This window comes from Centruroides vittatus, unplaced genomic scaffold (assembly GCF_030686945.1).
Source record: "Centruroides vittatus isolate TY-2023 unplaced genomic scaffold, ASM3068694v2 contig_260, whole genome shotgun sequence".
Classification (NCBI taxonomy): Eukaryota; Metazoa; Arthropoda; class Arachnida; order Scorpiones; family Buthidae; genus Centruroides; species Centruroides vittatus.
In genome coordinates this window covers 176,446-464,803 of record NW_027121652.1, presented here as the reverse complement: position 1 = coordinate 464,803, position 288,358 = coordinate 176,446, and the positions used below count along the sequence as shown (strand labels likewise).

Sequence of the window (288,358 nt, the reverse complement as noted above, 5' to 3'; positions counted from 1 at the left end):
TCATTGATTGTTCATCAATTTTTGGCACGAAATCAAGTCTGTGTGTTAAATCATTCGCCGTATTCCCCCGATTTAGTACCATGTGACTTCTCTTTATTTTCAAAAATGAAAACGAAGTTGAAAGGACGCATTTTTAATGATATTGAAACCATCCAAAGAGAGTCTACGCGCATATTAGAGGCAATGCCGAAAATTGAGCTTGAGCAGGCATTTGAATCACTATTGAATCGCTGTAAAAAGTGTATTGAAGCAGGAGGAGAGTATTTTGAATAATTTAATAAAAGGATTTGAATAAAATTGTTTTGTTTCATTTTTATAGATCCAGTCCCGGAATATAATTGCCACACTGTGTATTGCAAGGTCTATATAAGAACAGGATCCCATGACACTTTGCGGTGGCAACCATTTTGGGACTGATCGATAGAGTTCACTCCACATGTGAGTCAACTGTATTATGTATACAAGTACACAGAATGTTAAAGTGTGGGGCTCTGGAAGTGCGTTGAAAATACACACAAAAAAACTTTTTTTTTAAAAGAAAATCAAATAATAATTGAACATTAACATAAAAATAAACACACAAACAAAAAAGTGGAAAAGGAAAATAGAAAATTTTATATCCATAAAAGAACACGTTGATGGAGATTTCCTAGAAAAATATGTTTCTCAACTTAAAAAAATAGATAAATGTAAATCCTAAGATTGAACATCTTCGATAGGGATGGAGTTGACAGTCGACATTCACTCTTCCTGCGACCACAGTTCCGATCTCGTTACATTTTGTAATGAGAGGAGACCAATGGACAAATGAAAGCGAGTCGGCATTGGCCTATCAGAAAGTTTGGTCTGGGATTCGAAAAAACTTATAAAAACAGCACAAATCCAAGATGTGACATTACTAAATCTCCACTTCAGGATTTTTGTGATCATATAGATCAATGACCGATTTGTCAACTCCTGAGACTTACTGTTGCTCTCCCATGACATCTTGCCTCACACTGATTTGCCTTTCACTTGAGACTTTTGCCCAAAGCTGCACCACACACCCCAGGACCGTTGATCTCAACGTATGACATCACGGAATCAAAAGGAAAACTTTGAACCAAACGTCAGACCCTCGAAGGAACTTTTAATTCACTCCCCGAGCTGTGTTACATTGAAAAATTGAAGAACGTTGTAAAACCCTTTAATTATATAATAAATGGTTAAAAAGACAGAGAGCCTGTCTTGGAGAGTTTTTTTACACTCCCACATGATAGTCGTAACTGGGCGACAATCCTCACTAACACAGTCAGTCGGCAAACCTCACAAAAGAATGGGTTATTGTCTTGCACCAAATTATGAGTAAATCTGCAGAGGTTCGATTATTTAGATTTCCTACAGATAAGCAAAGGAAAGGAAAATGAGGGCAGAACTACAGACAGAATAAGTGGCAGCCAACTGAACATTCTAAACTATGTGAAGTTAGCGTATATCATGTATTGAAGTTAATTTTTTGTATAATTATTATTTTGTTAAAAATTTCACACGTTCAAAATTACCATACATATGACTAGTAAACATGTATATCATGTATTTTTCTATAGGTACCGTCTTTGAGATGTATATGTGATCTTACATTAAATTATTTGTTGTTCAGCTTCATTTCAAAGAATCTCAATTTGAACTGAGAAGAGCTGACAAAAGGAAGCTGCTGAAAAGAAATGCTATTAACAAAATTTTCAATGTGCCCAATCCTCCTAAATCTATTACAAGCAAAAGGAAGCCTATTACGGAAAGAAAACTTCCTGAAGAAAGAACAATCAATTGTAAGAATATTTAATTTCTGAACTAGTTCTTTTTTTATCTGAAATAAAGATTACTGTTTTGTTTAAGTATTCTCGGGGTTTTCTAAATTGGCTGTTATTGAAAATCTTGTGTTCAGTGCTGTCTGTTTTTTCAAGAAATGTTATATAGTACAAAAAAATAATTATTTTAAGATGTTTTGACTTATAACGTATTTTTTTATACAGAGTGAACATAAAGTCTTTATACATTTCTGTTAAATAATTGATAAATCATTTTTTTCTTGCAGGTGAAACATTTTGCCCATCAAATCAGCAATACCTTGTATGTCTCTGATTATTGTGTCATTACTTTCCAGCATGGACAGTAAGAAGCATATTTTCCATTAATTTTATGCATTTTATCCCAGACTGCTTTTGAGCTGGTGAAAGATATTATGCTATAAACATACTTTCTCCACAAATCCCTTTGGCTTTGCCTCCTTATTCTTCTGGCATTTGCCTTTGCTTTTTGAAAAGCAATCAAATTACTAGCAGTGGGGTATCTTCTGAAAATCCCCCATGCCTTCTTCTGTTGTTTGTATGATGCCTCGCAATTCTAGTTCCATCATGGTTTTGGATGTTTTGGATATCTTGTTGATGTTTTTCCCATTGTTTTATCAGCTGCCTGAATAATCCTGGAAGTGACAGCTTCAACTGCACCAGTCATATCAGCAATATTGACCATTTCCTCAGAGATGTTGGCCATAGAGGAAATGCAAGTCAATCAGCTGTTTCCAGTTTCCAGCATGGTGGACGGGCTGTTCCACAGCTTTCTCTGCCTCGATATTTTACAAATATTGGAAAGTGGTTACTAGAAAGTGGATTGTATCCAATCCCCCAGGTAAATGCTGAAAACAGATTCAGAGTTGCTAATGATAGATCAATGGCAGTAAATGTTCATGTTGGGGCGTGAAAGTATGTCACTTCTCCAGTATTAAATAAATACAGTTGGTGATTGGCTATAAATCTGTCAATGGTTCTGCCTCAACTGCCCCACATTGGATTATGACCATTGAAATCACCGCGTAAAAGAAATGGAGTCAGCAGCTGTTCAACCACGTTTCTAATTCATCCTCATTGACTCTGACTTCTGGTAGCAAATATATAGAACAAACTGTGACAGTTACTCCAATAGAAATTTTGACTCCCACAGCTTGCAAATCAGTGGATATTTGTACCGGTAAGGATGGGATGCGGTTTGAAACCAGTATAGCCACACCTCCACTGGCACGGTTGTGGCTATCATCATCCTTGCGGTAGAGCTCAAATCCTTTTAAAGATATTCTTGCTCCAGGTTTTAGATAGGTTTCCTGGAGTGCCACACAGAAAGATGGGGTAAATGATGTCAAGTGTTTAATGTCAGAAAAGTTGTTGTGGAAACCACGACAGTTCCACTGGATTATTTTAAATATAAAATTACTTAATTTTATATATACAAACCGTAATAGAAATAGTAGATTAATTGAAAGAGACGATATCATTTTATGGCGAAGACAATATTTACGAAAAATAAGAGAAATGCGTTCTTTAGGCCGTAAGATTTACTATTTGGACGAAACGTGGATTAATGCGAGCCATACCAAAAATAAAGTATGGAAGGATTGTTCAATTACGTCATATCGCGAAGCTTTTGTGTCTGGACGATCTACTGGATTAAAAAATCCTTCTGGAAAGGGAAAATGAATAGTTCTTGTTCATATAGGCAGAAATTCAGGTTTTCTTAATGATGGTCTATATGAATTTGAATCAAAGTCGACAAAAGATTACCACGAAGAAATGGATGGAAATAATTTCAAAAAACGGTTTGAAAAAATATTATCAAAATTAGAAAGTAATGCTGTTGTTGTCATGGACAATGCTCCATATCACTCAGCTAAAATTGAGAAGATTCCTAATTGTAATTGGAAAAAAGCTGACATAATTTCTTGGTTGGAAAAAAATAGGGTTCGTCATAACGAAAAAATGTTAAAAATAGAACTTTTGGATATTGTTAAAAAAAATAAAACATAAATACAATAAATATATTATTGACAAAATGGCCAAAGAAATAGGTGTTGATGTGTTACGTTTACCTCCGTATCATTGTAATTTAAATCCTATTGAACTAATATGAGCAGATATGAAAGGTTACATCGCACGTCACAACACAACATTCAAACTGTCGGATGTGCGAATTTTAATGAATAAAGCTATCGAACAAATAACTGAAGAAAAATGGAGAAAATGTATCGAACACATAGAAAAAGAAGAACAACGAATGTGGGAACTCGATGAGATTTCGGAAACTGTTGTAGAAAAACTGTTTATTACAAATAGTGACGAAAGCGATATAAATGATTACTTCGAGCAACTATCTTCTGATACAAATGATTAATAAGCTAAGTTTACACTGTAATTATTTAAGAAAATTTTTAATTATATAAATATCACATAGATAAATTCATACATTACAGTAACGTTTTCCTTTAGAGGTTTGAGTATGATTTTTAAGGATTGCCGGAGAATTTGTTTTGTTTTATATCTATTTAATAAAATTGTTGTGTAGATAAAAATTCTGAAGTATGTTCAACTACACAATTATAAATATGTTTTGTGTAAGTCTTAATAATATATATTTAATAATTTTTGACTATATTTAAACAATGGAAATAATTTAAACGGCTACGTAAAAATATTAAAGTAGGCTATAATAAGTTTTCTAAGTATTATATCGGTAATTTTTAAATTGTTGTGACCACTCTGACCTACTTTAACACGTGCAGAGAAAGGGGCTTAACTAGTCAACATGTGTCTAGCCACTTCCGATTGTGATTTGACCAATAAAAATCTCCGGCGGATTAATACGACAAAATCTTTGTTTACAGTAGCTGCCAAGTTAGGATAAATAGACTATAATTTTAGGTTGAGAAAAAAAACTGTAATTAATATTATTTTAAGTATTGCTTTGTTTATAACATTTTGTGCATGTTTAAATACTATATTTGAATAAAAAGCTTACTTTTGATACATAGTTTACGTTTTTTACTTAACATCCTGACTAGTTCTTTTTAAGGATTTATCATAAAATTCAGATATTTCAATGTCGATGAGCACCCCCTGTAAATAAGAAAGGAGTACCCCCTTGTATATAAGAAAGGGGGCTGAAATTTTGAACACATAATAGGAATGGTAGGTGTAATAAAACAAGGGGATGGCATGACTTCCACTTGAAAATTTTTTTTTTCGCTATTTAACCATGAACCACCCTAGTGTGCACTAAGTATAAATTTTATATGGAGGGATGTAGATCTCACAGATCGAATTACAGCAACCACCCCCAGTACGTGTGCCCATCTCAGGAAATTTTATTAAAAAAATATATCTGAGATTTTTAGATTTGTGTGTACTCAATGCACACATTATCCACAAAAAGTAGGTAGAAATTTAATGAATCTTTGGGTGTATACAGAGAAAGTATCAAAAAAAAATATTTGTAGTCTCAGTGAAAATGTGACAGCCACACATTGCTTGCAATCCTCAAGGAGTAGGCGCTTCCTGGGATAGCTATTAGTGATTGCTGGAAGGCATATGATTGTTTTCAAAATGAAGGCTTTCATCATTTGACAGTTAACCACAGGTGACATTTGTTGATTCCCAGATGGTTCTTACACAATCATCAGAAGATATGGCGTAAGGTGCATGCCAAAGGTCCCCAACCCTATGCCCGCGGGCACCATAGCGCCCGCCGATCGTTTTGTGTGTGCCCGCCGCTGTGCGACCACGATAAAAATAAAATTATTTCAATTTTCAGTAAAATGCTATGTAAAAGTTTTCTCATTTTTAATGATTAACCACACAAAAGTAGAAATGGCATCCAACACAGATAAAAGCACAAAGCGAAACGCGACCGATTTCTTTTTCCCCTCGCGCCAAGTCTTCGCCAACCAAATTTCCCATACCTAAAATGAAAAGAATTGGTCCGTTTCTATGGTTGCCGTGACAATGCAGACATTTGTCTGGAGGTCATCTGGCGTTGCCATATTTGGCCACTTTGCGCTAAATTTGGCTACCCTTTTTTTAGTTTGGAGTAAAAAATATCATTTGGCGCATTGGCTACTTTTTGGGTTACATAAATTTGACGTGGCTACATTTTTGGCTACATATTATTTATAAATATATTATTTGAATAAAAATCAGTTTAAAATGGTGTTTTGTCGTTTTTGATTAATTACAAACCCAAATAAAACAAATATTTGTTTTATTATGTTTTTCAAATTATGCTTTTTTCAAATACAGTTTTGTTTGTCTCCTTTATAATAAATGAATATATCAATATCAGGTGATGAGGGACGGAGCACGACATATCCGCTTGGACCATCCTGAAAAATTCCTGGGGATTTTTCGACCTGATAGGATTCGATCCCAAGTCTCTCCAGAAGGGGTAGACTGGAGGGGTAGAGATAGAAATTTTGGAACTTCAGAACGACATTATCCTAAAATCCATTGTATGAGATGAGAAGTTCTGGAATATAGTTGAAAGAAACAAATTTCCATTCTTGAAAAAAGCAGCAAATAAAATAAAATAGTTTTTCGGTTCCACATACTGTGTCATCATTGATTTTATAATGTTCATTGTCGAAAACAAAGTACAGATCACGACATACAGATGAACACCTTGACGAATGCTTACGAGCAGGAATAACATCATACTCTTCTAATTACGAAGCAATGGCCAATGAAATGAAATGCCAAAAATCACATTAACTTTGAAATTTATATTTTTTTATAAAGAATTTTTATACTTTGTAGATTTTGTATGCATTGTTTAGTAATTACTTGTTTTATAAAAATTATTGTTAATATTCTTGTGTATGTTAAATTACATTTTTGGAATTAAATGTTTTTTGTATATTATATGTATGTATTATTAACTATGTCCAATTCTAAATTCACCTTGAAAAAATAAATAGTGCCCGCCGTCTGACCGGTATTCTAAAATGTGCTCTTAGGTACAAAAAGGTTGGGGACCCCTGGTGCATGCTAATGTTTCCTTGTATGGTATCCACAAGAAAGACATAGTTAAGAATTTGGCCAAATATCTTTTTAAAGCATATCTGAACATGGCAGCACAACTTCACCACTTTCATGTTGCTGCTGAGAATCTTTACTCCCAGGTAACTAGTTTTGGAGTTTTGCTCGCAACTTTGTATACAAACAACTTTTTTCAGGGCCATCAACTTTGAAGTTCATTTTAAAATTATAAATTGTTTTCATTTCTAATTGGAATGCACTGAATGGCAATAGTCATGACTATTAGAAACAAACTATTTCAACCTAAAGCTGGAATCAGGTGGATTCCAAAAAAATTTGTGATTTATTTTCATCTTCCATGTTTTTACTGGATGCTGAAGAGATTCTGTGATTATAATAGTGTAACTTAATGAGACAAGATGTACAATTGTCAAGAGAAGCACGCAGAATGACTGGACAAGTGAACAGAAAGTGGTTTTAGAAATGAAGAAAAAGTATCTTGAAAACAAATATTGCTGATATGACAAATCAGCATAGAATGAACAAATCATATGTAAAAGTGACAGGTGTTGGTGAGAAGAAATGAAAGGAATATCTGAAGTCCAGTTTACACAACCACTTTCACAGCTCATGAAATGAACATCACAGCTAATGTTGTCTCAGATATAAACAACCACTCACATACACTGCCTACAAATGCAATGTAAAATTATGCAGTACATATTATATTAATAAATTTTTGATATTTAATTTGACCGCTAAATATGAATTCTTGGATATCATTTATATTACATGACTGTCAATTAACATGGTTTTTATTAATTAATTTGATTTAAATTCAATATTCAGCCTGTTATCAAGAGCTTACCTCAATACCATTTATCCCCAATGGTGGATAGGTCAAAGTGGGAATGTTGCTCAGCCTGAATGATCACCTGATCAGATTCCCCTAATTTTTTTGTTTGGGGCCATTTAAAATCTATGATGTATGGCACAGAGGTTCTGAATCTCTTAGAACTCCAAAGAATTGATGATGGTTGAGGTTCAATCAAAAATTGCCGAGGAATGTTTAAACTTGTCTATCATTATATCGGCATGTTGAAGCTTGTATTCAAGCTGATAATTGCCATTTCAAACACTTTTTCTAAATAAATGATTTATTTAAATAAAGTTGTTCAATAATGTCTGTAAAAACTTGGACAAACTACTAATGCATCCTTTATTTTCTCTTACTCATAACCTATATTGTTACAAAAAAGACTCAAAATCCATGTTTAACAAATAAAAAAAAAAATCAAAAGCAACTTACCACAACTATATGATCACATAATGCTCATTGGTTAATCAATACCCAAGTTGATTATTTCCATATACATACTATAGTAAGGCAAATAAGGCCATTTTTAGCACTATTTTGAGAATACTTCCAAAAATTTTCCTTTTTTAAATTTTATCCATTTTCAGGGTCTCTAATTTTCAGACTAATTTTCAGGGTTTTGTATCTTGCAAAGTGTAACACAAAGTAACCATTGGTTCCTTTCACTTTTCACTCTTTTCGGTGTGGCTACAGCCAGTGACAGTGCCAGGTTATTTTGCATCCTAGGCAAAGTTTACAAGTGTGCCCCTTATTTGACAAGTTGAATATTATTTAAAATTTCATTTTAAATATAAATAATAAAAATTACTTTGGCATGCTTTATTCATAATATACAAAGTAATATATTAATACAATATGTAATCCTTCTAAAAACAGAGCCTGAATTATTTCCTTTTTTAATTAATTTGAAAATTCTCTGTACCTAACTCATATATGACTATTTAACTTTTTAGTAAAGTATGAATAAAGCCTACCTTGAAATTTTGCTGCCTCTTTATGGCATGTGCCCTAGGCAGTTGCCTGGTTTGCATAAATGGTAACACCGGCCCTTGCAACAGCTCTGTTAAAATCCCAACCATCTCATTCAGAGTGTGTTAATAAAACATGGAGTAGGAGCACCCTATGGAATAGAAAAAAAACATTTTATTTTTGTTTAAGATCAGTTATATTAATCATTTTTTAGTAATTTTACATTACACAAACAAAAATTATAAATATTTAATGAGAGTTAAAATTTTAATACAAATTATTTTGTATAAAAAGTAAATATTTCCTTTTTGGAACATGTATCATGATTTACGGACATCCAACTATTAAATCCAGGAGCAACTGAGTTTGTTGTGTAAATGTTACCCATGTTATGATCATAAAAAGACACTTCATGTCAACAATCACATAAAATGATTATTTTATTTGGATGTTGATGTAATTAGTGGCTACGCAGATGAATTAGACAGCTTTATTCATATACTCATATGTTAGCTTCTATATATCCATCTATCAACTTTACAGTGGAAGAAGAACGAAATGCCAGAATCTCCTTTTAGATCTGAACTGCTATTTTCTGTACACTATAAAAACAACAGAGTGTCACATATTATCCCCACGACTGCATTCCAACCATCACACTTTGGAAATTCCACAATTACTTCTTTTATTCGTAAAGAACTTCTTCTCCCATCCACCCAGACATTAACAAACAAGGAATTACAACTTATTAATAGGGCGGTATACAATGCTGGTTATGCTCCTTCCAGGTTTCGTTATCTCTATAACCAGGTCAAAAACAAATTGTTTCTGCAGTCTTTACTCGCAAAAAAGATGAACTAAGGATAGTACAACCCCCAGTACAGTTTTCGACCCCTATATTGCTGAGAATAGCATGTCTTTTTATAAAGCATGACTTTACTTTGCATACAACCCTCTAACCTATATTACAAAGAATGTTATGTAATGATAGAGACACCCTCACATTAAATGAAAAATCGGGGTCTACAAAATTCCGTTATAACACATACCATCAGGACAGGAAATTATTTACATTGGGGCTACTACCAGAATGCTACAGTTCTGTATCCTGGAACATCAACATGATATTAAAAACAACAGACCAGTAACTGAGTTTTCTAAACAAGTACTAGACCAGAGTTATGTACCACTTTGGGCACGCATCACATTACTTAAGCAGTGCAATGATCAAAGAGAGTTAGTTATATGGAAGAACCTCTATATCTGCAGTAATACCATGCAATACACTGAAATCCTGCAACTATCGGTAACCTTATTCAAATGATTTAATTTGTAATTTTGCATTCACATGTGCACCACATCCATATATAGCCTACTAAATTGCTCTTTAGGGGTTTTTGGGAATATGACGTCAATAGTTGTGCACTTCTGTAATTTTTTGAAGATATTTCAATTTCTTGTGTATTCCATCCATGTGTCTTAGATCAGTATTCTGCGACCATTTTCTACTTGTGGCACACCCATGACTCAACACGGCACACCAAAATGTTATTACCTTAAAGTACATATATGATATGATACTATTAATATAATTACGTAATGCCATTAACCTATTCTTATTATTATCATTCTTTTTCTTATTATTATTATTATTAATATTAAACAGACATCAACACCTGTGAGCAAATTTATTTTACAATTAATTTTTTAGAATACATAAAAATGCATGGCCTGTAATAAAGAATAAACAAACACCATCTTATTTCATCAATTCTGTGGCAGAGAATTAAATACAAGCATAAGAAACACAGCAACTGTGATAAAAATATATAAATAAAACTTGACAATTAATAGAATATGTAAAAGTTCACATCATACCGTTCACCTTTTGACGGCACACTGGTTGCAGAACACTGTCTTAGATAATTTGAAAGTCGATTCAACAGCCAAATTTTTGAAAATTAATTGTATTCGATTTCTTTTTCACCTGAGGATAGTGGTTGTAAGCTGTCTAAAGTACTAACAAGTACATCTTAATTATAAATTGTGACGGTAATGCCACAACGCTGTAGTGTTAATTATTCTATCCATGTTAATAAGTTAAAAAAAACAAACTATGAATGAAAGTAAAGACAATTTATCCACATTAGAGAACAAAACTACAAAAAAGAATTCATGTGCACAAGAAGTAAGTAGTATATATTTTCTATAGATGCCAGGGATGTCTATATATCAAACTGGCTGACTGACATTTATTAGCTTATGGTTACATTCTACAAAAAAACAAAGAAACCAAGTAAAGAACAGATAAAAGAAATACAGATTTAGCAAAGGATAATTAATGACCCTTTTCATTATTTTTGGCCGTCATCTTCATGCACTCAAAAACAGAACTGAAATTGGAAATTCTGGAGTTCTGGTTTGCTAGAAATCGACATTTATGCAGAAAATCACTGTAATCCAGAGTCTATTAGAAAATGGTAAGTGTTTTTTTTTTTTAATGTTATGTAGAGCTTCATAAAAAGTCATGTAAATGTTCTTTTAGGACTCCATGATTGATTAAACTCAAGAAAGTGAGGTAGGTTAAGAAATGTCATAAAAGTTATAGTTTTTATCAAAAACTATTTTTATTTTTATCTATCTCTTTATCTTTCTCAATTTAATCAGACATCGAATTAAAAAAATTTTTTATTAAGCATGACATGAATTATCTTAGATGTTTTTTGAGAGAAGAAACTACTCCTAACATGCTAAAGTTAAAAAAAAATCAATAAGAAATGTTGTCACGAAACATGCTGTTTGGAAAATAGAGAGAAAAATAATTAAATCTGTAATAAGATTTAAATGTAAAAAATGGAATAACCTAACATATCAACTGAGAAAATTACTTATTAGGAATTCTTATAACAGTAATCCATTTGTAAAAGTAGCGGATAATTATAAATATAGGAAAGTATTAAAATTACGTAAGATCTTTTCGTATTTGCATCCAAAAGAAAAAATGAATGGATTAACAGATTAATAGTAAATAAATCTGATATAGAAATACCTAAATTCACTAAAAATATTTTAGCAAGAAGATTAGAATATAATTTACAGTTGAATGATATCACAATAGATACTATAGCAAACTTAGATAAAGGATTAAAGATATGTTAATCAAAAAAGACAAAAAGGAGAATTTAACATCTACAATAATTCATTGTTTAAAACAAGATTTTAAAAATAAAAATAATAATAGATATAAAAAGAAAAATTGTCAATACACAGGTATTATAGAAACTAGTTTTATCTGAAATACTGTTTAAGTTTTATCTGCTTTAATTATTGACAAATTATTTTCTTTAAGAAAATTAATTTGTCAGTCATTAAGCAGATAAAAGTAAACAGTTAGTATTAATACGTGGTACGATTAATACTATTACCATTTTGTCTAATAACATTAAATTTTGTCAGCGTTTAGGTAAAACACCTACGGAGATTTTAAAATTGCTAAGAAAGGTGTACGGTGATTCTACGATGAAAGGTCACGGTGAAGTCGAAATGTTGGAGGTTGTTCTTGAAACTCCACTTTGATTACGTCGCAGGACAAAGGTAACTATCTCCGGAAAAAAACAGCAGCGCTCGCGGTTTAATCACATGACATGGGTGAAATTAACCTGAACACGTAGAGGTGGTTTGGTAGAATCCATTTCATACGCTGTAATTTCAAATAAATGCTTTTGTTGTCGTAGATTACTGCATTCCCCTAACTTTTGGATCGTATCACGTAGATAATTTGAAATTAACGAGTGAACCTATACAACAAATAAATAATAATAAATACATAAGGTTAAATAATAATTCATATAATGAAATTAAAAAAAGACTTAAACATTTTATTGATTTTTTTGGTTATAATTAATAACATAACTGAAGCTGATAAATTTATACTCAGATTTAAAAATAACCTAACACCTAAATTAAATATTAGATTAAAAACACACAAAATTGAAAAAAAAAAAGATCAATTGTTGATTTTTGTTATTCAATTTTATATAATTTAGAACAGTACATAAAACAAAGATTAATGATAACAGAATATTCACAATTCAGTATCAAAAATGCTGATGAAGTAATTATTAGGATAGAAAAATTAAAAAAAGGAAGTTCAGTCAAATTACTTAGTTTAGATGTTCAAAATATGTATCCAAGTGTCAAATGCAATGTGATAGAAATAAGTTTAGTTAAATTACAGATAGAAGAAAGTTTAGTGAAATTAATTAAAATAAAATGTTACTCACAAAAACCTTTAACTGGTGCTTTAAATAAAAAAAGAAAGTTTGTAGTGACTGATATTGTGTGTTACACACAATATCAGTCACTACAAACGTTTTCAAAACCCCTCCTGGGTTCTTCACGTAACAATTAACTGGAACGATTTTTGAAGATGAAAAAAGGAACCAAATCATGTGTCAAACCCATCTTCATCTTTTTTTTCATCTTCAAAAATCGTTCCAGTTAATTTTTACCTGAAGAAGAACCCAGGAGGGGTTTTGAAAACGTCTGTAGTGACTGATATTGTGTGTTACGCACCGGTTTAAAGGTTTTTGTGAGTACACTCAAACCTGTTTTTGTGCGGTCTTTTTTTTGTGCAATTTCTTTTATACGTGCAATGTGTTTTGTGCAATTATTTTTGTGCAGTATACCAATTTGATTGAAATTCATATATTGCACACAAAAAAATCACACAAAACAAATTGCACAAATAAAAAATCGCACAAAAATAGACCACACAAAAACAGGTTTGAGTGTAACATCTTATTTTATACACCCCGGTGTGCGGTTGTTCGTTATTAAATTAATTAAATTTGCATATGATGATAATTATTTTCAAGTTGACCAGAATTTTTATACACAAATAAATGGAATAAGTATGGGGTCAAAGATGGGGCCAAAAATTATCAGAAATAGTTATGACAGGATTTGATGAAATAATTAACAACATTAAGGGTATTAGGTTAGTTATGAGATATGCAGATGATTACTTAATAATTTTTGATGATAAACTGATAAATGAAAAAATATTCCTATTATTATAAATGATATTAATGAAAACATACAGTTTGATACTGAAATTGAAAAGAATAAAAAACTAAATTATTTAGATATAACTATAATTAATGAATTAGATAAATTTAATTTTTTAACATACAAAAAACCATGCAATGCAGATAAAACAATTAATTAGTTTATACAGTCCAGAAAATATAAAAGAATGATTACATTATGGAAGTAAAAAATGTATATATTAGAAACCAAATATAAAAAGAGAAAAACTGAATTAAAAAACCTGGAAATTTGTACTAAATGATTGACCAAGATTGAAATTAATCAAATGGCATAAACAATACTTAAATAATAGATGTAAGACCAAATATAAACTAGATAAAAGTTACTATACCTTTCCTTACACTAAGAACATATTTGAAAAATGCAATAGTTACCTTAAACAAAAAAAAAAGGTTTTGGCCCATCTTTGACCAATAAAATATCTCAAAACATATGTATAGAAATTAATAATAATATAAAAGGTGTCTCTTGTCTTGAATTTTTTGTAGACATCTCAAATATGCAGAGGCATGGCAAAGCACAGCTCAAAAACCTACAGCAAAGGGAAGAAAGACTGGATAAGGACAAGATCATCCCGATCACATATAATCCATATGTTGTAAGGCTGTGTGGGGAGATAGCAAAAAAGAAACACGTACGCATTGCCTACAGAAGATGCGCGACATTATTTAACATCTTAACCAATGGAAAGGATGAACCGAATAGGGATAAGCTGGCCGGAGTCTACACCATTCCAGTTATAGATAGCAGATGGGACAGAAACCTTATATATGTGGGCTCCACCAAACGATCTCTAGAGATTAGGCTTAAAGAGTATGCCACAGATATTCAGAGGCAAAGAAACACGACAGCGCTGGCAACGTATGCATCTGATCCTGATGTTCACCCTGAATTAGATAAGGCCAGAATTATCCGCACCACACGGCACCCACAACATATCACATGGCTGGAGGCAGCCACCATATACCTAGCCAGCCTTAAAGATTAGCACATTAATTATAAGGACGAGATTACACTTTCACTAGCGTGGCAGGCCCTTATGAATGATAGTTTACGTTAGCCAAGTTGTTCAACTAATGCACATGCGTCAGTATTACGTAAACGGAAACATGAATTCAAGCATAATTTTGACGAATTTGAAGTGATTCGAATGGCAGTTCCAACAAAATTAATATAGCCTGAGGAAGAACTGACATCTGTGGTTCGAAAACGTTTGTACACCTATTTTTTGGAGTTACAAGTTTGAATGAAGAGAAAATACACACCGGTATAAGGTTAAGAGGTAGTTATTAGTAAATTAAAGGATGGTTGTATTAATGCCAGGGATGCGGATGGACTAGATTCTGTATGGAAATTCTGCATAAGAGGAAAATTAATATATAAGAACTCTCAGTCTGCACATGCCCTTATACTTGGATGCATTTTTATGTATTTTGTTTTATTTTTATTATTTTCTTATATTATTTATATCGTTATTGTTTTAATTTATTTAATATATTTTATTATTTATTTGTTCACTTACCTAATATTTTTATTTTAAATTTAAATGTAAAATGTTCAAACATTCCGTCATTAAAATGTTAATTTTTTAAAAATACATTCGAATTCAGTTACATGTGAAGATGGCCTATTCTATTAAGTTGAAAAGGTTAGTGTTTGTTTAATAAACATTTCTCAGCATCAAGTGTTTGATGATTCATTAAGTAAAGTTTAACATTGCTTTTTATTAAGAAACATGTAAAGAAATAGTAACAAAACTTGCAACTTTAGATGGCATCTCTATCAACTCTATTACAAAAAGTGAGTTCATCAGAAAATCATTGACAGACAGAGGATACACTTTACCAAAAAACCCATCACATGTAATAGATTTTGCCCATTCACATTACGAACAAATAAAAATACGATTATGGTCAAAAATTGGCAGCCAAATAAATGCAAGATTGAGGTTTAGTTTATCCTTGGATGAATATAATTCACTGAACAATCACCAATATTTAAATATAAACATACAAGAAAATGACGGAACATTTTGGAACTTAGGAACAGTGAAGATTTCTAATGTTTTACCTGCAAAAACTGCTATCCAAGTAATCAAAGAAAAGGTAAAGGAATCTTTAGAAAAACATGTGGTGGGTTGTGTTACTGATGGTGTGGCTGTAATGATAAAATTTGGAAAGCTAATTGAATATGAGAATCAATTATGTTATGGCCACGGAATTCACTTAGCAGTAGTGCTGTGTGATGCATCGATGTTTTTGTTTGTCGATGCATCGACCTTCCAATGTTTTTGAGATTCAGATTCAGAGAAATTCAGATATTGCTAACATCGAACCTGCATCGATGTTAGCAATATCTGAATTTTGATTCATCGATTCAATTCACGCAGTTTATTCTTTGTTCCACCTCGTTGACGTGCGTTAGTATTCGGTATCACAACTACTTCAGCTGCATGTGCGAAGCATTCTTCCAAAGTTTGGAAATATTTTAAGAAAAACAAGAAAGGTGACAAGGCTCAGTGTTTGGTTTGTCTTAAATGGCATAAAGTTACTGGAAACACCACGAATTTCATGCAGCATTTGAATCGCCATGGAAAACTACTCCAACATAAAATAAGTAAACGAGGAAATAGACGAAGTGGAAGACCAGGCTGAAGTTGACAACCACCAGAATGGCATAAGTAGGCCTAGCAGCGCATGTTTGTCAACGTCATCATCTACGCAGTCAACAATCAATGAATGCTTTAACCAATTGTCTGATTTTACTGTTGGTAAGTGTAATTATATTAGTAAAATAAAGTTAAAAACTCACGCCAAGTATTTAACTGGGTTCCTGTAGAAATCTGTAATGATCATGACAAGCTAACCACTTTAGAAAAATCAGGAGTTTACGCAATACACCTAGAAAATCCAGAAATGGGAACTAGCACAAGATACATAGGAGCAACAACAAGAATGCTCGCCTCCTGCCTCGCAGAGCATCAGGATGATGTAGCCAAGGGAAAACATACTACAGAGCTCGCTAAAAAAGTTCTCGAGCAAGGCTACAACCCCCTGTGGTCCAGAACGGAAATAATAAAATGTTGCAACAATCGAAGGCTCATGTTCATCTGGGAAGCACTACTTACAGCTACTACGGAAGCATGCAATGTCCCCACCCTAGATCTACCTGGGGTGTGGGTAGCATTGTATCGACGTTTAATCAACGAAATGCACCTAACATCGTATCGCCATCGCAGTCTCAATTCCACGCATGTGCTGCTCGCACCGTAGACGTAAGAAATCGAACACATCAACATCTTTTTTGGCACGTTCTTAACGGAATTACCAGATGCCGGTTTTTAATTCAAATAATTCTGTTCTCCTTAGAACATTTCTGCACATTTGTTTTTAAAATCATTCTTTTTAACCTGAAGACGAAGATTATAAACTCATCGAAAGTGCTAGTGGAAATAAAAAAAAAATAGTTTAACGCCGAAATCAGTGTAATCTTTCTACAGGAACCCAGTTAAATACTTGGCGTGAGTTTTTAACTTTATTTTACTTAATGATGGAAACTGCGAAAAAGCTTTTCTTTCTATTGCTGAAGCAAGTGAAGCTGTGGCAAAAATTACTTGCCCAACTGCAATTTCTTCTGATGTGCAGAACAAAGCAGGCAGTGCCGAAGAGCATACAACTCAAACGCAAGGCATTCCCGGTGTGCCTAAGAGGGATGATTCTGAGGGTAGAAAAATCCTTTTTAGCCAAGCTAATCAAGAACAAACATAAGTGCCTCGCGAAAGCAGAACTACAAAAATATGAGACGCATCTACAATTGTCTAAAACGTGTGACCCTTCTATGCTATATGTTCAACTAGGAAAAATACAGAGCGTAGCATCCAATTCCACACAGGCGATAAAAAGGAAGTTGGGCAAAAAATTACAGTAGTTAATGTGCTCATCACGCACACAAGAAAGGGTGCTAGCAACCACTCCGTATTACAATTATGCGTAAGAGGATGTGCTTGCCAAAGTGCACGAAGTCCTACAAAGGGGACCCAAGTACATTTCTCCCCCCAACAGATTAGTACCAGCTCCTTTAGCAGCATTGAAGTCCTGCCAGACAGCACCCATGCACCCACAAATGGAATTAGAAATCGTCAGGAAGCTTGCAGCGATGAAGCAAGTATCTGGTGCGCCTAAGCGTTACATGAACTAAAAAGCAGTACCGCAATTCCTAACTAGAAATGACTTGAGGCTATTAGTTTCTGACAAGGACAAACGATTCGTTCTGTTCAGGGAGGATGATTTTATTATTAGAGCCAATGAGTTCCTATCGCAATCACAGTCGCAGATAGTAAATGACGACCCGACACCAACAGTACTGCGAAGAGCAAGAAAAATAATAGCATCACCAGGAGTAGCCTCGACCCTAACTGGGTGCCTCAACCCTCCCGCAAACATAGCACGCCCTAGACTATTTTTCCAACCAAAAACGCACAAAACAAACTGGCCGTTACGTTCACTGGTAAATAAAAGATCGCATCCTACATATTTCCTAGAAAAGGCACTCGCAAAGTTCTTGCGTGAACTTCTTCCAGAATCACCGTACGTTACACCCCATCATCTGTGGCTGCCAAGTCCTCCATTGTGTCCAGCACAAGTAGAATGCACCAATGCTCCTACACTCTCTACAAATTGGATGTGGTGTCATTATACCCATCTGTGCCTGTTTTCGAAGCCGTAATGCTTGCCAACGCCTTGATCATCAGAAAAGGATTTAACATATAACAGGTGCTAGACATACGTGACGCCCTAACTTTCATCACCGAGCACAACTATTTCCTTTTCAACAAGAACATCTACTTGCAAAAGTGAGGAGTTCCTATGGGCTCCCCGCTATCGGCAGTCTTGGCTGAGCTCATTATGAGAGAAATCGAGCATAGAGTTTTCCACTTCCCTCTTGCCATCAGTTATCCGTCACTATATCTGCGCTATGTCGACGATATATTAATAATATGGGAAAATACAGAGGAGGAATTTCTCAAATTTGTGCAGCAACTAACAAGCATATACCCCACAATCGGTTTCACTTGGGAGAAAGAGCAGGATGAATCAATAACATTCTTGGATTTGTGCATAAAAAAGTCGGTTGAGGGGCCGCAGTTTACAGTTCATCACAAGTCTAACGAGTTACCGTCTATCATCCCAGCAGATGCTTTCCAACTGTCGCGATATATCAATGCCGCCATTGCTGCACTTGTTAGAAGGGCGCTATTGCTTCCGTCGACGCAGACAGCAATAAAAAGTGAATTAGACATCGTCAGAGTGGCGGTATCTCATGCAGGATTCACACGTGGCAAATATGAGCATGTACTCCGCAGGGTAAAGGAGTCCCTATTCCCACGTACCACGCTGCACAAAAAAGAAAAAGAAAAAAACATCCGTGATCCAGATCTCATTGCCATATCTCGGACCACCCTCTATACGCATCAATCGTATCTTTCAGCGGTACAACTACAATCTACCTATAACCCCTCTACCAAACTAATGTAGGTGCATCTGTAATGATCGTGACAAGCTAACCACTTTAGAAAGATCAGGAGTTTACGCAATACACCTAGAAAATCCGGAAACGGGAACTAGCACAAGATACATAGGAGCAACAACAAGAATGCTCGCCTCCCGCCTCGCAGAGCATCAGGATGATGTAGCCAAGGGAAAATATACTACAGTGCTCGCTAAAAAAGTTCTCGAGCAAGGCTACAACCTCGTGGTCCAGAACGGATATAATAAAATGTTGCAACAATCGAAGGCTCGTGTTCATCTGGGAAGCGCTACTCACAGCTACTACAGAAGCATGCAATGTCCCCACCCTAGATCTACCTGGAGTGTGGGTAGCATTGTATCGACGTTTAATCAACGAAACGCACCTAACATCGTATCGCCATCGCAGTCTCAATTCCACGCATGCGCTGCTCGCACCGTAGACGTAAGAATTCGAACACGTCAACATCATTTTTGGCACGTTCTTAACGGAATTACCAGATGCCGGTTTTTAATTCAAATAATTCTGTTCTCCTTAGAACATTTCTGCACGTTTGTTTTTAAAATCGTTCTTTTTCACCTGAAGACGATGATTATAAACTCGTCGAAAGTGCTAGTGAAAATAAAAAAAGAAATAGTTTAACGCCGAAATCAGTGTAATCTTTCTACAGGAACCCAGTAATTATATTACATTTAATGAGTGAATTTATCAACTCCGTAACCACTGTTCATAATTTTTAGATAATTTATGATCTAAATATATCTATATGCCTTTGCTTAGGAGGATGTAAGGCTAAAGCAGTCACAAAAGCACTAACTTTATGGTTAATAATGGATAATCGTTCTGTAGATATTGTGAGCGGATAAGGGTTTAAGAAGTTCTTGGCAACAGTAGCACCAAGATATCAAGTTCCACATCAGACAACGATTACAAAGCACATAGACAGTTATTATGAAGCTGCAGTTAAATACATGCAGAATGAATTTGCCAATATAAAATTTTGTGCACAGACTTGTGATGAGTGGACAGACACCCTGAACCACCGAAGTTACATAGGCACAACTGTACACTTCATCAAAGATTTCAAACATACATCATATGTGCTAGGAATGACATTTAATTCGGTCACACACAGCTGAATACTTGTGTTCTACTAAACAAGTTGATTGTTTTTTTGAAAATGGACAAATCTAATATTATAGCTTGTGTTACAGATAATGCTGCAAATGTCAAGAAATCTATTGAGCTGTTTATTGGTAAGAAAAAGCATGTTTCTTGCTTTGCACATACATTAAATCTGATGGTGCAAGATTCCTTAAGACAAGTACCTGAACTGAACATAATACTAAACAAGGTAAAGTCAATAATCACATTCTTTAATCAAAATAAAAATGCAACACAGGAACTTGAAAAGGAACAACTAAGAACAAATTCATTGCAGAATGAAAATGTTCTGTGACATTAAAATTAATTCAGCATGTTGAGACTCGACGGAATTCGTATTTCTTGATGATTGAGAGATTTGTACTACTAAAAAATTTTGTTACATTAACATTGCAAAAGTTCCCGGGGCACCTGACATGCTCTCTGGTAGAGAATTAAGTGCTTTGAATGATACGCTTAATGTACTAAAACCTTTTTATAAAGTAACTAATGAGATTTCAGCAGAAACTCACACTACCATCAGTAAAATTATCCCATTTTTAGGGTTAATGTTTAATGCACTTTACAAGGTTTCTACAGAAACAAATATGGGAAAGAAGTTACTGGAAAAATGTTTTAGTAATCTTGATTTCCATTTTAAATCCAATGAGATGAAGTTAGTATATAGTGTTTCCACTTTACTAGATCCAAGGTTTAAAAAGCTAGATTTTAAAAGTCAAGCATGTTAATTGCAAATGCAATTAAACATGTAAATGCAGAAGTTTGTAAATTTCCCTCTGCTGAGGCTCAAATAAGTTTTTACAATAATGCAGAAAATCAGAATGAAGGTGATGACCTTTGGTCATCCAGAAAAATTGATATTAAGATAGAAAATGTTAACACGAATGCAACTTTAAATTCAAATTTTAAAACTTTTTTAAATGCCCCTATTGTGCCTCACAATAGTAATGCTTTGGATGTGTGGAAATCCATGAAATTTTTTAACTATAATATATGTGAACTTGCCATGAAGTGGCTTTGCATTCTTGCCACTTCAGTTCCAGCAGAAAGATTATTTTCCAAAGCTGGAAATACTATCAACAAAAAGCAGAGTTCTTTAAAGGCAAAAAATGTACAGAAACTTCTAGTTTTAATTTCATTATCAATTGAAGAACTGTATGCATTGTAACTGTAATTGAACTATACAAATTGAAAATAAAATTAAGTTATTTTTTTTTAATTGTTTGAGTTTATCTTGATTGAACATCAATGTTCCACTGGGCATCAACCAAACATCGATGTGAAATCCGACATCAAAATTTGGCATCAATGCTTAGGCAAACATCAATGTTTGACATCAATGTTAAAATTATAGACCACGCACAGCACTAATTAGCAGTATGTGATGTTTTGTATCAAAAGCCAAACACTTCACTAGCAGCGCCTCTCTCTGAAGAAATTCAAACTGAAGATGAAGAGCACAGTGACAAACAGAGGAAGATGAAAACGACTTTAATTATAGTATTGATCTTAAAAGTGAGCATTTGACTGAAGATCCTTTCGATACAGATATTTCATTTGAATTGCACGACACTCTAGGTAAGGAAATTGACTCTTCTCAAATAAGGTTAGAAGAATAGCAAAATTTTTTCGCAAATCACCTTTAAAGACCAACATCGTACAAGAATACATTCAACAAGAAAATGGAAAAAATTTGCACTTATTTCTGAATTCCAAAACCCGATGGAATAGCCTTTTAGCCATACTAGACAAATTTATTAAAATAAGGTCATCCATATTGAAAGCAATCATTTACTGTGATAAAAATACAGACAATTTTGATCTCGACAAACTAGATGAACTAGGCAGCAATGTTCTTGTTGCACAAAACCCAACAAATGTAGTAAAATAATTAAGTTTATTTGATGAAGAAGTTGGGTCAGTTATGGATTTTGAAAACCTGTATCCATCCATAAAAATAGAATCCTGTTATGAAGCTTTAATGGAATTTATGCTCCACATAAAACTGGAAGTTGGTGCATCTGCGAACGATATGATGGAATTAGCCAAATTGGTATGCTGTGAGTCCTCCTTCAGTTTCGATAAACAAGTATACAAACAAAAGAAAGGGGTACCTATGGGACCCTTTTCTTCTGTCTGATGTCAGGTTATTACGTAAACTCGTCCTACGTAACTTGGAGAAACACATTAATTAATGGGTTCAGAATGGATGTTGTATTTTACAAAAGATATGTGGACAATGTGTGCATTATTTGGAAAAACAGCAAGAGAATACACGAGTTTGTACAAGTAATCAACAACAACAACAACGATGGATTAAAACTTAAAACTAGAACAAAAAAGTCAAGAACAGATACATTTTCTGGATATAGACATCCAATTATAGACATCGTGAAGCAAGTATCGGACAAAAAAAAAAAGACTCCAAAGTAGTTTACAAAACAGCTCCTAATTTGTATGGTATTCTCAGAAATGATAAATACATGCTTAAGAAAAAAGAGAAAGTGGGCATATATAGAATTCCATTTAAAAATCAGCAATTAGGAATTAAGAAGGACTATATTGGAGTCACAATAAGGAATTTAGCTATTAGACTTAAGGAACACAAGTATGACATTAATAAATGGCACTGCAACACAGTTTTATGAAGTATTGTACAAGCAGCAGACTCTATAGTTAAATGGAATGAAGCAACTATCATCAAGACCACGTGTTCCCCATCATTAGCTTTTCCAAAGAAAAAACTAAAATCTGTAAAAGTAAATTAAAGGACAGTTGTATTAATGCCAAGGATAGCTTCTGCCTGGAAATTCTATATAAAAGAAAAATTAATATATAAAAATCTTAGTCCGTACTTGCCCTTATATTTTGATACAATTTTATGTATTTATTTTATGTTTATTTTATTATATTATTTATATCGTTGTTGCTTCAGTGTATTTAGTACATTTTATTTTGTTACTTATTTGTTAATTTATCTATTATTTTCATTTTAAATTTGAAAGTATGATGTTCGAACGTTCCATCGTTACAATTTTAAAATACGTTGGAACTCAATTACACCCAAGGATGGCGGCACTTGTGCAGTTTTGGGGAGTACGGCTATTCGAGAGGTTTTCGTCCATAAAATTAATCAAATCTAGACTGATTTCACTCGAATATTTCCAAAACACGTATAATTTGTTGGAAATGATCGATATAGAATATGCTACAAACAAAAATTTTCGAAATACTTATCGAATGTACCCCGTTCGAAGACGCCATTGCTTAAGCTTGTTTTCGCTGCGGAGCGTCACATCGGACGGGACGCATACGAAGAGTGTCACGTGACAGTTGTCAGCGCTATTCCATCACGTGACTACTCATCTCTGATGTGTTTCCTGAAAACTTATTCTTTTTGCGAAGAATTCGCTGAACTTTGGAGACATCATTAATAGAAATATTAAAACATCATTCCATTCTAAATATGGACTAAAATCATACAACAACATATGATGATGTGATATATAACTAATAATTCTGCTCTGTTTTAAATGGTCTAATCTCTTTCATGTCTTAAACAAAATTGAATTATATTTATTTACATCAAGACATTAGACATCTTACGTTGCATCTGACATATATATTATGATGATAAGTATTAATCATGATAGAATTATTGTTGTTAGCAAGCGGTTTTACCTTTGTTGCTTCATATAGTCAATAATAATAAGTCGTTTCTAATAACAAAAAAAATTTAATAGTATATTATGATCTATCACGTGATGTCTCCAAAGTTCAGCGAATTCTTCACAAAAAGAATAAGTTCTCGGGAAACACGTCAAAGATGGGTAGTCACGTGACCGAATAGAGCCGACAAATGTCACGTGACACGCTTCGCACGCGTCCCCGTCCGATGTGACACTCCGCACGAAAACAAGCTTAAGCAATGGCGTCTTCGAACGGGGCACATTCGGTAAGTATTCCGACAATTTTTGTTCGTAGCATATTTTATATCGATCATTTCCAACAAACTATACGTGTTTTAGAAATATTCGAGTGAAATACATCTAGATTTGATTAATTTTATGGACGAAAACCTCTCAAATAGCCGTACTCCCTAAACTGCACAAGTGCCGGATGGCCTATTCCATGACGCTGAAAACGTATTTTATTAAATAAACATTTCTCATCAATGGAAGGTGTTTAATGTTTCATTAAGTGTATTAAATTACTTTAGAAAAAAGGAAAAATAATTAATTATATCCCGGAAAACAGATCACTTTCTCTCAAAATTCCGGGACAAGCAAATGAGAAACCGTAGCCGCAACCTAATTAAAGTTGATTATTGACTGAATGCTACAGCTTCTCTCAAAAATAACAACGAGCAATCATACTAGAATATCGAATATATATAAAATCCTTCATATTAATACAAATTATCGAAATTATAACCTACCTTTTATAATAAAATACATTTTAAAACTAGAATATAGACGGTTCCCGCCGGCCGCCATCTTGAAACTGCGCCTTTCCCATTTCGAGTAAGTGTTGCCAATTGTTCGGAAACACGAAATAGAGGGCGCGTAGCTTTTTATCCCGTTCTTCCTTTGGAAGTTAAACTTTGGTTATGGCCTTTTTTCTCCTATGCTATTGTCTTTCGTTAATACAATCGATAGGTGTATAAGGTCTTTTTTTAAAGCCTTATCTAATTTAAATTATATGAAATCCCAAAGATTAACAAAATAAGCTTGTTAACATTGGACTTTAACGTTTACGGAAATTACAATAGTAATTTAACTCATCCACCAAGACTTACAGTATATTAGGATTTGTTCTATGAAAAGAAAATCACATATACACTAGAAGTTAGCTAACACAGAAATGTATGAGACTCCTTTTTCCTAAATATAATAATATAATATAATTCCTAATATAAGAAAGCGTTTGTGGATGAGTTAAATTACTAAATTTGCGTGAAGGACAAGAAGAAAAATAGTTATTAGTTTACTAAGATTATAATTTATTAATTAGGACTTATTAGACTGGTGTAATCTCTGGATGAATAGCTTAAGTCGATTGCTTTAATAAAACTATTTTCAAGTGTAAACAATTTCTTGTATTTCTCACCTTTTTGTTCCTCACTAGCGGGCATTTCTTGATTCATCATTAATTAAATGTGTTTTAAAATTATGAGACGAGAAGCACCTGATGCACTGGCTGATGACTCTATTCTCTCTTTGTCATCCACAGTGTACTTCAGTGCAGTGACGTGCCGTGACATTTGATGATAGGGAAGCTGTATTTCTGTAATAAGATGGTCGGGGGTCCATTCGTATTCGTTTGTTCGATAAGCCAGTAAAAACCGTAGACTTCTCTATATGTATTTTAATAGATTATCTGACTTACTTAATAAAACGTTCAATATAATTATCTCTGTTATTAGATTCAGTAGAGCATTTAGAGGGCATGGGTACCCATGCCCTATAAATGCCAATTTTTGCTTTGATAAAAATCATATAACATCTATTAATTTAGCAATATCTATTAGTCATAACTATCTTGTTATAATTTTTAATATTTATTTTATATTATTTACTAACGGTAAATTCTATTCCGCTTTGATTTCCAAATTGCTTCAATTTTACGAAAGAATCGATGCGACATTTATGATTTTCCTGTTTTTTGCCAGCTTTACTCAAATTATTTAAATATTTGGTGTGTTTTTATGATGAGTGAATCAAAGCCAATGAATGAATCATCGTCAAAGCCATTCTTATTGACGCGTCAGGCCCATCCTAGTCTCGTGTAATGATTAATTAGCTTTCGTAAATCTCACCTGACCGTCTTGTTCGTACGCCAGGTTCCCTGTCGTATGTCCAATCAAGCAAAAGGTCCACTAAATCTGTCTTTAGATTTTAATCACACAAAACAAAAATCAACTATTTACATTAATTCGGTTACAAGAGCATTCCACTATGTTCCCGCGCCTTTTGGAACTTAACAACTTTTTTCTTGGTGTTGCCAACTCTCGACAAAAAACCAAAATTCCCGCCATCTAGTGGGATGAATGGGTCATCCTCCCACCCTTGATTTTGTCAGTCAAAATCAAAATTAAATTAAATTTAAATACAACAAACACATATAGTACTAATTGAATGAGTTCGAATCAGTCTACAAATCCAGCCGATTGGGAGCCTTTAAGGGTCTGCCTCTTTTTGAGACTCGAGAATTCTCAGATGAGGTGGTCACATCACTCCCTGTAGCGGCAGAGATCATTCGGGACCGATGATAGGTCCTCTCGCAATCGTTTTCAGTAGAGTCTACAGTCTTGCCACGAAATTCGTTTCGCATAACATACTTTTCATCCACCGAAGAGATTTCCAAGGGATACAGTCTCCTAACAGGACGGATGAGAAATCCAACCTGTGTTTTTATTTTGGCTACTCTTACCAATCCATCTTTACCTGGATAGATCTCGACAACTTTCGCCAGAGGCCAATCAAGTCGCTTTTGGTTGTCATGCCCAACCAAGACGATATCTCCCACAGCAATTACTTTAGCGCCCTTGGCTACCCCCTTCGGGTTTTGCAATTGCCCCAGGTACTCAATTCGAAATCTATTTCGTAAATCTTTTCTCAACTTGCATAAATAACGGAATCTCTTCCCAAGATTTACCTTTTCCAAGTGGTTTAAATCGGGAAGTCCAGTTTCCTTTATCCCTTGCAGAAACATATTAGGAGTCAACGGGATTAAATCTTCAGTATCTTCTGAGAGTGTAGTAAGTGGTCGAGAGTTCATCAAACCCTCTACCTCACAGATAATTGTGTAGAGCTCTTCGTATGTTAACGAGGCTCGTCCCAAAATTCTCCTCATAATCTGCTTTACACACCCTACCAACCTTTCCCACCAGCCACCCCACCAAGGCGAAGCTGGGGGAATGAACTTCCAGATAATGCTCTGAACAAGAATTTCATCTTTAATCTTCGTAAGTTCAGCCTCAGAGAAAATTTTGGCAGCACCGACAAAATTTGTACCGTTATCACTATAAATGACAGAAGGGCGTCCTCTTCTTGCCACAAATCGTCTGAATGTTTGCAGGAACGCCTTCGTTGAAAGAGACGTCAACAACTCGAGATGTACAGCCCTGTACACTGCACAAGTATACAGGACAATCCAACACTTCTGCTTATCCCTCAAGTACAGTGGACCAGCTAGATCAACGCCAGTAACCTCGAATGGCGCAGCATCTCTTATGCGATCCACAGGCAATGGCGGAGATTCAGGGTGGGCTGGAGACACAACAAATCTTCGACACCTAGAACATCGCAGTGTGATAAGCCGAATGTATTTTCTGCACCTCAGTATCCAGTATTTCTCGCGCAGATGATTCATTAAAATTTGAACACCAGCATGGTTTAATTCTCTGTGTTTCCATTCTATTAATTTCTGTACAATATAGTGATTCCCAGGCAAGATAATGGGTAATCGGAAATCTTCACTATCTTTACTTCTGAATACGAGAGTTTTCACTCTCAAAAGACCTTCCTTGTCTATCACTGGGTGCAATTTTCGTAAACGGTTATCTATCCCCTTTGGAAATTCTTCTCTTTGAATCAGTTTCAGCAATACTAATTCAGCGTGCTTTATTTCCTTTACTGTGAGCCCCCCAGACATTCGAAGGGGTCGTCCTTTGAGATTTGAGGTAAACCGGTATATCCAAGCCGTTACTCGTAATATTTTCCAGTAAGTAGAATAATTCTCATAAAACTTTTCTGCTTTCTCTACATCCAGCGCAGAAATCACAGATTTTTTTCTTTCAGAGCTCACTATCTCCATGTCAGGCATTTCCTTCTGCCGAGGCCATTCTTCTACCGGTAAGCTTGTAAATTGAAGTGTCTCCCACCAGCGAGATTCGGCTAAAGTTCTTGCATTACAACCCCGAGATGGGAGATCTGCAGGGTTTAAGTATCCTGGAACGTGATTCCAGTCATCTGGACTACTTAAAGATCTAATTTCGTTTACTCTATTCATAACAAATGTAGCCCAGCATTCCTGATTCTTGATCCAATACAACGCATTCATGGAGTCAGTCCAATAAAGTGTTGATAATCGTTCAAGTGGGAAGTCCCCTTTAATAGTGTTCATCATTCTGACACCCAATAAACAGGCTAGAAGTTCAAGCCTTGAGATCGATACAGACCCTAAAGGTGCAACACGCGCACGAGCCTGTATCAACAGCCACTTTATGTTGCAGGTATCTGGCTGTCTGAGATAAATACAAGCGGCATAGGAGTACTGTGATGCATCACAAAATATATAAAATGAGAGTGGGACAGCTGTATTGTAGCTATTTACTATCCTTCTAGGAATTTTCACCTCCTTTAAAAATTTTAATTCTTTTATCCACTTTAGCAATCTTCTTTCTAAATCGTGCGGTAATGGGGTGTCCCAAGCTAACTTTCTTTTCCAACACTCTTGCATCAGAAGTTTTGGTATTAACGTCACTGGAGAAAGGAATCCAATTGGATCAAAAAGTTGACTCGCCAATGACAGAACCACTCTTTTTGTTAAAATTTCATCGTTAGGTACCCTAAGGTTTGCATCACAGTATAAAACGTCCTCTGAAATATTCCAATTCAATCCTAGCACACTGACTATTTCATCGGGCTGGATTTCCAAAGTTCCCAATGTCCTTTCATCGCCGTCGCAAACCGGTGACGTTTCTGTTTGTATACCATTGTATACCCAACCTCTTAAATCAAAGCATGCTAAACGCATGATTTCTCTAGACTGTCTCATAAAATTCACCAGCTCCTCTTTGGACTGACAACTCGTAACGCAGTTATCAACGTACATCGATTTCTTGAGTTTTAAAGCTGTTTCTTGCAGATGATCTGGAACATGGTTTAAGTGATAATTTAGAGTGGCTCCCAGGAGAAATGGACTCGAGTTTACTCCAAACACTACCCTGCGATGTCTGAAAACCTTTAATTTTCCAGGGTCGCCACCCTCCCACCACAAGAATCTGAGAAAGTTGCGATCCGCTTCACTTATTTCTATCTGCAAAAAAGCCTTTCGAATGTCAGCTATTACTCCGTATTCAAATAATCGAAATTTATTTAGAATACTGGGTATCAATTCAATGTAGTTAGGACCCTTTGCTAAACAATCGTTTAAAGAGACGTTGCCTCTTTCCTTAGCGGAGGCGTCGAAGACTGGACGAATCTTCGTCGTGGAATGCTCTTTGATGACCGCTCTGTGTGGAAGGTAATGGCAGTTAATCTCATTCGTTTTGACGTCTTTTATTTCTTCGATTATTTGTTCTTCAAGCCATTGCTTGAAGACTCCCTCGTAGGCATCGACCAGGTTCTTATTCTGTAGAGTTTTCACTGTAGATTTTAATCTTCGCTCGGCCAGAACCCTATTATCAGGCAGAGCTTGACAACCTTCTATCCAAGGCAAGGACACCATGTACCGACCATCGCTATCTCTCTTCAGCGTCTTTTCAAAATGTTCGATAGACGCTTGTTCCAGTTCCTTCTTTGATTGTTTTTCGGCAGGGTCCTTTATTCCAAGAATATCTAATTCCCAAAGATCAGGAATTCGCAAATCTCCAATTAACATCGAAGTGACAATCAAGTTTTCGGTTGGCTCGGAATGCTCCTTCGTGCGTCCTAAGATCGTCCAACCGAGTTTCGTTTCAATAGCAGTTAAACCTGATTTGAGTGTCCGGAGTCCTCCTGTCATTAGTTTGCCAGCGACATCCGCTCCTATGAGCAATTCAATGGGACCTTGACAATCGCTCAAGGATATCCCCATATTTGACAATTCATCCTGACACAGTTCCTGTGTAACTGGGGGCGTGGTCAGACAAATGGTCGATTGGTCCAAGACATCAAAATTACAACGATATTTATCGTCTACGCACGAGAGGTGTACCTTGTACACATCGTGTTCACAAATATCCGTACATGAACCTCCAAACAACGAATGTTTCAAATTTTCCTTTCTCATTGGTTGGTAACCGACTCTTTCTGCAGTGCTCTTCAAGATATAGGATCTCTGGGAGGCAGTATCAATAATTGCACGGATTTTGAGACACCTTTCCTCTCCCCTCAGAATCACAACCAAAGTCTGTAGCAAGACACGTGGAGTTGATGACACATTAGCCAATGCCTGCTCACATACTGGGGAGACGCCGTCACCTTCACCAACAGAAGCATTGTTGGGAGATACCTTTCGGCTATTCCTACAGAGAAGAACGTGATGCGGTTTGCCACAAACTGTACAACTACACTTTGCTCTACATGAAGAAGATATGTGATTCAGTTTTAAGCATTTAAAACAAGCTCCTCGCTTTATAAGGATTTGTTTCCTTTGATCTAAAGTCAAATTTTCCGCCTTCCTGCACTCAGCGCTAGCATGGGATTTCTCACAGAATACACACTGCTGATCCCTGAATGGTTTCTCTTGAGCAGAAGTCAAAAGTTCCATACCAGTTGGAACAGTCTTGTTATAGGGAGAAGCAGCCTTAATTTTACTTTGTACTACCTTCTTGGTTTTGTTCTGAAAGCCAAACCCACTTGTGGCTAAGGAAATTTTCTCCTCGCTTTCAATTTCGTTACGCAAAAACTGCATCAGAGTTTCTAACTTGTTGAAATTCTCTCTTCCAGACTTGAGTAGCATCGAATTTAGGTGTCTTTCCCAAATTCTCAAGAGGTCGGTCGGTAAGCTAGATTCAACTAAAGGGTAGAGCATTGAAGCACACTTATCCGTAGTAACACCAAGCATTTTAAGGGATCGTAGTTGTGTCTCGATACGATCATAAAGTTTCACAATTGGCAATTTGTGCTCTTGCCCCAATGCATTATTCAGTACTAGACTCAGGAGCTCTCTCACGTAAACCTCGATGAGCACATCTTCTCTTCCGAAACGCGAATTTAAACACTCAATTGCTTGCGAGTAATGCTCGGCTGTCACGGGGAACGATTCAATTACTTCCCTGGCCCTTGAGCCCTTCAGAGTCGACTGAATGAGGTATTGAAATTTATCCAAATCCGAAATATTGGGATCTTCATGTATTTTCTTAAATAGTCCCCAAAAGGAAAGATAATTTTTCAAATTGCCATCAAATTTTTGCAATTCAATCTTTGGTAACTTAAAATTTCCCTTGGAATAGCCAGTTTCGCCTTCGCTTCGTGTTTCATCCAGCCCGACGTATTCAAACGACGCTCTAGTCTTGTTTTCAAGTCTACGAATGTACCATTGTAATTCTCAATACCCTCAATTTCTTCATCCAACATCTGTTGAGAACACTTCTCATCCTTTTGTAACTTATCTAATATTTCTTTATCGATGGTTTCTATTTTAGAATATTTTTCCTGTAACTGGGCCAAAAATCCAGCACATGAATCGAAATCTTCAACCTTCGACGTCAGAAATTCCTGCACCCTATCGGCGAACTTTGTGAAAGCACCTCGGTAGGATCCACGTAATCTGATTGAGGGCTCCATGAAGTGAATCTTATTAATTAACCCAAAGAACAAAAGCAGACAAGATAGACATAGAGAAAACCTCGATTCAAGCTCAAATAGAAATAATGCAGATATGTATTTCCACTAAATCCTCCAATCAGTACTCATTTTCTGCAGTTAAATAAATACTTCCAAACGTAAACAATGTTCGTACAACAATTGTAGAACGTTTATAAATAAAATCAGTTAGAACCTGACGTCCCTGTTCGGGTGCCATTATGTGGTGTCAGGCCCATCCTAGTCTCGTGTAATGATTAATTAGCTTTCGTAAATCTCACCTGACCGTCTTGTTCGTACGCCAGGTTCCCTGTCGTATGTCCAATCAAGCAAAAGGTCCACTAAATCTGTCTTTAGATTTTAATCACACAAAACAAAAATCAACTATTTACATTAATTCGGTTACAAGAGCATTCCACTATGTTCCCGCGCCTTTTGGAACTTAACAACTTTTTTCTTGGTGTTGTCAACTCTCGACAAAAAACCAAAATTCCCGCCATCTAGTGGGATGAATGGGTCACTTATTTCATTTGAAAATAGCATGCAAGGCAACAAAACAATTTTTGCATTTTTATGCATCCATAAAGCCATTTTATGTCTTCATAAATTTTATCGTAAAAATATCAAACAAATTCTTTTTGAAGTATTTGTATTTGATTTAAGCATTGGTCTTTCTCTTTTAATAATGTTTCCTTTTTCATTATATGGTCTTGAGCCAAAACCTTTTTTAAAATAAATTTTTTAATCACTAGCCACGATATAAGGGCTAAAATTAAAAATGAAATTATAAAAACTTACTTGGTGAAATAAAATGTGCGGTGGATATACATACTTGGTACAAAATATTCTTCAATTGAATGAATATACTTTTAAAGAAACTTATAATTAAATATAGCTTTGTAAAGAAACGTACGTAAAAATAACATAAAATCGTCTTTACTTTTTAAATCTTAAAACGATACACATAGTTAAATAGCTCCCTACCAGTGACTAGTGGATTGAATAAGAGACGGTCCTGGTAGGTGTGCGGTGCGTGCATGCACGCAGGCTGCCAAATCCCGAGGGTGCTGAGACTGGGTCAATGTCAAATGCCTCTTTTGTCCCATCACTAGTGTACTTCAAAAGATGCTACACAGGGTTGTAAAGTTTGAACGTTAAAATTGTAGAAAGTGATACAGTAGGTAATTTTTTAACATTGCACAAGAACTGTACACGTTTTTTTCTGCATTCCCTTATAGATGGGACATACTAAATCATAATATCACTAGTTTAACCTTTAAATCTGTAAGATGGGAGAGCAGAATAAAAGTAGAATAAATATATAAAATTTTTTAATGGATTTTTTTTTTTAAACTCCTGTCAACTATACACAACTATCATAAAAACACACCAGTAAATTCCTATCGGTTGGGTTAAGTTATAAATCTATTCTCGATTCACATAATGGTGAGGGCGGTCAAATATCTAGCAGGCAGGCGGCTCACATCCCAGAACCGGTTTTGGATAGAATCGTTGGAACCGTCAAGCCTGGTACTCGCATGCGGCAACGGGTATGGAACGGCAAAATGACGTCACTTTTGCCAACGGAATACAAAGTTGAAAATTTTCAACTTTTGCCCTCGCGGAAAGTGGAACAGCAAATATTAGACCAATAGGAAGGACGTTTAACAATGTCGTCATAAAGATTACGTGAGACGATAGCATTCAAACTAAGGCGCTAGATAACACTGGCGGCTAATTACAAAACGATTCCGTAGCCGTAGTCTGTTTTTTACCACGAGATGTCGCTACTTCCTGATGTCAAGAACAAGGTCTATATAAGAAGGTCAGGACACGCGTACTGGAGCCGCCATTTTGGGACTTTTTGAGTCGCGTGTTTAAAACGAGCTTGTACGAGCAGTCAGTTTTATACGACATTAATTTAACTAAAATTGCATAAATTAGTTAAATTAATATCATATAGAATTGACTGCTCGTACAAGTTTGTTTTAAACACGCGACTCAAATAGTCCCAAAATGGCGGCTCCAGTACGCGTGTCCTGACCTTCTTATATAGACCTTGGTCAAGAGAGCTGGACTAGCATAATTGCTAATTTACGGTCGGTTGTGACGTCACTGAATCACGTAACGAACGCAATCCGTGTAAATACACCAGTCAGAATTAATTTATTACAAACGAAATTTGCTACGTTCGTTTCTTAAACGGCAAATTTGTCTTTTGTCTAATATTCGATGTTTGTATTGTAGCTTTAATAGATGAGTATTGTTCATTATTTTTACCAAAACATTTAAAATTATACAGTATATTATAAAAGTTATTCTACAGAATATGTAGACTTTCCTTCTTAAATTCTTTTAATCTCAAGAATTTCCTGCTGAACTTTTAATCTCTTACTCGAAATTTTTGTTTTCTTTTGTATTGTTTAATAAAATTATTCATTGCCTTTTACAAATAATTTAAACGTTTTATATTAGAAAATTTGTAATATTTTATTTTACAATTAACGTTTGTCTTTGAAATGTTCCATAAAACCAAACTCAATTTTCTCCGTAGGCATCCTTATTTGGTTTTCACGAGAATCTTTGACATATGTGTTGACTTATCCATCAAGACAGCTATACAAATACAAATACACAACAAAATACATTATGAAAAAAATATTTCTTTACTTAGAAAAATTTGTTTATGTTTTATATTCATCAATTAAAATAATTAGTTAAAACTTTTTATTATTGTAATTGTTAAAATAAAATATTGCTTTATTTCAGTTGTAATAATTATTAAGTCAAGACACCGATAGATGGCGGTAATGTCGCATTTTGACATGAAAACACGTGAAATTATCATGTTGCAAACATTTAATAACTCTGCTGGAAGCATAATTATATTAATGATTTGCTATAAGGTTAATTACAGGCTTTAATTACAGCTACTTTGTAAAAAAATTCAATAAACTGTTTATTGCATTGTTTTTAAAGTTACTAATGATGGGTGTTTAGTCAGTGGTGCGTTATAGCTTTATTGGGCCCAGGCAAATTTGAATTAGAGGACCCGTTATAGTGTTGACTTCAAACATTTTCCCTGTAAGTAGAGGCCCAAACCAATCTTTTATGACAATTGCCCTTTTTGCCCATAGGATAACGCACTATTGTCTCGAGTAAAGGACCCGCAACGTAAATCTACACGCGGGATTTTGTAGTTGCACATAGAGAACAAGAGAAACACGTCTCTTCTATGGTTGTGTTCTGGGGTTTAAATTTAAGAATAGAATTTCTGTGAATGTGAACCTGTTTTAATCAGAAGACCACAATCTATTTCAGAAAGATAAAGCTACATGCCGTTTTGCAAGCTTCTTAATTGTATGTATTCACCATGCATAAAAGGCATTGATATTATATTTAGAAACATTTTTTATTATTATTAATTTATTTGAAAAATGGAAATAAACAGATGTCCAAATATTTATTTCTACGTTATGCCATTTTATATTTTATCAGGCCTCACTAAAAGCTACAAAAGGCTGAACCGAAACATTTCCTCCTATAGACGATGATTATTTACGTCAACAGATGGCAATAATATCGCATTTACTTCAAAGCGTCTGCACAGTATTACAAACATTGTAATGTATACTACTGTGTGGCATTGCTGTATTGTGGCATTTATTAGTAAATCCAGTCGCATAAAATTCTATGGGAAAGTAGGTTAATACTGTACCCTACATTGTACTTGTTTACATTATACAATTTACGTATACAATATATATAATATTATAAGTTAATTATGTTCTCTCTAAAATATATAATATAATTTGTATCTTATATAAATTATCGTAGTGGTTGGAATTGAGATTAGGTCGAGATTTGATGAATAGATAGAGGTCATCGATAGTAAACATGATTTTTTTTATTTAGGTGACACGAAGAGGCAACACCCTTAAACAGATAGATAATTGTGTTTAAACTTTCGTCGTCAGTTAGTATTAAAAAAACTTTCAATGAATAATTCATATAAGAGCAGCGAACGAGTATAAAAAAACAAATGAAAACTCGATGTTTCTATTTTAAGGTGAATTTTTTTTTTAGCTTTATCTATTAAGATCGTGATTTAAATTTCGTTCTGTTGATACGACACTCTTAATATACTAAGTGTAAAAGATATTTCAATTGTCCTTATCTCCCTGGGCAATTATGTTTTTTTATTTCGTTTCTAAATAATGTTATCTGTTTTTGTAGCACTAAGAAGACTTCTTCATTTTAATGGGGGAAAGGCCTTTCGTGTTAAAAATGAAAATAGAATGTGCAGTGGTACATTGATTTACCAAAAACCTGTGTTTAATGTATGAACAAATACAGAAAAACAGCACAAGCGTTCTGTGCTATAGAACATTGCGCAGCGCAGGAAGAAGAAACGTCCCCTCGGAATTGAGAGGAACACAGTGCGAAGTTCACATTTCGTACCATTACTTGCATCCATATCGAACTATCCATTAAAATTTCTGGAGACCCGATGCAAATTCAAACCTGAGTCCATCACAGATGCAGGATGGATTATACCGGTTGTAAATATTTATGAATCATATCATATTCGTGTAATATATCAACATATCATAAAATTACAGGCTCATGTATAAATACAGCAAGTTCCGGACTTACAATGGTATTTCAAAACCTAACGATCGGGCTCACCGACTGCCCAATGTACGAAACCATTAAACTCTGGTAGTTGTTTCCGGGTTTGTGCCTCACCAACGAGCCTGTGGCGTGGAGTTTTCCGGGTTTTCTTCACGTGTCTGGCACTTAAATAGGGGCCAGTTTCCCATAGAAAAGTCCTCCTAGGAGGCACGTCCCCCTTGGCAGTTTACTCAAGTGTTACGTTGAGCTTTTACTATCAATCCAATTCAAATGATCGGTTACACTTGATGATGACACTGTACGACAATTTAATGTTAAATATAATATTAACTTATAATGGACGATAAACACGCTATAAAACAATAACTCGTAAGTCTGCTTATGTTTATATTTCTCAGACTCGTGCCATCTTTATTGCCGTTAAGTTTGGCTTTAAAAAATTACGGTAATAAATACGGCACAAATTTCTGTTGTAATTAATGTACAGTACTTCATATATCCAAAACATTTTTCATTTTAACATAATGTTATAAGAACTTAAAAATTTAATGACGTGACAACTTGTAAAATAATTCTAAATCACAATCAACGTGTAAAAAATGAAGGAATATAAATGATATTATTGTCACGTCACTCGATGACACAGTTTTGCCATGTCACGTGACTACGTTATCATTTCTCGCGTCAGTATTGTTAAAATTTAACAGTTAATAATTGAATAATTTGTTAGCTAATTCTTTTATTCTGTAACATCTACTGGTTCATAAACTTTTTAAGGAAATTTCGTGTTGAGACTTGTTCGCAATCTTCCTTGAAGCTGAAGATGTCATCGTGAATCAAGGTTTGTTAAAAAAATTATAACATTACCATTCCCAATATATATCTCTTATAAGCCTAATTATCTTAAATATACTTATGAATATGGGACTATTCAAGTACTATGTCAGTAATTTAGGGGGGATTTGTTTGTATTGACGCTAATTCAAATTACGTAAATGTTCGGTATTGTTTAGAATACAATATTTTAAAATAAAGTAACAAGAACAACTGTTACGTTTTCGAGAATTAGCCATCACACAAAGACCACCACGAATCTTATTGATGGTTGGCATTTGTGTAAGTACATTGTCATAAACTTTTAATTATATAATGTATAAATATACAGAAGAGGTTCAAGGTTCGAAAAGTCTTTGTATCTAAAGGATTAAGTAAATAAATTCCGGTTGATTGTGTCTTTCTGTTGCTGGCTGATCCTTGGAAACTCGACATTAGTTCTGTTGCATTATTGATGCAAGTTACTATTTTCTGGTTATCTGTAACAATACACATGGTGGTTCAAAACTTTTAGGGGAAACAGAAGACGTAAAACAAACAGTATTCGCATAGGAATGTGTGATCGGAAACGTCATCCTAATGCGCCAGAGAATACACTAATATACAATAATAACAAGATTACTCAGAGGAGACCGAATTCCCCCTGAAAATTTTCAGTTATGTCGGGCCTATTGCCCCAATATGAACCTGGCCAAACCTTCGTTGAGTGTGACAAAAAAAAGGCCATTTAGTGGTTTCCAATTACATTTTTAAATTGTAAACAAGCTAATACTTTACAATTTATTTCAATTAATATTTTAATTTCGTAATAATAAAAAAAATACATGCTTCTTATTAACATAACATATATTTATATCGCATAATCAATGAAAACATTCACAACTTTTTATGTTTTTGTTAATAATTTTGAAAGTCGAATATGGAAGAACCTATTATTTACACGGAAACAAAATTAAAATCGAATTAGCCAAAACAAACATAAAAATGACTAGCAAGTAACAGTATTAAAGAACTTGTTTTTTTGATTATTATTATTGATATTACTACTAATATTACTATATCTCTTCATATGGGAAGATACAACTCGTCATTCTATAATTGTTTACATCTCGTTTCACGCAAAAATGGCGTTAAATTATGCCTTTATTAAGTATAGAAGCCTAAAAACTTAAACACGCGATCAATGTTTACAATATTAGTTTATATATAGGCTTATATATTGTTGTAAAGGTACACGGGACCTGTAGCCATACATTGACGGTGTTTTTTCTCTATAGTCTCTATAGTCTCATTATTAATAATAATGGCACTTCAATTTTTATGTTCTCGTTAAGATCGTTCATCTTCTAGAGACACGTGTTGATCGTAACAGTAATAATTTCGCCCTTGTTCTCTGTTCTGACGATTTGGAGAGTTTTTTGATTTCTAAAAGTATTTCAAAATTTGATTAATAAGTAGTTAAGAAGTTTATATTTACAGTTTGTAAATTTTTTACCTTGCCTCCATAATGTACTTTGGGTAAAACAAAGGAGAAGAAACTACTATCTGATATTCTTTCGCTGTCCTGAAAGACGTTCAGAAATGATAATATTAATAATACAGTGTTATAATCATAATTAAGTTAATGATATACTTACAAGGTCGGTTCTTTCTGATTTTCTTGCATTGGTTATTGCTGTAGTCGAGAAGCTTACATCAGTAACAGCTTCGTCTCTATCGGTTCCGAAATCCTGTAAAAATCTCTATCAGTGACCATGTTTATGTACTGTGGCACCAAGAGGACTTTTTCTATGTCTATCAGAGATTCGGGCATATAATGATTGTGAGGGACGGGATTCAACATATCCAGACAGGCCGTACAAGAAAATTTCCCACAGATCCCAACTCAGACTTGAATCTTGGCCTCTCACAGTGACAGGCTTTACCAAATTTAGCATCAAAAGAAACCTGAGATTAAGAATCTCTTGCCCGTGCAAGCAGGTTAACCTCTCGTGTTTCACATATACAGGACTATTACTAGGGAAAACGATAGCATTTGAGTGTAGCTATTTTTAGGTACCACCAGACATATTTTAGGCGGGCGGAGGAAATTTTCAGGTATGGACTATTCAGATATGTCGAGTCTAGTCCCTCACCACCCAGTTGCCCCATTCTGGGCCTGGCAGAATCCATAATGGAATTACTAAAAAAGGCCCTCTCAGTGTCTACAAGGCGGAAAAAGTTGTGAAAAAAATCTCCTGCCCTGCTGACTAAATTATTCAGGCTACTATACCTACGTTGTTCTTCAACAATATACTTACATCCGTAGGTAAGATTCTTGACGATTTTCCTTTAGAGCTTGAATGATGATAATCTGATGCCACGCTGTATCGTTTAACAGATGGTTGAACTGTTGTTTCGTCATAGGATCTTCCTGCTTCTGAAGAACTTCTGCACAAAGCAAATATTATATATACATATAATTTAACATAATTATAGCATTTCTTAATTTGGAATTGTACCTATTTCGAGTTTCTGCACCCTCCAATATTGATCTACTGACGCTTCTTTCAGATTGCATGTGCTTAAATCCGGATCGATCCATAGATTGATCGTCCGACATCGGAGATATTCGTGTTCTACTGTCGAATTCGTGAGAAAATTTTCGAACACGTTCGCTAAGTTGCGAACTGTAATCGTCTGTGCCATTCATCCCCAAAACCGAACTTCTTGCTTCAGTCTGGCGGCTGTTAGGTCGTGATCTATCTATGTAACCCTGTAAAATTTCAAATTTTTTTTTATAACTTAAATTTATTCCTTATAATTCTAATATATGAATATTTACTAACGTCGTGTTTCTGCCTGTGTCTCATTTCAGATTTCTGGCTCAAATCTGCAATCCCTGGTAATCTGTGCAATCTTACACTCACGTTATCGCTGGAGTCGCTTCCTCTCCTCTTCTTCATCCTACCACGATTTGGAAGAGATGCAAAACTGCTTTTTTCTTTCATATTTCGTAACTCTCTTGCCTGCTTGAATTGTAAAGTTGCAATTGGTTAGTATTTATTTAATCAGCATCGTTCAAGGAATAAATTATAACTACTTACATGTGATGAACCTTCTAGAATATTCAGCAATCGGCTTTCTGCCATGTTATTATCCAGAACAGGTGGTTTCTTAGATTGCAAGCCGCTATCACTTGCAGGGCCAGTCTGTCGAGAAGATAACCTTCGATTTAAAGAGTAAATCTGACTGTTAAATCGGATCTTAATGTTTAACGTACCAGAAGGGCGGAAAAGTTGTTGTTTGTGCATATAAAAAGGCAGAAACAGCCCATAACTTTTTCACAGTAGAAAACCAACCAATTCATGCAGAACAGTACAGAGTTCATCCAGAGTGTACAACGTTTAAAAGGGTGGAATGTAAGGGGTTTTTACAAAGAAATGTTTAAGTAAGGAATGTATAATTGAAATTTATAATATAATACTTCGGAATAACTTTCCTAAAATCGTAATGTGTCATATAGGATTTCCAAATGCCATAGTCTACCGACACCGTTTCGAAAATCATCTTACAAAAATTCAGGAAGCGTGGGTTGCACTTAACTGGCAAGGTAAGTGTTAAAGGAAAAACATTGGTAATGTTAAAAGTGTTGAGATTGGAAACTGTGTATACAGAAGATGATTTAAATCAAGAGAAACCCGCCAATACAGTAATTTCTCACGAAAATTTTCTCGAGTTTAATTTCTGTTTTAGTTTCGTTTTTACAACGATATTTTTAAGACAAGTTAAGAAACATTGAAAGAGAAAGACTCAGATAAAAAGACGAGATCATCTTTATTACAAGTTTAGTGTATAAAAGTACATCAGAAGTACAGTTTCAGTTTTAAACAATATTTTAGTTTTTTGTTTATTAAATAAGATTTGTATTAAATAAAAAAAAATAATAATGTAAAATCTTTAGTAATCACAGATGTGCGGTAGGAAAAATTCACAGGAAGTACCGTTTTTCCGATTGGTTAGTGAGAAACAGTTTCCGTCCAGAAATCTACCAATCGTAGTCATGGAATGAGTCTTGGATTACCTGTTTATTATGACTTCGATGATGACGTGCTCTTGGTATCATCACGGAAGGAACACTAAAGCCCGTCGAGAAGCTACGATCCATGCTTAAATCGCTCTTCTTGCTACTCCTTTTGCCATTTTCATTCTGTTTGGATTGAGAAATTAGATGTGCTCTTGAAAATCGACGAGGAAACAATTAATACTTACAGCAAAGCCCTCGAAACCTTGCCCCACTCTAGGTGGATGCTCTCCACTGCTTTCGCTAGACGTATCCATTATCATGGCCTTTCTATCTAGAGTTCCTGCCAGTGGACTCACAATACCACGGAACATATTGCCAGATTTGGCTTTCTGTTTCTTCTGCCTTCTGATTCGACGGCAGCAGCAAAGAAGGCCGAATGCCAGAAGAATCAAGAATGCCAAACCGATAGGTAGAGCAATAGCAATAACTATGGATACAAAAGTTAATTTTAATACATATCAGAAAGAATTATACTTAAACAATTTCTATTTACTTACCGAGTCCATTAATCTCGCATTGTTTACCTAAATACATTCTGTGGCACCTGAAATTGGTGTTTGATTAATGAATACATTTGAAATTTAATTTAAATTATTAACTTTCTGCCTCATCTTGAAATTTAATCTTACCTGCAAATCTTCTCATCGTCATCTGTCATGATACAATCTCCACGACCACCGCAATAATCGCAATTCTTAATTTCACCTGAAGAATGTTTAGAAATTTTTAAATTAGTAATTTTATTTCTGATAATGAGTTACAAATTTTAACAGAATCATCATCTTTTACTTTTCTTTTTACTAGATTTAGGCCTACTTGATTGAATTTTTTATGAATGGAGTAACAAGACGAAGGCTGCCTCCCGGAAGGCATGCTTCATTTAGTTGCTAGACACATGAAGAAACGTGAGGCGAACTCACGTCTCATGAAAGAGATGACCGAAGCAGTTATGGTCAGCCTATCCTCTGGATAGGCTGACCATAACTGCTTCGGTCCCATATCCCATATCGCTCTGGATATCCGGAATCGAATCTGGACCTCACAATGGAAGGCCCGGTCCCTGACTACCGGGTCCTCCCATTGTGAGATCCTCTTGGTATCCTCACAGGCCGCAAAAAGCCAAGAAAGAATCATAAACAATGGTAAATTCATCTTATATTAGATAGTCGATGGATGAATGAAGATTATTTTATCATCTTTTAAAGCCTGGTTCTTCTTTATATGCAAACGAATCAACTTTTAAGATTAAATATTATAGAAATGAAATATAATTCACTAAAACTCATCTTGCAAGACTCATACAGAATCGTGACACAAGAAAACGTCATTATTTTATATTCAGTTATCATCTATGTTCAGATATCATCACCATTGTATATTACGTATCAAAAACTGTAAATTTCCACATGATTTGAAATATATTTAAAATAGGACATAACACTATTAACACCTTAACCCAATTTCAGTTCTATTTCTTAATTATATCAATGGATATTTTCCTGCATGTTTAGTGTGGATTCCGAAAAATTTCAACGCAACGTAATTACAATTACCTGAACATATTCTACCAGGAAACTTCAGATCCTGATCTTCGTAACCTTCTTTGCATTTGCATTCATAAGTTCCTCTTTTATTTATGCAAATGGCGCTACCAGAACAGTCGTTGTACTCCGAATCGGAACATTCGTCCAGATCTGCAATACAGAAAAATTTTAAAAAGAAGTTTCTAAATGCATATTTATACTCGATGTCACTTTTCTTGCCTTATATTTCGCAAGTTTATTAATAAGAAGGTAATTAGTTGCAACTTTATAGGTCACACATAAGTGATGAAATTAAGCAAATAGGGCTTAACTTGTGTGTCATAAATAGAGAAATCGTGTGACACTACCGATTTTCTTAACGCAAAATCTGAATTTTAAGGCATACCTCGTATATTTTCTACGATGGCGCTGGAGTATAGCTCGCTTCCGCCTATGCTAAAGTTAGTCAAACGAAGAGAATGTTCCAGTTGTTGTCTCAGTAATTTTTCATCTGCGGGAGAATTTCGAGTCATTTGAATTGTATAATTGACCAATAGTCCATCTTCTGGCACGGATCTTCCTTCGGGCTTGGAGCCGTCTTTGATAGAGATGACATCAGCGCCGATAAAATTGGTACTAATGTCAGTAACGTTGTAAGCATCATTCAGCTGCCACAAAGATGTACTGTACGTCAGTATGCTGTACTAATTAATAATATATTTTTTGTAATGTTAAATACTTACCGCTTTTGTGGCGATTCCCACAAACTGTTTGTACTCCTTAGAATGGGTGTTGTTGAATTCTTTTTTGTAATTTGCAGTTTCGTTGTTGACTTTAACAACGCGTAATAGTATCATGAACTGTTGACTCTCTGAAATGAACAAGTGTGTTACAATATAAAATTTAAGTTTATTTTAAATTTGTGATACTTACCTTCACATATTCTACTTCCTTTCTTCTTAGCGAATCCTGGCCTGCAGACACATTTCCATTCACCTCTGACCTTCTTGCACATTTCCTTAATTTCTGGTCTACATTCTGGATAACATTCATCGTGTTTTACTTTCTGTCCCGGCTTCTTTTTAAATGGTTTGCGTGTTGTAGGTGGTGTTGCTCTAGTAGGAGGTGGTGGTGTGGTGGTTTTAGGTGTTGGGAACTTCAGTATGGCTTTGGGTCCACTTGGTCTGGGAGATGTAACTTCTGTAGGTCTAGCTGGTGGCTTGAATGGCAACTTAAATCTTTTGGTGCTTCCTGTAGGCCTAGTGGTAGTTGGGAAGGTAAATGGATATTTTGGACGGGATGAAGTTCTGTTTCCTAATAATATAGGTCGGATCTTGTTTACCGTCGTTACAACCGCTGGGGTGATTTGTCTAGTCGGTGCTACAAAGGTTTTTATAGTCGGTGTGGGTGCTTGAGTCTTTGCTTTGATAGTAATATCTGATGCCGAGGTGGTAACAATGTTGCTGCTCTTACTGACTGAAACTGTCGACTCTGTCAAGGTTCCTAAAATGGTTTTAGTACCTATAATAGTCGATACAAAAGTCCTGGGAGGTACCGTTGTCGTCAAAATAGAAGATATAGTTAACGGACTCTCTCTTGTGTAATAAATCGTAGTGGTAGTCAACGTGATGACACGATTTGTAGACTCCACGCTGGTGACGTAACGAGTGATCTCGGATTCTTTTTTCGGTTGTGGGATTTCAAAGAAAATTGTAGTAGAAGTATCAGTTATAGTAGAAATAGGTGCAGTAGCTTTCACTGTAGAAATAGGTGCAGTAGCTTCAGAAGTTTTTTCTGAAGCTTTAGTGACACTTGGCTCTTTCGATGTTGCTGAATCTTCAATGATGATCGTAGTGATTTCTTCTGATTTTTCAGTTTTTATGGAAGATCCCTCAGTGGTTGTGATATCTGGAGAATGTATGGATATGGGTAGAATTGGTGTGATGAAAGTTGGAATAGAATTTATGACAGATATCGACGGTTTAGTATCGAAGAAGATTGTTTTAACGCTAACAGTGGAAGATTTCTTTGAAGACGGTTGTAAGTTAGAGTTCTGGTATGTTCCGTGAATGATGGGTTCAATAAACGTGGTTTCTTCTCCTGTAATTACTGTTGTTTCCGAATCTACGGGCGCTACATCATCTCTGTTCGTTGCCGGACTTATAATTTCAGTTTTTGTAGGTAGAATAAATATTGTTTCGTCTGTAATAATCTTAGGAACTTCAAGATTTTCTTCAGGTTTCGGTTGTATTGGAATGTGATCCTTATATTTCGAGCCGGGAATGATAAGACCTGTGAATAGAGTTACTGGGGTATGCGTATTTTCTATAATAGTTACATCATTTCCTGGTATCCTGCCAATAGGACCACTTCCGGGCACGACCGACGGTCGAAGAATTGGAACAAGGTGTTTTTCTTCTGTACTTCGACCCAATGCTCCTATCGGAATATAAGTGGGTTCTTCAGCATTGCTCACTGTTATGCCATCACTCGGAGGTAATGGTGGTTTCTCTCTGTTCTCTAATGGAATGGCACTACCTTGAGGTGCGACTGTATTATTCTTTGCAAATTTGTTTAGTATTCCTTTAATGGCTTCTCCAATGTTAGCTGCAATGTTAGAATTACCTGATATTAAGTCAGTTAATTCAAAAACAGGACCTGGTCTAGTAGCAGTTTCTGTGATTGTTAGTGTTTCGATACTTGAAGGAGATATCGGAAGAGGAAGCTCTGTCAAACGTGTTACTGCACCATCTGTTCCTGTTATCAATACTAACGTGCCATTGGATTGGACCGTGGTAGTAACATTATCAGCACCAACGAATTCTGTCTGTTCGGATAATACAACTGTCGAAGTTAACGGTTCCGTTATATTTTGTGCTTCATCGAAAAGAGGCGATGGCGATAGTAAGCTACTTGAGATTTCAATAACCATTGTTGACTCATCTGTTACAACACTTGATGATTCTGCAGCAATATCAGAAGTGCTCGCTGTTTCGCCAGAATCTGTTACTGTACTCGACACATCTGTGAGAACAACGTCATCAGAAGAGATGGTAACAGGTGGTGGGGATTCAGAATGAATTTCAGAGAAGAAAACTATAGTCGAACCATTCACTGTAGTAGAAGTTCCTGCTAATAAAGGATTTGTTTCTGTTGCTACAGAAATACTGTTTTCTGTTGATGTTATTGTTTTAATTTCTATGATTTCCGGAGTTGCTATATTTTGGATATTTTGCAGGCTAGGTTCCTCTTTAACGAAGAAACTGCTTGATAGAGTATCGCCTTCAAAACTGCTACTACTCTCAATTATAGTTGGTATAACTATTGTTGAGATTACAGAAGTTGGGGAAATAGATTTGGTTTCGCTGATAGTTGGCACAATGCTTTCTTGAGATTGAGTTTTAACTTGAGTCAAGACACTTTCGCTAGATTTCAACACTGTATCCGTACCTTGTAAGAGAGTTGTCGAGAAGGTGTACGTAGTGAAAAGAGTAAGAGTATCTTTAGTTGGAATTGTTGTTTCTGTATATGGTTTCAAGTCAGACAAGACAGTTACGCTCGAGATCACTGTCTTTTCGTTTCCATTGAAGAGCGTTGTAAAAAATGTCAAAGTAGATGGATCCAGTGATGAAGAGGGTTTTGAGATTTCGGAAGTCGAAGATTTAGGTACAAATTGAGTGGCGAAAGATGTAGAAACAGTTTCCTGAGTGATGATAGTGGGGACGTTGTCGTGAAGTAGCGTTGTGAAAAAGGTGAACGTTGTGTAAAATGTCTTGACCGAAGGAATTAATGCAACAGTGGGAGTTTGAGGAGGGGTAGTCTTCTCTGTTTTTACTGCGAATTTCGTGTCTATTGTTTTGCTGCCCGCTTGGTCTATTCTTTCGGTAATTACAACAGGTACTACGTCTTCAATAGGAGACAATGTTGTTTGATCATTTACGAAAAAGGTTATGTAATTCGTAGTAGTCAAGAATTTTGTTCTGGTAGTGAAAACTGGTACCGGAATTGGAAGTTGTGTTTCTCGTATAGTTGAAATTGCAGAAGTTGGAGAGACGGCTTGAGGAAATGTGAGCGTTAGAACACTTGATGTGATTTCTTCTGTGGTCTTGACAATTGCATTCGTTCCTATTAACTGAGTGAGGAATTTTGTAAAAGTGGTAAAGAGTGTGGTTGTTGTCGTCACCGGTGAAATAGGAGCAGCGCTTATCCTCTCTTCTGAGGAAGTAAGGCGAGTAACAGAAGTTTGTAAAGGTATTGTTGAGATTGCAGAAGTTGGTGAAATAGCTTGAGGAAAAGTGAGCGTTAGAACACTCGATGTGATTTCTTCTGTACTCTTGACAATTGCATTCGTTCCTATTAACTGCGTGAGGAACTTTGTAAAAGTGGTAAACAGTGTTGTTGTCGTCGTCACCGGTGAAATGGCAGCGGCGCTTATCCTATCTTCTATGGAAGTAAGGCGAGATATGGAAGGTTGTAAAGGTTTCGCGATCGTTCGTGTTACGGTATATGTTTCAGTAACTGGAACCACGTCAGAATGCACTTCTTCGACTGGAGTCACAAATGAACCTTGTCCAGTGAATAAAGTAGCGTAAAATGTCGACGTACTGTAACGTGTACTCGGAACGACTCTCTCTTTTGTTTCGAATAAAGTAACCATTTCAGCAGCTTGAGCACTTATGTCGGGTCGAGGTAATATCGAGATACTGCTAGAAAGGGGAAGCGTAACTGTAACAGGGGCTGTGAAAAGATTAGTGATAACCTGCTCAGAACTAGTAACGATAGGCTCGTTATCCGAGAAGAATGTTGTAAAAAAGGTATAGGTTGTGAGGAAAGTTTTGGTACTGTAAGTAACTGTCTCTTTAGGAATGTCTTTCATCAAAACTGCATCCGTTAATAGCGTTGGTTGGAAAGTAAGCGTAGGAGTAGGATCCGGAAGGAGTGTGTTTGTTGTAATGCCATCTCTTTCGCTAGCGACGATCAAAGTCACTCCGTTAGAGACCCTAGTAACCAAATTTAATTTTCCTCCAATACTAACTTGTCCTCCTACTGGTTGAGGATTAGTAATATGAGTGGAAGATGGAATTTCAGCGCTTAAACTTGGAGACGCTGAAAAAAATAAATATAAATTTTAAAATACGCATAAAATTATTTCTTAAAATATTTGAAATCTCGCATACCGGATACGAGAACACTTTCCGGAATGACTCCGTAGAAGGAAGTAAAACCTGTGCCTTCCTGATTCGTTCTAATGACCTTCGTTCCTGCAATCGAACTTCCCAGACCAGGATAGAAGATTGAAGTCACGATGTGGCCGTTATCCTCTGATAAACAAATCGAAAATGAATGCTTTGTGTTTTAAATGTCGCATTTGTTTCTAATGCATTTTCTTACCTGAAGTTACGATGTGAGTCGTTGTACCTTCTGGACCGCCCTGTAGACTGGTAATTCCTATAATACTACTTTGAGTTAATCGAGTATCCGTGACAGTAATAGAAGGCTTGAGGAGGATCTCATAAGTTGGTACTGCTCTCGATGAAACATCCGGAACATGAAGGCTCGAAGATGTATCTAGTGCTACGATAAATCGAATAATTATTATCTGTTTAGCGAGAAATTCTTGATGAAAATAAGAAAGCAACCTACCATATACTTCGGTTACTACTCTTGAATTAGTCTTCTCGAGGGTTCTTAGAAATGTTTGATCGCCCACAGTGACTGGAACCGTGAAGGTTGTTGTAGTAAAGTAGGTAACCGCCTCCGTTCTGCTGGATTTTCGTGGAGAAATTGTCACACTTGGTGAAATTATTATCGAGCTGGTTGCTGGATCGTTTGTCGTGTGATCTTCTTGCGTGATGGTTGGTCTGATAAGAGTTTTAGTCCTTATGCCAGGTCTAATTCGCCGTGTAACTACTAATCTATTATTGCTTGGGCGCACGCCACCCTGCAAACCAGTTTTAGTGACAACAATGAATCTTGGTTTGGTCTTCAACTGTTCGGATGATAAAGTGGAAGAATCTTCTTGTGTAGAAGAAGTCAGTGTTTTTCTTAAAATAATTCGGATGCGTTTTCCTGTTGCACTCTTCGGTGATGCTTCAGAAGAACTGGAAATTGAATCTGTTTCTGTTTCACTTGTTTTATCTTCGCTGTCTAACTCCAAAACAGGCGTTGGCTGAACGGAAAGATCTTCATTGTAATCAAGGGGCTCTTCTAATAAATCGCTAGAATATGCATCTGGGGAAGCTGAATCGGAAGAAACATCCGCAAATGCTACGTCCTCAGCTAGACTAGGAAGTCCAAAAATCGAAGAGAAATCGTTAAACGAGCTTTCAACTAAAGGTAAATATGGTTCCGAAGAGTAGACGTTTGGCTGATTAGGAACGAATGAAGGTTGGACTTCAGGATCATCTAGATTTGAAGAAATTTCCACTTTTTCGGGTCTCCTAGAGAGCGCGGGACGAACTCGAACCCGGACTCCAGGTCTTGACGGGAACGCTCTACTTCTAAATCGACCTAAGGGTTTTTGAACTAAAGAGCTGATAATTCGAACACTTTTACGTCTAGGTGGAACATTACTAACTCCAGGAACGACTGGTGTGATGTCGAAGAAAGCTCGATCTGGCTGTCCAGAAGAAACGTACGACGGTTCTAATGGCACAATTTCAGCAATTAACTGCTGATCGTCAGCGAAAGGCTCTGTTGGATCCAATCTATTATCATAAGGTAGCTGGCTGTATTGTGATGTTAGAGTCTGAGTCGGTTGCACGTTTTCGCTATCCCCCGAAACAGCGACGTTAGCAAGTTGATCAAAGTGCACAATCGTCTTCAAGCCCAAATTTACTTGAGTGATTGTACCAAGTATATCAGTAGATCCTAAATTTAACAATTTGGTTTCGGGTAGAGCTGTAAGGTAACCATTCTCGTCTATGCTATTCGTATACGTGTTTTGCAAAAACGTTGCTGGATCCGTTGCTATATCGGAAACTGTTTCTTCTCTTTTCGAATGGCGAACGGATAAACCATCGTAAAATGTGTAGTAATGAGTTAGCAAAGTGTAAAAAGTCTTTGGCAATGTGGCTAGTTCATATATGTCCATGGTTTTCTGCTCATTCTCCTGTGATGATGAAGGTAATGGAAGGCTTTCAGTTTCAGTCTCGGGTTTACTCTCACTTTCTCCAGATAGTTCACGGTTGAAGATTTGTAAACGTGACGCAAAATTTACAACTGTTGTAGTTGTTCCATGAGTTTTTGAGCCAAGGGGGATGAAAGTGTTTGTTTGAGTAGAAAATCCTCCGTTTGTTTTGATAACACTGACCAGTACATCATCTAAAGTCTGTGTAGCGACATTTGACACGACTGATTCGCGACTCAAATATGAAGTAATGGGTCCATTAAGTACTGTTGTGAAATATGTATAAGTTGTGTAATAAGTGATAGGAAGCTGCAAACGATTCTCCGTCGAGTTTTTTTCTTCGCTATCTGGAACACTGATCACATCGTCATCATCGTTGTCATCGTCATCATCAAATGTAACCAAGCTAACACTTTCCTCGACTGGCTTCCTTGTCGATTTTCTGGTAACGACTATTCTACTCCTACCCGTAAAGTTTTTACCTGCAGGCCTCCTGAGTTTTACTATCCTAACCGCAGGACTTTTGGTAGTTGGCAGTGCCTCGGTTGAAATCATTTCAGTGGTTGGTTCTGTTGTCAAATCATCATCCTGCTCCGTTGTGTAATTGTATTCTACTGATGTCAATTCCTCCTCCAACGGAGTAGTTTCTGGCAGTTTTGTAGGCCTGTGTTTTCTTATGTATATAGGCCTTCTCTGACCACGGTAACCAGTACCTGGTCTTAGCCTACGAACGACACCTCTTCGTCTTGTTGGTATACTTTCAGTTGGACCTACTGTTGGAGAAAACGCTCGTGTTATTTTGATTCTTCGAGTAAAATTACTTTGATGTTTTCCACGTTTAACGGTCACAATTTTGCGGAAACTGCCCGATCTAGTGACATCAGTTGGAGCAGAACTGCTGTTTAGCACTTCGGAAACTTGAAAAGAAGTCAGGATTGAAGGAGAAGTAGAGTCAAGAGAAACAAGAGGAACAAGAGACGAGAAATATTCAGAAGGTGTTTCCTCTGTTATATTCTTTGTTTCGGATAGAAAAAGTGATGAAGAACTTGGTAAAGTCTCTGAAGACTGAAAAATGTCATCATCATCATCATCATCATCCTCTTCTTCTTCTGCTTCCACTGCTTCTTCTTCTTCAGTGAATTGCTGCAGTTTTCTTCCTCGAAACCGAACCACTTCGTAGTCATCATCGAAATTGTCGAAATTGTCGAAATAATCAACAACAGCGCTCGGTTCATGAACTTCAGTTAATGATTTTGATGAAAATATCCATCTGGTATCCGGTTCTTCAGTTTGAACCGAATTTAAATTTTCTGTAGGATGAGAAATAAATTCTTGATGCACCTCTCGCAGTCCAGAACGTAAAAGATTATCAAATTGTGATTCGTCAGTCCATTCTGTTTCGTCATTAACACTTGTAGGATCTGTGGTTTTAGTCATTTGATAATATTCACTAGGTGTACTTCTCACACTTCGAGGAAATCTTCCGTGAAAACCCGCATGAGGCATTTGAGGATAGATTGGTATAGTCACTGTAGTGACTGCTGATATAACTTGCCCGTTTGCACCAGTAACGGAAACCGTAATCTGTGTCGTTACTGGAGGTATAATGAAATAAGGTTGGGGAATTATGAAGGCACCACCGTGAGGAACTTGGGGAACTTGTGGTACTGGTACTGTTGTAGTTTTTACTACTATAGATTCAGAAGTTGATGTTGATGTTATCGTACTGTATATCGTTTTACCTTGACGATATATTGGTAAAACTTTAGTGGAAAGAATAGTTTCTGTAGTTACGAAAGAATTTTCTGATGTTGTTAATGCGTATCCCTGCTGTTGAGGAAATGGCATGAAGGGATTAAATTGTTGTTGAGGAAAGTTAAAAAATGGATATTGCTGCGCTAAAGATGGCCCTCCAATAGTGTTGTAACTTGTAGTTAATGTATTTATAATCTGTACATCGATAAGGGTGTCAGTACGGGTACCGAAACCGATTTTTATAGGTTGTAATTTTGTGGTGTAAACAGTTGCTGTTGTAATTAATACTTCTGTAAATATTGTATCCTTATCGTTGGAGCCTAATTCTGGAATTCCAGTAGTGGTTGAAAAAATTGATTTGGTTGAGTCCCCATCTACCACAGTTGTATATTCGTGTGGTAGTATAATACTCGATTCATAAACAGTAGTCGTTATAGTTGCTGTGGACGTACGAAACCCTACGATGACTGGTAAGTTTTTGATTGTAGTGACCAACGACATGATAGTTACTGGGAGTTTACTTGTAGGATCAATATCAAAAATTTCACTACTTAATGTTCTTGTGTGGATCGTCTGGATCGTAGATGAAGATTTTATGGTTCTAGGATCAAATGTTGGCCTTTTTCTAACTCCTCTCGATAGTCCTAAAGGTGGAAGCGGTAGGGAAATCGAATCCCCTATCTCGTTAGTTGTGGTGAAGGATGATTGCAAAAATGGCTGACGTCCACGTGACGTACCATATCTTCTCTTATTAGGACGTGTAGGACGTTTGGTGCTTGTCCTCAGGGACAAATCAAAATCATCTAAATCTTCATCAATATTCTGCTTGGCCCTTCTTTGTAGTAAGTTAGGAGGTCTTTTTCCTTTTAATAAGACATTTTCTACTTTAACGGTACTCTGAGTTTGTTGTTCTTGTGTCTTACTGGAAGAAGGCAAACTGTAATCATAAGTTCTGGTTCGGGTAAATGTTTTCTTAGTTGACTTAGTTTCTGTAGTTTCTGTTTCTGGTGGTGGTGGTAGTTTTGGTTGAGTGGGTTTGATGGGTAAGCTTGGACGACTACGCAATAAAGGTCTTGGTCTTCTGCTTGGTAATAATTGCGGTGTTACTGAACGAACTACGGCCTCACTCGCCTCGTAGATATCATCATCCTTTTTATTTCTTAATTTTTGATTAGGTACACTAGATCTTCCGGCTCTTGTTGGCCTTCTTAAAGGAAAATTCAATTTTCTAGTTGATGATGACGAAGGGCTGTACGTAGATCTTGCTCTAGAAGGGGAAACTCTGCTTTTGTTACTTCGGTATCCTGTTGTTTTCGATGCTCTCTGCGAAGAACTTCTTCCAAATACTCTACTTGGTCTTTTCGAGAGTTGAAATCTTGGTGTTCTTTTATGCCTGACGTGAGATGATTCGGAACTTGTTATATGTAAAATTTTGTCAGAAAGTAGACTATCTTCCACAACTATGTGACTTTTAACGTTAACACCGATTAAACTTGGTGTCTCGTGTTTTCCTTCTGTTAACTTATTTTCGGGAAAAGATGCTTCTATTATAGATGACGGCATTTTAGTCATCATAGAGATGTCTTTAGTAGGAGTGGGAATATGATGACTACTAACTACAACATGAGCGTAGATTCCATTCAGATACGTTCCTCGAGTTTCTGTGATGTGCAAAATTGTTGTTTTATCGTTCACTTCAGTTTCTGTTACTGCAGATATCAAGCCAACTTTGTGCGTCGAAGTAACCGGTATTACTTTAGATGCAGTTCTTCCTACGTGTGCATATATTCCATTAATCAGAGTGCCAACTATTTCTGAGTAATAAACTGTGGTTCCTTGCGGGCCAACTTTACTTCTCAGAAGAGAGGTCGACAAGATCCCCATGGGGTGTGACGTTTTTGATATCTTTACAACAGATGATGGCATCGTGCTCGACACTTCTTTCTTCACGCTTATTATTGGTATAACTGACTCTTTTACTGTTAAACTTTGCACTGTTGTAATATCACTTCGTTTCGGATTTATTTCATTAGAAAGAACAGGAAAATTTAATCGTGTTAAGGACGATAAAGTAGGCATTAATAAGTTGGATGTAGTTCTGGCACTCTGTGCATACACTCCAGCAATGTATGTCCCGTATATGTTTGTAGTGTATACTATAGTTTTGCCATTCGTAGTCACTCGTGAAGTATGAGAGGATACCAAACCAGTCTTGCTAGATTTGTCAATAGTTGTGGGTTCGGTACTTTTTGAAGATGCAATGGAAACTGTTGTCGAAGTTGTCGATGCAAAATGAGCATAGAGACCATTCAAGAATGTGCCAAAAATTTTTGTAGTAAAAAGTGTAGTAATCCCATTAGATATTACTGAATTTGTTATACTAGAAAGTAATCCAAGAGGATGGCTCGTAGGTTCTGCTTCTGTAGATCCTACTGATGGACTTAGGTTAACTGTCTGAAAACCTGCGCTGTTAATCATATTTTCATTTCCGAAAATTGTTGTGTTTTTCTGAGGGGTATCAGCAATTGACTCAATCGGTTCCACTTCACGTTTATACCTGGCATTTCCAGAAAGCCTGTAAGAGCGACTACTGCCCGTTGGAGCTATAGTTGCTAATGTGGGAACAACTATATTTGATATAATGTCGGTGTATGTCCTTTCTGTACTCTTCACGACGGGTGATCCATTCAGCAATGTGGTGGTAAAATCTGTGTAGGTGGTATAAAATGTGAGTGGCGTCACAGGTGTTGATTCGACAGCAGTTCTTCCTATGTTGTCTTCGTAGTGTGGCTTCCGATGACGATCAATTATCCTTTGCCTGTGATGATCGTGATTAATTGCACGGTAACGAGAATAAATTGGTCTCGTCTGGTCACAAGACTGGCAAGAATCTCTATAACCTGGATTGTATCGCGGAGAAGAGAATGATGGTCTATACGCACCTCTAGTACTATACGAGCCAGTGTAAGTGCGTCGATGCGCTATATCGGGGTGAGCGTTTGTCACCGTTTCTCTTCGAGTGTTAACTATTGCCGTTCCGTCTCTAAATCTTGTCGTATGGTAAGTATATGTAGTACGGTGTACATCGTGTGGAATGTTTCCTGGACGTACGGTTCTTGTGGGATGAATATGACGATCTCCTTCTGTTATTGTAGCCGTAATGACGTTTGTTATAGTTTCGTATCTGGTATCGACGCTTGTTCTACCGTCTATGAAATGTGTAGTGAAATATGTATACGTTGTGCGTGCAGTGTCGTAACGAGGATGTCCGTGTATTCTTCTAGAGGGATAAATCGTAACTCTTTCATTATGTCCATGTGTTGGAATTCTCGTGCGGTGCACGTGATCTGCTCTTGTAGGTAATATTCTATTGCCTACAGATGACTCAACTTTTATGTTACTGCTAACGACAGTACCTCCTCCGGGTTTCAGAATTGTTGTGAAATACGTGTAAGTTGTGTAGTAAGTGGAACGTGTGGGTATTATGGTATGCTCGTATCTCTGCGCCTCTTCAGGTTTGTGTATCGGAGGTGCGGTATGTGCAATATGCTGTAAAGAACCAGTTAATGATCGGTAATTAGGCTTCAGTCTTTTTACAGGTACGCTTGTCAAAAAAGTATTTGGGTAATTATGTGGAAGTCTTCGATGAGCAGAACTTGCGATGTACTGCATTATTTGCTTGAGCTTGACAACCGGGACAATGGCGACCGTTGGAAAATCTGTAGGGGTGTGAATGAGTGCTGTATGAACGTTGTGGTTGAGTATGTTGCACGTATGCATTAGTTACTGTTTGTTTTCTAGTATTGACTATAGCTGTGCCATCTTTGAACCTGGTCGTATGATAGGTATAAGTGGTGCGGTGAATATCTGAAAGGTGGTTATGTTGAGGACGAATATAGCTATTTGTGTTTCTTATTAAAGTGGTATGCCTAGTGAGGTGATTTCTATCGGGTAAAATTTTACGATCATCAGACGAATCTATTTTAGGATGATACCGCGTTATTGATACTGGACGTATAGCTTCAGCACCTTGTAATTCGACAGGAAAGTTTATCTTGTTATCTTTAAATGTTACGCTTTTATTTAACGACACTTTTATCGATTCTGTCTCATTGATGTTGGAATCTTCTGTAAAATTCTGATGAATTTTAATGTCCATTTGTTGATTATCAACATTAAAAACGTTATTTTGTTGTCGATTCAATATTGTAGATGATAACAAAGCACTGTCCATTGCGGATGATATCAAAGCACTGTCAATTGCGGGTGATATCACAGCACTGTCAATTGCGGGTGATATCACAGCACTGTCAATTGCGGGTGATATCACAGCACTGTCAATTGCGGGTGATATCAAAGCACTGTCCATTGCGGATGATATCAAAGCACTGTCCATTGCGGATGATATCACAGCACTGTCAATTGCGGGTGATATCACAGCACTGTCAATTGCGGGTGATATCACAGCACTGTCAATTGCGGGTGATATCACAGCACTGTCAATTGCGGGTGATATCAAAGCACTGTCCATTGCGGATGATATCAAAGCACTGTCAATTGCGGGTGATATCACAGCACTGTCAATTGCGGGTGATATCACAGCACTATCAATTGCGGGTGATAACAAAGCACTGTCTAATATAGTAATGCGCTCATTTGAAGATGACGTTAAAGATTCTTGAATGATTGACATTGAACTTTCTATTAAATTAACATTCGATGTTTGTTTCTCGGATTCTTGAATGGAAGAAGTTTGATTCTCAATAACAATTTCCGATTTAAAAGTTAATTCTGATGGCGCTAAATTTAATATCGGTGTAGAAGCTTTTGATAACACGTCGCTACTTTCAACTTCGACTGTGCTTAATACCATTGACGACTGTAATTGATCAATCTTAAAACTAGAATCAGAAATACGTATTGTATTCTGTAAAACTGGCATTTTGCTACTTGTTTTATTAACAGAATCTGAATTATACGATATCGACGATGATTCCTTTGATTGATTTGACACCTTTGGTTCGTATGGAGTAATAAATGATGGCATATCAGAATGGTCATAGGAAGAATCATCTAGTAAAGTAGCTGTCACGTAAACAACGTCATCTTTCTCACTTAACAAACGTCTTCCAATTCCTCTCTTACCTCTTCTGTGTTGGCTGTGTATGTTATTTGCGGAACCAGATAAAGGAACCAGCGTTGGTACCACAACATCCGAAAGAACTTGGGTAACTGTTTCTTTGCGACTCGAAACAACGGGCGAACCATTTATTAGAGACGTCGTAAAATATGTATAAGTCGAGTAGTGTGTTACGGGATGCGGTTTGACCAGCTGATTAGGAACTGCAATGGTGTGTTCAGCGTGAATACGACGTGCCCCGTGAGATCGAGCTGACGGACGTCTGGGTCTAGCATCATCACAAGAGTGGCAATGAGCAGCAGCAGGATCGTATCTAGCAGAAGAGAACGATGGTCTATAAGCAGTTCGCGTATTATAAGATCCAGTGTACGTGTGCCGATGCGCTATATCGGGGTGAGCGTTTGTCACCGTTTCTCTTCGAGTGTTAACTATCGCTGTTCCGTCTCTAAATCTTGTCGTATGGTAAGTATATGTAGTACGGTGTACATCGTGTGGAATGTTTCCTGGACGTACGGTTCTTGTGGGATGAATATGACGATCTCCTTCTGTTATTGTAGCTGTAATGACGTTTGTTATAGTTTCGTATCTGGTATCGACGCTTGTTCTACCGTCTATGAAATGTGTAGTGAAATAAGTAAAAGTCGTGCGTACTGTGTCGTAACGAGGGTGTACGTGTACTCTTCTAGAGGGATAAATGGTAACTCTTTCGTTATGTCCGTGTGTTGGAATTCTCGTGCGATGCACGTGATCTGCTCTTGTAGGTAATATTCTATTGCCTACAGATGACTCAACTTTTATGTTACTGCTAACGACAGTACCTCCTCCGGGTTTCAGGATTGTTGTAAAATACGTGTAAGTTGTGTAATAAGTGGAACGTGTGGGTATTATGGTATGCTCGTATCGCTGTGCTGCTGCAGGTTTGTGCATCGGTGGTGCAGTGTGTGTTATATGTTGCAAAGAACCAGTTAATGATCGATAATTTGGTTTTAATCTCTTTAAAGGAACACTTGTTAAATAAGTATTTGGATAATTATGTGGAAGTCTTCGATGTGCAGAACTTCGATAAATTGCATTATTTGCTTGAGCTTGACAACCGGGACAATGGCGACCGTTGGAAAATCTGTAGGGGTGTGAATGAGTACTGTATGAACGCAAAGGTTGGGTATGTCGATGCACGTATGCTGGGTTAGTTACGGTCTGTTTTCTGGTGTTGACTAATGCTGTACCATCTCTGAATCTGGTCGTATGGTACGTATACGTAGTGTGGTGAACACCGGGATGATTATAGTCGTGTCGTTGTGTCACTCTAGTGGGTCGTATATAATGATTTCTATCTCTTACTGTAGCAGTAATAACGTTAGTGATTGTTTCGTAGCGGGTTGAGATTGTTGTTCTGCCATTAATATATCTCGTTGTATAATAGGTGTAAGTAGTATAAACAGTCGGTTTATCGTTTCTAGAGAGATGTGAATGTACACGCGTTCTGGAAGGTAAGATTCTTCTATTTTGATTCGACGGATAGGTTCTTATACGATGAATGTGATCTGTTCTAGTTGGTAGGATATTATGGGCTATCGACGATTCTACTTTAAGATGACTTGTGACTATTGTTCCTCCTTCAGGCTTTAAAATTGTAGTGAAATATGTGTAAGTTGTGTAATGAGTAACGGGTGTCGGGCGAATGTCGTATCTTCTATTTATAGCTTCTGCCTCGTGTAGTTCTACGGGGAAGTTAATCTTATTATCGAAATTTTTCGTCGAATTTTGTTGAAGGGGATCAAATTTTTCGGTTCTGTTTATTTTTGACGGTTGAATTTTATCATTAAAATCATCTTTGTGTTCAGTTTTATTAGCACTATCTAATGAACTGTCTTCAAGAGAGAGAGTTAAATTTTCTTTATTTATTTCTATACCAGTATTACTTTCTTCTGTATTTACAGTGCCGCCTGTTACGCTTTTAATTTCTGTTACTGTTTGATCATTGATGGGTGTTGTCTTAATGTCTTCTCCTCCACTAAAGAAATTTTTCGACGATTTCACCATTTCTTCAGATAGATTAGGTGTTACGATTACAACACTGTTCAAGATGTTTTGTGTTGTTTCAACTGTTACTGTATTCGACATGCTTGATAATAAATGTACCGTTTCTAAATGCAACGAATTTTTATCGTCACTGTCAGTTACTGATCTGTTTCCATCTTCTGTTACGGATTTTACTGATACAGATGGAGAGGATTGTGGAAATTTTAATGTATTCGATGAATCTGCTATAGTCATAGACGGGAAAATTGGCTGTTGAGATGCCAAATCTATTATAGTAGCCGTCACATAAACCACGTCATCATCCTCACTTAACAAACGTCTTCCAATTCCTCTCTTACCTCTTCTGTGTTGGCTGTGTATGTTATTTGCGGAACCAGATAAAGGAACCAGCGTTGGTACCACAACATCCGAAAGAACTTGGGTAACTGTTTCTTTGCGACTCGAAACAACGGGCGAGCCATTTATTAGAGACGTCGTAAAATATGTATAAGTCGAGTAGTGTGTTACGGGATGCGGTTTGACCAGCTGATTAGGAACTGCAATGGTGTGTTCAGCGTGAATACGACGTGCCCCGTGAGATCGAGCTGACGGACGTCTGGGTCTAGCATCATCACAAGAGTGGCAATGAGCAACAGCAGGATCGTATCTAGCAGAAGAGAACGATGGTCTATAAGCAGTTCGCGTATTATAAGATCCAGTGTACGTGTGCCGATGCGCTATATCGGGGTGAGCGTTTGTCACCGTTTCTCTTCGAGTGTTAACTATCGCTGTTCCGTCTCTAAATCTTGTCGTATGGTAAGTATATGTAGTACGGTGTACATCGTGTGGAATGTTTCCTGGACGTACGGTTCTTGTGGGATGAATATGACGATCTCCTTCTGTTATTGTAGCCGTAATGACGTTTGTTATAGTTTCGTATCTGGTATCGATGCTTGTTCTACCGTCTATGAAATGTGTGGTGAAATAAGTAAAAGTCGTGCGTACTGTGTCGTAACGAGGGTGTACGTGTACTCTTCTAGATGGATAAATCGTTACTCTTTCGTTGTGTCCGTGTGTTGGAATTCTCGTGCGATGCACGTGATCTGCTCTTGTAGGTAATATTCTATTGCCTACAGATGACTCAACTTTTATGTTACTGCTAACGACAGTACCTCCTCCGGGTTTCAGGATTGTTGTGAAATACGTGTAAGTTGTGTAATAAGTGGAACGTGTGGGTATTATGGTATGCTCGTATCTCTGCGCCTCTTCAGGTTTGTGTATCGGAGGTGCGGTATGTGCAATATGCTGTAAAGAACCAGTTAATGATCGGTAATTAGGCTTCAGTCTTTTTACAGGTACGCTTGTCAAAAAAGTATTTGGGTAATTATGTGGAAGTCTTCGATGTGCAGAACTTCGATAAATTGCATTATTTGCTTGAGCTTGACAACCGGGACAATGGCGACCGTTGGAAAATCTGTAGGGGTGTGAATGAGTACTGTATGAACGCAAAGGTTGGGTATGTCGATGCACGTATGCTGGGTTAGTTACGGTCTGTTTTCTGGTGTTGACTAATGCTGTACCATCTCTGAATCTGGTCGTATGATAAGTATATGTAGTTCTATGCTTGTCATAATCTAAGTGATTCGCTCTTGTGGGTTGTATATATTCTCTTCTGTTGATGACATCGTTTGTTATTGTTTCGTATCGAGTGTCTACTATCGTCCTACCATTGATAAATTTAGTTGTATAATAAGTATAAGTGGTGTAAGTCGTTGGAAAGCCTCTGGATGGATGCAAGTGATAAGTTCTAGAAGGATAGGAATTGACTTTTCTATTTCCGTGTATAGATTGGGGAGTTTTTGTTCTTTGAATATGATTACTTCTTGTCGGTAGAATATTATTAGCAGTAGAGGATTCAACTTTTAAATGGCTCGTGATTAAAGTTCCTCCGCCAGGTTTCAGAATTGTTGTGAAATATGTATATGTTGTATAATGCGTTACGGGAAAAGGTTTCACGACTTTTTGATGATGCTGGGCTTCTGCAGCCTCGTATATTGTCGAATTTTTTTTAAAAGTAGGTAATGCTTGTACACTAGTAATATTTGTCATCGTTTGGGAAGTATGGATTTCCGTTGCTTCTTTTTTGCTTGAAGATATTGATTCAGTTGTTTGAATTTTTAACTGAGGAGTTGGTGAGATTGAAGGTTCTATTTCGCTACTTACCCCTTCAAAAGAGCTCGTAATTGATAAATTATCAAAAATATTTTCAGATAAATCAATTGTTTTGCTAGTTTTGCTGGAAGAATTTAAAGAGAAATCTATTCCACTTTCATGTGTACTATTTGACTTGTTTAGTTCCTCGACATCTGATGGAGTCGTTGACTTTAGAGTAGGGGTAGCATCAATGATTTCCTGTTCAGAGAGTAATTTTCGTCCAAGAACGTGATGAACCGTCTGAGATTCTGGCTGATCAATAACATGTGGATATGTAATGAAACCATTTTGTGTTATTGAATGATAAGTCGTTCTTTGGCTCTTATCATCATCATCAATAAAATGTTCTGGATCAAGCTTGTTGCGACGAGAACTTATAATTTTCTCTTCGGGAATAATTTTTGTTTTTGTTTCTATTCTGGTAGTAATAACCGGGGAACCATTAATAATATTTGTAGTGTAGTAAGTGTATGTATTATAATTAGTTCTTTGAGTAGGAGTTACTGAAATCTTACCACGCTCAACTGAAGGAATCATACTCTTAGCCGTGTTTTGAAGTCGTGGGGGATGGTCTAAAACATCTGACACTACTACGTATCTTGTATCGACTGTTTTCTTTTTACCATTGTCTTTTGTGGTGTAATATGTGTACGTTGTGTAGAAGGTAATAGGAGAGGGCAACAGAGGGTGCAACTCATCAGCTTCAGCTACCAGATCTTCTACCCCTAATTCGCTAATATCTTTTAAAGTTTCAGTTGCTGTGATGCCCTGTTTTGGTTCTGTGAGGGTGACTACATTCGTTATGTATTCGGTATTGCTAATAATCTTTGATGTTGTGCCGCTGAATAGGGTTGTATAAAAGGTTAAAGTAGTTTGCTGCGTTACTTCTAAATTTTTATTTGTTGGTGTAATTTGCTGAAGCGCCGATACAGCTGTAGGTGTTACTGAATCACTCACAATTTCTGTTAAGGTGCTTATTGTAGATGTGCCTTCGGAGAAAAGCGTAACAGAGTAAGTGTAAGTCGAGTAGTGTTTCTTTGTGTCTGTTGCTTTAGTCATCTTTTCCGGTTTGGGTTCTTCAGCGAAAATTGTAGTTTCGTGTTTCGATGAACGAATGGTGTAGGGTTTGTCATCAGTCTGAAGTGTTGTTAACGTTGGTGTAGCGGAGATACTAAGCTGTTGCGAGTGTGTCGTAGCAACAGTAGATGCCAAGTTAGTCAGTGTTACAGTCTTTGTACTGACAGTTGACGTACCTCCCGAGAAAAAAGTTATTAAGTATAAACTTGTGGAATATGATGTTTGCATATCATCGTGTTTGGTTAGCTTTTCTAGAGTTTGCAACACAGACTCTTTAGTTTTGGATGGTGTTGAAGATGTAATAAATTCTTCCGCTGGTTTCACAATTGTCTCATAAAATGTCGTTACTGTCGAAGTATCATCATAAAGCAAAGTAATAAACGATGTTTTGATAGAAGTTCTAAGTTTGGGAGTGGGGGTGGGAGTGTTTGTAGTGGATTTCGTACTCGTGATGAGGTTAGTAAGGGTACTTTCTCTACTAGAAACGTAGCTACTACCTTCGTGATATAATGTAGTAAAGAAAGTGTAAGTAGTGAACTGTGTTGTCACAGAAGGAAGAATCGGTGTCGAAGATGTGGGACGAACTGAGATCGTACTTTTAGGCGTGCCTGTTATGACGTTTGATAACACCTCTGTTTTGCTTTTGATCACTGTGCTCCCTCCTTTATGTATGGTCGTGTAATAGGTGTAAGTGGTAAAATAAGTAGTTCGTTGAAGTGTTAAGGACGGTGTAGGTGTTACGGGCACTATATAATTGGTAATCATGTGCGTTTGGGGTCCTCTAACAATTTTCGTACGTAATGTATGGTTAGAATCTCTTGTAGCATCACCGCTAACTACCCTGCTTACAGTTTCTTTTCTGCTATTAACTGAAGTCGTGTTATCTTTATAAAGTGTAGTATAATACGTGAATGTAGTGAAGTACGTCGTTGGCCTCACTGCATCCGAAAGAGTGGGATAATTACTCTGTAATTTTGTTGGCTCCGTTACGCTGATTGATGTTTGTGTTCCGGAGTGTTGAGTATCTTCATAGTAGTTGCTCAAGGTAACAATTCTGCTGGATGTTGAGTATTGATCACCGCTGCGATAAGTTGTAAAGAAAGTGAGGGTAGTGTACTGTAGACGTTTGGGTTGGCGAGAGTTTACTTCTTCCAAAATGGGCGTTTGTATATGTGAGGTCGTTGATAACGTATCTGATGTTATCTGTCGAGCTTCGGTTGGTGATAATTCACTCGGTAAAATAAAACTATTAGTTAAAATTGTTGAATGTGCGCTTTTGATGTTATCACTTGACAAAACTTTGCTAGAGTCTTTCATTATTTCCGGCTCTACGTGGGGGGAGGTTAGATCAGACAGTATTAATTCACTGCTTGACATTTCCAGATAATCACTGGATTTCGTTGGCTGAATAAGGATACTTTGCAGCTCTAACAGATCCTCATTATTCGAAGCGAGTTGAGATGTTAGAAAATTATCCGTCAGCACCGAAACTTTAGGGTGTTCCACTTCCTGCTCCGTGGCATTAACAATTATTAATGAATCACTATCGGACTTATCGGAGGGATCAACCGATACACTATTAACGAGTTCGAGCGATCGAGAGGGAGATACATAGTCATTAATTACTTCTGATGAATTAAAGATGGAAGATAAATCATTAATCACATCTTCGTCTTCTCCAACTGACCTTCCTGTCAAGGTAGAAGTTGTTCCTACTGTATTTGCGCTTGTTGTCGATGGTAACGTAAAGAATATGCTAGAAGTGCTCTGGACTATGTGTGCGTATGTTCCACTAATGTGCGTACCTATAATCATAGTGGTCCAGTGAGTGGTTACCCCATTTTGAATTTCTGTACCAGTTATGGAATTCACTAGCCCTGTTACTTCAGATAAGCTACTGTCAGGAATGGTAGATTTCACTTGTGTCATTGTAGTTTCTAATTGGTTTGATGGATTTTTATCTTTATCTACGCTAATTTTATTTGGATCGGTTTCGTTTTCTGTAAAGGATGAGGTTGGAGTAACTGTAATTGTGTTCGTTTCTATGCTGCTGAAACTTGGAGATATGACATCTATTTGGCTCTGTAATGTTTTTGTTTCTAATGTAGTGGGTGTTTCTAGGAATATCTTAGATTTCTTAGATGTTTCAGTTTCTAAAGAAGTGGGTGTTTCAATTGAAATCTTAGATTTTGTAAATGTTTCTGTTAAAATTTTAGATTTTGTGGGTGTTATACTCAAAGCTGGTGTACTCTTAACTGTTGCAGTAGTAGATTCTGGGCTTATATTCTCGATTTTTTTAATATTTTTACTACTTTTCGTCTTCTGAACGGGTGTCAAGTGATATTTATTTTTGGCATCTAGTAGTAGAAGGCATAAACACTACTTCTGTTCCTGATATTGTCGTCGTGAATTCTACAAATCCAAAGAGTGTCAGCCTCTCCATCGATTCCGTTTGTGTTGACTTGTTCAATTTATTATCGTATAAAGAAGAAAACGCTTTGTTTAACTGCTTATCCGTGTCGTTTGGCACACTTTTCTTATTTTCTTGACTGGCCTCTTGCTTTGGCTTCGATTCTGATTTATTTTCAGTTAAATCAGAATCAATCTTTCGACCAAGAAGACGTGGCTCTCTATAAGTAACTGGAATATCAGGATAAGCTCTTCCTTTAAATGTACCAGTGGCTCGTATGGCACCAATTCTACCGGCAGTTATACTGTCGGCTGTATCTAAAACTATGCCGTCTTGTACGGCATAAACTACAAAGTCTTCACTGCTCTTGCTTCCTCCAACTGTATAGCTGTTGACACCGGCAGCAGCGACTGTTATGGTACTAACACCAGGATGCTGAACTAACGGGGGTGTTGCAAGCTCGGGGTTGTATCTTTTTGTGTTGTAACCGATGTCAACATCGCCTGATTTATGTCTGGAGCTAATCACATTGGAAACTTGGAAACTCCTAATTTCGTTTTCACCACTGTTTACGTGATGAGTGTTGGATGTGACTGAAGAAGCCAATTCGTTTACCGCGGTTTGGTACACTTTACCAGACGTTAGAGAATTGAACGTTTCGGTTATCCTACTGACGCCATAAACGGTTTTCGATTTTTCTATCTCGTTTATCGAGGGAGATATGGCTACAGTAGAATATCCCTGAGTCTTTTGGCCACGTTCACTTGGATTGGCACTGTCTCTATAGGCACTGATGCGGGTACTAAAGAGTTTGGCATAGTTATTGGCGATGTAAGTACCATAAACTTCTGTGACGAAACGTGTTGTTTTGTCTCCCCTAATTTCAAACTGGGTTGTGGCCGTCAGAAGGCCTGTAGGCCTGAGGTCGCCATCTGTTCGCGAGAAGAACAGGTAGGCACTGAGTAACCCGATACCAAGAAAAGATCTTTCTCATAAAAAACAGTACGAAAGTTTAAAGGATAGTTTAAGAACAGAATAGAATAACCCAACAGTTTAAATTCCCTAAAATTTACATAATAATCGCGTTTACATTCCCCGCTTCATTAAACTTTATGGCTAACAGCACGTCGCTGCACTTCTGTTAAAAGAACAATATATTTGCATAAACTAATCAAGATTTTATTTATGAAATTTGATTATGTAAGGCGGGTTTTATTATTAAGATACAATGACTTAAATCGTGCAACGAATTCTTTCTTAGAAAATGTGTCAATGAGCCGAGAATAAGGGAAGTGTTCTCAACATCACCCACCATTCACTGTAGGAAGTTAAGGGTGTGTATAAACTGCCTCGCCTAGTAAACAAAACTACAACTTATATCACGTTACAAGTTGTGAAAATTAAAACTTTCGCTTAAATATATTGTTCTTTTGACGAATATTATATACTTTAAAGCAAAAGCAAAATTTTCCGTAAATAAAAGACACTTACCTGCTTGTCTCTTCTTCCTCTCCATGGCAATTAAGTCTTCGACATTATTATTTTTTAAGTCACAAATTCCCATCCTGATCGAATTTTCTACCAAATTATATAAAAATATTAATATGAAAATATTTCAATCTGCAATTTTATTCAATTGTTAACTATATTAACCTTCGTCAGAACCATCTTCGCAATGCTTGACCCCATCTTTCACGTGTTTCTCATCGATGCAAACAGGTTTTCCGCAATTGCACTTGAACTGACCATCCGAACACACTAAAAAAAAAAAAAAATTAAATTTAACATATAAAACAGCTTTGAGAATCATCAATGATATCGAAACACTAGTTTAATATCGATAATTTTCGTTAGCCCCGAACAATTGAAGCGTAATTTAAGGAGTGATTTAAATCTTTAACCCCCAATTCTCTTGCCATTTCAGCAATTTCCTACTGTCGAACGGAACGAAATAAACAATATATTCTCATCTTATATAAAATTTAATTTGAATTTCAATTGTTTAATACGAGAGGTGAATTCTCGACCCGGTTTTAACACGATTATCAGTTGAATAGATAATAAACGGAGCACTCGACACTTTTTTTTGCGTGGGATCATGTTAAACAGCAATCTTTCCACACAATTAAACAATAAAAAGTTAGGATAAGTGTTCCAATTTTATTTAAAAATTCATTTTTTCTCCTTCTTCTATGACAGAAGCTCTTAATCTCATCATCATCTTCGATGCTTATCATCACTCACCTTCATCTGAGCCATCCAGACAATCGTTCCACCCATCGAACAGTTTGTTGTTATCGATGCACTGCAACCCAGTTCGACATTGAAATTCGTCAGGCGAACATCCTGAAAGAATAACGATTTTTTTTATAATATAAGGTCAGTATGTTGGGGGATTATGACTTAAGATCGTATCGATACTAAATTTAGCTTATGTTATTTTACTGTCCGTTGAATATTCACGCCTGTTTATCGCCGTGTGCGCTTAACAATCATTGTCTAACTTCTACACTGGATTATAGTCATTAAAAGTCGTTGATTCGTGACAACTTTAAACATCGCCTACTCGGACTCGCAAAAGTTTTTTATTGTGTCAATTATTGTATTTACCCTCTCATTAGCGTATGCTACTATATCCAAACTTAATTTTTACAATTCAAGATGTTTTTCCTCAGTAGGACAACCTTGCACGCCCTTCACCCTGAGTGTCTTCATCTATACATTCAATCGAGATTGTTATCCTTGACCTCATTTTTTAATGTGGAATGCCATTAATGAGAGATAAAAATTATTTATATGAAGTATGTCTACCTTTAATTAATCCCAAACAAAAGAAATGGGCCTAATTAATATGAAAAAAAACCTATAGAAGTACCGTACTAACTTATGATGTTATTCACGACTTACGTCGTAATTTTAAGAGATTTATCCTCTTGTAACACGTGTTAGGTATATTTTATAAACTTTATATTCGACATTTTGACCCGAATCCGAGAGGAAATTACTAATAAATGGGTCTTACATCTTGACTCGAGCCCTTAAATTAGGCCAAGGAGATCCAACTTGGCATCGAGTCTGATGCTGACAGGTGTCTCCCCGCAGTGCAGTAAAGCCGTTCCCTGTACTACCCAGCACTTATTGGAGTGGGTTGACGAATAAACATGCCTAAAATTATCATATCGGTTTCTTATCGGTTACATGTTTAAAGGTAAATGACGAAGCTGGCATCAATACAGGAAAATGAAGACGATACACAGCAAAACGGAGGAGAGATCGGTAGATAAAGTAATTTAAAATCTATCCATAATGAAAATCTAAATACTTTTTTTAATAATCTACTCCATTTTATAAACAATGCAATTTCTAAACAAGTTTTCCTTCACGACCCGAGGCATAACTTGTTCCAGTTATTTTTTTTTCCTAACATTTCCTACTTTATCAAACGTCCTCGCCAAGGAGTTGGTCCATATTAATTTTCTTATTTTGAAAGGTTTTTAATATTATTTATAAGACAAGGAAATAATAATATGTAGTTAAACAGTTAAACGAAGAAAAACTTGTTCTTTGTATTTCCTGTAATGTTTGCATCACTTCTATATATAGGCCCTATAAATAGAAGTAAAATTCTATTAAATTTCTTTCCAGAGCCTTAAATAAGGAAAAATTTAGTCCAATTATATAATTATATACGTCTGAATTTATAAGTTTAGCCTTTATAAACAAGGCTGGACTCAGATTTGTACCCTAAGCTAAAACATATAATAGGCCCTTTTCCTCTACCAAATAATGGAGCCCTAATATGCTGCTCGTTTAGCTGTTATGTAAATCCTGCCTCGGTTACAGCACTAATTCTTAAACGACGAGTTTTAAACAAACCTTAACCATAACCTCATACGAAGAAGCTTTCAATTCTCGACTTTTATAGGAAGAATAAGGCACCCGAAGTTAACAAACCTGTTCCTATTGAGGAAAACACGTGGCTTTCGGTCGAAAATAACTCCTGACATTCAACGTAAGTTATTTTTTTCCTTTAGCAACTAAATTACTAGCTTCTTAAGCAAACTTTATATTCAGATTTCTTGAAGTCGGTGCGATATTTATCAAACTGAACCTCATTAATCTAGGCGAGATTAGGGAATATATTGCTACATTTTTCCTCTAAATGTGAGTAGTTTATCAAGTCGAACAGTTTTCTAAAAATGGGTCAAGATGCAAAGTACAGCAGAGATTCCTCCTCAAGGGCAAGTTCTTTTTTTGTCTTCTTCTTCTTCTTAGTTCAGGCATCTATCACGTTTTACCTCGTTATATGTGATGAACGGATGGATATAAACAGCTTTTTCTAGCTCTTGCAACAGTCAAGTGGTATCATTAAGTAACATCTTTACTTCTTCAGCTGCCAAAAAAGTGGGAAAAATAAGGAAATTTTTTGTGTTTTCATCATTTCGTCTCGAATTGATGAATTGCTGAAGGTGTCCTACTGTAATCCCTGCTGCTCCGTAACTAACACTTAAAGCTCTCAGACAGCTGCAAAAATGCCAAAGCTACCATTTACAAATGGCAAAATAGACATGCCAGATGCAAATTTTGCTCTAGAACACATTAAATTTTCAAGATTACTCTGCAAAAGGTTGATGATGGCACTCGTATTTTTGAATATTTCCTGTAAAACATGTTAAAATATCATTAACCTAATTTCTAACATTTGAGCTGCGCCACCCGTTTTAAAAATGTTTTAACGTGTTAGTTTTATGCGCTAACACATACAACCCTACTCCATTGGCATGTATTATACCTGCGGGGGTTATACATCCCTGCCATATTTGTATAGAATAAGGGAAATAACCCGAAAAGGGTGTTGGCTTCCTGGCTTTGACTCATTGTTGCGTGGGTAGACTAGACCTTCTTGAACTACACTCGACTCGTATAACCCAATAAACACCTCCCGACACTTTCTAAAATTCTTTACTGATTAGGAAAAAGTATTTTAGAAACTTTTTTTGTAAATAAATTTTCTCTTCTAAGTGTTTTATGCAAGCTCAAATGTGAGGCAGACATGTTTATGACTTTGTAATCAGTTCCTTGTTCAGAGGTAAAGTCGAGGATGTTTATTTTTTATGTACAGGAAATGGTAAACAAAGTGGAAAATATTTATTTTGCTGTGCTAAGAATGGTAGACAAGGTTAAAAATCTTTACTTTTCTGTGCTGGAATGATATAAAATGTTAAAAACTCTATTTTTCTTTTCCTTTTCCTGCAGGAAGTAGTAAATAAAGTTTGAAATCTTTCTTTTTACTGTGCAGGAAATGATTTGTTTTCTGTTATTTTGCCCGAAATGTTCGTCTGACAACCAAAATTTCCGTTTATATTTTCGTTTATTTTGTGTTTTCCTATATAAATTTTGAATTTTTATTGAAGCCAACGTCTTGCATCAGTTCATTTCATTCATATTTTGATGCACGTTAAGCAAATAAAACGTTATAAAAAAAATATGCAAACAGAAAGCATTTCGTTAAATAGGAGGCAAAAAAAAAAATGTTTAATGGCAGAAAATAAGTGAGAAAGTTGCAATTATACTCAACACTCTGCTGATAATTCATACGTTACAACGAGGGAAATTACGCCGTTCTAATTACTCAAATGGTTTAAATTCAATATATTACATGTTATAACAAGGTAACAATTCTGTATACTAATAAAGTATATAATGGCACATTAATGAAATACACAAATAACTCGAAATAATGATAAATTTCGTTATAACGTGCTTTAATACGCCATGTTAAAAAACGATCAGGACTAAAGATTGTAAACAAAAAATCGATCAGGACTAAAGATGGACAGCAAAAAATCGATCAGGACTAAAGATTGTAAACAAAAAGTCGATCAGGACTAAAGATGGACAGTTAAAAATCGATCAGGATTAAAGATGGACAGCAAAAAATCGATCAGGACTAAAGATGGACAGCAAAAAATCGATCAGGACTAAAGATGGACAGTTAAAAATCGATCAGGACTAAAGATGGATAGCCAAAAATCGATCAGGACTAAAGATGGACAGCAAAAAATCGATTTCACAAATGTAAAGAATATTTAAAATTCGATATAACGGTAACATCGTTATAGCGTGGTTGAACGCTTACAGAATAATATATTAAATAGAATTTCGCGTAAAGTTGAGCTTATTTACGTATGAAGTCAATAGAGGTTACGTTCAGTCGTTATATCGAGTTGAATTAAATTGTCGACTTGACAGTGAATTAATTAACTGAAAATTTAAGCCTTTTCTGCACGTTTTTAAAAAGAAATATGCTAGAATTAAACTATGGAAACCTTTAAAAAATGTTCTTTCTCAGTGTTAAACTATTAAGGAAGTAGTTCTCTCGCATCATTTACCAGAATAAACTGTTCTTCCTCGTTCTCATACCCGCCATTTACACCTTCCTACAGGTGCTTTACGTTCAGACAACCACGTTTGCTTTCCTCTTCATTGAACTCGCGTCATAACCTGACATTTCCGATTCGAAAAAAAGGTTAAAATGCTGAAGGCTACGTACGAAAGACAAAAAAATAAAAGAAATAAACCACTGCAGCTGCGAGTCGAACGTTAAAAAGAGGTTCGTTCTTCATTGTTTCGTAACATCCCCTCTAATTAACTTATTATTTTCGGCTGGTATCAAGAGAAATATGAGGAAAAGTACATTAGATAAAGTCCGGTTTGGGCAATTACACGCTGGTGAAATTAATTAGCTGTGTAGTAGATTCACCTCGTTATTGCGTTCGATTCTGTTTTAAGCATTACTACTTTTTGTTTACTTTCTTTTTCTAGGCTCTAATGACGGTCGGTAAAAAGTTTAAATGCGTCTTAAAGAAGTTTCGCCTGGGGTCATTGATCGATATCTTTCACGTCGTGAGCGCTGTTGGATCCACTTTATGCAGACGTTATAAGCGGGGTGGGTATTATAATGCGAATTCTTTTTCTTCCAGTGGTAAATGAGCTGTGCATGTTCAAGCGGGCGATTTTGTTAGTCAATAAAGTGGCCATTTATGTCGAGATTCTACATGATACCCAGTGCCAGCCTCGTCGATGGTCGAGCGCTCTTATTAACTTCTCGCTGCGATTTTACTACGTTCGTGAGTGTAATGACCCCGTATCTGCGTTTCTGATTTTGGTTAAAGCACCAATTAAACATTTAAGCGACTATCCAAATGATCTTTCTCTCAAGGTTCGTAATAATATAACGCCTTATATCGAGTTAAAATCTGTGTATAAACAAGCATCACAAACCTCTTTCTAACGTAAGAACAATATTTTTCTAATAAAAAGTTACTTTATCTTCAATTCTGCTCTAGAGTTTAAGTACTAATTAAACGAAATACCTCGATATAACGTCAATTTTCGAAGTATTCACTATGACAAATACTTGAAAGTTTCTTAATTATCCAATTTTTCAATAATTTTTACACGTAAAAATGCAGCCAAACGCCGTGAACCGAGTTGTCGAAATTGCCCGCTTATAACGTAAGAACGTGCTCCTACGTCGAATTTTACGCAACATTTATCATAAAAAAACAGCTTGAAATTTATTAATTATTCGATTTTTACAACGTTCTAACCATTCTAAATAAGGAATAACAGTATCTGTCGACAGTAACAGGGAGCAATAACCTTGGTTTCTTAGTACACCGTAGTACCCCAGGCTGTTTTCGATTATGATTAGAATGTCGTAGCAGGGGAGGAGGATACAATTATCATCTCCGGCCATAAATTCAACCCCAGACAGATTAAAAAATGATAATTTCATAAAGTTAGAGAGACCCGTATACAAACTTTCTCCACCCACCCAGGAAGGGGGTATTCAACCATTTGTATGAACGACACTACACCAGGGTAGATTACATCGATTTTAATCAGGATAATGTAGTGGCGTTGCAATAAGAATATGTAAAAAGCTGTAGATATTTGCAACAACGAACTTACTTTCGTCAGAAGCATCCGGACAGTCAAGTTTTCCATCTTTTACCCTCGACAAAGGAATGCAACGAGATGTGTTAACACATCTGAATTCCCTCCGTTCGTCGCACGTTGAGTTAATTTGTACAGCTGAAAATACAAAAATAACAATAAATCATTTTTAAAATAACTATATTTACTTATTCCTAATCTCATTCTGTAATAATACAATTATAATTTTTAATGGTTATTATATTTGTTGAAGCATACGACTAAGCTTATATCCTATGAGCCGGGTCAAAATCAAGGATATTTTTGATATGACTTATGTTTTTTCTTGCTCTGATTCTGTTTTAAAAAATAATAAAAATTTAAGTAAGAAATTGTTTATTGTTTCTGACATAAAAATACTTTTTTTTTTATTTTTGAAAATTTCTACCATTACATTTAATTAGATAAAGTTCATAATTACGTATGTAAATTTTCATGAAATTTTCCACATAAATGCCTGTTATGTAGATAGGAACATCCTTATAAAACTACCAAAATTTAGTATAAATTTTTACAGAATTACCTTAGTGGGTATGGGAATTTCTATAGAAATACTCAAAATGGAATGGAATTTATCTAAAGAATTATTTAACTAGGCATGAAAAATCTTATAACACAACTTAAAACGGGTTTTAAAATGTTTACGTCAGCTGGAATGGGTATAAAAATTCAAACAGCATCCACTTAAACTGGATTTGAAATTTATGCAACATCACTTGGAGACTAGGTTTCGAAAATGTATAGAATTATCCGGGGACTAAGATTTGGGTGTTGTGCAGCATAGACTAGACTAGGTTTAGAGATTATACAGCATTTTCTGGAGGCCAGGATTAGTATTTTGTGCAGCATCGACTAGACTAGGTTTAGAGATTATACAGCATTTTCTGGAGGCAGGGCCGGCTTCTCGATAAAGGGGCCCGGGTGCAAGAAACTATTTGGGCCCAAATGTTTTTCTAAAATAAAAAAATTTACAAACACGAACATATATTAATGCATGTTTATTTAAAGCGTGATTTTGTTCTTGCTAATACATTAATTACTTCAGAAAAATTACTAAAAATACTGCATTCTTGATAATGTTGGGGCCCCCTCAATCGCGGGGCCCCGGTGCGTAGCATCCGCCGCACCCCCCCGATGGCCGGCCCTGTCTAGAGGCCAGGAGTAGGATATTGTGCAGCATCGACTAGACTAGGTTTAGAGATTATACAGCATTTTCTGGAGGCCAGGATTAGTATTTTGTGCAGCATCGACTAGACTAGGTTTAGAGATTATACAGCATTTTCTAGAGGCCAGGATTAGTATTTTGTGCAGCATCGACTAGACTAGGTTTAGAGATTATACAGCAATTTCTAGAGGCCAGGATTAGGATATTGTGCAGCATCGACTAGACTAGGTTTAGAGATTATACAGCATTTTCTAGAGGCCAGGATTAGGATATTGTGCAGCATCGACTAGACTAGGTTTAGAGATTATACAGCAATTTCTGGAGGCCAGGATTAAAATATTGTGCAGCATCGACTAGACTAGGTTTAGAGATTATACAGCAATTTCTGGAGGCCAGGATTGGGATATTGTGCAGCATCGACTAGACTAGGTTTAGAGATTATACAGCATCATCTGGAATAGGTTTTGAATTTATCAGCATTATCTGGAGACCAAGTTTTGGCTGCATCACGTAGACAAAGTTCGACTAATTTGGACTAAATTCGAAAATCATCAGCAGCACGTAAATTGATAAAATTAGAAAATCCTTGAACTCTCACAACAATTTATTAAATTTCTATTTTTATCTCGACCGATAATTTATTTTTACTTCGACGATTAATTGTTTTCGGCGTTGTATCGAGGGACAGAAATCCGTGAAAAGGAACAATCCAAAAAATCTTTCCAGTCACGAGCTGCAGCACTCGCGAGTCGTCACAACTATTTAATTCGGGTATACAAGAAGAATCCTTTGTATTTCTCGTGCGACATTTTTTCTCTACGTTTTAATTTATTGTCCGCCGTTCTCTATAATATTCCAGATCCGTGACTAGACCATATTTTTTTTTATACTAACGGAAAACAGAACACAGCGAATTTTCCTTCTATGTGAAGTTGTAATTATTAATTATTTTCAACATTTTCTTAAAGTTTTAAAACTTGTTTTGGGATCATTTTGTAAGTTAGAAATAAAGATTTTCGGCTCTTTTGTGGATTAGGCAGGCGTGAATATTAATTTTGCACTTCCAAATTTCCAATAAAGAGAATTTTGTTGGTAAGTTTAAATTATTTAAACTGCAAACTTTCTTTAAATTCTAGTAAATTTCCTGTATAAACTTGTAAATTTATAGTTTTTTAAGGCATTGTTTACAGAATTTTAATTAAATTTTTTTCACATTTTATTTTTATAAAATTCGAACTGAAAAAAAAAATTCCGTTAATTCTTTTCTTTTATAAAAATGTATTTACAAAAATTTGGAAAAAGGGGCGATTGCCTGGGGCCCCACCAACAGGGGCACCCGAAACCAATCTTTTATAAGAGAATATTTCCTCAAAAAATTCCCTCGAAGGAAAATGTCTGAAGTTAACGCTGTACGTGAGGCCCCCTAATTCAAATTTGCCCGGGCCCCTTAAAGATATTTTAATAAAAGAAAAATTAAACGAGTGACTGATTTGTTAAATCAAGTCTCTTGTTTTTAATTATTTCATTTATCCTTGAGTTCATTTTCCAATTTGATTTTCATTGTTCTCGAGTTTACTTGTTCGGTTTATTTTCAAGTTTATTCTAGAATTTCCTTTTTATATTTACTCCAGAATTTATTTCCCTGTTTATTTTTGTCTGTCCTCGAATATACTCGAATTTTTAAAGTAAACTTTTCATTTTATTTTCTGGTTTACTCTTATCTTTATATTATTATAGGGGTTAGCAGACCCTCTACAGGTGTCACAAGATTCACTTGGTTGGGGTGCCAGCTTTGAAAAATAAGACTGAAAGACGTTGGTTTAGTTTTTAAAGGGGCTAAACATTGGACCTATTGAATGGCTGAGCAAGGCTGTATGTACAGTACGTCCCTATTGAATGGGGAGCGCCTGTTCAGCCATTAAAAAGGGGGTCTCTCGTATACAGTAGTGTTAAATTTGACAGATTTTACAGCATTATTTTTCAAAAATAGAAGAAAAAATTCCAAAAAAACTAGTTTATTTCTTGAATGTTATTTTAAAAAATCCGGTTCTATTTTTATTTAACTCGCTATTTTGAACGGAACGTGGTTAAATGGTTACATGTTATATATACAATGAATTTACGAAGATAATAACTTTCTATAGTTTAAATAATATTTCTATATAATTATAACAATGTATATAACTATTTTTAATGAAAAACAACTACTATCATTCCATTATATAATAATATAAATTGAAGTAAAATACTCGCTATGAGGGAAAATATCATGCAATTTATATAGTCAAATGAATGATAGGGAAGAAATAGAGCGTAGAGATAAATGTATGGACAATTTCAAAAAACTTTAAATTGCCCCGAAAAAAAAGGACAAAAATTATATTTTCGTCGATAATTAATGATAAAAATTTTAATTTTTTCACGGGAAAATTTAATGACAAAGCAAATATTTCAGTGTAATTTACTTCGTTTTTGAACTTTTTAATGCCGAAACGAGCTTTCTTTTTTGTGTTTGTGTGTGTAATTTACTTCATTTTTCGGGACAAAATTCGGGCATTTTTTCTTAAATTATATTAAATTTTGTATTTTTTAAGTGTATTTTGCGCTCTAATTAAATTCGAAATGATTAATTAACTACTTTTCAGTGTAAATTAATCGAATAAATTTGAAAATAAGCTATAATCGTTGAAAATCTTATGTAGATTTTATACAAGAAGAAATGAAAATGTATTGATTTTATTTATTTATTTATTTATTTATCCTGAAAATTAAAGTTAAAAAAAATTTATACTTAAAACGTAGTTTCCTAATTACAGATACTGTACTTATGAGAGGAATAAGTTGCAGATTTTCAAGAAAATTCATAGATTATGCTAAAAATATGAAAAAAATTGGTAATAAAATTGGCTAGAAAATGCAAGAATTTACGATATAATTCTATTTTTAGCAATAAAAATCGTTAAAATCTCCCAAAATACACTTCAGACTAAAGAAACGTGGTTAATGTTACCCATGGTTCCAAAATGGCGGCTCGTCTCTGACTGAAGGGAACAGGAGAAAGAAAACAGTGGGTAGGCACGTTCTAACCTAACCTAACCTATTCTAATAAATTACCATAATTATTACCAACCAAATTATTAGAATAGGTTAGGTTAGGTTAGAACGTGCGTCCCCGCTGTTTTCTTTCTTCTGTTTGCTTGAATCAGAGATGGGCTGCCATTTTGGAACCATAGGTAACATTAATCGAAACGTGTATTAATTTCCTAGAGTGTGATTATAACTCGTCAAATATAATTAATTGACGTTAAAAATGTATAAATTACATCATCAAATGAAGATTTAATGAAGAAATGCGTGTAAATTTTAAAGGTTTTTGAGGATTGAATTTTAAATATTAATGGGCCCAAAAGACGGTTAATAGTGTTTCATTTCGTATGCGTCTCATTACACTTGTAAATACGAATTGTAAAAAAGAGTTCAGAATAAATTATTTTAACTTTAAATAATCGTTAGAAATCTAATTTAATATTAGAGATTTTACATTAATCTAGAAACATTTAGGATTATTCTAGAGATTTTACATTATTCTAGAAACATTTGGGATTATTCTAGAGATTTTAAATTATTCTAGAGACATTTACGATTATTCTAGAGATTTTACATTATTCTAGAGACATTTAGGATTATTCTAGAGATTTTACATTAATCTAGAAACATTTAGGATTATTCTAGAGATTTTACATTATTCTAGAGACATTTAGGATTATTCTAGAGATTTTACATTATTCTAGAGACATTTAGGATTATTCTAGAGATTTTACATTATTCTAGAGACATTTACGATTATTCTAGAGATTTTACATTAATCTAGAAACATTTAGGATTATTCTAGAGATTTTACATTATTCTAGAGACATTTAGGATTATTCTAGAGATTTTACATTATTCTAGAGACATTTAGGATTATTCTAGAAAGCTTTGAGATTATTCTAGACATATTTGAGGGTATTCTAAAGATCTTTGTAGTTTATTCTAGAAATATTCGAAGTTATTTTTAAAATATTTGAGTTCCTTCTAGAGATTTTTTAATGTTAATTTCACTTTTAAATTTATTTATAAAACTTAATTTTAAATTATTTCATAAAAATATTAACAAAAATGTTCACGAAACTCTTAAACAAGTCATTTAAAATGCGAAAAACTTTCTAGTTAAATCAAGCCAGACTTCAACTCACCATCTACAACTAGAAAACTTCAATAATAATAATAATAAACCGGACAATAAACGTTTTCAAGGTTATAACCAACAAGAAAAGAGAGAAAACGCAGTCGAATTTTCCAGATAAAATCGAAAACAACCAAGAAAAATCAAGATTTATTAAAGATTTTGGCACTCAAACCCGGCCGTAATCTCTCCGAAGGACGTTCGGACGTCTTTGCATTTTAACGCAAAGAAATTAACAATTTGAAAAAAAAATACAATGAATAATTATCAGGCAAACAGAAAAAGCAAACCGTAATTAACATTCAAAGGCCTTAACTTAGCGGGAATGACGTAGAAAGCGTTAAGAAAAAAAAAAGGAAGCACGAGATAAATATTCGTCTCGTAGACGTCCATACAACCGGTTTTTCGAGAGAAGAGGGAGAGATTCTTCGTGTTGTTTGACATGGGTGGACGCGCGGCCTAATTAAAGAGAGGCTAGGCGAGTTCTGTGGTTCACTGCACCCCTCTTTAACCGTTTTGTTCAATTAATATAGCCGTTTTCTCTATGACGATTTTTCATCGTCTGTACTAACCACACGCGCAATTTACAGCTACCGTAATTAAAACATACCTGTAAAATTGCGTAAACTTACAGAAACACTCGTTCAAATTACCGTAAGTTGCATAATCCAGAGAAAATACGGACGCGATGCGAACGACACCGGTTGTAAAATATCAGCGCCGCCGCGCGTGGCGTAAAGCAGTCTGCGTCGCGAGTTATAGACAAGAAGAAATGTTTATAACTTCCGTTTCGTGCTCTAGAAAAACATTATTTGATTATAATTACTCGATTTAACGCCCAAGTTCTAGAATAACTTGTCTAGATCGTTGATGAATGTTTATTTTTGTAGAAGTTTTATGGCTAGATGCCCTTCTTCTTGTTTGTTCTTTGCTCTATAAAATGCTACCATGCCGTCTGGCATAAACGCTCTACGGCTTTACGTTTGAACGTGGCACAATATAAACCTACATTAAATGTGACAGAGCAGGAAGCATAATGCGGGACATACATCTATAGGTGTATAGCATGTTACATATAGCCTATATACTGTATGATAATTGTATGTTATGGTTGTACATACATTTATGCACAGCATACTACAAATATATAGTAGATTTGCTTACATTTACAGTATATGTATGATTGATAAGAATACTTGCTTGTATTCGTGGTAAATTTTATGTATGGTAGGTGTGCTTACATATATTTATGGTGAGTGCAAGCATTTAACATAGGCCTATATATGGTAAGTGTGCAGCATACTATGTACAGCTTAATGTATAGAATATCTAGTACTACTACATAGACGTAAACAAGTGTAATACTTCTATTCATAGTTATGAATAGAAGTAGTATACTTGTTTACGTCTATGGTGCTTTAGTAATATAAACCAGGATTTAGTAGCACTTCACAACAATAGAGCGTGCACTGTGGTATCTATATCACCATTATGAACGGGTTGTAGAGTACTTCCACTCTGAAACATCATTGTAAAGCTCAAGCTCAGGTCTGCATGAATGGATGTGTATCTAAAGATACATAACACACGTATTCATTTTTATGACGAATATACATATACAATACCCTCCTGGATTGATAGGTAGCTTTGCAGAGTCATCTCTGAAAATTGGTATGTATAATACAGCAACCAATATTTAGTAGACAGTTCACGTAAATCAGAGGAATTTAACCTCAATTTAACAAATTATTCTACCTCGATTTAACGAATTCTTCTTATCGTTAATGAGTTCAATAGTCCGAAAATAAGAAAACAACTCGATGGATTAGGACTTTTAAATCTGCAAATATAGAACTTCTCTTTCGTTTTAACAAGACTCTAAATCGAGACGTTCCCACACGTCTATTAAATATTCAAATAGGGTATTCGACCGCTTATAGATGGCTTCTATATGTATTAATTATGTAATTAAGCATATATTGTTTTCTGAGGGGGGTATCTGTTAAGGCTATCTCCTTGTAGGCCATCAGTAGACCATAGAAGATATAGAACAGCGGGGTCATAGGTGTCACGTTCTCAAACTAGTAAATGGCCACTTTGTCGATTCTGACAGAATGATAACCTTTGTAAAGGTCGAATCGACAAATGGCGATAGTGGGTCAATACTACATTATATTGTTAAAGAGATACCTATCGAACACTTCCTTATTTATCCAATCCCAGTCGAGGTTTCTCGTGAGAAAGCTACTTTTAAATATTCAGATAATGGATGATAAAATAGGTTAAAACCGAAAACCGGAGTTTGACAACTACAAAGAGGAAGACTGTGTTTCATTTGGTCAACAATAACTTCCAAGTAACTCGTTTGGTTATTCATAACTTCCTGATTCTCTCTCCTCTTGTGCGAAAGGTCATTTTTTCTCGAACCCATTTCTTGAGCCGAATGCTATCTTCTGTAGTAATTTCGGCGTTGTATCGGGAATTTGGCTATTCTTCTTTCTTTCTTACTCTCTTGGCTGTTATATATATGCGTGGATATTAGTGTGTGTGTGTTAGGGGCACTATTGTGCCCCTTTGAAGCTTAATGACTCCTGTGCCCTTTCTCGAAAATTTCTGAAATTTTGCAGGAGGTTTGTATATTAGGTGGGCTAATGTTATTAGATTTTGGTAGTTAAAGGTCGAGGGAGTGGGGAGATAGAGAGGGAAATGTATCGTATCTCGAGTGGGGTCGGACTTAATAATGTTATTCGTTATTAGCATTTACAATTTATTATTATTATTATTATCGTTTTAATGAAACTCGTCACAATTCTCAATATTAAGCGATTTTCCATTTTATAATAATTAATTTTATAAAAAGTTGTTTAATAAAATCTCATAAAAGATGGCGCAACACGCAATTTTAAATTCGTTTGCCAGGAAAGTTACGCAACTCACTGCTATTTTTTCCTTTATAAATGTAGAAAATTTCATCTCTTCCTGTTAATTTTCTTATAAAATGATGGTCCTTCTCTCCTATTATCCTGTCAAGAATCACTCTCTATGACTGACACCATGTGTTTGTACTTTCTGCTATGAAAGCGTTATTTCGGAGTTATGCTTTATGAAGCATAAATAGATTTCTAGAGAGATTAATAAGCATACAAGAGAAAAAAGTCGTGTTGAAAATTATAGCCGTAATCAAAAAAATCATCAATTATACATCCATGCCTGCTTTTATCTTCGTAATTTTCCTGCTCTAATTGATGATCAATAATTATCCCTGCATGTTTTATGCCAGTTTCTTATTCCCGTATCCTAATTTTTGTGAATTATTCTGAATATCTTAGCAGTGATTTCTCATTACGAGCAGAGCCAACCCCTTCGACTAGTGTTGCCAATCCTTCTATCCATGATATACATTGATGCCAATTAGTTATGCCATCCGGAAAACTATTAAAGCAGAGGAAGAAAGTTCTAAAATTGAAACAAGTTTCAGGTTGTGAGTAGAAAATGACTATAAAAAGTTACAGTCCAAACCACGTAGCGGTCATATCTCGACCCCATGTTCTTCTTGGTTGCGATGCCGTGACTTAATACTTTCACTGTGATTCTCTAACGGTCACTTCCATCATTTCCTGTTACGTAACAGAATGAAGCTAAAAACCGGTTGCAACCTAAACCGTTTTTTTTCTCATTTTTCTGTTTAAACATTGTCCAGTTAGAATTATAAAGCATAGACAATGTTTTCTATTGAAGAAACTCGAGGATAATTCGAACAATTTGGTGTGAATTGTTCTCAGAAATGGCGATGGCTTGACATGGAAGAAAACTTAGAATCAAGGTTAAAATATAAGGAAGATCGATGCCCTCTACACTCGATGACTCCAAATTGGTTGGCCTCACATTTATCATTATGATACACACAAACACACTCGGGTTGTTTGTGTGTTGTTAAAATATAAAATTTTGATGATTTTTGCTCTCGAAAATTGTTTTTCCTTTCTTCTGCATTTGATTGATTCGATGCTGGATCACTTATGCGTTGCGAGAATCCATAAAACAGGTAAAATGTTGGGAAAGATTTGTAAATTATTCAACGGTGCGGGTATCCTTTAACTAGGTAACAACAATACAAACATAGTTGTTATTCGGCGTTGCATACCCTTTACACTTCCATTAATTACCTTTCTTTATGGAATTCATAATTAAATATGGTAATTAACTCACTATGTTTCTACTAACATATCGTTTCCCCCCGGTTATGCATACTGGAAATTAACGGATGATCTTGCCGATGACCACTCTCTTGAAATCTGACTTCAGCAGAAAATCAGATTACTCACATCACCACGCTTTCATGGCCATGATAATCTATTTCTGTCATTCTGGCTGGCAGAAACCGATTTCTGTAACCTTGAAAGCGAAGATATTTTCATAAGAGCGTGAACGGTTGCGCCAAATGTTTAATTTCTAGGATTTCTGGCCATTACTCGAATGTCAGTTACGCAATTCTTCAAAAATAACCCTTTTTAGATTAGAAAAAAAGGGGCCAATTGGTCTAAAATTAAAAATAAACCCGTAAGAAAATGAAAAAAATCCCTTTCTTGTAATGAATCGCATGTCCTAGAGGTGATTTCAGCCATTAGAAAAAGTGAAATTACAAGTTCGTGTAACGATATCGCTGTCGATTACCATTAACTAACCCGAAAATATTTAATTTTATGCGCATCTTGATAAACTATTCTTAGTAATTTTATCATATAATGAGGCAAAATGACTTGGAGCAGAACGGAATCCCGTGAGATAATGTTAAACGCTGTCACGGAGGGTTTCGTGTCATTAAGAATTTCAACCCTTGATACTTTCGTCAGTCGGTAATTACTTTCGAAGCGGATACGTAATTCTGTTATGTAGAAAAACAGCATCCATTTTTAGCTGTTGCCAGCTAAAAATTTCCTCATGGGTCACTTATTAGGGCCTTTTTTTTTAATTACAAAATCGAGATGTTAGATAACCGATATCTATTAATAACGCCAGCGAGTTACACAAGACTATAAAAAAATATAAAGGGCGTTCAAAATAGAACAATAAATATAGGTCAAAATTCCCCTCGAAATAAAAAAAAATTGGGCGTTGTATTTGTTTCGTTTAGTCCAAATTTGGTTTCATAAGTGGGCTGATTACATATATTTGAAGATAAGTTTAAAAAAATCTCATGCTCTGAAGTGACGAGGTGGCAATTGCTCTGCTCTATTGGGCTGTGAACAAAATTACCTCGTCTAATATTAGCTTTAGTGCATTAATCTTCGTGTTAAGGGCGATTTTTGGCGCTTTATTTTCCTCCTGAAATCAAATTTATCGAGATGAATGCACCTGTATGTCACTCATTTCTATATCGTTAACCTGGGATAATGTGGCAAGGTGCATGACTTAAAAGCGGAATTTGAGAAATTTGAGTGCTGTTTAGCGTGGAGGTGTTGTCATTTATGTATTTCACTTTAATATTTTTTTAGATTATCATTAGATATTATCAATTGTATATGGAGAAAGAGTGTTGTGGCTTATTGAAACATCAGAAAAGCCAAAAGATCAGTTAATCTTGTTTTCAAGAAAAGAGCCACAACAAGCCAAATCTCAGAAAAGAGCCACAAAGAATTCAAATCTCAGAAAAGAGCCACAAAGAATCCAAATCTCAGAAAAGAGCCACAAAGAATCCAAATCTCAGAAAAGAGCCACAAAGAATCCAAATCTCAGAAAAGAGCCACAAAGAATCCAAATCTCAGAAAAGAGCCACAAAGACCAATTGATCTTGGTTGTTTACTTCAAGAAAAGAGCCAAAAACAAATCAAACTAAAAAAATATTTCTACCCAGTCCATGCAGTTATGGAAATATATCATAAATTTTGGTTAATTTGGGATTTTTAATTTCTGTATGGTGATTTAGGTTCTATTCTATATCAAAATATTTACATTTGCTCTATTCCCACATATTTTTAACAACTATCCTCGCCCATTTATCGGTAGAAGTGCGTTTTACAAAATAAAAATCTTAATTCCTTTTTAAGAATCCTTCCGTAATTAATTAAACAATGGAATGGATCTTCCGACGTTCTTTCATCAATACTCTTGACTCCTCCTACGAATTTCTCTAACTAAATCCAGAAAAGTGGGAAAGGTCACAGAAATTTGCATAAAGAAATATTTCTTGTATGAGTGTGTTCCATATTCTTACAATAAATTAAGGTATTTGCATTTCTTCCCACACCTCCTCACTCGCTATTGTTAAATACTTAACAGGACAAGGAAAACTTATTTTCAAGAAAGTATGCTTTTTTTCATGAATTTTTTTCATAAAACTTTCATTTTTTCCATCACAAATTTTGAATTTTACAAAGTAATCGTGGTGAAGATGCACGTAACTCCTCTACCACATCAAAAAATTCTCGTTTTTTCCATCGCCGATTCCGAGTTTTAAACTCGAATTTGCGGTACAGAAGATCCTTAATTTTCTTTACCATTTAAATTCGAGTTTGTGGTACGTTAATGGTACAGAAATTTACGAACAAAACGCTTTATTGACGTTCGCAAGTTCCAGTTCGTTTGCCAATAAATCAATTTTTACATTTTTTTATAAACTAATTTGCATACTTGCCCATTGCGTACCTTCAGCAAGCGGTTGCCCAACTATTAACGGGGCAAGGAGAGTGCCTTTCACACATATTTGATAATTCCTTTCTTGTTTTTGTGGAGAAAATCAGAATTACCAACCTTTACTGTAAACTGAACTAGTTACAATAAGGTTTTTTTTTATGTTCCGCGTATTGTTTCTTTCTCCTTCCCATTATATTGTATAAACTTCGGAATTCTTTAATGAATTTTCTTTTTTCTGTGTTTTGAGCCATTTAATAATCGTACCACGAAAATGTCCAAGGCTGTGTAACGGTATGAATGTAACGGGTTTGACCAGTCGCATAATTCATGCTGACCTAAATGACTAACCAAACAGGATATCTGCATATGGTGAGAGTCTCTGCAATGATATAAAATTTATTTAAAAAAAAATATCAAAGTCCTCCAGCTAATTCTAACGTTAAAATGGTGGACCTTTGAAAAAAAACGCTTGCTCTTAAACCCGTAGAGAGATTAAAATCTTGCTTGAATCTTCATTCTCTCGATGGTGAAAGAGTGGATTCATTAATCTTCAGCGACAGAAATTGCTGATGAAATGTACCGCCAGCACCATAATCCACGAAGATATAATGAAATGTACCATTGGCACTACAAGGCGTGAAGTTGAAATATCATTTTCATGAATTTGGATGAGGTTTTGGTGATCGAAATTCTGATTCCTCTCAGCAACAACGTTGGGATTTTAACCTGTTTCATCGCCATTCTTAGAATCCGAGAGCAATTTTTTATGTTTGTTTCACATTTTGTTTCGTTTTCTATCCAAAATCTAAGAGGTGTAACACGTAATTTTGACTTTTTTGCCTAAAAAAACAGACTCTCAACTCTTCCAAATGTAAAAAGAATTGGCTTCAATGATACATCTGAAGAATGGATAACGAGATTCGCACACCCGTAGACGTTTTCGTACCAGCAAAACACTATTTATAACGTTATAAAATTCCCGCATATAACGTTTTCCAGCTTAAAATCGCCTTACGAAAACGAAACTCTTGTATGGATTAGATTAAAATCGATAAAATCCCTTTAAAGGTGAGTAACAACTTTACAAGTGGGTAGATCGTAACTCGTTCTTTAAACAGGTATAACTAGTGACAGTAACTTTTACCAGTTTATAATTTATTAAAAAAAAAGATAAAACCATTCGTAATTATAATATATAATAATTATATTGTAGTAATTTACACCAATTTAGCAAATTATAAAGAGATTTGTGTTACTTACAGGACTGGACGGACAGCAGAAAAACAGATAAACATGCAACGTAAAAATACATATGGCTTGAATTAAACAATCTCAAATTCATCCTGGAACCATTGTAGCACATCACATAATCCACCTTTTTTTTTTATTCTTATCCAATATGTACAAAAGTTAAAGGTTAAACTCGGTTACTTCTACATGTTACAATGTCTTATTAACATCTCGGACGTTCCGTCAGTCCGGTGCAGCAACTTCTAACAGAATGGTTGATCGGAGCAGGTGACGTCGTCTTACCTGTTGTACCAGGTGAGTGACTCTGGAGTCACGTGGCTACCTGTGAACCCGGTTACTCTCGACTCAGAAGTCGATTAAGAAGAAGCGCAGACGGCCATTTCTTTTACATTTTTTTTTATCTTTTACCGTTCGATATTTTTAATACGGTGAACGGTTGCTTAATAATTATTCAAATTTCCTAACTCGCTTTCGTTTGTAGGGATTTTTTGGCTGAAAAATCGGGTTTTTTGGGGTGTTTACTCGCGATTTTTTCCATTTTTTATCGTCTAAACCGTGATATTGATAGCGAGCAACACGTCTTTTCGACCCGAACTGTTCCGTGTGGTTGGCAACGAAAGTTTTCTCGCCCTTATCACGTGATGTTTTTTGGTGTTGTAAGTGATAAAAGGGCATCGAGAATCTCGCTCTACCATCGAAATTATCTGCCCTTTTTTGAAGGATATTTTAATTTTAACGTGTGGATTCGCAGGATGAGTCAAGGACACGTAAAAATCTGGGCTCTGCAACATACATTTTGGGCACAAAATTTGAATATCCCGTTTTGTGGCTCCTTGTCAGTTTTAAATGAATGTAATTAGGGTATCAAGTAGAGTGTAGTAAATATGCGTTTTTTGGTATCTACTATTTAAAAAATCGCATTTTTGATTGTTTTTAAACGTGCAGTTTTCACACTTGGTTTCAGAAAACACTTTTCGCGTTGTTTCAACTGTGTTTTATCTTAATTTAATCGCTAAAAATGGTTAAGTAAACGTGATGGAAATTGAATTCGTCCTACTTTTTGACAAAGTTTAGATTTTTTTGTAAATTTCTTGTTTAAAAATAACACACGTTGATCTATAAAATATCAAAAATATTCATTAAAAATAGCAAATTGTCGCTATTTTTGCGTTTTACACGTAAAATTTCGATGTAGCAACGTGTTAAAACCCTATTCTATTGTAAACTTGTCAGTATCGTGTCAAGCAATCATAAATTTCACGTGTGACGTATCGAATATAGCAAAATTTCGCTGTTTCTATCTCCATTTTTGAATATCTTACGTGAAATATTTAAATATTTTGATGCAATAACATGCAAATAATCGATTTTACTACCAAACCTATCAGTATAATACTAAAATAATCATAAATTTCATCTGTGAAGTATCAAAAATAAGGGGTAACATCATCGGTAATGCATTAAAATAATTAAAATCGGTATATCTTTTTATTATTTTAGCACATTGATGGTGATTTTTTTAAAGGACAGAGGATGAGAAAAAATTTTAAATATTTTTTCGTATAGCTAGGGCCTCGAAAGAAGCCTGAGGATTGAGGCTCTCGATGCATTAATCTAACAAAGGCCTGTAAAAGACAAGAGCTGAGCCTCTCTTGACTTCAGGCACTCTCTTGATTATTAGGCTCATATAGAGGGCCTTTTTATGCTCTCTTTTGAGTGGTAAAGGGCCTTAAACCACAAAAAAAGACTCATATAGAAGAGGTAAAGATTACCTCGTGCTCGGGACACAAAGAGGCCCCAAAACTTAGTGTTTATGCTAAACAAATATACATAATATGAAAGTATTACAACTTTTTTTTCTTAAGGGGCGAAAACTTCTATATTTTTGGGGGTTTCGAAAAAGGAGTGAGGCCCCACATTTGAACTGCCCTAAACTCCATCTTATCCCTATCGGGTGCTGTTCATTACTAATATCATGGAATTGCTTCGATTTTTTGGTTATTTATGAAGCTTGCAAGGCCTTATCGGCACTGACACTACCCAAAAATAGCATAATAATATTAGTTTAAAGAGAAAAAGTTGAATTCCTCCTTTCCAAAGTTGTAAAAAGAGGATAGAAAACTCATGGAAAAAAAATCTATTTTTTTAAAATCGACTTTTCTATATAAATATAACCTATTTTGATTAAAGATTTACAAGAACAGACACACATACAGACGACTTTATTCGTTAAACATTAGGTCAAACATAAATGGAGGAACTGCCTGAGGAAAAAAGCTAGAGAAGTGGCAACCTCTTTAATCAAAAATATGGGTCATATAACAATTTAAAAGAATCCAATTAAATTAAAATATAAATAAAATAATAATAATTGTCATTAACGAGAGCACAAAACCCAATTAAAGTTACTCTCATTGGGTTAAAGGAGCAGTTTTACTACTCCTTATTAGCACTTTTATATGGCTCCTGAAGGACGTTTCGTTTTAATTTGTTCATATTGTTCGTAAGCAATAGACCGAAATAATTGTTATTATGAGAATTTTAAATGTTCTTAAATGTTCTATGGTGCATGTTACGCTATCTGTCCTTCCCCTTAACAATTATCCTTACCCCTTTTTGCTCATATCCGTAATCTTTGTTGCTCGTATCCTTTATTAGATTCGCGTTTAGAATAAAATTTCGGCCAAAAATTAGGCCATACGAAAGGTCCCAGTGGTAAAAAAAATCATGGCATGTCCTGAATATGCCCGAGAAACACCTTAAGCTAAACTTAGTTTTGTAGAATCCGATGATTTACTGTGTTCTTTCATAACGCGCGGATATGCAAATGAAGCGTATCGAGAATCATTTTCATAAATTTTTTGCAGCTTGCTGATTGAAATCGCCGATAGCTTTTTGTAGTTTCATATAATGGGACTTTTTATTGCCACTTATGGTAATGATATCGAAATCATTAGTAGTTTTAGAACGATTCGATTTGGACTTATCGATGTGTCGCATCGTATAGAAATTTACAATCGCTTCTTTTGCTCCCATAATTATACTTTTGGTGGTTTCAAGGAAGCTCAAATGAGCCCTTAAAATTGAGTTTTAAGCCAGGAAGAGCTTGGTATTTAGAAATATTTACAGATGTTTATAAAGGAATTTACTGTTATCGTATCGCTCCACTCAGTTATGATCTATTGATACTTTCTATGCAATGTTTATGCTGATATGCGATGGTCTTTATGGTAATTTTGTATAGTCTCGTGTTATATTCTATAGTGTTTAAAGCCAATGTAGCATGTTCTGTAGTGTTTATGCTAATATGCGTTCTATAGTATTTATGACAGCCGTGTTCTGTAGTAGTGTTTCAACTAATGCTGCTTGTTCTATAATGTGTATGCCTATATTATTTATGCTCATATTAATATTATCATTCACAATAGTGTAGAATCATTTGATTCAGATTAATCCGTATCGCGTGATAACGAATTTTATCCGCTCTTCTTCATTGACGTGACCATTTTTGTTAGTTTTGACGTGCTCTTGTAACAGAATTTCGTAATGTCCTTAGAGATTTGCATTCATATTCGTACCGTGTTCACGGGTGCATATCGTATCTTTTGGAATTTGTTCGCACGTCTTTAATTAATATGGCCCATTTCGATAGATTCGATATAATTTAAGAAGATCTTTCATGTGGAATTTCGCCTGACCTTCTTCACTTATTTTTTTCTAATTATAAATGTCTAGTAGAAAGATTCTGGTGTCGAATTTGATATGCTTCAGTTTGCATTATCATAATCAGGTTAACGTATCTGTATCGTATCGCATCCTCTTATGAACTAGTTATCATCTTAGTAGAATTTACTACTTCTGTTTCTTCGTAGTAATGACACGTAACAAACCCAGCACGCAAGCCTGAAAGGCCCTGTTATTGGCATTCCTCGTGTCAGGAACGTACGAAGAGGTCATCCTCAATATTCCAGATCATAAAACAATTCACTTGTATTTTCAACGATATTGACACAGTAACAATATCATGGCATCACCCGTTCAGGCCACACTTTTTCGAGAACATTACGAAATGTAGGATAATTAAATAGAGGTGGGACGACAAAAAAAAAAAAGAACGGGTGAAGATGCAGACAGTTTGTCTATCCGTCAGTAACGTAATTCTAGAGCGCTACCGTCATAAAAACGACACGGGAGGTTGAACATTTCTCACGGTATCACATCATCTGGAATTTTTAGAACAGGACCGGAATTAATTTTTATGTTTTCGTTATGGGGAGCCGTAAAAAAACTAATTGGTAAAGTTGCGCTGGCGTAACGTAACAGAATGCAAACGAGACATACGCGGATTAATTACTGCACGCTACTGTTTCGGGGTGATTGTTTACCATCACCTATCCTCTTCTCTATCAATAAAATAAACTACAGTCAAGCGTAACATTCGATAAGGCCTTTAACAAGTTAAATTCGTTATACGAACTTCCTGCTTCAAATTAATTTCTGATGCGGATATTCTTTACAATTGAGGTGCATTTTTTTTCCTTCTTGCCGTTTTCTTATTATTTTACCAAGTCTGAAAGGTTATAGACCCGTCGTTAATTTTTATATGTTAGAAAATTGAGGGGTTTAAAGCAATTTAATTCTTTCTTTGCCCTCGCTGAATTTGCTGGAGTGCTCCGCAACTTCGTTTCTTTCCTCACTTTTACTGCCTCCGACAAAAACAATGAAGTGAATGACCAACACACACCGTGAAATATTAGTCATAAAAAGTAGAATATACGCGTTTACGGCTTATTTTTTAGTGTAAACGGTAGAAAATTTAAATTAAAAAATGAAATTTGGACAAATTTGCAGCTTTTAGAAGGAAAAATTTGGGAGTGTGAGCTCAGTTAGTACGTTGACTCAGCGCTAGTTTACGCCGTCCCTCTTTAATTTTCCTTCATAAAGCTCGTCTAAATTAGTTACGATTCTTATTAAATTTATTTAAAAACCGTTCCTTTTTTCATCACAATTAAGATTTTCTTCCAGATTTAATTTATTTGATTGTTATCGTTGAAAGAAAACAGGAAGAAGCAGTTTTATGTATCGGTCATTTACTGTGGTAAGAGGAATTGCTATCCGTTTCTAATGACCGAAATTGCTGCTATTTGATAGAAATAACATCTTGGGGGACGGATATAAACTGAAATTTATCTTAATTCTTTCAGCTATAACATTTAAAATTATTTTTATAACAAAAACAGCATCATATATGGAAAGAGGGAGTGCGACAGAGTGGATTGCACTCGAATTTTGGCAGATGTTTTCGTCTGCAAAAATTGATGGTTGACGTATCAACACATGGAAGTGGTGTCTTTGAAGTAATTTTCTAGACAGATATTTATTTCGGGAAGCGTGTTTTTTTTTTTTTTTTTTTTTCAACAGGAAACGAATGGAGTAAAGTACGTTGCAGGAAAATCCTATTTGTTCTTCGGTCATAACGCTTGCTTACAAAATGAAATTGGTGAAATGTATCGCGTATACCACGGATAATCGAATAAGTGTCGTGAATTTTTATGGATTAGTGAAGTAATTTTCTACATATCTCTCGAAAATTCCGGAATAAAATTCTAGAATCTCGCCTTTGATTGAATAAGGATGATCTGTCGAGGAATGGGTGCCTTCCGGGAAGATTTATACGGGATATTAGCCCCTATTTAACTGTTAGATACGCGAAGAAAACTCAGAAAACTCGGGTGACCATCCTGTTGATCAAGAATTTATAAAAAGCCCTTCGCTTTCCACCAACTTTAAAAATGCCAGACCTTTGGTAGAGTTAGGCTTTAAGATGGAATTTGTTTAGCTCCATCTTAATTATTCGTAATATTCGAATAACACGTAAATTCAGAAGAAGCGTACAAAGATATACTAATAACACGAGCCGTGTTTAAGATATACGAATGTTGACTCATTAATATTTATGAAATCCCACAGAAACGGCCTTTCAGCGTATTGAGGAAGTCGTGAATAATCTTTAATTGGTAATTCACGAAGTATACAAATGAATCACCAATTACAGGTCATGCACGGAAGTTGGAGGGCCTCCGATACATCCAAGAATTTCACCAAATAACAGCGAGCAAAGTGTTTGTATCGACGTCACTAAGTTTGTAAACGAGCCACCCTTAGAAAACAATCGTTAATTGGGCGCTCACAATGTTTAAAACATGAGCCGCCAATTACGCATCCCAATAAACAATACCAGTGACTGAGTAACAATCGTGAATTAACAGTCCTACTACTTCAAACAATGCCTCTTCGTTATCATCACGAAAGGGCATAATCCTTTCACTTATAATTACAAGGTCGAGGTCATCGGAAATTACGTGAGGGACCACGCTACGCACGAATTAGGACAGTAATCCATAAAACATGGCGCTTAAAAATTATGGTAATGCCATAACCGAGGAAGTAGATACGTTGCGTAATTTTTTTAAACATATCGAGTTACACGAGGAAGAAGTGGTTATTAATAGACTCGGATTACGGAAGTTGAAAAATCTGTCACTGACCCGGTTGGCAACGGGACAACGCGACCCACCACACAAAACTGCTTCGTTCCACTGCCACCTGCAAATATTTTTAGTTAACTGGGTTACAGTAACGTAATTCTGTGTGTGTGTGGTGTTTATAGAAAACTTTGCTTTAATCAATCGAGTAGAACCAATTGAAAGAGGAACAATCAATTTCCTATTGGTTGTTCCTCTCTTAATTCGTGTCTTTACGTCGTAAACACGGTGTACAAGTTCATAAATGAATTGCAAAAGAGAAAGTAAGGATGTACGACCTTATAGTTTCCTTGATTTACCCATAAATCCTCTTAATAATTGAAACTTCTCTTATTCCTCTGAAGGGCCTCACCTAGAGATATCCATTGTTATGAGAATCAAAGCAGACAATGGTACAACAGGCCTCTTAGACGCCTGAAAAACTTCTTTCTGAGACCTCCTGTATTAGAACGAATAATTTATTTTTAAAAATGTTTTCGAGGCTCATCTGTGATGGGGTCTGTAATTAACATATTAAAAAATGGAGTCCCTTTTATGTTTGAAAATTGAGTATTCCGATATTTTGGTGGCTTAAAACGTGGTACTAATCCTTAATCTTGACTTGAATGTTCCTAAAATTCACTTTATATCGAAAATCTACAGTTAAGTAAGTTTAATTCAATTGTTTAACCTGAAATTTGCTATAATTGTTCTTCGGGTCATCCAGGTGGACGGTTGGATGGCCAGAAGGGTAAAGGCATCAGTCTGTTGCTCTGAGGTAATCCGGATTCCAGGCAGAATCAGCTCAAATTACCATGGATGAATTAAGCCAGATATGTAGTCCCACAATCAGAACTGGGTCTTTATTTTGTGGTCCCCGATGCAAAATATAAAGAGCCTTCAGGAACTTCAGCACCATCAGAGCAGAGTTTAAAAATTTCCCTTAACTCGTTCGACCTTTTTTTTTCACTAAGAGAGCATTTTTAAAACATGCCCATTTTGTTTTCAACCTGGCCCATAATGGCTTTGTGGCGAGAGAAGAGACCACCCCGAAAAATTCCTGGGGTTACTTATTAAGAAATTCGGGATATATTGAGCTAATTGAATATATACGATCAACCGATTTCCATAATTTTTATCGGTTTGGTTTATTTGGTTACGGCAAACGAGACACGAGGGTGATCTGCCAATGGGGAGAATGCCTCCCGGGAGGATTTTTGCCCCTATTTAGAATTTACAAACGTAAAGAAAAATTTCACCTGGAAATCCACGACCAACTACCAGTGTTCGGTGGTTTATCCACTCGGCCACTGGTGGGTCCGTAATTTCTATCGGAAACAGCCAAAAAATAACAGTCATTAGAAAGAGTTACACTAAAGTTAAACACCGTTCCCATTTCACAAACTATACCCTATTCCACTATCCTTCATTACAGTCGTTAATACACAAAATAATTGGTTTACCATTTCACAGAAAAGAAAAAAAAGGATCAATTAACGGTAAGTGTCACTTATCAATAAGTAAACAATAACAAAACAAACAACTTCCTTATTTCCGTCATTTAATAATTGACCCTATTCGAACGTTATCTAAACAATACATAAATACAGTACACAGGGAATTGACAAAACGCCTTTTTTACAATTTGTTAACATTCTACATTAGTTTAAAGGACCTACTTTACTAAATTCTTCACTTTTGTCTAAATGAGAAACAAACGACTTATTACAGCTCTAATTTTTTTCAGTTTTTTTGGGGTCAGGCATTGTTTTCTTAATCCTGCAAAAGGATATCGTTACACAGCACTTTTACCAAAGAAAGTCGCCTTTCCTTTCTGAATCCTACAGAAAATTCTGTACAGTTTCACGTGGAAAGGCTTTCTACCCCTTCACTCGAGTTACCCCTATTGTCTAACCCGAAGGCGAGTGATTATTAATAAAACAATATTCCCTCTTGCGTTAATTGTCAGCCATTGTCTTAACTTCTGTTCAATTGATCCAAGTCGGGGTGTAACCTAACGAAGAATAAATTTCACTTTCCTCTTCTTTCATGTTGTAGATTGGATTAACCGTGCGATAGCGACGGCTTTTTTAAACCTTTGTACTCCATAATTAGACCGTACACTTTCACTTTTCTCGATTATTGTAACGATGTATCTATACCTTGTGTATCGCCTGTGTTTAGAATTGTATTCTTTGTTATTGTAATAGAAATTAGATCTATTGTCCGTGGAGAAGTATTGGAATTCGTATTGTTTTATTATACGTCTATTTAGTACATCCGCAAGTACGTGTAATTTTAAAATACAGCCAAAAAATATGCATATTGTAGTGTTAAATTATCTTCATTAACCACGCAGAATAGTTTGCATAAATTTCGGTTTCTTCTCATAGAACCTCACGTAGTTCAAGTGTAAGAGCCGCATAATAATGCCTTTAATCTCTATTTTTTTGTGTAGAAACAAGTGTTAAAATATTTGCTCTTGTACTACTAACGATAAAACAACAATAAAATGACGTTGGCTGGAAAAAAAACGCTCACGAACAAGAGGCCTTCTAGGTAAAGTGCTGTTTAATTACCTGGAAAAAAATTATTCTATTGATGGCATCTGTTGACAAAAGCTTTCTTTAAGGCTCCATTAAAAACTCTTTGAGCACTGTGAATGCAAGTGATAGAAAATTAAGAATCAATAGAATGAATGTGCATTTACCAAGCAGTACGTGAGTACCATTTTTTCAATAGATCCCTCGGTAAATGAAAGGAAAGATTCAATAAAAGGGTTCATTTAGCAATGAAAAAGTTGGAAAACCATGGGTCCTTGTTAAAACATTTCAATGTCCTTCCGTGGAAGATATGTTATACATATTCAATATGCATCATGTGCAATACACATGTAATATAGGCCTACATGTTGTATTTCATGGGAAGAAGTGGAAATAGGTGTAAACACGCATACAAATGTGCTAATACTGTATGTAATTTATGGTCATGCCCTTATGAGTCACAAACCATAAAGGGCGCGTTTGCAAACTTATAACCATGAAAATGTCCTTTTGTACTCATTTAAGGAGCCATTTAAAGATATTTTTGGCATGTTAATGACCTTTAATTTGCCATCGATGTAAAATCCGAACAATTAATGATGCGTTTAACAGCGGAATTTTATTTTTTTACTCCATTATATCTTGTAACGTACATTAAAAGACACTCTCGGCCTATTCGTTACACCCAGAATATTAGAAATACGGATAATTTACATAACGAAAATGTCCTCGCGCGAGGTCATATACCCTTCTATACCTCGCTGCCATCTGTTGGCTGATCTTGCAATTAACTCGTTTTTTTTCCCTTCACTCATGACACTTGAAGTGCAGTTTAGTTGTCAGTATAAACCGAGCTTAACCGTTTTCTGTCAATTTGCCCGACTCTGCATCCTGCTTTAACCCAATTGGGCCCCTTATTAATGAGATCACGCCCATATAAATTCGAAAATGTTATATAACATGTATTTGCAGCATGGTTAATTAAAGAAGAAAACGATGAAATCTCCATTTTATGAAAAGATATATTTAATAAATAAACATTCAACTCTTTCTTCACAATCTCTGGCAGTTTGGAATGACTTCAAGACATTTTTTTTTAAATGCATTGACAAACATATCTGCACTTTTCACAAAACATGGAATGTTAGCTTTAAAAGAATTTACAGGAATTTTGATTTAAAATTTTACACACCAAGAATGTTTTATGATATATTTTTTTATGTGCTTTTTTTGCCAATTATTTGCCATTAATGGAATAATAATTCTGAATGATTAATCGTTATTTGTTTTTCTTTCAACCCTTTGCCTTCGTCGCTCCCTTTTGGTGCCTCGCGTCCTTCGCTTCCGACATTACTTTTGCTTCTTTCTGCCTTCTTTCTTCTGTTGCTTTAATTTCTTCTTTTCGTCTCGCTTCCTGCTCTTCTCCCGCAGACTGTACACCAGTTTATATCCGAAAAAACCTGTAAAAATATAATAATATTGTTATTTTAGAATGCTGTTACAGAAATTTAATCAGCTAACAAAGCAGCTGGTAGGCTCTTTATCTTGTGTAATATTTTCTCACCATATTTATAGGGTTTTTATATAAATAACACATTTTAAAAATTATTGAGAAAAAGCTAACATCTGGATTTAATGGGTCTGAATTTGAATCTGGAAGCACTCAATATAATTCTATTTTTTTTAGATTTTTTTCTGAAAAATTTTAAATAAAGACATCTTTATATACAAACATTGATCAGCTGTATTTTCTCCCTTCCTTCCTCACAAAATTTTCCTTAAATCTCCAACATTTCTACTGTCCAAGGCTGCAGCAAAATGCAATTTAAATCCGCACACCTGTCGGTAAAACAAATAAGAAGACTGAAAAACTGTGACCTTCTTTGTGTCGAACAGATGGAAGATTACAGACACGCCATACTGAATAAGAACCGAATGTGTTTATCAAATACGTTTTGTCTCTCGGAGGGGCGGATACGGCAATCGACTTAATCGGAACATAATTTAAATATTCATTTTTAGTGCGGAAGGTCGCGATTATTATTTCGACCGCATCTTAGTAAGCAAGCTCCCGGTATAATTTTTATTTGCCATAAATTTCTGTGCGGCAATTTAATATCGATTACAAAAGCAGAATTAGTACCGCAACTCTTCAGAAAGCAGTTTTTAGAAGTGATAAATTATTTGCAAAACGTGCAGTTCGGAAAACTGCTTAATAATCATTAATTATGTGAAGAAAGAAACTAAACTACATATTAAATTGTATGCATCTTTTTACTCTTGCAATTCTTATTCTGTGTAGTTTTATAGCATTCGAAGGTAATTTGATTCTGTAAAACCTTTGTGAAGTTAGAAAAATGATAAAATTTTAATGTGTAAAGTTTAAAATTACTATAAATAATAAATAATTAGATTCTTGCTGGAAACAATTATTGTTGATACCAAATTTACAATGCCGCTTATCCCATTAAGTAAAGTGATTTCGAATATTAATGTCGACACAAAGTGGTTTTTACTGCATTTCAAAAATAGCATTTTAATTGAATAAATCTTGATAACATGTAACTAAAGTAATTTATACATTAATAATCACTTTAACAATTTTTTTAAATCTATCAGACAATCATTATATTACTACATGTGCTAGCTCTAAGAGGATAAAAACAATTAAAAATCACATTAAACATGCATCTAATTGATAAATGTAATACTTTCCTAAAATAATTGAGCATATAAAACATTAAAGATAAAATCTCTCTCTTAATTATAAGTTTGTATGCTTTATATTATCTGCAAATGCTGAAAAAGGAACCAAAATGCTTGCAAAATGTTTACATGCTTTAGTTTTTAGAGAAATTATCATCAAAAAAAGTTATTTCCGTTCAATTTTAAGCTGTATAATTGGTAAAGCATTTATTAGATTATCCAAACTGGCTGTATAACTGCTACCTTTCTTGCTTCGGAAAGAGCTCGGTCTGTATCGTTTCTTCGGCAAATTTACTATGATAATTGAAATATTGAATAATAAAAATTAGGTCGTATGGGATCAGTTTTCTTTTAAATGGTACATATTAGTATGCAAAGGGTGTATCTGAAAATTGAAGCGAACATACTTTTTAAGTAAAATAGGCTATTTTAAGCATTTGTATCATATTTTAAATAAAGGTGTAGTGAATAATAATATAAATAATGATTACCATCATTGTAATATTTACTTATTCTCATCAGTGATTAACAAAAGGGTCAGATATTGTTTAAAGAAAAAGATTGAATTGCCATTTGTAATGTATTAAGTATAATCTTTTGTAATAATTAACTATAACTTATTATCAAAATCGGTAATCCTCAACCACTATTTTACATTTAACGCACTCAATTTTGGTTAGAGCTCAGAATATCAGACAGCATATCCAGTATTCCGTGCCATACCATTAAGGTACATACAGTATTCTGGTGTTTATTTTCATCCGGAGGCTCAGTGGTTCCTGCTCACTAGGATAATAAGAGAGGGTTGGCAGCAGAAAGCATACATTAAATCTTATTGATCTCTGTAGGCAAGTTCGGCATCAGCAACCTCACGCTATGAGACAATAATAATCCAAAGAAGAAACAGTACTAACAATTTAAAATTACTTTATCTTATAAAATGTATGGTACACCTGACATGAAAAAACTGCATCAACATCCCACAGCACACCTAATGTAAATTACTAATAAAAAAACAATGAATACCTATTGGCAATTCATTCAACATGTGATTTCATTGCTACTATTTATATTTAATTACAGTCCTATATCTGTGATATAACAGGAATGTCACCCTTCTGTTGCCTCATTTCAAAATTTTGTGATAACAGACCCTCGAAATAACAAATAGCATTTATGTACAACAGAAACAAGCAGACTATAATATACACACATTTTAAATTCTCCATAACAATGCATTGACAGATTACCTAAGGTATATGGGTATTTTACATAACAATTATAAACCATATGGCAGGAAATAGATCTAATAACTTTTTATATAAATATTAATAAATTATTATAAGAATAAATTAAACCAGTTTATTTATCAGTGATTATATCAAATATTATAAAAGTAACACATTTTTATATTTATATAAATATTTAAACTTATATATTATAAGATGCACATATAAAGAACAGAGATGGCAAGCATGCACTCTGTCAAGATAATAAAGCGTGTGTATTTACACTTTATTATGATAAAATTTCTATCAAACCGATAAGTTGAACTGAATTATAAATTTTTTATACTTAGTCTATTTGATCTAGACTAAGTGTAAAACAATATTAAGGGCTAAAAGCAATAGATTATTCCATTGCATTATAAAATTTACACCATCTAATTTTCTATCCTATACCACATCACTTCACTGATTTATCTTCCATAAAGAACCGTCTGCATTATTACCGACCGCTTTAATAAATCTAGGGTTTCTCAAACGGGATCCCGATTGTTTTTTTAATCCGGAAAATCCCGCAAATTTCTTAAAATTCACTTTTTTCTTATTTTGTGTTAAGGTTAAGGAAATTTTGCAAATAGAAAGTATAATTAACTCGTAAACTGTCAGAATACATTTGTATTTATTAATTTTAATCCTGATTATTAGTTTTTTAAAGTTTTGCTTATGACAGATGGTCAATAATCAATATGTAGCCTATTTGTGACAGGACTCTGAAAATTCTTTACATATCTAGAATAATTGTCTTAATTTTTAACTATGGCCAGTAGCTTCTATAACTGCGTAACGCCAGGTTGTGCAAATTGGGCAAGGATACAAACGAGTACGAAGTCTGCAAGTATAAAGTTTTTCTTCATAAAGCTGATTATTAAAGCCAAACGAACTGCCGAATTATTGGGCTATAAGCTTGATGTTTCTATTAAAGCAGCCGAGGTAGATAAATCAAGAATACTAGAGAGCAAGAAAAGTACTACAATCTCAAAAATAAACTACAAATCTTCTAGGCTACAGGTGAAAAAACACATAACATCCGTCTTCTCTTAAATGCATTAAAGGCGATTCCACCTGCATGAACTGAATCGGAAAGGGCATTCTTGGTAGGACTTTTCATTAGTTAAATAAGAACCAGATCGAGTGATCAGAGTGTTGACCATCTTTTCTTTTTAAATCTTATTATAAAAATTTACAATAATATTTTGTATTACGTCTTATTTAAAAAACAAAAATTACCTTTTTAAGTTAGAAGTTTGATCTAAGTTCATTTTTTTTGAATTTTCAACTCAATTCAAAGCATTTTTTGTTGTTGTTGTATGCAGTTTGCAGCAAACTTGAATAAATTTTTTCTATTCGTGAAAATTTCTACATAATTCAAAGGTAAGTTTTAATATATATCTTACACAGTATTATTAATATTATTTTGGAAGTTGCAGAATGTATTAAATTACTTTAAAAATGAAAAATAATTATACAAAATATCTTGAAATCAATGATATATATTAAAGATAATTAATTCTATTCCGGGATTCTGGGAAACAGTTCACTTTTATCCCGCCGGAATCCCGGGACAAGCAAAAGACCAGGAAATGAGAAAATCTAAATAAATCCGAGATGTAATAAATTTTAAGGAGAGACAGATAGAAGAATTATATTACAGAGATTATTAATTATTTAGCATTTACAGCTTACTAGTTTCTAACGTCCAATTTTGCTGTCTATCCAAATACACGAGCATACATGTGTTCAGCAATCTCCAGGTGTGATTGACCTGCACGACCTCACGCAACACCAGAAAACGGGTGTAAAATTTACACAATTATACATTGTTTAGTGTGCCTAATATATGCTTCTTGCACAATATACCTGTCCCTAGCCTTATCAGAGTGCAGATAAGGCTACAGATAGGTATATTTTATACATTTCTATACCTCATAAACAAACTATTTTAATTGAAATCTCAATAGGAAGTAGCATAATAAGCAAACTGTGCAAGTTACATTATTATGCATGAAAGAATGTGTAAACTGTGAAATGATTCATTCATTAAAGCACATTTACAGTAAATCAATGAATACAGCTGCATGGCAAACACATGTTACTACAGAAGTGCAAATGCCAAATGCCAAAGAGTAATTTAAAGCTATAAATTAAGATTTATAGATATTAAAACCAAGTTAAGATATGATAAACATTAAAATATGGAAGAATGTGCAAGCTGGATCCAGCATGGAACAAGATTGCACGTTTTAAAGACGTTTTCTTCACTTACTTATCAATCCTACAACAACAACAGCTGGAAATATGAATACCCAATTGTTAAAGCCGTGTTGTATGGGTCCTTCGGGATTATCTCCGGCTAAATCGACCATTTTAATATCATAGATCTTGGCTTGTTTCCATTAATTACTTCATGCGGTTTCTATGACGTGGCTCCGATCGCGCACGCAATGCTTCCTGGGTAAATCCGTCCGGCCCTCTGCCGGTTCCAGTTTCAGATCTACTGTAATTGAACGTAATTCAATTTGCTAGACTGTTTACGATCGGCGTGCGTTTTTTTTTTTTTTTTAATACAAAATTATTAGTTGAAATGTTTAAATTTTATAATTTGTGATATTTGATTAAGAATTCGGCTAAATTTTTGGAGTTGTCGTGTTTTCTACAAACTCTCCTAATATGACGGCCGGATGGCCGAGCGGTCAAGATGGCAGCCTACAGCTCTTTTTTTTTTTTTTTTTTTTATTAACTCTTTCCGCCCTGTGGGCACTAAGAGGGCTTCTTATAGTAGGCCCATTATGGGTTCGGCCAGGCCCACAATGGGGCAACCGGGTGGTGAGGGACGGGGCCCGACATATCCGAACGGATTACCCCCCGAAAAATTCCTGGGGATTATTCGACTCGTTCGGATTCGATCCCGGGTCCCCCAGAGCGGTAGGCTGCCACCTTTACCGCTCGGCCATCCGGCCGAGCCTACAGCTCTGGGGGACCATGGTTCGAATCTGGACGGGTCAAAAACTCCCCAGGAATTTTTCGGGGCGAATCCGTACAGATATGTTAGGCCCCGTCCCTCACCACCTGGCCGCCCCATTGTGGGCTTGGCCGAACTCATAATGGGCTTGTTAAAAGAGGCCCTCTTAGTGATCTACAGGGCGGAAAAAGATCTAAAAAACTTTTCTAATATCAGAACTAAAAATAACTATTTAAAGCGAACATGCAGTAGATAATTTATATATTTTTCATTTTTGTTTTTTTTTCCTCCCTGTGAGAGCTAAGAAGGCCTTTTTACTGTGCCCATTATGAATTCGGCCAGACTTATAATCCGGATGATCGGGTGGGGAGAGCGAGCCCGATATATCCTGAATAGCCCGCACAAGAAAAATTTGAGTTGTTCGCCCGAATTTAATTTCGGGTCTCTCTCAAAGGTAGGCTGAAGCCTTAACCCTCTCGGCCATCCAACCTTCTTATAGGGCTGCAATTTAAAAAAGTTGTAGACCTATAAATTCCCACTTTCGTCCGTCCGTCTGTCATTCCTTAATCTCGAGAACGCGGTTAGAAAGTAGAAAGACGAGACTAGATATAAAAATCTGAAGGGCCTGATTATCTATACATGAACTTCTAATGAAAATCAGATGTCACGTTATTTCAATTCAAAACTTTCCCTGAAAGTAGTTAATAGATAACCGGCATGACTCTATTGTTAAAGGAAAAGTATGATGTACAGGGGCAAGCCACTACTAATTTGAAGTGAAGAGCATATATTTTAAATTAATGAATTATTAATATGATTAATTAAAAATTCCAGTCCGGCGTTGTGACGATGTCACAATAAGTAATTGCTCGTGATTTATATTATAAATAATTTGAAGTGACGGCCAGATGGTCGAGCGGTTAAGGCACCAGCCTACTGCTCTGGGAACCCGGAATCAAATCCCGAATACCAGGACCGTTCCGAATAATTTTAGAGATTGAGGTAGTTGCTTCGCCACTTCCTATATTAGCATTGCCCTACAGGCTACAGTTGCTTGAATTTTCCACCAGGACTGGCAATCTCCGAAATTTCAACAGATGAGAAGGCTTTCTCCCTCGGGATTTTATGCTGTGTGGCATCAAGTTGAAGATGCTTTCGAATCTTTCCGTGGAACTTCAGGCAGGCGGAATATTCGATATGTCGGTCTAAGCCTTTCAGCTACAGGTCGACACTGCACAATGAACCACTTAACGCAGCGGTTCACACAATACACAAATGATCAATACGTTTACAAGTTATAAACAGATGGCTTCTAACACAGCAAAATTTTCACACTGACAGCTTAATTAAATATTAACAAAAATCTCGAAAAACTTTTAAAACCGGAAACGGCATATTAAGAATTCTTTTTTTTTTAAATAATTATAGCTATTTTGTATTTGGTAAAACATAATTTAGTTTTTCGAGGAACTTCCGACATCATACAATGATAAATTTATAGGCCTAATTGAACTAATTTCGAAATTTGATTGAGAAATGATTATTTTAAATAGAATGGCAATAAAAGGACTTCATTATTTATCTCACTGAATTCAAAACGACCTAATAAGCTCAATGGCAAATAAAGTAGATAATGTAATTATTGATGTAATAAAAAACGAAAACGTTACTCTATTTTTATTGGATTAGACGATCTGCCAAGAGAAATGCCTCTTGGGAAGATTTTTATGGGAAACTGTCCCGTATTTAAGTGTTAGACACGCGAAGAAATCCAGGAAAACATGCGGCTGTCCGCTGGTGACACGAGAACCTGTGACCAGAGTTTAGTGGTTTCGGAGGTCGCGCTATATAGCGTCAAAATCGCCACTTGGAGATATATATATATATTAATTTTTTATTAAAGTGGCGATAAAAAGCCTATGTTTCGACATTCAGAGTAAAATTAATTCACAAATCACACTTCAAAAAAAAAAAAAAAAAAAAAACGGCAGAATGTCGAGTTTCCGTGCGATGGTACCAAACCACTAGAAATATAACGTCTCCGGGCAGAAAAGTAGGAAGTGACGTCGAGAATCGAAGGCAGTTTTGTGCAATGCCGCTCGGCTTAACTTTTTCAAATTTTCATGTCTCTGGTCGGCGATATCCAGGTGGATAAGATGCTATTCAGTGGGCTAGACGATTTATGTTCGAACCAACGAGCTAGAATATACTACATACAGTTGCTGAAGCGATGCCATGTTTTGAGGAAAATTGAATACACGTCCGCCATTTTTATTTTAGTCAAGGGGCGTGGCATTTGTGTTGTGTAAAAGCAATGAACGAACTAGAATATTCCAACTCGTTAGTAAAAGTAATAGTATCCGTCGTTGCCATAAAGAGCGCAGTAGCCACAGTCACAGTGACAATTTCCTCATGCGTCCATGTTGGTTACACTTCAAATATTACAATACTACCATATCTTAAAATAAATATGAAGAAATAAAATTTTTATTTAATAACGTAAAATAGTTAGGTGTACAAAGACGTTTTCGTGAAATAGGAAATGACCGTCATGGTTTTTTTATTTCTTTTTTTATAAGCTTTAAACCTGAGGGATAATAATTGTAATAATAATAATGATGTTGCAATAAAATAATAATATTACACATAAAAAAACTGAAATAAAATCCCAAAGACTCGAACCCACATCGTCTAACGTCTTGTTCACTCCGTTATCGCCGCTAGGAGCGTACGTGAAACTTTCAGGCTTATAAACGCTAAATTTTTAGAAGCCCATTTTTTGGAAACGCTTGAGAAGTGGATTCTATTACTTGGACAAGGAGCTGTTTGTGTTTAGGGCCATATTTCGTTCGAATCGGAGAATCGAACGTTTTACCCTCTCCTTGTAAGTGACAGCTTAACGTGTTACTTTTGCTTTCCAGATGCCAAACTGATAAGGTTACCAGCACTCGCAATAAGTATCAAGTAAAACTTGTGATGATAAATAAGTAAGCAAAAAATAAAAATCAAAAACTGGCAAATGGTTGGCGATATTTTAAAATTTTTCAGAGCGATTCGTGGGTTTTACCAGAGGGCTCAAGGATATGATAGTAATGTCACCATGAGAAGAATATATCGGGATTACAAACAAATGTATTATACGAAAGTCAAAAAGCGTTCCATGTATTTATATATACAGAAGTCACGATTTAAATTTGCTACAGATGTAGCAAAATCTTCACTCCAAGCACTAAACATTTTTGATGTTTTGCGAAAGATATATACAACATTTGCCGCATTAAGATCATGGTGGGGTGTTTTAAAAAGATATTCAAAATTTTTTTATTGTCAGAAACTGAATGGAAACGCCGTTTTTGATAGTGTTCATTTTCAAGTTTTTGCTTCGAAATTGCCAACACATTTTACTGAAAAATAAAAAGTAAGATTTCGCCCATAGTACGAAAAATAAATTAATTTCAATTTGTATTCAGTCTTATCATTTAGCACAAAGTATTATCAGAAGATTTTTAAACTCTCTCCACCTTGCGGGTACTAGGAGGGCCTTTTTTGAGCAAACCCATTATGGACTCAGCGAGGCCCACAATGGAACAGCCGGGTAGTGAAAGATCACCCCGTAAAATTTCCGGGAGTTTACGATATGTCCAGATTCGGTCCCGGTTCCCTTAGAGAGGTAGGCTCGCTCGGCCATCCTGCCCGATAATTTATTATTATAAAATTTAGTACATAGAAACGCGTTCTCGTGGCTCCACACAATGCCCAGACCTAAAGGGCCTAACCACTCTATCGCGGGTTTTCATATAAAAGTTAAGCCTACTCGATTGGATTTGGTAACCAAAAAGCGTTCACGTAATAAAAGTAACGTGAATAACTTGATCTTCGGTTACTAAATCGTCGGTCATTATCCATATTTGTAATTTTTAGTATTAATGTAAGTTATCCATTACGTATTCAAACAATTGCATTTTAAGCTTTTTTAAAAATAGTTTATAAATAATGTTAATGTTAAACCCCTAAGTAGATTTTGCATCAAACCAAGATGAGTAACCTGGAACTTTCGGGCTGTGTGTTACACAATTGAATTCCTTAATATAATTTATATTTGCGTATATGCTGAAGTATATATTCATATAACTTGCAATAGAATATTCATTTCATGCGATTCCTCTAAGATGGCCGCTCTGAGCGTGTCCTCTGGGATATGATGAGCTCGGGCCAGGTCCCAGTGGGGACCTGACCAAACTCACTATAGTACAATTAAAAAGACCTCCTATTGCCCACAAGGCGGAAAAAGACAGAATTTCGGCAATGTAACATTAATTCTTATCAAAACTTTATTATTTTATTTTTATAACAACAGATGGCGTAATAAGAACAAATTAATGATGTCTATATGTACTTACTGTTTAGTAAGATTGTATTTTTTAAATTAATAAATACACAATTTTTAAGGTAGAAAAGCATTAATATATAAAATATTTTATTATGAAATAAATTAATTTAAAAAAAAACATTAAAAATAAGCTTATATAAATAATGACGTTTTATAACGTCACTAATTAATATTTAAATCAGTTTAACTCCTACCCTAGTTTTCGAGCTGACATTACGTAATTGAATTCTATTTTCGGGCATTATTTAATGAAAATAATTTCTAAATAGTTAATTATATAGCACCGTAACGAAGTAAACACTAATTATATTTAAAATAAAACAATTTTATGTCTTCTTTTTTCAAGGTTTCTTCCAGCTTCGTATGTTATCGATTGAGAAACTCGGCACGAAGATACAGGAATATCAAATCATTTTATGACCTTGATTATATAAATATAGAAAAAAATGAAAAAACCTGTTGCTGATAGAGAAGTTTCTGTTTGATTTCCTATACAATTGTATAAACAATAATAAAGATTGAATTTAACTTTCTTTTATGGCTAAACTTTTTTGTTTTCGGGCAACGATCGGACCGAATGTTCGAATTTAAAACCACGCGATTTATCTTCACTTACAATAAATTGCCACCGAATAATATCACCCGATCACTTGTGTATTTGATATAAAAGAGTCAATGTTATGTTAAACAGTGATAAAACTATCTTATCATTATCTTAATCGATTGAGCAAACTTCCGAGTTATCGCGCCGATAGTTTCTAAAACAGCTTTTATTTTATTTTAGGAGCGTTTATATATAAATCACGTATCCGAAGTCAAATCAAAACAACCATTTCACTCTTCATAATTATTTTTATGTAAATGTAACCCCGATATTGCATTTAAAATGCTTAAACGGGGAAACTTTGATCGGTTTCCGGGCGTATCCGTCGCATGAACTAATCGGTTTTATCGGTGCATTAACAAATCATCATACTTATTTAATTCTTCAAACCAAGATTTTATATTTAATTAAACTTTAAAACGAGCGAAACAAGTCGCCCGAATAATAAAAAAAAGAAAGCAAAAAGAATTAAGGCAGCATCCTCTACCGACTACTAACAACTGCCTATAATCTTGCAGCGCTATTAATTCTTTCATAACACGGAAGGGGTTTATAAATATTAATTAATAACCGCCACGGAGATGTATTACACCCCCGACGTGAAACATGATCCGAAATTCGTCATAATTAGCAATAACAAAAAAAAAAAAAAATTGATTCGTGATTCGGATCAACGACGTTTGATTAAGCTCGAAAGGGGGCGCTATTAAACAAAAATGTGGCTAGCGTTATGTTTACCGAGCAAAAAGTCGTCTGCCAGTTGTAGAAGTCAGGTGAGCTTATAAAAGTAATTTATATTCGGAACGTTTTCAGTTTATTTTTTAATCTAAAACACGAATCTAGTACTTTAAACGTAAGAAATTACTTAATTTTAATGGTTTATGGAGTTATTCCGTGTTCAAGGTCACGCGCGCCGAATGCCAAACGACTCTATGAATGAGACTTTACACATTTCCTCGGCATGTAGTAACCCCCGTAGGCGTTAAATTGTTAATTATTCGTTTATTTTTACGTTATTCAGCGCTTTAAACGACGTGTTTACAAATTAGAAACGTTTTAAATCTAAATTTTTTCGTAAATATGAGTTTAGAACCCTTTAAATTCACAGTACATGATTTCACTTTCCCTTCGTATTGTTTTCACTCTTAAACATGCCAGGTTTTCTGCTTGTTAAGCAGAATTTTTTAAATCATTCTCTTATATATTTACTATTTAAAAAAGCATTCTAAACTTGAGCATAGAGAACCTATTTGTACCCAGGATTGGGTGATTCTGTATTATGTTATATGTGCCATTCATTGCCAATTGAGAGGGTAAGTGGGGATTTTCCTCCACGATCGGAGGAAACTTGGTAGCCTGTAGTGGTTTCTACCCCTGCAAATTAATGTTATGTTTACTAACATTTCTATACATTTCATTTGTTACAAAAATAAATGACATGCAAAAATTCAGTGGTAAAAGTGAACTTAGGTAGCCTACCCCTATGGTACGAAGATCAGTTTTTAACACGTATCGGTCTACCTTTTATTCTACGTGCTTCGAATGTAGACGTGCGCTTCAGTGGCGGCGAGTCCCCACACTCTCATAAAACTATATAATATCATGTACTCTGTGAATGATCGAGTGGTCTACTTGAAGATGTAGGCTAAATAATTAAATGCCATAGTCTTGGAAGTACCACTGTTCGGGCTACCTAGATGCACTTCTACCGATTCGGTCTACCCTCGGTCCCGTACGAACTCCCGACATTGCCGGCTTTTGGCACGCTGGCCGAAACTACCCACAAAAATTTCGGTATTCACCTGACCTTAGATCTATTTTTGTTTTAAATTAAATTTTATTGTAATTATTTAAATATTTCCAAAATTTCAGAATTATTTTATATTTTATAACAATTTTATTGTGCAATTGTTCATTTTTCTTATAAAAATCATAATAAAAAGAATAAATATTTGATTTTTCAACACAGTTTTTAGTTGTTAAAGTTGTTTGTTTTTCTGGAGTACTCGAGTTATTTAGTGTCGCTTTTTTTTAATAATAATTACTTGCAACAAGTAAAATAGGATGATTAGGCATAAATTTTAAGTAAATCTTGCTTAATTTTACTGTTACGACAATAAATGCTGTTCTCTCATTTTAAAAACGTTATCTTCTTGTAACACTTTGTCGTCGAATGTCAAAAGGAAATGTGTTTTTTCAAAAATACAGAAAAAGAAAAGAATTTTTAGTTTTTCCTCTCGGTTTTATCTTTCTTGACAAAGTCGTCACGCCAGTAATTACGCAAGGAGAATAACGGCATTGTTTTTTCCTCCCTATCTTCCTGCAGTAAGTCAAAGTGAAAACTTTCAAAAGTTATCATTACTTTTGTATTAAAGTGATTAGTATATTTTTATTTAAAGATAATAATGCACGTCAATAGATCTATATAAGTATAGAATTATATTCTCCAATGTTGCATGATTTATCTTCTTCCTATATCTTAAGTGGGATAAATCATCTTGACAGCTTTCTGATATGTAACTTATACTTATTGACTAGTCGATGCTATTTTTGATTTGATGGTCGGATCATTTTAAAAGTGGTTACGTAAACTGAGTAATCCAGCAAGGATCGAAAGGTAATTTCTCCGCGGTTTAAAAATAGAAAAAGTGACGAGAGGCTATCTGGCCGATAAAATGCGGATCATGTGTTGAATTATCCAATAAGATAATTTTGTTTTTATCTAATCTCGGTATATTTATTCGATTCTAACCATTTATTTATGTTTTATTTTTTCAGAAAGGAGTCTGATGATTCTGAAAGAAATTTTACTTTTTATATCACACTTCTATAATATAGGTAAACTATTTTTTGAAAAATTAATTGTGCTTATTCGTTAAAGTTTATTTAGATTGTTATGTAAATTTTAGGAAATTCTAATGGGTAAATATGTTAAATAATGGAGAAAGAGTAGACAGGAAAGGGTTTCAACATAAAAGCTTGCATTATCTCTATTTGCATTTGGTTTATAACCTTTGTAAAGATCTTTATATAATCTAAACAAATTTATATACTCTTAGGTTTTAATTTAATATCTAAAAAAATATGCAGGCTGGCATAAAAAATTTAACTGTGATAAAGAAAACATTACATTTAATTAACTAAATTAATTACAGATACATTTTTAGTTCTATGCTTTATCGTGTTTTTGTGTTTAGTTTGAACACCTGTTGTAAACTGGATTTAGAAGTGCATCTACAAAATGAAATGCAGTTAACTGATTTGGCCATTCTATATGGATTATATTAATTATAAATGCAGCTATTCACTGAGGTGGTCCAGAAATATACCAGTTAATAAGTATACGTGATGGATTAAAATAAAAATTTCCTAGTTTTTATGCTTAATTAATGACTCTATTGTTAATTATTCCTTAATCTAAATAATGTATAGATTATATTCTTTAAATGGAATAATTTTTAACATAATCTGCATAATCTACAATAATGTGTGCATATTTTATGTAATATTTTCGTCGATTAACTTTTACTTTCCTGGCTGTTATATGTAACAGAGGGAAAGTAAAGTGATCAGTCAAAAAATGACCCTCTCCCCTGAAGATTTTTTGGACTCAGGACACCTTGAAACATCAAAATGCAAAAAAAATTGGGAGGTAATTTCTGTATTTATGGATGTTAGTGTACGTATTTGACAATTTTGTGCACCCTCTTTGAAGCTTAATAATTCCTGTGCATTTTTTTTTCAAAAATTTCTGAAATTTTGCAGAGAGATTTGTTAATTAAGGGATTGATGCTATTAAATTCTGGTGGTTAAAGGTTGAAAGAGTGGGGAGATAATGGGTGTTGTGCGTATTTCCAGTAGTGTCTTATTAAATAACAATTTTACTTGTTACTAGCATTTACAATTTTTTATAAAACTCATTCCTATCCTCAAAATTAAGCTTTTTGCCATTTTATAATAATTTATTTAAAACACTTTTTATATTTTTAACTATCATAGATGGTTCCACCAAAATTTTAAATCTCGCCTGGAACGTCGAGCAACTTGATGTTGGTTTATTTACAATAAGATTTAACTTAAAACATTGAATTTAATCAAGATTAAATCTTTTTGGAGACATTTTGCCTTGTAATCAGATCACAACACCATTTTAATTTGAATAGAGAATGTCTAAAACATTTAATCTTGATTTAAATAGTTGGACTATAATATATTAGCATTTTTATTTGTCCGATTGTTCCGATGGAGTTGTATGTATCTGATTGTATTTATCTAAGCTAAGTAGAATTTAAGTTTAAATATTAATTTTATTTACTTTAACATAAATTATTTTTATATTTGAAAAATTATTAATTTAAAATTTATATGACATCAGGAGTGTGTCTAGAACATAGAAAATGTAGTTAACTGGTTTTTGGATCATCATTTATAAATTATATTACTGAAAATATTAGCATAATATCAAAGAGTAGTAATAAAATATATATAAATAGCATTTTTTTTAAAAAAAAGAACAATAAATCTAAATTATAAACAGCGGATATTTAAAAATAAATAGCAAAATATGCTACAAAACTATTTATTATATGGATTTGTCCAAGAATGAATTGTTACCTACTGAATAATTATCGTTACTGTAAGATTAGTACCTTAAATCAAATTTTAATTTTTTTTTTATCTTACTAAAACGATTTAATAAATGTACAAACCAGGAGATTTCAAACTATTAAACAGATTTTCTAAATTAGTAGTTTATTTAATAAATTATCAAATACTAAATTCATCTTTAAATATATTTTAATAGTTCTAGGAAAATTCAACTCCTGCAGATGGCTAATGAATGTAAATACATCTTAATATTTCATTTATCCTAGTAACGAGATTGTTACCTCGTAACTATGAAATTAGCATAGCTTATTGAGTATGGTAAAATCATGGCTATTATATATTTTAAATTAGAGCTTGATCAATTATTTATACTTATATAATAGAAAATTAACAGAATTTTCTTCTGTATGTTCTCATATCAACAGACTGTGATATTAAAATCTGTACTTATAATCAAGTTTGCTACGTCAACTGCCTTTAATTGTATCTAATCGTTCCTATTGTAGAAAGGAAAACTAGCAAGAGGACGTATCCTCAACTGCAATTGTAGAAGTAGAAATTGATTTCCTGTACGTAATTGCCATCTTTCTGAGATATTTTTCTGTGTACAAACACAGCTGAATATACTAGTGTTCGTATTTAATTGAAATTTTTATTTACAAAAGTAATTTCTAAAAATCTCGAACGTTATTTTAATTATTTGTCCTTTTATATTTTTTTATAACTATAGTCATATTTCAAAATACTGAAGGATCATTAATTTCTTGATTAGAACTCAATTAAGAATATTTTAATCAAAACCATTTTTTGATCTGTTTAAAATTACCTTATATATATATAAATTACATCATGTGGATGATATTTCTATATAATATATAGCATTATAACAGTAAAAGTAATAATCTTCAATATAATTTGTTAGATTCTACAATTATATACTTTGTTACACCTTTTCTCTCAAAATCTTTTGCTTTTTGGATATATTTTTTTTTTAAAAAGCTTTGAATATAACAATGAATCTCATAATATTCCTCTCGTTATATCTTCATAATCATTATCAAACACTTATCTAAAGCTTTAATATTTATAGTAAGCATCAGTAAGTTTGATAAGTATATTGATAATTTATTTTGGAATTGTGTGTCAAATTTAAAATTAAAACCAAATAAAGTATTCCGTTTTTAATAAATAAATATGTACGTCAACTAGAAAACATGTAAAGGTACTTATAATCGTGTGGCTAGAAAATATGTAGTTGATGACCTTCATCCTTATCTACAGTTGACTCAGATATACATATATAATAATGATGCAAAGTTGTAGTCATGCAAAAATGCTTCCCAACTTTCAATGGTGTATTTTTAATATATATTTTAAAATTAATTGTTTTAAACGGTTTATTAGATTATGTAATTAAATTACAATAGATAATTTGATTTTCGTAATACCTAATCCTGGCTTATGTAACAGATTTTACAGTAATTTAAATGGTTTAGTTCTGTGACTTGAACGAATTATAAATTAGCCTTTTGACTGGAATGACTTATATTTTGTTAGTAATTTTTAAAATTAGCTTCTTCCAACCCACACAAATGCTTATAAAATTGTAATATTGAACTGATTCTTGGAGTCATTTCTGTGTTTACTACAAGTTTGATGCGAAAGGACAAGACATTTTCTGTTTTGAATATGATTACCGTTACTCGGATAAATGGATTTATCCATTTTAAAAAGTAAGTATTTCTTAATCTCTCGGATTTTAACTACTTAACAAGCGAAATACTTGCTACCTCAATCTTGTGCAACTGCAATTTTGTAAGTATCTCAGTTTTGTGTAATGTGGTTATACAATTTTGGCCCAATTCCCAAGAACGCCGTGCACAATAGATTTCCTTCATCTGTCTTCACGAATGCCATTCACCCTGAACTTTCGAAATTTAGAGAAATTATTTTGTGAATGAAGCAATGGGTTATATAACAAGATCGTTTAGTAACATGTGCTAAAATAGTTATTGGGAATTGTTACTATTAAACAAACTTTACCACTCTATTTTTTTAAAATAAACCTTACACACATGGTTAACTGAACTGAACAGCTTAATTGTTTAATGGAGCAGAAAGCTACTTTTTCATTATTAAGCAATATCAGTTTTGATAGCATGGAATTTTAATATTTAATTAAGGCTCTAACCATTTTTTTTAATGTTTCATTAATGTCTTTTTTACCAGTTGGAGGCCCACTAAATTGAACAACATGGCTATGACAAGTTTAAATCGGCTTCTGAATTCCAGACATTTACAGCTACTAAATGAAGACCAGTTACCGCCTGACATGAGAGAAGTGGCCATACTGAAAGGTTATCGTCCACCCAAATGTACCATAAAACAGTGTCTGACGAGCATTATAGTGGCGACAAATGAAACTCTCAATATATGGACACACTTTCTTCCGACGCTTTACTTCTGTTGGAAATTGGCTGCTATATGCGATACTTTGGATGTCACATCGCACCCCTACACTTGGAGTTTTGTTTCTTATATGATAACGGTCTGCACTTATCCTCTGATAAGTGCTATGGCACATACATTTTACAGTATATCTAATATGGCTAGACATATTTGGTTCTTTTTTGATTATGGCGCTCTCAGTTTCTATTCTTTTGGTGCTGGTCTTTTGTACAGAGCTTATGTATTCCCAGAAGACCTTTTAAATACTTGGCTCTCTGATCATTTTCTTAATGTTTGTTTTGCCAGTGCAGTTCTATGTATAACTCTAGCTTGTTGGTCACGTTTCATTAAAAGCCTCTTCTGGATTAAAGTGTTTCGCCTCGGTGCCTTTATCCTTCCTTGGATTTGGGATAGCATACCCCTGGTTTATAGAATCTTGTATGATTCTAATCCGGATTCACCTTCCACTATGCATTATGTCTGGCAGTTTTTATTTTCCTTCATGATAGCATTTTTTTATGCCTCTCATCTTCCGGAACGTCTGGCACCAGGTAAATTTGACATAATCGGTCACAGCCACCAACTTCTGCACATCGCAGGGATCTTAGCAACAAATGAACAGATGAACGGTGCCCTTTACGACATGACTGTGAGACGCAACAAGCTTGAAAACGATGATCAAATGATCTCTGCCGAATGGCCGGTTTACAGATTCCTTTTCCTCTTCCTCTCCATTATTTTCATTATTTGTGTTTTCAGTATCTATGCCTGGAGAGAGGAAAAGAATGCAAAAAAGAAGAGGCAGTAAAAATACAAAACTAATTTTTTTTTAATTTCCAATTCATTATATTTTTAATCAAAGCAACTACTAATCATAATAACAATATCTATTTTGTACTTTTATTTGTCAATAGGCATTTTTGCAAATTTTACATTACGAATTTTCAGTGAAACGTGATAATCTTTTGGATCAAAAGGAATTTTTGAAATCTTGTCATTCGTAACAAATCAAATTGTCAAAATTTTAAATTGAAAAAATAAACTTCCACTTTACAGAAGTTTTCTAAATTAACAAAAATGTCTAACCAAGAGCAATATTTTGTTAAATGACATAATCAAAAGTTGTCCAGAATTACAGTAAAGTGACTAAAAAAAAAAAAATTAAAAATTTGCTTTGTGCAAATTTTTATTTTTAAATTTTACTGAATTACACATTTGAATCTTGGTTTGCTATGCTCTTGCGTAATGCAAAGTCACAAATTTAGCATTACCGAGATTTAAAATAACAAATTGTTTTAATTGTTTGTTGATTTTTGAGTGTGTTCCTCCATTTACATTGTAACCACTCCAAAGAACACCAAGAAAATTAATTAGAAAAATATAGTTTAATCAAACTCTATGAAATATTTATATATACATATATAAAATTATGTTTTTAAGTTGTGTTTGCAATGAAATCATGTTAATATTTTTTTACATAATTCTAGATTTAAGAATCTGTTAATTCTTGTTTGCCAAGTCTCACCATAATATATATATTCCAATTAAACTTCCTAGTTTGGTGAGGTGATAATTCTTATAAACCACAATAGTAGTAAACTTTCTAGTCAGATTTATTGTTTTAAAACAATTAAAACATGCTTTTCTTTATAAAAGTTTTCTATACAATAGAATTATCTTTTGACAACTGAATTTTTAGCTTCTACAGATAAGCTATCATTGGGTATCTTTATGATATTCTCTTATCACAGCTGCTATTGATTTATCATCATCATTGATTCATTATGGAAGTATAAAATTGTCTTCTGTTGGTATTTTGTTCAGTTGCAGCTGCTGGCATTGTTGTAGTCTCGTTGAGACATTATAGTGTTGAGTTAACCAACTCTCATTAACTAGATGTTTTTTTCTATACGGAAACAGTTTGCCTGTTTCCATCTAGAGAGAAAACAATCACAAAACTGCAAAATAGCATACCCATAACATAACATTAGAAAACAGTATACACATCAGGCTACCACCCTAACCTTTAGTTAAATTTTGATAACGTTTACATGTTTTTACTTTTATAAGGAACTTGTAACCGTTGACGTTAGTATGCATAACCTAAACCTGAAATCCCCGAAAGGAATACTTTTAACCTGCCTCAGTGCAGCTTAGTTTTAATTCATAAAATCTCTTGATGAATATTCTTAGTTTTTATTGCTTCCTAATTGAGTATCCATCATTTTTATTGCTTCCCTCATTAATAAACGACTGGGACCAGTCGATAAGGATGAACGAGTATCAGGGATGTATATTTTATACAAAAATTAACTCCACCAATGTAATTTCATCCACAAAGATTTTGCAAAATTGAATTTTAGTGGTTTTGGCACTCGCACAAATTACATTCTCGGCACATCCGTTTGTATATTTTATAGTTGGACACGCTTCTCCATCAAACTGCAGGTTTCTATTCTTAAAAATCTGGTAATCTCTGGCTAAACATTGGCCATCTGCAGTATCTGTCTAACACGTAAGTCATCTTTTTTCACATAAAATCAGCATAATGTTGTTTTGGAGACATATACAAACCTTTTATTGTATATAATGCATTTAAATGATTTCTACAGATGTACATAAAGAGTGTGCAAGTGGAGGATTGTTTAGTGTATAATAATTTTTTATGGATACAAAGAAAAAGCGTACATATACATATATCTAACATACAAATTGTTAAATCTTGATGTGTTTGTAGTTATATCTATATTATAGTATATATATTGTTGTTAATAAAAATATTAGTTTTGTTTTCCTATAAAGTGCTCGTACAAAATTAAAACTCCATTCTTGTCCAAGGATATTTTGTAAGGCTGTATAACCCCTCCACTGTTTTATCTGTAATTACGAACCAACTGGAGTTTAAAGTCTATTGACACTTCCTTACGGTGTGGTAAAAGGAAGGAAAATTATTTTTCTATGTGATTGAGCGAGCTTGTTTGACTAACCAAAATTGACCAAATTGTGTATTTTGATGTTATTGGTTAAGAAAATAAAAGTCTATCCGTCGAAGACCAATAATGCTTCGTTTTGTGTGTTCAGTTCGGTTTTGCGTACGCGAAGGGATAGTGTAGATTTAAATTTGTTTGGGCATTACGGCATAACGAACAGGTCTTTCCTCTTCCGTCAAATAATAGTAAGAGGACCTATAGACTTTGGGCCTTACACTAGAGATTTAAAGCTATAGCTTAGGTTACGTATTACGAAACAGCTGTAATTTGCATAAACTTGGCTCTGGAAACAACACCGGGAGATGGTTAAAGCTGTTAGAGTAGATGCTTCTACATGAACAGCTGTAGTACACAAACATAACAGTACTGCCGTATTAACGCAAGCAAATATTTAAACAGAATTCGAAGCTTCCGTTTATCGTTAGGATATTTTCGTATATCAGAACACTTGAGATAACATTATGTAAGTTGCCTTATCTCGAAAATCCTTTACTTTCTCATCAGAAACTTCGACCCATCGGAGACACACACTCTCCATGCAGGCATACACACGTACACTTAAGCGTTTTGCTTATAATAGGTGCACAATGTGTGATAAAGATTCTATGCCTTTAAGTAAAGATAACAGAAAATTCATGTCATATACTTAGTCACGTGTTGTATAAATAGCGTCTGATGCAAACGTACGTAGGTGTTCCACGTGACGAAACTACTACAGTAACACATTTCTGTTCGGAGGAAGCACGAGTTATTGAGTAACACCTCTTCAAAGTCATTTTTTTGAATTTTTGTGCAACGTACACGTACACTACCCATCAAGTTATCATATTGAATACCAAGCATTGGTAATTTATTTACGTAAAGTTACGTACTTGGCAACTCATCAATACATCTGTTTGTTTATAATGCGACAGATGTTTTTAGGGACGTCATTGAAGGGATTCGTCTTTCGAAACTGTGACCCTTACAGCGTAACCCAACCCCTTCCGAATCCGTACTTTACGTTTCTTTTGGAGCTGTTCGCAGATCTTGTCACTTTCCTTAACGAGAAACGTAACACTAGCGCGTGTTTACTTTCCATCGCGACCCACTTTAGGGAAATTTTTCGAGGTACCGTCCACCCAAAATGTTCCTCAGATAGGCTGTGTTTACGGATTCGTTATATCAATTATCCTGCAATGGGTCATAGTACTCGGGTAACCTGTTGCCCAATCGAAAGAGAACTTGCAGACAGTACCCTTTCCGAACCTCTTCTAGAACTTGTTTTTGTTACGTGACACTGCCCCCGATTGATGCGTGTTTATGACGGAAAAATGGAACAGTTTGGCAGAGGTCGTGTTTTTGAATAATTGTTGCATAAAAATCATTTCCCCGTTCGGGATTTTTTACGTATTTCCACAGGGATATTTTGACCGCGTAACTTTCTTTAACCCTAAAATTTTCGTCGGCAGATTAGGAAAATTTCCCTAATTTTACCCTAAAATCGATCGGAAACTTGTATGCGATACCAAGGACACTTTGACACTATTTTTTTCTTTTTATCCCGAAGTGATAACTCGTCAAATTTCCCTATTTAAGCAGATTTAGCGATTATTCTTGCTGAAATAATATATCTTTCTTTTCGACCAAGCAAGTTTAATTTCTGCCAACTCCCGTTCGAGCATTTTTTGTAACCTGGTAAAATTTCCCTTCTCGGATGCCTTCAAAAATGATGATCCGAAATTTCCCCAAGTTATCGGCAGGTTAGGGAAATTTTACCCTAAAATCAATCGGGAACTTTCACGCTATGCCAAGGTCGTTTCGTCGATTTTCTCTCAACCGGAACCGTCCAAATAAGGTTATACGTTTAAGATTCCGCTAGAAAAATGAGCAAATTATATTTAGAAAGCGCTTTACGATCCACACAGGGAGAAACGACAGATAAAAATAGGAAAAAATCCCCGAAACATTTTTAGAAATGTTCTTCCATCGACGATCGCGGGATAATTAGAATAAATTAATATTGTAAATAGAACGCGTTTCGGGTTATTGCAATTATTAAAGACCAGACGTTTACATTCAAAATACGAGCAAAAAGAAAAAAATGGATTCGTCCTTCAGCGCCGCATGCTGATAAAAATTTCGAGGTCGTCGACACGACACGTGACGTAACTTCGATTTAATTGCCAATTTTTCCGAATGCCATCTGTCGGCGTCTATGCCAATTACTCGAAACTTTATCCACGGAAACGTCACGCCATCTTTCGGAATTACGCGTAATTAACGGAAACTAAAAATATTAATTCGACGGGCTTTAAAACGCAGTGCGCAATATTGTCGTTTGTTTCTGCGTTTAAACAATTAATGGACTTTACGAGAGAGGAATGACCTACGATCATTTTAATTTGTTGACCTGTAATTACTCAAGAAGCCGAGAGGCGTCTCCGTCTCGCACGTGACATCATTGTTTGTATTCGGTAACCAAGGCAACGATTCCGTCCATTTTGTATTTGGGTTCACGTCCGGAGATTCGTCGAAGATGGTAAGTAAACATTTCGACGAGAATGCCAATCACTGGTTTTTATTCACGCGGTTGACCTTTTTTGTAGGCCAACGAATTGGGTTTGAACGAGCAGCACCAGAATTTGGTGCTTAATTATCTTCGTTTTGCTAAATTTCAACGCACACAACGCATTCGTTCAGTCGAGAAGTGCTTCGAAGACGTCGAAAGTCTAAGGTAATTACGCCTTCTAATTGCTATCATTTAATACTAGAAATTGATTTTACGCGTTATACTACTAATACACTGTTTAACGTAACAATGCTCCCATCCGTGACGTAATAATGACCAATCGATGAGAGGTACGAGGAGGCCTTGTTTCGATTGGACAGGGTATGCCTGTCGAAGTGTTTTCGCGTTACCGATCGAATACTAGTCATTTGGATGTATTTTATGTCTCTATTTCTAGTTTACCATAGTCTCAAAGAATGCTTCGTTGTTAGTAAATGGCATTATCGAACAATCTGTTACCTTCTTGGATCGGGTCGATAGACAGTCTGACTGGTTGTTTTGGTTAGCTGGAAACGTGCCCGTAAATTTACCGTCTCAAATTGCGTGCGAACCTGATTTTCATGGGCAGGTACGGCACGAAACTTTGCTCCGTGACTGTTCGGCTTACTTGTTACCGGTTTGTTTTCGACATACAAAGTGTGACGGAATCCTCGGGAGTTGTATCTTGTATTGGCGTTTTAACTAGGAAAGCCTTGGCCTATTGCGTGGAATCCAGATTCAAGTCTTGTTTGGGTCGAGGTATTGTTTCATCTATTTCTACCAGTTGATTTTACTGTAGATTGAAACTTAAAGAAGGGGGCAAAAATTACCCGACCACAACGAGCAACTATATGTATCCAAAAATTGGCGAATGTATACTTCAGAGACTTTCGAATTAGACGAGAAACTTCCCGTTGCACCTCGTAAGTCCGAAGATACTCGGAGTTGAAAACGATGCCGTTGGGAAGTATGTGAAAATCTAATCAATGCTTACTCTGTGGTAATTTTTAATAAGTATTCTGGATGCGAGTCATCTGACTCAGACCGTCGGTTCCCATTTCTCGCCTATACGATTTTGGCAACGGAATCGAGCATTGTTGTGTTTGTGATCAAAACCATAGTGAGTACCCCTTTTAGCATTTACAGAGGACCAGGAATATTCTAGCCGGAGACCTTACCAATATGGGGGTCTTCGACTCTGCTAGGATCCAGCTAGAATTACAAAGCCAGAGTCCGAATAAAAGTGGAAGATATTGGCAACAACGCAAGACGTGGGAATAATTAATATTGTTGCAATTTTAATTGAATTTTATCAAAAACATTAAGTACAAACAAATTGGTTATTGTCATTTTTGAAGTTTTTCCTTTCCCACGAACTGTCCAAATTGATAACTCGCCCGTATCCCAGAAACAAGCTTTTCTGTTTTGTTTCTAACTCACAGAAAGGATAACTGAAAATTATCGAATTTACTTCCCTGCCCTCATAATCTCCCATTTGCCAGAATGTCTTGCAGCAGCCCTTGCCGACATACTCAATAAAGAGAAATATTGCACAGTATTTACAGTTGTCTGTGTAGGATCATGCAGCAATTCTTTCCATTTAGAGATAAAGTATCAACAATAGAGAGGTTTCTCAAATTTCTAAGAAATTTTCAATCGACCATTTGAGATCATAAAAATTTTGCCTTTGTTTGAAATCCAGTCAAGTATGTGTATATAAACAACATATAATTATTAAACTTAATAAGAGATGGCGCACAATGCTTCCCTCTAGTGCCAAATTGGTTATGTAATTTATTTAGTATTTAGCCCGATTAGAATTTCGGCATTTAGTTGGTGTCTAGCAAGTATGGGTACTTCAAATGTTATATTAACAAACATTCTTTCATATTATGCAAAAGTCCCCTTGCCGAAACTGTCTAATCGTGTTTCGTACGTAAAGAAATCGACGCGAGATCCCGGCAGCCCCTTTCGGCCTTTTCTTCATTAGCTATGGTTAGTTGCATGGATTTGGCCAGAGTGATTTGCTCAATAATGACCAATTAATAAAGTAAAAATAGATTTTATTGAAAACTTGGGAAACACCATACTTTCCTACACTTTTTAAATGCAATTTCCACACAACCTAGAGAGGGTAGAGAATATTCGAAATAGATTAAACTACAATGGAACCAATGAACTGCGATCTTTCTTGTGTCATTCGGTTCTATTTGCACTCGCACAAACATATATTTTTCCCATTTCACGCTTGCATATCCTTCTTTTGGAGATGGATAGATTCTCTGGATTTAATTATTTGGTGCTGCTACTGATGTTTCACTCCCTTTTGAGTAACAGTCTCCTGCATGGGTAGACTCCAGCTTTGTCGTTCTTACATTGGGGCCAGACTGACTACAAACTCATCCCAAAAGTATATACTGTCAATCTCTGCACTTTGAAAATGTCAAAAAAAAAAAAAAAAACAAGAGGTGGTCAAAGATCCACCATTTTCTTATATGTAGGCTGGCTAGTTCCAAAATTCTAAGTGCATCATTTTCGACCGGCTCATCCATCCATCCATCCAACTTAATGTTATGTTTTGCCTTAGGTTATTGGAAGACACTTATACGGCAGATGAGGTGAAGTCACTGGTGGACGAACTCTGCAGCCTGGTCAGAGGAGAGGTGGAGACCGAACTGATTAATTCGGCACACACGACCGCACTACTGTTGAGGCAGCTGTGCACGCAGGGGGAACGGTGGCACCTCCGTCTGCACGAAGACATCTCTGAACTGGAAAACAGGTGGCGATCTTTATATTGTTCTCGAGTCAATTCGGTCGTCGTGCTCTCACACCGATGTTTTTTAAAATCGCAGAGAACTGATCGAACAAATCAGCAAATTTGAAGAAAGGGAACTGAAGAACATCGACAAAGGTTCAAAGTCTCCCATCAAGGCCGTCAAGTTGGAGCCCATCCTGGAGGGTCAGGGACAGGTCAAACTTCTTCAGGCAGTAAGTTTTAGCTTAATCTCTTTTTCTAGTTTTAAATTGCATGCATGACTGTCGGTTCCGTCTGTTTTGTAGGAGATAAATCGCCTAAAAGCCGAAAACGAAGCTCTGAAGGAGAGACTGAAGAGAGTAGAACAGCAGGTTAGTGCCAACACTACATTATTTCGGTAAGTCACTACCTCTATACAGTTTTGCAATCGTTTAGACTTTCAATATAATCGAGGAGAAGAACAAATTATCCAAAACCCAAACCGAAATGGAAGAAGAATTAAAAGATCTCAAAGGAAAAGTAAGATCGTCACTCCTCTGTCCGTTTCCGTTAAAGTTTCGATTGTTATAATTTTTGCTGTTAATGTCAGGCGAGCGAGAAAGAAAACGTAACTCTGATTCTGGATCAGGTATCGAAAGAAAAGTCGGAAATCGAAGAGGTGAGTCTGTCGTAAGAGATGAAAATTTTCAATTGATTCGAATTGAATTTGCATTCGTATCTTCAAGACGTTGGTGAGTAACACGGCATTGCAGAAGCAGCTGGAAGACGATCTGCTCTCCACCAAGAACCATCTGACGGAAGTGCAGGCTCATCTGGAGTTGGCCGAGAAGGTAACGATACAATTTATTATTTACTTCGCATATTTTTTAAAATATCTAAACAATTGCAAAGTACTAAACATGTCATCAAATACCTAAAAATGGCATTAACGAAAATGCCGTACCATACTATTGCATTATTTTGTCTGAGCACGTGCCCCGTTAATTTTTTCCAAAATACAAATCGAATGAGATAGGGCTTTGATACAATACCCATCAAAATGTTGGAGAGGCCGGCTTTTGCTAGACTAGTAAGTTTTTAACATACTTCAAGATATTTGTCACCGAGAAAGACCAGAAGAAAGTCTCTCTCTTGCTCTTTGTGGCCATCTAGCAAATCTTACCGTTTTCGGCCTTTTTAAGATGCCGCAAACTATTCTTGCTGTCTCCATTTCCACAAAATTCTTAAAATTTCTGTTTTTGTTACATTAAGGTCGTTTGTAAAATTTGCCACGTACAGTTCTTTCCTGCTCTTAAGCCACTGCATCTCATTTACGTTTGAAATATTGTTGCCGCAATGCCGCAAATTTATTAATTGCCTGCCAAAATTGTGCAGATATTTAGTTTACATGCCTATAACTCCACCTGTTCCTTAGTTGTCGGACGTGCACTTTTTGCTTTCTTTTTTGGAGACCAGCAACTCGTTTGCCTATTTTTAGGCTTTTGTAATAGTGATTTTACAGTTGCCACTCCCGAGAAGATGTTCTAAATACCTGTTTCTTGCAAGGGGAATTACTTCCTTTTTCCGTATCAAATCCTAGTTTCTACCTACACAAATTCCAATTGTTGTAAGGTGTTGCAAATAGACGGAAATGAAATAGTTGTAGAAAAATATATTTTGGCCTTCAATCCCAAATCGGCCTTCTTGGTTATTTATTATTCTAATGAAACTGTGTTTTAATTAAGTTGCTTTGACACAATGGAGTGATGTTTTTCAAAACACTTGGCATATTAGTCATCTCTTTATTTAGTTAGGACGCCAATTACAGGTTGCGTTTCAGGCATTTGCCCCTCTTCAGGTAACTAAACACTAAAACTGAACATAAGAAGAATTTATACATACTTATACAAATTACACATAACGATAGATGCCACATAATTAAAAACATACCTTAAAAGCACAGATCACAAACATACAAATGTAATGGGCTGTATCTGCTTTCGTAGATCGAACGAGAGACAGATTGACAAACTTGATGACCTTTCAGACGGGACGAATTTATAAGTCCAAACATACAAAACAAATTCAGAAACGTTTTACCTTTAGTTTAGTTTATATCCGGATTCACCGACTAAATTTGCAATATAACTATTGTAGCTTTTTTCATATGAATCACACGCACATTAAACCCAACAGCACAAACCCGTCAGCTGATTTGCATATACATTGACATAGACATACAAATTTAGACCAATATTAATTAATACACAGTAAAATTACCATATCTATATACGCTTTTTTGACAATACAGATTTTTACAACTAAAAATTTTTTGGCTTCTATAAATCGCGCGCACATTCATCTCAATGGCACAAACCGGTCTACCAATTTGCATATACGTCGGCAAACAAATTTAAACCGATATCCTTATACAATAAAATTATGATATATCCCGATATTTACAGTTAAGACTTTTAATTAGACAAACATTAATTTTATATAATTTCTAGTTAATGGAGTTTTTTACCCCACAGACAGATGTCACGTAGAACTCTCCTTAACTACACAACTTTCTGTTTATCAATTATCAATTTAATATACATACATTAACCATTAGTAATCAACGTCGCAACAATATTCGACAGTCCTTAATACATTTACAATATTTTCATCCAGATTTCACAGATTTTTATATATACAATTCTGGTTCTTATTTTTAATAATTTCGGCACTCTCCTTAAGTTTTCTGTGATTACGTATTCTTTTCTTTGATAAAACTAACGTACAGATCTTACGCAACGATCGTGGAATGCTCAATTCAATTGGTGATATTTCAAATCGGAAATGTGTTCTTTAACCCGTATTATTATTTTTACACGTACGTGGTATTTTATACACAATATTCTTCATGTCGTCTTTGTTTAGCCTTCAGTCTTGAAATCAAATTTTTATATTTTGGAGTAAGTTCCATATTATTTTTCTTCGTTTCGACATCTATTTGTTCGTACATATTTTTTATATATGGGTAGCTTGAATCTTTTGTTTTTTCGTCTTTTGTTTTTTCGTCTTTTGTTTTGGTAGCACTATCGATTTTTTGTTGTCATTTGTTAATTGATCGAGTTGGGTATCCATTTAAATTAAATTTTTTCTTTAAGTCAGTTTTGTAATTTTTTATAATCCATGTAAAAGACATCACTCTAACATATTCTTTTTGATATACAAAGGTATCTTATTGTAGTCTCTATTGAACAAGGTTTTTTAAAAGGTTCGAATTCTAACTCGTTCTTTTTTCTAGTAATTACAACGTCTAAATACTTTATACTATTATAAAAATTATCTTCCTCTTCTATTGTAAACGCGACCTGTAATTGGCGTCCTAACTAAATAAGGAGATGAATAATATGCCAAGTGTTTTGAAAAGCGTCACTCCATTGTGTCAATATAAAACAACTTCTTGGTTATTCTTAAACTTCACAAATTGCCTTGTTGCCAGTTAAAAGAGACCAGTGAAATGTTACATGAACCTTTTTATAAAATTTTAAAGAGAGGGTATTGAGTAAATCGATTGGTACTTAAAAGTTAAGTGCACTTACCTCGGGGTAAATATTATTGAGTTTAGAATTAAAATGGTTTCGGTTCCTCACTTGTTACAACATTTAAAAATTGTAAATGTGGGAATTTTCCTTAAAACGTTTTCGGTTCGGTTGTCGTACCCGAGTCGGAATCGAAAAAATTAACTTGCGGACGCATTTCTAATAATGCCAATTTGTTGCAGGAGCTAGAGAGGAAATTTTGCGAAAACGGCAGCTTACGCCAATCTTAAGAAGATGCTCACCGCCAAGAACGACCAGATCAAACAGTTGCGGAAGTCTCTGGCAAAGTAAGCCCGTCTCTTCGGTCGACGACAGAGTCAAACAAAGTCGCTAAGAAGTATTTTTTCCAGGTACGAATCTTCCGACGAGTGAGGGGAAGTTATGCTTTGAACGAAAAAAAAGCTGGGCAGCAGAAATAAGAACAAAAAAGGTAGAAATAAACGTTTATTCCACCTCATTTCTCTCTAACAACTTTCCACCGACAGCAAAAACAATAAACAACTTTCCTTTATTAAAGAAATTCTATTTAACAGCAATAATGAATTATCTACAGATGAGTATTTGAATAATAATAAAAAGTCTGGTTCGAATGTCAGATCTCGGACATATATAAAAGTTAAGGAAGCGTCTTCGCTCTGCGGTCGGAGCCTCGATCTTCGTCGTCCCTCACCATCAAGAAGTATTTTACCTTTTTGGCCGTCACTCTGCAGTGCATAAATGTTTTGTTAAAACTAATCGTCGTGCACATTTCCTTGTTCATCGCAATAAACGTTTAAAAATTTATCGTTTACCTAGAAAACCTGTTGTCGAATATCAGCAGGTAGACTCCGGGCTCCTCCATGGTCACGTATCCTTCGAACGGGTGTCTAACGGTGTCGACGTGAACCATGCGTAGTAGCGGTTGCATTTCTAGTTTGTTGTAGATGTCGCTCTTTGATTTATTATACACCACGGAAAATCCTATTGTCTATTAAAAGCAAAAATACGATTTATACAAACTGTAAGAAAGAGAAGTGATTTTAGTGCCGTTTTTAATCTATCGGATTTCTCTCGCAACGGTAGAATTAGTCGCGTGCAAAAATGCCTACCCTGCCATCGAAGTTTATTGACAATTTCTATGTAAATTTGTTTATACGGTTCTTAGACAATTGCATAAAAAACTGACACTTATGAACTAATTTGGGCATGGGTAATAAATGTAGATAATTTGCAAAATTAAATTGTCATCTGATAACAATTGCCTGAGTATACATGCACACACAACATTGATTCTATATAAATGTTGGAGGTGGGTGTGAGGAGAGATCGATCCAACACTAATCTAAACACACTTTCACACAGTAATGTACATTGCCAAATTGACTGATTAGTGTCAGAGATGAAATCTTTGAATAACTGTAATGCATTTTTAAAAGGTTTCTTCCCAAACCATAAAATCCTCAATACCACAGGGTTATTCTCAATTTATGAAGTAATGTTAGAGTTCATAGTTTAAATCTATCAAATAATTCTGCAGACATACAGTAGAATCTCGGATAATTTTTGGTGGCCCAAACAATCCATTAAAACATTGCATCTCAAATAACAGAATTCCTGCACTCGAAATTAATTTGGTTTCTATAGAATAAAGGATAGTCGTTATGGCATAAGTTTCTGGACTTCCTTTGACAGCATAGTCGGTAAGAAAGGTTACCATCAAGTGAGCACAACCGAGCATCAAAATGGAAGGTTTCCCGCCGTTTGTTAATACACTACAGAGGGCACTGATGTATGGTTGCAATGACAATTATACGTGTATATATTGCACACTGTGCAAAATAGTTTTTTCCAACGTCGAATTAAAAAAAAGTTATTTATGAGTTACATATTTACTAAAAGCAGGTTAGATTACATGGATTTGGCGGGACCCAAGTAAAAAGTCTTGTTTTGCAATCCATTAAAATAAGATTGTGTAATAAGCCAATAACTACTGGATTATATTGGACAATTGTATTAATCGCAATATAATCTTGTAGAGGTCCATTTACATATGAGATTTTACCACATTGAAGTGGAGTAACATCTGCCATAATTCTTTGAGTGAAAAGGATGTCGATGTCAGAACACACATTAATAGGTCACGACGTACAGCGGAACCTCGCATAACGAATTGTAAAAATTTATCTTGCATAATGAGTGACGAGAAGAGGGGAAGTCCCGAATAGTGTGCATGCGGCATGCTCCATTAGTCTGTTTTTAGCACTCCTTCCGCTAGCATCTTAATGTTGCTTGTGATCACAGACACAAACAACAACAATCATAGCCCATCATATAATAAACACGCCAAATTCTTGGGTCATTAAATTTTACAAATGTCTGAATTAAAAATTAACTATTTATAATTATTAAATTTAATACGAGATGGAAACATAACTGCCTACCTCTAGTCAAATTAATTATAGCCTTTGCATAACTCAAGAATTTGGCATATCATTTGGAGTGTTTATCAAACATATTAGCTGTCTTTTTTTTTTTTTTTTTTGTTTTTGCAAATCAAATTCTCATTCCACGCTAGAAGAAATGATGATAATTCATACTCTTCAACAGTGTATATTAAACAATTTTTTTTTTTTTTGAATAAATGTTATACATAAAACATTTGAGTATTTTTTTGGCATGGAATGCACTATCGTATTTTACATTCATTTCTATGGGAAAAATGGTTTCAATTACCAAGTAAGACTCTTGGAATGAGTTAAGCGAGGTTCCACTGTATTTTTCATTTCCTATTAGTTTGTATCCAAGAGATAATATACACTAAAAAAAATCATCTGAAACTGTCAGTTCTTATGTAGAAACTGGCAAACAAAAATATTTTAAAAATTATTCCATGACCTCTAGAGTTAACATGGTGAGCAAATAAGCTCCCAAGTTTAACATTTTTGCACAAAATGTCTATTTTTGAAAATCAGTTTTCTGATACTTGTTGAAATAATTCTCTGTGAAACCAGAAATGTTTTGAATTCAAAATTTCAGTAATGCATTTAGTCAATTTGAAAAAGGTGAATTTTTTTTCCTAGCACCGTAATATTAATGACTACAAGGCACACTTTCTGAAATTGATAATGTATGCTTGATAATCATCGTTTTATTTTGTATGGTATACAACAATAAGTTTCTTACTTTAGGTTCTGTAGAAAATTCCCAAAGCAACGTGTGACCGGCGAGATCGGAAACGACGGGAACTCCGTATTGCGTGCCGGCGTTCACCCACAATTCTCCCTTTATTCCTTTCGGTCCGGCCAGTTTGATGTCGGTTGCATTACGGGTGATGGTCGTGTGCAATCTACAAAAACGTGATAGGTCAATGGCTTCCTTTGTATTTATTTTTACGTAAGATAGCTCGTACGCTTGCCTCGAATCGGCTTTCCTTCCCAGCGACGTCGTCTGAATGTAGGGATTGAAGAGAGAAAGAGAATTGGCTATTTCTTCGTCGCTGATGATGTCGAATTCGTCCGGAGGACATCTGCAGGTAAATATTCAAAATAAAGTGAACGTTGCGGGGCTAAACTTAATACGAAATCTTCAGAAACGCTCACTGTTTTTTCTCCCGGTCCAACTGGTCGTCGTGGCTGGACCACTTGTTGGCGCAGAGAGACGGAAGATTCGGCACGCTGCCGTACGTCGGCAAAGTGCTCGAAATCGACACCATAGGATTTTTTGGAGCGGAGGCGGAAAGCAAAGAGACGCTCGTTCTGTCGCTCTGGGCCGAAGTATTTTCTACGGAAATCGGAAAATAAGAATTAAGTGTACAACATAATACATTAATAGTATAATTCATATTCAGAAAACATCAAGGTTATTCTTCATGTTTTTCTAACAAGAAAAATTTTTAAATTTCTTTTGTTGTTAATATAATGGATGCTTCATATCATTTCAATAATTGTCCAGAAGAAATAAATATGCAACTTTATGTACATTTTAAATTTTAATGTTTTGTTGATATAATAATGAAAAAATTACGGTAAAAATTTTCAGGTGTCCATCTGCTATTACTGCCTCATAAATAATGGTTGTTTTGGACAATAAAAGCCCGAGCCGAAAGGAATGCGGATCCAATTACGGGCCTTTGCTAATCCGACGTCGTTTGGACCCGTAGGGCACCAAATAAGTAAATTTTCCAGATTGCAGATCTTTAAATTACATCATAAACCAGTATATATTAATTGATAAAGAAAAAAGTTCTACCTCGTATGTCACGACTAATGTACGGTGTTTGCGTTTAACGCCACGAGACGCTCTTCTCGTATTCGTCGGTGCCACGACCGGAGGTAAATGTTGGCAGGTTACGATAAAAATACACAAGCAGAAATACCTTACTAGTGTTTGAAAATGGTCAAAAACAGTTTATGCAGCAGCTAGTGCCACTAAACAGTAATGGTGGCGTCGTACAGTGAACCGGAAAATTTTAAATTGCTCTCGTGGAAATTAGGGCTAGATTACCAGCTGCCAACCCTTATAATAGATCTTTATTGCATTTTAGTGCGGGTACAGCCACAACATACCGTATTTTATGGACTATAAGACGCTCCTGAATTTTGGAGGCAATTTTTCGAAGAAAAAAGTGCGTCTTATAGTCCATAAAATACGGTAATAATTAAATCTGAAAACACTGCTAAGAGACTCAATATAGAACTAGGATTTCAATTGTAAAGTAATGCATAATTATATAAAGTTCAAGTACATAATGAACAAAATGTAAGCTTAGATGCATAAATTAGTACACAATAACAAAGCTTAATTCGATTTGTGAGAAATAACATACTAATCAAAAAAATTCTAGACACAAAAATAGCATAAAATTAAGATTACTGCTGTACAGATATAATGTCATGTAATATAAATTTATAAAATTGCTTTACTATTATACCAATTTGGTAGCAAGGAGCAGACACGTCTTAAGATTGGAAAATCTGGAGTTAAAACTATTTGAACAAATTGCTTTTCAATTTCAAATACTTCTTTTTGTCTTAAAATCACCAAATTATGTTCTCTCTTTCTTCGTGGTTACTGAATATAAAAAATACTCATTCAGTTTGGTTACCTTTGATTATTGAATAACTCATTACATTTGCTTAAAATACTAAGCATACAAGAAAATAAAAAGTAATTAAATTGTTTTCTATTCCTTTTCTGGAATTACCAAAAATGTTACAAAACTGCCAAACATTTTCATTTCACACTAAAACCTATTATTTGTACACCTAAAAGAAAGTTGAATTATTGTCAAACAAAATAAATTATTATGTAGAGTAATACTTTATTGGTGAATGTATTTTCTGGCATTTCTCTTGGTATCCTTAAGAAATTAGCATAAACAAATTTTTGTTTTTCTTAGAGCAGTGCTTTACACAAAAATAAAATTGGATTGTTTTATTGTGTACGTACAAGTGTGTGAAAAGTTTCGGCCATTATGCAAATTTTTACACTGTTAATATATAGGACATTCGTAATATTTATCCGTGTGCAAAAAAGAGCTTTCTAGCATTACACAAGTATGCATTAGTTCCACTGCAATATTTACAGTAAAACAAATTCATTCAAAAACAGGACGTGTAAATTGTGTTAGTAGTTCTGTGGCAATATGTAAGCTTTTCGAATGTAAGTACAAAAATTGTGGTCTGGATAATTTGTGTGGTGACGAGTGATGCAACGTCCCCGTAAAAGAGCCGACGTATGGCCGGCTAATTGAAAAAGCATGGCGACGATGCCATACACTCGCAAACATTATTGTGAAATGATTATACAATCGAGAAACTGTACAAGAGGAAAATGCGTAAATTATGCAAGTGCTTTCGGGCCGTGCAGATCTTGGTGCGTCTGAAAAGCACTTTCCAGTTGTACCGTGATCTATGCATACAATGATTTTGAACATATGCCACTTGATGCAACTGGTAGTCCAGTCAGAAGAAATGGTCCCATTTGTCTTCACAACTTTGAGGTTTTGGAATATTTCCATGCATATCCACATATAAGCAGGTTTGAAATGGTGAGACGATGTGGATCAAATTTTACATCGTCGTGACGTGCCCATTCGATCGCTATCGGCAACTGGCACGACGGGCAAGGAATTACACACAGAAATTTGACTAGTTAACGTGGTGATAAATTTACACCAGAACAATCCAAAATTGACTTTTTCAAGTTGCCGAAGTGAATACAAGAAACTAGTAAGACGGTGATATTTGATATGCTAACATGCCATCGATAACACTACTCTTGATCATCTACACCTTTATTGCCATTGAAGGTGTACTATAGTTTTGTTTTGAATTTGATTATTTTGCTAAGTGTTTTGTATTAGTCTATGCAATGTTGGATTGTATCCTTAACAGTCAGATTCTTTATACATTATGCTACATCATCTTAAAATGACTACTTTTTGTTACCCTTGTGCTTGGAGATATACAAAAATTTATGTACTGCCTTGGAACTACCATGCAATTTATGCAAATTCCTTTTTTGAATGAGTTCATTTATTTTAGTGTAAACAACATGGTGGAACTAATGCTCCCTAGGCTATGCCTATACTTATTCAAGTCAGTAATACACAGGGTGCACAGGTTCAAATTAAAATTCTATTTATCTGTATAAAACCATGTCATTGATAATGGATATTATATTAATAAATTTCTGTTGACCTTGGTTATTTTTTGTAATCAATAATTCTGTAAAATACTTACCGGAATCGAAGTTATCACCACTAGATATCATTCTACCGACGACAGAAGGCCTTTGAGAAGCACACGCTTCGGACTCCTCATCTTCGCTATCTTCCGTCACGCTCGGTATCGTACTTCTGCACTCCGTCTGTAATTCTGAATACTTGATGTAGCATTCACCACACACTCGAGCCTCACGTCTAAAAATATACAACTAGTTTAGGGTAATATAATCAAAAATAAATGTTTGAACATTAGCTAAAATGATTACGTTACATTGTTGTTAGTGATATTTTAACACGAAACTATTTTTATGATAATGTTCCAATTGTTGTATTATTATCCAAATTTAACTCATTACTTTATCATTATAAATAGCTCAAATAAAAAAACTTATTTTATTTTATTACATAGATTGAATTTATAATTCATAAAGAAACATTACCTGCTGGATGCAGTTAACAGCCAATTGTTTGCACAATTATGGCAAAAGATACGTCCACACAAACGACAGTGGTGCTAAAAAAATGCATATTTACTAATTAGTATCAATATATCTTACTTTATATCCACTTAAATCAGATTATCGAAATGTTTTACTGAATATATTAAGGTAACGATGTAATTTATATTAATAAGATGTATATTCACATCTTAAGTTCTGAAATATTTTTCAATAAAGAAAAATTCCTTTCAAAAATGTCCTGCAATAAGATTGAATCTGATATACACCTCTTGCTTCATAGAAATTTGGCTAACTCCTAAACATTTTTATAGTAGGTTGTTGCCAAAATCAATGTATTATACTTGTTATTGCTATTAGTTTCTATACTAAGTCACTGTACAAACAATTTAATTACAAATCTGGAAACGTGCACATACTTTTCGAACTATCAAGGAAAACGTCACTTTGCAACCGAGACAAGTATTCGTTTCGCCATCTTCCATCCACCTGTCGGTGACTTGAATTTTCTGTTGGTGAGCGAGTTTATCCGAATGTTTCCACAACATGTCTTTCTCTCTATTAAATTATTTTTAAAATTTATATTTATATATATAACAAAACATTTAGGAAATAAAAAGTTATAAATATTTATATACAGTGAACCCCCATATAACAGGGGGATAAGTTCCATATTATAAGGAAACTGCATTATAACAAACTACATATGTTCATACATGTTATGTACGAACAGTGAGACTTGATACCAAAGCTTACAGTTCTTACATAACATGTGGAACGTATCCCCACGTATGGGATTTATCGTATTATTTTATAAACATAAATACATAAATTTGTACTAACTTTATAAGTTTGATTACTTTTTTCTTCAACTCCATATTATCACTTCTTAGCTGTGTTAATTCAGTTGCATTTTGATCTTTTTGGGATTTTAAATCTATTAACTCTGTTTTATAAGTACTACAAGCATTTTTTTCTTTGTCGAGTTCCATTAAAGTCTACAGATATATTGCAAAAACGTATTAAATAAAGATATAATAAAATCATATAAATTTTTTCGTCTAATTTGTAATATATAAATAATTACTTTTTTATAATCTTCATTTATTTTAGTACATTCTTCATCTCGTGTAGATAACGAAACCTGCAATTCTTCTACCTGAAATGTGAAAATTAACATATATTAATATATATACACAAAGTAAACATGAATGAAATATTTTACTAAAGGAGACAAGTTTGCATAAATTAAAATCAAATAAATTTGATTTCAAAATTTTTTAAATTGATACAAACAAAACACATTTGTGCTTCATCATATAATCACTTATGTAAATTCAATATTTAATTTTATAGAAAATTATTAGCTAAAATTTCAATCGGCAAGGAGGAAATTAAAAAGGTTTGGGCATTTGAAATGGAATGAATTCAGGATGCTTAATTATTATGTAAATAAATAAGTTGAGATTAACCACTCAAAGGGTATTAACCACTCGGCAGTGAGAGACGTATATATAAATCAAGGATGATCGTGTGGCAGTGGTGAGGGACATATATATCTGCTAAATTGTTTTGGAGATATCGCCAAAAACTACCGCGAAAAAAAAATTCACATAAAAAAGACTTTTCTTTACTAGACATAACTGTTTACAAATACTTTTTCTGAAATGGAAATGAGAAAAATTGCGTGAAAAAATACTTTAAAAATTTTCCAGGTATATTCTCCACTACTAAGGGATAGAACCATACCTGACTCTCCCACTGCTGAAAGGTTAAGAGATCAAAGAAAAGGCAAAGAAGGATATGAGAAATTAGATAAAATTTTGATGGGAAGAGGAAATAAGGAACAAAATGGTGAAAAGACAAGTTTAAAATGAATTACCAACTTGGTCAGCAATTAATTAAAACAATGATAAACTGCTGTTTCAATGCCAAAAGTTGTGTGTCCATAGAACTTTCTAATACATTTCAATGCCATTTTATTTCATTCAAAACTGTTTATAACTTATTAAACTATACAGTAATCCAAAGATGGTAATATATAGAAAAAATTTTATTATAATCTATAATAATCAAATAATTATCACTGTATAATTATAACTAACTATTATTGTTTAGGAAGTATATTTAATCGTCATCATCGAGTTCAGAAAGCACTAATATAGTTAAGTTTAGACGACATATTTGTATTTACCTCAACATCTCTGACTTTTCAAACTGCGACAACTCCTAGAATATGCCTATCTAAATTAGAAGATTGTAAGTAATAGCTGTACATTCTGATAAATTTTTCTATTTTTAAAAAGAATTTTAAAAATAACTAGATAAATATGTCTACTCTAATAACCTTAAACAGCTTCGCAAAGTATAGTTAACCACGAACGTTTTCGGTCCCTTAGGACCTCCTTCAAGTGGGATCCGAGTAGAGAGTGACCCTTCGTTCTAAACTTCCATTACGGATGCATTCCAACCCCCACTACAGATGTGTACTATATATGCAGTAACTTAATTCACAATGATTTCAATCCATGCTATATTTTTTGATTGTCAAAATACAAATTTGCTAGGTATAAACACAGAAAGTATACATTCAAATATATATATATATGTAATTTCTCAACTATTCCAAACCATGATTACTCTTTGTTTCTATGAAAGGCAGGTATAAAATCTAATGACTAGAGACTTTGAAGAATAACAATAGCTGAATTTATATGGAGATAATGAATGATAGGTGATATAGTTGAAATGACGAGTGTTTATAAATGATTGTCTATATGTAATTTTGTTTTATTTTTATTGTACAGTAATAATATATTCATTTTACAAGATTTATTTTTCTGAAATTGAAACTTTCCTGTTGATACATTTATTTAATTTAAATTATATCAATAATCTTTTAGTATTTATCAATATTTGAATTCGTGTAGTACATTCAATTAACCCACTTTTCATGACAATGTATCCAATTAGTAAAAGTAAGAATTTTAACAGAAACTGAAAATACTAACTGATCTTAACCGATGCACCCATACCTCGTGCCTGTGGTGCTTTTTCTCGACTTCTCTTTCTTCTTTAATTTGATTTAATGCGTCTTCAAAAAATAAAATTAAATCTTCCTGGTCGCAAATTTTATTTTTCATGTTGGCAATCTCGTTCTCTTGATCAGTGTAATGCTATAATTAATGGGATAAACACTCATGCATATAAATTTAATTATGTTAGTATAGGATTATATTAAAGGTTAACCTTATTAAAATCAAAATATACAATTAACAGAGCATAAAATCATTAGTTTTATTAAGAATAATGTTTCGTGCATTTGTTACCACATGCGCTTCTCTAAAACAAAATTTTTCTGTTAACAACCAACAAATACATGACCCGTGCATGAAATAAACTTGCATCCACAATCAGAAATTGAACAGATTGTTTAGTATTAAGACCAAAAAACATTTCTTTAATCAGAATTTATGGTGCCAAATTCAATGACAAGGACAAATGGTGAAAATGCATTTGAATATTATTACGATACATATGAATAGTCTTGTCTGAAAATGTGTTAGTATTGATACAACACAATAGTCCTAAAGATGAAAAGTAACAATGGTAACTTTTTAACAGCACAAAGAATTTATATCAATGTTTTTCAGTCGATCAAGAATATTTCCAGCCATTATTCTGCCATCTTCAGTTAATAAATTAATTTAATTAAGTTTCTACAGTTAATGTTACTTATTTTAAACAGCTTATGTGATATCAGAATGAGTGTCACTTAGAAGAGAATTATATAATTCCATTCCATATAATATTGGTCCACTTTATAAATTGAAAATGGCCAGAATAATGACTTTTTAAAAAAATATTTTGGCTTTGTTAACTAAACAGTCTGTTCAACTGTAATTGTTAATATGGTGCAGAATGTTGTTAAGAGTTTCTTCATTTGTTAGAACAAACAAGTTTTTATATCAAATTGGCAAAAATTAGAAATTATTGTTGAAATATATATTTGTATAGTTTATGTAATACCAATTTTAATAAATTCATAATAAATTTGAAGAGATGATAAGCGATGTCAAATGTTATTTTGATATGATTTTTCATTTCTATATACAAACTGCGCAAAAAAAATTTATTTATATATTATTAACACTAACCTTGAAAGCTCTTTCGTGCTTTAACGATTCGGTACTGAGTTGAAACCGAAGAGCCGAAACTTCTTCGTCTTTTAATTTTTGAATTTTATTCAATTCTTCTCTGGCTTCTTGATTTTCCTTTTCTAAATCTTTAATTCTATCGACAGCACTCTGTAAACTTTCCGTTAGCTCCGAAATTTTTCTTTCCAGAGTACATTTCTCCACATTAATGTCGTGAAAATTCTCTCGTTCTTTGCGAAATATGTATTCTGAACGTTTCCTAAAATTTGATATGTATTATTAAAAACTTTAATTCGTTTTACAACCAGTGTTTACAACTAAAATTAACAGTACTATTTATTGAACATAACATAAAAAAATAAACAATTTTATATTTAATAAAGAATATTGCAATTATAAACTATCTCTAGTGAAATAAAAAGAAAATTGTATAAAAGAAATAATTAAAATTTCTATATAGCACGCACATTGTTAAAAAATTCAAAAATGAAAATAATTCTGATTCTTCCTTAGTGTTTGAAGCATACCTTTGGATAGAATAAGTGCATATCATACATTAAAGCATCATTTTACCGTGTTCTATCCAAATTCAAATCCAAGCAAGTTACGACATCATTCCTCCCACCGCTCATTTGTATCGGTTGACCATGTTGAACACCGGTCTCTTCCGCAATAATTGAAATTTAAGCTGGTTATAGACAGTTTTGGCAAACTTCATACTCTGTGCCTGATTCGACATTCATTACAAAAAAGATTCTAAAAGTTCATTTTGGTGCTCCAAAGGTTGGCACCTGGAGCACATGTCCACCTTTATCTGCCACAAGAATTTTATCTCAAACTACCAATTTCAGGGCATTTCTTTTAATATGAAGTTAGAGCTGGTGTCGGTTTCGTGCATGGTGTATTTATACAAACCCAGTTTTGGTGATATATTGTAAATATTACAAGAAAATCAATTTATAAGTTACAAATAATAGGATTGGATTAAAATTTAACAGGCAGTAATTTGTTATAACATATTAGTAACAATTTAACAATGTTATAAAATAAAATTTTGTGATAGTTTTGCTAAAATATAGAGAAGTAAACGCAAAATTTACACTTTGAAAAACATTTATAAAATAATAAATTTCCTATCGAAACATTCTAATCTACCTAAAATCTATAAAATTAAGAGATTTGGAATGAACTTCACATACCGTTTGGATCCGGCCCAAATCGGAAAGCATATATAGAAATGCATTTGAATTATCAATATTACTCAATACTAATTCATTTTTTCTTTTACATTTGTACATTGCAGATATAAATAAATATGTAAGTTAATTTTAAATATAGTTATAGAATAAAGCTTATTATAAATATCACACTAAAACATGAATTTACAATTTTCTGAAACTTACCAAAATAAATTTGACGGTTAAAATAATTTATTGATTAAATTGGATAGACTTACAATAGCACGATATATATCATGCTATTGTAAGTCTATCCAATTTAATCAATAAATTGTAAGCTATAACATGATATTAAACCTTTGTTTGATTGGATTATTATAAAAGTTGAGATTTCAACTCTAAACTTCATTCGTCTATATGATATGATTTATATTTTCAAAATTTCAGATCCAACTTCACTTCATTACGACTAACATCTCTTCCCGTAATTCTGAATTTCAAATATTTAAATTGAAATTTTCACGCATTTTAAATACTCAGATTTAAAATTCAAGCACTAACACATTTATGTTCTGAAGTTTTATTTAAGTATTTGTTAAATATTTTTGCTTTTATTATTTGTTTAATACCTACTGATTCCGAAATCAGTGCAGGCGTGTTTCTATAAGGAGTTGAAGGTAATTGTTCTATTTTACCATCTTAACTTTTCATTTGTTTTTATAATTTATAAGCCCTACATATTAATTCAAAAGTAATTTAAATACTTTATCTGAAATGACAATATGCAGTTAAGTAATTCAAAATAAAGAGTGGAGAATGTATTACACTTGCAAAGACGTTAAGGGTGATGATTTGGTACAGTTTATATATATTTAAAACCTACCTAAATATCGAAAGATAATATCTACTCAAATTTGATTATTTGAAGTGATATAAATGTTGAGTTATGCTACACTGGAGAACACAGAGATGTGTAAAATACTGCACTCTTAGAACCTATAACCAGTGTGATATAAAAACAAAGGATGCTTATCACCACCCTTTGTGTTTTTATATCACACCGGTTATAGGTTCTAAGAGTGATGAGTTAGGATTCATCAAAGGTAATTCTACTTTAATTACTTCAATTTTATCAGTCTCTATGTTGAAGGACAAAAAACGTTTTCGGCTGTGTTAATCAGCCTTCGTCAGTTAAACGAATAATAACAGCGAATCAAATTCGAATTTACAAAAAAACCGCGACTGCCCATATGTTTGTAGCATAGTCCCGTCTATGCGCAGTCTTGGTTTTTTGTAAATTCGAATTTGATTCGAAGGACACAGAATTGTAGGCTGTCAACAAGTCAACAAAATTTCTAATTTTTCTTTTAGTATCCCACAATTCTCAAAAAAAAAAAATTAGTGTCATTTTCTCTTCTATTTTCCATTCTCACAAAATATGAACCAGCCTTTACTCATTTCTTGTCTGTTTTTCTTTAATTGATAATTTGAATCTTGTGAAGTAATCCCTTCATTAATTTTTTTAAGTCTTTTGTTAGATCTAACTCATTTAATTCAATAAAAAGTACTGTTATACCAAAGATTCTAAACATTAACACACTGACAATATCCATTCTAATCCTAACTTCATCTGATCTTCGTTGAATGTAAGCCGTTCAAAATATTTTTCTACATAATATATAAAAACACAAAAAATGAGACGTAGAAAGAAATGTTAGCTATAATGAAATGAAGCTGAATCTAGAATGAAGATAAAGATTATGTAAATCGTATAAATTATTTTTCCAGACTAAAAATTTTTGTAAAATTATAGTATATTATATTACGTTTAAAATTAGTAATTTGTAGAAAATTATTTTTTAAAAGCCTTAAATTTGTAATTTAATCCATCAATTTTAATTTCAAAGCTATACCTGAAATCTATTTCTTTTGCGATTAAATCAGTTTTTTCTTGCTCCAGCTTTTCTACTTCCCTTCTTAAATTATAATTTGAGTCTTTCAAAGATTCAACCTGTAGTCTTAATTCTGTTTCTGTACATTCCTGACGAAGTTTTTCGTTTCTTAATCGATTTACAACGCTATGAAGCATTTGCCTCCTTAAACTGGGAATGACGGGTCTAACTTCTTGATTTGTAAAATTTTCGTCGTCCAAGTCGGATAAATCGCACAAACTCCCACTCGAAGGATCGTAAACGTTCGTGGAATTTGGTTCGATATCTTCGGACATTTCGGATGAATGATTTGATACGTCCACGACAATATCTTCTGAAGTATCGTGTATTCCATCTGAAATAGGTGACGTTCCTAAAATTTGTAAAGAGGTATCGGTATCGTCTACAGTTTTCTGTTCGTGATTATCGAGCGAATTGTGAGAACTCTGTTGTAATAAAACAGCAGAATTTTCACCTAAATGTCCGTCGGTCATATTGTCACTTTTTTTAACCCTCAACGATTGAACTCTTTGTTCGAGATGTGCACTTCTAGAAACGTTTCTCATTATATTCTTTCGAACTTTTTTAAACTCTTCTTCTAATCTTTCTAGTCTAGATTTTGGATTACACATAACTTCTTCTTTTATTAATTCATTAATATCGGCTTCGGCACCTTCGCAGGATGGCCTTAAATTTTCGAAACATTCGGTCATTTCGGCAGCATTGATGTCAATGGGACTGGATGCTACATCAGAATTAGTAGCAATAAGATCTTGATTATCACTTTCGTTATCTACTAAAGTTTTACTATCATCTACAAAACCACTCTCTTCGCTAGCTTGTTTATGTCTTTTAGCAAATTCATCTCTCAAACTTTGCCATTCTGCTTCCGAATCAGAGTAACTTTTCCTCATGCGATTACTCTCTTCTTTTGTAGATTCTAATTGCAAACGTAATTTATTTAAAAGCTTTCGTTTTTCTTTAAGTTCGTAACGCGTAATAGCTTCTGTTGTTTGCAATTCACTATGCTGACATTTTAATGCAGTTATCACTTTGTGTGATGTTTCAAGTTCTTGTGTAATTCCTGACAATTTCCTTTCTTGTTCCTGAACTTTCAAAATTAATTTATGATTCAATTCTCTGAAGGCTTCTAGATCATGGAATAATTTCTGTGTTTTTTCTGTTAATTTATTTAATTTATTTGTATTGTTATTCATTTCATTTAATGGAATATTTGTAGAATTATCACTATTTTCACTAGATTTGCATTCATTCTCTTCAGTTTCTTTTATATAATCATATTCAGTCTGAAGGCATTCATAATTAATTCTATCTTCATATAAGTGTAATGTATCTTTAACTATGCACATCTGACAATTTAATTTTAATATTTCTTGTATACAAGCATCAAATTCTTTATGCAGTTCTTCAATTTTTACAGATTGTTTTTTACATAAATTCATCACTTCTTTGTCGAAGTTTAATGCTACACTTGAACTTGACACAGATATATTTTGAACACAGTTTACATTAAATCTTTCTAACAATTGTAATGTAGAATATATTTTTTCCTTCAAACTACAATCAATATTTTCAAATCTATACAAGTTGGTTACATCTTTTAATCTCAATTCAGGAGAATTTGCAATTTTTCCTATTATCGAAAGCAGCTCTTCTGGAAGTTTCATTACAGTTTGTAGCTCTTCTTCTACTTTCTTTTTACTTTCAATAACATTCTCCAACTCAAGTTTAACTGCAGTTATTTCGTCTTTCAAGTCATTGTTAATTTTGTCAAAATCATCCGTTCTGGCAACTAAAATGCTTATTTCTTCTCGTAAGTTACGATTCTCCGAATCTAAAGTATTTGCTAATGCTTTTGCAACTTCGTTAGCTTCGTCGGCTTTCTCCAAAGTTCTCTGAAGATTATTCGCTTCCTTTCTGGCCGTCAAAAGATCTAATTCACGCAAATGTAATTTTTTTGCCAAGTCTTTAAATGGTTTGCTTTGTGTTATATCCTGCTTTGATTCAATTATCGTATCTTGTTCTTTAATTCTAGTTTTAAACATTTTGTTCTCATTTTCTAACTCTGATATAATTTGTTCAAAATCTTTTGTACTTGTTTCAAGTTGTTGTATCATTTCTTTGTTTTTTTGTAATTCCACTTCTAAATGAAATGACTGAGACAGCAGATTAGAATTTTCCTCTTCTAGGTACAATATTTTCTCTTTCAATTTTTCACAATTCCTTACGTGATTTTCTTCTTCGATATTATAGTCTGAAACTATATGTTGCAGTTTCTCACAGTTTTCTACAGATGTCCTGACGGAATTATTAAGTTTTTCAACTAAATCATTCTTTTCAATCTGCCAATTTTCTTTTAACTTCACCATTTCTTCTTCTAATTTATTTACATCAATTTTGTGTAATTTTCTTTCTTCTTCTAGACTAGATGAAAGCTATTAAAAAACAGAATCTAACATTAACAATTTTATAGGCAAAAATTTATACAAAATTTGATTTATGAAACAAATATAAATTTAATAATTAACTAAATATCTGGATAGTAAAATATCTCAAATGTGGACATTAACAACCATTAATTTAATTTTACTTTAATCAAAATTTAAATTTATAAATTCCTTGTCTTATCAATAGAACACAAGTGTTCCTTACATTCTCTAATCATTAAGTTAAATCCCTTCAAGATTTCTGAGTCAGAATTGAGTTAATTAACAATATTTGACAATTAGGAACTTTATTTTATTAGTAAATTAATTTAAAGTAAATTCTGATTATTTACATCATTTGAATTAAACTATCAAATTAAATGAAAATAAATTTAGTTATTATGTTCTATAATTTTAGAATTTAATCATTATAAATAAATACTTTAATTTTACTTAAATTCTAATTAAATACAGCAATGCAGAAGCATGAATTCTATGCAGATAATACATTACATTTTCACAAATTGGTGTAAGACACACACACCTTCATGCTGAGAACTTTAAATTTAAATTTAATCGTAAAAAACAAACGTTTGTTTTTTATGATTAGATTTAAATTTAAAGTTCTCAGCATGAAGGTGTGTGTGTCTTACAGTGAAATATAGTCTGAGTGAGAGTAGGAGAAGAAAATGTAATGTAGGATTTGTGGAACAGAAGTCAATTTTTAATTAAGTCAGAATTTGTTTCTTTGTAATGTATTTGAAATTGCTTTTTACTAGTAAATTACTTTAATATGAAGCATAACTACAAAAAAAAGTATTTCTAGTGTGTCTTCAAAAATAAATGTTTAATATACTGACACTTATATGTATCAATATACAAAGGATAATCATTTAATCTGTAGAGAAATGCAAAAACTTACCTGAAATGTCATCTTCGGAATCTTCCGTTCATTTGTCTTTCTCGAAACATTCTCCCTGGAATCTCATATTTTTGCCGGTATCCATGAATTAAAAGTATTGTGAAACCGATTTTCTGATAGCATGCACAGTACTGCCGTCGTGGCTAATATCGTACAGTCAGTGATCACTGCCATAGGTGCCAAGGTTCTGCCACATCTGCCATACTCCCCAGACTTAGCACTTTGAAATATTTTTCCTCTTTCTACATCTGAAAAGGGCTTTGGAAGGTAAACATATTGCATCCAATGATGAAGCTTGCTTTCCACAATGACATCAATTTGTACATTGTCAAAAATGACTTGAAAGCCACTTAACTTACAATGTGGATGAAAATGTATGAGGTTTAAGAGAGAGTATTTTGAGAAAGACGAATAACTAGAAGATTCCAAAGATAACATTTAAGGTAAGTTTTCACTCCCATCCACAAATTTAACGATTACCCCTCATGTTATACAAGTATCACCACAATCAACATTATTAGATTAAATTATGGAATTTAATACGCTTTTATTAAAAATATTTTGCATAAATCTGAATTCATGTAAGGAGCAGTTGTATATATTCTTTCCTAGATAAAAAAAACTTCTACTTAAAATGTAATTATCTAAAAATATAAAAATTTTCATCACCTTAAATGATTCATTGCAAAAATTAATGATAAATTAAACAAAACACTTACTTCTATTAATTCTTTCTCTTTTTTACTTGCAAGTAACTTCGATTCTTCTTCTCTTTTTCCTGCACATTTTAACTGTTGCCGTAATTCTTCCACATTTTTCTCTAAACAGGCGAGTTCAGCTTTCAAATCTTTCACTTCATTAATATTTTGAATCTCATTTGTAAATTGCTGTGTTAAGGTTGGTTCATTCTGCAAAAGAGGTTCAAGAGATTTAACTCCACTGTCATTAAAACTATATTCTTAGAAAGAAAACAAAAATAAATGTCAAAGTTTTAGCAAAAGTATTATTTATAAGAGTAAAAACTGACTAAAATCTTTTTACATCAGTTTAATTTCAGAATAGGAATAAAGGAGAAACATATAAACAAAAGTGCTTAAAATGCCTGCTACTGTATGTACAAAGTGATTCCAAACTTCTGTCACAAAAAGATAAATACAACAGTACAAAATAAACATAGGGAGGAACTATTTCCTCAGTATACAGCCTTTCCTAGTTGCAACTATATACCTTAATAACTGGAAAAATAGTGTATAAACACTGTAAAATAAGTGACTTTACAGCATGTATTCAAAATGACCATAATTGTTAGTCAAACAACTGTTGAAATACTTCATTACTGAATGTGTCACATTCTCACACATTGACTTAGTCATGAAGTTCTGAGTTCACACAGTAACTAGGAGAGGCTTTTTCTCTCTCTAAAAAGTACTCGTTGAGGTTATTTTCTTACTTTACATTTTCACACTGATTAATCAATGGTAGACTTCTATTCAACTATTAAATATTTTTTTGTCTCGTTTAAAATCTCAAGCCTATGCACGCTTTTAAACTTTAAAGATATCAGGAGTCATAAATCAAAATTTAAAAAATTAGAATGGCAAATATGCTGAGCCAGAAACAAATGAAAAGAAGTGACCGATAGGAGATGTAAATCAAAATTAAAATATTAAATATTGCTGATTTTCATGCTAATTTTTGTAATTACTTTATTTAATTATTTTATCTGATTACACTGTATATTGTAAAACCTTTTACTTAGATTTTTAAATTAACACAAATTGAGATTTACTAAATTTTCCATTTGATTTATTTAACGTCACGCTATTTTATCAAGTTAGAATTAAAAATTCTGTGTTGTATGAACAATTATTGTCACATCTATGAATAATGCTATGAAAATGTTAAAATCAAAAATGAATAATAGAAGTTTAATTCTTGCTTTATACGTAAAAAAACTACAGCAAATAAAACATACTTTTAATAATTATCGTATAAAGATTTTCAAAAATGATTAAGTTCGAAAGTATTAGAATAAGTATTAAATCTAAAATTATTAAATTAAATACATTACTTGTGACGTACAGCTGACCAAACTAGAGACGCTCACACTTCTGCTAGGTGGTTGCCAAGAATGAGTTGTACTAAATAGCTTTCTAAAAGAGTAAGATTTTAATGCTTTAATTAAACTAATAATCTGTCTTAATTAAATATGCTTTATTTAGTAATCATATTAATTTTTTTCCAAAATTTTAAAAGTGAAATAAATTAAATTTTATTTTAAATAAAATCAAAATTCTTACTATATTACAATAGCAGTTAGTTGAAATTATAAACAACAAATTATAATTCTGCTTAATTATTTTAAAATAGTGTACCTAGCAAACGTCGGCCAAGACACATCAAGATCGTGTCCTCTTGGCGAAAGATCAAACTGTATGTCATTTAATTCATATAACGTGGAAATGAGGAAAGAGGTCTGAGCTTCATTCATTAGAAGAGATGATTCATGATACCAATTACTGAAATAAAAACATTATGTAATTAATACTCAATTAGTTTCAAAATCATCTATACAAGTATAATTTAGTAGTCAATTAACTGTAATTAATGTTACATATAAGAATAACAACATTAAGATTATTTAATCAAACTTAACTATTATGTATCTCGCAAATAAAAATCATTAAAAAATCAAAGCCAAATGATCTGCCTTATTATCAAACTATAACAATGCTAATTTAATAATTGGATATGAAGTAATTTGACTAGAGGTAGGTGGAAATCGGGTTTATAGATTTATTGTTTAAGTAGCCAAATTAACCGAATTCAGATAATTTTGCAAGGTATTTATTAGTCTAAAGACATAAATTGTTTGTAAATGAACTTAATTGGCAAACAATTTATGTCTTTATACATTAAACCAAAAGTTTTAATTAGAAACAAGTTTCGAAACATTTTCTACTAAAAATTTGGCTTCTGAAGTATAAAAGGTTTGTCTTCAAACCACTTGTTTAGAATCTAGCATGTACAGGATGGCTTAAAAGACAGTTAACCAAGATATTTTAAGAATAGTTAAAACTGGTTTGAACAGCTGCATGTTATTATTCATGATTTGGTTGCTTCCAATGGAGTAACTGAATCATGAGTAATAATGTGCAGCTGTTCCAAACTCGTTTTAACTATTCTTAAAATTATCTTGGTTAACTCAGTTTTGTGCATCCTGTATCAACAACTTAATTTGGATCAAATAAGTAAGGTTCTAAGAAATAAAATGTTTTAATTAATTTATTGTTTCATATTTAATTCATTTAAAATAATACAGTAGAGCGTCGTTTATCCGAATCAGTTGGGGACTGGGTTGTTCGGATAACCGATTATGTATGAAAACATATATTAACCTATCCCATGTTGAAATTTTTCTCCGTTGCGTGTCGCTATGCGTTGAATTTTCGTCGATGTTAAACCTAACGTAAACTTTTTAAAATATTAATCGTGGCTATTGTATCGTTAAAAATTATTTCTTTATTTTGTACAAACAAAATAAATATATTGAAAAATATAAAAAAAAAAAAAATTATATTTTGGAAGTTAATCTAGTATCAAAAATATGTTCGATTCAGCACCACACAGTCCAATTGGAACGCTTTCGGTTAACCAACGTTTTGGTTGATTGGCTTTTGGATAAACAACGCTCTATTGTAATAGTAATTTTATGCTATCTTGAAACATTAAAGTAATTTAAACTTCAAAAGAATCTTACCGCCTTTTCATTCAATAATTATTTTTAATAGTAACTGAATTTTACGGCATATGTACATGCATTAAATGTTCTTATCACTGTCTAAACATGCTCCAATCAATGCAAGACTTAAATATAAAATTTAAGGTATAAATTGATACTCACGCCAAATATTGTATATAGGACAGAGTTCACTGAGTTCGGCATTATAATGCCAAACTCAGTGAATTCTGTCCTACTATAAAATTTAAGGTTTGAAAAGTTTAATTCTTATGCAAAACAAATCTCTGAGAGTAAACTTTACTGCAAGGTCTGTGAAAGAGGAAATATGATCTCCGAGGTAACAATCAAACCAAGAACACAATTTTAAGGAAAATACTACGTACACGGGATTAACACTGTTAAAGTTCAATGAATTATTTAATAAATACAAAAGGGATAATTATTTCTGAATGAAAACCTCAACTTGGCCATCCTCGGATACTGTAGGCTTTAAGCTTGCCTAGCATCAACGTACAGTATTTCATAACTGCTAGTACACTAGGTGCTAAAATAATATACCGTATTAGCCCGAATATAACGCGATATTTTTCGACCATTTATTTTCCGTTAAAAAATCGACTCGCGCTAAATTCGGGGTTTAAGTAATGGAATGTAATATAAACAAGGACATTTTCCTACAGAGATTGAAATGCGACTGAACGTCAGACCTAGCTCGACCGACCACTTCAAAACAACCATGTGATCTAGTTAGTAGGCCTGCGCTTTTGTTTGCATAGCGCTACTATAGTAAGGCTATGTCTCCGCTTGTTCGAAGTTCATTAGTCACGTGATTTTTCGACCGCCTTTTAGTCACGTGGGCTCTCACATTTTTTATCTTAAAATTGTGAAATTTTTGGCTTCGCTTGAAAAATTATTATTACATCTTTTTTTTCTTTATTTTCTCTACTTTTAAACAATGTAAAATATTTCTATATTGACAAAAATGCTTTACTTGTGTCGAATTTAATGTAATTTGATACGTAAAACGCAAAAAATAAACATATCAAATTTCAACTCGCTGTAATTTACCTCATGTTTCACTGATTGCCATCGGGTTTGTTTGTAAATGGGGAAGAAATATGACTCATTCAAGTTAAGTCAGTAGAAATTTCGTACTACTGCGAGAAAATTTGTCAATAGACCCGCTTTACCCCCTAACGCGAAAGTCAATAATGAATAACGGAAGTCAATGAGTTTTCATTCTGAAAACAGTTCAGATTCTGAATAAACATTTCCGTTTTTTGTTGTTACTTACGTAATATTAATTTTGTTTTACATTACTTAATTTTATTGACATGAATGTAACCTGTGTTATTAGCTATAAATACCTAAATAAATGCTTATCTGATTGAATTTTACTTTCTTTGAATTCTTTTATGAGTATTATTTTTTTTTTCTAAATATCTTTATGAAAATTTTGGAGTCGCGTTAAATTCGGGGTTGCATTATATTCGGGCTAATACGGTATATTAATGATATGCAATCAATAATATATAGTTTAAACTTGACCAGTGAGAATAGTTTGAATATTTTTCATCACAAATATTAGCTTAATTATGATTGCATATTGGAACGAAGGAAAAAATAAAAATAAATTTACATTGCCAGAGCTCGGAGGATGCACATAAGGACTTCGCAGGCTGTAGGTTGCTCATAACTGAATAATTATAATAGCTTATTACCTTGTTACTTTGGTATTCATTATACAGCATTGCAACGAGTCGGCAAGACACTGCTGCATTAAACAAAACCTGACGAATGCTCTTCCTCGTCCTAATGATGTTTTAAGCTGAAATATTAAATTTATATTATAATTTATTATTGGAAGGAGGAGAAAAAATGTATATTCTTTAAATCTATTTAAATTTTGAAAAGATTTATTACTTCAGAAATTGATTTAACAAATTTTAATCCATCGTGAATGTCTGTTCGTTTCGTTGTAAGACAACGGCAGATGTAATCCCAATAATTTTTTCGCGTACCAAGTAAACTGGTGTGCTCTGAAAATTAAACAAATTTCAATTATTATAAAATAGAAGAATCTGAATAAATTTTAAATATTTATAATCTTGTTGTAGATAAATTATTTCTATTTTTTTTAGAAAGTTTCAGACGTATAAAGCATAGCCAAGAAATTTAGCAAAAATTTTAATACAGTGTGTGATCAGTTAATAAACATAATCCGTTCCAAGACCCTGTTCACTATCCAAATTGTTCGTTAACTGATTATTGATTTGCCATAGATTTTTATGGTAATTTGATTGATTCGTTCTGGAGACCCCAAAAAATAAATAAAAATTATATACTTTCTTACTACGTTTATTTATATGTAATAATAATAATACATATACACACAGTCTTACATTTTTATCAGTCACGTTTCTTTTCCGTTTGTGGGGCGTTAAAGAATCTGTCCAAGGTCGATTGCTTTTCTCTCTTCTTTGGGATTTTTCAGAAGTAATTAATAGTATTGTTGTCATACAGATCCCCAAGCCTATTAAACTCAACCTGGTTTGGATGCATTCTAAGACTGTTGTTCTGACATCCTCCCACTTCTTCAAAAGATCTTTAATAGAAGATGTCAGCATTGATCCACTTTTGTCGTCTTCTTCAGAAGAAGAAAACACATCTTGCTGAGTTTCTTGGAGTTCTTCTGCCATCAGATCAGTCTTCATTATGAGCTCTTCAATGTCATCTTCATTCTCTTCCAATTTGGGATCTCTAGCAGTTATCATAATTTCATCCACAATTTCAGGGATATCATCTCTGTCTCTCTGAATGCAGGAGGGACACAGCTTTCACCAAGCAGAATTCAACTGTCATTTGGTGACTTCTGACCATGCCTTTCAAATGAGCTGGATAGCTTCAAGAATATCAAATTTTTCTTTCTCAAACATTTTTAATGACATCGTTGAGGAGTCCTGGCATGCTTCAAAACTGACTAAACAGTGCACAAATGTACAATTTCTTGAGAATTGCAATAACTTCTTGATTTATTGGCTGAATCAATGAAGTGGTATTTGGAGGCAGAAACTGAACTGTTGTAAGGAACTGAGTCTGAGCGTTATTTTTATTTTATTATTATTTTTTCGTTTTATTATATTTTGTTTGGGGCTTATGTTTATTTAGGACGAAGGTTCCCCACCACTTTCTTATTAGTAACGAAAAAAGAAGATAAACCAACTCACGAAAAAACAAGCGCCGTAGAAAAAAATCTTGCGCACTTGCGCTGCCCAGCAGAAATAAACAGTCCACAGAGAAAAAATGGAGGGGGGAATCCCCACACTCACTAGCAAAGAAATACTTACTAAACCGTCATAACATCCCAGAAAATTGTGCTAAATACTTTGTAAATGGTTTATAAGCGTTTGTCGGAAAATTAAAGCTGCCAGAAAGAAACTTAATGTTAAAATACTAAGTACGTAAATAAGGGGAGTAACCCAGCTGAATTGTGACGTCACCTCACAGCATAAAACCAGTACGCTAACCGAAGAAGGATGAGGTGATTTCCAGAGCGAGGTAATTCCTGGTTGAAGTCCAGATTGAGAATTACGCGATCCAAGGTGTTAAAGAGGAATTTGATTGACTATAGCAAAAAGATTGAGGAAACAGGTTCCTAGTATAGTGAGGTGACGGATAGACGTTTAGTTCGTAAGAGATTCTGTTCATAGTTCCTAAGTATTTGAATTGTCAAATTTTCAAAGGGGAATTAATATTAAGTTAAGCTAAGTAGCTGAGTTTTATTGTCGGCTTGACTTGTTGATTTTCGTTAATAAATTTTTTGTTTTGGATTATAGACAATTGTACATAGTAAATTCTATTTACTAATTAAATATATTTGAAACTTTTTTTTGCTTTGACTTGATATTTGTCGTTATTCTTACTAATATTTTTGGTGCACGCGTAAAAGACCAGGCCTGGCAAACTAATCTCGAATCTGTGTAAAGTACCCGTTAGGTTAACGGAAGTTTTACCGGCCGCAGTTAGTGTCGGTTTCGTAAGATACTAAAAATAGTACTTTACACTGTCAGCCAGGGAAAGCCTTCCATGGTTTTATCTTCAAGGTCTTTTGGGTGTCCCAACTGTTGCATTGTCTAATAGCAACAGTGCTTTCAATGGCAATTCATTGTTCTGAAGGTAATCCTTGATGCTTGGAGCACAAACTTCAAACAGCCATTCTTTGAAAAGAGGCTGGGTGACCCATGCCCTTTTATTTGATCTGCACATCACTGACAGTCTTTCTTTAATTATGGAATTTTTTAATGCTCTAGTGTTATCAGAGTGATAGACAAGAAGCAGGATAAGCTTCTTATCACCATTAGCGTTAGCTCCCAAAAGGAATGTCAATCGGTCTTTCGTGGGTTTATGTCCAGGAATATTTTTCTCGTCTTTTGTGATATAGGTATAATTTGGCAAGTGCTTCCATAATTAACCAGTTTTATCACAATTGAAAATTTGTTGTGGACAATATATTCTTTTTTAATGAATTTTTCAAATTTGAGACAGAACTTTTCAGCTTCTTTATCTGCACTAACAGACTCACCATGAATTACCACATGTTTAATGCCAGATCTCCTAAACTTTGCAAACCATCCAGTGGTATCCTTGAATTCCATCTCCTCATGTAACAAATATAAAGTTTGTTTCTCCAGTTCTTCAAAACTTTCTCTAGCTTTCTCTTGAATGATAGTCACACTACATCTCTCTTCATTTTCCTTTCTTTTATCAAAATTGAAAGCAATCTCTCCATTCTTTCATAGATGGCATATCTTTGTTTTTCAGATGTGATTTTCTTTACTCCTTTAGCTGCTTGAGTCTTCTTGATTATATCTTTCTTAGCTTGTGCCTACTGTGGACTGTTCAAGCCATACTGCCTAACAACATCAGACATCTGCCCACTCTCTACCTTGGCTGTCTCTTCCTTGGTATCTATGGTGAGCACAGTTCTTGACACTCCACTCTTTCAGGCTCCATAATATTATCAGTTTATTTTTTAAATAAAAAGTTCAGAGAACAGAAATCAACTAGTGCACAAAAAAATTATGTAAATGTGAGGTCTGGATAGAAATGTTAACAAATATCCGACGAAACAGTTAAACTCTCACCTTTTGAAAATAAAAACCGATGCAAAACTTAACAAGTGCCCGACAGTCTCACGAAAACTGTAAGAAATTCTTTCTGTCAGAAAGCTAAACAAAAGGCTGGAATTACAAGGGAGAGTTTCAAAGTTTGGAGGAATTACTATCCAATCGGTATCGGGTTGATGTCTCTTGTGCTCCAAAAGGTTTGGAATTGTCACCTAGAGACAAGGGAAGACCAATCGGTATTCATTATTTTGTCGCTTCTTCTTGTATTTGTTCGGTGAGGTGTTCATAATCTGAACGTGTGTTTGTTGTCCAAAAATAAAAAACTTTCTTGAAAATGTTCATTGTCTGAACTGTTCGTTAACTGATCACCCACCGTATTAGATGAGACATATGCAGTTATTTAAGACAAAATTGTATATGTAAATATAAGATACTGGCATTTAAAATAGTGCAGATATTTCCTTAATGTGATAAAGGAATTATATTTGCACAAGTAAAACACTTTTAATACAAATTTCATTTGTAAAGTTTCTAGAAATTTATTATACGTAAGATTTTGATTAGTTTGTAATTTGGTTGTTGTAAGAGTTCGTCTATTTCCCACAAAATTCCAGAAGTGCATAATTTTCATTTCTTTTGTCTCAAAATGCTGATCATTTTACTAAATCTAATGACAGACCTGAAGAAAATTGAAGAAAAGACTTTCACAATTATTTCCAGAAAGTTTACAGCCACTGGCAGAAATATACAGTTGCACAAAGATAATGTTTTGAAAGAAAATAATATGGAACTATTTTTAGGTTAAACACAATAAAGAAACTCTTGGAAACTTTAGAATATCTGCTACGCAAATTGAACATTACACATACCAGTACACCTACACATTTCATTATATCATTTATTACTAGTAAGTTCACTGTTTCATAATTATTATATTTGTAATTATGTTTTTTTAATGTCAATCTCTTGTGCTAAATCCTAAGAATCAAGATTTAAAATTAAAAAAATAATAATTATAAACTGTACAAATGGTAGTAATGTACAAAACTAAGTTTGAATTCTAAAACATTGATAAAAGAAATTAAGAAATTTCATTTATTTCACAAAATTTACTCTGTTTCTATTATTTAAATATTGCCAAGAGTATGTCACAATATTCAGTTCAACTGTGTAGATTTAATTTCTTAATTTATGAATTATAAAACATTAAAATGATATATTTAATACTTTTAATTTTTAATAAAGTATAAAAAAAAATTGATTTAAAAAAAATCTTCCAGCTTTATGTAACATTTACGTATAAACAAGCATCATTTGTTTAAATGTCTGCTATGTGAAAGAGGTGCATTATACCTTTATTATGTAATGTATGCAAGTATCTCAAGTGGCAAATACTCAAGATATAATGAACAGAGAGAAAATTTGAAGTTTATAAAAATAAAAATTGTATAAATGACTAGTGTCTAAAGGCAAACAGGCATTTGTCTATTTTACTGTGAAAAATCAATGACTAAGAGTTTAAGTTTATCTTAACTAGAATCACAACATTTGTGCCAGATTACCACATTTAGAATATATAAATATATATATTTTTATATAACAAGAACAAATAATGCAAAAGAAGATCCTTATAAAATATACTGTGTATGTGTGTAATTTGTAAAAAGTTAAATTAATTTATGAAATGTTTTAATATTTTTTATTCACATAATTAATAATAAATAATGGATGTTGTAGAATCAATAAATGAGTAAAACAATTTATTAATCAAATAAGTCACATATAAATAAGCAATCTAACCACCTATCTTTAGACAAATTACATAATTTGATTATTTAATACTTAGTTTAACTACATCCTGAATATAATGTGGTTTGTAAATGTTTGAAATATCGCATATGATCAGTAAACTAAAATAATATTTTTTTTAGACTTAAATTTGAACTGTTCTAGTTTAATTAAATTTAATAGCACTAGTATAAAAACTTTTTACATGTGCATTTTAAAAACATGCTCTGCTAGTACAATTAGAATGCAATCAGCAATTATACAAGAGTTGCAGATTCAACTCAAACTCATGGTCAATGTGTTTTTTTGATATATCTAAATTTAATTTAATTAATCCATTTATTAATATAACCGACCCATATCAATACAGCTATCATTCAAATTCTCGAATTATTAACTAACCTAACGAATAAACCTGATTACAAAACCAAATTGATGTTTAATACTCAAATATAAAAATAATAACTTAAAAAAAAATCCTTAAAACATTGTTAATTATATTATTGTAAGAATTTATTTACTGATTTATATAAATTACCTTTTATATAAAAATGATGACTCTGATCGACACCAGAAAATAATTTTTAACTTATTTCGAACAATGAGTTTAAATTTATAACTCTTCTAAGGTTATAAAAAACAAATTCTTTAGATCAAATCACAGATTACTATTGGCAACGCTCCATCTTTGCCCAAAATTATATGATAAAACAAGAGTATCATTGTTTAATTAAAGATTGATAACACAAAAGCTACATTAACATATTGAATTACTTTAATATTTTTAATTTCTTAACTTATTTTTATAAATGTAAAGTTTGTATAAGAACAGGATTGTTTAAAATCTTTATAAATTTTATAACAAAAAATATTTACATTATTTCAGAGATGACGGAAATGACGTGTGTAAACAAGTGACCTACAAAACTAATATCTAATAAAAAAAATCATCTTATTTTAAAGCAGGTGGTTTCCTTTGGTAAATAATTCATCAGCACATTTGTATATATTTTAACCTTAATAAAATAAGCAGATGGATTGTTGTTTGAACTATATATGGACACAGCATAAATGTTATGTCATCATGATGTTTTAACTCAAATTCTTAATTTAGCTTCTAGTTGAGTATACAAACTAATAAATCAGAGTTTCGCAAATAAAAGTAAACAAAAACAGGTAAGAAAAATAATCTGAATGTTAAAAAACTGAAAATTTGGTGTTTGATAATAAACATTGTGATAAATAATAAATATTAGCACTATAAGAAGCATCCATATATACAGAAAACCCCCCAATTTTTTTTGCATTTATTGACATTTCAAGGTCCCGAGTCCAAAGCTGTGAAAATCTCGGGGGTTCAGTTTTTGTTTGATCACCATACTTTCCCTTTGTTATACGTAACAGCTGGGAAAGTAAAATGGGCATTATATTCACTATAATTTATATAAATAGCACAACAGTACAATAATAATTTTAAAATAATACAAAAAAATAAAAATAAAAACAGCAAAAAACTTGTGTGTGTGTGTGTGTGTTGATGTCTATTTTGCTTAATATCTCAGGATAGGGTAAAGATTAAGTAACAAACTTTGGCAGTGTAACTTGCATAACGGCATTGATGCTATTAAATTTCAGAGTATCAAACTTGAGTGCACGGTGAAAATAGAGAGGGATAATGTGTCATATCTTAAGTGGTACTTGTTATTGATATTTACAATATTTTAAAAACTTGTCTCTACCTCAAAATTAAGCCTTTTTTTGCCTTTAAAAATTAGCACTACATAAGAGAAATTGAATTTAGTGTTATTATTTAATCTTAATATCATTTAACTTGGCCAAATCAAGCTTGCCATTCATTATAAGCTAAACAAAGTATCTTCAACTGTATGGAATCAGACTGCCTATTCATTAGCCATAATTTGCAATAGCATGAACATCAAGAACAAAGTTAACGTGTTAGAAGGAAAAACAAGAAAAAAAAGTCAACTGCGGATCATAAGAAATGAAGAATACTGTCAAAAAAACAGCCAAAAGACTCGAGTCACACAGTTAGCAACTCATTGATATCTGTATGTCTTATTTTGTAGTAATCGTGTCTTTAGTAAACAGAACCATCAGACATTACAGCAACACAATCTAATTTTAAATACAAATGCACCAAATTGAATAATGTTTCTCGCATTAACTGTAACATTAACTTACCGAAACTACTCATGATATTTTATACAAATACTAACCCATCTGAAATGATAATTATCTAATCAATTTTAGTCAATACTTCCAAGTTTAAAAAATAGGATATATAAAGTTTATCTAAACTTATAATGATTCTTTTAATCAACAAAATTAAGATTTTTTTGTACAAACTTATCTGGAACTTTTGAAGTGTGATAAATGATTTTATTCGACTCTGATTTTCTTGTTATTCAGCATTGGATAACTACAGCGAGTTGATAAGATTATTATATCTTATTGTCATTTCAGTCATCCAAAATTCTATCTAACATTATGTGTGTCGGTTAATGTGCATAAATTATATAATGTTTATGTTTTCATTATCAAATTGTAGAACTTTCTGTTTATGAAAATGCAATAATACCTTTCCTCTAAATGCCACTAATATTTTTAGAAAGTTGTTACTCAATTTACTTTAAAAAAATTGCATACCTTTCATGTCATTCTGCAACAAAAACTCCAGTTTAAAGCAAAATCTATGAAGATTCGTATTGTCGTCGTTAATTGGAATCTTGTTCTCGAAGAAATCCTTCCTTAACTCGGTAACACATTCTACATAAAACAAATAAAATTTTATTAATGAGCGAAATGCATTATCGTAAAAATCATAACATTTGCGTTATACTAAACACTATGTTACAATAAATATTAAGCTTTAAATTTTATGGAATTTTCCTTGTTTTTATAGATAGAATGTAATCGTGATATGTTATCTTAAACTGTTGTTTTTTTCCATTCAAATAAAAATGGAGTATGTGTTCAATGATTCATTGTTCTGGTTTATCTCTATCAATAAAATCTGAAATTGTTTATCAACATTGTTTCTATCAGTAAATATTCTTAGAAACAGTCTTAAATTTTTTAATTCTTCTAAATTTAAATATTTTTATAATTTTCCCTTATGACAAATTAAAAATCCAATGATAAACGATGGAAAATAACAAAATCACATCAATAGCTTAACAGTTATTCACATTGTTAATTAATAACCGCACAATGGTTTATCAATCAGGCTGAAAAAGTTTGTTTTGATTAAATTTTGTTGATGAAAGTGTGTGTAAGGTGTGTCTCGTATCTTCTTATACTGGAGAAGTTTCAGTTTAGACTATTATTCATTAGTTTTGAATGTAATGTAGAATATAGGACATTTCAAAAGCATGTATAAATGTCACTCTAGTGTTGCCAACTGTCTGTTTTTCATCCAGATTACATGTTTTACAGCTTGTTATCATGTGTTTGGTTCAGTAGTTCAACCATACACACTTAGCACAGTTTTTGAGAAAATATTCCATCTGCAAGTAGCAAATGAAGAAGTTTATCTTCTTGTGTTATTGCTGTTTTAGTAACTATCAAAGTTCATATAGATATATATATATATTTTTTTTTAAGGCATATTGTACAGGGTGCTCAGCTTAAAGGTTTAACAAAAAAAGAAATATTTATAACTTGCATTATATTCATATCAGACTGGAAGTTAGTGTGTATTTTATGTTGACATTTCTGAGAAATACTGTACCTCAGATCTCAGGTTACTTAACACATGGGCAGAATGGCAAAACAGGTGAGTTTTAATGAAGGCATAGAAAACGAAGCAACTTCTTTGGTTGTGCTGCAACTTATTTTCTCCTGGCACCATTTTTCAATGAGATGTTGCTCTTTTCCATTTTGCAATTTAGATAAAACAATTTCCGAACAGAATTTTCCAGATGGTAGATTTGGTTCTTACCCCACTGGACTTTCTCCTGAGGGATTTTGTGAAAAAAATTAAATGTATTATACATCTGCGCATAACTTGAATGAGCCACGACTCGGATTCTGGTTATTGACAATGTTACACCTCACATACTATTAAATACGTTGGTTGGGGTGGAATGCAAATTGAACAACTACTATGCCATTATTGGTGCACATATTGAAACATGTTTGAGTGTAAATAAAAGTTGCAAGAGAATTGAACCAGAAGACAAGTTTTTCATTAAAAGTTATAATAAATTTTCAATTTATACTTTTTTCTTTTATTAAACTTCTAAGCCACGCATTCGATATATTCCGCTATTCATATGCCAATTCTAGTCATGCAAATTACTCTCTCTCAGTAATTTTTAAAAATATACAACTACTGTATCATTAAGAATTGTATGTTTAAAACATAATAATTTTACAGATTTTGCAGAATATTTCACAGATATCTTTCAACAGTATGCAGATTATCAATATCAGATCATCAGTTACAGAGTTCAAGATTGTGTGTGTCTTACTTGAAGAATTTGGTATTTGTTTTATTATGTAAAATTTTCTTTTTAAATCTGTGATAAAGATAATAATTTATTTTTAAAAAATTGCTACTATAGCTGTAATTTAAGATTTAGGCAGTTACGGCGAGACAATATATTTAATATTAAAAGCATTTCATTCTCAAAAGCCAGTATTCATTATAATAATTGTTAAAATTTTCAATTACTTAAAGCTTAATTTTAAGATGATAGAATTCATTCATACTACAGTTTTGTATGCTGCATTTCGCTCGTATTTTATACTATGGTATTGTATTTTATACATTAGCATTGCATTTCTATTTGCTAATGTTTAACTATTGTATTACGATTGCATAATTTAATTTTGAACATAACTCCCGAGTTTTATTTTGTTTCCTAATGAAAATTTAAATTCATTACAAAGTATTCATAAAAATAATCTTAGACGGCATTCTTCAACTCCTTTCTTTTTAACAGGACAAAAACATTTCAAGGTTGCATTAATTAAAAAAATATAAACCTGAAGCGTTTTATTACATTAATAATTGCTGCAGTTCTTGTATTATTCTATTCACCAATAGGTTTCATTTATTACAATTAATATCATAAAAGTAAGAATAGAAAATATTGACTTCGGTTAGAAAAAAACCTTAAGAATCTATATATGTCCTATAAATAACAATCTTAATTTTTAAAAAATTTTGAGAAAATGCAAATAATATGATCTAGTTATGACAGGTACAGGCGGCTGAGAAAGAACACAACAGATATAAAATTACACTTGCCGTCCTTCATCCTCTGCTTATAAAAAAAAACTAATAAATTATGATAACATTTACAAATTTCGTAACTTTAACAAACTTTTAAATAGAATAAACCTGAATTATTTTTACCTAAATATAAGCAAAAGCATTTTTATGATGAAGGGGTTAAGAAAAATGATGAAACAGGGCCTACTGGTTCATCATTCTTCTTGAAATTCTTATAAGCCATCGAGGGAAGCTGGGATTTTTCTCCAGGTCCAGTAGTGAGTCCTACCTCAATAAAATTATTATTATTTTAACTAACAGACACTTAAACCTTTAAGACTGCTTTTTATTAATAAAGAAATCTACTAAAAACTTTCTTGATATGATGAAAATAAACCGAAATATAATTTATTTTCAATCATCAAATTACTCTAATAATTAATCAATATTTGAAAATGCCAATAACTGCATAAACTGAGTTATAAAAACTTTGCATAGAAACTAAATTTTATTACACAGCGATATATAATTATCAACGATTTTCTAATAGACAATTATCAAATCGGAACATTTTAAAATAATAGTTACAAACCATTCACACTTGCATGATTCATATTTGACATTTGATCCCTCGTTTATCATTAGGAATGCTTCAATGAATAATATTAAGGGTCGTCGTAGATCAAAAACTTATTCGATAAGAATATTCGGATAAACGTGCATCTAGTCTTCGAAACCTAACTGATATCTGTGTTTCGGAGTTGGAATTTCGTAATTTGAGACTACGCAATAACAAAAGCATTTTTCAGTTAGTTTGTTTGAGGTCCATGATAAGTATGGTATTAAAGTTCACATGTAAAATCTAAGATAAATCAAGAAAACATGGAATTATCTGAATTGAAAATTTGAGGACAGATTGTAAATAGATAATTTAAACAATAGAAATGATACATAGGTTGCTCAGACTATTGGACAGAGAATTTTAGGGTATAAACTAATTTCGGATAGAAAAACAGAATATCCAGCAGAAAGAGTCTGGCATTGTACAGGGATATACACTACTTGGAGGAGATTATTTGTGAAGTCACTTATCCAACTAATGTTAACTGTTAGATCATTAATTATTTGCATTATTGCCATCAACTCCTCTACATTAGATTTATCCCTTTGTGATTCAGCACTTTACACCATTCGAGGGTTAACTAGAAGTAGGGACACTTCATTCTTCCTGCAAAGTTTCTGATTACACTCGTCACTTACTCTCCGTCTTTGAATTTCATTAACCTGACTAACTGGAATTTTCACAACCGGAGTTGGCATAGCATCCAGTCGAGGTGGATTGCTGCCTATTGGGCCGGAGAATACAACAGCCACCGCGATGACTGATTTGTCATGCATCGTCTCTTCCTTTCTGGCAATGAGTCTATTGTTTTTATTCATTGAAGTATTCCAAATGATAAATGAGAGATTACATGTCGAATACAAATCATGTAAGTGAGATCAACTGAATTTTGTAACAAATCAGTTTTGGTATGTAATTTGGAAAGAAATTAAATACAAAAATAATTAGAATCAGTAAACTGTACACTTCTTGACTTAAAAATTTCTATAAAGGAACAACACAGAATAAAAATTAAAAATTTATTGGTAATTCTCCTACTGCAGCATTCTACAAAGTTTGAGAAGAGAAATGTGACATCACATTTCTTAGACATGAATGTGAAATTTCAATTTATGTTGTGTCATTGCATAACAAATCAACTTTAAACATGAACTTATCACTGTCATTCCATACAGAGCAGCAATCTAAATGAATTTTTCACTTTGGAAATTTGTATGCCTACCAAAATCCACAGATTACAAGTACGTGTATTATAAAACTTTATGAACACTCAACAGATGTATCAACATCTGTAGATTAAAACCAAGATGAACTGTCTTTTTCTTGCACCACAATAACCAGAGCATATCTAGGATCTGTAAGGCCTTAGACAAAATTTATTTTTGAGTTCCATTAAAAAGACGAATGCAAATAGAAAGTAGATTCATTTGTCTACAATAATAAGAATTTATTTAAATATACAAACAGACAGTAAAACAAACAATAAGGCAATAGTTTTATGATGAATTGAAGAATTCAGTTCAAAAATTCACCTATAAATTTAATTGATGCAATCAATAACAGAAAAATGTCCAGTTCTGCAGCAGTATCGCTTTCACCGGACTAAATTAAAAGTGAAGAAAGTTGCAATTGACATTTATTCCTGGGATGGTTTTGATTAATTTTAACTTCGAAAATGATATTCGTGAAGATGCGATAGTATAATACTGAATTTGCAACACCTTAAGTGTCCTTTATGTAGGCCCACCTCTGACAATAACACAAGAGTACGCTGCAGTAAGGAAACAATGATGCTTAAGAAGTAACAGGTTATTCTGCAACTTCCTTACCATCCAGATCTGGCACCAGAGAATGTTGTTCCACAATTAAAAAAGGTACAGTCGAAAGGTCAACGCTTCTCATCCAATTCCAAATGAAAACCTTATTAATTGCCTTTCATATGTATAAACTCTTATAGAATTTTTTAAAGTATTAGCTCATTACTACAATTTAAATGAACCTAATTATTTAAAGCATTTTTTAAAACTATTATATTAAAAATAGTATTATTACTGCAATATTTTTCAGATTTATCACACAAATATTTATTTGAAATTTGATATATTAATATCACTTGATAACAAATAAAATTCTATTGAAAACTTCTGATATTATGATATATTTTTATAGTTATATAACAAGCTGTTATCACTATTACTGCATGCTATTGTCTTCGCTATTTGTAATTTGATGTAAACAAAAATGTAGAAAGATTTAAAGACTATACACATGTTATCTCTAGCTAGAATCTACTTTATCAATTTAATCTATCCTTGGTCTTAATAAACCAATATAAAATTAAATGTTTCGCAAGTAACATTAATTTACAGCTACAATTAGGCAAATTGCAAATCGTTTAACGAATTTTACGGAACTAAAATTTCCTAGATTAAAAAATATAGTAATAATAATCAATGAAAAAAGGCAGTGATTTCACACACAAAATTTCTGTTATAGAACTTGTGTAGACAGTTTTAAAATTCATTACTTAGGAAACATAACTGTAACTAGAAGATTTGGAGTAGTTTACACTTATTTTGAGAATAACTGTCATTCAAGAACAACTATCTTTCACCTGTTCTGAAAATATCTGTCATTCAAGTAAGTTGTGTTGCAGATATTTGGAATACGTTCATGTTCGAGTACTTCGAAACCAAGTAAAATTAGATTAAAATACTTAAATTTTTAATACTCTAAAATTCATATTTTTTGTAAAAATATCTAACAATTCACATAAATAGATAAGCAATTTAATAAACAAATGATACAGAACTAATCAAAAATACTAACAGATTACAATATTGTACAGGATAAAGTGGAAGGAACTCTGAGAGATAGACCATTACATAAACTGATGCACTAGAGGCAAACACTACTTATTGTTTTGACTGTTAATGTAAGAAAAATACAGTCCTGTACTTTTTATATATAATAGTAAGAAGTGTAGGAATAAAATATATATGTTACGGACAAAGTGATTAATCAGGCATTATGAATAATGACCAAAAAAAGGCGCGCAGTCTGATAAATATTGATTAATTTATCAAATTGACCTGTCATTATGAATACTGCTATCACCTAGTCGGGCAAAGTGATAATAATAAGTGGTAGCAGTATTCATAATGCCCGTATTAATCACTTTATCCATAACATATATATTTGTACTCCATCTGTACAAAACTTAGACCACCGAGACACAAACCAGACCTTAATTTGGCATTGTCAGTTACTTTTCCTACTATTGTACATCTTAAAATAATCAAAAAATTACTTTTCTGTAACAAACATCAGGTTTATTTTATTTAAAATGCAAAATTATATAATTTGTAAAGAATGTGTTTATTTTTTTACACATAAGAGAAAGATAGAGAGTATAAATTCCAGCTTAAACCCACTCAACATGCAAACCTACATATATTATTAGTGAAAAGATACGTATAATCTCTTCCTTATAACAATATTAATTGTGAAAGTACATAGAGAAGCTTATAAATAGAATCCTGTATATACAGCTTATATAACATAAAAGCATTTTTAGATTTAAATATACTTAATATAGAAACACTTGTGTACTATGTAATAAACACACATCATTTATATTCTCTCACATTAACAAAACTATTCCAAAGATACATATAGTTTAATAAATTGTTTAAGTTGGCTATACACAAAAATATCTTTTTTAATCAGAAAATCAGAAATCCAATACATTTATTTGAAAGAATATATATTCTTATGTATAATATAGTATTATAATTCTATCTTTTTTTATATAGTACCAGCTCTAGCCTTATCTGCACTCTGTGCAAGTTTTGGCACATCACAGGATTGCTAATCAAAGTATAAATTGTGTATATAATTTGCCCATTTTCTCTTTGCACCCCTTGTTGCCATAGCAGCATACAAGAACCGGCAACATTTAGACGTACAGTACAATGGACTCCATTAAACAGAATTCAAGCAACCAGTATAAAAAATTTAGCTAAAAAGTAAGTTTGAATGGGGCATGCCGCACCGTGAGTAAGCTTCATTCATCCCACTCCTTCCATTTAACAAAAATTGCACAATGTGTTCACAAAACCAACTTCGTAATGAAACTGTGTTACATTAAGTTAATTTTGTCTCTTTTAATTACTATATTTCAATATTACAGTAATATCAAATCAATGTAGTTTACAATACGGTACGGAGTACAGTTTAGTTACGCCCTTTTTTAATAACAACTCTCGGGCAAGCAAATGTTTATTCGGCATCTATTTTTAGGTAGCCATTAACCGAGGTCAATGGTATAATTATAAAATCCATACAAATACATACAGAAATTCCTATATATAAAGAGCGGTGTATAAACATACATATAACATACTTACATACATACCGAACCCATTAAGGAAGTTTCGCAAACGTAAAATCAATTCAAACTGCCTGTCTTTGAGTCAATTTTTTTCCACAGTTACTTAGAGGACAACACGGGGCCGGCTCGAACGTCGGTTTTTGGTCCAAGGCCCCGCTCTTTCAAATTTATACGAAAATTTGATCAAATAAAAATTATTTTTACCAAATATTTTGGAGCCCCGCTAGTGAGTTTTTCCCGGCGCCCCACAAAGCCTCCGGCCGGCCCGAATTACACACACATTAATCATTCCAGATAATCAATATATATTTCTTAACACTACAAATACCTAGAATAAGTTCTGTAAATGATTTGAACGACATACAACCGACAATCAAATCAACAGTGAACGAAGAAATTACAAAGAGTAATTATAATTAGATGTAAATGATAATTAAGATGAAACTCACCTTGTATGTCCCTATTTATCTTCTCTGGTATCACACGAGCCATGTCTCCTCATTAGGTGTATATATCTGTTTTCAAAGAAGTTCAAACGATACAGAGATTAACAGACAAGAAACAAATGAACTATTTCGACTTGTTTTTGAACTCTGTACTAAGCGAAGCGCAGATAAACGTAGAATGAAAGAGAAGCAAGTCCACGTCCCCCAGAAACGCTATTAAGCAGCTGACTTAACTCGAAATGCTTGCTCATCTTGGTCTAAAAATAGAATGGATGGTGGAGAGGAACCAGCTGCTCTACCGTCCCGTTTCGGTCTCTGAACTTTTACGCAGCTTCATAAACTAATAATAACTCTCAAATTATTCGGAAATTTATGTTTAAATTCGCTTAATTTACGTCTGCGCATTTTTTGCGGATGAATTTACTTTGTTTTTTCGTTTGCTGCGTAATATCGCTTGCGTTTGTTTGATGCAAAATGTCGTCTGTTCGTTAAGTCTCGTGCAATAAGTCGTCTGTTTATAAATCCCGTGCAATATCTCGTCTGTTTGTAGATTCCGTGCAATATTCTGTACGTTAGTCTCGTGCGCTAATCTGCGTTCATCTCTTGCAAAATGTCGTCTGTTTCTTAAATTTCGTGCGCTAACTAATCCGCGTTTATCTCGTGCAATCATTGCGCGCGATACGTGAAATCAGCGTCCGATCGCATCAATACGCAGTAATATCGTCTGCGTCGATTTAGCACGTTACGTAATATACACTCGTGCAATAAAATCGTCTGCGTCAATCTCGTGCACTCGTACGTCTCGTGCAATATGTCGTCTGCCACTTCAACATTTTCTTTTTTTGTTTTTTCTTCTTCGCGTCTTTTGCCAAATTTTACAAATACTTTTATTTCCTCGTAGAAAACGTTTGAGGTAACTAAAACTTGGAATTAATTCTGACAAAAGAGAACGAAAATAACCTTAAACCTAAACTTGTGACGAAGTTGCGCTTCGTCGCCGATGACGTCATTGTTTGTCTGAATGATTACTTAAGAAAGTTTTCAAAGTGTTACGAAACTCTTAAAATATAACTTATATAATTGTTATATAAATTAAAATAATTAATTATTTAAACCGAATCGTTATATTTTAACGAACGAATTATTTCTGTCTTTTAATTTCTTCCATTCAAATTGAAAGCTACTAGAAATGCGGAAGTGATGTCAATAACACGTGACAGGAATATTAATCGATTTCGTCCCTGACACGTGTTTTTGTTTACGTTTTTTTAAACTCTTATTTTTTTCTTTCCATTCTTTTTATTATTATTGTAAATCCGAAATGTTGACAAATGGAAGAGCGTCAGAAAAATTCTGCTGATTCTACATACGACAGTCAACTTTGCTAGTTTATTGGCATTTGTCCGTCAGCGAAGAAACAAGAAAAATTGACCCGATAAGCTTACAGTTGGCACAGTATTGAATTTTTTTTTCTATTTTGGAATGAAATAATTACTTATCAAAAAGAATTTCAGCGTGATTAATTGTTTTTTTAAAGTCTATTTTCGTCTGCGGTAATTTATTAAGGTCAGAATGCAGCCTGGATTCTGACAGCTTACTATCGTTTAATCGTTAATAAACGGTAAAAATGGCATAATTTATAGCTAGAAAATATTCTGTTTTTCCTAAAAGTTTACAAACTCAATGTTAAAATTAGCATAGTAACTACTAGCAATCAATAACATAATCAAACAAAAAAATCTGTTTACGCCTGTTTAGTTTAATTTGGGGTATGACCAAGACTCCAATTTTAACATAAAGGGAAATTTTAAATGCGTCGTAGAAAACTTATTAATTTCTGAAAAATACGCTTAAAATTAGATTTTGATTCAGAATAAGTTGCAGAATATATAACGAGTAATTCTCTTAGTATATGTTAAATATCTGTGGCTTTATACACGATCGCTGGTAAAAATTGTTCATTTTGAATGATTTCTTTTCGATATTATTTCATCTTTCCAAGAATATCTCTGTTACATCTGTGCTAAATTTGGATTAACAAAGAAATAATGGCATTAACCTTAAAGAAACTGAAACAATGGTTACTGAATCATTGCACTTCGATAGACTCCACGCTAGTCACGTACGTACTGTACATAAAATACGCGTAGATAGTACTAATTAAACGAATCTTTAAGCAAATTAATACGTATTTATATCCCATTTTTCTTAATTTAAATCAAGCAATTAGAGTGGCGAGTAGTTCTTTAACTGTAAGCCAAAGAGTTCTAATTTCAATGTTTTTACAGTTCTATTTTCTACTAACGAGCTATTATTGTGTAATTTAAAAAAAAAAAAAAAAAAAAAAAGGTATTTGAAGCTATTCATTATATTAAAATATAAAAGAAAATCTGAGTCATACTCACATCAGGAGCCAATTTTTCATCACAGTAATAGCAACTTGACTCTATGACAAACAACACTTTCTCTAATCGTATCTACTGGCAACTCAAGGTTTTTACTGATCACATGACGTTCATTATCACTCGTTTTACACAATAACAGCTGACCCTTTTTTGTAATTCCTTAACCAGATTAGTAAATTGTATTTATATATTATGATAATCAGTGTAATATCGTTCCTGGATAAGATGTCCGGTTCATACAGTTACTATGAATAGTACAGTAACAAGATATTGTTAGAATAAACTGTTATTAATTCGATAATAAACCTATTTATAGATTTCCCTTGCCTAAATCAGAGAAAAATTAGAATAGATAGGGTTATCATCATTAGAAAACATAATTTGTAAATATGATTAAAGAAAAATTTCCCATCTTAAGTTCATTGTAGCTTCGAGTTGAATTATATTCAATTTTAAAAAATCACACAATTAGAAGTGATAAAAATGGTTTTACTATCTGAAAAGGTAATTTGATAGAGCATTTAAATTATGGTAGCTCCTGCTCGTGTGTGCTTTCTCCAGATAACTGTCACGTTGATAACACGTAATCTCTACCCGCATTCATCATTGTTGTAATCTGCTAAGTAGTTAACTAAGTGAAGTACACAATTAAATATTTAATAAATTAAGTGGTTGTTAACACCTTATAATTGAAAATGTATAGCTGATAAAACAATTTATTTAATTGTACAGTATTACTAGATGCAATACGGCCCAACGGTTGCCAAGTAGATGAAAACCAATGAAAACAAGTAGCGGGTTTGTACCAGAGAAACGGGCTAGCTGCATAGAGTTTTCCGGGTGTTCTCGCGTATAATTATCTAAACAGGGGCTAATTTTCCACAGAAAGCCCTCCCGGGAGGCACCAACCCCTTTGACAGATCGCCCAAGTGTTGCGTCGTTTTTGTACCATCAATCCAGCAAGCTCAAAGATTGAGGAGTTTGAATCGAAATGCATAAGAAAATTAGATAAAACGATTAGGAAAAAGCTTAATTAACTTGTTAATAGATTAATAGATATGATACACAAGAAAACTACAATAGTTTGAGAGTATTCTTCAAGAATTGGCGAAGGAATAATAAGAGGAAAACATAACAAAATGGATCGAAAATGTCTCGTAAGATGTGTAAGAGAAAGAGATCTTGAAGAAAACATTAGAAATTTGCAAGGACTTGATGTCGACTCAATTCATCTCTGGAAGAAAAGGATAAATTTTTATATTCAATTATATGGTTTTTTTTTCCTTCTGATATAATTACATTCAAACATAAAACAGAAAAAAAAAATTCGGAAAATATCAATTCTGTCCAATACAGAGGCCAGATCCATAATGGAGTAGGTCAGCGTGGTCGGAAAACAGAACGAAATCCGGATCAGAATTACGATAAATGTTGACGTCGAATTCGAACACAAATTTCCCGAAAGGAGAATTAAATTCATTCGTTAATTAGAATAGAACTCGAACCCATCCGATCGCATCCTAACTAACAAGCTTTCACGTCGCTACTTCGGCGGCTATTTCGACAATTACGAAAATGATTAAACGTGTCTCGAGGGGTGTAGCAAATACTTACATTATTTAAAAAATAATTTATAAAAATTAAAATATTTTCTTCAAATTACTTACGAATTGACCATTTTTCTACCTTAATATCTACGACGTAATTATATATATAGTTTTTTAGGGTACGTTCGTTAAGTCAAACGAGTTAAACGAGAATGACGTCATCGTTATTCTTGTTTCGTTAGACTTTTCGAACGATTCGTTATAACTAAATGGCTGTTTCTAAAATCGAAGATATGAATGTTGCTAGTGCAGCCTTATCCAAAATATTTTTCTTAGGTTGCTTCGGATGGACAGTTATTTCAATCATTTCACTTTTTAATTCACAATTTAAACACTCAAGTAGTCTTCTTTTTTTTTTTTTTTTTTTTTTTTAACTCTTTCCGCCCTGTGGGCACTAAGAGGGCCTCTTTTAGTAGGCCCATTATGGGTTCGGCCAGGCCCACAATGGGGCGACCGGGTGGTGAGGGACGGGGCCCGACATATCCGAACGGACCACCCCCGAAAAATTCCTGGGGATTATTCGACCCGTTCGGATTCGATCCCGGGTCCCCCAGAGTGGTAGGCTGCCACCTTTACCGCTCGGCCATCCGGCCGTCAACTCAAGTAGTCTAGAAACATCGATATCGTCGGGCGCCATTTTCTTAACGAAGTAAACTAACTCTTTCCTTCGTGAGCTTCGTTAGGGTTTCGTTCGATACGTCATCACCGCGGAGCATGCGCACTGAGTGAGACTACTACTTTTCGAACGATTCGTTACTAACGCGTTTAACTCGTTCGACTTAACGAACGAGTTAATATCGTAATTTGGATATTTTTCTGGCAACACTTAACGTTAGTCAAAATTTCAAGATGGCGGACAAAGATTACATGCCGAAGTTAAATGTTGAGAAAGACTTGACTCCCGAGCAGAGATCTCAAATATATTATATGAATAAAGTTCATAGAGAAAATGTCGAGAGGGTGATGAAGTTAAAAAGACTAAGAAAGCGTAATTTAAGCACTGGCTTGCTTCTTGGAGGAGCAGTTCTGGGTATATGTATCCTTTTAAGTAGTAGAAGAGTGGAAATCGAGATTTATTGATGATAAATGTTTACAGAAAAGCTTTTAATTTATAAAATTCCAGTTAGATTAAGCCAAAAACAAAAATATAATAAATTTCATTGAAATTTTCGATGTAAGATGACACTACAGTACACACACACTACCATCATGTCGACGCCATGTTTGTTTGAAAGTAATTACCACGTGCCATTACCCTTATCTCTGTCTGTCCATGTTGTTACTGTTGACTAAAGCTCTGAATGGCTTTGTTAAACGTTGATCAACATTTATTTTTTGCTTATAAGTTGAGATAATAGCAGTGGCATTGATGCTTCTACTTCAAACATGGCGTCGAAATGATGGTAACACACTTACTGCCATTGTATACCATTAAGTTTTAAATAAACACTGGCGAATTTTATGAATCTGATAGGCATATAAGAATTCTTTTGTTTCTGGTCGGTGATTGTGTGTCATTTTTTGAGAGTTTTCCCTTCATTAGATATAAAATGCAATATACAGTTCGTAACTTGAATGTTCTTCATCCATAAATGCATTGTTTGGAACTTTTGCAATTGCCTGATGTATCATTTAAATGTTTAAAAAGTAGCCCAACGGTTCACTTGGTAGCGAGAAAATGCCATTTTGGGTTAATAAAATGGAAGTATATTTTAAATTAGAGACGGGAATCAACTTTCTAAAATTATGTTAGTTTACAGACTCCTTGCTCTGGTATGTTTTCGCTTATAGCAGATCTCTCCTGGTAGAAAACTCTGGATCTGGAAATTTATTCTCCCTGGTATATTGTGTTGTGTATGCACACACAAAACATTGTTTTGTTAATAAAAACTATTAATTTTTGTGACAGTTCAAATGAAAATTAACCAGATTTCAGTCTTGAGAAATGAACTGTTTTAAATTGTCAATTGGGAAATATATCTAGAGATTAAAGGAAAACAATGAGCGACAGTCTAAGGTTATATATATAGCCTTAGAGCAAATAGGGTTGGCATCAGGAAGGGCATCCGGCCACAAAACCTATGCCAAAATGACATGGAAGTAAGTTATAACTGTGTTAGGACGTCTCCCTGAAGCAATGCACAGTATCATGTCGCCCAAAAACTATGTCAAAGGAGCTGGGGCTACCGAACTAAGAATGGGTTCGGATTCAGAAGTTAGTCTAGAAAGAGAAGAGGAAGAAGACAAGTATAAGAATAGTTACTTTAAACATTGGAACATTGAATGGGAAGAGTAGAGAGTTGGTGGATTTTATGCAAAGGAGAGAGAACATTCTGTGCCTTCAAGAGATAAGATGGAAAGAAATAAAGCAAAAGAACTTGGAAGGGTACAAGCTGTTTGTGAGTGGAGCAAATAAGGGAGGAAGGAAGAGAGTTGGTATCATAATTGATAAAGTTCTAAAAGACAGTGTTTGTGAGGTTAAATGAAGGTGTGATAGAATTATGAGCATTAAAAGTTGGATGTTGGTGGAATTTTCATTACGATTGTGTGTGTATGCTCCTCAGGCAGGAAGTGGAGAAGAAAAGACAAACTTTTGGACGGATCTTGACCAAGTTATAATGTGTGTTCCTATGAATGAGAGATTAATCTGTGGGGATGATTTAAATGGTCGTGTCGGGAAGAGGAAAGAAGAGTTTTTGGGAGGTGGAGTGTGGGAGAAATGAATGGAGAGGGAGAAAGACTAGTCGATCATGCTGTGGCTTTTGACCTTGTGCTAGTTAACACCTACTTTGAGAAGAAAACGAACCAACTGGTTACATACACGAGTGGAGGTAGATCCCGATTTTTTCTTGTGCCGCAGGAGACATCTGAGAGAAGTGAGAAACAGTAAGGTGTTAAATGGAGAAAATGTTGCTGCACAACATAGTCCTCCTGGTGGATTGTGACTTTGTTATGGACCATTGTAAGAATTGTGTTAGCCAGACTGAACAAAGGATCAAATGGTGGAGATTGAAAGAGGAGGAATTAAGGAAAGAGTTTAAAGTAAAAGTGTTAAGAGAAATCCAGTGTCTGGATGATGTGCAAAAATGGTGGTTGCTGAATAGTAATTGCATTTTGAAAGTTGGAGAAGAGGTTTCGGGAAAAACTTCAGGGAAGAGATTGCCAGAAGGAAAGGAACTTTGGTGGTGGAATACTGAGGTACAAGCCATAGTTAAACAAAAGAAAGAGGCAAAGAAAAGGTGGGATTTGATGGAAAGGCCGGAAGATAAAGAAACTTACTATTTGGTAAATAAAATGACTAAAAAGGCAGTGGCTATTGTGAAAGCAAAGGCTTTAGAAAAGGCTTATAAAGTTTTTGAAAGGAAAGGTGGTGAAAAGCAGTTGATGAGAATTGCCAAAGCAAGAGATAAGGCATCAAAAGATTTTACCTCTGTTAAACTGATTAAAGATGATAAAGGAGTAGTATTACAAGATTATGAAAGAGTCAAAGAAACATGGAAACATTTTAGGAATTTATTGAATAAAGAAAACCCCAGAATTTTATATGAGAATGGAGAGGCAAATGAAGGAGTGGTGCAAGATATTAGCAGAGAAGTGGAAAATGTGCTTAGGAAAACGAAGGTGGGGAAAGCAGTTGGCACTGATAGGATTCCAGTTGAGGCTTGGAGAAGTTTGGGTAAGGAGGGAATTGATATCCTCTGGGACTTTATGAAGAAATTCTGGCAACAGGAGAAGATCCCAGATGAATGGAGAAAGAGCAATCTGGTGCCGATCTTTAAAGGTAAAGGGGATGTACAGAATTGCGGAAATTGCAGAGGTATAAAGTTATTGTCCTATACAATGAAGATTTGAGAGAAAATTGTAGAAAGAAGGATTAGGCAGGAATCTGAGATTGGAGAGGAACAGTTTGGCTTTTTGCCAGGAAGGAGTCCGACTGATGCTATCTTTGCTCTAAAACAGCTGATGAAATGCACAGGGAAATGCAGGAAGATTTGCACATGGTGTTCATAGATCTAGAAAAGGTGTATGATACGGTACCAAGGCAAGAGGTATGGAATGTTTGAGGGAAAAGAATGTTTCAGAAAAATATGTTAGGCTTGTCAAGGAAATGTACAAGGGAGCAGAGTCCCAAATTAAGAGTAGTGTAGGCACTACAAAAGAGTTCTTCGTTTATGTTGGTTTACATCAGGGATCAGCCCTTAGCCCTTATTTGTTTGACTTGATAATGGACGTGTTGGTGGGTGACATGGAGTATGATATGCTGTTTGCAGGTGATATTGTGCTGTGTGAACTTTCCCAAACCAAGGCTGAGAAGAAACTGGAAGATTGGAGGAAAGTTTTGGAAGAAAGGGGCATGAATATTAGCAGAACTAAAACAGTTTATATGATTCTGAACGATAGAGACGAGTGTAGTATTAAAATCCAAAATGTGCCGCTCCCTTTGGTTCCAAGTTTTAAATATCTTGGGACATTTGTCAAAATGGGAGGAAGATTGAAATCTGAGGTGCAGCATAGAATTCAATATGGATGGATGAATTGGAGGAAGCTGAGCAGTGTGTTATGTAATAAGAAAGTTAGCTGCAATCTGAAAGGAAAATTGTATAAATCAGTTGTTAGACCTGCAATGTTATATGGAGCGGAGACACGGGCAATAACAAGAGCCCAAGAAAGAAAGATGGAGGTGGCAGAGATGAGAATGTTAGGATGGATGTGTGGAGTGTCAAGGAAGGATAGAATAAGGAATGATTTTATTAGAGGTTCTGTTAAGGTGGGCCCCTTGAGCAAAAAGATGCAAGAATGTAAGTTGAGATGGTTTGGCACGTAGAGCGAAGAAGTGACAATTATGTTGGAAAGAGGATTGGCAAACTGGTAATAAAAGGAAAGAGGAAAAGAGGAAGACCAAAGATGCGTTGGAAAGATAAGGTGGAAGAAGATTTGAACCAAAGGGGACTTAAGAGAGAGGAAGCCCTTGATAGGGAGAAATGGAAGAAATGTATTAGAGAAGGAAACCCAACCACATATAAACATAGGAGAAGGAGAGGATAAAGAAGAAGAATGAGTGACTGTCCGAGTATTTGGATCCAACTAGTTCCAAGTCAAGTACTGGCATACTGGTGGGTCTTCTGTCATCTTGCATTCATTTATCCCAGTAGCAAATTTTGTTTGCATAAATTCAGCATTGTGAAATGACCGATGCATTTCAAAAGCTTCCTTCGGTCTACTCTTGTGGTTTTTGAAACACATCTGTCAAGGTGCTGAAAAAATGGTACATCCAATATACTGAGATCTTAATGTCAATGGGGACATTGTTACATCTTGATTGTCAGAAAAATTAAGCTTATGTAATGTAGGGATATTGATATACTACAATCTTTCTGTACTTTTGCAAAATTTTAGTGATTTTACTTAGCTTTTTCACTCAGAATTTGTTTGTGCAAGCCACACTACAGATGTTCGAGAGTTGTATTTTTGTCACCATTGGTATGTGATAAATTGTGAATTTGTCAATAGTTTATTCTAATAATGTCCAAGATTTTCAATACATCTTCCTTAACTTAGTGTAGATGCATACTCGATGATAGCGGTCAAACAAGAGAAATTTTTAGACGAATTAGACGTCCCGACTGAAAAAGAGCTGCAGATGTGACGCAATAAAAATGCACTCCATTATATCAAATTAGAATTTTTACGTGCCAGAAGATACGTTAATTGTATTCGGAGTTTTTCTTGTAAATAGAGCTGTACAATAACTAAACTTTGTAATGTGTTCTTCACAAAAAATCATGAATAAAGTAAAATTTAATTTAAAAAATGCATTTATTATATTACAAAAAAATCTTTCTATCATTTCTTGGCATCTGCATTTACAACTTCCGGTACAGATTTTACATTCGGAACACTCCAAATTTCGTTTCCGGAATGGGGGCGTTCATGGCCGCGCTCAGACTGAGGCCCAGTATCCTCCTGGAATCTACAGGATCTATCACGCCGTCGTCCCACAATCTGCAAGAGTAATAAGACGTTAACTTAGTTCCAGACTATTCGCAGGAAACACTTGCTTTTCTGTAAATGTATGCAAATGATTGCATATGTAAATTTATGGAATGTCAAAAGGAATATTAATTCTGTTCTGTGATGTTATTTTGAATTGTTAAATATGTAAAAGTCAGAAAATGCTGTTGTCACATTAGACTCAAGATTAAGATGCTGCTGTCAAGATTAGACTCTTGACAGACAGAAAACATTTTTTTGAGATTCTTATAATGCAAAAAAGCAGATCTAAGAAAATCTCCTATATCTTACCTGGCAGATGCATAATAAGGATTTCCTTCGTCTTCAAATCTCTCTATAATCGGATCCTTCATTTGCTTCTCTGCTTCCGCCGACAACTGAATTCGACATTCATTCAAGGCATACTTTAATAACTAAATTATCAATAAGGATTAGATGATTAACTTACCGTTTTTCCTTCGCGTTTATATTGGTCTCTAGTAATCTGTGCTAGGACGTTGGCTGCCTGTTCGCCACCCATTACGGATATTCTGGCATTTGGCCACATATACAGAAACCTCGGTCTGAAATGTGAAAGGAAGAATTTCAATTGATAAGCTTTCTGTTCTTAATTATTAATTATTATTTTTATACAGATTACTTTAAATAAGCACATGAAACTTTTAACAATGATGTTATTTTACATAATACTGTTCTTTATATTAAATATGCCTGCGTAGATGATAAAAATGCGTCTCGACGAATAAATATCAAATCGGTCATCTCGGTTAAGCGGTGGTTTGCAATGTACAAAGTTTAGATTAGAAGTAGGTAGAATTGTCGTCTTGTAAGTATTTTAATAATTTTAGAAGGAACAGGAAGAAGATAAAATCAATGTAGAAGAGCTCAAATTCATAATTCTTGCAAACTTGCATCATGGAAAAGTATAACACCCTTTAAAATGTGATATAATCCACTTTGGCCAGCCAGCTTGGTCATCCGATCCATCTCCAATAAGCAGGTGTGGGATATGACTAAATGTCACATACGAGCATCAATTAGTCCATTGGAACACTTTCCCTGCATGCAGGTTTGGAGATTTGGTGGAACATTTGCCAAAACACCATATGTATGATGGGACGAGTGTTTCCACCTGACAGCAATGTGAGACATGTGAGCAATTACCTCCTGGGAGAAGTTTTATGGGAAAAAGGGTGTTACAAACGTGAAGAAAACTCGGAAAATTCCAAGTGGCTAGCCCATTGGTAAGACACAAACCACAAACCCACGATCGATTAACATGTTCGGTGGTTTTATCCGCCCAGCCGAGCGGATGAATTTCAAATTAAACTTTAAAATGTCAAAAGTTTATTACCTGAAAATTGCCTTTCTTTTCCAATGATACATTTCACCTGCTTTCTCTTCTGTTGTGAAAGAGGGGAGAGAGAATGCTGAAGTAATGCATTAGTTGGCCCCCATTATTTCATCTATTTATTTACTGATTTAATTATTTTTATTATTAATTTTTATTTTTACTTTATTTTCATGTACATATAGTTAGTGTATACGTATATTTGTAAGTTATCAGTCTGTAGATTTTATTTATCTATTCACGAACTTGCACACTCGACGTTAAGAAAATTTTAAAGTTAAAAATGTCCCATAATCAGTTTCGTTCGGTATAAATCAAAAATTTTTTCGATTCATTCCTGATGAAGATCAATTAATTAATTCTGGTGTATACAGTTATTTTTACTATTCAGAAAAAATTAATAAGATAAAAATTCAACTTACGAGTATGCTCTTCCGCACATTCCATAATTTCCCGCACCGTAAGAACCTCCGACGATTAAAGTCAGTTTGGGAACTCTGGCGCAGGCGACCGCCGTCACCATCTTGGCACCGTGCTTTGCAATGCCCTCCGCTTCGGCCTCCCTCCCGACCATAAAACCTTTTAAAATTTCAAAGTTCTAATTAGATTAATGTAAAATAAAAACGACAATGATAAAACGATAAAATTGTCCAACCTGTAATATTTTGAAGGAACAACAATGGAATTTTTCTTTGACAGCATAATTCAATGAAGTGTGTTCCCTTTAAAAGTATATTCCATTATTAATGTCATTTTAAAACTACTGCAATCCTGACTAATTACAAAGGAAAGAACTACAGACTTGTACATATTTTTGAAAATTTTTATATCGTACTTGATACGTGCTACACATTTTAATGTTAATGTATGTATTAATTTTACAACTTTATCATATTTTTAGACACTTCTCTGTGATTTATTTTCGGCCGGAATACTTAGCGGCATAATTGATTCGAACAAGCGAGAGTGCAATCGGATTTTTATCATTTATTATGCACTAAAATTGAAAATCTTAATTTAAATATATACAATTTTATATACAGAATTATATTATAAAAAGAAGCTTTATAATTTATGAAGTGTTCGAAAGATAAATGAAGAAATGTCGTTCATCTAGTCTGGTGATTCTCAATTGTTTAGAGAGATGTTCTGTAAAAAATAAAATTCTTGCATCTCCATACACTTTTGCAAATGCATATTGATATGTTTACAATGTATGCTATTGTGAAAACCCTGGCTAGTTAAATTTGATGATTTCAATTTTTATTTTTTAGTCAAAAATAAAGGGGAGAAGTATTCCATTTCACAAATGCAGTCAAGGAACTTCGTAAAATTTTCCCACGGATAGAGCTTCCTCCACGAGTGACACCGCTTCCAAAAAACTCGTCGAGGGAAATGGGGAAAAATCACAGATTGAAGCAACTTTACCAAAAATGGGCACTAGAATGGCAGGAGGAGGGCCCCGAATAAAAGGCAAGAGGAGACACGTGACAACACAGGGTTTGCCTGCCTAAATTCTGTGTATTAACCTCATCACCGACTTTGACTGCCATTCTTCCCAAACTACCATCAATTTTTCCACCAAACTTTCACTGCTCTTGTTGACAAACGAGTACTGAACGTTACCCCAATGAAATAAGACCATTTTTGACCCAGACCGAGCATTCTCTTCTAGAAAGTCACGATCACTTCCACATCTGGGTATTTATCAACTTACATCCGAAATTGTAAATGCTCTATCTCTCAATTTGGTGCACTCGTAGGAATAGATTCTTCCACTAATTCTATGCCCTTGTAAAATAGTTTATAAACTTACACGAATAAATTGTTGTTATTTGACTTTTAAATGCATAGTCGACATGCATTATTTCCAGCATTACTGTCTCTCGACTTTCCCCTCCATCCTGAACCATTCTCGTACCTGACCACTCGCACAAGACTTACACATGGATGTAACATTCCATTCACACTATTTTAATCCATATAGTCAATCCATTTACTTCTAATCTGATAACAAGATGAAATGGTTTCAAGAAATTTCTAATCGGAAACAAATATGTCAGCTACTTATATTTCTACAGCAATTAAAGTAGAGCGTCGATTAACCGAAACAACTCGGGACTGGGGTCGTTCGGATAACTGATCATTTACGAAAATATATTAAACACAAAACTGTTCTGTATATATTTTGTATCACACGTTTTACAAATAAATACCTTACATAAAGTAGTACTGTACGTTACAGTTTAGATTGGCAGAGAGGGGAGAGTGCTGCAGCACTAGTGGAAATTGAATTTGCCAACTGGAACGCTTTCGGTTGACCGGTATTTGGATAATCAATGCTCTGCTGTATTTGAATATAGGTAAAAAAGTAAAAATGCTTCTAAGTTTTACTGTTTTCTTCCTGAAGACAAACTGTTAACAAAGTCAAAAATATTAGTCATGAGAAACATCTCCAACAAAACAGAACGTAGTGATTAATTTTTGATGGAAAAGTTCAATTTAGTATATGTTTTCTCTATATTTATAGCAATTCGATTATGTTTTCTTTTGTTCTTGTCTTATGGAGTTTTCATTCTTCCTGATATCGCCCTTTAACTTTTTCCAATCAAACTATTAATTCTTAAACTCGAAGCCTACAAATGCAAACATTTTAAACTTTCAAATATTAACTCAAATTCTTTGTTTAAAAACTATCTCTCTTTAGTAGACACGGGTGAATACTATCCACAAATACTCAAAACCTTAAACATTAGGCCGATAAAAAAAATTAATTCAAAAATTACGAGTATTTCCACATACGACAGGCCTTTTAGGCCAAAGTGCACTTGGCCTACTGGCACTGTAATAGCACTGTAATAGCACTGTAGTAATGGTGGCAGATCCAGAAGTAACCGAAGAGAGGCTAACTCAAAAATTTTAAATATTTGAATAACTAATAAGTGCATATTATTAATGCATGCACAATTACACTTAGTGGCCAAAAAATTAGAGACAACCCCTTATTTGAAAGTAAACAGTCTGACAGTGATGTAACAACGCAGAGTTGCTTATATAAGGTATGCTCGGCTTCGGACAACAGAATTATCTTGGAAGTTAATGTCGAAATGGGTATTAAGATGGCAACCTATTGCTCTCGGGATCTGCGCCAGAAATTTTTTGGGTCCCCGTCCTTCACCCCCGTTTTTAGTGTCCGTACGAGGGAAGGAATTTAAAAAAAAAAACTGATTTGGAAAATGATCAATAACCTGTGCAAGACCAATACTTATCTTTACGTAAGATTAAGCTATACAACAATTTTAAATGACCACTCTAAACATTATTTCAACATTATATTTGTGACATAAATAATTAAATCATAAATTTTATAACTTCAATCTCCAGTCAGTCAACAATAATCTGAAACTGTAAATGACTCTTTCATTTTTTAATCTACGTTCGTTATTATGTTTCATTCGGTAAAAATTAAAGAACAGAATTAGTTTTAATCTTAGCGGTAAACCATACCTTTAGGGCAGATTCGCAAAATAAAACTCCGTTATTTCCAATTACTCCTATAGGATATCCATAAAGTCTTGCAAATCCTATATTCCAAAACCACTCATGAACACTAAATTCAAAATTATAGATACTTGCACTCGAATCGAGCGTATGTATTAAAATCTATATTCACCAGTAACGAGCGTCTCTCCGTACAAAGCTTTAAATTCGTCGAATTGACTTCCGTCGACGATTCTAGCAATAATCTAGAGATTTATCAGATGAAATACTTGGTTTTAGTAATTATTATTATATTATTACTATTTGATTTTAAATAGTTAACAGAATAAAAGCATAAAACTTACCTCTCGCACGTCGTAAGATTTCATGAGATTGTCACCGACGATGCCATATAAATCGTCGAGAGGATATACCGGTTCTTCGTACGGTTTAAGCGTAACCTAAATTTTTAATACAATTTTTATAAATCGTCTCTCAAAAATAAATTAATGTGTGTTTTTGTATGAGAATACTTAGAAATTCTCTACTTTTTTTAAGGAATTCTGTAATTAAGCAAAGAAAACATTAAAAAAACGGTTAATGTTACCTATGGTAGCGAACATGGCGGCTCGTCTCTGAAACAGTGAGGACGCACGTTCTAACCTAACCTAACCTATTCTAATAAATTACCATAATTATTACCAACCAAATTATTACAATAGGTTAGGTTAGGTTAGGTTAGAACGTGCGTCCCCACTGTTTCAGAGACAAGCCACCATGTTCGCTACCATAGGTAACATTAACCAAAAAAACTGATCAAATATGAATTTGGTCTAATTAATTTTCCTGCATAATGTTATTACTTATTGTTATCAGTATAGAGGCTAGTTCCAAAGTGATAACAATAAGTGGAAGCTACTGTCACTTGATTTATGTTACTAAAAATATTTTAAGTATATTTCCTATACTGTCAAGTTCGGGAAGCTCATCCTTATTAATAAAACCTATACATAACCTTAGCATTTCTTATTTAAAAAAACAATTTCAAAATTTACAAAGAAGTGAAAAAATTTTATTTCTTTTGTAAATAAAAAAGTATAAACTAACTTGCGGTTTCTTCTCTCGATTCAAGTTTTTGACGATTCTTCTTGTTAGGTGAAGGGCATGAAGGTCGTCTTGAGCTATGTGATCTGTTACGCCCGACTGTCTGTAATAATTTTTAGTTTAATTCGTAATCGATCTGTCGACAAACAAAATTAAGCTCAAACTCAATGGAATTGCTACACATTCGTTAAACCGATTTTCAACATTTTACTATAGGGGAGACCGGGGCAACTTCGGCATACGGGGCAAGTTCGTCAATTACATTTTCTTTGAAACAAAATAAAAGGAGACTCTCTTTAGAGGCTAGACAGTTGAGTTTTAATGACGGCTTGTTGAGTGTGGTGTCTGTGTTGTTCTCCGACAAGCGTAGTTGAAATATCAAATAAGTTGTCTGTTTCATTCAATTTCATATAATATTTTGCTTCCATTTATATAGAATTGGCAGGTTTTGTTATAATTCTATAATAACGAAAGTTATTTTTCCTGTTAGAAGGATAAAACATTAACTTATTCACGTGACCAGATCATGGCTTAGTACCCTATTCTCAGGGTTCCACTTAATGTTTCTAAATCATGACTGTTGGGGCATCTTCAGCAGTGCTGCCGATCTTGTTCCCGATCGTGTTTTGCTATGCTTTGATTTGGCCACAACTAGCAACTAGCAGAAGAAATAACTAGATTCCCATACAAAGCCACACTAGAAGCCAAGGCTAAAGTTAAAAAAAAATTAGGAACTTGCAGAAAGGCAATGGATTTGGAGAAATCGGATTGGAAGTTCACTAAAGAAAAGGGACAGTAAAGTCCTAAAAAACCGAAAAATGACAACGAAAATACTTATTGCATATAATGCACTGAACAATATAAAACTACTCGGAAAAAGTGGATTATCTGCTGCAAGTGTTAACTGTGGACTCGTGTTGCTGTACAGATGTGGAAAATGAGTTGGTTCGATTCATTTGCAATATGTGTAGGGCATAAACAATTCGCCATTTGTTTGAACTCACTAATTCATTTAACTTTATATTGCTTTTAACTTGCATTAGAATGTTTTCATTTATTATCTGTTTGATTTTTGTTTACATTTTCTTTACTTAAATATGCCTTTGATCTTGTATTTCGTTGTTATAATATTAAATAGGTCTTTGGAAGAGTATTTCTTTGTTTTAATAGTGAATTCCAACGTATACATTGTTAATAACACAAATTTATATACCTCCCTATCTTGCTCTGTTACTGTTGCCGAAGTTGCCCCCATACGGCAACAGTAACATCGCTATCTCTTCATAAAGTTATTATTATTATGATTATTTTTATTTCCAAACTGATTTTAACCAGTTCTGTGGTAAAGTTACATTCTGGTAGACAATAAACAATGCTTTTATTTCAGTTTACAGCAGTATTTATTACACAAAATTTAACTTATTCTTAACATGCCGAAGTTGCCCCGGTCTCCCCTATTTCTACAGAAGTAGAATGCTTTAACTAATGCAAGTCAATAGTTTAATTTCTATATATTAGTACAAACTATGAGCAACTGGTATTAAAAAAACACATACCAGTCTTCTAAATTCTTCTAAAAATTTTACATTTTTCGTAATTAATGCTTATAATTATTTTAAAGTATAAATTAATACAATTTACATGGCCGGCGTTATTTACATTTAATAAAACTTAAAAATAAATACGACTTAACAAAGATAAAAAACTTCGTATTCTGTCTTTCCTTTTCGCCGTTTACACCATCCGTAGTCCTTTAGCACTTCACAAAATTTCGGACGACCTTTTCGGGCAAAATTTCAGAAATGGCGAAAAGGAAAGACAGAATACGAAGTTTTTTATCTTTGTTAAGTCATATTTATTTTTAAATTTTATTAAACTTATAATTATTATTTTTTACATTTTAAATCCGTGTAAAAGAATACCTGCAATGCAGATCTCCTCCTCCGAGGTCCTCGGCCAATATTTCTTCTCCCGTTGCCGCTTTTACCTAAGATATGATAAAACGTCTTTATTAGAAATTAAAGCATTTCAATGAATTCCTTGTAGTAATAATAGTTTTTAAAATATATCTGAAGTAATTTTATGGATCAGTAATGCACTAACTGTGAACGAAAATGTTCAACAATGACAATGGGGTAGTCGGCGAGTAATGGGGCCCGATTTATCCGAACTGACCACCTCCAAAAGCATTTATTGACCCATCCGGATTCAATCCCAGGCCCCTCCATAGTAGTAGGCTACCACCTTAACTTTCTCACAAATTTATAGCACTTAACATAATCAATATTCACTGTTTATAATTAAGCCATTGATTCAATTTCATACGGTAAATCATACTACAGTTAAACATATAAACCAGATGGTGTTTAATAAAAAGTACATTTAAAATAATTTAGTTTTCTTACAACAAACGTGGGTAAACTAATAAATGAATTTTGGGGCGACCACCTGTAAAATTTCGAGGCTGGTAATATCCTGTTTTTATTTGTCGACACTTCAAAATCTGCACAAATTTATTGACTTCACATTAAAATAATATTTTATATTGACCGTTTCTTGAATTTCGATATTTTTTAATAATAAATACATTATTTGTAATTATATATTATCATCATATCAAGACTGCATGACTTAAAATATATTATAAGAACTACCTCTCTTACAAAAGTATCTTAATCTTATTACATTTTATAATACAATTTATTTTCTTACCAGTGGAGGACCAGCCAAGAAAATAGTTCCTTGTTTTCTAACAATGATACTCTCGTCGGACATGGCTGGAACGTAGGCACCACCGGCAGTACAGCTACCCATTACGACGGCTATCTGAAACAAAAAAAAACTGTTTATATTGCTACCTGACTAAACTTAATCAAGATATTACATATACAGTGGAACCTCGCTTAACGAGCAACTTGCACAACAAGTATTTCGCATAACGAGCGAAACAAATTGTAAAAATTTGCCTCGCTTAACAAGCCATATTTTGCGTAACGAGTGACGAGGAAAGGGAAGTCCCGAATTGTGCACATGCTCTATCAGTTTGTGTTTAGCACTCGTTCACCTAGCATCTTAGTGTCGCTTGTGATCACACATATTACTTATAAACATCAACAACCATAGCCCATTATATAATAAACACGCCAAACAATATGCCAAATTCTCGGGTCATTAAATTTAATAACCGATTCCAAATTAAATTTTAGAAATGTCCGAATTAAAAATTAACTATTTATAATTATTAAATTTAGATGATGATTCACGCTCCTTAACAGTGTACAAGGGTTATTTTTTAAATAAGGTCGGTTTGTGAATGAGAGTGAGAATAATGCGCAATCACAGCAGTACTCATGCGCTTCTGCTCCGAGCAAGCTTGGCGCACGTTTTGACACCATTTGCAGCCATATCGTCTGTCTATATGCTGAGCTATAGAAGTTTGAAATGTTTAAGAAAATTGAGTCTCCCGCCGACTGTGATATACGATCCGTTATTCGATTCTTGAGTACAAGAAACTTGGCAGCAGCGGAAATTCACCGTCAGATTTGTAAAGTTTACGGTAATAATGCTATGACAGTAAACTTCAAAAGTGGGTAAGAATGTTCAAGGATGGGCAAGTTAATGTGCACGATAAACCCGCCCTGGCAGACCTTCTCTGATTTCTGAAGATTTGGTTCGTGATGTGGATAACAAAATTTGAGAGGACCGACGATTCACGATTTCAACGTTATCAATTGAATTTCCACAGATTTCAAGATCAGTTTTGTATACCATTGTTTCGGAGAAACTGAATTATCGAAAATTGTGTTCTCCATGGGTTCCAAGATTGCTTTCTGACGATCACAAAACAAAAAGATTGGACAGTGCTTTATCGTTTTTGACTCGATACGATCATCCACACAGTCCAGACCATGCACCCAGTGATTTTCGCTTGTTTCCATACTTAAAGCAGTTCCTTTGTGGTCAACGGTTCAACGACGATGAAGAAGTGAAAACTGCAGTCATGGATTGGGCTTCTTCACGGACGGCAGATTTCTTTGAAGTCGGAATTCAAAAAATTGTTGAGCAGTATGACAAATGTTTACACAAAAATGGAAATTATGTAGAAAAGTAGATAAAAGTATGCAGAATATGGAAAAAAAATATATTTTAATGATATTTACAGTATTTTTCTTCTTATTAAAAAACGGACCTTATTTAAAAAATAGCCTTCGTATATTGTACAATTTTTTTTTGAGTAAACGTTATACATAAAACACTTGAGCATTTTTTTGGCGTGGAACGCATTATCGTATTTTACATTAATTTCTATGGGAAAAACTGTTTCGCTTAACGAGTGTTTCACATTACGAGTAAGACTCTGGAACGAATTATGCTCGTTAAGCGAGGTTCCACTGTATCTGAAATAAATTATATATAAATGCAGACTTTGTCCTTGTTTAACGTCTCTTGAAATGAATTTTGGAAAGAATTTTTAAAAATCTTACTTATGTTTAAATATTGTAAAAAATATGAAATATTTTAAATTCTGGATAGATTTAAGCACAAAATTTTTGGAAATAGCACCCGATTAGTCATATATCATATAATTTGTAAACTGTGTCATTGCACACATGAATTATTCCATTTTTAAATATTTTTGTAACTTGTTTGATGTAAAAAATAGCTCTCTCACCTCGTGAAGGTCCTTTAAAGTAGCTGAAAACATTTGTGCTTCCATTAGATTTTGTGTTGGAGTAAGTACGAGTGGTGTGCAGTGTTTTTAATTATAATAATTCAAAGTTTTCTATGAAAATTCAATAAACATAGATGGCTTGTGAAATTATGTTGTCGGGTCTAACACGGATGTGATTCAAGATCGAAGAACTTTGGCTACAATACATTTAAACGTTCATCGTGTTTGGTTTAGCTACATTAGAAATGCTGCTACTTTTAAAGAAGTATTAATAAACACTTCTAACAAAGTTTGAAGTAGTTTATTAAGTTTGTTGAGTTCAAAAAGGAAGTCAAACATTAAACTGGCTTTCAATCAGAAGACTAAAAACTTACAATAAAGAATATTGTAATGAAAAGTTTTCGGTCTTTCTCAAAAATAACGAGACTGTTTACGAGACCGTGGTTCCATATACACCACAACAGAATGGTGTAATGGAGTGAGTAAATCTTACAATTATTCAAAGGACAAGTTCTTTGCTACAAGATTCTGGATTGCAAAAATATTACTAGGGAGAAGCCGTCGGCAATTCATTTGAAGAATCATATTCCTAGGATGGCAATTTCTGGTACATTATCCAAAGTAGTCTGGTTGGGCAGTAAAGTCGATTTAAGCAACCCAGGAATATTTGGATGCGGTGCTCGAATGCACGTTCCATATAAACTTAGAAAGAAGGCTGATGTAAAGTCCAAGAAGTACATGCACAGTAGCCCACTATAATAGATTAGCAGACTTGCAAAAATCTGGTAAGAAGATTAATTTTTATTAAAAATAATATGGATCAGAAGCCAACTGAGACAGTGAAAGATTTAGAAAAAGGACATGTAAAATAATACTAATGTAATAGTAGGTGATTCCTCTGGAGTTCAAAGTATTGTAGAAATCACAAAGAAAGAAAAACTCTCAAGGAGATTTACACACCAAAAGAAATATAGAAGACACTGATGCCTCTAGTGATTCAGATTACAACCCGTTTACCTGTGTCCAGTGACAATACAGTGACTCAAAGAATAATAATACAAAATCTCAGATTACAAAGTTGTTCAAGTGGTATGTTTGAGGTTCACCCAACAAGCGACTGTCTTGTAAGATGAACCTCAAACATACCACGAAACCACAGTAAAAGCTGTAAGTATCCCTACCAACAATTAATGTATTTAAGAGTGTTTATACAGTTGGATATAGCATTTACTACTTATTACTTAGTAGTAAAAGTCAATTTGATGTGTGTTATAATAATACTCATTGGATAGCAGCAAAAAGAGTTTTGAGATATCTGGTGGAAACTATAGACTACTGTCTGTCATTTAAGAAGACTGAAAAAAGAATAAATTTTTACGATATGTAGATGCAGAGAGGCCCAATGATTCAAATAGATCATACACTGGATACGTCACAAAGATGAGAGAAAATGTAATCAATTGGGAATCAAGAAAGCAAAAGACCATAGTATTTTATAGCACGGAAGCAGAATAATTTGCTTTGAGTAACATTACAAAAGAGGCATGCTTCATATGGAATTTGCTAAGTAAACTCTGATGTAAATAAAAAAAAATGGTGATTTATAATCATAAAATATTCAGTAACTCAATGCAATATTTATGAATAAAATCTTAACAATCATCAATGAAACATTTTATGAAAAACACACATATTGTATAATTTTACCTGAGGTATATTCATAGATGACATTACGGCTTGATTATAAAAAATTCTTCCAAAATGAGTGATATCCGGAAACACTTCGGCCTGCCTAGGTAAATTTGCTCCTCCGGAATCAACTGTAAAAAATTTAGACTCAACATTGTAATTATTTTGGTATTTTAAAAGCATATGTAAATACAGTAGAGCGTTGGTCATCCGGAAGCCGATCAACCTAAACGTCGGTTAAGCGAAAGCATTCCAGTCGGACTGTGTCGTGCCGAATCGAATGTTTTTGATACTAGATTAACTTCTAAAGTATAATTTCTTTTTGTTTTTATATTTTTCAATATATTTATTTTATTTCTACAAAATAAAGAAATCATTTTTAATAATACAATAGCCATGATTATTATTATGAAAATTTTTGTTGGGCTTAACATCGACGAAAATTCAACGCAAAGCGACACGCAATGGAGAAAAATTTCAACATGGGATATATTAATATACTATATTAATAATGTATTTTTTTGTACATAATCAGTTATCCGAAAAATCGATTTTCCGAACAACCCCAGTCCCCAATTGATTCGGATAGTCGACGCTCTACTGTATAAATATTAAAATTTCCGAATAGTTATATTTTAATTCTGTTATAAAATGAACAACAACAAACAAAAAGAATCAATCCTACAATCAGTATTTCAATTTCGATCCTAAATGCTCATTAATTCATAATTAAATAACAGAAAAGCTCCAAAAATATGATTTAAATGTTGCGGACTTTTAACATTCAACTACTTTTGATACTGTTGTTATTGATTTATTACATAAAACTAGTCCAAGATACAGACAGGTTTAATGACATCGAAAGATACTCAGATATAAGAGATTTTTCCACAAATCTTACACCCAGAATTTTGTGTACGATCGAAGACATTTGTCAAATTTACATTAAGTTCTTTACTACGATTATCAAGGTGTATGTAATTATAGTTATTGATGATCCAGTTAACGTAAAGAAGTTAATTTTCTTCACAGTAACATTAAATGATGTGCTGAGCTAGCAAGTTACACTAATTGCACATAAAAATAGTGAATAACGTAATCATCACGATTTAGAAGACTTCAATGTAGGCTCCATTTGTCACACAAACAAAACCCAACTGAAGTTTGATTTCTTGCCACGTATTCTGTAGCATTTCCAAGGTCACCATTTGAATACATACTTTCTAAAAAATACTTACCTAAATATATGCAAGGGATGTTATTTTCTTTAGCAATTTCTTGAGCTCTGAGATGTTTCTTTACAGTCAGAGGATAATAAGTTCCACCTTTAACGGTCGCATCGTTGGCTACGATCATACATTCGGTTCTGCACGTAAACAAAACGGGTTTAAACCTTTTCTCTTACATAACTATTAATATTGTCGCTAATAACTCCTACCCCATCACTCTTCCTATTCCCGTAATTATTCCGGCGGCCGGAACTTCTTCGTTATCGTACACTTTCCAGGCAGCCAGTTGCGATAATTCTAGAAAAGGAGATCTATTGCATGGTTAATGGAATATCTACTAAAGTTTAAAAATATTGATATAAAAATAATTACAGAGTTCTTAAAATATCAAATCAATGTCAAAATTTCAAAATATAAAGAAAATTGAGACTTATAATATCAATTATATTACAATCTCTTCGGCTTAAAACAAGAAAATTCAATTTTCAGTCAGTCCTAAAAAAAATTTTTTAAATAAGAGAAAGATGAGCATGCAGTATTGTGAAGATCAGAATCAAATTAGAATCTGTCTCTCTTTTGGTTTGCATATTAAATAAGATAATGCCTATACTACTATACTACTAATGGTGTGGAGCAGGAAAGGAAAACCTTGTCACGATAGTAACCATATAATGCCTAACAGAAATATGTGGAAGCCGCATTTTCTATTGGAACGATATTTTATTTCGCATGTACCGTCCATAACTAAAATACTATAGTTATCACCCTTCTATAGAAAATATGACTGTTACATTACATTAAGAATGCCTATATTTGGATAAATATGTAAGGAAGACTTGGAAAAAAAGCATAGTTAATTTATAATAAACCTATTTTCTCTATTTCTTTTTATCTAAATGCACATCAATGTTTCTTCTTCATTACTGGTAGGTTTGTTGATTTGTAGTCGCGGCATTAATTACTTAAAATTCCATTTGTGCAAATGTGTTCTCGGCTTTTAGTTGCCCATTCGAAAGTTGCAATCTGTGTATATACTGCAGATTGCAACTTACCTTAATTAACAATTTTTATAGTAATAGAGAGCAGACCTTCTACCTGGCAATAAATGTCAGGCTTCTGGTGCTCCACTTTATTTTCAGACGTTCTCTGTTTCGCTCACTGCTTTACAGAGAGTTGGATACACTATTGCGGTCGTAGCCGCTACATTTTTTTTTTTGCCGACATATATTCGTATTTTGTTACATTCAGCATATTACATTTTATATATTTAAATTACATATTATTGAAACAATTAATATAATATGTAGATTTTTTTTTTTTTATAATTCCATGTTGGCTGTTTTGTACTTTTTGTGCAAACATTATAAATAAAAAATACAAATACAAAATGTAAAATATACTGTATGTGGAGTTGTTTTTTTTTAATGTTAATGATAGTATTAAAGAGTCTACATATGTTTCATGTTTTATTTAAAAGTACTTGAGATATTATAATTAAGGTTTCAGAGATAACCACTATGTTTGCTTGTCGTATATTGGCACTTCCTATTATCATCGTATTTTCATATTATCACTATAGTATCGAAACGTTTCTGTACCTGTACTAGTATCACTGTCACTGTCACTGAGTAGGTACATCCACAATTTAACACTTTAATTTGTAGAATTTTCACTTATAACACAAAAGGTATCACTTTCTTGTAGTACTTTCACGTGTAGTTTCTTAAATCACTGTACAGCCATTCCTCTTGCTCCTCCGTCGTATTTCCCTATTATTTGTAGCACTTGTAGTACTTCCAAGATTATTTTGTTTTTCATGATATCATCTCATTCATACCACTTATTTCATTATCACTTCCTTTTCGTTTTGTGTGTAAAATTAGATACACTTGTAGCACTTGTAGTACTATTGCCTGTTGTTTCTGTTAGTTGTACTATTGTTACTAGCACTGTCGTCGTATTTCCACGTTTCATTACTTCTTCGTGATGGTATATGGGACGATTATATTCTGGTTTTATAACATATTCTTATAAAGTTTATAAAGTATGTATAAAGAGTGACGTTATTGATAAGACTACTTTTTTTATTGGCCAAGTATAACCTTCTTTATTGCTTATTGTTCGTAGCTCGTTTCTAATATTTTCATATTTAATACACTCAAATAAAAGATGTGTCGGAGTTTCTCTGTCTCCGCATATTTCACAAGTGCCATCGTTATTATGATGGAATCTATTGTGGTACTCTGCAAAGTCACCATGTGCAGTCATGAATCTTGTAAATTTATAATTTATTATAAAGTTCTTATTTTTTATTCGCTGGTGAACATCAGGTAGATACTCAAAAAGTTCTCTTCCTTTTGTTGATTCTGTCCATCTCTTTTGCCATTTTATTATATATTTGTTCTTTATTTCCCTTTTTACATATCTTTCAGATAATTTCTTGTATACTACTTTCATGTTTGAGCTGCTTGCCTCTTTTGCTAGGCTGTCTACTCGTTCGTTTCCAGGGTCGCCCATATGTGCTTTTACCCAGCTGAAAGATATATTGTTTTTATTTGCTAAGATATATTTTCTAATGTTGTCGATGAGTTTGTGTTTGTTTTCGTCGTCATTCAATGCTTTTAATACGGAAAGACTATCTGTACAGATTGTGATTGTTATATTTTTCATGTTGTTGCTAATCCAGCTTACAGCCTGTTCTAAGGCTACGAGTTCTGCCTGATAGTTATTGCATCTTTTATCTAGTTTGATTTTCCTGTTGTATTGTTCTCTATTATTTGATATATATATGTATGCAGCTCCTACTCCTTCTGGGGTTCTCGAGCCATCCGTATAAATTCTATTTTTAGTTAATGGACTATATTCTTTTATTTGTATCTTTTTCCACTCATATCTTTTCAATTGTTGATATCTTTTGATTCGATATTCTATTTCGTCTTTCTCTGTTAGTATTGCTCCATATGTTATTTTTTCTTTTAAAATTTTTCGAATATCCCTCCTTTGACTTATTTCTAAGTCCATTGGTAGGAGGCCTGCCATTACACATAATGCATCATTAGACGTGGTTCTATATGCACCTGTTATTCGTAGGAGAAATTTACGTTGGAAGCTTATTATCTTTCTTTTCATATAGGTCATTTCTGCTCTATTTCCCCATACTTGAGCGCCATATGTAGTTATTGGTATCACTACGCCTTTGTATATTTGAGTTAGTGCAGTACCTCCTGTACTCCATTCTTTTTTTGCCACTTTGGTAATTTCTTGAAAAAGATTGCCAACTTTCTTTTTGACAGATTCAAGGTGGGCATTCCATGACAATTTGTTGTCTATTGTCATACCTAAGTATATTATTTGATTAGAACATTTTATGTTTTTGTTTTGCAATTTTATCGTTGGCTGTCTTTTATCCACTTTGCAAGTCGTAAACGCGATGGCCGTAGTTTTATCGGGGTTAAACTGTAATTTGTTTCTCTTTCCCCAGTTCGCTATCCTCTCCAATATGTTATTACATTTTTTCTCGATTTGCATCCGACTGTTTGCTGAGCAAACCACCAATATATCATCCGCAAACGCTGTTATTTTCGTTCCTATTATTGTCTCAGTATTTAAAAGGTCATTTAGTAGGATGGACCAGAATGTGGGGCCTGAACACGATCCTTGTGGGCATCCCATTGTCATTGTTTTTTCAATTTTTATGTCAGCATATTCTATGAATGCTGTTCTGTTATTTAAATAATCACATATTAATGAGTATATATTACAGGGACAATTGATTTCTTCTAATTTTTTGTGTAGGAGCGGCCACCACGCACTGTCGAATGCTCCTGCTATATCTAGACTGAGAGCTATTGTCCATTTATTATGTTTTCGTTCTTCTTCAATATCATTAATTACTTTAGCGATGGCGTCTTCCGCCGATTTTCCTTCTTGGAATCCATATTGATTTTCGTTTAGGTACTGTCTAGAATTTAGCCAAGTTGTGAGGCGGTATACGATTAGTTTGTCAAGAACCTTGCCCATTACTGGTAACAATGAGATTGGTCTGTAGCTTTTAGCTTTCAATCTATCTTTATTTTTCCCTTTGTAAAGTGGCAGAATTTTAGCTACCTTCCAGGGTGTCGGAAAGATTGCAAAATTTAAGCAAGTATTGTATATTTTAGGCAGAAGATCAGGATCTTTCATATTTAGTATCTTAATCATTTCTATTGTAATATAATCGTTACCTGGTGCTTTCCCGTTTTTAAAGGTCGATATTATCCATGTTATTTCCTCCTTAGTAAATTGTGGCGTATGTGTTTCATTTGTATGAAAACGCATTGCTTCACGTAATGTTTTCTGTTCAGGAGTATCCTGAGATTTATCATCAGGTTTAATAAATTCCTGTAGTAATATCTTTAGACATTCCTCCATATCACTGATGATATTTCCATTTTCATTTTTTAATTCTGTTAGTTGGAACTTTTGTTTTATTTTCTTAGCTGAAATTTTATATATTAATCCCCAGGGATCATTCGCGCTTTGTTGACAGAATTCTGTCCAGCTTTTTTCCTTCGACTCTTTTATAAGTTGTTTATACTGCCTTTGCTCTGTGAGATAGTCTTCTTTGAGATTTCCTCTTAAATTTTGATCTTTGCATTTTGCATAATGTCTACGCTTTGCCCTAACTTTACTTTTAAGGGTGGTCAGTTCTGTATTCCACCATTTGACAATTCTATTTCTTTCCTCATAAATTGGGATGTTTTTATCTATTGTTTTATTTATTATGTTTATGAGATTTGTAATTTTTTCGTTTGCCTGTTCTTTATTCTTTATGTTTTCCAATTCTTGTTTGTGTGGTTTGATTTCTTCGATTATTCTTTTCCATTTGGCTTTTTTGATATTGTACTTTTTTATACTTATATTGTTAAATATTTGATCTATTTCATACGTGATGTATCTATGTTCAGATAGGCTGATTTCATCGTTTACTTTCCAATTTTTGACTTCATTCAGTGCGATACTATTAATAATTGTTATGTCTATATTAGAACTTCCATTTGTACTTTCGAATGTACTAAGCATGTTTGGTTCATTTAGAAGAAATAAATTTTGATGATTTATGAATTCTTCCAACTCGTCACCTCTGTCATCCATATTTTCGTCGAACCAAACATACGAATGGGCATTACTGTCTCCTCCAATAATAATTGCATGGCTTTGATGGTATATTGTACACAATTGTTCTAATTTTGCTAAGTGAGTATTGATATTTGCTTTCATTGGAAGGTATATATTACAGATTATCCATTTTTTATCTTTGTTTCTTAATTCGATAGTAGTCATAAATTGATCACTATAGTTGGTTAACAACATACATTGCATATTTTTGTTGTTTATAATTGTTATGGTCCATGGTGTTTCCCCATTGCTCGAATAGAGTACCTGTGTTTTGAGTGGCCAGCCCATAGGTTTGTTTGCTTTGCAGTACGGTTCTTGTATCAATAGGATATCAAGATTTTGTATTTTATTACCTACAATTTGAGATACAGCATTTATTCCCCTCCCTACGTTAATCTGTAAGCATTTTAAACTTTTACTTTCCAAATGATTCATACCTTCGTTATTATTTAGAGAACTAGTTTCCATAATCAATTTTCATTTTAATTTTTCTGATTATTTTCTGCTTTTCCGGGCATTCGTCACTTATTGCTTTGTGGGTATGTGTGTCATTCTTACATTTTATGCAATTTACGCAATTTGGGGTTTTATCCTTATTTGTGCATTCGTTGTATCGATGATCGCCCGCACAATGTGTACAGTAGTTTCTATTACATTGACATTCTTGGGCGGTATGCCCATATCGACAGCATTTATAACATTGAATTATGTTATAGTAATCTCTTATTTGGCACCTTACCCAACCCATATTTATTTTTCTTTGATTCAAAAGTAATTTGCGTAGTTTCGGGGATACCTCACAGACCCAATGATTTGTGTTTTTGGATTTACCCCACCTATATTTTATGTTTATTTCGTTATTATAGTTTCCTCCTTCATTATAGGCCATTGAAATATATTCGTTTTGAATGAACAATTTCTCTATTAATTCCTCTTTCTCTATATCGTCTGGTACATGATAAATACATATCTTTGGCATAATTTTTTTTGGTGTTTTTGCTGTAAGATCCTCATTTTTAGCAATTTCTTTAATTAGTCGTTCGCTCTGGTTTGCATTTTCTACTTCCACTAAGATACCATTATTTCTAATTTTTCTTACATTCTTTATGCCAATTCCAAGTTTTACTGGATCGATGACCGTCTTAATTTTTTTCTTAACTTCATCTGAGTCAATATTTTCGTTTTTGTGATTGATTATTATAACTGCTTTATTTTCTTTTTGTGGGGGTATCCATTCCTTTACTATATCTGCATATGTTGGATTTTGCGTTTTTATGGCAGTGTTATCAATTAGTTTTTCTAACTTGTTGTTAATTTCTTTTATACAATTATCTGTTGTTCTATTTTCTTTGTAAATATTTACTATTTTATCTAGACTATCTGTTATAAATTTTACATGTATTTTTGTTTCTCGTTTTGATCTAGCATATTCTTTTATATACTTTTCTATATCACTCTTTACAGATAAAATATTTAGTAATCCTACATCTTCCTTCTCAGATTGTGATTTGTAATCCGTAGACGAATTACTATATTCTTCCATTTTTTTTATTATATAAGTTTTTATATAAGTTTATATAACTTTTCTAAGTAGTACTAATTAATTATTCTAAAGTTTCTAGAAAGAAACAGACATTGACCAGTGCCATAGCAATGGTAAAGTCAAGGTGCAAAATGGAAGCCAATCTAAGAACAGTCATAATTTAAAAATAGGCAGGTGAATTTTGATAAAATTTTCAAGATACAATACTGATGTTGTCCTCTCGGCTAGGGTAGAGTATTATTCAAATCTGTTCAGCCAGAGGTCCGTAATTTGAATTCGATGGCCGACCGGAAATAGGCTTAAGAAAAATATAAAAGTTTTCAAAATTTTTGTATCCTACTTGATATTATTCTCTTCCTTTATACTTCTGGCAATTCTTTGTTTACAATCCGACAATGTTTTCCGTGAATTAATGCATAAATCACACAAAAAAACGAGAGCAAAATCACTAGCAGCTTTCCGATTCCCTGATCATATTCGAACCTCCACCTTAATTAACAATAGTTAACAAACCTACAAAAATATTACGTGCATGTAAGTGACATATACCAAATTTATAAAAAGAAATCATATAAGTATACCACAGCCGCAGTAAGAGTCTAGAAGAGTTTGACATGGCTAATGTACCACACTGTGGCTATCATGGGCTCCAATAATTGTTTTGGTCATAATACTGTAAAATATGTATCATTTTAATTACATATAAAAGCATCTCTGAATGAGATAGTTGGGACCTCTGAGCCATAGACCATCCACATATGTACAAAAAAAGTCAAAGAAACTGTTGCTGTACAGTACATATGACCCTATGCAAGATGATACTGTCATCATAAAGTGTAAGAAATAGTTCATTTAAACTACAGTGCACGTGAAAGAGGAGCATGTTCTATTCTCCAATAAAGTCTCAACAGCCTCAGAGTTGTATTTTTGCTTTTAATTTTGCTGTTTTTTTGTTTACATTTGTTACTAATCCAAGAAGCTTTAAAGACTCTTTGCTGTGGCATTCCTTTGCATGTAATTTTTAAAACAACAACAGTTATTATTATTATGTTGGGTTAAGTGAGATATACTCGGTTAACACCGGTGGCTGTGTACTATGCCGGACCAAAGTCAAGGCATAGTGACCAAAACAAAAATTAAAGAAGTGTATCAGTGTGTGTGTCTGTATTCAGGAATTTCCTCACAATATGACACGTATTCAATATAGTGGCCTTCTGTAGTGTGATGTATGTGTTTCTATTCAATTGTAATGTGCCCAGGCTTTTGTGTAATGTGTGTGGTATCACATTTGTAGAGGAGAGAACAGGTACAATAAGCACCCTATCCATCCTCCACAGATGCCTTATTTTCTGGGCGAGTTCTGTGTACTTGCTGAGTTTTTCAGTGCATGTGTTTTGTACATTGTGAGTGTTTGGAATGGATATGTCTATAATGTATGTGATTTTATTGTGTTTGTCAATGAGTGTGATGTCTGGCCTGTTGTGGTAAATTGTTTTATCTGTGATTATGGCTCTGTCGTAGTACATTTTGTGCGTGTTGTTTTCCAATACTGTCTGTGGAATGTACTTGTAGTATGGTTCGTGGATGTCTACTAATTTGTTTTTCTTTTCAAGCTCTTGGTGTATTATATTTGCTACTTGATTATGTCTACGTAAATACTCTGTCTGTGCCAAGAGCTTGCAACTGGAAGTGATGTGTTGCATAGTTTCTGGCATGATGTGACATTTTCTGCACGTGTCATTTGTGAGTGTTGTATCTTTGAGTATGTGTTTTCTGTAGTTTTTATTATTATTATTATTATATATGACCATTTACAGACTTATTACAAGTATTATTGTATTAATCTTTTATTTCTATATATTTATTATCAAAATCAAAGTACTTACCCAGGATCTAATAGATTATCTATTCTGTCTCTTACTAAAATTTTTCCTTTAGAAGTATGCCTAGAAATTGCCTTCTCGTCGCCACCTAAAAATATATTGTATTAAATATATAATCTAACATTGTGTTTTTTTTTTTTTTATGAAAAACTATTTACCTTTTATAATATTGGAAACGTTTGCTTTTAATTCATCTACAAGATTCTTCATATTTTTATAATTTTCCTAAGGATAAACAGATATAAATTTTGAATATTTTATGCTATATTACTGTAATATGTAATGATAATATCATACAGAATTATATAAATAATTAAAACTAGAATGATTTGTAATATTTTTTCTTGTTTTAAGAACGCAAGATAATTCCATGATAAATCATAAAAAAGAAGACTCAAATATAGAGAAATATAGAAGCAGAGCTGTGGAGTAAGTACAGGAGTAATTGAATTATCTGAAAATAAAAAATTCAATTCGTAAATTCAAATAAAACGCAATTAACTAGGTAGTAAATTGACTATAAAGTATAAATTTCAAAACGCAATCAAGTTTCATAGGTGTTCAAACAGGTTTAAAATATGGCATCGAATCGCTGTCAAACTTCCTTTCGTTACATCTCTGATGCATTCCCGAAGAATCGGCAACGATTTCTCTATTGGAAGAGGACAAACTTTATCTTTAATTGCCCCCTTATTGCAAAGTCTAGGGAGCTATAACAGGACCATTCAATACCACCTTCAGTATTTTCTGGTACATCCAGAGCTATCAATCTTGTTTGAGATTGTCAAACACTTTCTGAATTCCAATTATCCTTCCTGCAAACTCTCAAACACAACTAGTTTCTAACGAACAGTTCAAAATTTACAGTATTTTTTCACTAGAACAAACATATGCCCCACTCTATATTTGTTTCAGGATGACAAAAATCCAATGACTATCAAAGCACACCAGAAAATTTTCTACTAATATGAATGGATATTGCAGCAAAATAATGTACCCATTCATAGTTCAAACTTCAATTAAGTATGGGTCCAAACAAAAAATATCTGTATAATGAATTGGCAAGCTCCCAGATCTAAACCAAATAGAAAATCTTTGGAACATCATCTCTAGAAAACTCTATTCAGGTGGAAAACTGAAAATCTTAAACAATAGAAAGCGAGCATTGTTTGGTATAATTTAGAACCTTAAATCTTACAAAAACCTTACACTTCCAATAAGTATAAGGTGTTTAAAAATGGTGGTGGAAATTATTATTACACACAACCACATCGTGTTTGAGGAATTGCACCAAACTTTTGTAACACACTTTATATTCTGTCTGCATTATTTCTCTAATAGTTTCATTTTTATGTTTCGTAATCTGGATATTTTGCCAATTTCCTAAGGTAACCCATTCTATCCCATCAGTAACTTATTTATATTTCGCATTTTACCAACATATAATTATTCTTGTGTAGTTTATATTTACAACAGATACTTTACACATACTTTACACATACAATCTACTTACTGTCATCACTAATACTGTTATCGCTTGTCTATTATCATTAGAACTAGCCCATTCCAAAGCATATTACGTTAAAATATTCTTTTAAAGTCTAACTATAATCAGAGTTTGTCATATTAATCATTACCTTTGGGTAAATAGTTATTATTAAGCTATCGTCTCCTGCTAGATACGCCGCTATCGGCCACGTACCGCAGCCGATAGCACAATCATTTTAATTGTTATTTGCTCGCATTACAGTAGTTTAAATTGCAGATGTTTTAAACTTCAATTATATGCTGGATGAATTGTTATTAAATAAATATGAGGTACAACTAAGGGAAGCAGATGGGGTATGTCTTGAATATCAAATACGATGGATCCAAGAGAAGAGGGAGTGTAATTATTTAAGAGATATTTGAAAAATGAATAATAAGGGATAATTTATTGGTGCCAGACAAGACGGTTCCAAGAGAAAGACTACAAGTGGCACAGACTGACTCGTCATGTGTCGTTAATCGCCCATGCTTCCAGAATAAGAGAGTAGGTGCCAGGATCTATGTTTGCTATTAAAACTAAACTTTTAATTGTTTTAAACACATCCTCTTTAATGTCAAAATCAACAAAAGTAGAATTTACAGTAACCGTGGTCTATATACATATACTGTATATAAACAAGAAAGATATAAAGTAATTTCACTAGGAATAGGGAGTTAGACCCCCATCTCATAATATAATTTAAAATGTTCTGGCAGAAAAGAATCAGCCCGGAGTTAGACTCAAACCCACAACTCCCACTTACTATCAGACGGATTGTCAGTTATGCTACCCGGACCTCTGTCAGATCTCTTCCAGAATTTTAATTTACATATAATTATATTGGACATTAACTGTGATCTTATTAGTTTACTCAGATGTTATTAGTGAGTTGTTATAATCAGTATAGAGTGATCACAACAATTAGATTCTACAATACGTGTATAAATAAAAGTGTTTTCTACTAGATGCTGAATACACAGTAACAACCTAAATCGACAATTAATATTGTTGAATTAAAAGCATAAAAACTTGTCACGTATAGTATATAAAAAAATAAGAATGCAAGTAAAAGATTTGCGTAGTTTTATTAAAAAGATGTAAATATTCGGTAGCAGAAAATATATTTAAATATTTCGAATCAATTTATTTTTATCGATAAAAAAAACTCACAATTTACCGAACTTCTACGTGAATCTCAGTTATGAGTTTTCACACTATCACTGTCGATCGTTACTCTGCTTTGCAGAGACTAAGAGGGCCTCTTATAGGTTTGGCCAAACCCATAACGGGGCAGCCGGGCGGCGAGAGACGGGACTCCACGTATTCGAACAGATCATCCTCCAAAAAATTCCAGGGTTTTTTGAATCTGTTTGGATTTAATACGGAGTCCCCGAGTGGCCGACGCCACCTTAACTGCTCGGCTATCCAACCATCGAAATGCAGATGCTAAAGACCAAAAATTCACAGAGCAGAAAACTCACGTGCGGTAAGCTGTACGTAATGGAAAAGGGCAGAAGAAATGGATTAATAAAGTTGCGATAAAGTCATGTGACCTAGTGACGTTGAAACAGTTAATGTTACCTTAGGTGCCAAGATGGCGGCTCGTCTCTGATTCCAGCAAGGAAACAGTGGGACGCACGTTCTAACCTAACCTACTCTAATAATTTGGTTGCTAATAATTATGGTAATTTATTAGAATAGGATAGGTTAGGTTAGAACGTGCGTCACACTGTTTCCTTGCTGGAATCAGAGACGAGCCGCCATCTTGGCACCTAGGGTAACATTAACCGTCGAAACTAAGTCACGCGACTTGTTATACGCGTCCGCCTTTCGACGTGCTACTTCGCGACGAAAACAAGCTTAAGCAACGATGACTCGAACGGTGCAGAGTCGGTAAGTAGTCCCACCGTCTTTTCTTTACAACACTTTTTGTACGCGTGGTCCCCAAAATATTCTGTCTGTTTTGGAAATGCCTGTCCGTTACATATCATACTATTTATGTGTAATCATCATAAAATCATTCGGCAGTGCAGTAGAAGTTACTTTTAGGTACTTCGTATATGGTAACTTCTACCTCATTCGACGATACTGACCTTATACTCGTTAGAATCTCTATCCGGGGTCGATCCAATAGGTCTTATTTTATCCAAAATATGACCGTGATACCTAGCAACGCGAACATGATTCACGTAAGATACACTTAATAATTTCCTAAACAACATTTTCTCGGTTAAAATATCCAAACTCGTATAAACATGGTTAACATATGATTTATCTTTCTTAACGTCACCTGGCGTAATAAAATGGCAAAATTAAATATCACATTTCTTTGCTTAGAAGTTTACTTAAAAATTAATTTTAACGATTTATTAAAGTTTATATTAAATAATTCCATAATAAATAAAAATTAATAATAAAATCGTTCAGTTAATTGATTGTTTATCTTATTTCTTTTCTGTTTTGGCGGCCGCATGACAGAGCTGTATACATGGCAGCCTACCGCTTTTGGAACCCGTGATCGGGTCCAGATGGGGTTGGACGGCCGGTAGCCGAGCGGTTAACTTATATTTAAAAAAATAATTTACGTATATATAAGTCAATTATAAATAATGCGAATATTTTGATTTTTAACTGAAATTATGAATAATGTTAATTGTCAGAAACTGCGACATATTCATTATCAGATTGTTTCCACTGGGCCATTTGAGGCTAGAGCCTCACATTACAGACTTTTCGATCTATGGGCACTAAGAGGGTCCACAGATCGAAATCGAATTTTAATCAAGCTCATTCGCGGGTTCGGGCCAGGCCCACAATGGGGTAACCAGGTGGTTAGGGACAAGAGCAAACATATCCATGACGGCTATGCCTGAAAAATACACAACGAATTCGAAACAATGTGTTACAAATTATTCATTTCATTGTCATTTCTTATTAATCCACGAGCAAAGCAATCTTTATTTTTTGCCAATGCTTTGTTTTTTCAGGAGACTCAAAGACATGATGGCCAAACTTTTCTCACCTGAAAAATCCTATTCTGTGTAGGATAAACGAGGAGAGAAGTAAGGGATCTAAGGCTACAGCTGGAATTCTTACAATAAAATTTTAATTATGACGTCTAAAGAAACAGTTAAAATCAAAGCAAGTTAATTTCAAATTCATAAATGGTAAAAAGAAATTTAATAAAGCGAAGGCGTCATGTCAGGAGGTAAGGTCTTTGCTCCGGTGCCTGGGACTGTTGTCCATAGTTCTATTCATTGTATATTAGAATATAATTAATTTTAATGTAAACAGACGGTCGAATGGCTGAAAAGATAAACGTCAGCTTGTTGTTGGAATATGAATACGAAAAACCCCAGAATCGCGCGCTGTCTCAGATACATCAAAGTTCTTTCACTATTCGGCCATCCCAATTATAAGTTGGCCTGAACTCATTCTCGATAGAGGAGTGTATTGCTATTCGTTTGTACTCCAGAAAGACAGGAGAGTGATCGCACAGTGACCGAAGAGCCGGACTTATAGAAGACGGCCAACGCGAGAAGGGAGGGAGAAGAATGCCTTTCGGGAGGACTTTTGATGGGAAGCTGGCCCCTGTTCAGGCATCATCTGCAAGGAGGAAAACCCGGAAAAACTCCTGCTGCCAGGCCGTCCGAGTGAGGCGCGAAACCCCGAACTCCAGTGTTTAGGGTCTGGTCACTGGTCCGAACTCAAGATGGATAGGTTTAAAGAGGCCCCGCTAACACTTAAATAGGAGTCACTTATATCCCATAGACTTCCCATGAGGCAAGCTAAAATTAAAATAAGAATTTCTTTATCTTTAAAAATGAAGTTATTTAATCCAGCACAAGCAGCCATTACAGACAGCAGTATGTGTAAATTCTCCAAAGCAAAAACAGAGAGACAAGGAGTGACATTAAGTACAGTAACTCTACTAAACTAAAAGTAATCTGAGTAATTGAGTAAGAATTATTAAGAATATCGTGGCACAGCATCACTAAGTCAGAATTCTGCGTTAGTGAATAAGGCCCTGGTCTTTTTTTTCACAACATTGCAAGTTGGCAGAGAAAGATTATTTTTATCTGGAGCCATTCGCTGTAGCATAATAGGAACATTGTTTAACATTAAAGGCACATTTAGGTAGTAGGCAGCTAAGTAAACAAGCCAATGTATTAGTGTTCAGTGGTTTTAAACACTCAGCCACTGGTGGGCACGACTTACTACATAGACAGCCAGAAGGTGAGCAGCTAAGGTATTAAGGTTAGTGCATCCACAACTCTAATTACTTCTGAGCTATCCTCCTCTTCATTATTTACTAGTTAGAAGATTATAGAGAAGAGGAAGTTTACTAAAACTGTTATAGAGAAGTAAAAGCCGTAGGAATTCTATTACTGCGGGACAGAAAATGAACATTAAAATGATAATTGTGTGTTCATATAACCGAAAAATTTTGTCGTGCGTTTCTATAGAAATTGGGTTAGGGAAAATCTCAAATTATTATTAGGAGGTTCCATTGTATTGGTTTTCCTGGTAACAATTCTGTGCCTTTGTAGAAAATTGTTGCCAGGATATATACAATAGAACTTGTGTCTAAACATACACTAACACTAGACACACCTGTTTTATCTTTCAACTGTTGCTACATGGTTACTAGATAGAAGTAATGATGATAAAGTGTTTCAACAATTTGCTGTGTACATATAGCCTACAGGACTAAGAAATTAGCCTGGTCTAAGATAAGGATAGACCAGGGGTTCCTAATCTAGTCACTAGTAAACCTCAAGCAGTCATTTGATTTATGAGATGAATAATTTACTAGAGAGTCATTTGTGAATTGATGAACAAATTTAATTTAAAAATATAATAAAAACAATAACACAGTATATTATAGTAATTGATATATCATTATATTTTAGAGAGTAATACAGGTTTGAATTTTGATTTATGTTCAATGAACATATTATATTAATTCCTATTATCTTTGTATCAGCATAAAACAGGGTAGCTTGCTTAAATCCAATTTTGGATAGGGCTGACAAGAAGTAAAGGTTGAGAACCTCTGGTTTAGACCATTGTCTACATCATTTAAATCAGTGATTACCGAACTTTTTCAATCCACCGCCCCCTTTGTTCCATAAAGTTATACCCAACGCCCCCTAACCCATTCTCTCTTGTGTGAGAAAGGATTGGAAATATTCTTAGGAACACTTTTCTATGAATCTCACACTTTGTGCTCTTACCGTACATTGTTCTCAACATCCGGAAACCATTAAACGCAATTTTTCCTCTTATCCATTTAACAGAGGAAAGGGAACGACAGTCAGTGACCCCAACTTTTGCCTTTGGTCATCGTTCGGTACCCTGCCTCCAGCACCCCCCCCTACATTTACTCACCGCCCACAGGGGGGGGCGGTAGCGCCCACTTTGGGAACCACTAATTTAAATGTTGTAATCATTTAAATATTGCTCACGTTATACTTTCTGCTCAGGTTTAAATCTGATGCGGTATAGTATCTGCCTTTATCTAAGCTTCAAGTTAGATGGAATCAATACTATTCAAATACATTAAGTTGGTGTGATTTGATTTAAAAAACAATTTTATTATTTAAGTGGCAGAAGTATCAGTTTTAAAACCTTATTAGTTCATAATTCCAGTCATATTTCCTTCCGAATTATTTGATATTTTGAAAGGAAACGTTTTATAATAAAAAGTTAAAGTAAGTAATTCTCCTTATCAAAATTTATTTTTCAAATATTAATATTTATAATCCATTTAAATAGTTTTAAAAATAAAGAAACAACAAATTTACAATTGCCATTATTCATTTGGAAACTCAATAATTGTTAAATAAAATATTTACAACTGTGCAAAATCCTTCGATTAACGTAACGGAGTGCAAAAATTCAAACACATCAGAGAATTCAATAAATTAACAATGACACTTCTTTCCTCTCTCAATAATAAACCATACAAACACAAAATACGTTAACACAATGGCCGATAAAACTGTACGCATGTTAAACAAATTTACTCAATTTTAAGAACAATAATCAATATATTGATTTTAAAATACTGTTATCTTTGTAAGAGGGTGTAACGTGTTTAAAAAAGTTGTTGTATAATTTATTTAATTTCTTTCCAAAAATTAATTTATGTTTAATCTACAGTTGTTCTTTAAATTGTCATGAATATATTAATATATGACAATGACAAATAGCAGAGAAAGAAGGCACAAATATCAAGAATTTGCAATATTTGGATGAAGATGAAATATCAATTTTGGAAACAGAAAATTGCCATAGCATTTTAGTTTTAAATGCACTTTTCGTATATATAAACCTCTTTTTTTTTTGTGTTTTTTTTTATAGGTAACAATGATACTGCATACTACTTCTGAGTATAATTCATTCGAATAATCTTAATTCTAAATTTTATATACTCAAAATGTAATTTCTCTCTCTTTGATTTTTGCCATTCGCCGTGAACTGTAACAATAAATCGTAAAAACAGTTTTAAGTGTACAGTTACATCTCGGACCCGTAATTCGGATCCTCAAGACGACGGAAGCGGAAGCTGAACACAACATTCGGTTCCGGGATACACGGGCAAGTTCAGTTCGTACTTGCTGGAAAGTCCGGGAGGAACGAACCGACCGCCCAGCCAATGATACTTCCCCTTGAATAATTTGGCACACTTTTTGGGAGCTGTTAGAGAAATCAAAAATTCCGGCTGGAGTCCGTTCGGATCGCCATTTTCTACGTCCCAACCTGAAATAAGCGAGAACTTTGTTTGCAATTAGTCGTCGGAAATATCATTGTAATACTATATAAATTAAAACAAACCTGAAGGTATATCGATGCTACATAACGGTATATGAATCTTCATCAGTTTGTCGATGACGTCGACAAAGTCGGGTCTCACGGGTGGTTTGAAACTGAAGCCGAACAATGCATCCACCACGAGATTGTACGAATCCGTGATCAGCTGCGAATCGGGAAGAAAGGAAAGAAAGGGAATCTCCATTTCTTCACACTGCTTGGTCAAATTTTTGAATAACTGTTTGTTTGTTTGTTTGGGATAAAATACCGACGGTTCGTATCCCTAATAAACAAAAGAAAATTCATAAATATTAATTAAGTATAATCTCTATGACATTACAAAAATAATACTAAAAGCACATATCAAATAACGTTAAGATATGATTATGATTTAGGATGATTAGATACTCCTACTTGAATTTGTATCTCGAAAGCTGATAAATTTACTTTTCTGTTAGATAATGTTATCATATCAAAGCACTAGAAACTGACTGTTGAGTTTATTGTATGTTAACTTGTTGCTATAAAGGGGATTTTGATGACTAAAATTATTGTATGCTTTAAAACAACAACAAAAAAAAGATACAGATGTCTTTCTCTATTTGCATCTCTGATATAGTGGACAGACTATTTTCATGAAAGAAAGATATCAATGATAAAAAAATCACAGAACCTACAACTCCATTATAAACCAGAGGGAGTTCAACTAAGAAACAAGTATACAATCTGTTGAAAACACCAATTTAAGAAACCCTGATTTGACAGATACAAATACAGGGTCCATACAGGTAATTCCATTGTTAGGAACTTCCTAGTTGGCACACATAGCAATTACACAGCTTAATGTTAACTTGTTTGGGTAGCTATGCTTTGACTTTTCGTCCGTCAAAGAACTCGGCACCAGTATTACAGTTGAACATGACATTCGCAGCATAATAATAGCAATAAAGTCTGAAAATGACCGCATCAAACTATTGTGGGATTTTGAAATTCAAACAGACAAGGTATTGGCATACAACACACCAGACATTACCATCATTAAAGAGAAGCAAATGTGGATAATTGACGTAGCCATACTAGGTGACAGCGGAATCAAAGAGAAGGAACAAGAAAAAAATCACAAAATATAAAGATCCGAAGATCAAATTTGCCAAAATAATACCTGCTGTGATCAGCACACTAAGTGTTAAACCAAAAAATCTCCACCAGCATTTAAAAACACTCGACATCAGCAAAATCACGACCTGCCAAATTCAAAAAGCTGCACTTCTTGGATCTGCCAATATTTTATGCTGGTACATTATACAATCCTAAGCTCCCGGGAGGGCTCGATTTGAATGTAATATAATGCCAGCACGTGATCTTGTCGCTGTGTTTTTTTTAAGTCAAGATAAATTATGTATGTAATAATAATAATTACTCGGGAAAGAAACCGTGTCATATTCTCACCTATATTTAAAAATACGCTAAAACATTAGGTTAGCATTTTATATTTTACTATTGAGATATCTTGTAAGATTTTTTTATATTAAATTAGAGCTGCTGTGAAAGGTAATAAACACACTCAAATAACCTTCGAGAAACGTTTCTTCAAGGTTATTTGTGTGTGATTTTTTTCATACAGTGTATTTATTCTTGCTAATCCAATCTAATCATTGTACAAAGTTGATCAGGTTTATGAGAAGTATATATATGTGAATAATGCCAGCCATGTACTTGTATTAGTTTTTTATTTAAAATATGATATTATGATTGTGGCATTAACACCAGAGGATGCTTTACCTGTTTTACACGCTTTTGCGGACGCAGTAACCTCGAAAGGAAGGTTGCCTCCGAAACTTTGTGAATGTTTTAAGGACTGCTGATGGTGTGAACGGCAAAAAGGAAGGACAAAATGCAAAGTTTTATCTTTGTAAAGTCGTATTTATATTTATTAAATGTGAATAATGCCGGCCATGAACTTGTATTAGTTTTTTATTTAGTATATATATGCTTAAAATTTTTTTACAGTATATTCAATATAATTTCTGCGCACAAAGCTAGAACTAATTTAAAATCGTAGGCACAAAAAACCTTACACACGCTGTTTCTAGCAATCAAATTAATAAGCACAAACGTTTTCGGCCGTTTTGAAAGGCCTTCTTCAGGTGCACTGAGGTCGGTTGGAAAGTCGGATAGCAAATGTTTACGTGACGTCATCTGTTAGAGGAAACCCCTCATAAACAATGACGTCACGTAAACATTTGCTATCCGACTTTCCAACCGACCTCAGTGCACCTGAAGAAGACCTTTCAAAACGGCCGAAAACGTTTGTGCTTATTAATTTGATTGCTAGAAACAGCAAGTGTAAGGTTTTTTGTGCCTACGATATTCAATATAGAATTTATGTTAAAACATTTAATACATGTTTTATAAATTCTACATGTACAGTACAGTACTAAACTTTCAACTGAAAATATGTCTTTTGCTGAAATATTTAATGGAAAAATAAACAAAAAATGGCTTGGATTAGTGACATTACATCAATCCAATTTGTAAAGTGCAGCAGCGCCGCTAGCCGTTTGAGCACCCGTGTGCAATGCCAATTATGCCGCTCCTGTTTAACTACGACTACCTACGCCAAACTTGCCAGCAATACCCATTTGCCGCCCCCTGGACGTGCCGCCCGCGTGTGGTGCACGCCTTGCACGCCCGCTTACGGCAGGCCTGGTAAAGCATTGCATAAGAAATAAAAAGATTTACAAGTCTTTATAATCACATTTTAACATCATCGCAAGATTTGGCTGAAACATCATCGAAATATAAAAGCATTCACTTCAGTTTTCAATTATTTATTTAAGGAAAAAAAAAAAAAAACAAACTTATTACTGTTGCTGAAATCTTGAAAAGATAGAAGTCGTACAGATATAAAAAAATTAATTTTTAGTTCATTATTTCCTTGCGTGTTTGCTTTAACTTGCCAGTAAAAAATCTGAAATGTAAATGCGATCTATAAAACCAATTTCTATTCACGGAAAAGTATGCCAAAGTTCACAAATCCCAACTCAAACACATACTAAATTACTACATTCGATTTCCATTTTCCGGTATCGAGTTTACCTAAGCTATTAAGTGTATTTTACGGTCGACAGACCGAGAAGATTCGGTAAGAAAGGCTCGCCGTTGCAACGACAGGTCAAACATTCGTAGAATTTATGACGACGTAACAGAGTCGCCGACGAGTTAAGCTAATAATCGAAAGGTATTATGACAATGATCACACAAGATAAATATAATTTAAATAAAATAAAAATTTCAATAAAAAAAAACATATAAATTAACAGAAGGAAGTTTGACTATGTAAACACTGCAGTCAAAATATTTAAGTAAGGAAAGAAAAACATTAAAAATATATAAATAAGTAGATGAATAACACTTAAACGAATGAATATAAAATAACAATTTTTTCTGAAGATAAAATAATGAAATTATATTTTTTATCGAAATATTTTATTATTAATTTCATAAACATCTTTCTTGCAAACGATCTTCAAATTAATGAAATATTGTGCTTTTAAATAAAACGTTTCCACGACGACACACTTTAAACCACACAGAACGCGTTGTAAGTTCATAAACTCAAAAATGTTAAAGATTTCTTTAATTAAAACTTAATTTAAAATGTACAGGTAGTCCTCCATTAACACATTTTAACATGGTTTATTAATTATGGGCAATTTTACTTCTGACTGTTACATTTCGACACCTCCAAACCCGAAACAAGTGAAAAGAAAGGGAGATAATTGCTGGAATATGTATGCATGTGTGCGTGTGTCGGTGTCCATTTTGTTTAATATCTCAGGATCGAGTACAAATTAAACAACAAAATTTGGCATAGTAACTTGTATATAAGGGGCATTAATACCATTAAATTTTGAAGTACAGAATTGAAGGAGAAGGAGAGATAGAGGATGGTTACAGATCATATCTTGACTGGGATAAAACTTTTCTTGTATGGCTCTTTTGAAATGAAGATTTTTGGACTGCAATTTGAAAAAACTGTAGCCCTATAAATTCCTATTGTTGTCCGTCTGTCTATCCTTAATCTCGAGAACGGAGTTAGATAAATGAAAGCCGAGACCAGGTACGGAAAGATTAGGGGCAAGAGTCTCTAATTAACTATAAACAAACGTCCAATGCAAATCGGAAGTCACATCATTTCAATTCAAAAAGTTTCCCCCGAAAGGAGTTAGTTAGATGACCAGCATGACTATTGCTAACAGGAAAAGTATGATATACAGGGGCAAGACACTACTAATTTGAGGTGATAAGGATATATTTTAAATTAAATAATTTAAAAAAAGGTTAATGTTACCTTAGGTGCCAAGATGGCGGCTCGTCTCTGATTCCAGCAAGGAAACAGTGGGACGCATGTTCTAATACCTAACCTATTCTAATAAATTATCATAATTATTAGCAACCAAATTATTAGAATAGGTTAGGTTAGAACGTGCGTCTCAGCGTTTCCTTGCTGGAATCAGAGATGGGCTGCCATCTTGGCACTTAAGGTAACATTAACCTAAAAAAATATGATTAGAAATTGCAGCCTGGCATTGTGATGATGTCACAATAAATAATTGCTTGTATCTTACAAAATTTTTCCAGAATGGCATCTCAAATTTTAAAAACTCCAGTAACTTGCTACTGAAATTTTTATACTAAGCATCACTGTTTTTGTATAATCCAATTTTGGAGACGTCACTAACAGGTGTTGTACGGAGACTTTGCTTAATGTACTCTCACTTAACATTTAATGTATCTAACTATTTAACAGAGGAGTATCAGCGTGTTTACAATTAAACACATGCTAATTATATTGGTTTTTATATAAATGATCTATAAGACAATTCGCAAACAAGTGGATCGCAATCTACTGATTGGCACACACTTTTATATTACAAATCTTAAAGTACACGACATTTTATACTATCCGAACCAGTAAACTTTAATCATTTAACAGTCATTGCATTCAGACTGTAGAGTTGCATATCATAATCTTCGAGTGCACCAAACACACTATTGATTAAGTTAGGTTAAGAAACACTGCTCTAGAATAGTTAATACTTTTAAATTTTAAATATTTCACTTTAAACATAAACTGCACTTTACTCTTTAAGGAGAGTTATTGTCGAAAATTATAAATTTCTGTGGTTATGGGTTTGTTATTTTAGTAGTAGCTATCGTATATTTTATCCGATACGAAAAGTAAACAAATAATATTTTAATTGTATAGAATAAATAAATATTTTAATTTGATGTAACAGGTTAGAAAAATTCAAAAATACTAAACCAAATGCATTAGATTGGTGTTCCGCAACCTTTTTCTGCTTGCGGCACACCCACGACTCGACACGGCACACCAAAACGTTATTCCTGTCAAAAACGTACGATACGATACTATCGACAGAATTACGTAATGCCACTAACGTATTATTGTTATTATTAAACAGACATCAACACCTGTGAGCAAATTTATTTTACATTTAATTTCTTAGAATACATAAAAATGCATGGCTTGTAATAAAGAATAAACAAACATCATCTTATTTTATCGGTGCTGCAGCAAACAATAAAATACAAGCATAAAAAACACGACAACTGTGATAAAAACATGTAAATAAAACTTGAAATTAACAGAATATGTAATAGTTTACGTCACACCTTTCACCACGTGACGACACGCCAGTTGCGGTACACTGCATTAGACGACGAATAAAACTGTCTTTACTCTGTTTTAATAATGCAGAATATATAATTAATACAAATGTTTTCACTCTTCTTGTCAAAATTAATAAATATATTACTAACAAGATAAGCAGCAGTCATATTTTGAAGTGGTTTCTATTGATAGCTATGAGTGATGGCATACTGAATTGATAGACCTCAAGAAACACTTAAAAATCCCTTCTTCTAAAGACTCGGAGCATGTATTTTCCTATAATACTGCAAAATGGAATTTACAAATGAAAAGAAAAGACCCGAAGTGACAGAACTCTCAAACTTTTATTCAATTTTCTTAATATTTAATATTGTAAAGTTAGAATTTATGGATGAATTTGAGCAGTAAATACTTGGATTTAAATTTTATTTAAGTTTGCTCGTTTATTAGACTTTTATTTATATAAATGTAACTTTGCAGGTATTGAACACAGCACTTCACAGATCACTGAAGTAGTGTAGTGAAGTACCCAGATAGTATTCCACTTAGAAATAGTAATATTTTCAAGTGCTGTTATCTGAATCCAACCAAAGCTTGGGGAATTAGGCTAGTCCCAAGTCCAGATTAGCAAACAAAAAAGCAATTTTTAGGAAGAAAATTAGTAAACACACGAAGTGTGACTAATAATGATGAAAAAAATGAAAAGAAGATGTAAATATAACTTTGCTAAGCTACAAAAAAATGCAAATTTTTAAGTTATAAACTGATTAGAAGTAAAAATGTTTTAATCAAAATTGCAAATTAATTGTATAAACTCCAAATTTGCCAATTTAAGTAATAATCTTTAAAACAAACAAAACAATACTTTGTTTTTAAAATTTTATATAATATATTTAAACGCGAAAACGTGTACGTCGGATGTTCGGCGATGCTTTCCTGTAAGCCTAGAAGTTTGACAATGGTGTTTGGAAAGTCGGTGGAATCACGCTCGACATTCCAAACGCCATTGTCAAACTTCTAGGCTTACAGGAAAGCGGCGCCAAACGTCAGACGTACACGTTTTCGAGTTTAAAACTTCGACTTCAATCCCGCTATTATTTTCTCCTCCTCCTCCTCCTCCAGTATTATTAGTCTTTCTTAGAGTTGCTACTTTTGACTTTATTCACAGTTCTTCTTGTTTCTAATCCTTCCACTTGATACTGGATAGTCACTACACTTCAGATAAAAATCTTTAATTTTATTCAAAATAAATTAATTAATTTTCTCTTCTTTGGCAATATTCATAGAAAAATATTGTAAATAAATCCAGAATGAAGTCTCTCCCTCTCGCATATATAAAATTTATTTTGCTATTATGATTTAAAAACACTCTTTATCGGTAAATAATTGTTCAAAAACATAATAGATTAGTTGAGTCTCGAGATGAAAACTGAGCTGGATAGACATTTGCAGTTCTCTGCTTATAGGATTCATATTCATTGTCATTCTATTTGGCTGCAGACTTATATACGTATATATACAATGTAAATATGGTCTTAATAACGTAAGTTTGTAAAAAATATCATTTCATTTGAAGTTGGCCATGTGTGATAAGGATAAACAAACTCCAGCGTAAATTATTCACAAAAAATCACGAGAATTCGGATCACTCATATATACAGTTTCCACGAAGGCTCTATTCATTCTAATTAGAAGTTATCTGTCACTCCTAGTTACTGTTTAAACTTCATTTTCTTATGTTGATTTAGGCATCTTCCATGTTCTCAAAGTTATTAGAGCAATCATGATAGCGGTTTTTAAGTTTTTGACAATTTTAAGGCAAAGTTGATCAATTTTCTCTTTAATAATGCCCTAAAATAAGTTGCTACATATAGTTACATTTAGGTTTGAAAAGACTACATATTGTATCTGTGCTGATTTCCACTGAATCTATCAGATATATTCTATAACTGGGAGACACTAGAGACAATGTCACACACATGGATTTTATGACCACTCTGATGTTTCTTGAAGAAGTAAAGCAGTGATTCTCAACCACTGTGCCTAAAGTGCCACGAGATTTTTGAAATGCGTCGCCACTAAGTATATCCATACATAAGCGACATCAGACAAGTAGTTTAATCGGTTCTACTTTCTTAGAGTGCATTTGGAATTTGTAACTGGTGTTACCGGTAACTGCCGGTAGTAACCAAGGCATTTAGAAAATGTGACCTAAATAACCAACCGCATTTAAAAATCGCTGTTATGATGTCACCGGTTGTCCTGCGATACTTACTGAAGTAGCCGTGCGTGCTGTCAAATTTTTAAATTATTAAAAGTGTACCGTGACAAAAATAATGTTGAGAATCCCTGAAGTAGTGTCATCCGAAATGAATGCTATCATTTTAAATTACTGTAACTGTGTTAATTATTATTCAAGAAATATGTGACATACACCAATCATTAAAGTGACTGTCCAAGTTTCATCTCCCACCTACATTCAAATCTGTTATTGTCTTCTACTACCTCTGGGAAGTGCCATAAACAAAATTAGAACTCCACAACAGAGAAGCATTTTGTGTTCTGAAGTTCACAAAGTTGGAATTCATTACTGTGCAACATAACTTTTGCAGACAATTTCAAAGTGATCTACCACGTAAGAGAAACATTCTTTAGTGATATCAACAGTTCCAGGAGAACACAAAATGATTCCAAGGTTGCAAACTGCAGAACACAAAACACTTTCTCTGTTACAAAGTTGCCATTTTTGTTTATGGTGCTCAGTAGCGTAGCGAGTGGGTGCAAGGGGGTGTATCATGCACTGGGCACCACTCGCAGAGGGGTGCCCAAATGGTTTCCAAGACAAACAATATGTGTTTCTGGAGGAGGGAGGGGTGCCAATAAAGTGTCGTGCCCAGGGCGCAAGTTATGTTTGCTACGCCACTGATGGTGCTTTCTAGAAGCGGTTAACAACGCATTTGAATGCAGACGGGAAATAAAGTGCCAAAAGTTATTATTCCATTGATCAGTATATGTCACATACTTCTCAGATAATAATTACCATAATTACAGTTATTTTAAAATTGTGGATGACCGTACAAAAATTTCTCATACCATAACCATTTTACAATTACAATAAAAGACTATACAAATACTAGAAAAACACATTTTCGAAGCTGTAAAGCAGCGTTCTTATAACAAAGCAGTCAATCATTATATATTTCTTTTGATGCTTCTAAAAATTCTCATTACATTTAACTGAATCATTTCTAATCTTATATTTTCTAACAGTCTTATGGTATTATATAATAAAACATCATAAAAATATTACTTACAAACATCTTTAAGTGTCTGGCACAGACGAGTCCGTCGCCTCCATTATTACCCGGTCCGCAGCATATCAACACCGTGCCACCTTTGCCCATGTTCGAACGAGGGTAAGTTTTTGCAATTGCCGTAGCGACGCTCAATCCCGCCAATTCCATCAACTGGTCGACACTGTAGCAATATTCATTGAATAGTTCTTTATCGATATTAACAGCTTCTTCCTGACTGAGGAGGAGAAAGAGGGCAACATTATAATTTAATTATTCAAAAATGTAAGAAAAGCTAGCAATTTAAAAATTACCATTTGATGCACTCTCGCTTCATTAATGTAATGGAATAAAAAACATTAATGACAAGAATGATAATTTACATAATTTAAAAAGTTTGCTAATATATTCATCTAGTTCTACTGAATTATTTGACCTTCTTTTTTTGTTTTTATGCGAAACATTTAATTTTCTACACACCACAAGTTTTTCTTGTTCTGTTCTGTAGCTAGAAGCCTCAAATCATCGTCTATATTCTATTCTAGAAAACTCATCACATCTGGAGGATCTCCTCCATTGCGAAGATCTTTCTGCTTTGCATTACGGGCAAAATATGACCAAAAGTATCATTCATCGTGACTATTCTGGTGAATGTCGAAACAGACTGAAAAAATTTGAAGTTGTTAGCTCAAAACATCCAATTCTTTCATTGTTTCTTCATTCTAAAACAGTGGTTCTCAACCCGTGTTCCACTAACTCACTCCGAGTGCTCCATAAAAGAGATATTTAAGTTTTTTATTGCAAATTTATTCCAACGTACTACAGCCGGTGCTGTAACTAGGGCGGTGACGGCGGTGCCAGGCACAAGGCGTAGACCCCGGGGGCATGCGCAGAAATGACTGGACCAAGTTTTAGGCCATAGTTACAGATGCTCGCACCAGGTGCATAAAAGGCTAGTTACGGCACTGACTACAGCATATTACTTTATTCATAGACAATTCCATGTTTACTATTTTATCCAATACAATAAAGTTTATTAGATTATTGCTTCATCATTTAACGAGAACAGTAAGTGTAAAATTGCTTATTGAATATATTGATGCTAATGTTCCACTTAATAAAAAGTATATGAATGATGTTCTGTAACCTCAAAAAGGTTAAGAACCAATGTTTTAAAAGCTTACTTTCCCACATATTTTAAAATAGTTATTAGTTTTCGTTGTATTTATTTATACTAATTTTATATATTTAAACAAATACTTTAATTATCAACCGATTGGTTAACACGAAGATATAGGATTGTACGTCGATACACAATGTCACCCGTTACGAATGTCGGCCTGCATCGTATCCAAAAGGTCGGCACGAACGTGGAATAGGAAACAATGCCCAAATCCATAAAAGCTACAAGAAATTATAAGGGGCATGAACCGAATCCTTGCCAACGATAAGTTTGCATTTTATTATTACGTAGCTAACACTTTACTGTATTTTGATTCTTAAAATTATTAAAATTCTCAATAAAAATCCATTTAAATTAAGAAAGTAATTTCCTATAATTGAACTTCTTTGATTAAATTATACAGGAACATTCTACTAAAACTCCAAATTTTATCAATCCGACATGTATTTCTGCAAGAAATTTATCAATAAATATGGGAAAATTCCACTTCTCTGATTAAATTCATAAAAAATATATAACTCTGTTTCCATTCTTGTTTTATTCCCAAATTTCTACAATTGTTAAACTTTACCATATAAAAATAAAAATAAAGTAATAAAAACTATATTTTTATGCAGAGAAAGTATATATAAAAGTTTAAAAATATCAGAAAAATTCATCTAACTGCAATTTAATTAAATTAGACCATTAAAAATTATCTTGCAACTAAAATTAAACAAGTTAATTTCGGTTAAAAGGTGGACAAAATACATCAAAACAGAAATTATTTATAAGATGCACAGGTGGAAGCGAACATAGTTTCCGCGCCCCTTCCGTTCATTAAGTTCGAAAGAATTAATTTAATACCATTTTATTAAAATTCGGAGATTTGCCTCATCACGAAATGTAATAATTGCCACAAAGGCAGAAATGAATTTTAAAATTACAAATATTTCTAATGTTTGCAGGGTACTGACGGCGTATATACTTTACTTGTGTTTCTATTTGAGTCTTTTACATGCGTTTCCTTTTATTAAAGGTAGAGTTATATACTTTTCGAATCCTCAAACCGGTGCCGACACTTTATTGGCGCCCCCCTCCCCCTCCAGAAACACAGATAGTTTGTCTTGGAGGCCATTTGGGCGCTCCTCTGCAAGTGGTGCCCGGTGCACGACACACCCTTGAGCCCCCCTCGCTACACCCACTGCCTCAAACCGTGACAAAGCCCAATAACATGTTTATTTTGCATATAAAACATTAAAAAAAGCACAGTTATCAACTAAAAAATGTAAATTTTTCAAATTTCTAATTAAAAAACAGCCAGAAAGATCAATTTTTGTACCAAACGGTGACTTTTATTGGATATTACGGATCAGAAATTCCTTCTTGATCAAGAAAAAAAGCTGATATATAATCAATAAAACTTGTGGAGGCCATAAAATCACTCTTTTCCTCTAATTAAAAATTCAATGAAAGGTTATTAAGAGCACTCGTCTACTTTAAAACTAATTATAATAATAAACGCAACCCGCTAAATGATTAATTAACTTTTATCGACTTTTTAAAATTTTTTCCGATGTCGTTATAAAACGTATTCCTATAGGTTATAAAATTCTGTTATGTGATCTGTGAAAGAAGAAGATTGGATGGTTTAAATTAGCATGCGTTTCATGTCATCAATTATTTCAAGTTAAATTTTTTTTGAATTTTGAAATAGATTTCAAAATAAACCAATCACAAGGCTTATATACAAATTTTCGAATTTTTATAATTACCCACAGTGCAATGGTTTTCGAAACGAACCAATCACAAGGCTTATATACAAATTTTCGAATTTTTATAATTACCCACAGTGCAATGGTTTTCGAAACGAACCAATCACAGACTCCAAATTCAAATTTTCGTATTACCCATTTTGCCATCGATTTCACCGATAAAAAACCAATAGAATCGCTTCAATTTTTTTGAATTTCCGCCATTTTACCTACGACTTCCGAGTTCTTAGCGTGGATTTGACAGTTTTCTTCTCGAATTTATTACGATTTCGTGACGGAAAGGCTCAATTTTCTTAACGTTACGCCTCATTAGAATTAAGAAAGAAAGTGAAATACGAAAAACAAGAATGAAAAATGGCGACGATTATGCAAAAATTGCTCGAAGAAACGTGTATTAATACGAATACGTGGCAGTTAAAGTAGAGAAAATAATGTTTACTCGCACGCGTTTATGTAGTGGGAGTAACAGATGCGGTTAACATATAATCGATACTGAAAAATTGCAGATGTAAGAGTTAAATTTAATAATGAACATGCCCTAAAATAGACATGTAAAAAGAGGGGAAAAAATACAAATTTTATAAGCACAGAAGTTAACGTTTCAGTTGCTAATTATAACAGAAACTGTCCGTTAATTTCCGCAGAGGTAAATGGCGAAGATGATAGAAATGAAAGTATAGATAAATGCAAACGTACAGTACAGTACGAAAATTTCCTTTAACAAGTCGCCATGGCAACAAAACCCATAAGCGAAATATTTTAAACATAATAAAGCTTTCACACTGAAAGAAAATTAGTAATGTACGAAACTTTCTTTCAGCTTTAATCGGACACGACATTTCTCTCTCTCTCGGCCTCCTACGACTTTTCATATATTCCTACTTAGTTAAAGATTAAAATCGTTTGATCTTTCCGTAAACCAATCAAAATTTCGCTTTTAATCGCTTGTAATAAGCGTTCCGTTCTAGAAATCTCGATTTTTCTATAAAAATTTCCACCCGTAGAGCGACGGTGGCGCTAAAACGGCAACTAGCGAGTTAAAGCGACTAAACTGTATATGTTTCGATTATGTTGAGTAAAACGACTGCGGAGTGTCTCCCGAACATAATCCAAATCGATTTAATTTGCTGTTTGTTGTCGTGTCGATAAATAACAGGTTGTAATAATATCATACACCTAGATTACCCAACTAAACAGGAGATTATCGCTTGATGGATTTCGTGGGGGAGGGGCTCAATTTTCTAATTAAAATACTCTAAATTGCAAACTAATGATATCGACGAAATTAATTTACTAATTACCTAATTTTAATTATTCTTTTTTACATTGTCGGTCGTTAACAGCGCGTTGAATAATACTGTTATTACAGCGATGGGGGATTTCGGGGGGGATATAAAATGATGGGGGAATTTCCCGCAAATCCCTACATCGTTCGATAAATACGGTTACACCCCCGGAGCGTGTACAAAAATCCCTAAAAGTAAACTAGCCACAGATCTAATTGAAAATACAGGAAGATAGTTTAAGAGCACGCTTGGATGACTCTAGTCTTCAACGTTTCGTTTTGAATGATGTATAACCATTGGGATAGCCAGGGTTTTGTTACGGGGGGGCCTAGTAGACGCTGTAATTTTCTGGGGAGGGGCCGTGCCCACCATTGCCCCTTCCTGGTTACGCCCGTGTGTATAACCCCGGCGTAACAGAGGAAAAAGGGGGAGGGGTTCATTTGTAAAAAGCATCGATCGTGCGTAGTTAACAACAAAAGTCCATTTGCGGTAATAATAGTCATTAAAAAAAGCAAACAAATAGGAAAAAAATGCACGTAATTCGTTTCGGAACGAAGGGGGGGACTTAATTAGAATTACGCTTTAAATAATTAACGTCGGATCGTATTACGTAAAAATAAAACACGGCCAATCGAAGTAATTGACGTAAACAAACAAGAAAATTTTATTTCAACCACCGTATTTTTTTTTTCTTTTTTCCTTTTAATGTTGCGCTCTGTTAAGTGCGGGTTATACGCGACGGCATCGGATTTCCCGTTCTTCCCTACTTCTAAGCCGATTTAAAGGTATTTTCTATTGTTAACTGTACGGAGCATCTTACCTGATATACAACAGGTTATCAGCTTTAACTAAATTAGTTTCTGGATAATCGGTTTTTCCACGATCGACACTTATACTCTTGGGCCTTCTACGAAACGAGAAACGACTAGATTTCTTGTCACCTTTCTCCATCTTTTATCTGCTATATAAATATATATATATTTAGAGTTTCTTCATCACAGGGCGACCAGCCGACTCGTCTGGTTGTCTGACATGCTAGGTGAGATGTGGGAGACGTTGGTTCGGGTCGATGGAGAACAGTCCATTAATAAAGCCAAGGGACGAGAAACCGGAGATGGGCTTACGATTGTTATTTAAATCGTTTATCTACCGTTTCCACCTCGAATAAACTACGTTACGCTGTGTTAACGTAGAAGTAAGAAGCGTAACGAGTCGATAGAGAGCCTACGTTTAAGAAAATCGCGAAGATTTGTATAGAATTATTAAAGGATACCTGTCGTTACAGGTATGAATGATGCTGTTACTTAGCAACCGTCGGTCCCATCTGGGATAAGGATAGGAGGAAAATAAAAAGGAAGAGAAGGAAGAAGAAAAAAAAAAAAAGCGTTTTTAAAGCGAAAAGTGCCCTTTGATAACCCGAATGGAAGATCGAGGAACGTTGCTTAGCAACCAAAGGTGCTAAAATGTTTGATTACCGAAACAGGTGCAAAGCAAATGGAGTTCCATTAAACACAGAATTGACCAAGTTCACCTTATTTACAGTACTACATACAAATGGAAAATATATAATTTAAACTTTAAAATATATTGTTTATTTATATATACTATAAAATAAAATTAATTTAACCGGTTACATATTTAAATTATAAATTGATGTTTTTAATTTAATTTTCCACAGTTTTTTTTTTTACTCTAGAAAAAGCCAAACTTATTATTAAATAAGAAAAAAATTGAATGTAGTGATTCTTAATGACATTTACAATGCTTATTTTTAATGAATTTCTGGAATATTTAATTTGTTACCATGCTTAATAATTAATTAAAAGTGTTTTAAAATAACTTAACAATCATATAAAATGATGTGTAAGCATTAAGATGCTTAAAGGTTTTATTAAGAATTTTATGTGATCCGACGAGAATTTGCATAAATATTAATTATTATTATTATATTAGCATAATTTGATATCGTATTCTCATCTAGGAATTTCTATTTTGAATGTTTCTATCGCGCCAGAAATTTTCATTTTCCTCCCGACAAAATTAATTACCGAAAGATGTCAACTTAAACAGATTAATCCTTTTATTTAAATTTTGCCTATTTAATATTTGAAATACCTTTCGCTTGGTTTAAAAAAATAAAAAGAAAGGAAGCGGATGAAGCGGCGTTGAATTTTCTTATAATAGTAAATAAAATTATTGAGAGTTTTTATTTTTAATATGTCTTGAGCTAGGGAGGAGGATGGAAGGAATAATGTGTTAATGACGAGAGATTGGAAGAGAAGCGGAATTAACTAAGATTAATGGAATGCTACGTTTGCACTGGCTTTATTACTTACTACTGCAGGAAATTTAAACATTCGAGCACTGTCAAAAATATGCAGAAATGTGTTGGCGGATTTTTTAAAATCTGGGATACCATTTTGGAAAAATTCTGTAAAACAAAATCTTGATCACCAGTGCAGTCTTTAGAACGTAAGGGGCCCTGGGCCAAGACCGAGATGGGGCCCCCTTAAAGAAACAAACATTACAGACCTAGGGATGCCTTATTTGTTTCCTCCCTCAGAGTATATACAATTTTTCACTTCCCTTGGCCAGGAAATGGAATTTTCTTACCACAGGAAGAAAGTACTGTTTTCGGTCAAGGTGTGGCGAACAAGAGGTATCATTGAGTTTATTATTTTAATCAAACTTTGTAATCAAACTTCAATTAACCTATTTTTTATTTGTAACTTTATTACTTTCGGATTAGGGGGCCCCCTACGACCTGGGGCCCTGCCCTAAAGATGGCACTGTTCGTCGCTTCAAAAGAACTTAAAAGTTTTCAACGAGTCTTATCCTAGTCAAGGTATGATCTGTGTGCTTCCTCTATCTCTCCACCACCGAGTTCCATACTCCAAAATTTAATAGCATCACTGCTTCCTATATACAAGTTACCGTGCCAAATTTCATGTTTTACTGTTTATCCCAACCTGACATAAATGAAAAATACACTCATACACATAAACGTACACAGAATTGTTTTAATTTTTTGGGTTCGGGGGTCTCGAAACATTGAGATTTGTGAAAACTTCATATGGTAAAATTTGACACGATTACAATACCTTCCTATATTATAACAGTTGGGAAAGTAAAACTATTAGCAAGGTTGAGGCCAAAGTTTTAAACGCAAAAACGTGTATGTCGGACGTCCAGAGCCGCTTCCCTGTAATCCTAGAAGTTTGACAATTGTGTTTGGAAAGTCAGTGGAATCACGCTCGACATTCCAAACGCCATTGTCGAACTTCTAGGCTTACAGGAAAGCGGCTCTGATAACTAGCCATTAACATTCAAAACACCAACAGCAACCTAAATGTGACCTGGACTATGAAAAGATAATCGTGTTTTTCGGTGAATTTTGTAGAAAACAATAAAATCTGTTCAATGAAACCTATTCTAATCACACCGTTGCAACTTTTACCTAACAATGATGAATAAAGATGGAAAGATTAAAAAGTGAACATTTAACAAGAATGATGGAAAAACATTTAAAAAAACCACGAAAGAGAAAGAGAGAAATTTCTCAATTTTTCGACAAAGCAATTAAGGTAATATTTTCTTATAGAAACAAGTTATGACAGCAAAACAAAAAATTTGATTGATGTAGCCTCACATAGACTCAAGAACTTTTTCTGCACATTAACAAGCTTTTTATAATCCAGGTCACATTCACAAAATGAGATATAATTAATTATTACCAATCATATTTATAAAATATAGAACAGTACTCACGCACAATGTATATTTTGACTCCTTAATTCTTATAACTACACAAAACTGAATGTAAAATAAAAGAAATAATTGTAAGAAATTCTAACTGTTCATTTTTAGTTCTTGTATTTCAAATATAAAGATGATCAAAATATTGAGTATTTGGAAAACAATGCACCATAGGAGCACCTGATGAAGTAAGAATGCAGCCTAACAAACATGATATGCAGTATTCTGTCCTATTGTGTTGATAGAAAATAGTGTTATCAAGAGCTACATTTGTAAGTAGTGGTCCAAAATGCTCTACTAAGAGCTCCAAATACTTGAAAATATCCAAATACTTGGATGTACTTTACTTACAAGTGTTGCAAGTAAAGTAAACCCAACATAGTATGTTGGGAATAAAGAAAATTGAAATGCAATGCATGGAATTACATCATGACATCCCTTATGCTGCATTCCTGAAAGTAAAGTTGTCACTCTGCCTTGATATATCCCATTCTGTCATACATTGTTTGCACTCTGCTAAACTGACTTTAAAGATCTGCCTGAAGTAACAAAATACTACCAACACAAACAATAATTTGTATCATTGCCTTAATAATGGATGCTTGCAATGTACAGTACAATACATCTTTATTATTAATTATTATAAAATTGACATCAGGAATTAAACAGGCAACCTAAACACCAACCAAATGCCGAAATTCTATCGGGCTAGTATAAGGCTAATTACTAAATAAATTATGTAAGCAATTTATTTAGTAATTAGCCTTATACTAGCCCGATAGAATTTCGGCATTTGGTTGGTGTTTAGCTTTAGTATATCGGGTTTAGTGATGATGTTTAATAAATAGGCAACTTTTGAAAGCACATCGCAGCCATACAATCTGCAAACCTATCACAGATGGGAAATACTGTACATCAGACAACCCATCTGGTTAATGTCATCAGGTACACCTTAGGAGCACCTGATGTCATTAACATTTCTATCCATCAGTGCTTTGCTGGACAGCATTCTTTCTTTGTCAGGAGCTCCTATGGTGTGTTATTTTCCAAACAGCTGGTATAATTAACTGCTAGATTAAAAATTGTTGCTTCAAAAACATATTAAAAAATAAAAATCTTAACACTGTAGACTAGGGCTTCTTAAACTGTGATAAGAAGAGTCATGTAACTGAACATGATGGTCATGAAAAATTTAATAACAAATTTTTTACTACATATTTATGTGAAGCAGAATTTTCTGTACTGACAATTATAAAACAAAATGTTAAGTCAACTCTGAAAATATGTTAAAGATGCCCAGCAATATCAAATATTCAATCAGAATTTAATTTGTTATGTAAAACAAAACAAGCACAAGCATCTCATTGGTATGAAAATTTGCTTTAGTCATTAATAAATGATATAATAACGAGGTTGAGGCCGAAGTTTTAAACGCAAAAACGTGTACGTCCAACGTTGAGTACCGCTTTCCCGTAAGCCTAGAAGTTTGGCAATGGTGTTTGGAAAGTCGGTGGAATCATGCTCGACATTCCAAACGCCACTGTCAAACTTCTCGGCTTACAGGAAAGCGGCGCTCGACGTCTGACGTACACGTTTTCGCATTTAAAACTTCGGCCTCAACCTCGCTAATAATATCTATATCAAAGAATTGTTTTGGAATAAATTGTTTTATGATTTATTCCAAATAGGATCACAAATGGAAAAAGTCTAAGCAATATCATAGATCAGGGATGGCAAACCTTTTTGAGTCCGTGTGCCATATTGTAAGCATACTTAGCTTTAAAGATGTTAATGCGTGCCAATGTATTAGACTTCGAATAATGATATTTAAAGAAATTAAACTAATACACTTTAATTAGAATAAATGCAAAAAATCTGATTGAAAAAAAGATGATCAGGTGATAAACAGAAAGGATGATTGAAAAGGACAGAAATCATATGATACATTACGTGCTACTTTGGGCACGCGTGCCATAGGTTTGCCGTCCCTGTCATAGATAAACAGCCAATATAAGTAATTCAAACTTATACTTCAAATATTTATATGAAAATATTCATTTTTACTATTTGTATCAAAATTTTTGAGGTATTAATCAAAGAGCTTACAGATTTTAAATTACTATATTTTTGTGCATATAATCCATATGAAAACTACTAGAACAAAACAAACTCTTTGCATAACAACACATTCTATTGTATACTCTGATCTGTGGGAGTGGTCAATGTTTCGTAAGAATTCATTTTTAATTGCCATTTAAAATCCATATATAATTCAGCCATCGCATAATCTGCATCCCGTCTCCAATCGTCTTTTAAATACAGCTTATATGTAGCAATTGATAACATTAAATCATAACCGCATAAAACAATTTACTTTCATATTTCATTATATATCTTATTAAAACAAACAAATTTCATTAATTAATTATAAATAAACTGGATTTTTAAAAATTGATATAGATCAGAACTATTTTAGAATAGGATTCTGAGCAAAAATATTGATAATATTCTATACTTAATAATTGCAAATTTGCTAAGATATAATGAGTTTTTGTCTCTCCAATTCTACATTCTTGTAAAAAAGTTTGTATTGATACACAATAGTACCAATAATTATGCTTTTCGGTTAATGTAACCCTTGGTGCCAAGATGGCGGCTTGTCTCTGATTCCAGCAAGGAAAGAAGTGGGACGCATGTACTAACCTAACCTATTCTAATAATTTTGTTGGTAATAATTATGGTAATTTATTAGAATAGGTTAGGTTAGGTAAGAACGTGCGTCCCCACTGTTTCCTGTCTTCTATTTACTGGAATCAGAGACGAACCGCCATCTTGGCACCAAGGGTTACATTAACCCAATTTTCATTCATAAATTATTTCTAAATGTACATTTCATTAATAAATTAATTAGTCTGTTAGTAATGTTATTTTATAAATTTTAAATGCTAGTAATTAAATTTTCCTGTAAATTTGAATTATTATATTGCTTTTATATTATTGATAAAATAACTGGTAGTGAAAAATTTACGCGACTTAATTTTATTAAAATGCTTCTATAAATGTTATTTTGCATTCAAAATTCTATTCTATCAATCAAAAATGTTTTGAGAATTGAAAACGTTAGTAAACATTGCAATAATTATATAAAAGTGTAAACATTTGTAAAAATATACAGCTAATTCCAATTATCCACACAATTTAATTACAGATTATGTTGATATAAGTAAAATATTTTAATGTATTTGTTTAATAAGAAATTATTAAACTTTCAAAGCAACTGATCACATAAATACTGTGTAACACATCAACTACACCTTTTTACAATCAGCAAACATTTTTAACCAGTTATTTTAGAGGTCAACATCAAGTTGTTAGCTAAATTAGATCATTTAAAAGCAACAGAATATGGAACATTAAATATTACAAAAATGTATAGATTCAAACTATGTGTAGCATTGATATCAGTCGAGACATTACACTACCAATGTAATATCTCGACTTAAATAAACTTAAAACAAAAAACAAAATAACAATAGAAAACATTTGCTAAGTGCTATTAAACAGGCTAAGAGGCTTTAGCCTGTCTAAATATTAGTAAAAAAAATTAATACACAAGAAATGAAACTAAATAAACAGATTAATGCCAAACAAGATACAAAAACATGGTATATGACTAGATCAGCTGCGTGTGCATCATATAGTTCATGCACAGCTCGTATGAGCAGTAATTGTGAAGTTGATGTAGAGTGCCGATCATCAAACAATTTCCGCAGATTATTGCAATAATGATTATAGACTCTCAAAGAGAGATAGCTGAAAGTGTGTAGAAAGTTAGTTCTTCCGTACAGACACAAATGCAGCTCTGAATGAGACAATTGGGATGTTATCAGAGCTGTACACCATGCCCCAAAGGAGTAAAAAAGTCAATGGAACCAATAGTCTAGATCAGTGATTCTCAAACTTTTTCGATCCACCGCCCCTTTTGTTCCATAAAGTTATACCCACACACCTTAACCCATTTTCTCTTGTGTGAGAAAGGATTGGAAATATTCTTCGGAAAACTTTTCTATGAATCTCACACTTTGTGCCGTTACCATACATTGTTCTCAACATCTGGAAACCATTAAATGCAATGTTTCCTCTTATCAGTTTAACAGAGGAAAGGGAACGGTTGTCAGTGACCTCAACTTTTGCCTTTGGTCACGGTTCAGTACCCTGCCTCCAGCACCCCCTAGTTTTACTCACCGCCCACAAGGGAGCGTTATCGCCCACTTTGAGAAACGCTGGTCTAGATGTAACTGTTTGTGAAATATAGTCCTCAAAATCAACAATAAATAAAAGCTTTTCAATCAACTATCAGTAAGCATAACATAGTCAATATTTTTATTTTGTAATTTAAGAATGACTATAATTATTATTATAATTATGTAAAAACCACATTATAATCATATCAGGGATCACCCTGGCTTTTTTTTTTTTATAGCAATTGCCAACCTATTTACCAAACACATCTGTTTATTTGCCAAAATAGTTATTCTCCAGGTCACTTTTTCACTTACTGTAACTTTGTATCAACCTAAAATAAAAGGACGACTAATATAAAAAAAAAAAAATTTGGAGTTTTTACGACCAAGTTTCTCAAGTAGTTTTATTTTTGTTTATTAACAGTAAAACTGTATGGGCCAGCATTTGCCTCACCTCCTTCTAAAACTGACACAAAGAACCTTATCCCCAATTTGCAGATCCTCTCGCACGGCCTATTGGATAGGCAAAAGGAATACTATTGTTGAATGGCCATGTTCAAATTAAGGAAACGAGGGGCCGTATTCTGGCCACCGTCTCTGGTCTCTCATCTCTCACAAGCCGGTCACTGATTGGCTAATCTAAATGATTAGCCAATCAGCAGCTTGTGAGAGACGAGAGACGGTGACCAGAATATGAGCCCAGGAAGTCTTCCGAAGTGTCAAAACTGAAGGGAAAGCTAAATCATACCATTCGTCAGATGCAACCGAGTAAAACTGTATTCAACCAAGACCGATTCATGTTATACGATACTTTTTCTCACTAAGTGGCTTTTTTCTCGAACTGCTCTTTGGCTATTCACCACTCCAATTGCCAAATGAATAGAATGTTCACAAATTGTGAATTTTGCAATAGGCAGAATGACCCCTGCATATAATTATAGATATATTAACCATATCATATTGTATTTGTGATTAATTTAAAGTGCATTATAAATTAGGCATTGTCAAGTCTTTATACACTTAATTCTTAAAATTTAGGTTATATTATTATTATTTTTAAAAAATATTCAATTAAAATGTAGTTTGTTTATCATTTTGGATCTTTTTATTTTAAAAAAAAATAGTTTAAAATTTTATTATATGAAACTCATGTTACAAATTGGAGTCATTAACATACAAAATGTAATTAGTAAATACAAACAATAATGAGTAATATATTATTATTAAATATTAAATAATTATTTTCACTAATTTTTAATTAAAAGATGAAACTGCCTCACCCTAAATATTTATAATTATACTTTTCAGTCATTATTTTTCTCGAAGAAGTAAAAAAACAACTAAATTTCTTATAATTATAAATAATCTTTAAAATCCTCATGTAACAGGCAGTTATGAACACGTGACACTAGTGGTGCCCTCTACTTTTTCCATTCGATAATTTTAATAAGCAATTTCAAATTACTAGATATAAAAAAAAAATAAAAATAAAAAACTTTTAAGTAAAATTTAAATTAAACAAATAGAATTAGGTTAATATTTGTGTATTTAATTTTAGTATTAATAATTTATGATTTCATATATAAATGTTTTTAAAATAAAGTATAAAGTGATGACCGGATGGCCGAGTGGTTAAGGTAGCAGTTTAGCGCTCTAAGGGACTTGGAACCGTAACCGGACGAGTAGAAAAATCCCAAGAACTTTTAGGGGTGGTCTGTCGGGATACAACGGATCCCGTCGCTCATTACCTGGCCGAACCGTTGTGAATCTAGCCGAACCAACAGATCATGGGCTTGCTAAAAACGGCCTTCATAGTGTCCATAGGGCAAAAGCAGTTTTAAGTCTGGTAGGAAAGATAACGTATTTGATTAGCGGCGTTCCACGTCGTGACACGTTAGCAAAATTTGGGCCCACCAGTGGCAAAGCGGTTCGGTTTCATGAACAGTGGGAGTTTGGTCGAGGGTTCGCGCCTAGCCTGGACGGGCTGGCCATGTGGAATTTTTCGGATTTTCGCCAAGTCTGTAACGCCTAAATAGAGGCCAGTAACCCTTAAAAGACCTTCCGGAAGGCATTATTCCACGCGTAACACGATCATCATAAAACGAATACAACTACTATTACATAACAATTACGTCACACTTTATCACGGGGCGATATAGCCTAGACTCTGCCCAACTTGCCAATACAAGCAAAATTTGAGAAGACCAGATAGTCGAGACGATTAAATCGTCGTTGGTTAGTTGTTTATTGTCCTCTTAGTTAAAATTTAGCTGTGTCTAAAATTTTTTAATTAATATTTTGTGCTTTTACGGTGTTTTTGGTAACACCATCTATTCCTATAAAAAACTGAAAAATGTGGATGCCATTATTGCCAATTATTTGCAATGTTCTTAAAGAGATTTACTACTACTGATAAAATATGTATGTCATAGTTTCGGTACGAGGTAAATTAAAAAACACTGTTGGAACTTGCGAATTCACTAGGAATTTGAAAAAAAAAATTTAATTTCTCGAATGCAACTAGTATTATATTAAACGAGTGAATTGTTATATTTATAAAATAATAATTACATTCCTTACAAGTAAAACATGATTCGATGTGATGATCGAAAAAATATAATGCTGGCGTTCAGCATTCTTTAGCTGCTATATTAATACTATATTAAACGGGATATTCCTGAACACTGTAATGAAACGCATGTCGGTGCATACACACATGAAACTTCCTGAAGGCATTTAAAATCGTATACAACTATTTCAATATCGTAAATGTAAAACCCCACAAATTGCTCCACCCAAGTCAAATTTGTTAGCTTTCGTTACATTGGATAGTAACAAGCAGCATTGTCAGGTTGCTTAGCGATTTGAATGAGAAAACGGGAAAACTTTAGTATTCGATTTGCAATTTGAGTAATGAAAAAAATATCAATATAACAATTTCATGTTTGACGAATTCTGTCTGCTTTATTTACACGGTAATACAGAATAATTGTGACGGCCGGATGGCCGAGCGGTCAAGGTAGCAGCCTACCGCTCTGGGGGACCCGGGATCGAATCCGAACGGGTCGAATAATCCCCAGGAATTTTTCGGGGGGTGGTCCGTTCGGATATGTCGGGCCCCGTCCCTCACCACCCGGTCGCCTCGTTGTGGGCCTGGCCGAACCCATAATGGGCCTACTAAAAGAGGCCCTCTTAGTGCCTACAGGGCGGAAAGAGTTAAAAAAAACAGAATAATTGTTGACAAACAATATAATAACGGCAACATATTGGCCGTTTTAATATATAGCGCTGTAACACTATACTATTGTGAGGGGGCCGAGGGGAAACGATTTCAAAACGAAAAATAACGATTATATGCGATATCATCGCTGTCTGGATGCCGAGCGGTAACAATCAACGTCATGTGGGAGCGGTTGAGGCAGAGATCGATGCCTCGTTTACAAACAACACAACCCGTTTATTAGACAATTTCACTTACAAAACGTTCATAGTCACATAGGGTTTAAGTCCTTGTATACTTTGTCGGAATCAACGATCGAAATTATTGTCAAATGTTTTACGACATCGTTACGTACAACGAATTGTGTCGCGATGTTTTGTAAACGTTCTTCTGTCACGTAATAAAATGTTAGAGGCGGTGACCTCGTTTCACTCACACTCCCCTTTCTAGCGCTGACCTTCCGTGAGTCAAGACAGCCGTGACATTTGATGATAGGGAAGCTGTGTTTCTGTAAGAAGCCGACTTACAGGGGCAATCAGTTAATTGCGCGTCAGTGATGGTTCTAGGTCCATTCGTACCGTACGTGGTGGCGGAAGAGACGACAAAAACCGACAAAAAAAAAAAAAAAAAAAAAAAAAAAAAAACATATACTACGTACAGTACAAAATAGTTTGCTTTAGGACAATCAGCCGTTCGGACATCCTGGGCGTCGATGTGGTTCTTCGATGGTCGATCGAAGGTGGTCCCGGAACAATGGCGTTGACAAGTCTGTAGGGCTCGGTAAGATTTCGTCCGTTGGCGTGGGGGACACGACCTAAGTCCGAAGTGGCACGGGTTACAGGTTGGCACAATAGACGAGAAATTGTTCTTTTTTTGCGCGTTGACACGTGACGTTTTGGTTATTCGGAACGTTAACCGAGTGCCAGGTGTCCTCGATTGTCGGGGATTATATCAATCTCCGTTCTTTCTTTCATCCATTTTGATTGGTCGTTCTCTCTCAATCACGCTTTCCGAGTGGTTGGTCCCTGGTTACTAAGCGTAACGAGACTCTTACCTGGAGCGCGAGAAAAGTCAAAATGTAAGATGAATTCGATCTTCCACCGATCATTGGACGACTTTCTTCCGCGATTTATGGTTTCTGCCTGGCAGTTTGTATCAAACAGTGGGTGTCCGACTACAAATGACTTTTACCTGTTTTTTTAAACTAATAAATTTTTCTCTAAATTAACCGTTTTTTTGCGTCTTTCGTGACGGGTCAGACCTGTCCGGTACATGACATTTCCATAAAAGTTTTAGTCAAATACTGGAAATGACAAAAATAAACAATTTATGAATTTTAGTTCTAAAATACAAATGTTACCATACATAATACAAATTGATACGATACAAACAATGATATAAAAACTTGTTTTTTTAATTTTTTATAAACTAACTCTATTTGGCAATTTTTTCCGCAAAGTCGTTAATTACTTTATCATAAAAGGTCGCTGGTCGTCGACTCCATCAACGTATTTGAAAGCTCTTTTTCTATCGAAAGCAACGCTTGCGATCACAATTTTTCTTCTGAGTGTTCCTGGCCAATGTATGAATTTGCTCCGTGGTCGAAAAACTACGCTCAGCAGACGCACCGGTAGATGGTACCGTAAAAATTAACGATATTAAATCATATAATTCTTTTAGTACGTCTTGTTCGGATCGACATTAATTATAATACTTTTTATGTCTAAGAGTAACTTTCAATTTAGTCCGGACACGAATGTAAATACTGCGATTAACTACGTAATTTAGATAAATCAAAAAATTTCCCATAAAATTTACTTAATTTAAAGAATTAAAACACGCTTGGAAAAATTGTTTTTCATAATATTAAAATTATTAACATCTAAAAGTGATAAAAATTCTAAAGATTTTCTGTCAATATAATTACAGTATAATTAAAAGAAAATTATAATTAAATATAACTTTGCGAATAAACGTACATAAAAATAACATTGAATACTGTTTACTTTTTAAATCTTAGACAATTCACGTAGTCAGACAGCTCCCTGCCAGTGGGTAAGGGATATAATCGTTGGAAGCGTTATACATGTGTTGCTTCCACCAGCTTCCATTGTGTGAGGTTGGTGCTCTGCAAAGCGCATGTGCCAATGCCCTCTGGCTGCTTTATACCATTCAGTTATTCTCGCCGTGAAAGCTGTCTCGTAAGCGCTTCCATTCCGCCACTGATATTCGAATATACAATAGCGATCTTATCGTTTTTTTCACATGTAGTATAGAAATTTGTAATAAGATACATAATGCGGTTATAATAAAATATTAATTATAATTAATTCAAAGTACGATAAAATATGAAAATTTATATTTTAGAAAATACAAGGGAAGGTGATTGGAAGGTGGAAGCGCCGCTTCCACCGCTTGCAATGACGGCACGCCACTGGTAAAAACTCAATCTTATGCAGCTAACGAGACTCTTCTGCAATTTTTATTCATATTTTTTAAAATTTATTTAATTTAAAATATATGCTCTCCACCACAAATTAATAGTATCTAGCCCCTGTACGTCATACATTTCCTGTAGCAACAGAATCGTTCCAGAATCTAGCTCCTTACAACGGAAAACATATGAATTGAAGTGACATGACTTTCGATTTGTATGGAAAGTTCGTAACAGTTAATCAGAGCCTGATGCCCCAATTCTTTACACGTATATTCTCGGCATATATCTGTCTAACTGTGTTTTCGAGATTAAGGAAGGACAGACAATGAGAATTTATAAATCTACAATTCTTTCAAATTGCAGCCCAACCAACCAAAAGAAAAAGTCGAAAATGTCCAGTTCGGTGGTCCTTTTTCAGACCAGTATTGCCGCCGCCCAGTTCTACTCCAGGTTGGTCATCCCAATTAATTTACTGGATTGACAAGGCGAAGGAATAGAAATCATCGCCAATAAGGATAGATTCGAATCAGAACAATTTCTCTCGAAGACATCAGTCATCGAAGATATCGACGAAGTATTTATCAACCTGCGAATAAGTAAAAACTCTCTTTCTCTCGAGATTAGATGAAATTAGTTTATTAGTTAAGAATACAGCAATAGAAGACCGCCGCTAGGTGTATTTTGTCATCTTATGTTGAGTTAATTAGCTTTGTAGTTGAGAAATGCATTTAATCCTAATAAATAAATTTAGTTACTGGGCTGCAATTTGAAAAAATTTTAGATCTATAAATTTCCACAGTCGTCTATCTATCCAGCTGTCTGTTCTGGCCTTCCTGAATCTTGAGAAAAGAGTTAGATAAAAGCCGAGCTTAGATTTTAAAGGGGTCCACCAGTGGCCAAGAGGTTCCGTTCCCCGAACAATGGCAGTTCGGTCGTGGGTTGGCGCCTGGCCAGGACGGGCTGGCCACGTGGAGTTTTCCGTGTTTTCTCCACGTCTGTAACGGCTGAATAGGGGCCTGTTACCCTTAAAAATACCTCCCGAAAGGAATCCCCCTTAAGCAGACCGTGTTGCCGTAAATTAATAAACAAACAAGATTTGAAAGAATTGAGGGAGGCAAGCGCGATTAACTATATGGGAAGTTACGTTATTGCAATTCAAACATTTTCCCCTTGAAAGGAGCTAAATGGTCGTCACGACTCTATTTCTATCGGAAAAGAATGATGTAGATGGGAAAGACATTACTAATTTGAGGTGGACAGCATAAATTTTACATTTAAAAAAATTATTAAAATTGTGATGATATCTCAATGAATAATTGCTAGTTTTCGTTTATAATTTTGTTGAGTAAATTGCTTCAGGGATTCTCTGTTTCTTGTTTCCGATGGAGAAAACGTGCGAAGGTAGAACGGTTTTCTGTGTTCCCAAAATAATACAGGTTGTGTCAGAATCCATATTTGTATGCGGTAGAATTGAATGTATATTTTATTACATTTTCATAAATTTACATCAAGAATAGTTTATGATATATTAACGTGAAAAGGTGCATTCTAATTCCATATTTCCACTAAGAATTTTCAATAACGTTACCAAATTGCTTACTGTGCTGTACATAAGATTCTTAGTTAGATTATCGAGTACAGATTGACTATTTACTAATCTAGCCAATGGAGATAGACCGCCATAGATCAAATCACAATTGGTAACTCCAGTACGGATATTGGTGTAAATACCATTAACACATATATATATTTTGTTTACATAAGCATCGAAAACCTCTTTTGTCAAATCGTATACAATAACTCCAAATAGTGTTGAAAGACATTTTACCACATTGATTATATTAGGCTTATTTTCAATGTAACAAACTTTCTTTAACAGACACGATATCATCGTACTTCCTTTGTTGATTTCATTTTCACAACCGAGTGAAGGGAACGTACTCGAATTCAGACATATCAGTAACCCGGTTGTTATATTCTGAAAATATTAAGAAAAATTAAAATTTGAAAAGAGAATCTCTGACTACTTTTCAAGATCTGTGCGTAGAATAGAAATTTCTAGTCAATGGAGATAATCGTAAACATTAAACATGTCTTACAATAAAAATTTACCAAGAGAGGTGACTGTTATTGTAAGAACATTAATTAAAAATTAGAGTTAATTAAAAAATAATAACGATTAATTAACTGTTAAAAAAAGCCTTTAGAAACTTTTTGATTCACTTTACAACACATAAAGTATAATTAAAAACGAATTATGTAACGAGAATTATGTAACGATAATTATCGTAAATTTCTTAACAAGTAACGAATTTTCTAAATTAATGGGAAATAATAATTGTTCTAATTAATTTCGCCATGATTATGTACGATAGACAAAATTACATTGATCACAACAAAATTACATTCAAAAACCCCCAAAAACATTTATTAGAATCTTGGTATACAAATATTTATAATGAATCTTCTGAAATTAAACCACAATTAAGAATCAAATGAAAAATTCTTTCGACTAAATTGTCGTTCTTACAAAAATACTTTAATTACATTATTGTAATAAACATGACGTGTGTTATAACTATTTAAATGATATTTAGTACATAAATGTCCTAGCTCTCTAGAAATAGCAAGTATAAACCAAGTGTATATAATAATTAACAGTAATGCATACAGAAATATTATATACAGTCAAACCTGTTTTTGTGCGGTCTTTTTCTGTGCGATTTGTTTTGTGCGATTTTTTTTGTGCGGTATATGAAAATTTCAATCAAATTGGAACATAATTGACTCCTGTAAAATTTTTTTAAAACTCTATTGGCTGTTTTCTATGACATCAGCAGGTTTTTTCATTTTTTATTCAGTAAAATTTTTTTCTCATACGTTTATTTCGGTCCCCTCTTATTTTAATAGCATAAAAACCATAAATATTATGTTATATTTGAACAGATGCGGTAAGTTAGCTCCTCTCCAGCTTTAGACTGCGGGTGTGAAATTTCACGCCTTGTTAAATGAAATAACACTTCCTGCAGCTATATTTATCAAATAAAATCATTATTTAACGATTATTTTTAACTTTTTAATGTTAGATTGGTATTTAAGTGGATATAATTAATTAATATAAAAATTAAAATTCTTAGAGGATTTTTCCCCATTAGGTGTTGCAGAAAAAGGCCCAAGGAGTTAAAAAAGCAATTCCTAGTTATTTCGTACGGTTTCGAGTTATTTTCTACGTGAGACTTTTTTATGCGGTCCCTATTCACCGCATAAAAAAAATTTTTAATTGTGTTGCGAAAACTATTTTTTATGGCCACTCGTGAAGTTTCGCGCGATTTTTTTTATGCATTTTCTTTTATGCGAACCCTATCCCCCGCATAAAAACAGGTTTGACTGTACTATTAATTATTTGTGTTAATTAAGAGTTTTTACTTACGGAAGGTATTGCTTCCAACTTTTCAATCAATGTAGAAAGTGAAACATCGTTATTAATCAAACCCAACTGACAATTTCTGGGTTGTTTTGAAATTAAAGCTTAAAAATAAATATTAATGTTATAACAAAAATTTTAGAATAAATTCATTGTCAGAAAAATATTCAGAAAGAACAAATTTCACTAATCTATAATAAAAAATGAATAAGTAAGTACTTAAAAGGAAAAACGGCAGCAAGAACTTCATCGTGATTGTACTCGCAACTGAAAAGCAGAAGACAATGCGTAATTTGCAACTTCAACTAGGAATGACGAATTATCTTCTACGACACTAATTTATGTATTTCAAACACGTGCAAGTAGAGATTTGACGTTATACAGATGTACAGCGCGATATTTGCACACGTTTCAGTTGTAAATTCTACACAAGTTATTTCAAAATATTTTAAAAGTTATTAAATAAAATTATAAAAATTTTATTTAAATTTCGACGAGATTTGAAATATTTAAAATTTATCCTCAAGTAAGCAGTCTTTTTAAAATGTCCGAAAGAAATTATATACAAAGCAGTAATTATTTATTGTGACGTGGTCACCATGCCGTGTTACAATTTCTAATCGTATTTTTAATTTATTTAATTTAAAATATATGCGATCCGCCTCACATTACTAGTGGCTGGCCTCTGTATATCGTACTTTTCCTGTAGCAATAGAGTCGTGCCGTCTTCTATCTATTTCCTTACAGGGGGAAATGTTTGAATTGAAATAACGTCAATTCGATTTGTATGGGACGTTCCTGTACAGTTAATCGGCGCCTATCTCCCGACTCCTTCCATGTCTCGTCTTGGTTTTCATCTACCTACCTCCGTTCTGGAGATTAAATTAAGGAAGGACACAGTCAGAGGAAATTTATAGGTGTACAGTACAATTTTTATCAAATTGCAGCCCAATAATTCTAGAAAAGAGTTCTTTATATCGCTATTATTATCCATCCATCCATAACTTACAACAAATAAGATCAAACTTGGCAAGAAATTGCCAAACAAGATAGCGAATGCATATTTCGACATTCAGACGAACTGGCTCAATCCTTATTTAAATTTCGAACTTAGAAATAAGAAATATTTACACAAATCCACTTTTACCGAGGGATTTCTTTTAAAAATACTCAATTGTAACTAACTTTTCATTTGTAAAAAATAATTTAATACAATATTTTCGTATAAATGAATATTTTCCCTGAAGTAAAATCAACCCATTTACTTGTATTACCGTTTAATATTTAATGTGTTATATGCTCAACGAGAAAAACTAATAACAGGAATAATTTAAAAATTGTAAGGATATTTTAACGTAGATCTCGATATTTGTGTAGTAAAATTAAAATAAAGAAAACAAATCTTAAGTTTGTATGAATTCGATTCTTTAAATTCTGATCCCTTTGTTAACAGAATAACTAAAGAGGATTCTGAGGCAAAAAAGAAGACATTTGTTTTAGCCTCTTCGGTATCAAATTATGTAAAAGGATTCTTCACGGAAAAAGCATAAAAATTTAAACTGTTCATAAAGAAAAACAGACTTTTAATAAGCGAAATATAATTTTCGAGTAAACACGCTTAGTTTTATAATTTATTCAAATTATCTATTTGTTTCATCCGCATTTATCATAAGCTACATGTCAGCAATAACGTTTTCGCAATAGCAGCTGACACTTGACAGTAGAGAAATGCAAATAACAAATGCAGTTTCCGGAGTAATTAAGGAGAATTTTCCATAAACGTTTTATTATCGAAATAATTACAAAACTACCTAATTTATAGGAATAATTCTTATTTAGCTTAAATAAGTATTTAAAATTATATGAAATCTGGTACAGATGAAACGATTGAGTATATGCAGTAATCAACATAGGAAACGGGACTGCATGGGTAATATTTATTCGAAATACACAAAAGAAGTAAAATCAAAAAATGTATAGGACAGTTTTCAACACGATTACTTGTACATTAGAAAGAATAAACAATTTACTTTCAAACAACACAAACAATAAATTTAAATAATACGAATAATACTGTAAAATTTTGCTCTGAAAAAGAAATGTGGCAGTTTTGACAGGAAAAAGTTGAAATAGCAAATAACAAAGGCAGATTACATCTCGTTAGCTGTAATAAATACCTTTAATCTTTTAACCGTTAATCAGCATACATGACTTTTAATAAGTAGAATCTTCTACTTAATTGTCATTTATTTACAGTTATCACTTAATTAAATTAATTATAAAAATTTTAAATTATAAAATATTTACAAAAAATCATTTTTTAGCTAACTGTAAAACTGTTTGTTATTTGCAATTCACATGTGTTATTCTATTGCTGTCTACACATGTAAGCTGTCACGAATAACACCTACACATTACATTTGGAGCTTTCGCTAACTGCAGACTTAAGCGAAAATTATAATTAATTAACTTACAAAACGTTCATAGTCACATAGGGTTTAAGTCCTTGTATACTTTGTTGGAATCAACGATCGAAATTGTTGTCAAATGTTATACGACATCGTTTCGAACAACGAATTGTGTCGCGATGTTTTGTAAACGTTCTTCCGTTACGTAATAAAAGGTTAATGGCGTTGTTGACCCCTTGGGACCTCGTTTCACACTCCCCTTTCGAGCGCTGATCTTCCGTGAGTCAAGACAGTGTAATCTTTGCGTGTTCTTTGTTTCTTTGTTACATAACCAGTTACGCGAGTCTAACTAGTTTTTACTAAGCTCTCCGACAAGCAACATCTAGTCTAATATTCGGCGCGTAGTCTTCAAAGAAAAGAGAAAAGTCCGGCAATGAAGATGGTTGCCATTCGCTGACCGGATGTTGCATTCTAAGTCCAGTTATTGAACAGGAAACGATGTCCGATGAGTGCAGATCGGAATGTCCGAAGTTTCTCTCAACGAAGGTCTATAATTTTCGGAGAATACATCGGCAAAGGACGAAGATGGAACCTTGTGGAAGGCACCCCCAACCATAGGCGAAGCTAGGGCGGGGCGGTGGGGGCGGCCCGCCCGGGTGTCACCCCTACACGGGTGACACCCGGTAGGCCTGTACCTAAAAAAAAAAAATCGCACCAGCTAAAAATCTTACTATGATTTATTCTATAAATCTAAACTCATGCGTCGCGACATCTCGTATTCAATATAGCGTTCGAGTTGCTCGAGTGCGAAGATATTACAATTCAACAGTGTTTTATAAAAAAGTTAAAAAGGGTGACATCACGATATCCGCACCGGGTGTCTCCCATGCTAGCTACGCAACTGCCATCAACGAGGGACATAGCCTTGTGGGACGCCACGGCAAAGAATCAAGTGTCCTTGTGGCCAGTGGCGTAGCGTGGGTGTCAGCCGCCCGGGGCGTAGGAAAATTTCGCCGCCCCCTTATTTAGGTATTTTTACAAGATATTATTATTTATTGTGAAATTTTGCCGCCCCCTAAAAGTGCCGCCCGGGGCGGGCCGCCCCTGCCGCCCCCACTACGCTACGCCACTGCTTGTGGCCTGGACTTAAATACGTTTTCGTCTCGAAATTCGTCACTTTATTAATTTTTAATCCCCTTTCTCGGACCCAGATTGGTCTTTCTCTGTTACCAGGTGAAATTGGACCAGATCAGTTCCCGAGAAAAACGACTGTTTACGAATACAATTTGACGCTGTCTTTCGTTCGGTGTTGAACAATCCTTGTACCTTAAGGGAACTAAATTATAAAGGAAAGGGGGGAAATAAAATTGTTTTAATATTAAAACAACGCGAAAAAAGGGGAAAAAATTAGTAAATTAAATTTTTTTTTAGACAAGACGAACAAAAAGGAAATGTTAAACAATTTTAAATAAAAGGTAAATAACAAATAATTTTGCACTTATATTATTATTTTATTTTACAATATATATAAATATTAATGGGTTAGATAAAAATAATATAGATTAAACTTTTTTTCAGAGCCGAACTATCTCAATGAATTTATTAAAAATTTGATTGGAACCGATATTTGACCGTCTTTAGGTCTGCCTAATGACATAAGTATCGAAGAAATTCGACTTATTGAAGATTGAATCTATCTAGAAAATGATACAGGTAAAAAATTTTTCATCCGCCAAACTGGTCGCTTTCCGTATCCACGAGGGGGCGCAGGCCACATTGGTCCCACAAGGGGGCGCAGGATCGGAGAAAGTTGCTGCTTCTCCATTTCAAAAAACGGAAAAGAAGTGAAATATTGCTTAAAATTTGTGCACGAACGAATAGATGAAACGGACCCTTCCAGGATCAAACGACAAAGTCGAATGTAACCGAAGTCAATAGCAGAAACTTTTCATAAAGAAGTTAAGGTAAAAGTTCATCATCCGTACGTGGCGCGTTTTTTCATAATTTCGCTCTCTTAAGACACCTCACTAGTAGTAGACGTGTCCTAAACAGATAGAGATTTTTGGGGGCGACGCGTATAATAAGAGGTATAATCGATAACTCAGTGGATTAATAACCGACGGCACTTGTGCAGTTTAGGGGGTACGGCTGTTTGAAAGGTTTACTTACCCAGTGCGCACCGTTCGAAGACGCCATTGCTTAAGCTTGTTTTCGTCGCGGAACGGCACATCGGACGGAGGACGCGTGCGAAGCGTGTCACGTGACTAACCAACGCCACCTGTTTTATCTTCTTTTTTCTTATCTTCAACATATTTCTTAAACCATGCTGGAGGTTCTTCTTTCGAGAGTGTTGGTTTTTTTGGTTTTGGAATATCATTTTGGTCATTAGAGGATGAGGGAGAATTGTGACAAGAAGTAGAGTTTTCAGAAGAATTCAATGTGTTGGTTGAAGGTGAAGGTTGTTGGGAGTAGATCAATGTCTGATAAATTCAAATATCACAGTTTACTATTTAATATACCAGTTTAATTATGAAAGTGAATTTCTAATATGAAAAATTTTCTAAATATGATTTTTAAAAAATTCAAATGATACATGAAAATATATAAGTTTATCAACCTACTCCAATGTTGGCCTAACTTGCCCCAAATGTTTCTAAACAATATGTTCAAGGCAATTATTCTTATATCAGTCTCGACTTTTATATGATACTTTAACATGCATAAAATTCTCTTGCCAATAATGTATTTTATTCGTTGAACAGCATAACGCACGAATCAAAGTATTCAAGTAAATATAGTGAAAATTAATGAGAAAATAATATAAGTAAACAAATTTAACAATAATTCAAAATAGTCAAAATCATAGTAAAACAGGGCTGGGAAGAGAAGACAACAGTGTCTCTGCTGGCAGAGATATATTGGTTTTATAATCATATTTTTCATCAAAAAGTTGAAAATATGGCCAGGTGATGTAACCTTCACCACTCTTTCTGGCCCTGTCTTTATTTTTTCTGTACGTTGCCACCAAATTTCTCCATTTCATGTCACAATCTTCTGCAGTTAAAGTGTATCCTTGTGACTCCATTATGCCCTTTACTTTTATTCATAATTTTTTTTTATTTCCTGGCTTTCCAAACTGCTCCTCAATTGCCAGTCTCTCTGAAATTAGTAATCTGATCATGGCATCTGTCCATATATCTGTAAAATTGGAAATAAAAAAAATGTCAAGAATAGCTACACTAAAATTATTTCTAATTTTATGACATGTTCATTTGCTGGAAGACAGATGCTAAATCATATGCTTACCTCTTTTCTTCGTTGAATAATTTTGATCCTTCTTTCCTGTTAATGTAATACAAAAAGTAATAAATAAAGTAATTCATGTAAGTATTATTCGAAAAAAAAATTTTACCTGTATCATTTTCTATATTAGATGTATCTTCAATAAGTTTGATTTCTTCTATATTTAAGTCATTAGGCAAACCTAAAGACGGCCAAATATATGTTCCGATCAAATTTTTAAAGAATTCATTTGAGATAATTGACCTCTGGAAAAAAAAAGAAGAAAAAAAAAGCTTAGTTTTTCAATACTGACCAAATTATCCAATATAATCGTACAATCACGTTTTATCATATATATACCTTTCAATAATCTGTCTGCTATTACATCGTCCAAAGCAAGAGTGAATCGATAATTTCTATACAAAAAGTTTATTTGTTTCATGGAAGCCGCCATGTTAGTTCGTTGAACTACTCAACAGCGTTTAAGGCCGTTGAGTCCGTTGAGCTCAACGATGAAATAGCGCTGACGTCACTAATCTCAACGGACCACTCAACAGTCTGTTTAGAAACGTCGTTTTCTCGCCGTTGAGTGAACCGTTGAATATAGAAACGTACGGTATAACAAGGCCTGTCGACAGAGATGGGTGATTCAACTTAAGTAGGCCATCTTCTTTTCTCTTCAGTCTTGTGCACACAGAATTGGGTAGTTTAATTATTGCAATTTTCCGCTATAAGTTGAAGATTTATGTTGTATAAATACAAATTACATCGTAAATTTACCTGTTGTCACTGTATTAAGAAATACTTTGATAATCATGCTTCGCTGATGTAAAGATGTTGAATAAAATAAATGATTCATCGTCAAATAATATTTTTATATTTCCCAATATTGTTACAAAATATAAATATGAAAAATCCAGCAAAGCTTTGCATAACTTTCCCGGCAAAATTTAAAATTGCGTGTGGGGCTATCTCTTATAAAATTTTATATTAAAAATGTATGTTATTAATTATTAAAAAAATGGTAAATTCTTAGTTTCCAGGATAAAGATGAGTTTCGTTTAAAAAAAAAAAATTTGCAATAGCTAACAATAACTCTATTAAGTCCGACTCTGCTCGAGACGTGACACGTGACCCCTTCTATCCCCATTCTTTCAGGTTTAATCAGCAAAATTTAACACCACCGGTGAAAAATGGCAGCACTATCGAGTGTTTGACGAACAAAGAAACCGTTATATACACGAAATTAAAATTCACATGAGAATAATTAACAATAAATGTAATATACTAATACAGTAGAGCATCGATTATCCGATTCCCGATTAATCGACTTATCGGTTAACCGACCGCGTTCTAGTCGGCAAATTCAAATGTCTGCTAGTGATGTGGCGCTACAATATTTGTTTGTCTTGGCTACTTTAATATTATTTTTGTTAAATTTTTGTATGTTTTAGCTGGCAGCACCGGCTTGACCATGAAAGGGAGGCTAGTAACTAAACCAGACCTAATACACCAGGGGTTCCCAACCTTTTTGTACCTAAGAGCATATTCTAGGATACCGGCCGGACGGCGGGCACCATTTATTTTTTCAAGGTGAATTTATACTTGGACATAGTTAATAATACATACACATAATGTACAGAAAACATTTAATTCCAAAAATGTAATAAAACATACACAAGACTATTAACAATAATTTTTACAAAACAAGTAATTACTAAACAATGCATACAAAATCTACAGAGTATAAAAATTCTTTATAAAAAATATAAATCTGAAAGTAAATGTGATTTTTGGCATTGCATTTCATTGGCCATTGCTTCGTAATTAGGAGAGTATGATGATATTACTGCTCGTAAGCAATCGTCAAGGTGTTCATCTGTAAGTCGTGATCTATACTTTGATTTTATGATATTCAGAACGGATCGGTTTATTTCATTTCAGGTATGGGAGATTTGGTTGGTGGAGATTTGGTGGAGGGGAAAAAGAGATCGGTCGCATTTCGCTTTGTGCTTTTATCTGTGTTGGACGCCATTTCTACTTTTGAGTGGTTAATCATTAAAAACGAAAAAACTTTTACATAGCATTTTATTGAAAACCGAAATATCTTTATTTTTATTGTGGTCGCACAGTAGCGGGCACACGTAAAACGATCGGCAGGCGCTATAGTGCCAGCAGGCATAGGGTTGGGGACCACTGTAATACACTATACTAATAATGTATTTTTTCATACTTTTCGGTTATCCGACTTTTCAGTTATCCAACCAACCCCAGTCCCCAATTGAGTCGGATAATCGATGCTCTACTGTACTTCAATATATAAGTAAATAAATATTATACTATCAGATAGTACATTAATTAGACTTAAAATTAAATGAATTACATTCAAAAAACGTTATAAATAGTCAATACATCAGATTTCTCACACAAACAAACAAAAATTAAATACATTGTACAAAATAAAATTTACTTGCAGATAGGACTTTTTATTGTCAAAATCAAGTAAATTATAAAATGTTTAATAGGGTAGATGTACCAGTTGTGGCCAAAGCAAGCAAAGTTTTCCAGAAAAATATGTGCCAAATAATATTTCTTTGGACTTTTATGTTAAAGTTGAAAGTAAATAAAACCATAAATTTCAGTTTTTCTTTATGATAAATCATGTTTTATTTAGGAACTTTCACAAAATGTAATTATTAATTTCAAATGTAAAAGTTAAAATGTACCGGTTCTGGCCAACATTATACCAGTTTTGGCCATTTGAATGTACTAGTTTTGGCCATATTTATTAAAAGTTATTTTACTCTGTATTTCATCATTTCTGGTACGAAACAAGCACCTCTAGAATTCTTAGAGACTGGTGGTTCTATTTTTTCTATAATGTCATGTTTAGTGTACCATATACAATCAATTTTTTCAGGCCACTTCCAGTCAGTAGGTCCACTTATTTCCATCACGGACACTTTTGCCCTTGATTCAGTGAGATGGACAATATTTCCAGGAAAGTATTCACCTTCATACCGCACAATGACAAAATCATTCTTACAGAGAAGACTGAAGCTTGTAGGCCTACTAGAGTGAGTTGGAGTTGTGTCATCATCTTCATTCTCGGAATCTATGTCAATGCTAGAATTTGTTTTTGCGTCACTGGATATTTGTCTTTTTTTCTGTTGTTTTCTACTAATTTTAGGCTTGAACTTCTTCATTTTCTTCTCAGTTTCTTGTGCCTCTTTAAGCTGGACCCACTTATTAGCAGTTATGACACATGGTAGGTGAACTTTCTTCCTCTTTGACATTGACGGTTTTGTATTTGGCCATCTAATTACATCTTTCAAAACTTCTGCTGAAGTTTGAGGAGATTGCTGTCTTATTTGTGAACTGCTTAAGGACTGTATAGGACTGATGATAACTGAAAGCTTGCTAGTATTGGGAGTGGGAGTTGAGTCAGGACCTGAGCTGAGAGGTGTACTTGTATTAACAACAATGGGTGTAGTAGAAACTTTGCTAGTACTGGGAGTGGAAATATTGGTTGGAGTAGAAGAGTTTGAAATTTCTAGGCCTACTTGTGAAATTGGAGTCTTCCCTGCTTCATCATCTTCCAAGAACTTTTCCCAAACATCATATAACATATAAGCAGATTGTTCATAACACCAGTCACCTCCTCGTTCTTTACAAATTTTGAATTGTTTCAACAATTCTGGATCTAGTTTAGTTTCAAGGTATTCCAAATGGCTAAGCTGTTTCTCAGAGTTTACTTTTGCCATTGCTGCTGTTGAATGAACTGATGTGTACTTTGAAGGTAGCTTTGAATAGTCAACTGCATCAGGAGAGAATGGGTAAAGGCCACAAACTTGGAATCCTGTCTTCACATTATCAGGAAAGGCTTTATTTCCAATAAGTTCAGCAAGTGCTGGTATGATGTTGAACTTTGTTATTTCTTCATTGTCATGTTTATAACGCCAGGTTCTTACATATTGTTTCCAGTCTTGCTTCATTGATTTGAAAACAGTGACATCAAGGGGCTGAAGCACATGGGTGGTATTTGGGTATAAGCACACTACAATGATCTTTTTTTCACGGCAGAATTGACTTAAATCTAAAGACATATGAGAAGAATGCCCATCTAGAAATACAATAACAGGTAAGGGAACATTATTTTCTGTTAAGAATGGAAAAAAGACATTTGCAAAGTACTCATAAAAACTTTCAGCAGTCATCCAGCCTTTCCCAGTCTTACCTATGCCCCAATAAGAAGGGGCTGTTTTAACAATAATGTTTGGGATCCTTTCATATTTAAACACAGTAAGGGGAGGAGCACATTCTCCACTGGCATTTACAGTAATTAATGTAGTCACATTTTCTTTGTCTGAACTTTTAACAATGTCATAAACAGGTTTCCCTTTTTCAGCAAGTACTAAAGTGCCTTTGGGACATAAAAAGAAACTAGTCTCATCCAAGTTAAAAACACGTCGTGGATCACTCAAAATGGATATATCATCATTTAAGTGCTCCTCAACTTCTTTGAACCAATTTCGAATGTTTTGCTCTGTTACGGATCCTCTTGATTTACTCAAATATTCACTGTGTTTTTGACTGACAATAGGATTTCTTCTTAAAAATGCATCAAACCACTTCCTTCCTGGTTTGTTGTCAATAAATGGTGTTTCCAAGTTATTCTTTTTGACATAAAGTTCCACAGCACTAAGTAGGATTTCTTTGGTAACTGGATAACCAAGTCTTGCTGATTCAACAGTCCAATCAGAAAATGCTTTTTCTACAACACCCAAAACTGGTTGAGGTCCTGTGTGACCAGATGTTATAGGTGCATGTCCACTAAGTTTATGGCGAAGAGTAGTTCTTGGTACTTTGTAGATGATACTTGCTTTATTCACAGACATTCCATCTTTCACAGCTTTTATTGCACTTCGTACTTTACTTGGTGAATACTGAAAAAGGAGCTTTTTCACATTTGATGCTCTGATGTTTGTCCGCTGAACTTGTTTTACACGTGCCATGACAGTATCAGTTATCTAAAGAAGAGAGACATAGGCTATCTTTAGTACTTTTAATTTTACATAAAATAACTAGGCCTAAAAGTGCTAAAGCACTTTTAGGCCTAGTTATTTTGTACTAAAATCACTTAAAATAGTACTATAAAATAAATATTGATAATGATTTTAGTACTATAATATATTAGTTTACAAGTACTAAAATCACTTAAAATAACTAGGCCTAAAAGTGCTTTAGCACTTTTAGGCCTAGTTATTTTAAGTGATTTTAGCATTGTCAAACTTAATAAATAATTATATTTATAAACCACTGTAAAGGAACTAAAAGGCTCTTGGCCAGAAATGGTACATGCAAGTTCCATTTTTGGCCAGCTTATTGGCCACAACTAGAAAACTCATCAATTTAATGTACCACTTTTGGCCACCCTATGGTTGTCAAATAAATTAAAAAACTATCAAATGCAGACATGCAAGGATTAAATTAAATATAATTTAGAATCTTCTAGCTATAAAATTAAAAAGAATAACTGAAGGTTTTATTAAAAAAAGTTGGATTCACTTACCTGTGTCTGTTATGAAAATCTGTAAGGAATGGCTTATTTCCTGAAGGAACTGAACAAAAGTGATAATCATTATGAGTAACTGAAATTTTTCTTGACCAATCAGAAGGGATTTTCTTCAAAACCTTCATAGTTAACAATAAAAGTTTGTTTCATTGGACAGATTTGAATGTGGTGATTATATTTTTAAGTTAAATTTGTTTTCTGGCCAGAACTGGTACACCGGCCAAAACTGGTACATCTACCCTATACAAAAATATTACAGAAATAGTTTACATATACAAAGTTAATTGCAATAAATGATGCTATTGTCTACTCTTTCTGATGTATTAAACTACAAAGGAAAACTGGATCCTATTATGTAACGATCCATAGAACTTCCAAGATATGTTGATACTAATAATTATAGCTGTTGTAATTCCAAAATACAGATGTACAACAGATGTTGATATACTATCTTATTTATTATATCAATATACTTTAAATCATATTTATAAGTATATTGATAATAATTTTGGGTAAATAAAAATTAGTTTCATAAGAGCAAAGATGTTATATGTGTCTCAAGTGTTTGGCTTCAAATCAAAGCTGGCTTTTAATGTTTTCTTAAGCTGAAAAGCTTAAGATTTGACATTAGCATAAATTATCACTTTTTGTATAGTAAGCAATAGATTCCATAAGATTGTCTTTCTTAAAATATTTCTTGGTTTCTTTAAAAACAAGACTAATACAGTAGAATTCCAATTATCTGGATTAAATTAGTGCATCTTTCCCACTTTCATCCTTTTACACTGTAGCATACTTTTCTTCCTGATATTGTCATTTTTTCTCTTTGTATAATTATTTAAGAAAATGTTACTAGCAATATGCAAAATATTCTTTTGCAAATCAACACTATGTGAACGACAGTTGTGACCCAAAAATATATTTTCAGGCTTGTTTATTAAACCAAGTGCTACAATAACACCCTTTTGGTTTCTTTGCTGCAGAAAAGTTCCTCCATTTTCTTTTGAAAGCAACTTATTTACAATTACATATACATAAGACATACAAGTCACAACATCTATGTGAGGATCACATAGACCTCCCCTATCAGTTGCCCTGATCAACCTTTCGGCAGCTTTGTTTTCTTTGCTGTCGTCGTCAATTTGTGAACATAAAAACACTTGACAATAATCACATTTAAATTTTTTAATCATTGCATAGCTAGTGTGATAGGTGGAATGTAAAAGACAAATGATATGAACAAGCCACGAGGAACAAAAATATTTATTTACAGAATTATTTTATTAACAGGTTACGGATGCCCGTCACAGAGACGAATTCTCGCAGATATATATATATATATAGTCTCCGCTCTCGTTCAGAATTTTTACAATTTATGTTATACCCGATATGATTGTAATTAATTATTTATAACTATACTTACAACTAAACTTAACCTACCACTATAATTAATAGAAATAGAAAGATGAAGAAAGTAATAGGAGGCGCTACCGGTAGTTAGGCGTAAGGGGTCCTGATCTCGGAGGTCAATTACGGTGGATGTCCAATCTGTTAGCATCAGGTTTTATACTATGCGGTGGATACTCGATATGCACCGAGGTGTTTCTTGAGACTTCACAGGAACGGATCTCTCAATTAGTTCTCGATTCTGTCCCACCCTTTCTATCTGGGCTCTATCTGTTGGTCTTCATTTCACGCACGTACCCAAGGAGTCTCTCACGACCTTCCTTCTCGGTGTCCGGTCCAAAAGTGTCCGTTATTCTTATCCCTCTGACTCACCGTTTATTCGGGCAGGACCCCCTCCTGTCCCTTTTGTGAAAACCACCAATTAGGACCCACAAGAAAAGCCGTTCCTGTCAGGTGACGGGAAGGGTTAAGAGCGGAAGGGAGAAGGATTAAGGAAAGAAGAAAGGGTTCTAATTCTATACACAGTATTTACAAACAACAAAATGGCGGACAGCCACACTAGTATACCCAGCTATGTAAGTTAATAATGGCCACACTGAATCTTGAATACTATGTATGTCATCGTCATCGACGTGACAGTTGCTTATTAAACTTTGTGGTAAAACACAGTCATAATCTTCTGCCGCATGCTTTATAAAATGTCTCATTTCAGGAACAGCACTTAATGGAAGAGAAACCTCACCAATAGTATGCGATTTCAAAATTAGAGGCACTGTTGTTTGAATACGCAGCTTGGTTTCACATTCATACAGTTGGCGGATAGAAATATGGTAATGAGATCCAGCAAGTTGACGATACCTACTAAATCTATCCTCTAAATTATCTGTCTGTAACTTGCCACAAAGGAAGTAGCTGTTCTGTTTATTATAAATCCAGAATTGTGCTATCTGAAGCAATGCATGAGTAGTGTGTTTAAGAGCAAAATGTGTTTCTCTTGTTAACATTGCTGCATCATGTAACTTTTCTCACCTCTGTAACCAGTTTAAAAATTTTTGTAGAAAACTTATAATATGATCAGAATTTTTGGTTATAGGTTCTTGAAATGGATTTCGAAGCCTTAGACCTTTTAAAGGGGTTTTCACATTTACAATATCCCACCACCTGCAAGTTACCTCAATGTAATTTGCAGTAGTTTCCCAGTTATCAAAATGTTTCACACAGCCCAATTCCCTCATAGCTATGTAGGTGCTTGGAGTAAAAATGTGCAAGACCAACTTTACATTCTGGCGTTCAATATCAGAAGGATACAAAGATTTCAATGACAAATTAACTCCATATTTTAGCAGATTTAGCTTTTCATTTGAATGCAGCTGTTTTAAAGCTGAAGAGGAAGCAATCTGTGGAACTGTAGATGTATCATTAAAATCAGGATAAATCATATCTTGATTGACTTTGTTCAACCAATTATTTCGTATGCATTTAAGGATGTGAACTGGATCAATAACAAAAAATAGTTTTCTGTTGGAATCACTTGGATGGCAGTATTCAGTTTTCACTGATGTGGTTTGCTAAAAAAGGACATTGCTTTACTGTTGATTGAATTATTGTCAGAGACAACAGCCACTACAGTAAAACCTATCTCTTCTAACTTAACAATAATTTTCTTAAGAAATGTATGAAGTATATCACCTCTAATAGTTTTAACAGGTAAAATATGCACAACTTCCTTGTAAGATGATGACAAGCTAGAAATCATAAAAACATAAGCACTTGTAGCCAACTCTTCTGTGCCAAATGCATTTCCTACCACAGAGCCTCCTTTGTAGTCAGAATTTGCTCTTAAATGAATTTCATCTATTTGAAGAATGACAGTTTTTTCTTCTTCTTTCAGGAGATGACTTTTGAATGAGACATATCTGAGCATGCTAGAGGTATCTTGTTCTAATTGTGGGCTACTTTGAAACTGTGCACATACTCGACGTATAGTACTTGGGCTTGGTATCTTTATAATGTTAGCTGATCTGAGAAACTTATATGCATGAGGAGAAATAGAATATAATAAGCTGAAAAACACCATGATACTGCAGGAATATCGTAACCTTGTTTTGCATACTGGAAGAAGTAAGACCTGCTCTTTCAGGAATGCAACAATTTCAGTATCATCTTCATGCACTATGCCTTCCAACTTATTGAGATAACTTAAAATACATTGTATGCATTCATCCATAGTAAACTGGGAAGCATCATTTGTGAACTTGGTATGACATTCTTGTACAATTTCATCTATCTCATTAACATTACTTACAACCAGTGGCAAAGAGACTTTGATATTAGACAGATGCTTCACTTCTTGGTTTTTATAAAACACTGTTACCATAAGTTCTTGATTTACTTGTACGCTGCAAAGTACTTTCACATTTCGTGTGTCACTGAGAAGCACAATGCTGATGCAATTTTCTCTTGAAATCATGATCCATTCTTTTGGAAATTTCTCAGCATTACTATAAAGTTTATCCTTCATTTCCTGAAAATTTGTAAATGTTGTTGTATTGACATAATGATTAAAGGATGTGACACTTTCTTGTATTTTAGCTTTTAAAACTTCATTTTCAAGACGCTCCCTTCTTTTACTTGGTACCTCCCTTGCCACTGCAGTCTTTTTATCTGACAAATACTTTGGACAATTTGGTAGTTTTGAAGGTACTGCACCTACAAAGAAATACCAATATTGTTTTACTAACATGTGGAGCTTTAATTCATATTCAACAATGTGCAACAAAAACTTAAGAGAAATTAAATATCAACATTTTTATGACATACGTGTAGTGTAATAGTACAGTACACGTATTAATACCACATACTCAATCAGGGCTCTTTTACAATTATGAGAGGGAATACATGTATCATCATTTGACTACATAGTATAAAGAAATAATGACAACTAACCACATGGAATAAAAGGAGATAAAAACTGAGATTTGACAAAAAATCAAAATTTTAATAGATGTAAAAAAGAAATATTTAACTCGTTAATTCCCCCGCAGCGTAAAAAAAAATCATAATTAATAATTAAATTATAATTAAAAATAATCAAAACGAAAAAAAAACGAAAGAAATGTGTTAATTTTGAAGAAAAAGCTTCAAAGTACAATTCCCCTCTTCTCGCCTTAGCGCGAAACTTGACACCGATGAGTCATTGTTTACACAGCTGGATGACCTTGAGAACAGCTGGTGTCGTCTTTCGCGGGACATTCTCATGAAACTCTCGGGAGGAGAAGGGTAAAAAGTAGGGTGAATACTAGATGGTGGTATATTTCTAAACATTTTTTTAAAATTACGATTTTAATTGATATTTCCGACCCCCCCGACTTAATTAAACGTAATTATAAAAAAATCTATTAATTAAAAAAATTAAAAAACTATTGGATGTTGTTTTTGACATCAGAAAATAGCTTTAAATAACTTTACCGAAGTAAAATCGACGCACTAGAAGTTTAGAATGATGAATGAAGTTCCATAAAAAAATCCCATAAAAAAACAATTAAGCGTTAATTGCAGGTCATTAAAGGTTAATTAAAATCGCAATAAAATTTTTTCGCGCGGGTAAAAATTTTTGAAAAAATTTGGAGACTTAGAAAACATTCCAAAGATCAAAAAAAATGTTTTTCGGTCCCAAAGTACCGTTTTTTTGTAACGCTATAAAATTTTTCCGAGTTATCTTGGGTTATGTCGGATCTTGACGTCTATAGACGTCAATGGGCGTTAAGGGGTTAACATACTTTGGGAATAAATCATTAGAAACATGAAAGGAATATAATGAAGTTAGAAATAAGGTCAATATGCTGAGAAGTAAAAAATAAACTAAATTTTAAAAATTTAATGTCTTAGACACAACAGATTTACTATGTGGAAAAGAAAAAAACCAACCTTCTACAAGTCTTGGATGATTAAGGGTTACTGTAAGTTTTTCACCAGTCTTGCTATCGTAATCACAAGCCGTCCGCTCAATTTCATGATCATGAAAATGTAATTCACATACCTGCAATGAAGTAATATCTACACAAAACGACCAATACATGTAAACAGCACTATTTCGAATTACAATTACTAAAAAGCTGACACAGTAAGCTTACCTTTGAGTACTTCCTTGGAACAAAGTTTTCCCTGCAAAAAGCTTGTATCCACTGGCTCTGTAACTCTGGATTTTTTGGACATGAAAAAACACTTAATTTAGGCCCACCCTTATAATTTGTTCTACATCCAGGAGAACGACACTTATATGGCATTGTGGATACTGAAACACAGCAAATCAACACTGAAGATAAACTCGTAACACAGACAAACCCGTCGTCTTTCACGTGTAACACAACGTACAAAATGGCCTACTCATGATTGCACAATACCCCTTCCAGCTTGCTGTCGACAGGCCTTGTGTTACAGGTGGCGTTGGTACACATCGTTTGAAGATGCCATTGCTTAAGCTTGTTTTCGTCATGGAACGGCACATCGGATGGAGGACTCATGCGAAGTGTGTCACGTGACCTCGCTTCGATGTCGCCGGTCACGTGACTAACTCGCTTTGAACATTTACATCACAATTACTAGTTTTAGTTACATTAGATCTTAATACCACGTTTACTACAATTTTTCTAGCGTTTACTGGAAGTTTGATGAATAAAAGTTAGTTAATGCTTTTACTAACAGTAAAAGGTAGTAAAAGTAAAAGCTTGGTTTTATTCACTTCAATTATAAAAACTAGTAAATGCTTATAAATCTGTGAATAAAAAGGTATGGGGTTTTAGTCACCGATGAAATTTGTTCGATGCGAATGAAGAAAATCCAGCCGGAATATCAATATCCTTTCTTTTATTTATGAATATATACAGTAACGTATAATACAGTATAACTACAGTTTGGTGTCGACCGAGGTTGGAGTTGTTCGTGTTGATTGCCTGTTCAAGATGTCCGCTTTCGGTAGTTGCTGGTCAGGAAGTGAGTGACCAGTTCAAAGTTCACCTTTTCCTCTTTTTTGCGCCCTTTACCGGTCCGAATCGGCACATTGCCGATGGGCGCCACAAAGGTTTCATATTTGTATATTTTAAACATAGAGAAAATGGCTTTGTTGTATCCAACAATGTTGTCAAGAAAAACTAAGCAGTATAGACCCAGAAGCAATATGATAATTGCCGATTTCAGGAAATTATATCAATTTGATGAAGAGAACGAGGAGTGGATTGCCAACCATTTTGTTGGTTGTAAAAATGAAACAAGGGGAGGCGCCCTTTCCTCAAAAACTAAAATGATATTTCTAAGATACATTTCTGAACCGGGATTTCAGACGGGAGTCACAAACGACATCGGCGTTCACCCAAGCACTGTCAGCAAGACTATTAAACAGATAAATTTGAAAGTTTTGCAGTATTATTTACAGAAAACTGAGTTACAGTACGTTTATTGCTATGTAGGTAACTGATTGCATTATTGCAAAGGCAGGGAAATGGATAAGATTTCCGAAAACATTTAGCGAAAATAAAACTGCAAAACGGAATTGGTAAAAAAGATTCTCGATTCCAAAGTGTATTGGAGCACTTGATTTCATACATGTGCGAATCTTGAAACCTGGCCTTCATGGGGATGAATTTGTCAACAGGAAAGGAGTTTTGACAAGAAACGTTCAGGTCACATGCAGTGCCGACGAGTGGTTTACTAGTGTCGATGTGCATTGGTCTGGATGTGTTCATGACAGTCAAATTTGGAAATGTAAAGTTATGATGAAGTCCAAAGATGTACAGTCCCGATCAAACTTCTAGTTTCTCAGTCGATCAACAGCGCAACTCCGGAAATTGATCACTTGATAAGCCAGGACGTCCTACCTGTTAGCAAAGGCGTTTCAGGTGGACTGGCCCAATTTGCACCATAATAGGGGTGAGGAAATCGAGCTGGAGGGGCTTAATTGTTCAGTCAAGCGTGCTGCAGGTTGACATTACTAATCTATCTTGCTTGCCTAACACTGGGTTCGAACCATCAGTCGTTTGTTTTTTTTAATTGTAAATTTCTGCCATCGATTAGCAGAAATTATGATTTTATCTGTTATTTTTACACTTTTCTTTCTTTATAACGTTTTATTTACGTTTATTTTCCTGTAATTTGAGACAATACAGTTTTAAAATAAACAGATCACGTTTCACTTGCCAATAGACTATCTCTATTGACATCGGTTTCTTTGTAATCGGAGAGGAATAGATCCTGGGTCAATTTCAAGTGTGTATTGCTTTTGCAGTAATCTGAGTAGAGCGGGAGAAGTCACTTAATAAACCGCCAAGTGTTTTATTACCCTTTAAACAACTCCTTCCCACTTGTTATTCTTAGTAATCGGAGAGGGGTAGATTGTGTGTCAAGGTCGGTTAAAGTTTATTACTTTAGCAACAGGGTGTCATATGAGCTGCCACCCACTCCCCACCCTTAATGACAACAACGCGCTAAGTGTTTTATTACTATGTAAACAAAAACTCCTTTCCCTGTCAGAAGTGGGTCAGATGTCAAGGCTACTGTTTGATTGTATTGAACAGAATGCTGTCCTTGATATTTACAAATCATTTTGTCAGAACTGTTTACTTTTAATACCTTTCTTGTAATTTATTTCCGCCTCGGTTATAAAATTGTTTTTATCATCTTTTAAATCTGCGAGTTTTATAATACGCTTGTATAAAGTAACGAATTAAAATTGAAATGCACATTTCGTTGTTTCATAAAATATTTATTGATTATAGAGAGTTCAAGTTTGCAAAAATGTTTCCATATCTCTACATCTTCGTTATTACATATATATGAATAAAATATATTGCCATTTTATAAACAGATCTTATTGAATTCAATTTGTTTTATTTTATTGTATTTATATTCATATATTCGAATTCACCTTTTTATAATTTGTGAATATGCACATATCACATTATATTTCATTCGTTTAATTTTATACTACTTATGTAAAAACTATTTTTATATCATTTAATTTCCTTTTATATGTTTTTAATTAGTTTTTTAAGCTAATGCAACCTAATCTACGAATGGCAGCTTCCCCGCATCACATAGAATTCTATGGGAAAGCCATCATTGCAGGCGTAAAGTTGCCTCTGTAAAGTTGTTTATCCGGGAAACATGCCGTTCAGGAATCATTTTCGACATTTTAAAAGAAAATAAATATACACACTTGTTTAAATTTTTAATAAATACTTTTTTATTTAAACAAAGCTATACATTTTTCTGAGCACGATTTCGATAGAAGCCTTCTAATGAAGAAGTTAACATATTGGAAACAATCTGAAGATGTTTTGAACTACAATGAAAATAATTATTCTAAATGGCATAATTAAGAGCGATACATCGCATTATCATCATCATCAATTTTCGGGTTCTGAGTAGGTTCAACAAACACACGATTTGTAATGCTACGAATGTCAAACCAGGTAATGAAACTTTTATTCTTACAATTCGGTTGATGAATATCGAACATTGTCCTTTCTCTACAACTGATCTAGTCTGCCGTTACCTGGATATAGAAAAGAAATTAATTGGAGAGCAATGACAGGAAATTGGGACTAATGTGTTACTTCGAAGACCCACTCTTTAAGATTCCAATTTGTTTTTCTAAGTAAACAGGTTCAACTATAAAGGTGACATGCTTCTGTTTTTTTTTTCCACATCTACATTTCTTTCCTAATCACTTTTTCTTTCTGAATTTTATTTCCCCTCCTCTTTTCGCAAACTCACCACTGTATTGCTTACTGATTATGTTTTGAAAGTTGACAGACAAAACACAAAGTGTATTGGTTTGTTATTATCCAATAAAACATTGGAAAATTTCCTTGAACATGATTTATTAAATGGTGTTAGCCACACCTTGTTCTAATTGCTTGATTGGGCATTATTGTTGGTCACACCCTGCATACAGTGTATTGGCCGTGAATCATTACCGAACTATATCATAATCGCAAATCAAAGATAAACAAATATATTTAAGCAACTAATCTTCCAGAAATTCACATTATAATAGTTATTATAACTGTTACTTTATGTTAACGTTTAATTGTGCACCGTTTTTATGGCTTGTTTGAAAAACACACAGATTACAAATGAGTAATAACATTTATTAAGTAAGAAAAATAACAGGATACAAGTAAGTTGCTTTCTTAACAACCTCAGATGGAAGGGAGAGGTTCAGAACCTTGTCCACATTCCAACTCTGTCAACGACCTCATTCAGTCGTTCGGGCATACTTGCCACAAGTTTTTGGCAAAGTATGTCCTCACGAAGCTTCTCCCAACGGACTCTGACAATTTCCCAGAGTTCGTTAGGAGTTGCTGCCTGAATGGGGTTGTCAGTGAGCTTACTCCAAATGTGTTTGATGGGATTGAGGTCTGCCCCTCTCCCTGGCCATCCCATGTCCACAACTCGTGGGTGTTGTTCTATCCAGGTCTTGACAACTCCGGCTGTGTTGACTGGGGAGTGGTCATGCACGAAGTAAAAAGGATCTTCGCCATAGACGGCCCCCACCATCGGCAACAATACCTGTTCAAGTATTTCTATATACTGCACTGCGGTGAGGTGACCGTCTATGCGAACGAACTCCCCCGGACCTTGAGCCGTCATCCATCCCCATAAACCTGTAAACAGAAAAAGTCAATAAAGTTGCAATTTATAAAATGAACAAGCAAATTGTCATGTTCAAAAAGTTAATGACATAAATACACAAAAACACAACATTAAAAAAACTCACCTATTGAAAAACAACCGCTTTTTTGGGTGCGCCACACGTAAGCAGGGTCATACTTGGTAGAAGGTGGGCGACGCACCCACACGGTCCCACTGTTCAATGAACAAAACACCTTTTCGTCTGTGAAGACAAAATTTTGCCAATCTTCTATGGCCCAGCGCTAATAACATTGGGCGAAGCCCAGCCAATCGAACCAATTTCCTATGGTCAAACTCTGTTTTTGGGCCGCTCTTTGCCCAAAAAGATTAGCCTCTCGCAACCTATGAATAAAATAAAAATATATATTATTCTGCTACCTACATTTTTGTGTATGCGACAACACGTTAATAAAGTTATGTGTCTGGCAGTTCATCATATCTATAGAAATTATATTATTATTATTATTATTTATTAATGAATATACATAAGGTACATGCCCGGTGCCATTAAGTACAAAACCGGGTGAGAACATGAGATACATTAAACAGTTTTCTGAAGAACAAGAATTATCTATAGTGGTATTAATAGGTTTAAATAATATAAAATACATAAAATACATCAAGAATAAAGACAATTGTAAAACGCTTCATCAAGAAGATGAAGCAGTATCACAGGACATGGTGCACAGATTGAGGACGAGACAATAAAGGCTCGCGATTAACATATTCTGATAATGCATTGCAGAAGATGGTAACAAAGGATTAATACCTTGTAGAATGTCGTACATAGATGTCATTAACACACGCGTATACAACATAATCACACGTAGTGCACATTTGAGTTATTACATACATAGCATTTGATTTACATCTTATGAGCCAATATAAAATACCAATCAGCGCCAGTATATCGAAGCATATTGTCGGCACATATCTTATTATTCAATTTAAAATTAACAATTTGGCACCATATAGACGTACAGAGCAACAGCACTATCATAACATCGAACATCATAACATAAAGAAATAAAGTATTAATTGAAATTAACAAATATGGTAATATCTTTGTGCAAGCGTCGTCTATGTGAAAATATCAAATAGAATAATTTATGAACCATATAAAGTATTATAAATATATATAGCATAAGAGGAAAAAAAAAAAAATATCATGCAAAGTAACAACAAACATATTAACTATCAACAAATAAAATATTAACAGCAAATAATAACACATACATATACCAACATATATAATATAGTAACCTAAATTTAAATAACAAAACTTAAAATAACACATAAATGTAACAAGTTAACAACTTTTTTGTACAAGTTAAGCTGTACAGTCCATCACTCTTCTGTAAAGATGGGTCGGCACAGGTAGAATTCTGTGGAAGGTTGTAAAGCAGAAAAGAACAGCCAGTGTGCAACTGCGCCGTCCAAATTGAGTAGTAGGTTCTGTGTTCACGTAGATCTGAACAGTTCTAAAGTTGCATAATGATGGGTCATCATCTGTCGGAGTCTGAAGAGTTCCTTTAAGAGTGAGTCAGCACATGTCAATCTGTGCAGTCCAAGTAGTTAATAAAATCTTTGTACAAGAAATCTGCACAGTCCGTAAACAAAGTAAAACGTATCTACGGGATCGTAAAAAAAACAAAAAAAAAACTGTGGAAGTACATCAGTACGATCCTTAGTTACAAAGGTATAGGTCGGCGTACATCTTGTTCACTCAGACCAATCTGCACAGAGGATTCTATGTGCAGATATGCTGTGCGGTCAATGAGGCGGTATTGGAGTTGGAATCAGCACTAATGTGCAGACAAGCCAGCTCGGTCCCTTGATGTTGCCTTACAGAGCTTTGCAAAGGTGATCGGTACAAACGAGGTGCGGAGCCAAAATTTCTTCTTCTTCTTGCTTGTGTTCTGAATTAGGTGGTCATTGTTGAGAATATACATGGGACAATAAGTGAAGATTCATCGTAAAACGATCCAATTGTGTATTCCTGAGTTATCTGCTGATGTAGGCTGGGACAGTAGTTCTTTTGAAGTACATGTTGACAAGCCGGATAAATGCGTCGTATGTGTCTTTAAAGATAAATAAACTTTCCAAGTTAGGGGGTGGCCAAACAAGGTTATGCGCTGCAGCAAGAGTTTTAAGCACAAATCTCTCTGGCTCAAGCATGGGGCATTGTAGAATGTAGTGTTTGCTGCCATCCAGGCAATCGCAAATAGTGCACATGGTAGTGGTGGTGCCCGTAAATCGAGATAGGTATGTAAAAAATCTACCATGGTTAGTTAACATTTGTGTCAGATTGTGATTTGGGTAATACCATTTAATAGCGAGAAATTTTGGAATATCAGGAATAAAGTGATTGGTAATTGAATTATTATCGTCCCATTCTAATTGCCACTTGTCGATCACTTTCATCCATAAACTAGATTTGATTGTTTGTATGCTAATGTTTTTGTACGCAATTGGAAGATCAGTGTTAATCGAGGCCAGACGTGCAAGATTATCAGCCCGCTCATTACCAAAATGACCCTGATGGCCTCTAATCCAATTTATGAAGTATTGGCAGGTCGAGGAATTCATGATATTTTGGATTTCATTTACAAGTGGATGAAAGCTTCTTGTCTTAAGAGAAGCTATAGCAGAGGCACAGTCAGTTATAATGTTAATTTTTTGCTGCGAATAATGATCTCTACTCCAGGATGCAGCCATGCGTATTGCATATAGCTCAGCCTGAAAGCTTGAGCATCTCTCACCTAATCTGAATTGTTGATGTTCAATTTCCGTGCCTTCCCGAAAAGCCACGAAGCTGCATCCTACCAATGCTTCTGTCTTAGATCCATCAGTAAATATTTCAATATCCATATTATCGTTAGAATCAAATTGGATGTTGTTTATCATAGCAGGGTGACTAGAACGAGAGAACAGAACAGGTCTTTCAAAATCTGCTGCATATACGATTTGGTCGTTGATGTTAATATTCCGTCCCCATCTGATGTACCAAAGTTTTGTATAATATTCTACCACATTCGTTATCGGAGGTGTTCTAGCCAAGACCTGAATGGAGGCATTCGGTGAAGTGCGATACGCTTTTGTAATTTGAATAAGAGCTCTCTGTTGAGCAGCAATAAGTTTTTTGTAAATGTGTACCTTGTGAATGTCGTGACCCCAGCTACCACATGCGTAGGTGACGATAGGTATGAAAATCTGTTTATATATTGTACTGACTGCCTCTGAGGCTAAGCCCCATCTTCTTTTCGCCATGCTAGCGAAGGTATTGAAGATTCTGCCAGTGCGTTCATTGAGATATGACACATGTTCCTGCCAGAGCAGTCGGTGTTCAAGTATTACCCCAAGGTATCTGATGGTTTTTTCAACCTTCACAGTGTTTCCACCCATTTTTATAGTCGGAACCCTCCTATATAGGTTCTGGTGTCGTGGCTTATTGAAAATTATGCATTTAGTTTTCTTGGCGTTAAAACTGAGTTTATACTCTTTCCCCCAGAGTAAAATGTTTTGTAAGATATGATTGCCATTTTGTTTAAGTGCAGATCTTGTGCGTCCCCCATACAGAACAAGCGCGTCATCCGCATAAGCAATAATATGATGTTGTCCAAAGTCGTGTCTCAGAAAGTTGTCAAAAACTACATTCCATAAAAGTGGGCCGCAAACCAACCCTTGCGGGCATCCACGTTCGACTTTTCTTTGAATAGTGTGTGCTCCGCAACAAAGATCTGCGTATCTGTGGTCTAAGTAGTCAGTTAATAAACGATATAAGTTTCTAGGGCATTGTCGGCTCCTTAGGCTATTCAGTATCGACGGCCACCAAGCGCTGTCAAAGGCCTTGGCAATATCAAGGCTAATTGCTAAAACGTATCGGTTATCTACAAGTAATGAGTTAATACATTTGATTACACTCTCAATAGCAGCTGGGGCTGAGCGTTGTGGTCGGAACCCAAACTGACAACTATGTAAGTATTGATTGGTCTCGAGGTGCCAATGTAGTCTGTTGGCTATTAATCGTTCTAATATTTTACCAAGTACCGGTAAAAGTGAAATTGGCCGGCATTCGTCTGTGGTTGCAGGTTTAGGTACAGGCACAATGCGCGCGTGTTTCCAAGAGTCAGGGAATATACCTTGATCGAGACATTTATTATAAATGTCTGTCAGTTTTTGTGGTATAATCAGCCATAAGTATTTAGTATATAAGTATTTAGCCAGTTCCGGCGAGATATCGTCATGTCCTGCTGCTTTCCTGATGTTAAGATTAGCAAAAGCCCAGGCAATTTCCTCCGTTGTAAACTGAGGAGTATTCGGTGTATGAATTTCGTTGTGAATATTTGCCCTAGTTTCCCGTTGATTGGCAGTGTCCTGCGACTCGGGATCCGGGATGCAGAAGGTGTCCATCTTTTTGTTGGCAGCCTCGATAAAATTTTGACCAGCATGTGTCGAATGTAAAATTTGTCGATGTTTTAATTTATTAGTGCAATAGCGTGTAATAAATTCCCATGGATTGGAATTTGCTGCACAAAACTCCTCCCAAGAGCGTAGCTTAGCCTGTTTTATTGCCAATTTATATTTCTGAAGATGTTCTACAAATTGTTTCTTTAGATTAGTGCGGAGTGGCTCTGTATGACAATTCTGAAAATTTTTCCTCAATTGAACATTAGTAGCTCTCAAAGATGTCAGATCGCTATTCCACCATGGAACTGAAGTTTTGTTATTCCTATATTTAGGGATAAATTTCCTGCAGGCCTCTTTGATAACCCTAATAGAGTTATCCAGTTGTTGTCTAGTCATCACAGTGTCAGTATGATCACCCAGCTGAAGATGTAAATCTAGATGTGTTTTCAAACCGTCCCAATCTGCTCTTTTTAAGTTGTATTTGAGGCGGGGTTGCCGTAAGTTAGTTGCATTATGGTGTTTGATCTTAAACGAGATCATAGCATGATCATCCAGAGAATCGTCCAGAATCCTCCAATCGCCCACAAACGAGAGACATCCCAATGAGCATGCAGTGATGTCAACCCAGCTTTCCCCGCGGCTGGACACAAATGTAGGAGGGGAGGACGGATCGTTAATTATTTGTATGTCATTCCGGGCAAAAAATTCCTCCCAACATCTCCCACGAGGATCAAGTCGGTCACCACCCCAACATGGAGAGTGTGCATTAACATCCCCTGCCAATATGAAGAAAACATTAGAGAAAACGTCCATAATATTCTGTAGATTATGTAAATATTCATCAAGATCACTATCATTTGGGCAGTATACATTTATAATAATATATCGGTGTCCGTCAACAAGAATTTCAGTGCAACAGACATGTTCGTTACTGATATTACTGTGGTGTAGCATTGAAAGGTCTGTGTATGGAGCAACAGAGGCAGCCCAAGGGTATCCCTCAGTACCAGTCAGCATTACACATGAGGAGGGAAGACAGGCTAGTTTAAATTTGATACAATATGGTTCTTGAAGAAGGACAAAGTCATGATCATTAATGACAGAGGCTAACAAGGAGGTTGCAGCTATTCTTCGTCCTGTGTTATATTGCAGAATACTTATTTCGTGTATGTTATGTGCCATAGTCAGTTCTCTTAATCAAATTGGTCTTAATCCTTAGAAAAACAGGGCATTGATTATCTCTTGCATTGTGCGCTGTAGATGTATATCCTTCATGTTTACAGTTGCAACAAATTGCAAGTTTATCTCTGTGGCTGCACTCCTTAAGGGTATGCTGACCCGAACAATGGCTACAAGTAGGTATCTCCTGGCTACACGATCTCGTGGAGTGTCCAAATCGACAGCACCGGAAGCATTGCAATACGGGACAAAAGTCCGTTACTTTGCATTTAGACCATTGCAACGAGACCTTTTCCATGCTTAAGAGAAGTTTCCGCAGGCCGGGCGCAACCTGTATGACCCAGTTGTAAAAATGCTTATTTTTCCTGCCCATATGAAACTTAATAGTGCAGGACGCATGAAATTCCTCATTACTGTAATTGTCACATTGTAGTCATTTTGTCGGTACAAAAATGTAAGTAGCTCCTCCCGGGTAATCTGAGCAGGGACAGAAAAGATTGCGAGATGTGGGAGTCTCTTTTTGGGTTTTCTAAGCAATAGTTCAGGAACTTCCTTGCGTATGCATATATCTATAGAATATATATTTCATTGGAAGGTTGGATTATTATACTACAAATGTTACTTACCTTCGCTTGACGGTGTTTACAGATACTTGTAAACCCAACGCCGACCTGTGAGTAGAGGCAGTGGCGAATGGATGTGCCTGACCTTCTGCCCTGATCTGTACTTCTACTCGCAGATGCTGGCTACGGTATTGCACCCTGGCTGTTGACTCCCTATAATGACCCTAAGACTCGAAGAAAAACACTTTAACAAAGTGTTTACAAAGGAGCGTCTTATTATTGAACACTGTTTAGGGCAAGTGAAATGCAGGTTTCCTATTTTGGTCTATATAATGAGAGTTGCGCTCGATTGAGTACCTTCTTTAATCATTTGTTGTTTTGTTTGCCACAATGTATCAAAATACTTAAATGATGATTGCTTGGATTTCCCTGAAATATTTCAGGATCGTGATGATACAGATGATAATCCATGCGAGGAAAGCGAGTCTCAAATTCAAAAACGAGGAAAAGACATCAGGAAAACCATTGCTGACATTTTGTACTCTAGTCGGTAAACTCTCTGATTTTCTTTTTTGGCTTTTATAATAAAATAAAAAGACCAAAAATGTAAAAGGATTAAACTAAATAAACTTTGTAAGATAATCACTTTGAAAATAAAAATTATATATAGCCTTGAAAGGTCCACCAGGGGACAAATTTATTAAAACGACTGAATATTGGTGGTTGGTCGCACATTCGTGCCTTGCCAACGAGCTGACCACGTGGAGTTTTCTGGGTTTTTTTCAAGTTAGTAACATTTTAATTAGGGCTAGTTTCCCATTAAAAAAACTTCCGTGAGAGATTTCCTCTCGAAAGAGCGTCCATATGTTGTGTTGCCGTAAATGAATACAACCAAACCAAATTATAAACTCAAAAAAAATGTGATTGAAAAACTCAAACTTTATTATTTTGTCAGGCAAAATTATTTTATTTATTTACCATATGAACATTTTTAACTGATTTGCAAAGTTTCTGAATGTTCTGATGATTCAATGGCAATAAAAATATGGTTGGTGAGAGTGATTCGTTGAGTTGTCCCTTCTTCATGCGTATGTATTCCAGTTATTCAAGAAGCAACAATCGTTGTAACTTGCTGTTTGACAAGAATTTAGTTTCCTCTGTTTCTGGAAGAATACATTTTCTTTTATTTCCAGGGGATGGAAGATATAAAAGACTGCTCTTCAGCCCTTTCATCCTTCTCATCGTCAAACTCGTTTTGGTTTTGACTGCTGGAACCTGGCGATATTATTAAACAAGACGAACAAAAAAGGAAATAACAGACCTTCCCTACAGACTGTGCACTTATAATTAACAAAAATTAATTATTTGCTAGTCGAAAGTAACACAACAAAAACGCCTTCATCGACCGATGATTTGTTATGCTATATCAGGACAAATTCATAACTTTATTGTTTACTTACTCGCAATACAATTTACGGTCTGGTTCGTCTCTCTATCCAGCAAATCAAAAATCACCTTTACCTATTCTTTTAGCGCGATCGGGTTATTCCCAGTCTGTTTCAGATCTGTCATCTTTTTTAAGTTGGTTTTCATGTTGTTCAGCTTCTTCCTGACTTGTTTCTTATTCATCTCAATTGCATGATTTATCTTCAGTTCTTCAATCATTTGTTGAAAGGTGATTTCTTTTCTTCTTTTAATAGCAGGAACCTGTGATTTGTTTAATAATAATCTATATTTTTTTAAAAACATTTGTGAAGATCAGTTGGCTTCCTTCTTCAAATGGCAATGCCATTTTGATAGTGTGGCCAGTATTTACTTAAAAGTGTAAGCATTTACTAATAAGTAAAATTAAACTTTTTTCACACATAAAAAAAGTAAATACTTTTACTTTTACTAATTACTTTCAAGCATTTACTACTTTTTATTCAACCGGCCCAACATGTTTATGGTTTGTTTATATTACTTTTAGTGATGTTCCTGATATCCGAGGGAAAAAAGATCCGTATCTGTTACTTTATAGTGGATCTTTTATCTTAATGAATTTCATTATTTATACGAAATTTTAAAGATAGGTAGCAATAAAATACTAACAACTTCAATTTAAATTACTTTTGATTTCTTAAAATCACATGTTTGGCATATTCATATTGCAAAAATTAAATATTTAAACATTAATTATAGTAAGTTACCAGTATAAGGTATTAATTTAACTGTCTTTATAGTGAGATCAAACCTCTAATGCTAATTGAAATAATCATCACAGTTATATTATATTATATATAATAATTATCAAATAATTGTAATTCTCAAATTATCAGATAAAATAATCACATTTTTAGAAACTTCAAAAAAATTAAATGTCATAATCAAAATTAATTAATGGTAAATTGTACTTCAAAAAGAGTAACTTGGCAGCTTTATCCCTCCAAAAGTCTGTTACGATGAGGATCATAAAAAATTCCTGCTGCACCGAAAAACTGCTCACTTGGAACGCTTGTTGCAGGTGATGATAAATATGTGCGAGCCATGTGACTAAGACCTCTAAATTTTTTACTATTAATCTCTTAATACTTTAATAAATATTAGTTTCTTGATGATCTGTTTTCTTTGGCGTATTCTGTGAGCAAATTAGCATTAGTGTACAGCATTTGGTTTTTCTGTGCTAATTGTGGTTGTTGTGATATTTACTTCTGTTTTTAAAGCTGTAAGTAATTTCTGTTTTATATCTTTGATAAGAAAGTCACTTAAGAATTTACCTTTGTAACGTGGGTCTAAAAATGTTGCTATTTGGAACAATATATTTTTGTCAATTTCAGAAAAATGATAATCTAATTCAGGGGTTTTCAACCTTTACACTTTTAGGAACCCTTTGAGCTCATGGTTTTCTTGAAGGAACCTCACGTTTAAGTAGCAGATCCCCTCGATGTGGGTTCCTGTCCGTGGTGAGGGGACCTCCCAGAGATGGTTTAGTACCTCTTCTTTACCATCCCTGGGATCTGAACGCCCACCCACGTGTTTGCCGTGCGTGGTGACTTGTATGCCGGAAAAGGGGATCCTGGTAGTTAAGGGGCAACATAACATCCCCAACACACTGCTTTGGCCCTTGCTTCGGATAAACGGGAGGCTCAAATCAGGCTCCGTTTGAGTCAATCGGCTGGTCGTTGAGTCATTGTTGACCTCGGCTTGGATTCAACCGATCGATGCAGACCGGGCGGACACGTCAGACAAGATTTGCTCTTCCTGACTGCATTGTGAGGGTATAGCTCCTGGGAAACCCTGGTGTGACAGTCTATGGGAGTCTCCCATGTGACGGCATCCCCTTGTTTGACCCCATGGTGGGTGGGGTCACTAGGAGCTGAATAGTTATTTTTCAAACATGGATTCATTAAAACCCAAAAGTACAAGTACAAGAACTACAAGCACTGACACATCAACACCAAAGGAGGTCAGTTCCTCCAACCAACCAATTTATCTCATAGTACATAGTACTACTGAAAAACCCATGTCTAAATGTTCCCCTTTCCTAATTCAAAAGTTGTTTTAATCAACTATTGGACATTTAAAGAAAATACAAAAATTGAGGTCAGGGGACCTACTGATAGAAGCAGCCTCCTCTCAACAGTCAGCAAAGCTGTTGAAAATGACATCTCTAGGAGACATAACAGTCACCATCACACCACACACAAGTTTGAACTCATCACGTGGTGTGATATCTGAGGTCGATCTGATGTCTGAAGATGAAGCAGACATCCAGATCGGTCTTGCAGATCAAGGTGTCACTGCCGTTCGACGCATCTCCATTCGTCGTGATGGCAAGCTGATACCGACTAAACATCTGATTCTCACTTTCGGAAAGCCAACATTGCCATCATTCGTTACTGCGGGATATCTTCGATGCCCAGTTCGACCATACGTTCCAAATCCGCTGCGTTGTTTCAAATGCCAGTGATTTGGACATTCCCAGACCTCCTGCCGAGGCAAAAGCTTATGTGCACAGTGTGGAACTGAAGGCCACAACAGTACTGAATGTAAAAGTACTCCACACTGTGTGAACTGCCAGGATGCCCATCCAGCCTATTCTCGGAAATGCCCTGCATGGCAAAGAGAAAAAGAAATTCAACGCCTAAAAACAGTTAACAACATACCTTAGCCAGAGGCTTGGCGCATGGTCACTCAAAGTGCATCATTACAACAAAAGACATTTGCTTCTGTTTTGAAGTCCACAAAGACATGTGCGGTTCAGACAGAAATTTCCGTTTCACCAAATGAATCTTTCACTCGCCATGCTAGATGCTTGTTAACTCAATCTACAGATACAGAAGTAAAGGAGAATATAAAGAAAAAAACACCCCTACCTAAAGCAGGGACAGTAACCAGAAATGTGGGTTTTAAAAAAGCTAATAAGAACCCACTGAACAAACAAAAATTAAAATCAGTTTTCTCTAAATCTAAAAGATCAGAGACTCAGTCTATGAGTGAGTTCTCCGACTTCTCAGATGAGGAGACTAATAAGGTGGTTACACCACCAAACTCGCCTCCAAAAGGCAAATCGGCTGTAAAACTAAAGAAGGATACTTTTACAAAGAATGCTGCCTCAACCACATAATGGATTATAAAATAATCCAATGGAACTGTCGTGGTTTCCGCAACAACTTTTCTGATGTTAAACATTTGACATCATCTACCACATCTCTCTGCGTGGCACTCCAGGAAACACATCTAAAACCTGGAGAAAAAATTTCTTTAAAAGGATTTGATCTTTACCGTAAGGATGATGATAGCCACACCCGTGCCAGTGGAGGTGTGGCTGTACTGGTTTCAAACCGCATCCCGTCCTTACCGGTACAAATAAGAACAGAGCTGCAAGCTGTGGCAGTCAGAATTTCAATTGGAGTAACTGTCACAGTTTGTTCCATATACTTGCCACCAGATGTCAGAGTCGATGAAGATGAATTGGATGCCTTGGTTGAACAACTGCCGACTCCATTCCTTTTACTTGGTGATTTCAATGGCCACAATCCAATGTGGGGCAGTCTTGACGTAAACCGTCGAGGCAGGGCCATTGAGAGATTTATAGGCAATCACCAACTGTATTTATTTAATACTGGAGAAGTGACATACCTCCATGCCCCAACAAGAACATTCACTGCCATTGACCTATCATTAGCAACCCCGAATCTGTTTTCAGCGTTTACATGGGAGGTTGGATCTAATCCACTTTCCAGTGACCACTTTCCAATATTTTTAAAATATAGAGGCAGAAGAAGCTGTGAAACAGCCCGTCCACCACGCTGGAAATTTGAAACGGCAGATTGACCTGCATTTTCCTCTTTGGCTAACATCACTGAGGAAATGGTCAATACTGCCGATATCAATGATGCAGTAGAAGTTGTCACTTCCAGTATTATTCAGGCAGCCGAAAAAACAATGGGGAAAACGTCAACCAGATATCCAAAACATCCGAAACCATGGTGGGATCAGAATTGTGAGGCAGCATTTAAAAAACAAAAGAAAGAATGGGGGATTTTCAGAAGATGCCCCACTGCTGAGAATTTGATAGCTTTTAAAAAAGCAAAGGCAAATGCCAGAAAAATAAGGAGGCAAAGCCAAAGGGATTCCTGGAGGAAGTATGTTTCTAGCATAACATCTTCCACCAGCTCAAAAGCAGTCTGGGATAAAATCCATAAAATTAATGGGAAATATGCTTCTCACTCTCTGTCCATGCTGGAAAATAATGGCACAATAATCAGTGACATAAAAGGTATTGCTGATTTGTTGGGTGAAACATTTTCGTCTTCATCCAGCAATATTATGTATACAACAAATTTCCAGGCTTATAAAGTCCAAAGTGAAAAACAATATCTAAACTTCCACTCTCCATCTAATGAGGAATATAATGTGCCATTCAGCAGAATAGAACTATGTACAGCAATCTCTCGCTCGGGGAATACTGCTGTAGGGCCGGATAAAATCCATTACAGCATGATTAAAAATCTGTCAGACAATTCCCTTAGTAACCTTCTGAATCTGTTCAACAGAATATGGACAGAACATACTTTTCCTGACTCTTGGAGGCTATCTATCATAATTCCCATTCCCAAGCCAGGTAAAGACTGCAAGAATCCCTCTAATTATAGACCAATTTCTCTGACTAGTTGTCTCTGCAAACTTTTCGAGAGAATGGTAAACAGACGCCTGATGTTCCTCCTAGAGGAAAAGAACTACTTTTCACCACATCAGAGTGGATTTCGTAGGAACAGAAGTACCACAGACAATCTAGTAAACCTTGAAACATCTATACGCGAAGCGTTTGTAAGACGACAGCACTTAGTGTCTGTGTTTTTCGATATAGAGAAGGCTTATGATCGCTGCTGGCGATATGGAATACTCCGTGATCTGCATGAATTTGGACTGCGGGGTAATCTGCCAATTTTTATAAAAAACTTCTTGCAGAATCGAAGATTCCAAGTTAGGATGGGCAACACTTTGTTTAGGCCTTTTACACAAGAAGAGGGTGTTCCTCAAGGTTCTATTCTGAGTGTGACTCTGTTCCTAATCAAAATTAATAGCATAGCTAAGTGTCTTCCTCCCAGTGTGAAACACTCCTTGTATGTGGATGACTTTCAGATCTCCTGTCAGTCTACTAACATGAGTTTTATTGAAAGACAACTGCAAACCTCCCTAAATCGCATAGACAATTGGTCCAAGATCAATGGTTTTACTTTTAATGCAGAGAAGACCTCGTGCATCCACTTTTGCCGAAGGCGTGGTTTGCACCTGGACCCTGAAATTCACCTAAATGGGGTTAAAATCCCAATGGTCAATGAAGCAAAATTTTTGGGTGTCGTGTTTGACCATAAATTGACGTTCTTACCACACTTGCGCAATTTGAAGAGTAGATGTTTAAAATCTCTGAACCTTTTAAAGGTATTATGCTGCTCATCTGGGGAGCAGACAAATGTTCAATGCTCAGAATATATAGAGCCTTTGTTTACTCTAAGCTTGATTATGGATGTATTGTGTATGGCTCTGCGCGAGAATCTACTCTTCGGATGCTGGATCCAATCCACCATCAAGCATTGCGTTTGTGCACTGGTGCGTTTCGAACTTCTCCTGTCCAAAGTTTGTACGTAGATGCTTATGAGCCTCCACTATCTCTCAGGAGAGAGCAGTTGTCTTTGTTCTATTACATTAAACAGAAATCTCTGGCTAAACCTTCAGTTTATTGTAGAGTATCAGATACTCAGCTGAAAAGATTATTTACAGCTCGCCCAAGTTGTGTCCCTACATTTGACATTAGAATGGAGAATGTAAGCAGCACGATTGACCTGGACACAAGCAACATTTCACAGGCCGAGGTCGATAATATATCACCTTGGTCAACTCCTGTGATTAATGTTGACTTTAGCTTAAAGCAGTTTTCTAAGGAATCCACCCGGACTACATCTATAGGCAGCACTTTGCAGAAATTCAACACCACGACAGGAATTTAATTCCTATTTATACTGATGGATCGAAATCGGTTGATTACGTTGGCTCAGCCTTTGTCTGCCAGGATGAGATCGTGGCAGAACAAATTGCATCGAATTCTTCCATCTTTACTGCAGAGTTGCAGGCTATTTACCTAGCCTTAAAATATATAATTAGTAAAGGTCATCGTCGCTGTGTTATTTACACTGACTCAGTTAGTGCACTTCAGGCTTTGATCTCACATGAACCTAGTTCTCACTCTATAGTGATTAAAATTCGCAAACTGTTTTGCCATCTTATTGCGAGTAATATTTTTGTAAAATTTTGTTGGGTCCCAGGCCATGTAGGTATAAAAGGGAATGAAGAAGCTGATGCAGCTGCAAAGTCAGCAAGTCCTTCTCAGCATACAATGTTTATTGAAGGAGGTGACTTGAAGCTGGTTGTTAAAAAACGACTAGCAGAGAGATGGCAAAATGTGTGGAACGAACAAGTCCACAATAAACTTTACGAGATCAAACCTATAATAGAAAATTGGACACACAAGAAACAGTATGATAGGAGATCTGAAGTCATTCTTACTCGTCTGAGAATTGGACATACTCGGCTTACTCATCAATACCTTTTGAAGGGTGATGACCAGCCAGTATGCCAGTATTGCATTTGTACTTTAAGTGTTAAACATATACTTTGCAACTGTGTTGCTTTTGACCAGAGTCGCAGACAGCATTTTGGAAATGCAACTTTGAGAGAGATTTTGGGCCAGAGGCCAAATCTTGATAAGATACTGAACTTTTTGAAAGTTATAAATATTCATAGAGAGATTTAACTAATTTATTTATTTATTTATTTATTATATATTTATATTTGTGGGTTTCTGTTTGTTTGTGTTTTTGTGTTGTATTGACGCCTTTTTTTTTTTTATTAGATAAGTGCACCACTCCTATGGGAGTATAACACTAAGATACATAAAACAAGATAAATGATTCAGAGTAAACATAAAAATAGAAAGTTCTGCTTTCATTGAAGACTAAAAGTAATATTAGAAATTAGAAATTATGAAAAGTCTTTTCTTCCATATATTTTGAATATAACTGTAAAAGGTATCAAAAAGAGGCTTCTGTACAAGTTTATCCAGTGGGCATGGCCACCTGAAACCATGCATGAAGATTTCTAATTTCATTATAAGTCTATCTTGATCATAAATAGGACAATGGTAGATCATATGGTCAACAGTATCAAGGTTTCCTGTGGAACAAAAGCAAAAGGCAGTTTCTGCCCGGTTATACATCGCCAGGTAGCTCCTAAAATTACCATGCTCAGTAAGAAGTTGAGCAGTAGTAAACGTCAGAAATCTAAGTGGTGAAGAGAGTCTGCTATCAACACTAGGGAAATACAGTCTGGTTATTTTACCCGTCTTACTGCTCACCCATTGCTGGTTCCACTTCTGCATAGCATTGGCACGGATATAATTTTTGAGGCTGTTGCGTGAGAGAGGAATGAGAGTATAGTCCAAGTCGGTGTCCTTTGCAGCTGACTTAGCCTCGAGGTCGGCTTTTTCATTTCCCATAATGCCAGTATGACCAGGAACAAAAATAAAAGTTATTTTATTAACATGATTTACAATATGATGCTGGATATATGTGATTTCGTTGCTATTGCAGTTGGGATTTAAGAGGGCTTTTAGGACAGAGTATTGACGCCTTGTGATTATATATATTTAGCTTTGTTTAATTTTACCATTTGTCATGGCGCAGCATAGCCTGTATGGCTCTTGTGCCAAAAAACTAGAACTAACTAACTAACTAACTTAAGTAGCAGATAAAAGAGTTTATCAAACTTTTTTCTACTCGAATTCGCAAAATTATTCTTGTATGTTTATTTAATCTTAATACAAACATTTTAATAAGACAATGAATAGTGAGGTAGCGAATCAGGTTTTATTTTATTTATTTTCTAGAATACATTTTATTAATAATTAACAAAAGGAACAATGTTTTATATTATATCAAATTAATAAAAAGAAAATTCTTTTAATGATATGACTGTGCTTGTTTATCATAAAGCATTTTTTACATCGGGAATAATTGTTGAAATCTGCAACCTAATGTCATCTTTAGCATCCAGTCTGTTTCTGTATTTTGTTTTTGTGGCAGCATACATTTTTTGCATACCGTCTTTTTCCGAAAATAAGACACTGTTTTACTTTCTTTTTTGGTCCAAAATACGCGCTAGGGCTTATTTTTGGGGGAGGGCAAAAATAAAAGTATATTTATATATTTTTATTTAATATTTATTTTACACAGAATACAGAAATTTAAATTTATTCAATTACAGTCAAGTCATCTTCTTCTGGAACATCGTCATAAATAAAATTCTGAATTATATTCTGATTTTCTTCCAAATCCATTTCCTGTCGAATCATTGGTCCGAATCTCTCATGTCTTGCGATATAGCTATCGTTAAATGAATACTTCTTGTCTAAGTAGCCTGTTCGTAGTGCATTGGAAACATCACTATCAGTTATTTTGTCTCATGAATTTTTTACCCAATTCACAACTTCTTGTAAGCCTGGTTTTACAAAATTACCTCGATGATTTCTTATCATTCTGTTTTCAATATATTCATTGATTTCCATTTGCAAATGATCCTTGAATGGCTTGTTTAGTACTGGCTGAATCCCAAACTAGTAAACCACTATTCTGACCCCTCAACAGTGGCAGCAGCATAAAATCAACCCACTTTCTTATAACTGCTTGGGTGCACCAGGCTTTTTCACTTTCAATGACATAAATTCCTGAAACACACTGAATCTGGTCTTTTTTACCTTTAGTGATTAAAAATGACGATACTTTCTTGCCATCTAGACGAATTGCCAAAATACAGGTAACACGTGCACTATCGTAACCGGTAGAAGGAACGTAAATTGACGAAGAAGCCTTGTGGTGAACTGTCGTTTGAGCTCCTTGGCCTAGGAATACTGCGGTCTCATCTATAGCAATCATGTTGGAGAGTTGGTATTTCAAAAAATCGATGCCATCAACAAAAAGCTTAAACGCAAGTGCACGCTTAACAACTTCATTGTCTTCCAGCTTAACCAATGTTGTTGATCTCCTTAGAGACAGTTCATATCGTTTAAGGAAGTTGTCCAACCAGTGTGACGATGCTTTAAATTCTGTGGATATATCAAATTCAATTGCTGTTTCAAGGGCAAATTTTTGAATATCAGCCCTGCGCACAACCAAAGCCATTGCTCTCCTGCCTGCAATCTATTCTCAGATGCAATCTTTCAACTCAGAAAATAACGGCTGCCGACCAGATCCAACTCTGCGTTTTTTCTCATTTCCTTGGTCCACCAGTTGACACAGGTAATCATAGTCTGCACGTCATTTATGAACCATATGGAGATCCAGCATCTTCTCTTTACAGAATGCTACAAGATTTACACCCCTGGAGTCTTCCCCCCTTGATGTGGGTTCCTGTCCGTGGTGAGGGGACCTCCCAGAGATGGTTTAGTATCTCTTCTTTACCATCCCTGGGATCTGAACGCCCACCCACGTGTTTGCCGTGCGTGGTGTCACGTATGCCGGAAAGGGGGATCCTGGTAGTTGAGGGGCAACATAACGTCCCCAACACACTGCTTTGGCCTTTGCTTCGGATAAACGGGAGGCTCAAATCAGGCTCCGTTTGAGTCAATCGGCTGGTCGTTGAGTCATTGTTGACCTCGGCTTGGAGTCAACCGATCGATGCAGACCGGGCGGACACGTCAGACAAGATGTGCTTTTCTTGACTGCATTGTGAGGGTATAGCTCCTGGGAAACCCTGGTGTGACGGTCTATGGGAATCTCCCATGTGACGGCATCCCCTTGTTGGGCCCCATGGTGGGTGGGGTCACCGGGAGCTGAATAATAATTTTTCAATATGGATTCACTAAAATCTAAAACACCATGTACCAATGCATCACCACCAAGCGATTTTATTTCCACCAACCAACCAGCCTACCTTATTGTTCATGCTACGGGAGAAACATCTCTGTCGAAATGTTCTCCTTTTCTAATACAAAAATTATTTGAATCAACCATTGGGCATCTTAAAAAAATCCAAAAATTGAGGTCAGGAGATTTACTTGTAGAGGCAGCCTCTCCTCAACAATCAGCAAAGCTTTTAAAAACTAAATCTCTAGGAGACATAAATGTCACCATCACACCACACACAAGTTTGAACTCGTCACGTGGTGTGATATCTGAGATCGATCTGATGTCTGAAGATGAATCAGATATCCAGATCAATCTTTCAGATCAAGGTGTCACTGCTGTCCGACGCATCTCCATTCGTCGTGATGGCAAGTTGATACCAACCAAACATCTCATTCTCACTTTTGGAAAGCCAACATTACCATCATTTGTTACTGCAGGATATCTGCGCTGCCCAGTTCGACCATACATTCCAAACCCGCTGCGCTGCTTCAAATGCCAGCGGTTTGGACATTCTCAAACATCCTGCCGAGGAAAGAGCGTATGTGCACAGTGTGGGACTGAAGGTCACGAGAGTACCGATTGTAAAAGTATCCCATGCTGTGTGAATTGCAAAGATGCCCATCCTTCCTACTCCCGGAAATGCCCTGCATGGCAGAGAGAGAAAGAGGTTCAGCGGGTAAAAACTGTCAACAATTTATCTTACCTAGAGGCTCGTCGCATGGTCACTTCAAGTGCACCAGTGAAACAGAAAACATTTGCTGCTGTTTTGAAGTCCACAAACACACGTGGGGTTCAGACAGACATTTCCGTTTCACCAAATGAATCTCTCACTTGCCATGCTAGATGTTTATTAACTCAATCCAAAGAAACAGAAGAAAAGGAGAGTATAAAGAAAAGAACACCCCTACCTAAAGCAGGGGTAGTAACCAGAAATGTGGGTTCAAAAAAAGCTAATAAGAACCCACTCAACAAACAAAAATTAAAATCAGCCCTCTCTAAATCTAAAAGATCAGAGACTCAGTCTATGAGTGAGTTCTCCGACTTCTCAGATGAGGAGACTAATAAGGTGGTTACACCAGCAGCCTCACCTCCAAAAGGCAAATCGGCTGTAAAATTAAAGAGGGATACCTTTACAAAGAATGCTGCCTCAAACACATAATGGATTATAAAATAATCCAATGGAACTGTCGTGGTTTTCGCAACAACTTCTCTGACATTAAACACCTGACATCGTCTACTTTATCTCTCTGCGTGGCACTTCAGGAAACACATTTGAAATCTGGAGAAAGAATTTCTTTAAAAGGATTCGATCTCTACCGTAAAGATGATGACAGCCACACCCGCGCCAGTGGAGGTGTGGCTGTACTGGTTTCAAACCGCATCCCGTCTTTACCGGTACAAATAACAACAGAGCTGCAAGCCGTGGCAGTCAGAATTTCAATCGGCGTTACTGTCACAGTTTGTTCCATATACTTGCCACCAGATGTCAGAGTCAATGATGATGAATTGGATGCCTTGGTTGAACAGCTGCCAACTCCATTCCTTTTACTCGGTGATTTCAATGGTCACAATCCAATGTGGGGCAGTCCCGACATCAATCGTCGTGGCAGGGCCATTGAGAGATTTATAGGCAATCACCAACTGTATATATTTAATACCGGAGAAGTGACATACTTCCATGCCCCAACAAGAACATTCACTGCCATTGATTTATCATTAGCCAGTCCGAACTTGTTTTCAGCATTTACATGGGGGGTTGGATCTAATCCACTCTCTAGTGACCACTTCCCAATATTTCTAAAATACCGAGGCAGAGAAAGCTGTGAAACAGCCCGTCCACCACGCTGGAAACTTGAAACAGCAGATTGGCCTGCATTTTCTTCTTTGGCTAAAATCACTGAGGAAATGGTCAATACTGCTGATATCAATGATGCAGTTGAAGCCGTCACATCGACTATTATTCAGGCAGCTGAAAAAACAATGGGAAAAACGTCAACCAGATATCCAAAACATCCGAAACCATGGTGGGATCAGAACTGCGAGGCAGCATTTAAAAAGCAAAAGAAAGCCTGGGGGATTTTAAGAAGATACCCCACTGCTGAGAATTTGATTGCTTTTAAAAAAGCAAAGGCAAATGCCAGGAAAATAAGGAGGCAAAGCCAAAGGGATTCTTGGAGGAATTATGTATCTAGCATAACATCTTTCACCAGCTCAAAAGCAGTCTGGGATAAAATCCATAAAATTAATGGGAAATATGCTTCTCATTTCCTGTCCATGTTGGAAAATAATGGCACAATAATCAGTGATATACAAGGTATTGCTGATTTGTTGGGTGAGACGTTTTCGGCTTCATCCAGCAATATTATGTATGCAAGGAATTTTCAGGTTTATAAAGCCCAAAGTGAAAAACAGTACTTAAACTTTCACTCCTCATCTAATGAGGAATATAATGTGCCATTCACCAGAATCGAATTACATAGAGCGATGTCTCGCTCGGGGAATACCGCTGTAGGCCCGGATAAAATCCACTACAGCATGATTAAAAATTTGTCAGACAATTCCCTTTGTAATCTTTTGAATCTGTTTAACAGAATATGGACAGAACATATTTTCCCTGACTCTTGGAGGCTATCAATCATTATTCCCATTCCCAAGCCAGGTAAAGACTGCAAGAATCCCTCTAATTACAGACCAATCTCTCTTACGAGTTGTCTCTGTAAACTCTTTGAGAGAATGGTAAACGGGCGTTTGATGTTCCTCCTAGAGGAAAAGAACTACTTTTCACCACATCAGAGTGGATTTCGTAGGAACAGAAGTACCACAGACAATTTAGTAAACCTTGAAACATCTATACGCGAAGCGTTTGTTAGACGACAGCACTTAGTGTCTGTGTTTTTCGATATAGAGAAGGCCTATGATCGCTGCTGGCGATACGGAATACTTCGTGATCTGCACCAATTCGGATTGCGGGGTAATTTGCCAACTTTCATAAAAAACTTTTTACGGAATCGAAGATTCCAAGTCAGGATGGGCACAACTTTATCTAGGCCTTACACACAAGAAGAAGGTGTTCCTCAAGGTTCTATTTTGAGTGTGACTCTGTTTCTAATTAAAATTAACAGCATAGCTAAATGTCTCCCTCCCAGTGTGAAACACTCTCTGTATGTGGATGACTTTCAGATCTCCTGCCAGTCTAGTAATATGAGTTTTATTGAGAGACAACTGCAAACCTCTGTAAATCGCATAGACAATTTGTCCAAGACCAATGGTTTCAGCTTTAACGTAGAGAAGACGTCGTGCATTCACTTTTGCCGAAGGCGTGGTTTGCATCTGGACCCTGAAATTTACCTAAATGGGGTTAAAATCCCAATGGTCAACGAAGCAAAATTTTTGGGTGTCGTGTTTGACCATAAATTGACGTTCTTACCACACTTGCGCAATTTGAAGAGTAGATGTTTAAAATCTCTGAACCTTTTAAAGGTATTATGCTGCTCATTCTGGGGAGCAGACAAATGTTCAATGCTCAGAATATATAGAGCTTTTGTTCGCTCTAAGCTTGATTATGGATGTATTGTGTATGGCTCTGCGCGAGAATCTACTCTTCGGATGCTGGATCCAATCCACAATCAAGCATTGCGTTTGTGCACTGGTGCGTTTCGAACTTCTCCTGTCCAAAGTTTGTACGTAGATGCTTATGAGCCCCCACTATCTCTCAGGAGAGAGCAGTTGTCTTTGTTCTATTACATTAAACAGAAATCTTTGGCTAAACCTTCAGTTTATTGTAGAGTATCAGATACTCAGCTGAAAAGATTATTTACAGCTCGCCCAAGTTGTGTCCCTACATTTGACATTAGAATGGAGAATGTAAGCAGCACGATTGACCTGGACACAAGCAACATTTCACAGGCCGAGGTCGATAATATATCACCTTGGTCAACTCCTGCGATAAATGTTGACATTAGCTTAAAGCAGTTTCCTAAGGAATCCACCCCGGACTACATCTATAGGCAGCACTTTGCAGAAATTCAACATCACGACAGGAATTTAATTCCTATTTATACTGATGGATCGAAATCGGTTGATTACGTTGGCTCAGCCTTTGTCTGCCAGGATGAGATCGTGGCAGAACAAATTGCATCGAATTCTTCCATCTTTACTGCAGAGGTGCAGGCTATTTACCTAGCCTTAAAATATATAATTAGGAAAGGTCATCGTTGCTGTGTTATTTACACTGACTCAGTTAGTGCACTTCAGGCTTTGATCTCACATGAACCTAGTTCTCACTCTATAGTGATTAAAATTCGCAAACTGTTTTGCCATCTTATTGCAAGTAATATTTTTGTAAAATTTTGTTGGGTCCCAGGCCATGTAGGTATAAAAGGGAATGAAGAAGCTGATGCAGCTGCAAAGTCAGCAAGTCCTTCTCAGCATACAATGTTTATTGAAGGAGGTGACTTGAAGCTGGTTGTTAAAAAACGACTAGCAGAGAGATGGCAAAATGTGTGGAACGAACAAGTCCACAATAAACTTTACGAGATCAAACCTATAATAGAAAATTGGACACACAAGAAACAGTATGATAGGAGATCTGAAGTCATTCTTACTCGTCTGAGAATTGGACATACTCGGCTTACTCATCAATACCTTTTGAAGGGTGATGACCAGCCAGTATGCCAGTATTGCATTTGTACTTTAAGTGTTAAACATATACTTTGCAACTGTGTTGCTTTTGACCAGAGTCGCAGACAGCATTTTGGAAATGCAACTTTGAGAGAGATTTTGGGCCAGAGGCCAAATCTTGATAAGATACTGAACTTTTTGAAAGTTATAAATATTAATAGAGAGATTTAAGTTAACTAATTTATTTATTTATTTATTTATTTATTATATATTTATATTTGCGTTGTTCTGTTTGTTTGTGTTTTTGTGTTGTATTGACGCCTTGTGATATATATATTTAGCTTTGTTTAATTTTACCATTTGTCATGGCGCAGCATAGCCTGTATGGCTCTTGTGCCAAAAAACTAGAACTAACTAACTAACTGGAGTCTTCTATGATTCCCTTTTTTACTCAATGGAATAGCTCTTTCGTTTTGTACTCATTTTAACTGGGGTTAAAAATTATTCACTTTATTTTTAAATAAAATTACGTATGAGGAAATAATCAGACTTACAAGACTGAAATGAATGAACGTTGTATACCTGCACTGTCGCTCAATGTAGACTGCTGCCTGATGTTGTATTTTTAACCCGGGTGAGGTCACAAAGGTCAACAACCTATAAAGGTCGCTGTGGGTCACCATGACCCCAAAGAGCAATTATCTCTTAACGCGTTCTGAAAAACTGAGTAACGCCGATATGTTTTGATGATAACAATAAATTTAGAAAGCTACTGTGAGTCACATCGGTAAAACTTAATAATTAACAATTCAGTCGATCATGAAATAGGGGGTGCGGGTCAGAATGGGTCATGTGACCCCTCTCGGGTTAAGATAAATTCCAAGAATTAATTTGAAACGAACTGTAGAGGTAAACAATTAATTTCTCGGAATATTCTGTTTCAAACATTACTCTGAAATACGAGTATTAGGAAAGCTAAACATATTATTACTCATACTTAATAAATCAACAGCATTTTTTAACGAATTCTTTTTATCACATTATTTTAACTAGGGATTATTTACGGGGATGTCTTATTTTACAAAAAGTTCCGAAAATCACGATAGGGCTTATTTTTGGGAAATGACGGTATATAGGTAGTTATAGTTATGGAAAGTGATTAGGAGGTGTTACTCAAAGGTATTTCCTCTAAGAGGATGAAATGAAGTGAGAAGGTCTTAGATGGAAAGGAAAGTGATTGGTGGCAGAGGCCAAGGGGATGAAGGTGGGAAGAGAAGTTAGGAGATGAAGGAGGGGAGGTCGTGAGCCACAACGGGAAGCCATTATAAAAGGTAAGGGTTACAATGGATAACAGAGGATACAATAAATATATACAGACGATAAATATGTAGGTTACATGGATAATTAACCGAAGAAATGCAATACAATGTAGAGAGATGCATAACTTTAAAAAATATATACAAAAACATAATTGGCGTAGCCAAGGGCATTACAGAGGTCGCGGCGTTGACACCAAGAAACAGAAATGCGCGAGGACAGGTGTACAATATAAGGAAGTAGGGATATACATCAAACTGGAACTGAGACATGACGATGCCACGAAGAAGAGTAAACAAATACAGGTGTACAAATAGCAGAGCCAAGACAAAACAGAGGTAATCGCGGAGGTAAAGATTAAAATACGGCCGTTACAAAACAAACTCACGAAGAATAAATGGCCAGGTAAACCGTACAAGTAATTGGGGAGATGGTACAAGAGGAAAACATAGGTGTAAAAATTTATACAGAGAGCAAGCATACAAAATTACAGGAAAGTAACATAGGAATAAATTGTTACAATGGGATACATAAAGTACATGATATGTAATAAACCGAATTACACAGAGATACAAAGTACAGAAGAAACCAGTTACAGAGTAATTAAAGCCAGAATGCCACAGGATGAGATGGAGCCTGCTTACCTGGAAGGAGCCCTTGAGGTGGGGTCTTTGGTTGGTGCTGGTTGTTCCCTTGATGGGCATTAGGAGAGTCGAGGGCTGCAGTTGATCTCAGAAAGGCGATAATGGCACTGTAGACGTTTCGGTCCTTAAGTAGCTTGCTATGTGAGCAGGGCCAGCTGTAATTATTCTTGAGTACCTTGCCCATCAGCCTTATCTGTTGTTGCTCGTAGAACTTGCAGTCCTAGTGTAGGTGCCTGGTGTCTTGAATCGAAGAGTCATCACACGGGCAGGTAACGGTAGATTTGATGTTAAATCTCTTCAGGTATGCATTGAAGCAGCCATGCCCGGTGATTAGTTGTGTCAGTTGGTAGTTTGGGGTGAAGTAAGTCCACTTTAACCTATCACCAATGTCTGGGATAAATTCATAAGTTGTTCTCCCCGTAACACCATTGTCCCATTCACGTTGCCACAGTTTGAAGGCCTGGTCGTAAGCCCAGAGCTTAACTTTAGATCTGGGGATCTTGCTGTAAGAGTAGATGAGGCTGGAACTGGCAGCCTGCTTTGCAAGCTGGTCCGCAGCCTCATTGCCGGGGACACCAGAGTGCCCACGAATCCACTTGAAGTGAAGCGTGTGCCGGTGCGTATTTGTAGAAAGTAGGTGGTGAATCTTTGAAATGTTTTCACTTCTGTTGTATGGACTGTAGAGGGAGTGAAGAGCAGTCAATGAGTCCGTGTAGACACAGATGTCTATTTGATGGGGGAACCACTCCTCGTACACGTGTTCCACAGCCTTATAGATTGCGAGGATCTCGGCCTGTGGAACAGAGCAGTGGGGTCCCAGCCTGAATGCCCAGACCTGTGAGTAGTGTTGTTTCTGTGATTAAACAGAACAAAAGCGGCACCAACACCGCCACTGTGGAGTGAGCCATCCGTGTAGATAGAGATGTCCATTTGATGGGAATGGGAGGCCCGATTCAGAATCCAAGGATATTCTTGATAACTATTTGAATTGACGGATTTACTTTCGATCTTGTATCGATTCAGGTTCTCCTTGAGCTGTGGGTCGAGAGTCAGTAAGAAGTCTTTGCAGTTATTGCAGGAGTCCTTTGAGTGATTATTAGTGTGCCACAGTCACATGAGCATCCTGGCTTTGATGTGGGCCGGAAGAAGCCCGGCGATGACAAGCAGGGCGGAGGTAGGGGCCGTGCGATATGCCCTGCAGATACGTAGGGCAGCAATCCTCTGGGCCTTGAAGAGTTTCCGTTGTGAATATACTTTCTTGGTGGCAGCTGCCCAGATGGGGGCAGCATAAAGGAGAATCGGTTCGATAGCTCCTAAATAAATGTGCCGGGCAGCCTGACAGCCGACGCCCCAGGTGTTCTTGGTTATACTAGAGAGGGCATTAGAAACCCGGGCCGCCTTAGCGCTGACCGTCTCGATGTGTCTTGTCCACTGAAGTTGATGTTCAAGAACCACACCAAGATAGGTGAGCTCAGTCTTCCTTTGGAGACGGTTGCCATCAATGTGGATCCTCGGGCTTTTCTGGAGGGGAGTGTTTTTAGAGAAGATGATGTAGGAAGATTTACTGTAATTTATGGGGAGCTTCACATGGTTGCTCCAGTCTGCCACCTTGCTGAGGATGTTGTTACCGAGGACAGGGAGATTACCACTGTTTTGGTTGGATACCAGGATGACAGTGTCATCGGCATAACCTTGGATGAGGGCATCGTCCAAGCCATTGAGGGTGGTTAGTAGATCGTTGTGCACAATAGTCCATAGGCCAGGGCCAGAGATGGAGCCCTGGGGGCAGCCTTTGGTGACACGATGAACATAGTTGAATGTGGGAGAAAACCGACCCACCTGGTGGTCCTCCAGAAAGCTACTGCAGACCGAGAAGAGGTTCCGTGGGCAGTGATAAGCTTGGAGCTGCCGAAGGATAGAAGGCCACCATAAATTGTCAAATGCACCCTGGAAGTTGATAGAGATAAGCAGGGTGTGCTTACCTTCTTCTTTCGCATTTTGTATGTGTTCAACAATGGTAGAAAGAGCGGTGTAAAACCATGTTGGTGGTTGGTAGAAAGAGCGGGTAAAACCATGTTGGTGGGAACTAAGGTGATTGTTAGTTCTAAGGTGGCGAAGGATCCTGCTGTTTATCAGCCTGTCGAGGATCTTCCCCAAGATGGGAAGGAGGCTGATAGGCCTGTAGTCCTTAGGTTGGGTGGGGGTGCCACCCGGGCACTTACTATGACACTATGATGAAATGGTGATTAGAGGGCTATCCGTATTTAGCGACGGACTTAGGCCCTATTAGAAACTGAAAGAAGAGTTAAGTAAGATAAGAAGCTAGAGGGAAGAGGAAATAAAGAGAAATAGGAAAGTGGGAAAAGGAGTAACCAGGGGGTCCCACGGATCCCCATGGGCGTCTGCATCGCCATACATTTAAAATAAAAACATATTTACATTGGAATACATAACATTAAAATGGTTACATAAAAGATACAGCCTGACTTGGCTGCGTAGTAAAAATAACAGTAAACAATTAATTAATCGATATCATACATTATATACAACACCAGACTTATGGCTATATAGACAATAATTGTTAGTTTACAATATTAACAAATGTTTCAGGTACATTAACACTATATGTATACAATAATTGAAGTACGCCGGACATAATTTCCCCAGGTGTGAGGTAAATGTGCGTTTCTTGGTTGAATTACATTATTACCCGACAATGGTCCTAGAATTGGTTTAAAAAGGCAAATAATTACAATACAAAATTAAATATTTTGATGATACAATAAACACGGATATATCTATAATCCGTTTACAAAGTGTAAACATGACAATTTATGTTATTTCAATAATGACAAAATTTGTATCGAATTTAAGATAAAATGAAAGCATAAAGATTCATAGCCAGGTAGTGATGGCTCTAACAAAATAACAATATTATATTATTCAATTCGTTTACAAGATGACATCGATGTAATACTTATTACAACTATCAAAATTAACAATGTTGTCAAAAACGTATTTACAGTGTACTTCAAATGAGTTGCTTACAGTTTACATCAACATAGAGATTAATAAATAAGCGATGTCAACTGCAAAAACCGATAACATATTTACAAATTTACATCGTTACGTGTCTCTTTGAAGCACTAGACAATTTTTCCTGGTCTCTTCAGTCTTCTTCACTCGAGGAAGTAGTCCAGTCACTGTCACTTTTATTTTCACTAATGTCTATCGCTTGACTGTTGCAAGTATTTATTGTGTTACTGTTCTGTATGGTTAGAACACCACTGTCTTGAAGAAACTTCTCCAATGCTTTTAGAAGTTTTATGTTTGTGATGAAGTTTTTTTCATTTGGTGGCCAAGTCTTCCCCTCCTGGACACCATCCGATTGAACTTCGGGCTTTCACCATTCTTCACAACCTCCCACGGTCGAGCATCAACTGTCTGCCCCGGGGCCAACAACCGAACCATCAAGAGCCACCAGAAGACAAGACACGCAAGACACACTAGATTGTAAGACTTAGTGTAAATAAACGGGTTTGTTTGTCACTGCAGCTATTTGCCTCGCTTTCCTTCACCCCACATACGATAAGTCCTGACATTTGGAAATCACGAATTCGGCGACCTCACACATCTGTTGCTGCCCTAATCTGTAACACCGGTCCAAACTGACCTGATCGACATTTAATTTATCACGAAAAAACTCCAACACTACTTCCTTAACCGGCAAATTCTCATTTTCCGATTCAGGTAATCCAGAAATTATCAAATTATTACGTCTTAAAAAACACTCAAACCGCTCCTGACTTAATGTAAATTCAGCCAATTTTTTCTCTAAGTCTATTCCATCGACCGATACAATCTTACCGGCATCATGAGTGAGTTTTTTCTCTAGAACCTCGATTCTCGATTCTAAATTCACAATGGCTTCATCCAAATTTTCCACCCAGGAATAAATTCTATCAATTTTGTTAATCATTCCTTCCAATTTCGAGTTCTGTTTTAAATTTAATTGAATTAATAACGATATCCCATCCTTGATGTCCAATTCTCCCTGAAGAAGTTTCAAAATCCTCGTTTCTTCCAAAGGCTCAGGATGGAACACCTTAGATCTACTATCCGTTTGACTAACCGGAGAATAAGTCTTCCTTTTCGACATCACGCAAAAATCTAATAATCTTACCTGAAAAATAGTAAAGTGTTAATTAATAACCGCCTAAAAGCGCCGACCATAAACGCTGCCCATTTAAGAGAATTGCATCCTTTCACAAAATTGTTCAACCACGTTTACGTTAAATCTTTTGTAATGAATAATTTCCGTTTTGGTCATCTACCGTATAATATAAAAATTAAATGTAACCAATGTAATATTGGATTAAATCTATTTTAAAAATTAAATGTAATCAATGTAGCTCTAATTTAATAAAAAGATTATTTTTAAAATTTAAAAAAGATATTTTTATTGAATCTGAAAAAGAAAAAACTAGTGTTCGATTTATCGATCTATGTATGGGAAAAAAAAAACAGAAATATTTTACTTACTGCTTCTATACTACTAATTCTATGACAAAATATCATTTTTTTTCCATACATCTGCTGACAAAAATATTAAATATCATTTTTGTATTTTAATATATTATTTTGGATTTAAAAAATTAAATATAATCAACATAGTGCTAGTTTAATAAAAGATTATTTTTAAAATGATTTTATTAACTCTTAAAAAAATTAGTATCGATCTATGTATGAAAAAAAAGAAATATTTTACTCACTCTTTTTATGCCTGGGATTCTGGAAGAAAAAAAAATGTTATTAAGTTTTTTTAAGAAAACTAAAAAAGAATATTATTCAAAATTTGAAAAAGATACTCACCTTCACTAAATAACATAAGAAATTCACCAAATTTGTCAATTATTATATGATCATTTTTTTTTCGTACAATTGTTATCGGAATTTCGCTATAATATGTTTGATTAGTAAATTTCCTAAATGTATTTCCATTGATTATTATTTCATATTTATCTCACTGGTTTATTTAAAATTACTATCAAAGTTTAATAACCCTTATTGGTTTAAAATTACTATAATTAGTTTACATTAAAGTTTAATAACCCTTACTAGAATTATTACAAAAAAAAACGATATAATCCCACGCTTTCAAATCCGCATAAATGTGTGAATTAAATTGTGAATTATTATTATTTTTTATATCATAATAAATCCATTAAGGATCAGGATGTTCTGGAAATTATTAACTAAATCAATTATCTTATTTAAAAAATAATTTTTACTAAAATAGAAAAAAAGGTAGTTACCTTGTTTTTTTAACATAATGCACTTCCCATTTTCGTTTTTAAAAATTATTTTTTTTTTGTGATCTATTGGAGGCATTTTGACGGGTATACATTCTTCTTTTTTTTCCAATCCATTATAAATTTTATTGTTGATTTTTAATTTATATTTAATATAGTTTACTTTTTCCATTAAGCCGTTCATGATTCGAATAAACAGAAAAATTTTGTTTTAAAACTTAGCATCACATGTAGAAATGTGTGTTTTTATATACCATGTTTTCAAGTATTCTGTTGATTTTTTTCAAGTCATTAGTATAAGTTGATTGTTATTAAATTACAATATTTTCTTTTATAATTCGTCCGATTTTCTCTAATTGGTATTAAAAAAATTTCAATACCGCTTTATACTTCATTGAAGATCATATTAAAAATTACAATACCTGCTTTATAATTTGTCTCCACTGGTTTATTTAAAATTACTATCAAAGTTTAATAACCCTTATTGGTTTAAAATTACTATAATTAGTTTACATTAAAGTTTAATAACCCTTACTAGAATTATTACAAAAAAAAACGATATAAAAGCGAGAGGAATAGACAAGATTTTTTAGTTCAGTTACTTCGTTCTTTATCGACTTTCTCTCTACATACAATCCAAGCAAGAAAATGTCTATGGAAGGTAAGTTAGTATCTCTTTAGATTTTGATTTTTTTTTTTAAATAAGAAAATTAAATTATTTTTTTCATACTTATTCATTTTTTTTATAGATTCACAATCGTTATTTGTTATTGATAACCCGTTTGTACCGAAAAAACGAAAATTAGCTAAAATTGATGATGCATCAACAGAGAAAAAGAAAAAATATGATTTAGTAATTTCGAAAGACGAACCAACTTTTAAAGCAATTCCACCATATTCTGTCTATATATCACATGGTTATAACTTAGAAATCAAAGAATTCCAACAGAATCACTATATTTGTCTAGCAAAGACCTCCGCGAAAGGGGAGATTCAAAATCGGTTCAACATTCCTGTGAAAGAACTTCATTTTTTTCTACAAGCTTTAAATGCTGTTCAAAAATATTTGGAAGATTACATATAAATTATTGAAAGTTTACATGTAAGTAAATTCTTCGTAAAATAATTTTTTTTAAAATGATGTAATTTAATTGATAGATTTTTTTTAACAGAAATTCTCTCTTTCTTTCTATTGAAAACATCACTCTCTTTTCAAGAAGACAGAAAAATTGAAATTAATGAAAGTCACCTAGAAATCATTGATTCATCATAAACTAGTAGAGGTAAAAAATTAAAAATGTTTTTGTTAGTAGAATCGGCATTTTAAAATTTTTTACAGTGTTATCGAAAATCTAATCTCGAATATGTTGATCCAACCATTTTTTTCAGAGATATAAAATCTGAATTATTTAATATAATTACGAATTTTGGAAATGATTATAGAGTTCGATTTGTTGTAAGCCTTAAGGTTATAATGTATAAATGTATAGAAACAGGAGATAAATATGAGTTTAAAGATTTTTTTTTACAAGTAATGCTGAACGAACTTTATCTCCATTTCTAGCTTGGAAAAATATTGAGAATG

The 288,358-nt window shown here is 34.4% G+C and overlaps 7 protein-coding genes, 3 long non-coding RNA genes and 1 pseudogene across 15 annotated transcripts; 5 read left to right on the top strand and 6 right to left on the bottom strand.

Annotated features, from left to right (window-relative positions):
* Positions 1-38,245: 38,245 nt before the first annotated feature.
* LOC136971538 (mucin-3B-like) lies at positions 38,246-86,312 on the bottom strand. The gene is given in 25 exon segments (XM_067266000.1): positions 38,246-38,891; positions 38,962-39,030; positions 39,104-39,196; positions 39,767-39,896; positions 39,968-40,221; positions 40,295-40,477; positions 40,553-40,657; positions 41,530-41,655; positions 41,718-41,959; positions 42,030-42,076; positions 42,162-42,237; positions 43,086-43,226; positions 43,462-43,723; positions 43,799-43,926; positions 43,989-48,161; positions 48,233-48,376; positions 48,447-48,629; positions 48,699-55,655; positions 55,657-64,744; positions 64,746-65,734; positions 66,294-66,380; positions 66,456-66,560; positions 67,047-67,148; positions 72,780-72,902; positions 86,087-86,312. Coding segments are annotated over 25 exon segments (24,006 nt in total). The 5' UTR covers positions 86,190-86,312; the 3' UTR covers positions 38,246-38,795.
* A 21,462-nt stretch (positions 86,313-107,774) lies between these two features.
* LOC136971537 (membrane progestin receptor gamma-B-like) lies at positions 107,775-117,205 on the top strand. Of its 3 annotated transcripts, XM_067265999.1 has the most exons (3): positions 107,775-107,862; positions 109,868-109,927; positions 113,927-117,205. In XM_067265999.1, exon 3 carries the CDS (start codon positions 113,952-113,954, stop codon positions 114,951-114,953), a length of 1,002 nt encoding a protein of 333 aa, XP_067122100.1. In that variant the 5' UTR covers positions 107,775-107,862; positions 109,868-109,927; positions 113,927-113,951; the 3' UTR covers positions 114,954-117,205. The 3 variants fall into 3 exon arrangements, with proteins under 3 accessions (XP_067122100.1, XP_067122099.1, XP_067122098.1); XM_067265998.1 differs by lacking the exons at positions 107,775-107,862; positions 109,868-109,927 and adding an exon at positions 109,976-110,428; XM_067265997.1 differs by lacking the exons at positions 107,775-107,862; positions 109,868-109,927 and adding an exon at positions 113,122-113,430.
* A 2,080-nt stretch (positions 117,206-119,285) lies between these two features.
* On the top strand, positions 119,286-127,232 carry LOC136971545 (leucine zipper transcription factor-like protein 1). Its single transcript, XM_067266009.1, has 10 exons — positions 119,286-119,656; positions 119,724-119,851; positions 122,253-122,447; positions 122,521-122,656; positions 122,729-122,794; positions 122,859-122,942; positions 123,013-123,081; positions 123,149-123,253; positions 126,178-126,282; positions 126,346-127,232. Exons 1-9 carry the CDS (start codon positions 119,654-119,656, stop codon positions 126,223-126,225), a joined length of 834 nt encoding a protein of 277 aa, XP_067122110.1. The 5' UTR covers positions 119,286-119,653; the 3' UTR covers positions 126,226-126,282; positions 126,346-127,232.
* On the bottom strand, positions 126,427-167,781 carry LOC136971539 (FYVE and coiled-coil domain-containing protein 1-like). 3 transcript variants are annotated; one of them, XM_067266003.1, is made up of 21 exons: positions 167,556-167,781; positions 165,154-165,219; positions 157,118-157,237; positions 149,460-149,575; positions 149,258-149,364; positions 146,170-146,313; positions 145,866-145,947; positions 144,514-144,702; positions 140,408-142,881; positions 137,317-137,575; positions 136,195-136,335; positions 134,247-134,318; positions 134,003-134,157; positions 133,579-133,717; positions 133,142-133,215; positions 132,718-132,896; positions 129,574-129,754; positions 129,390-129,500; positions 129,158-129,320; positions 126,787-126,962; positions 126,427-126,699 (listed from the first exon to the last, which is right to left on the bottom strand). In XM_067266003.1, exons 2-21 carry the CDS (start codon positions 165,194-165,196, stop codon positions 126,612-126,614), a joined length of 5,013 nt encoding a protein of 1,670 aa, XP_067122104.1. In that variant the 5' UTR covers positions 165,197-165,219; positions 167,556-167,781; the 3' UTR covers positions 126,427-126,611. The 3 variants fall into 3 exon arrangements, with proteins under 3 accessions (XP_067122104.1, XP_067122103.1, XP_067122105.1); XM_067266002.1 differs by lacking the exon at positions 167,556-167,781 and having other exon boundaries at positions 165,154-165,584; XM_067266004.1 differs by lacking the exons at positions 136,195-136,335; positions 167,556-167,781 and having other exon boundaries at positions 165,154-165,584.
* LOC136971546 (uncharacterized) lies at positions 146,994-158,887 on the top strand. The gene is made up of 3 exons (XR_010880177.1): positions 146,994-147,045; positions 155,337-155,429; positions 158,850-158,887. It is a non-coding gene; the product is annotated as an uncharacterized lncRNA (long non-coding RNA).
* A 7,179-nt stretch (positions 167,782-174,960) lies between the features above and the next one.
* Positions 174,961-201,090, bottom strand: Mccc2 (methylcrotonyl-CoA carboxylase subunit 2). Its single transcript, XM_067266005.1, has 17 exons — positions 200,904-201,090; positions 197,441-197,507; positions 197,286-197,370; positions 188,909-189,010; positions 188,709-188,836; positions 187,489-187,601; positions 183,822-183,935; positions 183,032-183,096; positions 181,113-181,212; positions 180,371-180,466; positions 180,199-180,271; positions 180,033-180,109; positions 177,181-177,247; positions 176,948-177,104; positions 175,623-175,737; positions 175,466-175,551; positions 174,961-175,165 (listed from the first exon to the last, which is right to left on the bottom strand). Exons 1-17 carry the CDS (start codon positions 201,030-201,032, stop codon positions 175,048-175,050), a joined length of 1,692 nt encoding a protein of 563 aa, XP_067122106.1. The 5' UTR covers positions 201,033-201,090; the 3' UTR covers positions 174,961-175,047.
* A 3,812-nt stretch (positions 201,091-204,902) lies between these two features.
* On the bottom strand, positions 204,903-228,258 carry Naxe (NAD(P)HX epimerase). Of its 2 annotated transcripts, none has more exons than XM_067265996.1 (4): positions 228,121-228,258; positions 214,639-214,855; positions 205,651-205,909; positions 204,903-205,575 (listed from the first exon to the last, which is right to left on the bottom strand). In XM_067265996.1, the coding sequence occupies exons 1-4, from the start codon at positions 228,219-228,221 to the stop codon at positions 205,361-205,363; spliced, it is 792 nt and encodes a 263-aa protein (XP_067122097.1). In that variant the 5' UTR covers positions 228,222-228,258; the 3' UTR covers positions 204,903-205,360. The 2 variants fall into 2 exon arrangements, with proteins under 2 accessions (XP_067122097.1, XP_067122096.1); XM_067265995.1 differs by lacking the exon at positions 228,121-228,258 and adding an exon at positions 219,661-219,919.
* LOC136971535 (uncharacterized) lies at positions 219,558-220,423 on the top strand. Its single transcript, XR_010880176.1, has 2 exons — positions 219,558-219,625; positions 220,126-220,423. It is a non-coding gene; the product is annotated as an uncharacterized lncRNA (long non-coding RNA).
* Positions 228,259-234,393: 6,135 nt separating the features above from the next.
* On the bottom strand, positions 234,394-236,240 carry LOC136971551 (uncharacterized). Its single transcript, XR_010880179.1, has 3 exons — positions 236,141-236,240; positions 235,928-236,025; positions 234,394-234,475 (listed from the first exon to the last, which is right to left on the bottom strand). It is a non-coding gene; the product is annotated as an uncharacterized lncRNA (long non-coding RNA).
* A 12,868-nt stretch (positions 236,241-249,108) lies between these two features.
* LOC136971524 (uncharacterized) lies at positions 249,109-251,354 on the bottom strand (annotated as a pseudogene).
* Positions 251,355-274,255: 22,901 nt separating this feature from the next.
* Positions 274,256-276,890, top strand: LOC136971550 (uncharacterized). The gene has a single exon (XM_067266012.1). It carries the CDS (start codon positions 274,825-274,827, stop codon positions 276,037-276,039), a length of 1,215 nt encoding a protein of 404 aa, XP_067122113.1. The 5' UTR covers positions 274,256-274,824; the 3' UTR covers positions 276,040-276,890.
* The last annotated feature ends 11,468 nt before the right edge of the window (positions 276,891-288,358 follow it).

Bases quoted from the DNA above. Each gene is read 5' to 3' on its own strand.
- LOC136971537 (XM_067265997.1), top strand. From the start codon at position 113,354: ATGCGAAAGGACAAGACATTTTCTGTTTTGAATATGATTACCGTTACT. The intron at 113,431-113,926 runs GTAAGTATTTCT...CTTTTTTACCAG, and splicing joins GGATTTATCCATTTTAAAAA to TTGGAGGCCCACTAAATTGA.
- LOC136971545 (XM_067266009.1), top strand. The intron at 122,943-123,012 runs GTAAGATCGTCA...TGTTAATGTCAG, and splicing joins TAAAAGATCTCAAAGGAAAA to GCGAGCGAGAAAGAAAACGT. The intron at 123,254-126,177 runs GTAACGATACAA...AATTTGTTGCAG, and splicing joins ATCTGGAGTTGGCCGAGAAG to GAGCTAGAGAGGAAATTTTG.
- LOC136971539 (XM_067266003.1), bottom strand. From the start codon at position 165,196: ATGGCTCGTGTGATACCAGAGAAGATAAATAGGGACATACAAG. The intron at 157,238-165,153 runs GTGAGTTTCATC...TGTTTTATGTAG, and splicing joins GATAAATAGGGACATACAAG to AATGTGTTACCGAGTTAAGG. The intron at 136,336-137,316 runs GTTAGTGTTAAT...CATTAATTATAG, and splicing joins AGCACGAAAGAGCTTTCAAG to CATTACACTGATCAAGAGAA.
- Mccc2 (XM_067266005.1), bottom strand. From the start codon at position 201,032: ATGTTGTTTAGGAAATTATTAAGTGTATCTTACGTGAATCATGTTCGC. The intron at 183,936-187,488 runs GTAAAATTATAC...TTTTTGTTTCAG, and splicing joins CATCTATGAATATACCTCAG to ATAGCCGTCGTAATGGGTAG. The intron at 175,166-175,465 runs GTAAGATATAGG...TTACTCTTGCAG, and splicing joins CCTTATTATGCATCTGCCAG to ATTGTGGGACGACGGCGTGA.
- Naxe (XM_067265995.1), bottom strand. From the start codon at position 219,791: ATGGAGAAAGGTGACAAGAAATCTAGTCGTTTCTCGTTTCGTAGAAGG. The intron at 205,910-214,638 runs GTAAGTAATATT...TTTGTTTATTAG, and splicing joins CCAGACACTTAAAGATGTTT to GGATACGAACCGTCGGTATT. The intron at 205,576-205,650 runs GTTTGTTTTAAT...CGCTTATTTCAG, and splicing joins TAGCATCGATATACCTTCAG to GTTGGGACGTAGAAAATGGC.
- LOC136971550 (XM_067266012.1), top strand. From the start codon at position 274,825: ATGGATTCACTAAAATCTAAAACACCATGTACCAATGCATCACCACCA.